This window comes from Schistocerca piceifrons, chromosome 8 (genome assembly GCF_021461385.2).
Source record: "Schistocerca piceifrons isolate TAMUIC-IGC-003096 chromosome 8, iqSchPice1.1, whole genome shotgun sequence".
In the NCBI taxonomy this organism is placed as follows: Eukaryota; Metazoa; Arthropoda; class Insecta; order Orthoptera; family Acrididae; genus Schistocerca; species Schistocerca piceifrons.
The window spans coordinates 275808968-276085915 of record NC_060145.1 but is presented as its reverse complement, the minus strand read 5'-3'; the positions used below and the strand labels follow the sequence as shown (position 1 = coordinate 276085915).

The 276948-nt window shown below is 41.9% G+C and overlaps 1 protein-coding gene and 1 pseudogene across 1 annotated transcript; one reads left to right on the top strand and one right to left on the bottom strand.

The window, feature by feature from the left end:
* The first annotated feature begins 55545 nt into the window (after positions 1-55545).
* Positions 55546-56287, top strand: LOC124712273 (annotated as a pseudogene).
* Positions 56288-142064: 85777 nt separating this feature from the next.
* LOC124712272 (hydroxyproline dehydrogenase-like) lies at positions 142065-275772 on the bottom strand. Its single transcript, XM_047242567.1, has 9 exons — positions 275698-275772; positions 254690-254879; positions 231791-231975; positions 212299-212422; positions 212029-212194; positions 191870-192021; positions 176402-176562; positions 153873-154066; positions 142065-142243 (listed from the first exon to the last, which is right to left on the bottom strand). Exons 2-9 carry the CDS (start codon positions 254855-254857, stop codon positions 142065-142067), a joined length of 1329 nt encoding a protein of 442 aa, XP_047098523.1. The 5' UTR covers positions 254858-254879; positions 275698-275772.
* Positions 275773-276948: the final 1176 nt, after the last annotated feature.

Genomic DNA, 276948 nt, shown 5'->3' with positions numbered 1-276948 from the left:
GCAGTAAATTTACCACAACCGATATTGTCGGAGAGAACAATCAAAAAATGGTTAAATGTCCAATAAATGGTTTTTATACAGACTATGACCAGTAGTAGTATAAGTTGTTAATCTCTATTGCAGTCTCTCTTTCAACCTTTAGCGCAGATCTGTCTGTCAATCTGGAGTATAATGATGCTGTGGTTTTAATGGATCTCTCTTGTAGCTTGCATCTTTCTAGGAAAGTGTCCATGAGTTCTGCAGACACTTTGACCTAGCACTCACGTAAAAAAAAAAAAAAAAAAATTGGCTGCTCTCTAAATATGAGGTTTGGAACTTTAGTAGTGGCAACTATTTATTTACAACTCGTACAAAATAGATACATGTTTCGAAGTTATGCTGACCTTAAACTAGTCACCAGCATTATGTACAACCTTTTGCCTGCGATGTGGAAGTCGTAGGATACCCTTAGCAGTGCCAGTTGTGTTGACAGTTCGAGCAGTGCGGTCTATTGTCCGACGAATTTGTAGCAGTTCTGAAGCGAATGCTGTGAAGTGTTTCCTTCAGTTTAGAAATCGAGTGGAACTTACGAGGGCTTAAGTCAGGGGAGTGGAGAGGGTGGTATAGCACTTAGCAGCCCCATCAGTCAAACAAATCAGAAATAGCTTCCACTGCACGTGCATGAGCATTATCCTGCAAAATGATGGTCAGGTCGTGCAGAAAATGTCATCACTTCTGTCTCTAAGCTGGTCGTAGTTGTGTTCCAAAAATGAACAGCATAGAGATGGCCTGTTAATGGATTTAGTGGTAGCATGATGTGTAATTTCACATGTCAAGCACCACTGCTATGCGTTTGTTTCTTTCTTTGTAAGAGGCATTCTCCATTACCAACGATCGTTTTATCTAGGACTGATGCGAGCATAGCATAATTTCTGAACCGAGATCAAAGATGTGTATAGTGGGGGCTATACACCTCTGGAAAGCTATATTGTACATGTATCGCAAGGAATCGATGTTTTAAGGAAGTAGTTTTTCATTTTACAGTTTATAACCATAGTTTATTGTAGGGAAACCTGCATGGTGAATATATATCATGCACTGGAAATATATTTCTTACATTAGGATAGTAACAGCATTGCATTAAATATGACTAATACAGATAGGTCAGAAACCACAACGATCCACCATTATAGCGTGTTTTAAGTGCAGAACCTTGTAGCCTTAGGAGTGCATGTGTTTATGTTCTCTCTTACCAATACCTTCTTGGTAATGACCCCAGACACCAGAACAAGACATTATAATTGATAGCGCAGTTGGTTTACGTAAAATGCACCAAACTCCGTCTGTCTGGAACTCCATCACGCATAAAAACCAGGCGTTTCTTGTTTTTAATCGTCTGTTATATCATCACAACAGATTCATATCTACCATACACTGTTAAGAGGTGCTAACCGCCTTGACATCCGCGCATCTGGAGAAACCTTGTGCTCTTGGGTGGGTGTGGGACAGCAGTTACAGCCTCGGTTCGCACCGTTTCTACACAGAACGTGGAATGTACCGGTCTACTTCTGGTCAGCTGCAGATTAAATTGGTGCCAGTGCTTTATCCTAAGAATGCGAGAATGCCCTGTGACTCCTATCCACATGAGAAAGATAGTACGTTTTGCACTATGATCGAAGTGCTAGAGTTACACTCCTGGAAATTGAAATAAGAACACCGTGAATTCATTGTCCCAGGAAGGGGAAACTTTATTGACACATTCCTGGGGTCAGATACATCACATGATCACACTGACAGAACCACAGGCACATAGACACAGGCAACAGAGCATGCACAACGTCGGCACTAGTACAGTGTATATCCACCTTTCGCAGCAATGCAGGCTGCTATTCTCCCATGGAGACGATTGTAGAGATGCTGGATGTAGTCCTGTGGAACGGCTTGCCATGCCATTTCCACCTGGCGCCTCAGTTGGACCAGCGTTCGTGCTGGACGTGCAGACCGCGTGAGACGACGCTTCATCCAGTCCCAAACATGCTCAATGGGGGACAGATCCGGAGATCTTGCTGGCCAGGGTAGTTGACTTACACCTTCTAGAGCACGTTGGGTGGCACGGGATACATGCGGACGTGCATTGTCCTGTTGGAACAGCAAGTTCCCTTGCCGGTCTAGGAATGGTAGAACGATGGGTTCGATGACGGTTTGGATGTACCGTGCACTATTCAGTGTCCCCTCGACGATCACCAGTGGTGTACGGCCAGTGTAGGAGATCGCTCCCCACACCATGATGCCGGGTGTTGGCCCTGTGTGCCTCGGTCGTATGCAGTCCTGATTGTGGCGTTCACCTGCACGGCGCCAAACACGCATACGACCATCATTGGCACCAAGGCAGAAGCGACTCTCATCGCTGAAGACGACACGTCTCCATTCGTCCCTCCATTCACGCCTGTCGCGACACCACTGGAGGCGGGCTGCACGATGTTGGGGCGTGAGAGGAAGACGGCCTAACGGTGTGCGGGACCGTAGCCCAGCTTCATGGAGACGGTTGCGAATGGTCCTCGCCGATACCCCAGGAGCAACAGTGTCCCTAATTTGCTGGGAAGTGGCGGTGCGGTCCCCTACGGCACTGCGTAGGATCCTACGGTCTTGGCGTGCATCCGTGCGTCGCTGCGGTCCGGTCCCAGGTCGACGGGCACGTGCACCTTCCGCCGACCACTGGCGACAACATCGATGTACTGTGGAGACCTCACGCCCCACGTGTTGAGCAATTCGGCGGTACGTCCACCCGGCCTCCCGCATGCCCACTATACGCCGTCGCTCAAAGTCCGTCAACTGCACATACGGTTCACGTCCACGCTGTCGCGGCATGCTACCAGTGTTAAAGACTGCGATGGAGCTCCGTATGCCACGGCAAACTGGCTGACACTGACGGCGGCAGTGCACAAATGCTGCGCAGCTAGCGCCATTCGACGGCCAACACCGCGGTTCCTGGTGTGTCCGCTGTGCCGTGCGTGTGATCATTGCTTGTACAGCCCTCTCGCAGTGTCCGGAGCAAGTATGGTGGGTCTGACACACCGGTGTCAATGTGTTCTTTTTTCCATTTCCAGGAGTGTATGTAGGCCGCTGTCTGGTATACTTTGGTGTGTCTGCTCCAGAATTAACAATGAATGAATATACCACACGGTGATCTATTAACATTCACGATGGTACTCGCAAAGTAGTGGAGGGGCTGTTTAGCGATAGTACAGAAACTGGTATATATGCTGCTGCGTCATTGGTCGGTATTGAAGTAAGGAGAAAGTTACTAAAATTGATCGCACTATCAACTATGGTACTTGTTATTACAGTACATCGATGGTGTCTTTTCCATCCAAGCAGTTCACTGGTACACTGTTGATTACCATATAATGACTGACATCGCTTTTTTGAGATGGAGGAAGAGTCTTGGTGGAGGAGGCAACACCTTCTGGGGATGGTTAACACTGAAACAGTGATTGCGTACATGGCAGCAATATGAGGAATCAATCAAACGGAACACAGTGTTATCAGTTATCCCATCGCTATGAATGACGAGTTTATACGTAGATGTCGTCAATCATTTTCGGACAGCAGTTTTGGAACGCTCCACAATGCCTCAAAACTCTTCCAGTTTCCTTATGTTGTGACTGTCTTTTATTTCAGTCAGCCAGTGTGTGGGTGTGTTGTGGGATCAGCAGCATCAACATGATTTACACCATGCGATGTCTAGTTTTATGGAGGAGCCAATGGATCAAAACGGGTTAATATCAGTTTAGAATCTGCCACAGGCGTTGAACTTGTGGCAGAAAAAAAAGTATGGCAGTGTACAAAGTGTGTTACAGCAGAAAATGCGGTGTATCTAACAACGAAACAGAAACCCTCTCCTGCAATTGATAACATGTGGGAAATGGTTCTCGTACAGTACAGACAGTGAAACTTTACACCGGTCTGTGCAAGCAACATCGATCACTGGCCACCTGCTCCAGTGGATAAATACCAGTATATTTAATAGGATCGCCACATATGCTCGATGCTGGCACGTAGATGGTATTCGTTTTTGATGTATCAGAAGAGAGAGGTGCATTAAAAATCTATCATATGAAGTTAGCGGAGTTTTTATAGTTCATAGTTTTTCTCCTTTGGATGGTACACAATAACGGAGATAGAATGTTTGGGTGATAGACATTAATGGACCCTGAGGGACGCGGATCTGCTTCAGACTGCAGTACCTGGATGGTGTTGACTCTTCTTAATTTTCCTAATAAGAAACACCACCATAACTGTTCGTACTGTCTTTTATACTACGTCATGTCGCAAGAGCAGGCTTTGTTTGGCGCTGACCTCACACATCGTACATAGGTGGCGGAGCTACGACAACATGTTCCCATTTCCACTGAATGGTCAAAACACGGTCCTATAGCATTAACTCAGCTCACTCTGTCTCTACACAGGTTGTAGAATATGGTAGATACAGCTCTCTCCGACATCTGGATAAAATTGATCTCGCTATCAACTGCGGTGGGTATTACACACATCATTCCATATCATTGGTGTTTTACTCATCCCAACCGTCACTGTGTATGCTGATGATTACCAAATAATGATTGATTGACACCACTGAGCTGAGATGGAGGAAGCCTTGATGGAATACTGGACATTTGCTACTTGTCGCTGTGGAGCATGGGATTAAATATAGAAGTTATCACCTCCAAACAGCTGTTTGGTAGCGTTCCTCAATGATACAGACTATTTCTATTTCATTATGCTGCGATGGCCTTCACTTGTTTTTATTTTTGTTTCACCAATAAGGTGACAGTATCTCTTTGTTTGTACTGACCCACGCATGTAGTGAACAGCACCTTCTGGCGATGGTCAACACTGGACCAGTAATCATGTACATGACTACAAAATGAAAGAAGAATAATTTCAAAATGGAACACCGAGACATCCGCTAACCTGTCGATGGGGAAGATGAGATTAACTGTGCGGGTCATCATCTTCAAATAGCTGTTGGAAGCACTCTACAATACCACAAACTTTTCCAGTTTCCATATGTTGCGATGTCTTCCACATTTTTGTCAAAGGGAGATATCGCCTCTGTGTTTTATTTCCACCAGGCTGTGTTGTGGTAGCTGCATAGTTTATGCCATGCGATGTTCAGCTTTCTGGGAGAGCCAGAGGATCGAAGTGTGTTAATGTTGGTTGAGCAGCAGCTGACACGGATCTCTAAGTCATGGTAGAAGAAACAAAGTGTATGGCTGTGTACACTGACTGGGTGTGTTACAACCGGTAAAACAATGTATTAAACTGCTTATGACGGAACAATACGGGAACTCTCTCATGTCATTGATAGTCTGTTGGATATGATCCTCCTACAGTTCAGGTGATGAAACTTTACGTCAGTCTGTGGAGGTGGCTTCGATCACGAACCACCTGCTCCAATGAACCAATACCTGTATATTTAATAGGATCGCCATATATGGTCAATGCTGGAAAGCAGTCTGTTTTTGTTTCATGAGTCCAAATTGCAGACAGCATTTCTATCCGAAAGCGTAATGCTATCAGCGACTCGTGTGTGTGCCTGTAGACTCAAGACCGCTTTTTATGCAGGGTGATGGTGACATAGTCGCTACGATCATGTTTTTAACAATGCAGTCCTTACGCGAAATCTATGGTGTGGGCTGTAGAATCCCTCTGCGATCAGCTTCAAATGTCGTTCTTAATAGTGCTCCTCGAAAAGAACATTGTCTTCCCTCCACAGATTCCTATTGGACCTACCTTGTGGGTGTAATCCGACTACTGAAAAAAAATTACCCACTATGCAAACTGACTCTCACGATCAATTTAATTACTTAGCCTATCAAATTCGTATCAATGACGGGCCAGCTGGTGGGTGGAGGATATGTCTGGGGCACTACGGAATGATTCTTGACAGATTTTTCTTTTCGTTCGCTGTGGCGATATCTTTTAACGAAATTTCAATCTCCCACCTACACAGGGCGAGATAGGCTCTCATGATCTGTTTGGTAAACGCTAGTGTAACATGGCATCACATTGGTAAAAGGGGACCTGCCATAGTGTACAAAACAGCTACGTTCTCTTGAATTATAGCTTGTTGTTGTCGAACGTAAAATGAATGTGTTTTTTTTTCGAAATATGAGCCAATGATGTGGAAGATTGTCTGAAATGTTTGTAATGCACATGTGCATGACAGTTTATTTACAGACACTGAACACGAGAGACGCTCTCAGGTCGTGTAATTTGTTCAACAAGCTGAAAGAAATTGCTTAATTAGATTTTTTTTCTTTGGAGTTTCAGTTCTCGCTTTTTCTTTACTCCGATGACTGTTTCGAGACAACGAGAGCATTCTGCGGTGATAGGTATTTTTCACAGCAAAATAGTCGAAGTCTTTTTTCTTTTTCCTGATTTTACACATGATAGACGTTTCTCTGCTGGTCATTTGTGATCGGTGGTGGTGGACTTCATTGGACGTCACAAAATAATGAGATGCACATTGTAACCAGCAGTCAAACGTAAAAACTACACCGATTTTTCTCATAAAACTAAGAGAAAATGGATTTCTCCTATTTTCGTGGAAAGAGGACGTTTATTATGGTTGCGATTGTGTTTTTGTTTTTTAATAGTTGCTTTGTTATAGGAGTCGTGTTGATGTTAAATAGTCCAGCGCAGAACGGCGGGCGAGTTCCCTAACAGACCAAGTCTCTCCCTCGGTTGGGATAACAGTCATTTATCACGGTTCTGAGGGATGCCGGCGTGAGGCTTTCTGTTTCGCAAGCCGCCAACTATTGAAGTAGCCACCTGGAGCATTCTCCAGATGGGCTGGGTTATTCTACTAAATTTCTCTTTTGTGTTATCTAGGACCGTGGCCTCAAGGCACGTCGCGTATCACGAGTGACCTCGGAAGACGCAAATGGGGTGGCAGTGGGGGCGTGTCTGCTGTGGGTGGCACACTCTGCCCATGGGGCGGTGATTGGGCGCTCTGTCACTATATGTTAGACAAACAAGATGCACTTGAGGCGGCCATCCTTTTATCTCGTGTTGTTTATTTGACTATTCACGCTATTGTGTTGTTTATTTGACTATTCACGCTATTGTGTTGGTGCAGGAGCATCGCCTTAAGGCAGCGGCCAGATGGTGGAAATAAAAGTGCTGCGGACCATCTGGACCATTCTCTGGAATTACAGAAAATGCTTTTAACAGATTGCAGGAAAGAGTTGTTGACATGGAAATGGAAAAGAGCGTTTGGCGTCATTGACCAGGAGGCCCCTTGTGGGGCAGGTCCGGCCGCCTTGGTGCAGGTCTTATTGCATTCGACGCCACATTGGACGACCTGCGCGCCGGATGGGAATAAAATGACAATGAAGACAACACAACACCCAGTCCCTGAGCGGAGAAAATCTCCGACCCAGTCGGGAATCGAACCCGGGCCCATAGGATGGCAATACGTCACGCTGACCACTTTTTTTTATTCCACAAAAACAGTAACAAAAATGGCTACAATGAAATGACATAAATACGGTGACAGATAATTACAGTCATAAATTACAGCATTCAAAGAATGAGGAATCATATTCAGTCTTTAGCAGTAGCACAATTTAGCACCTTCACTGTCACCTTCAACTAGTGGCAGTTCAGCATGCACATTTCCTTCTTCTGCAGCCTGAGGTTCCTCATCATCATTTCCCAGACCCAAATTAATCATTCACTAAATCCTTGATGTGTGTTCCTTCCAGGGTAAATTACGTGGACAGGAGAGCAGTCCCAAACAGGGCAGCGACATCGCAAAATCCTTCACTGCCTGGTTTTGTCAGTTCCAGCCTTCTAAAAGCATCCTTAAGGGGTTCAAGATCTTCCTTTATATCAGGCACCAGATGTTTGCCGTCATATTCTTGTATCTGCTGTACTACTGATTTATTTTTCATATGTGACTTGCAGGTGAGGTTAGGGTCGGGAACGTGACCCAGCCCATTCCCTCTCTACTAGGAATCCAGTTCCTAACCTATACCCATTCCGCTGAAGACAATTCGGAGCATGCCAGCTATCGGGGCGGCAGTTGTTGACATGAAATAAAAGTGTCTTCCATCGCAGAACGAGAGGCCTATTGGAGGTGTTGGGGGCCTGCCAAGTCTGTGTCAGGTCGCGGCCACAGGTGAGCCCCCCTAACCATTTGTGGCGACTGTGTCACTATAGATGAACAAGTTGGACTTGAGGCAGCTGTCTTTTTATCCTCTATTGTTTAGTTGACTATACACACTATAGTCTTGGCACAGGAGCGTCGCCTTAAGGGGCGGTCAGATGGTGGAAAGCCGAGGGCTGCGGGCCATCTGAACCATTCTCCGGATGGACGGGGTGTGCTACTTAATTTCCCTTTTGTATTGTCTAGGACCGTCGCCTCAAGGCATGTCACATATCGCGAGTGACCGCGGAGGACTTGGTGAGGCCTGCGGCCGTAGAGGGATCGGCAAAAAAACAGCAAACGGCGGGCAGTGGGTTAAAATGGTTCAAATGGCTCTGAGCACTATAGGACTTAACTTCTGAGGTCATCAGTCCCCTAGAACTTAGAACTAGTTAAACTTAACTAACCTAAGGACATCACAGACATCCATGCCCGAGGCAGGATTCGAACCTGCGGCCGTAGTGCGGGCAGACGCGAGGTGGTCGGCGGAGCGTCTTACCGTTTCAAAAAGCATGTGTCCTCCCCATGCAGTCTCGTAGGGCGACATTTTCCCCAATACATGTGCTGCATTATGACCCGTTTATTACGAGTGCTGGTTTTTTTCATGGCAATTTTGAAGACTAATTTGAACTGTGGTGCATTTTTTTCTATCAGTTGTGATAGCGTGTATTGACTTCGATTACCTGGGCTGTAGGAAGGTTTTTGAGCAGGCATCTGTGGCGAAATCTGACGTCAAACAGTGATAGATACTGTATGGTTACAGGTAATACATTCCTCTCTGTCCAACACCAGCATCTCATCAGTTGAACGTATACCCCCCTCCCCCCCCCCCCCCAAAAAAAAAGATTAAAGGTAGTACCGTTGTAATTGAATGGTAGAGTTTGAGTGTGTCGGTCACTAGTTTCGAGTAGTACTACGAAACTTTTTCCCAGCGGGATAACACCACTTGTATGGTGTCACCAATTTTTGAGTTGTATTGCGCTATGCGTGTAGTTGTGAAATTAGGCCCGATCATTGTGATTTATTATGTAATTAGGATCGATATTTGCGTCAGTTTCCTTATCAAAATAAATGAAGTACATTAACCTAACCTTCCTCTCCCACATCTGGACAGTTTCCATGTATTGGGGGGTTGCACTTGGGCTTTCCGTCCAGGAGGATCAGGATTCGAGACCCAGAAAGGGCACCGCCAGTTTTAATTCCCGTCATTTCTGAGTGCCTCTAGTGGTATAACTGTGTCAGATAGTGCAATTGGGCTTTTCATCCAGGAGGATCAGGGTTCGAGTCCCTCAAAGGGCACCGCCAATTTTAATTTCCCACCAATTTCTGGGTGGGGAGTGGGATGGGGTGTCAGCACAGCCCTGGTACAAAGAAATTCCCGCAAAAATTCGAAATTACCGCGAAAATTCGAAATTTCCACCAGTAGGGTAGGTTGGGCGAGGGAGTGGGTGTGAGGGGGGGAGGGGACTGTGGCACACGTGCAGGCTGAGAAAAACACGTGATGTCAGCTAGGGGTGGGGGTGGGAGTGGTCGGGTGCGGGGGTGGGTTGTGGCAGGGGATGATTAATTGATAAATTTAATTAATTTGCATATCAATTTGATGTCAACATTAGACCTGTAACCCCACTAGTCTAGTACTACCGCTACAAATCTTATGCCGGGTATAATCTCACTGAGCTCGAAAGAATTTCGTGGGAGGTTGATACGCTTTACAGTGACCAAATTTCTATGACCAGATCGAAGGAGAATGAAGACTTGTACAATAATGCAGTTGAGTGTCATACTTGTGGGCTACTGTTAGGCAGAAAAGCAGAATTTCCTTGTAGGACCAATGTCACCTGATGGGGAAGTTCTGTGGCGCAGCTCACTATACATGTAATTTGAAATACCGCTTATGAAGTCCTACCTGAGGGCGTCGAGAAATACAGGGTGTTACAAAAAGGTACGGCCAAACTTCCAGGAAACATTCCTCACACACAAATAAAGAAAAGAAGTTATGTGGACATGTGTCCGGAAACGCTTAATTTCCGTGTTAGAGCTCATTTTAGTTTCGTCAGTATGTACTGTACTTCCTCGATTCACCGCCAGTTGGCCCAATTGAAGGAAGGTAATGTTGACTTTGGTGCTTACGTTGAGATGCGACTCATTGCTCTACAGTACTAGCGTCAAGCACATCAGTACGTAGCATCAACAGGTTAGTGTTCATCACGAACGTGGTTTTGCAATCAGTGCAATGTTTACAAATGCGGAGTTGGCAGATGCCCATTTGATTTATGGATTAGCACGGGGCAATAGCCGTGGCGCGGTACGTTTGTATCGAGACAGATTTCCAGAATGAAGGTGTCCCGACAGGAAGACGTTCGAAGCAATTAATCGGCGTCTTAGGGAGCACGGAACATTCCAGCCTATGATTTTCGACTGGGGAAGACCTAGAACGACGAGGACACCTGCAATGGACGAGGCAATTCTTCGTGCAGTTGACGATAACCCTAATGTCAGCGTCAGAGAAGTTGCTGCTGTACAAGGTAAAGTTGACCACGTCACTGTATGGAGAGTGCTACGGGAGAACCAGCTGTTTCCGTACCATGTACAGCGTGTACAGGCACTATCAGCAGCTGATTGGCCTCCACGGGTACTGCGAATGGTTCATCCAACACTGTGTCAATCCTCATTTCAGTGCAAATGTTCTCTTCACGGATGAGGCTTCATTCCAACGTGATCAAATTGTAAATTTTCGCAATCAACATGTGTGGGTGGACGAGAATCCGCACGCAATTGTGCAATCACGTTACCAACACAGATTTTCTGTGAACGTTTGGGCAGGCATTGTTGGTGATGTCTTGATTGGGCCCCATGTTCTTCCACCTACGCTCAATGGAGCACGTTATCATGATTTAATACGGGATACCCTACCTGTGCTGCTAGAATATGTGCCTTTATAAGTACGACACAACATGTGGTTCATGCACGATGGAGCTCCTGCACATTTCAGTCGAAGTGTTCGTACGCTTCTCAACAACAGATTCGGTGACCGATGGATTGGTTAAGGCGGACCAATTCCATGGCCTCCACGCTCTCCTGACCTCAACCCTCTTGACTTTCATTTATGGGGGCATTTGAAAGCTCTTGTCTACGCAACCCTGGTACCAAATGTAGAGACTCTTTGTGCTCGTATTGTGGACGGCTGTGATACAATACGCTATTCTCCAGGGCTGCATCAGCGCATCAGGGATTCCATGCGACGGAGGGTGGATGCATGTATCCTCGCTAACGGTGGACATTTTGAACATTTCCTGTAACAAAGTGTTTGAAGTCACGCTGGTACGTTCTGTTGCTGTGTGTTTCCATTCCATGATGAATGTGATTGGAAGAGAAGTAATAAAATGAGCTCTAACATGGAAAGTAAGCGTTTCCGGACACATGTCCACATAACATATTTTCTTTCTTTGCGTGTGAGGAATGTTTCCTGAAAGTTTGGCCGTACCTTTTTGTAACACCCCGTATATTTCATCCTCCAAATGGATGATGCCAAGAATATCCTTCACTTCCTTGACTCACGCCGTTCGAACGCTCCCTGTGGCATGGATGAGTGTGATGTCCTTAGGTTAATTAGGTTTAAATAGTTCTAAGTTCTAGGGGACTGATGACCTCAGATGTTAAGTCCCATAGTGCTTAGAGCCATTTGAACCATTTGAACCTTGACTCACTACGTTTTAACGTTTTATGCAGACGCTCGTTGAATGTCTACATCAGGAGGAAATGTATATCACTAAAGCTTTTATTCCCGACGAGGAGAAGTTCAACTTGTGACTAGGAAGGGGTTTTCCCATATGAGTATCTGAATAGTATGGCAAAACGCAACAAAACTAGGGTACCTTACATAACTGCGTTGTCCAGCAACCTCACAGGCGTTATCGTATTGGGTGCGAAGTGTGGTGGTGGTGGTAAGTTCCTATGGGATCAAACTGCTGAGATCATCAGTTCTTAGCAGAGTGTGAGGACTCTGTTAATGTATGGCGGGAATTCAACATCTTCACTTTAGGAGAGTAGGCACAGCTTGATGTGGACACAGAATTGCACTTGCTTGTGGATGTTTTCGAGAAATTCCTGAGTCTATGCATGACCACATATTCTGTAGATCCCACCTTTTATTGCATAGTACCTGGGTTGTCCTGGTACGCAGTGCTCAAGAAAACGAAGCACAGCATCGAACTATTGACTGATCCCGACATACTTCTTTTCTTTGAGCGAGGGATCCGTGAGGGACTTTGCCAATGTGTCCATAGGCATGCCAAGGCAAATAACCCACGGTTTTGTGACAGGTTCAGTGCATCCCTTGATTCGAGTTACATCGTGTACGTGGATTGGAGAGATTCCATAGGTAGAAAAATCGAAGGGTGGATGGCAGCTGATTCTGATGTATGATATGTGATGGGGTCAGAGCTCGCTTACCCTACTGGTCTGCTTGATGCGCACACTAATTTGCCGCTGTATCCAGAGCAACGAGTTCCATGAGGAGGCTCCACCCCAAAATTTAAGTTTAATAGTTTTCAGCGGTGTTTCGTGCTGTTTGTAGCTAAATAACAATTTAATAAACTTTTGAAAACGTTCGCTGTGTTTTTTAGAGTTTTCTGTGCATTGAAGTCGTTTAGTAAATCTCGTGCTTTAGTTTTCAGCTGATGTTTCTTATTGCTTCTAGTGAAATATTTCAGTAAAATTTTCATTCAGTGTTTTAACGTCGTTGAGTGTACCAGTGACCGCTTGAATTTTTGGTTTTAGCTAATAATTTTGTGGAGTTTTGTTGGTATTGGTATTAGCTGTGGTGTAGTAGTATCAATACAAGCAGTTGCTTTTTTAGTAGACAGAGAATTTCGAGACCGCTATTGTCAGTTCTATAAATAGTTCTACTGGTGTAACTGAACTTAGGTAACGTAGACATATAGCTTTTTCCAGTAACTGTAAAATTTCACCGTGAGTGAGAAGAGTGGGCTCTGTCATAGGTTTGTGAGTAGTGGATTACAGTGTGGGATTTGTTCAAAGTATTTTCATTGGGTGGAATGCAGTGGAAAAGCCAGTGGCATTCCAGTGAGATCCTCTCCTGGGAATGCTCAATCTGTAGCAGAAATAAGTTGATAGAGGAGCAGAAGTGTAAGATCTGTGCCCTTCAGGTGCAGTTACAATGCGCAAAGGAAGAACTAGATAGCTTTAGGAAGGTTAAGGGTGGTGGGGAATGGGAACTGGCAATTGGCAAGAAGGCAGCTAGGAGGAGGAGGTATTCAGACAGTTATAATTTTTATGCAATAGATCTGGCCAACTTTCAGCGTTGAGTGGAGAGGAGCCTCTTGTAGCTTTAGATGTAGGGAACATGCAACAGTCCTCAGTATTTAGGAGCCTAGGTTAGTTGCAAAGTCAAACAGAAAGAAGAAGGTTCTGCTGCCAGGTAGTTCGCACAGTAGAGATGTGGGCCAGCAGTTGCAGAAAGTGTTGGGGACTAAGTACCAGGTCACCAGCATTGTGAAGCCTAGTGCAGGGTTGGCTCAGGGGAGTTATGTAAAAATTTCACAAAGGAGGATTAGGTAGTGATAGTGGATGGAGCAGGGAACAGTCTTGATAGGGATGGGGAATATGATGGAGGTGGTGACCTAGTAAAGACAGCTACTATAACTGGTGGCACTAATGTGCATTTCATACAGTTGTTTCAGCGTCATGATCGACTTCATCTTGATGTGGCTGTTAGGCGCGTTAACATGAGGCTGGAGAGGGCGCTGATGCCAGAGGGCATGGATCACATTTCAGTGGTACCAATTGGGTCTATCAGCAGATCAGGTTTCACTAGGCATGGCCTGCACATCAATAGGTACAGGAAGGGCAAGCTGGCAAAGCTTATAGGTGACAGTGTAGTGGGTGGTTGTGGGGTCACTCATGGAAAAATTCCTGTAGTAGTTGGTGTTACAGGTGCACCTCTTTTAGATTGACGTCAGCTGATAGGTATACCTGCTTAAAGGAAGTCCCTCTAACTAAGGGCTCACTTTCAGAGGATGTCATGTTTCCAACTAGAGGAGGAATTAGCATATTTCATGAAAATATAAGAGATATTAGAGATAAAGTTAGTGAACTGCTTACAGATGTTGGTATGTTGGAGCACTACTTAAATAATTTGACTATTCAGAGGCTTCCTTTACCAGGATACAGGTTAACTGGCTGTTTTTCAAGGAGTTCCTTGCAAGGTGGGGGAGTGTCCATGTAAGTAAAAAACTATTCCTTTTGAGTCCATAGACCTATCACAGCATTGCACTGAACAGATATTTGAATGTTGTGCAGGGACAGTTTAATTCAATGAAACTAAACTTCTAATTGCTGTTGTTTATAGTTCCCCTAACTCCAGAGCATTTTTGCTCAAGCTAGAGAGGGCTCTTGATTCACTTTGTAGGAAGTACAAGAAATTAGTTATATGTGGTGTATTCAATATAAATTTTGTGTATGATGATGCAAGAAAAAGGGTGTTGGTAGATCTCCTAAATCCACATGATCTGATGCAGACTGTGTTTTTTCAGCTAGGGTGCAGTGGAACTGTAGCACAGCCATAGACAATATTTTTATTCATTCTTCATTACTGGATGGGCATTCTGTTAATAAAAGTGTGAATAGCCTTTCAGACTATGGTGCACAAATTTTAACACTAAAAGATTACCGTACTCAAATAAATGTCACATGTAATTACAAACTATGTAGGAATGTTAATCCAACAGCAATAGAGTTTTTTAAACCTTGTCAAGGAGCAAGAGTGGAAGGATGTTTATAGTGCCCATAACATAGATGATAAATATAATGCTTTCCTTAATACATTTCTCATGCTCTTTGAGAGTTGCTAAATGGGGTACCAGCAGTAGTAGTCAGCCCAGGTGACTGAGTAGTGGGATAAGGATATCATTTAGAACAAAGTGGGAATTATATCAAAATGTTAGAAGTAGTCAGAATCAAGCTGCAGTATCCCACAACAAACAATACTGTAAGGTGCTTAAAATGCTATTAGGAAGGCAAAGAGTATGTGGTATAGAGAATAGCTATTTCACAGGATAAAATTAAAATCATATGGTCAGTTGTGAAGAAAGTATCTGGTCAGCAGCACAAGGTCGATGATATAAAGTCAGTTTATAGTAAGAATATTTCTGTTATTGATAAATCACATATATGTACAGTATTTAACAATCATTTTCTGAGCATTGCTGGCGAATTAAATCAAAATTTAGTTTCTACAGGGAATCATATACCTCTTGGAAAATGCCTTTCCGAGACTGATGTCGGAAATACTCCTCTGTGATACAGACAAGGGGGAGGATGAGTCATTAATTAAATCACTGAAGACTAACGACTCTCATGGTTATGATGAAGCGCCTAGCAGAATATTAAAGTACTGTGCTGCACATGTTAGCCCTGTATTTAGCCATATTTGTATATTTTCTTTTAGGAATGGTCAGTTTCCTGAACGATTAAAGTACTCAATAGTACATCCGCTTTATAAAAACGGAGAATGGGATAACGTAGACAATTTTAGACCTATTTCTATGCCATCAGCGTCTGTTAAAGTTACTGAAAAGGCTGTGTATGTAAGGATAATTGATCGTTTTATATCAGACGATTTGCTATCAGATGTACAGTTCAGCTTTAGAAGTCGTTTAACAACTGAAAATGCTATATTCTCTTTTCTCTGTGAGGTACTGGATGGGTTTAACAAAAGGTTTCGAACGCTAGGCATATTTTTTGATTTAACTAAGCCGTTTGATTGTGTTGATACAAAATATTGCTCCAGAAGTTGGATCATTACGGAATACGGCGAGTAGCTCACAATTGGTTCACCTCTCACTGTAGTAAAAGACAGCAAAAGGTCATTATTCACAACGTTGAGAATGGCTGTGATGTGTTGTATGAGTCAGGTACGCTCAAGTGGGAGGTGCCCCAAGGATAAGTGTTGGGGCCACTCCTGTTCCTTATTTATATAAATGATAAGCCCTCTAGTATTATGAGTAACTCTAAAATATTGTTTGCTGATGACACTAGCTTGTTAGTAAAGGATGTTGCGTGCAACATTGGCTCGATTTCAAATAGTGCACTTCATGACCTCACTTCATGGTTTGTAGAAAATAAGCTAACTGTAAATCACATGAAGACTCAGTGTTTACAGTTTCTAACACACAATTCAACAAAATCCGACGTTTTAATTTCACAGAATGGGCATATGACTAGTGAAACTGAAAAGTTCAAATTTCTAGGTGTTCATGTAGATAGTAAACTGTCATGGAAAGCCCACTTTCAGGGCCTTGTTCAAAGACTAATGCTGCCATTTTTATTATTCGAACAGTATCTGAAGTGAGTGATAGTCCGACACGAAAATTAGTCTACTCTACTTATTTTCAATCGCTGATGTCATATGATATTATATTCTGGGGTAACTCTTCCCATTATAAAAGGATATTTTTGGCTCAGAAATGGGCGGTTCAGGCAATAAATGGTGTTAAATTCAAGAACCTCTTGTCGACCCCTGCTCATGAGTCTGGGTATTTTGACATTGGCCTCTCAATATAGATATTCCTTACTGTCATTTCTTGTTAACAATATTAGCTTATTCTCAAGAATAATGAGCTTTCACTCAATTAATATTGGGCAGAAGTCAAACCTGCATTAGGCTCAGACTTCGTTAACTCTTGTGCAGAAAAGTGTGCAGTATACTGCTGTATCCATTTTCAATAAGCTACCACTCGAATTCAAAAATCTTAGCAGTAATCCACGCATTTTCAAATCGAAACTGAAGACTTTCCTGTTGGGTCACTCCTTCTGTTCTATTGAGGAGTTCCTTGAAAAAGTAAGCTGATTCTTGTTGTATTGTCGACTGCATTTACTTAAACTTATGGATTGACTTTTCTCAGGTTGATAAACATTTTATTTTTATCTGTTATTACTTTTATGTTGTAACTTCATGTACTGACACGTCCATGACGTTGGAGATTAGCTCCTCAATTTGGTCCTACGGAACTTGATGTGTAAATAAAATAAATAAAAACAGATGACAACGCTGAGGAATAAGTGGAGATACATTATTCATTACCATAATCTCCAGCAGTGTCTCAGCTTGAGGATGGAGCTGGTTAGAATCACCCAGGTTATCTCCTTCAACCAGTACCACTGGTTGAAGGCGTATATTGATGTGAATACAACACTGGGAGCTTCCGTGACATGTAACTTTGAGAAAGAATTTTTTAACTTAATGAATCATTTACTTTTCGATAAAGCAATGGAGAATTTGAGTAAACGACATGAAATTTTGATTAGAAAATTAGGTGTGATGGGTGTTATAACGTAATAAAATGCAGTCGCAGACGAAATTTTAAAAAAGTCACCATATTCAATATGAACTTTGTTGTTGTGGAGATGGCGAAAACTGCAGAGAGTTTACAAAACCTATTTATGTCAGTATGTTCATACTAGACCTATCTAAACTCCACATATACCGATTCCACTGTGAGTTTACAAAAACTTATTTCTCAGATCCTTATTTACTTTATATGGATACTGGTAGCTTCATGTATTTGGTGAAGAGCTGTGATCCATATGAAGTAATGAGTTATCGAGGTAATGAATTCGATACTTTCTCATACGTGGCCATAATTCTCATGGTATTATTCCACAGAACTTTACTGGCATTATGAAACATGAGGTGAATGGACTGTCGCTTGTGGAGCTTGTAGGTCTGTGATCAAAAATGTATGTATATCACACATTGGAAGATGCTGCACAGAGGCGGCTAACGGTGTGAATCATACAAAATTGAGAGCCCTACCAATCGAACGTTATTTGGAGTGCCTGTACAGTGGTGTGCATGGTGCTGCACCGCAGCCGCCATATGTGGTATGGCAAACTAGTATTCGATCAAGAGGACATGAGGTATATACTGTGCTGCAGCCTAAAATCGGCCTGTCGCCTCATGACAATAAAAGGGTCATTTGTGGTAATGAGACTGAAAATCTCCTGTACTCACATTATTCAGTTGTAGCCAGAGAAGGGATGAGGGACTCTGATACAGTAAGAGGTACAGAATGAGAGAGAGAGAGAGAGAGAGAGAGAGAGAGAGAGCGTCTGCAGAATAGTACGACCCTTTTATCACAGTGAAGGTAATTGTGTGTTGGTGTGTGTGGTGTAAATATTTACTTATTTATTAACACAATATTTGTGTGCACGGAAAAAAAGTTTAAAAATGTAAAAAGAAATATATGACTATCTCTACTGCTAGTCATTTAAATATTTACTTATTTATAAACATTGCATGTACCATTTACACATCCAAATATATCTGTGCACCATGGGTGTCACGTAATTATAAATACCTTTTAAGTTTCTCTTATCGCTAACCATCCAGTCAGATTAGTTTTGAAGTGTAGATGTATATAGATCCACCCATTTCATTGTAAATTATTTCATGTGTTTGGGTAGAATTTCTTTACTATTAGTATTAGAGAAAGAAGTGCCTTTGTGTTAGTTATAGTCCTTTGTACCTGTGATTTGAACCAAAATAGTTCAAACACTACCACTTTGAATCTGTGATGTGAGTCAAAGTATTTCAATCAGTGATACTTTGAATCTAAATGAATTCTGTCTGTAAACTATTTCAAACATCTGTGATGTGAACCAAAAGGATTCTGTAAAAAATTTCACATTATATATATATATATATTTCTGAATAAAAATGAATTCCTTTCCATATGTCTTTGTTGTTATTTATCAGATCCCTACCCTCACAAATACATATGAAGGCTATGCAAGATGCAGCAGGTGTTGGTTTGAAACAAGAGGGATGTGACGTTTAAGGTGGAAAAGAACAAAATACATGACATGGTGACATGAGACTTTGCCTATCAAGCTGCCAGTATTGGGTTATGGGAGCAGATAGCATGTGGCCTTGCAATTTTCCAAAGACGTATAGCAAACATGTCTAAAATTGAATTGCCAGAGCTTGAGGAAACTCACAGGCGCAGTATCTGGACTATACTACATGGATCAGGGTGATATCATTAAAAAAAGTACATACATATTATGCGGTTAAAATCCGTTTATTTTTCATCCAACTAAAAAGTAATTTCATATTTATAAGCAGACAAGACACTATTTTCACACATCTTCTTCTTTGTCTTGAGCCAGTGGAGAGCAGGACACATGTAGAAGTGCAGGTCTGGAATAGCAGCAAGCTTGAAGATTCGAAACATCCATGCAATCTTCTCCTTCCCCTTCATATAGATGATGGTATCCGTGCGGTGGTATAATGGAAGCGAGTCTCTGTTGTACCTGGATCTTCTGTGCTTGCTACGAATGCAACATCTTTAAATATGAACTGTCTACGCTCATCATCATAGAAACCCTGATCGCCTGCAGTGACGGTCACACGTTGAGATGCTACTGTGGATTGCTGAGGGTATGGCGCAGCACCTGTTCATTTATATAGCGCATTGCAAAACACTGGTGAGTGGACAGTAGTTAATCACACAGTCATGTAGAATTGCAGCATATGACGCGGTGTTCTCTAGGAAATTTGCTGCAGATTCACATTCAATTTGTATAGGTCAGGATTTAATTATCTCAATCTGTTTTGAGAAGTCTATTACAGTTATTGGCGCCATCTCTTGGATTTCCATTGACTGAGTACACATCCTTCCTCTTCACAGTAGGAAGCATGGAGCTGCATATATTTTTCATATATTAGACTGTATACATTTTCGTCTCACTGCAGGTGTAATTTGTCATATGGGTAGAATTCGGAGTTCAGGTAGACTATGGCATTAGTTAACTTGCAGTTATCAAATTTGGTGGAATCATTTGCTGTATTTCCTCTCAGCACCCTAGGATGCTGAACCTGGGCATCTCCAGTTGTGTGGAGGTTTCAACAGACCACGTCTGTTTGCTTGCTGTCAGTAGTAATGGGTACTCGAAAACCTCCCATGAACAGAGGGATAACGGTAGAAATAAACCCGCATTAAGAACTTTTAAAGCTTCAAATGCTGCTCATCTGATGCTGTTATGTCTGGCATTCTCCATATTATTTTATTGATGGTGATCTCATCCTTGTCTTGAGCTCCTTGAATGTATGAGTTGTTATCAATTGCACTCCATACCAGAATTAGATCGTATTTGGCATTCAGAACTATTCATCACATGTACTCAAAGTTTTAAAGGTACACATGCAGTCAACTTCTTGTCCTCTTCCATTGTTCTAACCACTGTTCGTCAATGAGCAATCCAGAATTTTCTAAAGCGTTCAAATCCGAGGGAGAAGCAGAGACATTTATTTTAAGAGTTGATGTTGTGCCAACGTTGTGTGCACGTTCAATCTCGACTCCATGAATTTCATATCTTATCTCATGAAAGAGGAAAACTAAAGCATTATGTGTGTGGTTCGACAGCACTGTAGTAGTACCATCCCTTTTCGTAAATGATCCATCAAGATATATGAAAGTCTTGCATTCTAGGGTTAAAGTGTCTTGGTGTTGGATGACAACCCTAATTCCATCGTTCTTGTTAAATGTGGTTGGTGCATAAGGTTTACGCATAAGTATTTCTGGCATATAATAGTCTTGTCATACTAGTTATACTGAACGACGTCATTGCGCGGCTTCAGACATACTGATTTGAGAACTCATAGATTGCACATGTTATCACCTCGCTATTCTGGTGTGAAGTATTGCGCTCAGTTTTGTGCACTTTGGTTTTTACCTTACACCCACCCTGTCTTCGTTGTCAATACAGGGAAGCTGTGATCCTGGCTGGTTGAAGTTTGCCGCTGATACTTCCGGTCTGGCAAGTTAAAGGTCGTCGCTTCTGCTTCCACGCGTTCAAGGTCATTGCTGGTTATGCTTTAGATGTAGCCGTACAATGATTTCCTCACCACAAAAGTATACAAGTTGATTATCCTGGTCCATAATAGGCAGCTCCAAATAGTCCACTGCCTGAACTGTTACTGGGAGGTAATTTGCGTTGGTAGGGGTCTCAGCGATCTTATACCCTGTTCCCACTTACGGGAAGAATCCATAAATTGTATGAATCAGTCTGTTGTTGAGATAAGTGTTTGTTGCAATGTTGCACTCGACATGGATTGTACCGACAGGAAGCATATCGACTCACTGGTAGGATCTATAGAATTTATTAGGATTCTTCTGCTAAACCTATCCTTTTGTGAAACCCAGTAGCTGTCCTATTGATCCTTTCTCGTTAAAGTCAATCGTTGGACTTGTTGTTTTTATTTCAGATTGCGCACAATTTCTTTTCCACCAGTAATCTCCAGATGAAGTTTGTTGTTAACCTCTGAGATATTCGGAATGCTGTTATAAGTCTCTAGTCCAATCAGTGCAATACCCCATGTCCCGTTGCTTAACTCAGTTCTTGGGGAGGGAGAGGGGGGGGGGGGGGGGGAGGGGAGGAGGTAAATTCGCACATACTGAACCTCAACTGAGAAGTGGGAACTTAGTGCATCTCCTTATATATATGCTGCTTCATAAACATTAGGAGGAACATGATGCACAGGTGGCCGCATAATTAGGTATCAAAGTCTTGGCTGTGATGAAATTGTAGAACACAAGCCTTCAAGTCTTCTGTCGGTGAAGTATCGTTGTAACTCTTTCGGCGGTTGTAAGCCGCTCCCCTCCCCCACCTCCCCCCCCCCTAAATTCACAATTTCTGATTCTCCAGATTTCCACATAGTCTAATTTAATGTATTCTCCACAAACACACCACAGAATCTTGGAATGCTGATTTTTTTCCTGAAAAACTTGAGCAGATTTGTGTTTGTAAGTGGTGTATCTGGCAGGATAGCAAATGGGCTTTTTTTATTTATGAAGAGACCTAGGATACAGGTATACGTCTTTACCAATGGCAGCTGCTTCCATCAAGTTGTTTTTGTCTCCTTGCTTCCTCTGGCTGCTCCAGGGAGTTCTGTGCATTCTTCATTGTTCTGGCAGTAGCCACAGCACCACCAGCCAGTAAACCCATCGCTGAGAGACCTGCAAGGGCAGGAATGAGGAAGCGGATAATTCAACCTGATGTCTTGGATATTGGCAGAACCCTGGGTGCTTTAAACGGATGTTTATGCCTCAGGGCACTTTTAGCTGGATACATCGCTGTCAGTATGCAGTTTCTGAAACATCCCTTCTTCTTCTTCTTCAAAGTTTTCTTCTTCTTCTTCTTCTTCTTCAGTGCACAACATGCTGCATTTATAACTTGCTAGAAATTCACACCCAAATCCAACTTAATTTCACCATACATGGTTTTTAGCAGGTTACCTTCCATTAGGAAGTAGTCTTCAAAGAACTGTGACAGAAGCCCGAACAAAAGAGGACGGACATACTAAAACATGCATTGATACGATGAAATGGTGCGTTGATAATAACTAGGCACTAGCGGAAATCTAGATTTGCCGAAAAAAATCTGCAAGAAAAGGGCGATTGAATGCTGTGCTCTATCATTTGATACATGGTTTTATCAGCAACAAACGCTGCAACACGCTCTTCTTTACCACTATCCTTTCACACATGTAATGCCTTGGCTTTATCAACTAAATTTCGATTTGCAGTGTGATGTCCTTGGAGGTCTTTATGCTTTGTGCATGCAATGTCGTGTTCCAAACACGCCACGTCAAGCAGATTAATTACATTATCATCACAAGCCAAATGTTTTTGAAATTTTGTACCACGTCCTTAGTAATTAAACCCCAGAATGTGCAATTCGAGAGGAAGTTTGTTGAGAATACCACCACCTCCTATAATGCTTATCCTTTCGTGTATGTTATGCTATTGTGCTGGTTGTGCTCTGTGCGCATAATTATGTAGCAAATAGTCAGCGTCAATCGTACTGTTTTGTGTTGCAGGAAAATCAAGCCATTTTGACTAGCGCTCTAGCCCCTCGATGTCCATGAGAAACACTTGTTGTTCTGAGCTCTTCTGCATTTTTTTCAGCGTAGAAGCATCCAGAAATTTCAGTTCCACTACTATACTTTAAGATGTAAGTTCTGGGATTTGTTCTCTGCACTTTGGAAACTGTGAATATCACACTTGAACAGTTTGGGAGGTATGATTTCTCAAATTCAGTCTTGTGTTTTGAGATTTGTATCAAACCACCCACATTAAATTTCTGTTTATGTGGATAGAGCATTTTAATATGATAATACATCGTAGCCATGAGTCCATCATCACAAACATCTATTGGTCTCATTTTTATGGTGCTGTGTTTGTTTCGACTACACTGTGCGATTGTTTCTGGGAGGATATCTATCCAGTTGTATGAGCCGCGAAGGTTAAAAGGACTCCACATTTGATCTTTTATTGTCCTGTTGAGAGGTTCCACGATATCCACCTTCAGGTTGGTTAATGTTGAGTACTGATGTATTCTGCACCACTGAGTCACGGTGTTGAAATACCTATTGTATAACTCTCCAACGTAATGGTTTGAAGGTTACCAGGGAATTGATTCATCCCAGTCTGCAAAAAACGCTCAAACACCTCCGTGGCATTTCCCCCAATTTTTGGTTTAACAGGTAATGCCCAGTAAATTTGGAGTATGCATCAATAACCATTAAAGTATATTTGAAGCTATCATTCTCATGTGAACATCATATCTACAAGATCAGCCTGCTATAAGTCATCCAAACCTTTAATCATAATGTGGCTACGAGGGTATGTTTTGCGTGCTGGTTTGTGCAGTTCTCGAACTATTGTCACCATATTTATTCGATTATACCTCTTTCTCTGAGCTCTGAAATTACTGAGACAACTTCATTTGCGTGGGCGCTACTGCCCACTGCAGCTGATGCCATGAGCAGTCGTAGTCGATGTATTATCTCACTAGAGTTGTTGCAATATATATACTGAGGGGGATGATTGCTGACACTTTTATGCTGAATGTCAATACCATCATCACTGCCATACCGACAGGCTAATAATAATGGCTTTATAATGTCTCTGTATTTCCCATTGTGTTGGTTTCCTGCTTTCCTGTGTACACCAGTCAATCGTTAATATTTGACCATACATCTCCAGATCATTGGGTGAAAATTTTACTTTTTTGAGGGTTTTAGGAGAATGAGGTTCAGTAGACCTAGTGTTCTTTGAAATTCCTTACCCCCTATCTGTATTGTTTCTTCATTTAAACTTGTAGGATGAGTGCCCAACATGTCTGGTTTTACACAATTGACACCAAATGCTTTGTCTATCATAGCGTTGCTTTGATGGTTGATGAAACTGGCATCATCATCATCATCATCATCATCATCATCATTGTGTAATTTCGCTCAGAGTTCATCGAGAGATTCAGTAACTGGTTTAAACGATTCTTGCAGTGTCTGTTCTCCATCCAAATGCCCTACCGTTAGCAACCGTAACTTCCTGTAAACTATCTTCCGTTCAGTTATGACCTTATACTTAGTTGAAATCTTGCTATATACTAAGCGAGCTGCTTGACAGGTTGCACCATATACACGTTTCGCTCGACCTTCACAGTTAAGTCATGTACTTTCTTTTCAATTCCACCAACCTTTACAGCCTTACAGTTACCTACTTTCTTTCTCAGAATGATGCGGGTGAACGTCTCCAGTTCCTTAACCCTAGCATCTAATTCGTTGATCACTCTCAGAAGAGTCTGAGAGAGGGAAAATTTCCACCAATGAACAAATGCGCCTCCTCCTCCTCCCATCTTTCCCTGCATTCTGCAATAAAATCCTGGAGTTGCCCTGTAACAAGAGAAAAGAAACGGAACTGTTGACGAGAATTCTTTTAACACAAAATTCTTTTACGATTTCTTCACTATAACCTCATATTTACAAAAACAAATTATTATTTACTTACATGGTAGTTTGTATCCTTCAATTATATGTTGCTTGCTCTGGCGTTGATGCTACTATAGGTACGCTTCATAGTTCCTGCAAAAAAAAAAAAAAAAAAAAAAAACCGCAAATGAACACACAGGCGAACTGATAGTGGCAGAATGAGAGTGAATGCATCACGACAAGTGTTTGTATAACATGTGCCCCCTCCAGCCACCATTTCAGCCAGTGAGCCAATAGGAGTGCGGTATTCTTCCCCACCTGCTGATGAATACTGGTCTGAGCACACAGGACAAGTTGGTGCTGGTCTGTTGGGCACAGATTTCGCGCGCTTTTGTATGTTCGTTCTGGTGCACTCTGGAAATACCCACGAAATATAGCCTATGCCATAGTGTTATACAGGATTTTCACAAGTAACGATACTTTAGCGATGTGAAAATGCGTGTGTGGTCTGATTTCTTCAGCATTCGAAAATAACTCGAATAAAAGGAAGGAATCTACATTTCGCGTGAGAAAATCGAGGTGTGTTGACAAAACAACATCACATTTCGGATGATACGGTAAAAGTAATCAGAGTTTTTTATATTTATATCTCCAGTGTCACCAATTCCAAGAAAATGCGATGTAGTTGTCCAGCTGAAATTTATGGAGACTCTCTCTTAAAGTCATGGTCAGATGTTGGTCATCTCCCTTAATACCATTATCAAACGTTGGTCGCCCTAGTTCATAACTCATCCCGTTTACATGGGTTTCCAGAACCGGATTTCGTAAACTGATTTTCTAATACCGCTTCTGGGTGGTCATGCGAAGACGTCAAAATCTATTCTGGAAATCTGCTTCTGGTTGCCGGTTTTCCAATTCCGAAATCGATTTTCGTTCCCATGTAAACGCAATGGGTTTTGAAACGTGCTTGGGCTATCAAGTTTCGTACTGTTTTGAAAAAAGTTCGGTTGATATGGACGGAGTGGCTTTTTGTACAGCAAAGGATAAGTAGAAATACTAGATTGAAGCTTCGTCTAACTGAAGATAAATAGCGATTGTGCTGACTGAATCATAAACTGTAACAGCTGTTTTCCAGGCGCCATATTTAATTGCGCTGGCAAATCCGCTTCAGATCTTAACACGTAAACACGACAGCGAAAAACGATTTACGAATTTTATTTTTCGTGTTTCGGAAGACGTGTCGCATGTAAACGTAGTGACTGTCACTGTACCAACAAACGATAGTACTTTGTTCGTCAGGTCAAAGTGTGCGGCTTCTGATCTGTAACTGGTGCCTGAGATCTCTTTGCTTTAAACACTTTAATGATGCGAGAAATTAATGAAATGACCGAGTGAGTCGTTAAAGAAGTAGCGTAGTGCTGTTTAATTATTAAAATCGCTGCTATGCTTTTTTTTAGTGACTCGCATGACTAAATTAGTAATTTCGTTTTATAAGACTTTTTCAGTTTCTTAGATTTATTCAGTTTGATTTTCACGTTTATAAACAAAATTATACAGTGATGACCCAAAACATTGTCATCACCAGCTTAATAGCCTGTTTGTCCGTCTTTGGAACGAAATTCATCACTGATTCAGGGATACGACAGTTGGTGGGTAGGTTTGTGGTGGTATGTGGCATTAGATATCTACGCACAGGTCATGTAATTCGCATAAGTAACGGGTCGCTGATTTGCGTAAGCGGAAATAGTGACCCAGACGGGTTCCATAGGATTTACATGAGGCGAATTTGGTCACAGAGACATCAATGTGAGTTCATTATAATGCTCCTCAAACCACTGGAGCGCGATTCTGGCTCAGAGGCACGGACAATTATACTGCTGAAAGAAGACAATTGTCGGGAAAATGACCGAGCATGAAAGATGCAAGTGGCTCACAGCTGGAAGCGCGTCTTCGATTACTACCACAGGTCCCATGCAAGCGCAGGAGAATTTCTCCCGTGGCTTAATATTGCTCCCACCACGCTGCATCCGTGGCCCGCTGCACGTTTCGAGTTGCCGTTCACTTCGATGACGGCGTTTGTGGAGACGACTGTCGACCTAGTTAGCAAAAATGAGAATCACCCGAAGAGCCGACACGTTTCCATTGATCGACGGACGAATCTTGATGGTCCCGTGCCCACTGCAAACGTAATTGATGATGTCGTTGCGTCAACATGCGAACCCCTGGGGGTAGTCTGCTGCGGAGCTCCATGTTCAAAATGTACGATGGACGGTGTGCCCCGAAACACTTGTGCATGCAGCAGCATTGTGCTCTTTCGGCAGTGATGCCACAGATCACCATGTATCCTATTTTACACAGCAGACAAGCCTCCGAACCCCACGGTCAGTGAAGAATCATGAACATCAGACCATTTAGCGCCTAGTGGTAGTTTCCCTGTCCTTTTACCTCTTTCCATAGATGCTTACGACAGTAGCACGTGAATATTCGAGTAGTTTCTCGCGGTTTCGAGATACTCGTTCACAGGCTCTGCGTAATAATGGCCTGCCCTTTCTGAAAGTCGCTTATCTCAATGGATTTACCTATTTGCAGCCCGTATCTTCGCTAGGGTGATTCCACGTCTGTGTCTGCTCGATTTACATAATTTCACTATCGCGTCACGTGCCCACAACACCACCAGCTGGCGCCCAATATCTCAGTGGACAGTGCTCATAATGTTTTGGCTTATCGGTTGTAAGGTGGCTGTAATTTCGCACCTTACAAGCACTCATCCACATACTTTGCCATGATCTACAACCACATTAGGTATTATTTGATAGTAGTACATCGTATATATGGATATTTAAAGGAGACTGATATTGTCACGTACGCCTTGTAAATAATTGTTAACACTTATTGCATGAAAGGTGACCGAGTGTCTTTATTATCATACTAGTAGAGGTTGGAACGACAGTGGAAATGAAACGGCAGACGGAACTCAATCCCTGGGTGGATGGCTCACACAGGTTTGTTGGTCCTGCTTAAACACAGGAAGTAGGCGACGGACGTCGTAGCACCTAAGCGCTGGAGCACAAAAGAGTCGCGACCGGCCATTTGTAGCACAACCGGAAGGATTACACTTCGGAAACTACGGAAATCTTGGACGCAGGCGAGAGGAACGAACAGGGAGGTAGAATAAAGGGAGATGGCGCTACAGACTTACGCAGTACGTTGTTTTGAAGCTAGTGGGTGGGGCCTGCGGCCATCTTGGGTCCCCCAAAACATTAGCAGACGACTGTTTACAATTGCTTCTTCTTCGTTATTTCTGTCGTGTGCACGCGATATTTATGTTATATAGTAAATGTTACATTGTTTTAGTGTACAACACAGCATAAATGCGTATTCGATAAAGTAATACGACACGAAAATATCACGCTTCTGGCCTCAGTACTGGACTTCCGTGCCGCGCGGGATTAGCCGAGCGATCTAAGGCGCTGCAGTCGTAAACTGTGCGGCTGTTCCCGGCGGAGGTTCGAGGCCTCCCTCGGGCATGGGTGTGTGTGTTTGTCCTTGGGACAATTTAGTTTAAGTAGTTTGTAAGCTTAGGGACTGATGACCTTAGCAGTCAAGTCCCATAAGATTCCACACACATTTTAACTTTTTGTAATTCCTTTTTGTTTATACACTTCGAATAACTGAGAAGTATGTGCTATGAAAAGCATGCTTTCGTAATCCATTTCTGTTCACTTTCATTGTTTTTGTGTCGATAATTGATAAAGCCAGAACTCCAAAAGCAATGATTGATAGTTTAGAGGCACCGATTTGCATTCGTTGCATTTTCAAGTCAAATGCAAATTTTAAATGTTCAAGTTTGCAAGCAACTTACCTTATTTCCTTTGGTGTCCCATAGATGTATGCAGGGATGATATAAACAAGCCAGCTGTCATGTCAACAAAGTGATAGAGTCGTTAAATTACGAAGGAAAAGTCTGAATTTAAGATTGTCAGGCCTATTGTAGTTTACACATCTGCTTTGTTTTTAAATTGTACCTACCAAGTAACATTCAGTGTGGCAAATAACAGCAATTTACGGGGTAACACGTCAATATAGTGATTAACGTAATGATCTAAATAGCCTGGACCTAGATAGGGAACTTTGCTTTAACAAATATGTAACCCTTTAAGTAGTTATGATTTAACCACTGTAACAGGTGTTGAAGGGTGGCTACACTGAGCCACAGCGCCAGAGATTGCGCCAAAGAGTATTATTCAGCCGCCTCCACGGAGTGCTTGGGGAGAGCTCGTAGTAGTCAGTGCCTGTCGAGGTCTCGTAGCAGTCAGTGTTTGTTAAGAACTCGTAGCAGAGAGTGTTTGTTGAGATGTGCTAGTAGGCAGTGCTTGCTGAGATGTGATACTGAAGAGTCTTGTTGAGATGTGGTAGTAGAGAGTCGGTGTGGAGATATATTATAAGGATTAGAGTGATTTTCATCAATATAAATGAGGTAACAAACTCCGTTTCTTTTTTTCTCATTATTTCAGTGTCCTAAATAATGCGTCATTACAGGTTCAGTCAACAAAGCATCTGGCGTGTGTTCTTGTATTAGAGTTTAATTCTGCTTTCCTTACGCAATTATAGTATTTGTAATTTTCTTTTATCACGTCAGTAAAATTGGTATTTAAAAATTCTTGTCTTGTTGAAGAAGAACCGTGCCAGATGTGCGTTGAGTCATACTTCCACATACAGAACAGTTATACTTGTGCCTTGGTTTTGTAGGTTTTATAGTTGCTGGGGACTTAATTAATTAATTGTGTTAACGAAAATTTCATTTCATTCTTTGTTGTTGTTCTTTGCAGTCAGATAGCGTAATAATACTAGTCAGGGCCAACCGTTTACGAGACACAGCGTAATCGGATATACAGCTACCAAAATATTTTCAATCATATTTAATTAAGCCCCCATGCACGTGGCGACCCTGCCAGGATCGTCCCTTGGAATCTTCTGATTGTAAAAATAGTAGACAGTAGTATTGTTGTTGTAATTTGTAGTTTAGTAATTGTAGTCTATATTGCATGTGTAGATTTGGTAATTGGCATTTTTCTAATGGTACTTTTCAAAATTTATTTTTTTTGTTGCCTTGTCTACGGGTTTCATAATTTAGTGTAATTATTTCAATTGTTCGTTAATCGTGTTTGAGGGAAACATTTCGTGTGAATGATATTGTTGATGATAAAGTGTCGTTGTGTGTAATTTTCATATAGTAACGAGTTTTGTATGATTTGTAAATGATTACGCGGTCAATGAAACAGGCAAAAATGATGAATAGTCAGAATAACGAAATTGTTGACATGGCGAACTCGCCAACACAGGACAACAGTATGATGAATAATGTAGTGGAAAACAATTTAATAAGTCGGGAAGATAGTCCGGAAACAGTTCAAAATTTTTCACAATCGAAAAATTCTCTGATTGCGTGGTTAACGACAGAAGAAATGGAGCAGTTGATGGATGCGATACTAAATTTGGGATCACAGTTACGATCTGAATTTAAAACAGAGATGGGAACTTTGAGATCTGAAATTAAAACAGAAATAGAAGCAATGACAACACGGTTAAGCTCAAAAATAGGAACAATTGAAACAGAAATAGGAACAATTAAAACCGAGATGAAAGCAGTGGGATCAAAGTTACCATCTGAATTAAAAACTGATACGGGAACAATGGAAACACAGTTAGGCTTACGAACAGGGACATGTTTCAAATACATGAAAGACGAATCAAATAAAGAAATTAGAGAAGAAGTACAACCGATTTTGAATGCTCACAATAATACCTTAATGTCAACAGAGATTAGACAAGAGGAAGAGGACCGAGAACAGGAAGAAAAAGATCGCGTGATAGTACAAAAATTTTCAGAGTTAAATTTACAATGTGCACACGATAAGGAGGAAATATTTGAAAGAATCGAGGAATCCGTACCAAATGACAGAATAAATAACTTAACGCAACAGTGTGAACAGTTAACTACTAAATGTGACAATACCGAAACCCGAGTCGCGACACTTACAGAAGACGTAAATAAACAGAAAGAACAATTAAGTGACTCATCGGAAAGAGTTGAGGAGATCTCAGATAAATTGACAAGTGTTAGTTTAGCAGAGGGGTTTGAAGAGAATAATTTGTTTCATTTACGGGATGCAACAAGAGAGCGCCAGGCGCGCGAACTTGACAATAATCGACATTCGGACTGGGACAGACGCGGTAGGTCTTTGTCGCCACGAGGCGAAAACTTTGACTATAAACACTTGTTGATTGTTCGGAAATTTAAGATCTTCCGCAACTCTAAGAATGACATACATCCATGTGCATGGTTAGATCAATTTACGTACGCACTTCCGCCAGATGTGCCACAAAGTCACAAACTGGAAATTATGTGCGGCTATTAAAGTCCTCAGGGGATTCACTACTCTAAGTGAATATGTGCCGTAGCGAGCATAGGGCCCCGAGCTGTAGTGGTGCTATTTCTCTTTTAGTTTTCTGTACCGCTGCCTACTCTTTTACTATTCTTTGCATCTGTCAAAACAACTCTTCGACTATCAATCTATCTAGAGAGTAAGTAAACAATAACCTGATATGACTAATTTACCCAAAAGTGACTTCGGAAATTACCGTTTGGACTTACTATATTTTCTGCAGCATTCATTCGTAGCTTAAATGAAATTTTACCTGTTTATGTTCGTGACAATATTACTTCATATGTTGATGATATTCTTATTGCTAAACATTCTTGGAGTGAGCACAACAAAATTTTGGATTCATTGTTACGTATCTTTGCAAGAGTTGGCATTACAGTGAACTTAGAAAAATCTGAATTTGGTCGTTCACAGGTGAAATTTCTCGGTCACATTATTTCTACAGAAGGTATTCTTCCCGATCCAGAGAAATTAGACGCTATTCGTAACTATGCTGTTCCTACCACAAAACGTGATGTTCGTAGTTTCCTTGGTTGTAATTTTCTTCGACGCTTTGTTAGATTGGACGATTTGGCCACACCTCGTTTATGTGAACTATCCGGAAAGAATTCTAATTGGTGTTGGGATGAGGAAGCTCAGTCAGAATTTGAAAAACTTCGTGATGCTTTAGTTGCTGCTCCACTTCTTTCACATCCGGATTTATCTAAAGATTTTTGTTTGGCGACGGACTCTTCATACAAGGGCCTAGGTGCACATTTATTTCAAGAGATAGAAGAAAACGGCGTTGTAGTACAGAAGACTATTGCATTTGGAAGTCGTGTTCTCTCTAAATCAGAAAAGAATTATTCGATTACGGAACTTGAAGCTTTGGCTGTTGTTTGGGCTTTCACAAAATTTCCGACATTTTTGCTTGGCAGACATACTAAGGTTTACACCGATCATCGAGCTCTGGAGTTTCTTATGTCAACAAAATTAACTCACAGCAGATTGTCACGATGGGCGTTGTACCTACAGGAGTTTGATTTTAGTATTGTTTACATACAGGGTTCTTCAAATACTGTTGCTGATGCTTTATCACGTGCACCTATGGGTTTGAAACAAAGTGCTGAAGAGGACTGCATAGAAAACAATTATTGTTTGATGTATATTCAAGGTGTTGCGTTTGAGAACTTTATTTCGTCTTCGCTCCAGGACATCGCTAAGGAGCAAAATAAGGATCCAATCTGGAAGGACATTAAGGAGAAGTGGAGGAGAAAGGAAAGCGTAGCGATTAGACAGCATTATTTAGTTCGCAATGACATTCTTTTTAAACGAAAATCGGTCGACAACTCTGTTTGGTTAGTTTGTATTCCTGATGAGTGGGTTAATAAGCTGATTTGGTATACGCATTTCAGTTATGCGCACTTTGGTCCCAGAAAATGCTTTCATAAATTACGAGAAAATTGCTACTTCAGTAATATGGAAAAACGTATTCGATCTGTTCTGGCCAAATGCAAATTATGTCAAAAGGCTAAGCCGCCAACAGTTTCTCACAGAGCACCGTTGTTTCCTATCATTCCAGCGAAATTAAAGGAGATGGCTGCAGTCGATTTGTTGGGTCCAGTGGTTCGATCTACTAATGGTTTTGCGTACATTTTCGTAGCAGTGGAACTGACGTCAAAATATGTGTGTTTTACACCGTTACGCAAAGCAACAGCTCGTTCAGTATCGAATGCTTTCATCAAACATTTTCTTAAAGAAGTTGGTCATGTTGATAAGGTTATATCAGATAATGGATCACAGTTTCGTTCTAAAATTTGGCTTCGTACTCTACAGCGTCGTAAAATTAAACCAATCTTCATTTCACTTTTTCACCCTCAATCTAACGCTTCAGAGAGATGGATGAAGGAAATCAATAAATTGTGTCGTCTTTATTGTCATCAGAATCACAGAACGTGGGATCAGTATCTTCATATTTTTCAAAACATTCTGAATGAACTTCCTAATGACTCAACTTCTTTACCGCCAATACTGATATTAAAAAACAAAGCACCGACAAATCGCATATCTGAAATCGTTCCTTTTCCGCCTTCACGGAAACTGCGGCATTCTGAAGTTGTCAACCTGGCTCTACGAAATATTGCATCTGCGGCTGCTAGAAGAGAGAAATCAGCTAAACGTCCTGGTCGTTTAAAAATCTTGTCAGTTGGTCAGAAGGTGTTAATTAAGTCTCACCGTTTGTCTCACAAAGGAAAGGGCTTGTGCCGCAAATTTTTTCTGCTTTATAACGGTCCATATAGAATTCGTAAAATTATTCATGATAACACTGTCGAAGTAGAAACTCTTAAATCTCGACGCTCTAAAGGAATACATCATATATCTAACGTAAAAATTTTTGTGGAATGACATACTTTAGAGAAACCCACAGCTACATGTAAACACTCGGAGAATGCTAGGATACCGCGCTGTGTTTTGGCGGCGGCATATACTCAAAGCAACTGTCAAGTCTGCGCGCCGCACAAGGCAGTCGTTGACCGCGAACAATTGCTTCCTACGTCACGCGCCTACAGCTGATCGAGCGCTCAGTGCGAATGCACTGACAGTCGTAAACAAATACACAGTTTAATTTCTCCGATTAAATTCAGTATAAAGCTATAGTGACTTGATGAATTATGTTATTAACATTCAGTATTTTTCAGGATACGGTTGTATAAAATATTTAAGAACTTCAGGTAAATTCTGTGTGTCTCTGACGTTAAGAGGACGTGCTATCGAGAAAACTTCAGAAAGAATGTAATTTCCAAGAAGAAATTAATAAACTAAAAAGGGTAACTATTAATTGAGTTCATTTTTCAGGTAACATATTTCCACTTAGGTACGTACTTTAGACGTAATTTGCTGCTCGCGATTACGTGATTCATACTTTGTGCTAATTTCATGTTCTATGAATTTACGTGTGAAGCGACGTGCTTGCGTACATTTGCTGATTTTTGTCAATGTTTTATTAATGAACAGGATTGTTATTTGTATATATTATGCATCGCTTGGCTGCACTGCTTTTTCACTGATGTCATATTTTTTAATTATGTGCCTGCTGTGCTTGTTTATTTAAATTATAATTGTCACCTGATTAATTATGCTGACTGTGATTATGTATGTAAGTTATACTTTGTGATTTGTCTGCTTGCGCCTTCATGTTTACTTATTAAGATTACATATGAACACTTATTTGCTTATGCTGATATGATGCTAATGACCTGTTTGCTGCTATGTGTATGGATTGCATATTTATACATATCTGTTGTTGTCATAACTACTCTTTAATTTGGTATATAGAAATGCTGATATACTGTGTATGAACATAGAGTTTAGGTTACATTATGGTATTAATTATAGATTGTTCGCTTGGCAGAGCCTCGTTGTAGGAATTGTGCTGCATCCACTTGTTGACATTCTGTTCTCTACTGATATATTTACTCGCTAGTGCTTGTTTTGCTTACGCTCAGTGCCTTATATTTTTAAGATAAGAAAATGAACTGCTATAATTCGATGAACGACATTGGTACAAAGAACTTCGTTGATGTCACATGAGCTGGAGGTTTTATGGAAGCTGTATAAATTTATGCTAATAGGAAGGAAGCTAACGACATGACATACCAAAACTAGGTTTAGACCATTGACAGTTATTACACTGCATTTTTTGTAAGCAATTGAAATAGGAAGTGACACTTGACACAAGAAATACTCCACATGTTTGCTTCTGTTTGCCATGATTCTTGAAGTGGTGTACACACTGTGAAATATTATGATCATTCACACTCCGTAATCGTACTTAATTACTGAGAGTTATTCGAACTAAGTCTGTTAGAGGTAATGTATGCATTTCTTTGTTTATAATTCATAATGAGTAGAAGATTTTGGTCAGATGAATTACACAGAGGTTGTGTGTTGACAATGTGTCTTCGGATTGTATGGGATGATGAGGTTTGTATTAGGATTTTATCTGTACTTGTTCGAGGAGACTGACTAGAGGAAAGAGTTGTTATGGAAGTGAAATGATATTGGTAATAAGGTTTATATGTATCGATGCATTGAAGAGGTATTATTGAGATTATGTGAAGTTGATGATTATTGGAGTTTTGGTGTATAAGAGGTAAAGTAAGTGAGGTGCATTTTTTTTTGTTGGTCTATATGGAACAAGGAGGATGAAGATAGCGGACTAGAACACTAAAGTGGAAGGAAGATTGTCTACACACACTTTGTTAAATCAATAAGCAGTACATTTTTTTTTTTTGTTTTTTTGGAGAGAGGAAGTAATTGCATATCTTGGCTCACTGACAGTTGTTCAGCAACCGTACATTTTGATCTGGCTTGGCAAACATTGGTCTTGACATGATGACTATGACGTTGACTAACTATTATTGACTGTATACATTGCTGCCACTACTACTTGATACACAAGATGAACATCAAATTTTGACAGAATTGCATTTACACAGTTAACACTATTCAATTACAGAGTAGTACTTAATGTGGATGAAAGATGAGTGAGTGTGTTTTGTGTGTTTTCCTTTCCTAATCCTACCCACCTATCTCCTAAATATTATTTTATTTGTTTGTAGTGGCTTGCACTGACACCCATAAATATTATAGTTTTACTGATATTTGAGTATTTGTAATAGTTAATATGATAATTATCTGATATCATTTGTGTGTTTATTAGAATTTGTATATTTAGTGTAAGAGCATTGTAAAAGCATTTGTATGTGTATTCAAACTATTGTTCATGCCTGAACTGTCTGATTAGTGATGGTGAATATTATGGACTGTTACCTGCACTTTTCAACATCATGTGTGACACTTAGAAATGTTTAATTTCTGCTGATGAACTGTGTGATCAGTGATAGTAAATATTATGGACTGTTACTTGTACTTTTTCTACATGATTGGTGCCACTAGGACATGTTTAATTTTTGCTTATAAACTCTGGTGAACAGTATGATCAGTGATAGTGAATATCATGAACTGCTCTCTGGACCTACTCAATATTACTGGGTGCACTGATGGACTGCTTCTGCTGAAATGATGTCACTTGTTGGTGTCTGCACCTGCTCAACATTACTGGGTGCACAGATGGAGCTACTTCTATGGAAATGATGTCACTTGTCGGTGTCTGCAACTGCTCAACATTGCTGGGTGCCACTGATGAACTGCTTCTGCTGAAATGATGTCACTTGTTGGTGTCTGCACCTGCTCAACTTTGCTGGGTGCCACTGATGGACTGCTTCTACTGAAATGATGTCACTTGTTGGTGTCTGCACCTGCTCAACATTACTGGGTGCACAGATGGAGCTACTTCTATGGAAATGATGTCACTTGTCGGTGTCTGCACCTGCTCAACATTGCTGGGTGCCACTGATGAACTGCTTCTGCTGAAATGATGTCACTTGTTGGTGTCTGCACCTGCTCAACTTTGCTGGGTGCCACTGATGGACTGCTTCTACTGAAATGATGTCACTTGTTGGTGTCTGCATCTGCTCAACATTACTGGGTGCACAGATGAAGCTACTTCTATGGAAATGATGTCACTTGCCGGTGTCTGCACCTACTCAACATTGCTGGGTGCCACTGATGGACTGCTTCTACTGAAATGATGTCACTTGTTGGTGTCTGCACCTCCCCAACATTGCTGGGTGTCACTAATGGAACTGCTTCTGCTGAGAAATGTGACTTGTTGCTGGGTGTACCTGCTCAACATTGCTGGGTGCCGCTGATGGATTGCTTCTACTTAACTAATGTGACTTGTTGCTGTGTGTACCTCTTCAGCATTGCTGGGTGCCACAGATGGAGCTGCTTCTACTGAAATAATGACTTGTTGCTGTCTGCACCTACTCAGCATTGCTGGGTGCCACTAATGGAACTGCTTCTACTGAAATAATGTCACTTGTTGCTGTGTGTACCTGCTCAACACTACTAGGTGCAACAGATGGAACTGTTTCTACTGAGATAATGTCACTTGTTGGTGTCTGCACCTCCTCAACATTGCTGGGTGCCACAGATGGAACTGTTTCTACTGAGATAATGTCACTTGTTGGTGTCTGCACCTATTCAACACTGCTGGGTGCCACTAATGGAACTGCTTCTGCTGAGAAATGTGACTTGTTGCTGTGTGTACCTGTTCAACTTTACTGGGTGCCACAGATGGAACTGCTTCTACTGAAATGATGTCACTTGTTGGTGTCTGCACCTGCTCAACATTGCTGGGTGCCACTGATGAACTGCTTCTGCTGAAATGATGTCACTTGTTGGTGTCTGCACCTGCTCAACATTACTGGGTGCACAGATGGAGCTACTTCTATGGAAATGATGTCACTTGTCGGTGTCTGCACCTGCCCAACTTTACTGGGTGCCACTGATGAACTGCTTCTACTGAAATAATGTGACTTGTTGCTGTGTGTACCTGCTCAACACTACTAGGTGCAACAGATGGAACTGTTTCTACTGAGATAATGTCACTTGTTGGTGTCTGCACCTCCTCAACATTGCTGGGTGCCACTAATGGAACTGCTTCTGCTGAGAAATGTGACTTGTTACTGTGTGTACCTGCTCAACTTTACTGGGTGCCACTGATGAAACTGCTTTTACTAAAATGATGTCACTTGTTGGTGTTTGCACCTGTTGACCATCGCTGGGTGCTACTACTGGAACTAATCATTGAAAGCATTTTATGTGAACATTTGTATAAACTGATTTTTTGTGTATTGTGTAAACTATTATGTAAAGCCACATGTATGAAAGAATTTGTATTGCCTACTGTATTTTATATATTAGGTTATTGAAAGGTCAGTGCAAAGCCAAAATTTTAACTAATTATGTGATATTTAGGTATTAATATTATCTTTTATTTTTGTCTGTATTTTTGTGGACGAATTTGGTGGTATTTTCACCACCAATGCTGGCAAAAATACCATCAAATTCTGGCCTGTGGAGGAGGGGCATATGAAAGGTGGCTACACTGAGCCACAGCGCCAGAGATTGCGCCAAAGAGTATTATTCAGCCGCCTCCACGGAGTGCTTGGGGAGAGCTCGTAGTAGTCAGTGCCTGTCGAGGTCTCGTAGCAGTCAGTGTTTGTTAAGAACTCGTAGCAGAGAGTGTTTGTTGAGATGTGCTAGTAGGCAGTGCTTGCTGAGATGTGATACTGAAGAGTCTTGTTGAGATGTGGTAGTAGAGAGTCGGTGTGGAGATATATTATAAGGATTAGAGTGATTTTCATCAATATAAATGAGGTAACAAACTCCGTTTCTTTTTTTCTCATTATTTCAGTGTCCTAAATAATGCGTCATTACAGGTTCAGTCAACAAAGCATCTGGCGTGTGTTCTTGTATTAGAGTTTAATTCTGCTTTCCTTACGCAATTATAGTATTTGTAATTTTCTTTTATCACGTCAGTAAAATTGGTATTTAAAAATTCTTGTCTTGTTGAAGAAGAACCGTGCCAGATGTGCGTTGAGTCATACTTCCACATACAGAACAGTTATACTTGTGCCTTGGTTTTGTAGGTTTTATAGTTGCTGGGGACTTAATTAATTAATTGTGTTAACGAAAATTTCATTTCATTCTTTGTTGTTGTTCTTTGCAGTCAGATAGCGTAATAATACTAGTCAGGGCCAACCGTTTACGAGACACAGCGTAATCGGATATACAGCTACCAAAATATTTTCAATCATATTTAATTAAGCCCCCATGCACGTGGCGACCCTGCCAGGATCGTCCCTTGGAATCTTCTGATTGTAAAAATAGTAGACAGTAGTATTGTTGTTGTAATTTGTAGTTTAGTAATTGTAGTCTATATTGCATGTGTAGATTTGGTAATTGGCATTTTTCTAATGGTACTTTTCAAAATTTATTTTTTTTGTTGCCTTGTCTACGGGTTTCATAATTTAGTGTAATTATTTCAATTGTTCGTTAATCGTGTTTGAGGGAAACATTTCGTGTGAATGATATTGTTGATGATAAAGTGTCGTTGTGGCTGGGAGTTCGCGTTTCTCTTCTGCAGAAGACAGAGAGGAGAAGACAGTATTAGAGTATATTAGTCAGAGGACCGCCTTCTGCCTTCCTAGTGTTTGAGTTTATTTGTGGGCAGAGTTCTTCCATCGTCGCAGACGAGTACGAGAACCATCACTTCAGTTGCTACGGCTTATTAGGGCTATAAAGCTAAACATCTATGATCATGTTAGTTTATTTCCACTGACGTTCCACATCACCGTAGATCATCTTTGAAAGTAGTGTCTTCTAGTGTTTGGTACGTAGATGATGTCAGTCATTTCGCGTTATTGATATTAGATCGCGCTATCATAATAAGGGGCAGAGTTGAGCAACTGATTAGTAATTTTACTTAGGGAATGTAAACTTTGCAATATAAGGGCTTTTTTAATCTACAATAAATATATACGCAGGAACAAGGTTTATCATTTAGTAGGATGAGTTGCCTTCATCATTCATTTATGTTTCGATTGTAATTTATAGAATTAAGAGATCCTATGATCTGCTTCAGAGGGTAGTCAGGCAGGGCCAAATCTTCATTTTAGCGTTTATTATTCTTCCTTGCACACATTCATTTTAAACACGCCTGGAGTAGCATCTTGGACAGTGTAAACTGCCGTAGAATGTCATTACTGGAATATTGTTAAAATAATATTGAATGTAAGACAATTGTCATTTATTGTCTCGTCTCAGTTGCACATTTTTAGTCAGATTATATATTTCGATCACTCTACATCATCTTCAGATCTAAACCAAAGTAAAACTAAATATGTGCCATCTAGTACTTTGCAATAAGTAGAAAAAAATTGTACATAAATATAGAATTTACCTAAGTAGTTTCTCAGCAACCCGTCTTGTCTACTCAGAACTACAAATCACAGTACTGAGTTTTGTAACTGCGGTCAGTGTTTTCAAAAGGTATATGTGGGAGGCAGGGAAGAGGGGGAGTGGAAGGGGAAATTGAGTGAGGCTGGATGCGATGGGGAAAGGGAACAGGGAGGGGGTGGTGGGGATGTCATGAGTTTAATAAGAGATGTGCAAAAATCATAGAACGTATAATTATGTAAAAGTTCTCATTGAAACACTAATAGTGTAGAACAATGGGTATGTAAAAAGCAAACAGCATAAAATAATGAAATTATAAGATGGAGCTAGAGGGATTGAGAACAGCCAAAGGACACAAGGGAGGGGAGGGTGAGGAAGGGGTAATAGTGGTGGGGATCCAATGAGTTTTACAAGAGAGAGTCTTATACTAAAATCCATAAAGTCAATTATGTAAAAAACGTTCCGTTAAAATACCAGAATAGATGTGTAAAATTGTAACAGGCGGATTAAACAGTAGATTATAAAAGTGAAAATAAAGTAGTGAAAAGTGAATTAGTATCTTAAGGTATTAAAAGTGTGAAACCTTGGAAATATAAAGCCCTAAGGTCTTACTCTGAAAGTATTAAAATAAAAATCGCGAAAGGTTTACATATGATGTTTGCTTTGCGGGGCGGTCAACTGCTCGATTATCAGCGCCCGTACAAATTCCCAATATTTACACAGTTTAGTCTCACCACTCTCAAGAATGATGACGAAATGATGACAACACAAACACGGAGTCCGCGCGCAGAGAAAATCCCCAACCCGGCCCTGGAATCGAAACCGGGACCCCGTGATCTAGAGGCAGCAATGCTAGCCTTTTTTTTCTTGTATTTTGTTCGGAACTGTTCGTTGCGTTTGGTCTGGGCGGACGTCACAAGACATCCGTTCAAGTTGATCGTTGATTCCTTGACTCAGTTTTTTATTACAGAGGACGAGCAGCCCTCTGACCGAATACGCTGAGCTACCGTGCCGGCAACGTTAGACTACGAGCTGCGGACGTAAAAATCGCCGAACTGAAGTTATGAAGTATCATTAAGTGTCATGGATTTAAAAAAAAAAATTGAGAATATAAAACCATAAAAATATAAAATAAATTATAAAAGTGAAATTATGTGCAGTAACTAAGGTTGCAGATAATAGGATGTGACAGTTACGGTTAATTGCATTTGCTTCTGCTTGATGGCGTTGATCGACGCGCTGTTTTGCAGAGTGTGCGGAATCCAGTCTGCACGCCGGCCTGCTGCTAGGTCGGTGTTTGAGCTGACGTGCTGCCGCTGTCTCTTGTTGGTGAGTGGGGCTGCTGATCATAGATGCACAGCGATGAGGTGGACAACTGTAAGAGGCTTTCAAAGTTTCTAAAAAATACACTGTTGATAAAATCGTCCTGCTGATTTAATGTGTTGCCAGGCTCTTGGCGACGGTGAGTAAAAATCTCAGGTTATTCCAACATGTCCCTTAGGTTCTCTGTGCAGACCTTCCAAATGCATATCAATAGTTCCAACAGCATGCTCCGATGTTAGAAGATGCTCACCAAACGCTGTTTTATTACTGTGGATTGAAGTGTACCCTTTGAAGTGTGTTTCAAACGTTCTGCCTATCTGACGTATGTGAACTCTTAGACAGTTTCCACACTTTAGTTTACATACACTTGCTGCAGTGAATTTCGAGGCTTTCCTCTCCATGCGGCGTCTCAGTCTGAAGTGAATGTCACTAGTCTTAAACCCTACATGCAAATTGGTGTTGCGAAATTGTCTAACTATACTTCCTGAAACTCGTCCTTTTTACTTAAGGGCATGTACACGACTTTCCTGTCTTCCTATTCGCCTGTTAGTCTGCTGACATTGATTTTACGCTATTGTTGTCTTTTCATTTTCTGCAGTAACTTTTAGTTACTGTTGAGACTAAATAACCGTTGATTACTGCAGCTTAATGGAATTATTAATAACCTATTAATCACGGATCGAAAATGTTTTACGCGTATCTTGATTCTTTCAGGGTGCCAGGACTTAGACTCAATAGTAATGTCTGCACAGGTCGATTTTCTGAACATGCTAAAACGGTGTTTACACGCCTCTCTTGTAACTGTAATGTTGAGATTGTTGAGGGCTCCTTTATTTTCGAGTTCAACTGTAAACCTAATTTCTGGGTGAATAGTACTCATTCTCTCTGCTATGTCATTAATACCGTTTTGATCTTCTTTAACTAACAAACAAGCATGATCAGCATAGTAATACTAATAGTAAAGAACTTGGCTAGCTACTGCAGGGCTGTTAGCGACAAATTTATCTATAAACCTGCTTTCATTATTACAGTTACTTTTTAACTGAAACTGTTTTTTAACGCATTGGTGATTTTGACGGGAAGGCCTTTCTGTTTATGAGTGGGAAGCTTTGCTACATTACTAGCGCTTTTGATCTCTGCTGTAATTTTCTTTATGTCTTTCTGTCCTAATGTTGGTTTGGGATTATGGTTCGCACCTTTTGATATAAGAGATATCTCTTCAGCTGTAAGAGGAATATCCATAAGATTAACAAGCTTGTCGAAGAACTCGTATATTTTAGGTACAGTATTGTTTCCTTCCACCTGTCATACATAATATTTTCTTATGATACCTTGCAGATATTTTTGTTGTTTCATTGTCGACTCTATTGTCAATAAGTGCTCTGCATGTTACTCTCTCCTGTGCAAGTCTCTTCATCTCCCAATAACCACTACAACCTACATCCTTCTCAATTCATCTTTGGTCTCTCCCTACGATTGTTACCACCACACTTCCATCCAGTACTAAATCCGTGATCTCTTGATTTCTCAGAACGTGTCCTACCAACCGATCCCTTCCTCTAGTCAGGCTGTGCCACAACTTTCTTTCCTCATCAATTCTATTAATTACCTCCTCATTAGTTACGTGATCTGACCACCTAATGTTCACATTTCAAAAGCTTCTATTCTCTTCTTGTCTTAACCGTTTATCGTCCACGTTCCACTTCCATACATGGCTACACTCCAGACAAATACCTTCACAAAAGATTTCCTCATATTTAAATCTGTATTCGACCTTAACATATTTCTCTTCTTCAGAAACGCTGTTATAGTCATTGCCCGTCTACATTTCATATTCTTTCTACTTCGGTCATCATCAGTCATTTTGCTGCCTAAATAGCAAAACTCATCTGCTACTTTAATATCTAGTTTCCTAATCTAATTCCCTCAACATCACCTGATTTAATTCGACTACATTCCATTATCCTTGTATTTCTTTTGTTGATGTTCCTCCTATATCCTCCTTTCAAGACACTATCTATTCCATTTAAACGCTCTTGCAAGTCTTTTGTTGTTTCTGAGAGCATTATAATGTCATTGGCAAACATCAAAGTTTTTGTTTCTCTGAACTTTAATTCCAATTCCAAATTTTTCTTTAATTTCCTTTCCTGTTTACACCATATTGTTCCCCACTCTTTTGACTACAAGGTCCTACTTTTCCACACAATCTCCGTTCAAAGTGACGGCCTTACACCACCTTACTGGGAGGGCCTGTATGCCCGCATGGTACTGAAACAGAGGATGACAGACTAAATGCCGAAATACTAAATGTCTTTTTCCAAAGTTGTTTCACAGAGGAAGACTGCACTGTACTTCTTTCTCTAAATTGTCACACAGATGACAAAACGGTATATATAGAAATAGATGACAGAGGGATAGAGAAGCAATTAAAATTGCTCAAAAGAGGAAAGGCCGCTGGACCTGATGGGATACCAGTTCGATTTTACACAGAGTACATGAAGGAACTTGCCCCCCTTCTTGCAGCGTTGTACCGTAGGTCTCCAGAAGAGCGTAGCGTTCCAAAGGATTGGAAAAGGGCACAGGTCATCCCCGTTTTCAAGAAGGGACGTCGAACAGATGTGCAGAACTATAGACCTATATCTCTAACGTCGATAAGTTGTACAATTTTGGAACACGTATTATGTTCGAGTATAATGACTTTTCTGGTGATTAGAAATCTACTCTTTAGAAATCAGCATGGGTTTCGAAAAAGACGGTCGTGTGAAACCCAGTTCGCACTATTCGTTCACGAGACTCAGAGGGCCATAGACACGGGTTGCCATGTAGAAGCCGTGTTTCTTGACTTCCGCAAGTCGTTCGATACAGTTCCCCACACTCGTTTAATGAACAAGGTAAGAGTATATGGACAATCAGACCAATTGTCTGATTTGATTGAGGATTTCCTAGGTAACAGAACGCAGCATGTCATTCTCAATGGAGAGAAGTCTTCCAAAGTAAGAGTCATTTCAGGTGTGCTGCAGGGGAGTGTCGTGGGATCGTTGCTGTTCACAATATACAGAAATGACCTTGTGGATAACATTGGAAGTTCACTGAGGCTTTTTACGGATGATGCTGAGGTATATCGAGAGGTTGTAACGATGGAAAATTGTACTGAAATGCAGGAGGATCTGCAACGAATTGACGCATGGTGCAGAGAATGGCTATTGAATCTCAATGTAGACAAGTGTAATGTGCTGCGAATACATAGAAAGAAAGATCCTTTATCATTCAGCTAAAACATAGCAGGTCAGCAACTGGCAGCAGTTAATTCCATAAATTATCTGGGAGTAGGCATTAGGAGTGATTTAAAATGGAACGAGCATATAAAGTTGATCGTCGGTAAAGCAGATGCCAGACTGAGATTCATTGGAAGAATCCTAAGGAAATGCAATCCGAAAACAAAGAAAGTAGGTTACAGTACACTTGTTCGCCCACTGCTTGAATATTGCTCACCAGTGTGGGATCCGTACCAGATAGGGTTGATAGAGGAGATAGAGAAGATCCAGCGGAGAGCAGTGCGCTTTGTTACAGGATCATTTAGTAATCGCGAATGCGTTACGGAGATGATAGATAAACTCCAGTGGAAGACTCTACAGGAGAGACGCTCAGTAAGTAGCTCGGTACGGGCTTTTGTTGAAGTTTCGAGAACATACCTTCACCGAGGAGTCAAGCAGTATATTGCTTCCTACTAGGTATATCTCGCGAAGAGACCATGAGGATAAAATCAGAGAGATTAGAGCCCACACAGAGGCATACCGACAATCCTTCTTTCCACGAACAATACGAAACTGGGATAGAAGGGAGAACCGATAGAGTTACTCAAAGTACCCTCCGCCACACACCGTCAGGTGGCTTGCGGAGTATGGATGTAGATGTAGATGGTACCACTCTTATGGTCGACGCCGGATCCAACGTCTTGCTGCATCAATAGCCTCCCCATCATCCACGTACTGTTCCCCGCGGAGTGTATCCTTCATTGGGCCAGACAGACTGAAGTCGGAAAGTGCGAGGTCCGAATGGATGAGGAAGAACAGTTCAATGAAGTTTTGTGAGCTCCTCTCGTGTGTGCAACTTGTATGAGGCCTTGCATTGTCATGGAGAAGGAGGTTTGCATTTTTGTGGCGACGAACACGCTGAAGTCGTTTCTTCAGTTTACTGAGTGTAGCGCAGACGTGTGCCGCCGGTTGGCACGCTGGAGGTCGGACAAATTTGAGCCACCTTGCTGCGATGATAACAGACGCTTCCCCCTACAAACTCAGCGTGCTTTTTTCACTGCCAGGTCTCCGTAGACATTCTGCAAAGCGCTGGTTTTCCTCCAAAAGAAATTCAGTGACAGGTCTGTACCCGGTACGCACCTCCGTTACAGGCGACATTTTGAAGCTTACGTACAGTCTCGCCATCTATCGGAACGTCATTAAACTATAGGGGGTCAAACGGGAATAATTCATGATATCCCACAACAAGTTCCGCATATTTTCAACCGAAATTGGTCGACAAAAAAATGTGTTTCACTACTATTTGAACGTCTCTTGTATTATATAGTACATATTTAATGTAACTTGTTTTAAAGTTTATCTTTAAAGGTTATCCAGAGTGATGGAAACATGTAATTTCATTAAAAATGTGCAACTGAGATGGAATAATAAAAGAGAGTTATCTTAAATATGAATACAGTTGCTGAATTGCTCAAGACAATAATGTCGGTTATAGTCAATATTGAGTCTATATGAGCATGAGGTTGACATACCGTATTATGTACTCATATTAATTACCTGTTTTTCGACTAAAATAACACGTGTTCTCGAATGTAGTAGTGGTAGTAGTAGCTTTATTCATCCGTAGATCTCTTTTTACAAGGATATAGGACATGTCGAAGTATTTACAACTTTAGACCACTTTAATATAAGCTAATTTGTATACACATACATTTACAGACTTCTAGTTAGAGACAATCATTAGATTTAATCCTGGTATAAAATACTTTTTTTAGAAATAACTTATTAAATAATGTAATGCCACACTGTTCACTCATATCTCACTATCAGTCACTGCACACACTAGGCACACGTTGTTTCGTAACACTTCACTCACTACACACGCACACACACACGCACACACACACACACACACACACACACACACTGGTGATCTCTGGGCCATTTTCTGTACTACAACTTCCCATTTGCTATCCTAAAAAACTGAGTCAGCATCCCTCTATAATGAATGAGATGTTGAGCTCAGAAAGAGGAAGAGGTGTTAGTGTTGTGCTATGCATAGCTTGGGGGTAAGTATTTCTAGAAAGGTAAACACCCCACCCGTTGCTTGTCCGATTTTTGCGTGTGTTCGCCCCTGACAAACAACTTACAGAGTAATTGGGAGTGGAACTGTACGCAAAAATGTATAACGCTAGATTTAAATGTGGCCCTGTCACCCCTAATTAATCTGCAGTGGTAATGTTGACGATAAATCACACCTACTTCTACTTCCAAACGTGAACGATCACGAACACTTAGGGTGTTCAATGACATCAAACACATACACATAAATAAAATAAAGCAAAAGGGTGAATTCAGGATCAACTACTGAAAATAAAGGCTCTTCTGAATCACAATAATTTTATTATAACCTTCAGATCAATGCTGAATAAAACACAATGCACAATTTACAAATTATCCTCCTAACTGGCATTGGCTGTAACTGTGTTAAAATCGGCCCAAAACGCGATCTCTTATGACATATATACGAAGAACCACTACAAAAATGGTTCTGAGCACTATGTGACTTAACTTCGGAGCTCATTAGTCGCCTAGAACTTAGAACTAATTAAACCTAACTAACCTAAGGACATCACACACATCCATGCCCGAGGCAGGATTCGAACCTGCGACCGTAGCGGTCGCTCGGCTCCAGACTGTAGCGCCTAGAACCGCACGGCCACTCTGGCCGGCGAAGAACCACTACACTCCAAAGTACTGTGAAACCTCTGTGGAAAAAGCAGTTGCAATTGATCCAACTATTTAACGTTAGTCCTAACACAGGCCGAAGCGGGAGCGATCTCACCGTAATATTCCAGTTGTAGCGGCGGTCTCCGACGGCGCCGGCGCGGTCGTGCGATCGCCGTGTGGCGTCTCGGAAAGTACAATCTTACAGTATTCGAACACCAAACTGCTGTCCGTAAACTTTTCTAATTGCGACAATGTTTCCGTCAGCAATGAGCTGGCGCGGCTATTGTCCCCTCAGAACGAAAGACCAAGAGGGGAGACGACTTGGCTAACGTCCTCTCAGTACGAGAGCCCAGAACAGAAGACCTCTACCGAGAGTCCAGCAAGATCGCTCTTCACCTTTCTTTTCTCACCTCAACTTTACCAAGCGAATCACATCAGTAGAAGCTCTCAAAATACCCAGTTTGCCAGTGCCGACCAATGTACGGCCTGGGAATAGAACTCTTTTCCACAATTCTTTTATTTCCACAAAGTTTCACAAGTAAACTCCGCCCTCGCCGGCTGGAAAGCACCACAGCTGTGGGCAATAACACGTTTACTGGAAGTTTTCTCCCAAGAGACCACTCGAGATTTTCCCGGCAGGATTCCCGTCGTAGCGAACACAGCTTCTTGCATTGAAAGTTTGTTATTCGGAACTCCTGGCGTGCCCCACTTCAGTTACTCGAAGGCGTAAAATTAGAGGGATATAGGCGAGAGCACGCACAGGAAAGCCCGTCCAGCTATCCACTGCTCTGTTTTGGTAAACACTTGAACACCTGCAGCCGCATGTTCTTCAGAGGTTGGCGACCGTTGTAGCCTCTCTAAACGGATTACAAAAATCCCCCAGTTCACCATTCATATCGTTAGGCTGTGGTCTTCGGCAACTAGGCAGGGACGTAGCCGAGTTCTGTCTCTCGTACTGCCTTTCCGCAAAATCTTATAATTACAAAATCGCGGAACTCTCGCGTGCCGATGTGTTTCCACATAGATTTCCTACACCGTAATTTAGAGTAAGACTCCAACAAAACCTAAAATGTCACGTTAAATGGAGTCATGTAAGGTGCAAGGCCGTTGCCACCTTACAAAGGAAAAAACAAGGAAGAAAAACATAATGTGAAGGTGTTATATGGAATGCTGGATGTTTTATAATCATTATTATTACTATTTATTTGTATAACATTTTTTATCAAACCCTTACTCTTTTTTATCTAAGTAATCCTTCAATGTATAAAATGTATTACATAGTAGGTACATTTTAGCTTCCTTTTTAAATAAGTGTATTTTTTTCAATGTCTTTAACCTTGTTTGGTGATTTATTGTACAGTTTTAATCCTTGGTAGAAAATGCTGTTTTGAGTTTTATGTTTATTTTTTCTTGGTAAATGTAAGTTGAATCTAGCTCTTGTTCCATGGTCATGTACAGAGCTGTTTGTGCAGTAATTACCAATGTTATTTTTGATGTATACAACTGACTGGTGAATATATTCACATGGTGCAGTTAAAATCCCAAGTGTTTTGAACAGATCTTTACTATGAGCTTGATTACTATTTTTGGTTATTATTCTTATGACTCTTTTCTGGAATTTGACAATTGTGTTCATATTTTGTGCATTTGTTCTCCAAAACAGAATGCCATAGCTAAGACTTGATTGTACATATGAATAGTATGTAACTAAAAGACACTGCATGTTACACATTGATGATAGGACTCTAAGGGCATAACATGCTGATGATATTCTGTTTGCAAGTACCTTTGTGTGTTCACACCACTGCAACTGAGAATCAATATTCATTCCTAGAAATTTTGTATTTGTCACACAGAGGTGCCATCTACATTTAATTTCACATTGTCGTTTTCCCTCAAACTGAAATTCATGTCATTAGTTTTCTTTATGTTCAATGTCGCTTTATTGCTTATTGACCAATCGTGTACTTCCTTGAGAGGTTCATTTGGTTTCTCGGCAAGGAGTTTTAAAACAAGGTTCCGAGAACACATGAACAGCTGTGAAGACAGTCCATCAGTATTCAGTACATATTTGAGACAATAAAATGACAAAACGATATTCATATCACATTGCTTGTCAATTTTACATTTGCTTTCTCTGCGAGGAGTTCTCTTTCAAAACACGCTGGTCAAATATGACGCTTCCCCCTCCTCTTCCCTGGCCTTCAGTGTGCCGCGAATAGACAAAGAATCGGTGTACGCCAGTGTTTAAAAGCTGCACATTCAGAAGGTCATAACTGCTTACAATCAAATTTATGGCCCAAATTTTCGCTCGGATGATGATGGTGGTTTATGGGGCGCTCAACATCATGGTTATCAGCGGCCGTACAAGTTCCAAATCTTTCCATTTCCAGTCTGGCACTTCTCGAATGATGATGCGTACATCACAAACAATCAGTCCCTGGGCGGAGAAAATCCCCGACACGGCCGGGAATTGAACCTGGGACTCCGTGATACAGAGGCAGCAACGCTAGCCAGTAGACCACAAGCTGCGAACTTTTCACACGGCATCGATAGCTGGGGCTGATATCTTGCTAGAGTCCCTTTTCCTCTTTGAAATCTGAGGTCAGGTTAGTAGATTTCTCTTTTCAGGGACAAGCACTGAAGAAGAACATGTTTTTCCCTTAGAGACGGAGCACGAATTCGGGTTGGGGAAGGATGGCGAATGAAAAGTCCCAAGCGACTGAAAAAAGCGCAGGTGACTCCTGTATCAAAAAAAGTGTAAAAGAACGGACCGCAAAATTACAGTTCAGTCTCCCTAACATAGGTTTACTGCAGAATTCTAGAAAGTATTCTGGTTTCGAATGTAATAAATTTCCTGAAGACCGTAAAGTTTATATTCACGAATAAGCCGAGTTCTAGAAAGCATCGCTCGTGCGAAACCCAGCTTGTCCCTTTCTCACATGATATACTGCAAACTACGGATGAAGGGCAACAGGCAGGTGTCCATATTTATAGACTTCAGAAAAGCATTTGAAACAGTAGGCCACTGGAAACTGTTAACGAAGGTACGAGCATGTGGAATAGATTCCAAAATATGTGAGTTGCTCGAAGGCTTCTTGTGTAATAGAAGCCAGTACGTTGTCCTCGACGGTGTGTGTTCATCAGAGACAAGGATATCATCAAGAGTGCTACAGGGAATGATAGGGCTGCTGTTAGTTTCTGCATCCACATATGAACTGGCGGGCAGGGTGAGCAGCAGTCTGCGGCCGTTAGCTGATGATGCTGTGGTGTACAAGAAGTTGTCGAAGATGGGTGACTGTAGGATGATACAAGATCACCTAGACAAAATTTATAGTTGGTCTGATGAATGACAGCTGATCTAAACGTAGAAAAATGTAAGTTTATGTGGATGAGTAGCAAAAGCAAACCTGTAATGTTTGGATACAGCATTAGTAGTGATCTGCTTGACGTAGCTGAGTGGTTTAAACATCTGGGTGTAAAATTGCAAAACAATACGAAATAGAATGAGCATGTGAGGACTAGCATAAAGGACGCTCCTGTGATCCATTCTGGAATACTATTCGAGTGTTTGGGATCCGCACCAGGACGGATTAACGGAAGACATCGAAGCTAGATTTATTACCGGTAGTTTACAGCACACAAGTGTCACGGAGATGCTCCGGGAACTGAAATGGGAGTCTCTGGAGGGAAAGCGATGTTCTTTTTGAGAAAATTTAGAGATTCGGCATTTGAAACTGACAGCAGAATAATTTTACTGGCTTCAACATTTCGCGGAAGGACCACGTAGATAAGATACGAGAAGTCAGGGTTCTTGCGGAGGCATATAGATAGTCGATTTTCCCTCGATTTATCTGCGAGTGGAACAGGAAAGAAAACGACTAGTATGGTACAGGGTATTCTCCGCCACGTACTGTACGTATGAAGATGTAGACGTAGTAACTGCTGTATTCTTTTTCCAGGGAACCATCCTGGCATTTTCTTCCAGAGATTTAAGAAAACGACAGAAAATCTAACTTTAACTGGTCTGTGTGCCAGAATCGCCATCCTGCCGAAACGCGTACACTGCCACACCACTGTGGTACCCTGGTAGGCTAAAGCACTAGAGAAATGGTCAAAGACTTATAACTGTTTTTTATTCCGGCCATCTTGCACCCTCCATACAGTTGATAAAAGACGTTTTTTATTTATGTATAAAGACAATGCTGCTTGATTTTTATTTTGTGTTTAAAATTTATCGGAGCGATATCAACAACATTCTTATATCATCAGTGGTGATGTTGTTCAGTTCTGAGACTGGTTTGATGCAGCTCTCCATGCTACTCTATCCTGTGCAAGCTTCTTCATCTTCCAGTACCTACTGCAACCTACAACCTTCTAAATCTGCTTAGTGTATTCGTCTCTTGGTCTCCCTCTACGATTTTTACTCTCCACGCTGCCCTCCAATACTAAATTTGTGATCCCTTGATGCCTCAGAACATGTCCTACCAACCGGTCCCTCCTTCTAGTCAAGTTGTGCCACAAACTCCTCTTCTTCCCAATTCTATTCAGTACCTCCTCATTAGTTATGTGATCTACCCATCTAATCTTCAGCATTCTTCTGTAGCACCACATTTCGAAAGCTTCTATTCTCTTCTTGTCTAAACTAGTTATCGTCCATGTTTCACTTCCATACATGGCTACACTCCATAGATATACTTTCAGAAACGACTTCCTGACACTTAAATCTATACTCGATGTTAATAAATTTCTCTTCTTCAGAAACGCTTTCCTTGCTATTGCCAGTCTACATTTTATATCCTCTCTACTTCGACCATCAGTTATTTTGCTCCCCAAATAGCAAAACTCCTTTACTACTTTGTGTCTCATTTCCAAATCTAATTCCCTCAGCATCACCCGACTTAATTCGACTACATTCCATTATCCTCGTTTTGCTTTTGTTGATGTTCATCTTATACCCTCCTTTCAAGACACTGTCCATTCCGTTCAACTGCTCTTCCAAGTCCTTTGCAGTCTCTGACAGAATTACAATGTCATTGGCGAACCTCAAAGTTTTTATTTCTTCTTCATGGATTTTAATACCTACTCCGAATTTTTCTTTTGTTTCCTTTACAGCTTGCTCAATATACAGATTGAGTAACATCAGGGAGAGGCTACAGCCCTGTCTCACTCCCTTCCCAACCACTGCTTCCCTTTCATGCCCCTCAACTCTTATAACTGCCATCTGCTTTCTGTAAAAATTGTAAATAGCCTTTCGCTCCCTGTATTTTACCCCTACCACCTTCAGAATTTGAAAGAGAGTATTCCAGTCAGCATTGTCCAAAGCTATCTCTAAGTCTACAAATGCTAGAAACGGAGGTTTGCCTCTCCTTAATCTTTCTTGTAAGATAAGTCGTAGGGTCAGTATTGCCTCACGTGTTCCAACATTTCCACGGAATCCAAACTGATCTTCCCCGAGGTCGGCTTCTACCAGTTTTTCCATTCATCTGTAAAGAATTCGTGTTAGTATTTTGCAACTGTGACTTATTAAACTGACAGTTCTGTAATTTTCACATCTGTCAACACCTGCTTTCTTTGGGATTGGAATTATTACATTCTTCTTGAAGTGTGAGGGAATTTCGCCTGGTGATGTATAATATATATAAAAATAATACTTAGTATATGCTACAGACTGTATGCTATGGGCGTTGAAATTTATAATTTTGTGTTAACCTGTTTATTACGTACTTATAAGAGGGTGTGCTGAAAAGTAATGTCTCCTGATTTTTTATGCGATAACTCTTATAGCCTTTTAAATAAAACAAACGTTATCAATACACCTTGATTCTTCGTGTCTACATATTTATTTCTCAACAAAGCCACCTGGGCGACGAACACATTTCTTCCCATGAGAGATCAGTTTGTTGACACCGTTACTGCAGAATGCTTGGCTTTATTGACGAAGCCACAACTTCACCTCTGCTTGTATCGCTTCATCACTATCAAAGTGAAGTCCTCTGAAGGCATCAAAGTGTTTTAGATGTCGCAGCGCTGCTGTATGGTCTGGCATTGTCATTCTGAAGGAGAAAGTAGTTAGTTAATTAGTTACCTGTTCCATACATCATTTGAACTATTCTTTTACCTAAATGATGTGAAATTAGTCACTTTACAGGATACGTGTAAATGATCAGTGTTAACAATAATCATTAGTTTTAGTCCAACACACACAACTACTCTTACTCTGTTTTCTTTCGTTTTGTTAAGAGTAGAAATTCGTCAATGGAGTCCAGCGACATGACTTTAAATTAGACTTAAAACTCACTGGGTATGCATATGTGATTAGTGTTAACATTAATAAACGCATCATTATTTCAGTCCTACTCACGCAACTACATTGAAAAACAAGGGATTGTTTTCTGGCTACCAGTTTTTAAGTGGAAATTTGTGAACAGAGCAGAAGGAATTCTGCATGCGAAATGGTTTTTACACATATCAAAAAAAGTTTTGCATCATTTCGGTACCGAGAGTTCCGGAGCCTGTACCGAAAATTGGAACAGAGATCAACATAAACATCATTCCATACAGCGAAATTTTCAGAGTGGTGCTGTACACACCGGTACCTCTGATACCCAGTAGCACGTCCTCTTGCATTGATAGATGCCTGTATTTGTCGTGGCATACTATCCACAAGTTCATCAAGGCACTGTGGGTCTAGATTGTCCCACCCCTCAACGGCGATTCGCCGTAGATCCCTGAGTGGTTGGTGGGTCGCGTCGTCCATAAACAGCCATGTATCCCAGGCATGTTCGATAAGGTTAATGTCTGGTGTACAGGTGCTGACAGATTGAGTACGGGAGTCCTTTATTTTCAATAAATGAAAAGGGAATTTTTTTTAAAATGCGTGAGCTATGGATGGCAATGGATCTTCACAAAGCCGTGCACGGGCCCTGGGTTGGCGACACATCAGATTTTTCCAGTATGTGCCGCTATCCCACGTCTTGTTCACGTGCTCGACGAACAAACAACCTTTCTGATGACGGGGTGACGCCTAGGGAAGCGTCGCTTGCCTAGGCAGAGCTCCTACAGCAGCCAGTCAGAAAGGTCCAGGAGATCACGTGTGAGCGCCCACCGCGCCGAGCTGCGCGGACGAGGCGTGTGGATAGCCCTCATTTACTGACAGGCCCTCGACGAGATCAGACGCATTGGCCGGTTGCCTCCGTGTACTTTTTGAGCCCCGGCCCAATCTGTTTGCGCCTTAGGGCCATAATGTACCCTGGCTAGGTCAATCAGTAAATGTTTTCTCAATAAACGGGAGTCAGTTTGCCGACCGGAGTTGAAAAATTAACACTTGTTCTTTTTTAGACCCCACTTCCACCTCAGCCACATCCTGACATGCACACTGGAGAACATGCTAGCCACTCTAGTCGAGAGATGTCGTTATCCTGAAGGAACTCATTCACAGGATGTGCACAAAGGGGGCGCGAACTGTCGTCCATTAAAGACGAATGCCTCGGCAATATGCTGCCGATATGGTTGCACTATCGCTCGGAGGATGGCATTCACGTATCGTACTCCTGTTACGGCGCCTTCCATGACCACCAGCGGCGTACGTCGGCCCCACATAGTGGCACCCCAAAACAGCAGCGGACCTCCACCTTGCTGCCCTCGCTGGACAGTGTGTCTAAAGGTGCGTCCACACTACTAGTGTGGCTCGTGCACTTGTGAGACTTGCGAGCCTTACGAGTAATGTGGACGGAGGTAGGCTTCGAGGGCTCGCCGTGGAACAGGCTTACGAGCCGCCCGAGCTTATGGCTTGTCTGGCTCCGGATGTTGTCGGTACATCAAATAGATGCGCGTCGAGCTGCGCGAGTGGTGTGGACGGCAACAAAGCACTTACCAGTTGGCTCGCTGCACTCGTACACTTTGGTCTTGGTATTATTCTTGTTCGGTGTTGTGGACATCGGTTTCTCTTTTGAAATGGAGTGGACCGACGATTTTGTCATTAAATTCATAATTACTTATGAACAATACCCTGTGCTGTGGGATGCAACAAATTCCCAATATAAAATAAAATTAAAAAAAAAGTGAAGCGTGGGATTCCATCGCGACAGACCTCGGCGTGGATGTGGCCTAATTAAAAAAAAAAAAAGACCAGCTTATTAGCCACTTACAGAAAGTCCGCCAGAAGAAGACTGAGCTTGGGAAGTCTGGCGCTGGGTTTGAGGAAGTGAACGCTCCAAACTGGTTCACTTTCAAAGCATTTGAATTTCTGCACTGCAAATATCAGCCGCAGAAGACAATCAATACAGATGTAAGTAAAATGTATTTATTTTTGGAAATGTATAAACAAACTATTAACAAATGGGGTTCAGACCCTTTTTAGTTCTGTCTCCACTGATTTGTCTAAAACCAGAGACGAGTTTGACGCCTATGGAGAGTACATAGCGAACGTTCTACGGTCCATGGACAACAGAACACGTGCTTATGTTAAAAAGAATTTTCCGACATAATTTTCAGAGCAGAAAGCGGCTGTTTCGAACATTCAGGACCGAGTTCAACCAACAGCGACTACAGTTGCTCGTCGCATTTACCGGTTCCTTCAACTCAACAAGTTCATGCCCATGAGCAGATGCAAAGCAACTTCCATCAGGCATCTACTTCTACTTCTGACAACACCGAACAAGGCTCTCCACATTTTCTGGATCTGCTTCATTTATAATTAAAAATAATAATATTTGCGTTTAACTGTTTCTCATTCTTTAAATCTAAATGTTTTTATTTCTTTTGCTTATTACCTGGTGAATAAAAGTGCATTAATAACAGATGTTCAGATGTGTGTGAAAGCTTATGGGACTTAACTGCTAAGGTCCCTAAGCTTACACACTACATAACCTAAATTATCCTAAGGACACACACACCCATGCCCGAGGGAGGACTCGAACCTCCGCCGGGATCAGCCGCATAGTCCATGACTGCAGCGCCTCAGACCACTCGGCTAATCCCGCGCGGCTGCATTAATAACAAAATTTGTATAATTTATTAACTTACCTTTACCAACTCCTTCAAGTTGCCAGTAAGAGCTGCACATACTTCAGGAACAATGTTTGATATCACTTGCTTGGAGACTTTAAATAAAAAACTGAGGCTGGTGTAGGAATCGCCGGTTGCTAGGTATTTGAGCGTAAGTGCCAACCGCTCAGCAACTGGTATAGCTTTCTGAAATTTGCTGTCAGCCTTTGATATTTTCGGTCCTACCAACTTTATCAGATATTCAAAATGTGATGCGGACATACGACAAAATGTCTTGAAATGTATGTTTTCAACATCCAAGCCATCCATCAAATCACTCCCACTATATCTTCTTCTGCTTCTGAAAACTGTGGTCATCCACCACCCGCGTTTTCTTGGGACTTCGTAGCGTTTTCTTCTATCCTCTTCCTCAGCTAAAAGGCGCATCACAAGGAAGCTGGCACTTGCTATAACCACTTCGTCCATTTTTAAATTAGGAAACTGGCACTTGTCACACCTGCTAAAGTGCGCGCCATTTATGTTGGCGGCCGAGTTTAGGTTCGTTCTGCGCATCTGACGTCACAAAACACAGTCAGCCAATGAACAGAGAACGACGTTGCCAGATCTCGATTGCAGTGCAGAGCATGGACGAGTGTCTTCAGTTTTAGAAACGTTCAGTCATAAATAAAGTAATAGAACAAAAGCAATGTCTTGATAGCAGACTTTCTTTTATACTGCTTTTTCGCAATAAAGAACAGCGGTAATTGTTTATTTCCTATTGTACTTCGACGAAGCGTGAGTAATTCATAATTATACCAACAGTGTTTGTCAGTATTTTGCGTGACGTGTTAGAGTCCTCATGGCATCCTCTGGGTGGATGAACCGCAATAGCGTATCAGTTAAGGTGTTTGGCTTCTATGTAGAAGGTTATGAGTTCAAACCTTGTGCGGTGCTTAATATTTTCATTATTTAAAAACAATGTCGAAGTGCCTTACTTCACGAATTATATTCGTTTGAATGCAATTTTTGGAAATTTCTAGTGCTTTGTCTCTTCACTAACCCTTTTGCTGCTGCAGACACGTGCTCCCCGCATTCTGCGCTGTGGGCGATTTTGTCATCATTGCACTGCTCGCCTGTGCAGACGCATGGTGTTCCCACTGCTTTGACACGCTTATCATTCGATTTCACAAAAACTATTTGGCCCAAAAATTTGATTTTTACACGTCTTTTTGACTGATACTTTCCCCCCATAAATGACTTAATTTTGTTTCGATGTTCAACGCAGTTATTATGCAGCATTAAATGTAGTAAACCATTGCACGAAATTTTGAAGAGTTTCCAGAGGTAGAAGTCCATAGCGTATACTTTACGTATGGTCGATTTTAGTTGCCACAATGTTGAGAATGAAATGTGGACAAGATACTTAAATTTCATATAAAATTTACTGTATAACAATATCTCATTTAATTTAAGTACCACATAGGTGTCGTATGTAATATTGAGAAATATTCCGTCTTTCGTGACTGTAATAAAAGTTTGATTTACACCGTACGCGTTTGGCTTTATTTTAAAGCACTTCAATCAATGAAAGGTATGGCACATACACAATGGTACTCATGTTCTCTTTCTTGTTTTTGGTCCACAGTCGCAGTTTTACCAATGGTACTGAAATATATTCCTCTTCTGCAACTGTAATAAGCGACTTATTTAGACCAGACGCGTTTTTCTCTTTTGAAGCATCTTCAGTGGACAGTATTTTGTCTCCTCCATTGCCAAGTCATCTTTCGTAGTTTTGTGCTGCGGTAACACAATATTCAACGTTTGTGTTGGCTGATCAGTGTTTTAGCAAATAAATGATGTTTGTGTGTGCCACACACAAAAATTATATTTGACATAGCTCAGAGCACTTCACTGATAGACGGTATATTCAAGTCCTAATGTTTATGTAAGTCCACAGTTTTGTTTAATGTATTTTGTCTACTTCCTTTTGATTGATTGAAGTGCTTTAAAATAAAGCCAAACGTGCTCAGTGTAAATAAAACTTTTGTTACAGTCGCGAAAGACGGAATATTTCTCAATATTACATACGACACCTATGTGGTACTTAAATGAGATATTGTTATACAGTAAATTTTATATGAAATTTAGGTATCTTGTCCACATTTCATTCTCAACATTGTGGCAACTAAAATCGACCATACGGAAAGTATACTCTATGGACTTTTACCTCTGCAAACTCTTCAAAATTTCGTGCAATGGTTTACTATATTTAATGCTGCATAATAACTGCGTTGAACATCGAAACAAAATTTAGTCATTTATGGGGGGAAGGTATCAGTCGAGAAGATGTGTAAAAATCTAACTTTTGGGGCAAATAATTTTTGTGGAATCGAATGATAAGAGTGTGAAAGCAGTCGGAACACGATGTGTCTGCACAGGCGAGCAGTGCAGTGACAAAATCGCGCACAGCGCGGAATGCAGGGAGCACGTCTTTGTACCTGCGAAAGGGTTAATGCGGCCGTGGTGGCTTTACTTCATGAACTGCGCGCTCCCCCCTAAACGTAAGCTTGCGAAATATGCTATACTATGGCGCTGCTTCTATTGGCGCGTGCGTCGTGTGCAACTGGCAACGCAGCAATCTCCCGCGTCTGGGCGGGCATGCGCGAGCCGTCAAGATAAAAGAATTGAACTATAGTACGGTGTGGATCCTCACGAGCTAAAGCCTGGCAAGCAACTGGAGTAGTGTGGATGAAGATATAAGCAGCACGAGCGCAAGTCAGAGAAGTATGACAAGTATGACGAGTATGGTGAGTACAAGTCCGGCGAGCACGAGTACTGTGAAGGCACCTTAGAGTTCTGCCTGACCGGGTTGCCTTCAACCACATCCCCGACGATTGTTTGGTTGAAACCAAAGAGAGTGAAGTGAAAATCATGCAAATCCTGAGAGATCCATTCGGCATGTTGGGCCCGACTGTACCGTGCTGCATGGTGTCGTGGTTGGCAAAGTTGGATCTCGCCATGGGCGTCTGGAGTAAAGTTGCGCATCGTGCAGCCTATTTCGAACAGTTTGAGTCGTGAAACGACGTCCTGTGACTGCACGAAAAGCATTATTACATGGTGGCGTTGCTGTCAGGGTTCCTCCCAGCCATAATCCGTAGGTAGCGGTCATCCACTGCAGTAGTAGCACTTGGGCGGCCTAAGCGAGGCATGTCACCGACAGTTCCTGTCTCTCTGTATCTCCCCCATGTCCGAACAACATCGCTTTGATTCACTCCGACACACCTAGACACTTCCTTGTTTACAGCCCCTCCTGGCACAAAGTAACAATGCGGACGCGATCGAACCGCGGCATTGACTGTCTAGGCATAGTTGAACTGCAGACAACATGAGCCGTGTACCTCCTTCCTGGTGGAATGACGAACAGATCTGCCTTCGGGCGCCGTCCGTCTAATAGGCACTGCTCATGCATGGTTGTTTAAATCTTTGGGTGGATTTAGTGACTTCTCTGAACAGTCAAAGGGGCCGTGTCTGTGACACAATATCCACAGTCGTCCGCAGCTCGTGGTCGTGCGGTAGCGTTCTCGCTTCTCACGCCCGGGTTCCCGGGTTCGATTTCCCGACGGGGTCAGGGATTTTTTCTGCCTCGTGATGATGGGGTGTTGTGTGCTGTCCTTAGGTTAGTTAGGTTTAAGTAGTTCTAACAAGGGAACCTCCCCATCGCACCCCCCTCGGATTTAGTTATAAGCTGGTACAGTGGATAGGCCTTGAAAAACGGAACACAGATCAATCGAGAAAACTGGAAGAAGTTGTGTCTTACTATGAAAAAAATAAGCAAAATATACAAAGTGAGTAGTCCATGTAGAAGATATGCAACATTAAGAACATTGTGGGCTCAATTGCGCCGTGGTCTCGTGGTTACCGTGAGCAGCTGCGGATCGAAAGGTCCTCGGTTCAAGTCTTCCCATAAGTGAAAATTTTACCTTCTTTATTTTCGCAAAGTTATGATCTGTCCGTTCGTTCATTGACGTCTCTGTTCACTGTAATAAGTTTAGTCTCCGTATTTTGCGACCGCACCGCAAAACCGTGCGATTAGTAGACGAAAGGACGTGCGTCTCCAATGGGAACCGAAAACATTTGACCGCAAGGTCATAGGTCAACCAGTTCCTCCACAGGAAAACACCTCTGGTATATTTTATACGACACTGGTGACGGCATGTGCGTCACATGATAGGAATATGTTGTCGACCCACCTAACTTGTACACTTGGCGAATGGGTGAAAAGATTCTTCTATCTTGCCCGATTTAGGTTTTCTTGTGGATGTCATAATCACTCCCAAAAAAGTGATGAAAATATAAGAGTTTGTCACATTAACTGCAACAAATAAATGCAACAGTTTCACAGTCGCACAGTTTTCCCTGTGCTCTGTCAAAACATATGTTTTTAACGTTTTCAAATTCTTCCGCGTGTAGACCGTCAAATCCTGCATATGTCCAAGCAAATCTGAACATGAACTGGAATTTTGGAGACCGAAGTTGATTATGTGTGAGTACCTGAACTTTGATAATTGTCTCAAAATAAAAAATTAAATTTCTCACTCGAGTGAAGATTTGAACCAGGACCCTTCCGTTCAGCAGCTGCTCACGCTAACCACGGGACCACGGCGCCACTAAGCCAAAAATGTACATGATGTTGCTTATCTTTCGCATGGACTACTCAGTTTGTATATTTTGCTTATTTTTTTCGTAGTTCCACACAACTTCTTCCTGTTTTCTCGATTGATCTGTGTTCAGTTTCTCAAGGCCTATCCAATGTGCCAGCTTATAACTAAATCTGAGGGGGGTGCGATGGGGAGGTTCCCTTGTAAGTTCTAGGGGACTGATGACCATAGATGTTAAGTCCCATAGTGCTCAGAGCCATTTGAACCATTTTTTTTATCCACAGTCAACGTCTATCTTCAGGAGTTCTGGGAATCGGAGTGATGGAAAACTTTTTTTGATGCGTGTAGTTAGATTTAAATCTTGCCACCTGTCAGACTCTTATTATTGGGCCAATGGTAAAAAATTTTTTGTTCCTGCGTACTGAACTGCTTTCTGAGCCACTAAAAGCTTTAACAATGATTAATAATTTTTTCTTCTAGTGCTATAGGTATGGACATCACTGTTCTCCCCAAACTCTGATGGAATCTCGTTAGCGAATAGTGCACTGTGACCGCGCATTTAAAATGCCCAGCTTCTTCTAGAGATACCTATATGACGTCTGTGGGCAGGCATCACATTTATTCTTTCTTCTCGCTTTTGTACAATCAGTACTTGTATGCGGGCGAAATCTTCAATTCGAAACTCGATTACAGCACGCTGTTCCTCACTCACCGACGTTGTTACATTAGACATCGCCATGTTACATGCTATAATTCGGAGTTCTCTAGCGGTAGGACGCTACAAATATGTAGACATGAAGAATGGATGTATAATACTAATAATGTTTGTTTTCTTTAAAAAAATCGGAGATATTACTTTCAGTATGCAATCGCGTTTTACGTCGAGGCCTTCACAGAAGTTTTTGGTGATGTTCTGTTAATTTTGTATGGTTTCTAAGACTCCCTCAAATTAACATAAATGAGATTAATCGGGGTTTATAATGTATATGACTTATTATGTTGTTGTCAAAGATGTCAAAAATAGTTCAAATGGCTCTGAGGACTATGGGACTTAACATCTGTGGTCATCAGTCCCGTAGAACTTAGAACTACTTAAACCTAACTAACCTAAGGACATCACACACATCCATGCCCGAGGCAGGATTCGAACCTGCGACCGTAGCGGTCACGGGGTTCCAGACTGAAGCGCCTAGAACCGCACGGCCACACCGGCCGGCCGTCAAAGATGTTAACCAATACTACAGCCAAGACAGGTCTTGCAATGGGAATTTGTCTTGCTGGCAATCTAGTAAATATACAGGGTGAGCACAAAGTCTTGCCCTGATTATAAAATTTTATAACAGAATAACCGTTTGACATAATAAGTTACATTTGATGCCGTTGCATAGGTTAGTGTTACTAACTGTTGTGACCAATAGATGGCGCTAGTGCTCCACAACGCCGACACGGTCTATTAGGTTCAAATGGTTCAAATGGCTCTGAGCAGTATGGGACTCAACTGCTGAGGTCATTAGTCCCCTAGAACTTAGAACTACTTAAACCTAACTAACCTAAGGACATCACAAACATCCATGCCCGAGGCAGGATTCGAACCTGCGACCGTAGCGGTCTTGCGGTTCCAGGCTGCAGCGCCTTTAACCGCACGGCCGCTCCGGCCGGCGGTCTATTAGGTCACGTTAGTTGCTGGCGAAATGGCGTCGAAGCAGGAGAAAGCGCAATGTGTGCTTTGGTTTCACGAAACAAAATCGCCCATCAGTATTCAGCGTAAATTTCAGGCTTCTTATGGATGCAGCCCTCCTAACGTTAAATCAGCAAAGAGATGGTATTCAAAGTTTTACGAAACAGGCAGCGTTGAAACTTCCTGGCAGATTAAAACTGTGTGCCCGACCGAGATTCGAACTCGGGACCTTTGCCTTTCGCGGGCAAGTGCTCTACCATCTGAGCTACCGAAGCACGACTCACGCCCGGTCCTCACAGCTTTACTTCTGCCAGTATCTCGCCTCCTACCTTCCAAACTTTACAGAAGCTTCTTTGCCCGCGAAAGGCAAAGGTCCCGAGTTCGAGTCTCGGTCGGGCACACAGTTTTAATCTGCCAGGAAGTTTCATATCAGCGCACACTCCGCTGCAGAGTGGAAATCTCATTCTGGAGGCAGCGTTGAAGGTCGTTCTCGAAGTGGCTGGCCTCGTGTGAGTGATGCAGCTGTTGATCGTTTCAACGGAGTCTGTCTAAATCAACTCGTCAAGCATCACGTAAACTTCAAATACCGCAAGCAAGTATGGTGAAGATTCTTCAGGAAAGGCTTAGGTTGCACGCTTACAAAGTGCAAATCATGCAGGCCTTGCAACCGAATGATTTTCTGACATGTGCTGAGATTCTCAACAGGGTTGATGGCGCTAACGATTACTTAAATCGAATATGCGTTACCGATGAAGCCACCTTTCATCTCTGTAGAATGGTTAATAGGCATAATGTCCGTATATGGGGTTCAGAGTCTCCACATGCTACCGTACAGCGAGATAGCGAAAAAGTTAATGTCTGTTGCGGCCTCACGCATAACAAGGTTTTTCTTCGCGGAAAAATCCATTACCGCAAACATTTACTTACACGATTTGCAACAGTTCATTGCCCCACAGTTAGAAGAATATCAACCATGGATAATTTTCCAATTTTCCAGCAAGATGGAGCAACCTCCCCCCCCCCCCCTCCCCCTCTCGATCACTGGGCTTTTACAGTGCGTGATTTCCTGGATGAAACATTTCCCGATCCCGATCGGTGAATTGGAAGGAACGGTCCAACACCCTGGCCACCCCGCTATCGACACATTACGCCCCTTAACTTTTTTTTATGGGGATTTATCAATATATTGTAAGTAGGCTGTTTATGTTTTCTTATTGGCAACGTTACGTAGCGCTCAATATGAAAATCACTGGCTGTGCTGTGTGCAGTCTGTGGCTAGTTTGCATTGTTGTCTGCCATTGTAGTGTTGGGCAGCGGCAGCTGGCTGTGAACAGCGCGTAGCGTTGCGCAGTTGGAGGTGAGCCGCCAGCAGTGGTGAATGTGGGGAGAGAGATGGCGGAGTTTTGTAATTTGTCATGAACTGATATATATTATGACTTGTGATGATATTAAGGTAAATACATTGTTTCTTCTCTATTAATATCTTTCATTTGCTAACTATCCCTATCAGTAGTTAGTGCCTTCAGTAGTTTGAATCTTTTATTTAGCTGGCAGTAGTGGCGCTCGCTGTATTGCAGTAGCTTGAGCAGCGAAGATTTTTGTGAGGTAAGTGATTTGTGAAAGGTATAGTTTAATGTTAGTCAGGGCCAATCTTTTGTAGGGAATTTTGAAAGTCAGATTGCGTTGCGCTAACAAAATATTGTGTGTCAGGTTAAGCACAGTCCTGTATAATCGTATTAAGGGGACGTTTCATATGTCGACCCTTAGCCTAGGATACCTCACTGGAATCTTCTGATTTTTTCTTGTAGTTTGTGTATTTAGTGTAGCTTTTGTTTATTGCTAGCGCGTAATTGTAGAGAGAATTTCCTTTGTAGTTGCAGTCTTTCATTGTTGTATAGTAAAACAGTTGTGGCATGCATGTAGATTTGCACCAAGTATTTCGCAGCTGCGCTTGCAATTAACTAGATATTATTTTCAGTGCTATGTTAATGTGTTCTCTTATTTTTGATCTTCAAATTGTGTTTTTCTGTGTTGTCGTGTGAAATACTGTGACAATAATGGCGTGTGAAAAACGTAACACTAGGCTCCAAACTAAACTGAGAAATAATAGTGATGACGAGCGTAGCTTATCAGCGCCGCCGAGTAATGAATTTACTAATGTTCAAAGTAGTAATTTGGTAACTGTGCACAGGGAAATGGAGCGGGCGTCAAACAATGGCGTGGACAGTGAAACAATTAGTGAAGAGGGAAGCATTATCGATCGACCGGTCGGCAATAGCTCGCCACAGGAAGCCGAAATGACACGACACGATCTCGCAAATACTGTAGATTCAGGTTTTGGATCCTCACCGTTTTCTCAAATAGGTCAAGACACATTTTCAGCTTGTCAAAATGTGAATGTTGCCGGTGCAAATGCACTGCCGAAAAGAGTAGAGGAACAGATTCCAGACACTAATGCATTGTTATTACAATTAATACAACAAATGGGACAGACACAGCAAAAGCTTCAAAAGTTAGACACAGTGGAACAAAATCTTAAAAAGTTAGACACAATGGAACAACACCAGAGACAAACACAGCAACAGTTAGACACAGTGGAACAAAATCTCAAAAAGTTAGACTCATTGGAACAAACTCTCGAACAAACACGTGAGGATTTAACTGCTGAGTTACATAACATTGAATCGAAATGTCAAAAAGTCTGTAATGACGTAAAAACTCAAATTTGTGAGCATTTTCAACCTATTTTTTCGCGTCATGAAAATGCATTACAGAATCACGAAGCAGCCATAAAAGAACTGCAAACTATTGTTCATGAAAATCACAACACCTTGCAAGCTAAAATTGACGCAGTTGCATCTACCGATTCGGTTACGCAACTTGCAAAAAGTCAAGAAAACTTAAAAGACACAGTAGATACGATTTCAACACAAATGGACACTCTGAAACTTGGTTCAGAAAAACACACTGAGGAAATAAGTACACTATCGGATAAAGTAGCCGAACTTTCAGATCAGTTCACTAACTTATCTACAAAGGTAGATGATGATCTGAATGACACAACACCTGTAGCCTTCACTGACACAGAAGAGTATGAACAAATTAGGAAATTCAAACAAAATCAGAATCGAATTAATACACAACACCAAAGAGAAATCCGGGAAGTACAAGATCAGCTGACACAGGTAATACAAGAATTACGTATTTCAGAGAACACTCGCGCTCCAACACGGGAAGAGGGACTTAGAAACACGGAAAAGCTGCAAAATAATAACAAAGGGCATTTCGGAAGTAATGAAAGCAATTGGGAATGTGCACCGAATTTTGAGATGGAACGGCCGACACGACCTAACAATGACCGATATGCGACTCGCCGACATGATGATTTTGACTATAAGCTGTTCATTACTACACGTAAATTCAAAACATTTAAGAATTCTGGCAACGACATTCATCCACAAGCATGGCTCCATCAATTCTCTCATTGTTTTCCTCCCAACTGGTCGTTGGAACACAGATTAGAATTTATGTGTGGCTACTTAGAGAATGAACCAGCTGTAAGAATGCGATCGGTAATTCACGATTGCCACAGTGAAGGAAAGTTTTACCATGCCTTCCTCTCAGCATATTGGTCTCAAGCTACACAAGACCGTGTAAAACATAGCATCATGATGATGAAACTCTTTGAACAATCTGAATTTTCCAGTCTTGTCAAATATTTTGAAGACATGTTGCATAAGAATCAATATCTTTCAAACCCATACAGCCCCTCAGAACTCATCCGCATTTGCTTACTCAAATTGCCTGAACATTTACGACATATTATTTTAGCAGGACGTTGCAAAGATGACATTGAAGCATTTCAGGGTCTGTTACAAGAATTGGAAATTGACACTGACAATCGGGGAACGCGGAAACAGGAGCACAACAATTACAGATCACATCAGTCGCAATTCCGCGATGAAAGAAATAATAACTGGACGCGACAAGGCTATTCTCACAACACAAATCGTGACCGAAATAGACACTACCCATATTACAACCGTTGGCAGAGTAGTAATAATTACAGGGAAAGATCACCTCTCCGCGGTAGTGACTATCACAGAGACAATCAGAGAAACAGACAATTTGGGAACCAAAATAATTATTATCAAGGGAGACAGAATAACTTTAGACGCAACGGTCCAACGCGCAGTTACGATTCAAGGATAAATTCTCCACCACGTGACCGACACGAAAGAAACTGTGTAAACTACCGACAAAACGACAGACCTGAATTCCATCAGAACTGGCGAGCTTTAAGCAGAGCTGGGCCCTCTCGGCAAGGTGAATTTGTGGAAGTTAGGCCTCCTAATCCCAGTAACGACGCGCGCCAACAAAGAAACAGACAATGACTCACACCGCAGGCAGCCGCGTGCGCCGGCTGGCTCAGAGAAAAATAACATTGACGCTAACCTTGAGAAAAATTCCAGTATTCTTTACCGACGTATACCGCATGATAATTCCGTTCAAGTTGAACCTCTGCGTACTAGGAAGAGTAAAGATTTACACCACATTTCACATGTAAAACCGTTTATTGAAAGATAATCTACTTTTTAACTTTGTCTTTGCCATGTAACTTTTCACTTCACATTTCTAGTATGCTTTGTCAGACTTAGAATCTGTTAACATGCAACAATGTTTGAAGTTAAATATCCAGTCTAGAACCTAGGGAACATTTTTAAACAGAAATTACGAATGCATTGTTATAGTGAACAGGAGACACAGTGTTATTGTGTGTGTACATTCTTGCTTGTTAGTTGCACGATTACGTAACGACTATAAGGCTCACATACTTAGAACATACCAGCACTGCTAATGAAATTTTCATGCAACATTTTGGTTTGCTTGAGAGTGGATCCTGGATTTGAGGTGCTTTCTGTGAAATGCCAGATGACACAGTGGTTAGTTTATGTGACATCTACACGATTTTATCACGACGCTGCTAATGCGTGACAATTTACAATGTTGCTTTTGCGGTGTTTCTGTTTTATATCTGCACAGTTTTCTAAATTCTTCTGGAAAGAAAAACATGTTTTAGTAGTAACTTTTGTGGTATAGCAACAATGAGACAGCCTTTTTCGTGGCACAACATTACGTTACTGTACAGTACTTTCTTCATCACGCCAATAAGCATTATAACTACGATATCTATACGCAAAGCATTTCACTTTTGTTTATCATGAGGTAAGTACATTGGCTTCTGCAGAACTTAGCTTTCGGAGGACGATAACTACGACACTTCCACACAGATTATGTTGCAACAAGACGCACATTTAGCGCTACAGTACACGTATTTGAGTGGTTAATTTTGTACTTAAAACATTTATTTTGAAAGATTTTTGAATTACAAAGAAAGTTTTCCGTGATACATTTCATTCCATTGCTGTAATCTGTAACACCTGAGGGTATAATTACAATAAACCTCAGGGGGGTACACGCCTGCTTTGTGTACCATGTGTTTGGCAAGCACAAGGAGCCCTAGCTAATATGGTATTTCCTTATACAACTTTACACATCGGTACCATATTTCTCTAACACATAAATTACACAGCTATCTGATCATTTAACTGAGAGATAAACATGTTTTTTACTACATCAGTGACACATGTTTACGCAATTATACAGTTGGGTAACTTCACACTTATGAAATTGTATTTTGTCTGTACTGTGTGAACTCTTCATATTTTTTCGGAACCATTGTGATACTATGAGAGCCTTGAATGATGTATTTGGTATGGGATCATGATTTTTAAAGTATGTTTGAGGTAGATGACACTACTGAAATGAGCAGAGAATTTTCTTTAGGTTTTGAAATTATTGCAGAAAGCTACGACGATTTTGAGATTTGACTGAGGTGTTATGATGTTATTATTACGACGACGATGTGTATTATGCTGTTGAGGTATGTTTATGATAAATAAGCTGATGCTATATGAGGAATCTGATTATGCTATGTAGCTATTATGATGAAATATTGAAGACGTGTTGATGAATATGAATATGTATATGTGTAATAAGGTAAGGAATAAGGAGTAGGGGTTAGGGACTCTGATTTATGAAAAGGTTGTTGGAAACCAAGAATCGTACTTTAAGAGTTATGAAATGTGTGTGTATATGCATGAATGTATCACAATGCCACTGAAAATTTTTTTGGACACTGTTATATTTATAGGGTTTTGTTTCTACAGATTTGCAACGCTAATTCTTGACCTGTGAAATATTTTTATATGAGACTACCACGGTAGCAGAATCTCCTGTCGTAAATATTTCCGTACGAAAGTTAAGTGACCACCTGCACGTAATGCGTCGCGGGCACCCAGCTGTGTCAGACGCCTGGAGAAAAAGCCATTATTGCGAGCCCTTTTCAGCGGCTCAGGTAGCACAAAAAAAAAGGGGAGGCCATTATCCTTGGAAATATTCTTACATCTGCAAACCTGATAATGACAAGTGTCTTTCTACGAGAATTGAGAGCTACTGACTTACGAAATGCCACATGACTATTGAATGATGTTTTTATGCTTTGGTTTGCGTAATTGCTTATTTCATTTGACATCTGTTTTCCAGCTGTGTTGCAGCATTGGTTTCATAAAATAAAATTAAATGCATTTGCTAATGTGAACACTTTCTGTCAACAGATCTATTAAATAATTGTTTTATGATCCACATTCTTTAAAAAAGGAGCACTTGGAAAGGAAAGAACAATAAGAAGGAACTAGTAACTGCATTCATAATTTTCTTTTCAAGTACTTGGTAATTTCTTTTGTAGAATAATTTGTGGTGCACCACTTTAATTACATAGACATTAAGATGTGAATATACATTTCCCTTATCTGCATTGTTGTTTAGTGTAATATTTTTTCTGCTTGCGCTATGTCATGTTTAGGTATAAGTTGCTGCTGTTTGCCAGGCATAGTGTTATTGAATTTGACTTTTGCTCATTTATGCTGCTAGCTTTGCCAATTTGCATTTTTTTTGCATTGCTGTTTGTGTTGATTTGTTATGTGATGCTGCATTGCCTCGTCCCTTAGTTTAGCATCTGAGCTCAGTAGATTTAAGTTAGCTTAAGAGGGGGTAGACTATATAAGAGAATGAGTTGCGATGAATTGGAAGAAATGCATTGAGAATTAATACGAAAAAAGTACATAAAACAGGTTTAGGTAGGATTTTCTTGGAAATAAATGTTGAGGTAAGAAATGTGTGAACATATAAATACAGAAAGAATGCTTAGATAGAATTTTTTTGGTGGAAACAGAGGATGAAATAAGAGGAAAGATATATGAAGTTTTGGGTTGGACTGCAGTACCAAATGTTACACTGAAAACGAACCCTGTCCTTTCCTATTGGTGTTATCCCACTATGTGTTTGTGTACCCTTGAGTATTTGTTTTCTTCCTGTCTCTGTGTACTGTTTCATAGAATTTTTTTCTCTTCTAATACTAAGCTATATTCACTATGAGGAGGAATACTGTTATCCTCAAATATAAGTTGCATTAATAATATGTTATTTTCTTTGTAAAGTTGTTTACAATTCTGTTCTGTTTCAATGTTCATGTGTGAAATTAATGTTTCGAAAACTATTCTCATTACTTTATGTATGTACTTATGTCACTATTTTTGTAACACTGATGTATATGTTTATTTCTATTCTTTTGTAAAGCCTGTACTACAAATGTTATCTGTATTATTATGTTTTTAATGATGTATTTTGTACCTTTGTAATTGTATTCTTATGTTATAAAATTGTAATTGTCACCAGTTCATGACATTATTAACTTGTTAGTTACATTTCACTGCACACGTTTCTGTTGGTCATAGTATGTGGACAATATGTGAGAAGTAGGGACTGTTAGTGTTTGCACGTGTGTTAATAACTCAGCAAGGGACTGGATAACAGCATTGCTGGTTCTAAGGACAATTTCAAAAACTTTGTGAGTGCACAAGTGGTGGTTTATGGACTTGCTATATTATCCGCAAGACTCTTCAATGGTGATTGTGCACCTGCACAGTCACAACAGATGGCTGTTGGCCATCTCTTCAAGGACTACAGTGGGTCTACATCTTTGATGATCCATCAATACCATTATTTCTACAAGGACTGCAGTGGGTCTGCACCTCTGGTGGCCCACCAATACCATACTCTCTACCAGGACTACAGTGGGTCTGCTCTGTGATGACTTACCTACCAATACTCTTCAAAACTTCGAATGACTCTGCTGTGGGTTTGCTCCATTGTGGCCCATTACCTGTCAGCATGTCAAGAGCCAGCACTGTCTTTCCGTTGGAAGGACAACACTACTTCTTCAAGACTGCATGGAAATCCACTACTTCTGTGTGCAATTTCTTTTACTAATGAGACTTTGTGAAAAAAAACCTGTGATTACCGTAATGAATGATCAGGACTGTCTTTATAAACTGTGAGAAAATTTTAGCTTTTGACCAACATTGTATCAATAAGTGTGTGCATTTGATTTCTTTGTTATTGTAATTATGAAAAATTTTATCAAATCATTATTGGCCACTGCCCAAAAAAAATTTTGTAAAATTTTTTGTGGGGAGCATGGGGGCTATGTAAGTAGGCTGTTTATGTTTTCTTATTGGCAACGTTACGTAGCGCTCAATATGAAAATCACTGGCTGTGCTGTGTGCAGTCTGTGGCTAGTTTGCATTGTTGTCTGCCATTGTAGTGTTGGGCAGCGGCAGCTGGCTGTGAACAGCGTGTAGCGTTGCGCAGTTGGAGGTGAGCCGCCAGCAGTGGTGAATGTGGGGAGAGAGATGGCGGAGTTTTGTAATTTGTCATGAACTGATATATATTATGACTTGTGATGATATTAAGGTAAATACATTGTTTCTTCTCTATTAATATCTTTCATTTGCTAACTATCCCTATCAGTAGTTAGTGCCTTCAGTAGTTTGAATCTTTTATTTAGCTGGCAGTAGTGGCGCTCGCTGTATTGCAGTAGCTTGAGCAGCGAAGATTTTTGTGAGGTAAGTGATTTGTGAAAGGTATAGTTTAATGTTAGTCAGGGCCAATCTTTTGTAGGGAATTTTGAAAGTCAGATTGCGTTGCGCTAACAAAATATTGTGTGTCAGGTTAAGCACAGTCGTGTATAATTGTTCAAAGGGGACGTTTAAATATCACAGAATTTGTGGTACCACTTGACTAGAGGAAAGGATCGGTTGGTAGGACATATTCTGAGGCATCAAGGGATCACCAATTTAGTACTGGAGGGCAGCGTGGAGGGCAAAAATCGTAGAGGGAGACCAAGAGATGAATACACTAAGCAGATTCAGAAGGATGTAAGTCGCAGTAGGTACTGGGAGATGAAGCTTGCACAGGATAGAGTAGCATTAAGAGCTGCATCAAACCAATCTCTGGACTGAAGACCACAACAACAGCAACATCAAGGACAAAGTCTTCGTCACACCAGTTGCTGACGTCGACGAACTGAAGGCTAGGATACAAGCTGCTGTGGGTACTGTGACAGAACACGTTACGAAACACCTGGCGGGAACTGGAATAGCGCCTCGACGTTCTCCGAGCTACCAAGGGAGCACACGTTGTGGTTTACTAACGTAAGTGGTCTTAAAAAATAACTAATAACACTAACCTATGTAACGGCATCAAATGTAAATTATGTCAAACGGTTATTCTGTAATAAATTGCTATAATCAGGGCAAGACTTGGTGCTCACCCTGTACTTCTTGACAAAATTTGAGAATGATTTCTTCAATAAGCACAATAAGGGGAATGATAATACGCCAAAGATATATTGATGACTGGTGATATGTTGATATAGTTCTAATCAATGGATAGATACATTCCATTCACAATTCAGCTAACTTCAACCCATCCATCACATTCACAGCAAAACGTGAGGAGAACAACAAAATAAATTCTATATCTAAAAATTGGACAATAATATTCAGCACATGTCTTTAACATTTTCAGGAAACCTGCAATTGCGAATACGGTGAAACACAACAACTATCATAGTAGCAACAAAGAAGCCTATTTTAGAGCTTGCATTAAGAGAATGTAGCCCACAAATATACACTAACAATAAGTCTAAGTCAAGAAAATATTAAATAAGAAACGGCCACATTTTAACCCATGACACACAACAATGGATATAATCCTACAAATCTGACAAAATTCTTTGCAAAATAAAAAAAAAGGAAATTAAGAAATAGAAATTAAATATACAACGGGAGGCCACAATATTCGGCTGACGGATTTGCTTCAAACGTTGTAAACTTTTAATAGTCCTTTAGGGTAACAAAATGTGCAAGTAGTTAGGTGTACTACTTAGGCGATTTCGAGAAAATCGCAAGAGAAATTTTAGGCGTCAGTGATGTGCCGGTGACTTGCAACCATGAGCACGAAATGGCGGCGGTCATGTTAGCGGTCAAGTTCCGCAATCTGTGAATCGCTTGATTGCGTCTTGCTCATGTTTTTTTTTTTAATTTATAAGTTTATTCAATACTAGTCATATTATTTTATACATATTACTTTTGGAAGGTAACATGATGGAAAGACACATGAATTTTTTATTGAATTTCCAATTTTATTTTGCTGTTTATTAATTTTTATTAGAAAAAATATTTGCAACTTTTATTTCTATAGATATTTTATTAAGTGCCTGCAAATCTGTTCATATTTGGCTTATTAGCGAAAGAGAATTTGTTGCTTGTGAAGATGATATTAAAATACATTCAATCATACATCTCCAATTTTTGGCTCCGATGTTTAAGAAATCGTTGCGTTACGCTTGGTTTGCATCCAAATTGTCAGAAGGATGAGAAATTTTTCAAAATGTCAACGAGCTTTGTTTTCCTTAGGAAACCTGGAGATTCCTTGTGGATCTGGGAAAACTGCACTCATTCGATGTAGTATATGACGTTTTAATTTATGTTTTCCGTGTCTGGATGAAAAATATCATCCTGCGACTTATTATTATTATTCTCGTGTCAGAAACATACAAGTACATGTAAATACTTTCTACACAGTTATGATTAAATTACTTTTGACCAATACATGGCCACTTCCAGTGCATTTTATGTTGCTCGTTGAAGGTCATCTTCTGTACAGGAGACTGGACACAATCGACAACGAAGCATGTGCCGGACTGTCTGTTCTTCTCCACAGTCACACCGAATATCACTTGGATCAGTGTATCCCCATTTTGCCAGGTTAACTTTTGATCTTTCAACTCCGAATGTCAGTCTTTTCAGGGACTTCCAAGTCGTCCATTCCTGTGGGGTACACGAAAGGAGCCTCCGAGAAGAATGCAATGGTCTGCGATCAGAATGATAAAAGCAATCGGGCGTACTCTGGTCAACGTGAGAATATGATTCAAAATAATCTGACGGCTCATCCTTTCACACCAGAAACATATATACCCGAGCCCTTTTCAGGGCCACAGTTAACGATTATATCCTGCGACTTGTAACGCCGAAAGAACATCCGACGATTAATCGTACATTGCCCTCATCCTCCGGCATATTGTAACTCATTGTGTTATTGAATAAAGTTATTTGTACCTTTAATTATCGATGTTTGACTGGAACTTTCCAAGCTTGTCCCTCGTCCTTGAAACCTATGTCTACAGATCGAAGTGTCCAGAGGCAAAGCAGCCCTCGGTGCCTTACCCGATTGCAAGTATAAGGGAGTTCGGAAATTACGACAGGAATATGTTTTCAAGAAAGCTTTATGCATTTGATTATTTACTGGTCGACAGTTATAAATGTAGTATTTTTTGTCGATAGGAAAAATTAGTATACAGCCAAATAACATAGCAAATTCAATAAATTTCATGCAAATACACATCTCTCTTCATCATATTACCTTTGAAATGTAATTTGCATGAAATAATATGACTAGTGCTGCAATAATAATACAAATTAAAAAAGTTCAGCGAGTATGGGAAATTGAATGCTAATTACATCACAGCCGTCATCTAGTGCTCAGGGTCGCAACGCAAGTGTACCTCACTTGACGCGTGAAACTTCTCTTGCAATTTTCTCGAATTCGCCTATGTACTACGCCTTACTAATTGCACATTATGTCGTCCTAATGGGCTACTAAATGTGTGCAAAGTTTGAATTAAATCCGTGATCCGAGCGTCGAGGCCTCTCCTTGACAGACGAATTCAAAATAAAGAGATAGCCAAATACATTGTTTTACCGTACTGGGGACGAATATCACATAAATTCAGCAACCAATCTAAACCTTGGATTCAAATCAGAGAATACAGAAGAATATGAGCACACCAGTAACTAGAACAACAAAAAAATTTACAGATCTGGAATTTATAAATAAAATATAATAAAAAACATACGTACATCAGCCAAACAGGGAGGCATTTTAGTAGTAGTAATAGTAGTAGTAGTGGTAGTAGTAGCTTTATTCATCCGTAGATCTCTTTTTGCAAGGATATAGTACATGTCAAAGTATTTACAAATTTAGATCAATTTAAAATAAGCTAATTCGTGTACACATATATTTACAGACTTCTAGTTAGAGATAATCATTAGACTTACTCCTGGTATACAATACTTTTTTTTACAAACAACTTATTAAATAATGTAATGCCACACTGTTCACTCATATCTCACTATCAGTCGCTGCAGACACTATACACATATCGTTTTATAACACTTCACTCACTACACACACACACACACACACACACACACACACACACACACACACACACACACACACACACACACACACACACTGGTGATTTCTGGGCCATTTTCTGTACCGCAACTTCCCATTTGCTATCCTGAAAAACTGAATCAGCATCCCTCCATAATGAGTGAGATGTTGAGCTCAGAAAGAGGAAGAGGTGTTAGTATTGAGCTACGCATAGCTTGGGAGAAGGTATTTCTAGAAAGGATAAAAGAAGGAAAAAAACATAAACTGATGTGTTATGTGGAATGCTGGTTATTTTATAATCATTATTATTAATTTGTATAACATTTTTTATCAAACCCATACTCTGTTTTAGCTAAGTAATCCTTTAATGTATAAAATGTATTGCATAACAAGTACTTTTTAACTGTCTTTTTAAATAAGTGTATTTTTGCAGTTTCTTTAATTTCTTTTGGTAATTTATTGTACAGTTTTAGACCTTGGTAGAAAATGCCGTTTTGAGTTTTATGTTTATTTTTTCTTGGTAAATGTAAGTTGAGTCTATCACTTGTTGCATGGTCATGGACAGAGCTGTATGTGCTGTAATTAGCAATGTTATTTTTTATGTGTACAGCTGACTGATAAATGTATTCACATGGAGCAATTAAAATCCCCAGTGTTTTGAACAGATCTTTACAATGAGCTCAATTACTATTTTTGGTTATTATTCTTATGGTTCTTTTCTGGAGTTTGGAAATTGCCTTCATATTTTGTGCATTTGTTACCCCCCCTCCCCCCACACACACAAAAAATGCCGTAGCTAAGAATCGAATGTACATACGAATAATATGTAACTAAAAGACAATGCATGTTACATACCAATGGTAGGATTCTAAGGGTATAACATGCTGATGGCATTCTGTTTGCAAGTACCTTTGTGTGTTCACACCACTGCAACTGAGAATCAATATTCATTCCTAGAAATTTTGCATTTGTTACACAGTCTATAGAGGTGCCATCTACATTTAATTTAACATTGTCATTTTTCCTCTTCAAACTGGAATTCATGGCATTAGTTTTCTTCATGTTCAATGTCACTTTATTGCTTATTGACCAATCATAAACTTCCTTGAGAGTTTCATTTGGTTTCTCGGCGAGGTGTTTAAAAAGAAGGTTCCGAGAAGACATGAACAACAGTGAAAACAATCCATCAGTATTCAGTACATATTTGAGAGAGTAAAATCACGAAACGATATTCATATCACATTACACGTAAATTTTACAAACGGTCGATAATAGCAAATATGTAAACATTACTGAGGAACTAGTAATTTTAATTGACATGAAAAAAGATCCGAATAATATTTTAAACGACCAAACCGACCTAAAAAGCAAACATTTTATCTAAAAGTTTACAAATACGCTATTTCAAAGAGAGAGCAACGTTTTAAACAAAATGTAAAAGGCCTATGGTATTGATATTTACAAGTTTTGCGTTAGCATTAACTCCTGGTTGTAGGGCCGTATGGCGGACGGCTGTCAAGTTGTTATCCCATCGCTGTCTGGGGCCTCTCCAGATACCTCGTCGGCCTGGAATCTCATAGACTGGAGTAGAATTGTCTTCAGTGATGAGTGCCGCTTCGAACTGAACTGCGATGACCAGTAAAGACGTCTAGAAACAACGGTGGCATACCAATCTGACAGTGGCCCGCAATACGTCCTCACAGCCAGGAGTGGTGATCTGGGGTGCCATTTCTTTTCATAGCAGGACCGCTTTGTTTATCACCCGCGGCACCCTGCCAGCACAGCGGTATGCCCACGATATTCTACGCCCCGTTTTGCTGCCCTTCATTGCAAACCATCCTGGACTTACATTTCAGCAAGATAATGCCCTCCCGCAAACAGCGAGAGTTTTTACTGGTTCTTGTCAAACCGTACTTTGACCGGAAATGCTGGATCTCGACGATCAAACGCGCTGATTGGACAGTATTTGGCACGATATCCCTCAGAAGGGCATCCAACAACTCTGTCAATCAGTGCCAAGCCGAATAACTGATTGTATAAGCACAACATGTAGAACAACGCGTTATTTACTTTCTAAATTTGTGAAGCGGTTCCTCTTGCATAAAGCATCCAATTTTTTTGAAATTATAATCATTTGTTTGTCTCTATTCGTACATCACGTGTGCCGATATCCACCCCATTCGCGTAATTCCTTTGTGGTACGTCATATATATTCTTCTTTTGCCTTAGAGCCGGCCGAGGTGGCCGAGCGGTTCTAGGCGCTACAGTCTGGAACCGCGCGACCGCTACGGTCGCAGGTTCGAATACTGCCTCGGGCATGGATGTGTGTGATGTCCTTAGGTTAGTTAGGTTTAAGTAGTTCTAAGTTCTAGGGGACTGATGACCTCAGCAGTTAAGTCCCATAGTGCTCAGAGCTATTTTTTGCCTAACTTTCTAAAAAAATTGTATTCAAGCAACTTCATCTAGTAGCTCATTATTTTCCTGTGCGTGTTTGTTTCTACAACGTTTTGCTTAGCAGTCGAATCACACTTTTCACACAGGTGCAGAAAATTAAGAACGAAAGTAATTTTCGCGTGATATGCGCTGCCAAGTAACATGTCTCTATGAAACATGGATCATACACAGAAGGAACTGCTAGAGCACAATGCAGTACAGTACAGAAGGTAACTGAGAAAAAGTATGCAATGAGACAAGCAAGAATAGCATTTCTATTCAAAGACAGTAATCACACTGAAGTCATTGCGCTTTATGTCGGTCCATTGGACATTTCAAAAGGTAGGAAATAGTTCTTAACAGGGTGTACGTTCACCACGTACATGCTCCTATGCTGACTACAAGGTTGGTAAAAAGCTCTTGTGGTAGGGCACCCCATTCCTCCACCATCGCGGCTGACGACTGCTGAATGGTCGGTGGTGCACATGAAGGTGCTGCAATACGTCCAGTCAACGCATTCCACACATGCTTTAGGATCAATGTCGGGGGACGATATCCTCTCGTTCCAAGAACTCTTCCACTTCCTCTGTATTTCAATCAGTTACCTTCTACATTATACAGTGTGTCTGGAAAAGGACTTCCTAGTTTTAATGTGTCCTACAATCTGTACAAAGTGACAAACACTACTCTAGTTTGTGGTGTTTGATTAATCAGCTCTCCAAATTTGGCTCCCCTGCTGTTGGCAGGTCTGCTTGACGGCATCAATGCTGTTTCTTTTCCTCTGTTCCCTCAGTTCAGTCCAGGGGTACACAGGTCTGCGTTGTCATCCGTATAAATGAAATCATGGCCGAATGCGTCTCTGAAAAGATGCACTGACCTCCAAATTTTTGGAAACGGTACACTCACCGATCGACATTATTTTGACACTCCTTCCCGTTGCATGTCTTTTTAACGTTGAGTTCGACCCTGACTTCATTGTTATGGGTGATAATTCCGCGGCGCCCATCTCCCAACTTTAATCTTATCGAGCACGTATGGAATGCATTGGTAAGACATACTGTTGCACGTCCACATGCACAAACGACCATCCTAGAGTTGTGGTGGAGGAGCAGAACTTCTTACTAACCTTAAGGCCAACACTGAAGCACGCAGCAAGGCACGGATTGCCGTCTGTGGTGATCACTCACGCTATTAAGATTAAGTTGATTCATCAACTCTCCAAATTCGGCTCCCCTGCTGTTGGCAGGTCTGCTTGACCTTGAGACGGCATCAATGCTGTTTCTTTTCCTCGGTTCCCTCAGTTCAGTCCAGACGTGCGCGCAGTGCAGTGCAGAGCAACTCATCAACAATGTGTACTCCGCAACAGAAAGCGCAGTGTGTTATTTGCCTTGTGAAAACTAAGTCAGTTATAACAGTGCAACGTAATTTTAGACGTCAGTATGGTGGTGAAGCACCTACAGCAAAAACTGTCCGTCATTGGTTAAAGTCTTTCAAGGAAACTGGTAGTGTTCCAACAGCAAAATCGCCAGGGAGACCGAAACTTCTGAAGATGTTATTGAAGAGAGCCGTGTTTCGTGTGTTCGGAGCCTGAAGTCATTGACCAGAGGTAGTCTACAGTTAGGAGTGCGTAAAGGTACTGTGTAAGATGCTGTGCATAAAAGACTGAAGTTGCTTGCCTAAAAGTTGAAGCTGTTACATGAAATAAAACTTACTGATAAAATCGAAAGCTGTGGGTTTGCTGTGGACTTTCTACACAGATTGATGATGATGTAATTTTTTTCAAAAAAAGATTCTGTGTTGTGGTGACACTACATTTCATGTCAGTGGAACAGTTAATCGTCGTAACTGCATAATTTAGGATCATCGGTCCTTAAGCTTACACACTGCTTAATCTAACTTAAACTCTAACTTACGATAAGGACGACACACACACCCACGCCCGAGAGAGGATTCGAACCTGCGGTCGTAGCGGTCGCGCGGTTCCAGACTGAAGCGCCTAGAAGCGCTGGGCCACCAGCGCCCGGCAGCTCTTTTTCACACGCCCTGTACTGTAGCAGCTCTTTCTATGTATGGACCAAATTTGATAGAGCTATATTACCTGGCAGTGACACGTTATGCGAAAGTTACTTTCTTCTTAGGTTTTCGACACCAGTGTAGTATATTGTTCTCGAGCTGTGGCTGCTTGGTGGCAACAAACTACATGTTGTTGTTGTTGTTGTGGTCTTCAGTCCAAAGACTTTTTTGATGCAGCTGTCCACGCTACTCTATCCTGTGCAAGCTTTTTCATCTCCAAATAACTACTGCAGCCTACATCCCTCTGAATATGCTTACTGTATTCCTCTGTTGGTCTCCTTCTACGATTTTTATCCCCCTAGCTTCCCTTCAGTACCAAATTCGTGATCCCTTGGTGCCTCAGAATATTTCCTACCAACAGATCCCTTCTTTTAGGCAGGTTGTACCATGAATTTCTCTTCTCCCCAGTTTTTTTCAGTACCTCCTTCTTAGTTACATGATCTAGCCATCTACTCTTCAGCATTCCTCTGTAGCACCACATCTCAAAAGCTTCTGTTCTTTTCTTGTCTAAACTGCTCATCATTCTCTACAAATACTCTGAGAAACGACTCCCTGACACTTAAATCTATACTCGATGTTACCAAATTTCTCTTCTTCAGAAATGCTTTTCTTGCCATTGCCAATCTACATTTTATATTCTCCCTACTCTGACTGTCATCAGTTATTTTGATTCCCAAATAGTAAAACTCATCTACAAGCGTCTCATTTCCTAATCTAATTCCCTCAGCATCACCTGATTTAAATCGACTACATTCCATTATCCTCGTTTTGCTTTTCTTGATGCTGATTTTATATCCTCGTTTCACGCACTGTCCGTTCCATTCAACTACTCTTCTAACACCTTTGCTGTCACTGGCAGAATTAGTATGTCCTCGGCAAACCTCAAAGTATTTATTTCTTCTCCTTGAACTTTAATTCCTACTCCACATTTTTCTTTTGCTTCCTTTACTGCTTACTCAATGTACAGATTGAATAACACTGAGGATAGGTTACAACCCTGCCGCACTCCCTTCTCAACCACTGCTTCCATTTCGTGCCCCACACCTCTTATGACTGCCATCTGGTTTCTGTACAAATTGTAAATAGCCTTTCGCTCCCTGTATTTTACCCCTGCCACCTTTAGAATTTGAAAGAGAGTATTCCATAAGGGAGTAGATATTTGAAGAACTCTCTAAACAAGTTTCTAGAGTGGACACATCCGTTATACTGGTTGCACGCTTCTACATAATGTAACTGTACGACGTCGCACAGTGGTACGACAATGGTCTCATTCTGGCTGACGGCTGCGACTCAGATTTGTGTTTCAAAGTGATTTCCCTACATGACATAGCCAGCCTCTGTGGCCGTGCGGTTCTAGGCGCTTCAGTTTGGAACCGCACTGCTGCTACGGTCGCATGTTCGAGTCCTGCCTCGGGCATGGATGTGTGTGATGGCCTTTGTTAGGTTTAAGTAGTTCTTAGGGGATTGATGACCTCCGATGTTAAGTTCCATAGTGCTTACAAGGGAACCTCCCCATCGCATCCCCCTCAGAGTTAGTTATAAATTGACACAGTGGATAGGCCTTGAAAAACTGAACACAGATCAATCGAGAAAACAGGAAGAAGTTGTGTGGAACTATGGAAAAATAAGCAAAATACACAAACTGAGTAGTCCATGTGCAAGATATGCAACATAAAGGACAATGATAGCTGATGAGCGCCGTGGTCTCGTGGTTAGAGTGAGCAGCTGCGGAACGAAAGGTCCGTGGTTCGACTCCTCCCTCGAGCGAAAATTTTACTTTCTTTATTTTCGCAAAGTTACGATCTGTCCGTTCATTCATTGACGTCTCTGTTCACTGTAATAAGTTTAGTGTCTGTGTTTTGCGACCGCACCGCAAATCCGTGCGATTAGTAGACGAAAGGACGTGCCACTCCAATAGGAACCGAAAACATTTGATCGCAAGGTCATAGGTCAACCGATTCCTCCACAGGAAAACACGTCTGATATATTCTATACGTCACTGGTGACGGCATGTGCGTCACATGACAGGAATATGTTGTCGACCCACCTAACTTGCACACTTGGCGAATGGGTAAAAAGATTCTTCTACCTTGCCCGATTTAGGTTTTCTTGTGGATGTGATAATCACTCCAAAAAAAGTGATGAAAACATAAGAGTTTGTCACATAAACTGCATCAAATGAATGCAACAGTTTCAGAGTCGCACAGTTTTCCCTGTGCTCTGTCAAAACATATGTTTTTTTACGTTTTCAAATGTTTCCGTGCGTAGACCGTCAAATTCTGTATATGTCCAAGCAAATATGAACATGTCCTGGAATTTTGGAGAGCGAAGTTGATTATGTGTGAGTGCCTGAACTTTGATAATTATCTGAAAATAAAAAATTAAAATTTTCACCTGATAGAAGATTTGAACGAAGGACCTGTCGTTCTGCAGCTGCTCACGCTAACCACGGGACCACGGCACTCCGGATCTTACACTTTCCTTGATGTTGCATATCTTGCGCATGGACTACGCAGTTTGTATATTTTGCTTATTTTTTTCATAGTTCCACACAACTTCTTCCTGTTTTCTCGATTGATCCGTGTTCAGTTTTTCAAGGCCTATCCCTGTGCCAAGTTATAACTAAATCTGAGGGGGGTGCGATGGGGAGGTTCCCTTGTTAGAGCCATTTGGACCTACATGACTTAAGCCAAATTTCGTGATGGTTGCTGCGACAAGGACATGGCCGATTTCCTTCCACATACATTATGTTTTCCAATATTTCTTTCCTCGCCCTTCTATCAGACTTAGGTAATCTTCCAATAATATTCTTGAAAGAAATTAATTATAAATGGTGGACCCTACTGGATTTGAACCAGTGACCATCTGGCTAATAGCCGGATGACCGTTCAGCCCTAATGACCTTGTTATCGACGGGGCGTTAAACATTAATCATCCGTCCCTCCTTCTATGACAAGATTAGTTTCTTCCGAAATGTTGACCTGCCCCAGTAGATAATGCCATAAGACGTTAGTGGGTGAGAATACAGTCTTTGATACGGTGTCATCTCCGAATTAACGCAAAACTTGCAGATCTTTTCGTCGGTTAAGCTGTTGTTCAGCGTAGCGCGCAGACGCTCAACCAGACTGCTGGGATCGTTTTCGCCTGTTAGGAGACGGTAATTAAGCAGCGAGCGCTGGGGCGCGAGTATCGACCGTTGCGCCGACGCTGCGGCGCGACGGTGTAACTTTCAGGCGACAGACCGCACGCAAAGGTTTCTTACGGCGCAGGTGTCTATCGATCGTGACCTCGACGAATACAGCCGCTCTTCAATGTCAACAAAGAACTCGACCGCTTTTCCGAGCCGTTCCATTCCCCAATTTTGTACGATAGACAGGACTGTCAACGTGGCTCACAGCTTGTAGGGCCGTGATTAACTTTGTTCCTTAGCGTTGCGCAACTCTACAGCAATGTTCTCAGTGGGTTTCAACGTACAGATTCGATTAATACCCTCAGTTTTTTTCTTTATTGTCATTTTCACACCTGATACAGGTAGGCCAGCAGCGGCTACTACGCCGCTCTTCGGCCACAGATATAACTAATGATACAAAAGCAGACAATCGAAAAACAGACATGGCGGACATACAAATGTAAACATACAAAATTAAATCACAGGGAGCCGTTCACGGGCGCAGTGTCCAAAATAAAAACTTTCAGAAACGTGGACACGCACAGAGATGACACATGCGAAAGATGGAGCAGAAACGATGAAACACTGGAACACGAACATAACGGCACACACAAACACTAGGCGATGATTTCCAGCGCGCGAAAGTTCACTATACGTGTACGAGTCTGGGGACACGCCAAAAACGGGAAAAGGTGGGGGAGGAGGGGGAGGGGAGAGTGTAGATGCCAGTGGCAGTGGAGATAGAAGGGGGAGGAAAGAAGGTAGGGGGGTAGGGGAAGCCCGGGGGGAGGAAGGAGGAAGGAAGGGAGAGGGGAGAGGGATGCCTGTGGGAAAAAAACACAGGGTGTGGTAGAGGAGGATTAAAGTTGGTAGGAGGGGTAGATGGAGGGGAGGAGGGCATCATCAGGGAGGGGGAGTTAGTGGAAGCCACCTTGGGCAAGGATATGGAGTGCGGAGAGATGGGATGTGGGAATGCAGGCGTGGCAGTGGACAGGGGTGGGAGAGGATGGGAGAGACAAGCGGGTGAGGGGGATCAAGTTTGCGGGAGGTGTCGTGGATCCGTATCCTTTCGAGGAAAAGGAGGAGGTGTGGGAACGAGATGAGGTCATATAGGATCTGCATGGGGGTTGGGAGGCGGATGCAATAGGTGAGGCAGAGTGCATGGCATTCTAGAATTTGAATGGATTTGTAGAAGGTAGGAGGGGCGGAGATCCAGGCAGGATGAGCATAGCAGAGGATAGGGTGGATAAGGGATTTATAGATGTGGTGGAGAGGTCCAGACCCCATGTGTGACCAGAAAGGAGCTTGAGGAGACGGAGTTGGGAGCGTTCCTTGGCTTGGATAGTCCAGAGATGGGAGGTCTAGGAGAAGCGATGGGCAAGGGTGATGCCAAGATACTTGAGGATGGGAGTGAGGGTGATAGGATGTCCGTAAATTGTGATATAGAAGTCGAGGAGATGGATGGAAGGGGTGGTTTTGCCTACAATGATCTCCTGAACACACTCAGTCCTGAGCTTACATTTTATGAATGAAAAGTTTATACTGTTGGTCAATGCGTTGTTATGGGACAAAATATGACCAAAATGTTAAATTTCAAAAAATTGCCTTGATTCACCAAAATAGCGGTCGGTTACAATTAAAGTGCATCTGTTCACGGAGGTGCAGAGTGGGCAGTAATTACCGTATGGCAGTGAAACGTTCTAGATATGCTAATACATCAATTTGGAACCGATTTACGCTGGAAAAAAATTAATTCCAGCTTTGGCCAGCAGGTTCAATTCTGACGCTGCACAGCATCTCGTCAACGCCTCCAGCGCTCAAATTGAGCAAATTGTGTAATCAGCGCTTAATCATAAAATTAACTTTATGTCTTCTGACTTGTTTGACCTCTTCTGCCCACGTCCTGTTCCTAACCCACTACATATGTCTTTCTTGCATTCACAGCACCTGATTTGCACTGGGTACTCAAATTGGAACTAATTTCTATTCAGCAAAAGTCGGTTCCACATTAACGCACAATATGTGCCAATTTTCGCAGACATACGATAATTGCAGTCCATGCTGGACCTCTGTGAATAGCTGCACTTTGATTATAACCACCCGGTATTAGGACATGTCGCATATATGCTACATCAGGACTCAACTGTGTATTTTATCCTAGGAATGAAATGTTTTCAGTGGTTGCTTTCATGGATTTTATTTATACACTTGCCCCGCGGGATTAGCCAAGCGATCTAAGGCGCTGCAGCCATAGACTGTGCTGCTGGTCCCGGCGTAGGTTCGAGTCCTCCCTCGGGCATGGTTGTGTGTGTTTGTCCTTACGATAACTTAGGTTAATAGTGTGTACGCTTAGGGACTGATGACCTTAGCAGTTAAGTCCCATAAGATTTCACACACATTTGAACATTTATATACTTACAAGAAAAATACATAAATACGGATGCAGCAGCATAGCTTCCTGATTTCTCTCCGATTTGGTCCCTTTGCGATTTTTTGTAGAGATTTTTGAAATCCCGTATTTATGTGAACCGTCTACTGAGCCTACAAGACCTGAAGGCAAACATCCGAGTAGAAATTGCCAACGTCCCCTCTCCTGTGCTGGTAAGGGTCATGAGAATACCAGAAATCGGCTTATTCAGTTTGTGGGCAATTGAGGGTGCCATCTACCTATAAGATTTTCAGAACTGTGTAAACCAAAACCTTAGATATGTACCCACATTATTTAAAAAATTAAAAAAATCTGATTAATAAAATGGGTTTCATTTCGTTTTGAAATCATGAAATTATGTTGTCGCACCTTGCATATTTATGTAACTGTCACAAAATGTTGTTTTATTATTATACGTGAAAATATGGCCATTAAAGAGAGCTTCTGTGAAATTTGGGAAGTAGGAGACAAGGTACTGGCAGAAGTAAAGCTGTGAGGACGGGGCGTGAGTCGTGCTTGAGTAGCTCAGATGGTAGAACACTTGCCTGCGAAATGCAAAGGTCCCGAGTTCGAGTTCCGAAATTACCTTTATTTCTCGAAAAGATGCTGATGCTGTGATAAACAGTTTTCGTCAAGCAGATGCTGAAACTTACTGTGAGCTTGCAGAAACGTCAACATCTATGTCTACACCATACTCGACAAGCCACAGTCCGGATCTGCCGAGTGCTGTTGGCAAGTGGGATGCATTCAGCACTTGTGAGGCCAATTGAGGAACTACCTGACTGGGAAGTAGCGACATCGGTCACAATAACTGGCAACAGCCGAGAGTGCGGTGTGCTCACCGCATGCCCTCCGGTGACACCTACGGGTTGAGGATGACACGGCGGCCGGTCGGTTCCTTTGAGCATTCAAAGCCTATTCGGATGGTGTTTGTTTGTTTTTATTTTATTTGCACGTCAAGTTACGTATGACCAAATTGAGGAGCAAATCTCCAAGGTTGTGGAACGTGTCAGTACATGAAATTACAACACAAGAGTAATAACACATAAAAACAAAATGTTTATGAACCCAAAAAAATCAAGCCATAAGTTTCAGTAAACGCAGTCAACAATATAACACAAGAATGAGCTTAATTTTTCAAGGAACTCCTCAACAGAACAGGAGTGACCTAAGGAAACTCTTCAGTTTCGATTTGAAAGTGCGTGGATTACTGCTACGATTTTTGAATTATTGTCGTAACTTATTGAGAACGGAAGCAGCCCTATGCTGCACACCTTTCTGTACAAGAGTTAAGGAAGTCAGATCCAAATGCAAATTGAATTTCTGCCGAGTATTAACTGAGTGAAAGCTGATTATTCTTGGGAATAAACTGATGTTGTTAACAAGAAACGACAGTAAAGAATACATATATTGAGAGGCCAATGTCAAAACACCAACACTAGTGAACAGTGGTCGACAAGAGGTTCGCGAACTCACACCACTCACACCACCCCAGCCAAAAAAATCCTTTTATAATGGGAAGAGCTACCGTGAAACATAATACCAGACGACATAAGCGAATGAAAATAAGCAAAGTAGACTAATTTTCGTGTCAAACGATCACTCACTTCAGATACCATTCGAATAGCAAAAATTGCAGGATTAAGTCTTTGAACAAGATCCTGAACGTAGGCTTTCCATAACAGTTTACTATCTATCTAAACACCCAGAAATTTGAACTGTTCAGTTTCAGTAATCATATGCCCATTCTGTGAAATTAAAACGTCGGGTTTTGTTGACCTATGTGTTAGAAACTGTAAAAACTGAGTCTTACTGTCATTTAGCGTTAGTTTATTTTCTAAAAGCCACAAACGTAGGTCATGAACTGCACTATTTGAAACCGAGCCAATGTTGCACACAACATCCTTTACTACTAAGCTAGTGTCATCAGCAAACAGTAATATTTTAGAGTTACCTGTAATACTAGAGGGCATATCATTTATACAAATAAGGAACAGGAGAGTCACCAACACTGATCCCTGGGGCACCTCTCCCCCCTTGACAGTACTCCACTCTGATCACACATCACAGCCATTCTGAACATTGTGAATAATGACCTTTTGCTGTCTGTTGCTAAAGTAAGAGGTGAACCAATTGTGAGCTACTCTCCGTACTCCATAATGGTCCAACTTCTGAGGCAATATCTTGGAGTAATATTTTATGATCACCACAGTCAAATGCCTTAGTAAAATAAAAAAATATCCTTAGCGTTCGAAACTTTTTGTATAACCCATTCAGTACCTCACAGACAAAAGAGAATATAGCATTTTCGGTTGTCAAACGACTTCTAAAGCCGAACTGTACATTTAATAGCAAATTATGTGATATAAAATGATCAATTATCCTTACATACATAGCCTTTTCAATAACTTTAGCAAACACCGATGGCATAGAAACAGGTCTAAAATTGTCTACCTTATCTCTTTCTCCCTTTTTATAAAGCGGCTTTATTACTGAGTACTTTAATCATTCAGTAAACGGACCATTCCCAAAGGAAACATTACAAATATGGCTAAGTACATGGCTAACATGTAGAGCACAGTACTTTAATATTCTGCTAGGCACTCCATCATGTCCAAGAGAGTCCTTAGTCTTCAGTGATTTAATTATTGACTCTGTCAGTATCACAGAGGAGTATTTCAGACATCAGTCTCGGAAAGGCATTTTCGGAGTGTTATATGACTCCTTGTAGAAATCAAATTTTTATTTAATTCATCAGCAATGCTCAGAAAATGATTGTTAAGTACTGTACATATATCTGATTTATCAGTAACAGAAATATTTTTACTACGAACTGACTTTATATCGTCGACATTGTGCTGCTGACCAGACACTTCCTTCACAACTGACCATATGGTTTTAATTTTATCCTGTGAATTAGCTATTCTTTTTGCGTACCACATACTCTTCCCCTTCCTAATAACGTTTTTAAGCACCTTACAATACTGTTTGCAATGGGTTACTGTAGCTTGATTGTGACTACTCCTTTCTATGAATCGTTGTCTGGTAACTGCTTTTCCTACTATTTGTTTTACGTATTCATACCACTTAAGGTCACTCTGGATAGTTACTCCAAAATATTTTATGGTGGATACTGTTTCAAGCATACTGTAGTTGTACGGCGATGCGCCGAAAGTACATGGTGTAAAATGTACGTTACAGTCTGGCACAGAAAGTTTAACTAATTCCTTTAAAGTCAGTATCGCCATTAGACTTGTTTATTTACAGTGTTACATTTACATTTGCACATTCATGATTTCGGCTTCAAAGTGTTACAAATTGCCTAAGATGGCATACTGTCGTATTAAAATACGCTATTAGACACAATGTTGCATTTTATTACGACAGTATGCCATCTTAGGCAATTTATTGCACTTAAAACACTTGATAATGGCACTTTGAAGCAGAAATCATGATTGTGCAAATGTAAATGTAACACTGTAAATAAACAACAGTCTAATGGCGGTATTGACTTTAAAAAATGGCTCTGAGCACTATGGGACTTTACATCTGTGGTCATCAGTCCCCTAGAACTACTTAAACCTAACTAACCTAAGGACATCACACACATCCATGCCCGAGGCAGGATTCGAACCTGCGACCGTAGCGGTCACGCGGTTCCAGACTGAAGCGCCTAGAACCGCACAGCCACACGGGCCGGCTGTAGTGACTTTAAAGAAATACATTATGACTGTGGCCCCACATTATGAAAAAGTTATTTAGCTAATTCATCGAGCTATATACAAATAAAAGCTGAATATAGTATATGTGCTACAAGGAGGTTAAGAAAACGTGCCTATAGTAACGGACACAATTTGAAATTTTGTCTCTATCTAGACGCTGACTACAATTAGAGGGAGAGGTTAGGAATACAGCATTAGCTAGTACTTTGCCAATTACTTTGTCCTTTTAAGTTTACCCTTCGTGGAAAAAAATCCATGGCTTTTTACTGCAGTAGCTTAACGAAAAGCGCAGTTTTACTCGGAAAGAATGCAGATTACAGAGTCACATCTCGGCGACGCACTCTCTCTCTCTCTCTCTCTCTCTCTCTAACTTTAAACATTTTCTTTCTTCCAGACACATATTCTTCCTCCTCACATATAATTTTAAACAATAATTGTACACCCAGCAATGTCCTGATTTCTTTTCTTCGCCGCAGTTGGTCAGAAAACAGGAAAGTCTTACATTTCATATCGGCGTACACTGAGGTGACTCAGGTGATTCATGTGGAAAGTTTTCCGACGTAATTAAGGCCGCACGGCAGGAGTTAACAGCCTTTGAAGGCAGATTGGTAGCTGGAGCTAGACATACGTAACATTCCATTTCGGAAATCTTTAGGGAATTCAGTATTGCGAGAGCCAGAGTGTCAAGAGTGTGTGGAGAATACAAAATTTCAGGCATTACATCTCACTACTGACCCCGCAGTGGCCGATGGCCTTCACTTAACGACCGAGAGGAATGGCGTTTGCGTAGAGATGTCTGTGCTATCAGACCTGCAACACTGCGTGAAATAACCGCAGAAATTAATGTGGGACGTAAGACGAACGTATCCGTTAGGGCGGTGCGGCGGAATTAGGCATTAATGGGCTATGGCAGCAGACGACCGACGGAAGCGTCTTTACTAACAGTAAGACATCGCCTGCAGCGCTTCTCCTGACCTTGTGACCACATAGGCTGAAGCCGTACATATACTTTTCTGATAATATTGCACAGTTTGCCTCTAGTACACATAACGCTTAAACAACAAATGTAAAAATGGGCTTTAAAGTCTATCGTGTTGTTATTGTTGTGATCTTCAGTCCTGAGACTGGTTCGATGCAGCTCTCCATGCTACCCTATCCTGTGCAAGCTTCTTCATCTCCCAGTACATTCTGCAACCCACATCCTTCTGAATCTGCTTAGTGTATTCATCTCTTGGTCTCCCTCAACGATTTTTACCCTCCACGCTGCCCTCCAATGCTAAATTGGTGATCCCTTGATGCCTCAGAACATGTCCTACTAACCGGTCCCTTCTTCTTGTCAAGTATTGCCACATTCTCCGCTTCTCCCCAATTCTATTCAATACTTCATCGTTAGTTATGCGGTCTACCCATCTAATCTTCAGCATTCTTCTGTAGCACCACATTTCGAAAGCTTCTACTCTCTTCTTGTCCAAACTATTTATCGTCCATGTTTCACTTCCATACATGACTACACTCCATACAAATACTTTCAGAAACGATTTCCTGACACTTAAAACTATACTCGATGTTAACAAATTTCTCTTCTTCAGAAACGATTTTCTTGCCATTGCCAGTCTACGTTTTATATTTTCTCTACTTCGACCATCATCAGTTATTTTGCTCCCCAAATAGCAAAACTCCTTTACTACTTTAAGTGCCTCATTTCCTAATCTAATTCCCTCAGCATCACCCGACTTAATTCGACTACATTCCATTATCCTCGTTTTGCTTTTTGTTGATGTTCATCTTATATCCTCCTTTCAAGACACTCTCCATTCCGTTCAACTGCTCTTCCAACTCCTTTGCTGTCTCTGATAGAATTCCTATCGTAATAAGACTAAAACTATCTACATGCAACACTTGGAAAAGAAAATAGTTCAGATTGATGAGCGTTTGTATTTATAGCAGTTTGTCGTGATACACCTCTCCTGCCCCCTCTTCCTTGCACAAGAGGAAAGCACGGAAGGTCGTGCCGTACCTTGTAGTCTTAGGGGCATCTGACTCGAGCATACTTACAGGCGTGAATCTAGCAGTCAAAACTTATCATGGGTATATAGGGCCGTAGCAAAATCACTACAGTGGGAGGAGCCCAAATTTGACTCATTAGTTAGTTTCCTGCATTTAACATTCACAAAAAATGATTCAAATGGCTCTGAGCACTATGGGACTAAACATCTGAGGTCATCAGTCCCCTAGAACTTAGAACTACTTAAACCTAACTAACCTAAGGACACGACACACATCCATGCCCGAGGCAGGATTCGAACCTCTGACCGTAGCGGTGGCGCGGTTCCACACTGAAGCGCCTAGATCCGCTCGGCCACCACGGTCGGCTAACATTCACAGACAAACAGAAAAAAACGAATAGTAAGCACTGAAACGGGGAAGAAAGCGTGCACTAGTATTCAATATCAGGTTTGTCACGCCATCAAGTATAAACTAAAATACAAGCTGCAAAAGATGTCAAGGAAGCAACTATATGGCTGAAATGAAAGAGAGATTATCAATGAGGAGCAACAGCATGATGGCGCGTCAGCCCAATCTGTAGGCCGTAGCATCTCGTCAGATGAAACAGACAACGTCCCGCGGTTGTTTCTTAATCACGTGGATCACTTGCGTCTCGCTAATGGTAAACATCATACTCGATTTTCAAAGTGTGTCATTACTCCTACATTGGAAAAATAAAACGAAGACCGGTTTATTGGTGTGTACTGAGTAATACATTTGACGAAGCATACACACAAGAACGACCATACGCAAGAGTCAGTGGACACACAAGAAATACGACAACTGAACACGTCAAATGACTCACACTCTGACGCAGATGCCAAGCAGACCCGGACAACGATGCGATATGACGGACACACAACGATGTAGAGGTAACATAATATTAAGACATAAGATAATATTAAGGATTATAGATACAGAACAATCAATATTGTATCTATACAGCAACCATATGCATAAAAATTATATGACGTTTGAGAAAGAAGGTACAGTCAGCTTTGTTCAGCATAAAAACACGAGAAAGGCACTATAGCAATCAGAGCTTTACTTAGGCGTAGGCGAGATTTGATTGGGGGGTGGGGGCGGGGAGGTTCAACAAATGGGCATCGTAATAAAGTGCACTTGTAATAGAACACAAACTCAAGTACATATACAGGGTGGTCCATTGATAGTGACCGGGCCAAATATCTCACAAAATAAGCATCAAACAAAAAACTACAAAGAACGAAACACGTCTAGCTTGAAGGGGGAAACCAGATGGCGCTATGGTTGGCCCGCTAAATGGCGCTGCCATAGGTCAAATACATATCAACTGCGTTTTTTTAAATAGGAACCGCCATTTTTATTACATATTCGTGTAGTACGTAAAGAAATATCAATATTTTAGTTGACCACTTTTTTCGCGCTGTAATAGTTACAAACGTATAAATAAGTACGTGGTGTCACGTAACATTCCGCCTGTGCGGACGGTATTTGCTTCGTGATACATTACCCGTGTTAAAATGGACCGTATCCACCCCCACCGTCCTACCTTACCCCCAAAGGCCGTTCTCCTCCTCCGTGAATCCCGCCGTCTCTACCGTGCATTCCTCCGCACGCGTGACCCGGACACACTACGACGCCACCGGCAACTCCAGAGACACATCCGTAACTTGCTCGCGGCTAAGAAACGCCGGGACTGGCGGCAGACATGCATCCATTTAAACGCTACCCTTCCTATCAACTCGTCCAAGTACTGGTCAGCCTTCCGCCGCCTTACCGAATCTAACCCCCCCCCCCCCCTACTATCCTCTCCTTCATGACAACCAACCTTCCCTGACAACATTAGTAAGGCCAATCACTTTGCCTCCTACCTCTCCGATGTCTTTACCATCTCTGACGATCCCCAGTTCGATTACTCCCTCTTCCCGGATGTCCGCGATCGAACTGACACCTCTGTCCCTCCCCTCGCACCTGGCTTCCAGTACTTGGACAACATTGCACACACGGAACTCAATGCCTCTATCACTACACAGGCTCTCATCGCTACACTCCGCACGAAACGCAACACCGCTCCTGGTCACGATCGTGTCACCTATCGCCACCTTCGTGAAGCTCCTGCCTCTTTCCTCTCCACCCTGGCCAGGCTGTACAATGTAGTTCTGTCCACTGGCTACTACCCCAACCTGTGGAAAACCTCCCGTATCCTGATGTTCCTTAAACCCGGTAAACCGCCATCCGCTGTCTCCTCCTACCGTCCCATAAGCCTTACCTCGGTGTTCAGCAAGGTCCTGGAGTCCATCCTCACCCGACGCATCCACTAGCATCTCCTTCAACTCATCTCCTCTCCGAGCAGCTTAATTCCCATCGTTCCGCTATCTTCCTCTCCCTTGACCTTGAACGAGCCTATGACTGCGTGTAGCATTCCAGTCTCCTCTTCAAGCTTCAAACCTTCGCCCTTCCTATTAACTACGTCCGTCTGATCGGCTCCTATCTTTCCCAACGTCCTTCCTACGTCACCATCCACAACCCGGATTCCTACACCTTTTTCCCCTCCGCCGGTGTGCCCCAGGGTTCCGTCCTCTCTCTTCTTCTATACCTCTTGTATACGGCGGACATGCCACCGCCTTCACCCCCCCATCCACCTTCTCCAGTACGCCAATGACACCGCCTTCCTTGCCCTTGCCCCCACCCTGCAGCGCTCCTAACACCTTCTCCAATCCCATCTTGATCAGTTCACCGCTTGGTGCAACCAGTAGTTGCTTAAGGTCAATCCTGCCAAAACCCAGGCGATCATAGTAGGTAAAACCACCCCTTCCTTCCGCCTCCTCGATTTCTACATCACCATCTATGGCCATCCTATCACCCTCACCCATGCCCTTAAGTACCTTGGTGTCACCCTCGACCGTCGCCTCTCCCGGACCCCCCACCTCCGGACGATCCAGGCCATGGCACGCTCCTGACTATGTCTCCTCAAACTCCTTTCTGGCTGTACTTGGGGTCTGGACCCCTCCACCATCCTCCATACATATAAATCCCTCATTCGCCCTATCCTTTGCTACGCCCACCCCGCCTGGATCTCCGCTCCCCCAACCATTTACAAATCCCTTCAAATCCTAGAACACCATGCTCTTCGCCTCACATATCGCATCCATCTCCCCTCCCCCATGCGGATCCCATACGACCTTATTCCCTTCCCCCACCTCCTCCTTTTCCTCGAACGGATACGGATCCTCTACACCTCCCGCAAACTCGATCCTCCTCACCCGCTGGTCTCTCCCATCCTCTCCTGGCCCCATCTGCTGCCGCACCTGTACTTCCACGTCTCTCCATCTCTCCGCTCTCCACACCCTCTCCTAATGTGGCTTCCGCCAGCTCCCCCTCCATGATGATGCCCTCCTCCCCTCCATCTACCCCTCCTACCAACTTTGATCCTCCCTCCCTCTTCCTATGTTTTTTTCCCTTGGGCACCCTCTCTCCCTTCTCTCCCCCCTTCCCTCCCTCCTCCCTTTCTCCTCCCTCCTCCCCCGGGCTTCCCCTACCCCCATACCTCCATTCCTCCTCCCATCTCCTCTGCCATTGGCATCTTTGTTCTCCCCTCTCCTCATCCCCTTCCCCCTACCCCTCTTGGCAGGTCCCCGGACTCGCACACGTTACGTGGACATTCGCGTGCCGGAGATCATCGCCATCCGTTTTCTCGTGTATATGCCATCGTGTTTTGTGTTTAGTGTTCGCCGTCACGCTACAACGTTCACCTGTGCCGTTGAAATCATCAGTGTTTGTGCGCCGTGCCCACGTGTTTCAGTGTATTTACCGTCGAGTGTGAACGGCCCCGTGTTATTGTGTCTACTGTTTTTTGCCCGTCAATTTGTCTATTATGTATCTTCTTTATGTTTTCTCATTGTCGACTCTAAGGCTTAAGAGCAGCGTAGGATGCTGCTGCCAGCCTACCTGATGTACAGATATTAAAATTACTATAAAGGAAAAAAATGGACCGTTTACCAATTGCGGAAAAGGTCGATATCGTGTTGATGTATGGCTATTGTGATCAAAATGACCAACGGCCGTGTGCTATGTATGCTGCTCGGTATCCTGGACGACATTATCCAAGTGTCCGGACCATTCGGCGGATAGTTACGTTATTTATGGAAACAGGAAGTGTTCAGCCACATGTGAAACGTCAACCACGACCTGCAACAAATGATGATGCCCAAGTAGGTTTTTTAGCTGCTGTCGCGGCTAATCCGCACATCAGTAGCAGACAAATTGCGCGAGAAGCGGGAATCTCAAAAACGTCGGTGTTGAGAATACTGCATCAACATCGATTGCACACGTACCATATTTCTATGCACCAGGAATTGCATGGCGACGACTTTGAACGTCGTGTACAGATCCGCCACTGAGCACAAGAGAATTTACAGGACGATGACAGATTTTTTGTACGCGTTCTATTTAGCGACGAAGCGTCATTCACCAGAAGCGGTAGCGTAAACCGGCATAATATGCACTATTGGGCAACGGAAAATCCACGATGGCTGCGACAAATGAAACATCAGCGCCCTTGGCGGGTTAACTGTATGGTGCGGCATTATGGGAGGAAGGATAATTGGCCCCCATTTTATCGATGGCAATCTAAATGGTGCAATGTATGCTGATTTCCTACCTAATGTTCTACCGATGTTACTACAAGATGTTTCACCGCACGACAGAATGGCGAAGTACTTCCAACATGATGGATGTCCGGCACATAGCTCGTGTGCAGTTGAAGCGGTATTGAATAGCAATTTCATGACAGGTGGATTGGTCGTCGGAGCACCATACCGTGGCCCGCACGTTCACCGGATCTGACGTCCACGGATTTCTTTCTGAGGGGAAAGTTGAAGGATATTTGCTATCGTGATCCACCGACAACGCCTGACGGCATGCGTTAGCTCATTGTCAATGCATGTGAGAACATTGCGGAAGGCGAACTACTCGCTGTTGAGAGATGTCGTTACACGTATTGCCAAATGCATTGAGGTTGACGGACATCATTTTGAGCATTTATTGCATTAATGTGGTATTTACAGGTAATCACGCTGTAACAGCATGCGTTCTCAGAAATGATAATTTCACAAAGATACATGTATCGGATTGCAACAACCGAAATAAAGTGTTCAAACGTACCTACGTCCTGTGTGAAATGATAATTTCACAAAGATACATGTATCGGATTGCAACAACCGAAATAAAATGTTCAAACGTACCTACGTCCTGTATTTTAATTTAAAAAACCTACCTGTTACCAACTGTTCGTCTAAAATTGTGGACCATATGTGTGTAACTATTACAGCGGCATCTATCACAAAGCGAAAAAAGTGGTCCAACTAAAAAATTCATATGTCTTTACGTACTGCACGAATATGTAATAAAAATGGAGTTTCCTATTTTTAAAAAATGCAGTTGATATCCGTTTGACCTATGGCAGCGCCATCTAGTGGGCCAACCATAGCGCCCCTTCAAGCTAGACAAGTTTCGTTCTTGTTTTTTCGTTCTTGTTTTTTCGTTTGACGCTTATTTCGTGAGATATTTGGCCCGGTCATGATCAATGGACCACCCTGTATACACTGACGGAAAAAAATCGCCACACCAAGAAAGAGTTGTGGTACATAAACGAAAGTTGCTAGTCGTGTTTCTATATCTGAAAGATGACGTCTATTCAAATTTCGCATAAGAGTGGAGCTGGCAACGCCACTCTGCAGATGCAAATCAGGTTTACTATAAATGCGTGTTGTAACTGTCGTGAACGTAAATTACCTTTGAGATTCGACGTGATGAGCTGATGTTCGCCAAAAAAGCCTTTCAGACCATAAAGACGCCATTGTCAACACCTCACTGAGTTTGAACGAGGCTGTGTAATGGCGCTACGAGAAGCTGGATATTACTTCTGCGATGCTGCAGAGAGACTTGGCAGGAATGTAGCCGCTTATCAAGATTGCTGGCATCGGTGGTCACGAGAATGTACAGTCGCAAGAAGACTGGGCTCCAGATGGCCACATGGCACTACCCAGAGGGAAAACGATCGTGTTCGGTTTATGGTTGTGGCGCATCGTGCTGCATGTGTAGCAGCAGTTTGAGCAGCGGTTGGCACTACAGTGACACAACGAACTGTTACAAATCGGTTACTTCAAGAACAGCTCAGAGCCAGTCGTCCTGTTGCGTGCATTGCACCGACCTCAAACCACCGCAGATTGCGAATTCAATAGTATCGAGCGAGATCTCGTTGCCGATTCTGCCTCGATGTCCGCCCCTAAGCTGAGTGGTGCCGTCACGGTAGCTCAGCGTGTTCGGTCAGAGGGTTAGCGGCCCTCTGCAATAAAAAAAAATGAGTTAATCGATCAACAACGAACTTAAACGGATGTCTTACGACGTCCGCCTCGAGCAGATGCAATGAACAAAAGCGAACAAAATGAGATTTAACAAAAAAAAAAGGGGGGGGGGTCAGCGTGACGGAATGCCGTCCTACGGGCCCGGGTTCGATTCCCGGCTGGGTCGGAAATTTTCTCCGCTCAGGGACTGGGTGTTATGTTGTCTTCATCATCATTTCATCCCCATCCGGCGCGCATGTCGCCCAATGTGGCGTCCAATGTAATAAGACCTGCACCAAGGCGGCCGGACCTGCCCTGCAAGGGGCCTGCCGGCCAATGACGCCAAACGCTCATTTCCATTTCCATTCTGCCTCGATGCCGTTGATGCCCGTGTGTTATTTAGGAGGAGGCGTGCTAGACACACTGGACCTCCACGTGGAGTTATGGTGTGGGTTGCGATTTCGCATGGCAGCAGGAGCACTCTCGTGGTTATCCCACTCACTCTGACTGCGAATTTATACGTCAATCTGGTGAGTCGACCTGCTGTACTGCCATTCATGAACAGACATTCCAAGGGGTGTTTTCCAACAGGATAATGGTCGTCCAGATACCGCCCTTGTAACCCATCGTGCTCTACAGAATGTTGACATGCTACCTTGGCCTACTCGATTATCAGATGTCTCCAGTCTAGCACATATGGGACATCACTGGGTAACAACTCCAGCGTCATCCACAAATAGCATTAACCGTCTCTCTATTGGCCGATTAGTGCAACAGGCATGAAACTCCATCCTACAGTCTGACATCCACCACCTGTACAGCACAATGCATGCTCGTTTCCATTCAACATTTTAGCGGTTGCACAAGTTATTAATGTACTAGCATTTCACATTTGCGTTGGCTTATCTCGCACTGATATTAACATGTGATCTTGCAGTCAATCACTTACATATGTTACATTGACAAATGTATTCCTGAAATTTCATTACTCTACATTAATTACAGCCGCCATGTCACGGAGTGCGCTGCCTCTCCCGCCGGAGGTTCGAGTCCTCCCTTGGGCATGGGTGTGTGTGTCGTTCTTAGGATAAGTTAGTTTAAGTAGTGTGTAAGTCTAGGGACCGATGACCTCAGCAGTCTGGTCCCTTAGGAATTGACACACATTTCAACATATATGTATTGGAACTTTAATAGTGGCAAGTATTTATTAACAGCTCGTGCAAAATAGATATGTGTTTCAAAGTTTTACTGACCTTCAGCGTAGTCATCAGCATTGTGTATAACCCGTTACCAAGGATGTGGAAGTCGTAGGATACTTTTAGCAGTGCCAGTTGTGTTGACAGTTCGAGCGGCGCTGTCTATTGCCCGACGAATTTGCAGTAGTTATGAGGCGAATGCCGTGAACTGTTTTCTTCAGTTTAGAAATCGAGTTGAACTGACGAGGGCTTAAGTCAGGGGAGTGCAGTAGGTGGTATAGCACTTAGCAGCCCCGTTAGTCAAACAAATCAGTGACAGCTTGCACTGTACGTGCTTGAGCATTGTCCTGCAAAATGATGGTCAGATCCTGCAGAAAGTGTCATCAGTTCTGTCTCTATGCTGTTCACTTTTGGAACACAACCTACGACCACCCTAGAGACAGAATTGATGACACTTTCTGCAGGACCCGACCATCATTTTACAGGACAATGCTCAAGCACATACAGTGCAAGCTGTCACTGATTTGTTTGGCTAATGGGGTTGCTAAGTGCTATACCACCTACTGCACTCCCCTGACTTAAGCCCTCGTAAGTTGAACTCGATTTCTAAACTGAAGGATACACTTCACGGCATTCGCTTCAGAACTGCTACAAATTCGTCGGGCAATAGAACGCGCTGCTCGAACTGTCAACACAACTGGAACTGCTAAGAGTATCCTACGACTTCCACATCCCTGGCTACGGGTTATACACAATGCTGGTGACTACTTTCAAGGTCAGTAAAACTTTGAAACACACATCTGTTTTGTACGAGCTGCCACTATTAAAGTTCCAACGCTCGTGGGATATATTTGTGTATAAAATGTAAGTTATTGTGGGTCACTTAGTTAATAAACTATAACATTCATCATCAACTAGAAATCAATCAGTGTAATTCTTTTCTCAATGGTATTTCCATGGAGATCTGTTTTCGTACGACAGTAAACCTTGTTTAGAGACAGCAGTGAACACTTGACGGCATTACAAGTATTTCCAACAACAACACTGATTTAGTGAGTGGGAGAAGACAGGAAAAGTACATGGAAAAGAATTTCCGTCTTACTCAATATTGACAACACACTCACAGTTTTCAAGTCGTAGGCCCATTAATTAACTGGTACAGTAGAAGTAAGGAAGTAAGATTAATGTTTTACAGCTAAGGTCATTAGGGATTGAGCTTTACACGGATTTTTATTATTATTATTATTATTATCGGAGTAAAAGGAAGCGATATAGCCTTTTCAAGGAACCATCCTAGCACTCCCTACAGTGAACTGAAAACCACGAAAAACCGAAATTTGGATGGCTGACTCTAGGGTCGAACACATGTCTGGCAAATGCGCTTCTAGTGCATTAGGCACTAGGTGGCCGCATTCAGTGCTGTGGCAGAGATGGCAGATGAAAATTACAAGGTTTCGTGAAAGTGCAGAATAGGAGCGTTTATGTCCAAAATTTATTAATATTAATGAATATGAAATTAAATTAAGCATGTTGTAACAATGCTAGATTGCTACGGTCGACATGGCCGGCTAATACACGAATTTCACCGACTTGTCCCAGCACAAGGGCCTATTGATTAGGACTATAGCTTGTGAAAGTTTTCTTCGCAGTTTCCCCCCCCCCCCCCCCCTTTTCGGATCTGTACTTCCTGCTAGAAGTCGTGTTCTGCTTCATTTCTCTTACAGCCTTAGCAAGCAACTGAATAATTGGAAATTTTTGAAGAGGATTAATTTATTTTCATCCCCATTGCCAAAAATAAGTACTACATCTGAACGTGAATGTATCAATAATGCGCTTTCACGAAGCACAGTTACTTCCTTGCTACATCAGAAAAGACTCGTTTTTCACCTTTCGATAACAACTTCTTTCGTCACTATGAAATATGCAATATCTGATAACTGGCATACGCGTGGAAAAAAATTCTAGAAGAAAAAGTTGTATAGCAGTAAAATGTTTAAAAAGTCAAAGGAAGTGTCGAAAAGCCTAGTTGGTTATCAAATGTCACCATTTATCAGTTTTATGGCATTCGCTTTGTTAATGACCATTTTTTTAGTTTCCGGCCGATTTTTTTTTCATTATTCATTCCTGTTGTTTCATTTATTTATCAGTACAATCATTCCGTGGATTTTGTTCCTATGCTTTGAAAAGGCGCGTTCTGCCAGCTCCCTTTCCGCCATTGCTAAATCTGGCAGTGAAGGAGGAGTCAGGCGCCAACTGACTGCTTTTGAGTTAACGTTCGTCGGTGAATGTGAGCGCGACGTTTGAATTATTTGTGGAGAAAGTGTTATGGATGCGAAGAGTCTAAAGAAGGCTTTCAAACGTTTATTGAAAGGGTTAAGACGAGAAATGATGGGAAACATTGTTTTGGTGTATTGTACAGTTGTTGTAGTTGTTTAAAAAAAGTACAGGAAATCTTGTTAGACGGATCTTTATGCTAGAACGGGTAAAGTGTAGAATGAGTCCAACATTTATAGACGGTCAATTCAAAAAAATTACATTAAAAGAGACTTTCTTTTGCGGAGATAACGCATCACAGGATTGCAAGAAAAACGAGGTGAAGGAGCTGAATTTTTAGAAAAAATGTTGTTCTTGACGTTACAAAGGCATTTTCAATGTCAGTCACAGACATGGTGACAAAACGGAATAATAACTTGGGAATTCAAGTGAAATTTTGAGTGGTGCACATTGAATATTACCTTTTTTGTCGAAGGTAATTGTGCAAAAAGGTTTATGAATCTGATGTTGTCAAGCGTTTGGAAGTAAATGAAGATGAATGATAGTTCGCACTTTAAGATGTTCTGATGAATTATTGTGGATAATCCTCAAAGATCGTGATCATACAAAAACAGCTGTTTTAAAAGTTCTGTGAAGATTTGTTATTCGTTGGAAAAACAAATCAGAAGAAAACCATGTTATGCTTTCAAAACACAGGGTATTCGTATCTGTTATGTGGTACGAGGCCAGAAGCAAAGACCAATAAAAGGAACACATCTGAATTGCTGAAACTACTGCTGTAATCCTGAAGGATATTAGATCACTAGTTTATAAAGTGGGCCTGTATCTCTCGTAACACACGTTTTTGGATAAAGTTTAAAGTGACACCAGGAGTCACTTAAATTACTTCTTAGAATGAGCGTTTGTTCAAAAAAGAAGGGAACCGTTCGATGCTAAAGACGAAAATCTACTGCCTTTGACATTCTGTTATTTCAGGTGGAAGATCGAGATTCTTCGTTTCTAGTACAGACCTAGGTTTTGAACAAATGATACATAAAAAGTATGGCTCACGAGATCTTCTAAATGTGTTATCAGCTTCTGAATGAACCTTATACTGATATCAGACAGTCTGAAGTACCAAATACAAAAAAAAAACAAAAAAATATAAATCTCTCAAAACAATTCGTTGTCCAGTTGTGTTAAGCTACGTAGACGCCCATATTGACAAAATTAATAATAAACATAACCAGTACCCATGTAAACAAAGTTTTGTACTTTATTTAACATAGTGCACATTAGCCGTTCCTCTCTCCTATATAGCACTACTTAAAAGATTTTAAAAGACGCTCACCACAGAAGGGTAACCCTCACACTGGGACAGTACTATCTGGACTCTCCAGACAAATCACATTTCATTGAGGCTGAGTCTATACATTGATGCCAATGTTGTCACAACGCCGTCTCATTGCTGCCGTTTTTCCCTCGCCACACTACGCCACGCTGGCAATAGCCGCGATTTGAAAACGTAGTAATTTTGTAACAATGATTATTTTGGAACAGATTTTAAAATCAATTCTCTCTTTTCTTTTTTTAGATTTACCAACATTTCGGGGTGCAGGGGGGGTGGGGTGAGAGTGTTGAACTCTCAGCTCCCCCCCTTCCCCCCCCCCCCCATCCCGCACCCCACCCCCAACCTATCCGAGCGAGGTGGCGCAGTGGTTAGACACTGGACTCGCATTCGGGAGGACGACGGTTCAATCCCGCGTCCGGCCATCCTGACTTAGGTTTTCCGTGATTTCCCTAAATCGCTCCAGGCAAATGCCGGGATGGTTCCTTTGAAAGGGCACGGCCGACTTCCTTCCCCATCCTTCCCTAATCCGATGAGACCGATGACCTCGCTGTCTGGTCTCCTTTCCCCAAACAACCCAACCCAACCCGCCCCCAACCCGTCCCCTATGGCTACGCCCATGAATTACACCATCAGTATGATGGCTGCGTCCTGCATAAAGCTCTCAAAACTTGTAACGAGTAGTAATAGTTGACAGATGTTAGAAACATTTACACACATCAGCACACGTTATGATACGCTAGTAAACATAAAAAGGTACCTAACCTAGGTTTAGGATGACGGCATCTGAGGGCGGGAGACTCAAAGTATTGCTGAGCTTCTCACCCGCGGATGGCGGGAGACTCAGTGTCATTCTGAAGTACTCCTCCTATAAATCTAAACTATTTCCTATCTTTCGTAATTACTTATAAGTTTACAAGTACTGAAAGCAGTAATACTCGGTCCCATAAATAGAAGCAGAGTTTCATGGTAGGCCATTACCTTCTATCGCCACGCTGACCATCCCACCTACAAAAAGCTTTACAAGAGAGTTCTGAGGGAACTCTTCGGACTTGCCAGGCTGCCATTACCTGGCTGGCCGGAACCGCCAATTATCCTATTAGGCATCCCTGGGCTCCCGACGTTCTGCTTCAAACCAAGGAGTCTCTCTACTGGTCACTGCCATCTTGGTGACCACCAATAATTACGAATGAAATCAAGACCCTAAGCTCAGATGGATAGAGCTTCTGCCATGTAAGCAGGAGATCCCGTGTTCGAGTCCCGGTCGGGGCACACGTTTTCAACTGTCTCCATTGATGTATATCAACGCTTGTCGACAGCTTAGGGTCCTGATTTAATTATCATGTCATTCTAAGAAAGCTGCGTGGTCACCGATGGTATCTGTTCTTTCGGAGATGTCCGAATGAACAGATGCAATCTTCATATACCAATAATTACTGATTGAAAGGTGTTACATTAAAATCTCTCTGGCCAAAAACTACCCCAGAACAGAGAGAGAATGGTTGTATGTAATTCCCATCTCACTCTAGTCGCAGGGGCAACTAGAAAATCGGGAGGCAAGGTTTTTATTTTAATTTATAACTCAATTCCCTAATAAAATAAATATAATATTACAAGTTGACAACAACTATTTGATGGCTAGGAAACGAAATAAACGTAATAGTAAAAGTTGCCAGTAGTGCTTTTGATAAGCTAAATAGTTTCCACGTGTCTAAAATGGAAGGTTTTTAATGAGCGTGTATTACATGGGGTTTCAAAAAGAATGAACTTTTTTCAAAACTCCATATTTATTGATAAAAACATACCACAAAGATGGGATTAATTGCAAAATACTTACAAAATCTAAAAAAATTAACTATGCTGCTAGAAGTGCTCTTTACGTCCAGCAGCATCAGCTTCTCTTCTACGTCGTGAGGTAATGGGGTGATGAACACCCTTTCATTCACATAACCCCACAAGAAAAAATCGCATGGACTCATGTCTGGCAATCTTGGTGGCCAAGGATGCAGGCCAGTGTCTCCGGATCCCATGCTCCCTATACAGCTCAAATGGTTCAAATGGCTCTGAGCACTATGGGACTTAACTGCTGTGGTCATCAGTCCCCTAGAACTTAGAACTACTTAAACCTAACTAACCTAAAGACATCACACACATCCATGCCCGAGGCAGGATTCGAACCTGCGACCGTAGCGGTCGCGCAGTTCCAGACTGAAGCGCCTAGAACCGCTCGGCCACTCCGGTCGGTCCCTATAGAATGTTGAGGTAGTGTGTAACTGAGAAACTGCAGCACGCTGTTGTATCAGTGTGGCGGAGCTCCATCTTGTTGGAAAATGAGGTAATTGGAGTAGTCCTGAACTTGTCGGAAAATCCAGTTCTGCAGCATTTGAAGACATTTCATTGCTGGATACGGCGCACTGTATCCCAGGACACTGCCCTGCATTCTTGGTCGCCAACATTGCCAGACATGACTCAATTTTTTCTTCGTGGACATGTTAAGAAATGTGTGTTCATCTCCCTTTACCTTGCGACATAGAAGAAGAGAAGAACAGAATAACATCTACCATAACTTCCGTAAAAGAAGAGACATTGTATAAAAGTTGTGACGAACTTGGCTACTGTCTAGGTGGTGTTGGTGCTGCTGCTGGTGGACACAGAGCATTTGCAATAGCATAACTAAAACTTTAAGATCTTGTGAGTGTTTTTCAAATAATCCTATGTTTGCAGCACGTTTTTATCAATAAATATGGATTTTTAAAATCAGTTCATTATTTTTGAAAGACTCTGTATTATGACCCATTGATAAACCACTATGGTAAGTGGTGGAACTGGGTAGATCGACGTCACGATGCCGGAATACCACCACCCTTTATTGACAGTGTTGATTGGAATACCCTCTTTCAAATTCTGAAGGTGGCAGGGGTAAAATACAGGGAGCGAAAGGCTATGTACAATTTGTACAGAAACCAGCTGGCAGTTATAAGAGTCGAGGGACATGAAAGGGAAGCAGTGGTTGAGAAGGGAGTGAGACAGGGTTGTAGCCTCTCCCCGATGTTATTCAATCTGTATATTGAACAAGCAATGAAGGAAACAAAAGAAAAATTCGGTGTAGGTATTAGAATCTATGGAGAAGAGGTAAAAACTTACAGGTTCGCCGATGACATTGTAATTATGTCAGAGACAGCAAAGGACTTGGAAGAGCAGTTGAACAGAATGGATAGTGTCTTGAAAGGAGGATATAAGATGAACATCAACAATGGAATGTAATCGAATTAAGTCGGGTGATGCTGAGGGAATTGGATTAGGAAATGAGACACTTAAAGTAGTAAAGGTTTTGCTATTTGGGGAACAAAATAACTGATGATGGTTGAAGTAGAGAGGATATAAAATGTAGACTGGCAAGGGCAAGGAAAGCATTTCTGAAGAAGAGAAATTTGTTAACATCGAGTATACATTTAAGTGTCAGGAAGTCGTTTCTGAAAGTATTTGTATGGAGTGTAGCCATGTATGGAAGTGAAACATGGTGATAAATAGTTGGGACAAGAAGAGAATAGAAGCTTTCGAAATGTGGTGCTACAGAAGAATGCTGAAGATTAGATGGGCAGATCACATAACTAATGAGGAGGTACTGAATAGGATTGGGGAGAAGAGAAGTTTGTGGCACAACTTGACTAAAAGAAGTGATCGATTGGTAGGACATGTTCTGAGGCATCAAGGGATCACCAGTTTAGTATTGGAGGGCAGCGTGGAGGGTAAAAATCGTAGAGGCAGACCAAGAGATGAATACACTAACAGAACTGGAGAACCAACCATTTATCACTCAAAGTACATCCGGTGCGTCACTGACAGTCCGAAGGGGACGTGAACAGTGGGCGCTGTCGAAGAAGGCGCTGGAGTCGGTGCGTTGCCACCAGTATGTAGCGCGGAGGCGATGCCAGAGCAGTGCAGGTGTGCAGCACCACAGTCTAACATTACAGTCGCGGCACTCACTGCTGTAGAAGTTGTTACCGTTTGACAGATGGAGCGACACTAGCGCTCCACGCGGCGAGTAAGATGAACGTCAGACGTGTCTTAAGCATAAAGTTTGTTTTGCATCCATTTCCTACGCAATTTACAAAATATGTGAGTAATTTTCTTTCCTCTAAGGATTTGTGTAGTATCAGAAGGCATATATGTTTCTAAAAATGATTCTAAAATAAACGCAAGTATGGACAAAATCCGTGAATCGAGTAGCAAGCTACAACACATTCGTGATGAAACACTTGTGACATTGGATAGAACTGCAGTTTACCACGTTGATATCAAAAGAATATAAACACACAATTTCACGTAAAAAGCACATACATGTACCTCTACATGCAAAAGCGATCGGCAGCTCATTTATCGTTCTGTAGGCCTACTGTGTTTGTCATTGTTGTCGCCTGTTGCCACAAGTACGACCTTCATCTTTATACAGGGTGTTACAAAAAGGTACGGCCAAACTTTCAGGAAGCATTCCTCACACACAAATCAAGAAAAGATGTTATGTGGACATGTGTCCGGAAACGCTTAATTTCCATGTTAGAGCTCATTTTTGTTTCGTCAGTGTGTACTGTACTTCCTCGGTTCACCGCCAGTTGGCCCAATTGAAGGAAGGTAATGTTGACTTCGGTGCTTGTGTTGACATGCGACTCATTGCTCTACAGTATTAGCATCAAGCACATCAGTACGTAGCATCAACAGGTTAGTGTTCATCACGAACGTGGTTTTGCAGTCAGTGCAATGCTTACAAATGCGGAGTTGGCAGATGCCCATTTGATGTATGGATTAGCACGGGGCAATAGCCATGGCGCGGTACGTTTGTATCGAGACAGATTTCCAGACCGAAGGTGTCCCGACAGGAAGACGTTCGAAGCAATTGATCGGCGTCTTAGGAAGCACGGAACATTCCAGCCTATGATTTGCGACTGGGGAAGACCTAGAACGACGAGGACACCTGCAATGGACGAGGCAATTCTTCGTGCAGTTGACGATAACCCTAATGTCAGCGTCAGAGAAGTTGCTGCTGTACAAGGTAGCGTTGACCACGTCACTGTATGGAGAGTGCTACGGGAGAACCAGTTGTTTCCGTACCATGTACAGCGTGTGCAGGCACTATCAGCAGCTGATTGGCCGCCACGGGTACACTCTGCGAATGGTTCATCCAACAATGTGTCAATTCTCATTTCAGTGCAAATGTTCTCTTCACGGATGAGGCTTCATTCCAACGTGATCAAATTGTAAATTTTCACAATCAACATGTGTGGGCTGACGAGAATCCGCACGCAATTGTGCAATCACGTCATCAACACAAATTTTCTGTGAACGTTTGGGCAGGCATTGTTGGTGATGTCTTGATTGGGCCCCATGTTCTTCCACTTGCGCTCAACGGATCACGTTCTCATGATTTAATACGGGATACTCTACCTGTGCTGCTAGAATATGTGCCTTTACAAGTACGACACAACATGTGGTTCATGCACGTTGGAGATCCTGCACATTTCAGTGGAAGTGTTCGTACGCTTCTCAACAACAGATTCGGTGACCGATGGATTGGTAGAGGCGGACCAATTCCATGGCCTCCACGCTCTCCTGACCTCAACCCTCTTGACTTTCATTTATGGGGGCATTTGAAAGCTCTTGTCTGCGCAAGCCCGGTACCAAATGTAGACTCTTCGTGCTCGTATTGTGGACGGCTGTGATACAATACGCCATTCTCCAGGGCTTTATCAGCGCATCAGGGATTCCATGCGACGGACGGTGGATGCAAGTATCCTCGCTAACGGAGGACATTTTAAACATTTCCTGTAACAAGGTGTTTGAAGTCACGCTGGTACGTTCTGTTGCTGTGTGTTTCCATTCCATGATTAATGTGATTTGAAGAGAAGTAATAAAATGAGCTCTAACATGGAAAGTAAGCGTTTCCGGACACATGTCCACATAACATATTTTCTTTCTTTGTGTGTGCGGAATGTTTCCTGAAAGTTTGACCGTACCTTTTTGTAACACCCTGTATTATTCTAAGTGGGACAAGCAACTGTTTATTACTGTCTGCGTTCATGAACTGGTTTTGTTCGAAATGTAGCGAACAAAACCTAATATTATTATACAGGTAAACTGGGTCTTTTTTACTAAGGTCTTCTCGTCTGCTACTAACTAACCATTTTCTGCTCCTAAAACGAAACATTAATCATTAGTAGACATGTAGTTTGCAAGTGAATCCTGACGATACAGTTTAGTAACATGATGGTATATACCTCTCAGGATTCTTAGGAAATGTAAAAAAGACAGCTGTGGTGCCTTCTTCCTGTTGTTGCTGCAATTTATTGCGCTACAAACGCACCAACTTCTAAAAACCATTGTAGAAATCAAAATAAACAACCACTATTCGCTTTCTCGATCGCGCCGAACTCACAGTTTAAGTTACTGGCCGTTTGGGGCGCTGCTGGTGCGGTAGGCAACAAAATCGTGGCGAAGTGTCGTGACCGTTAGACTGTGGCAGCACTGTGTCAACCACTCTGACGAGAAGCCGTTGACAGTTCCAGGGGAGGACGATGAAGGCGAGCATAACCACGCTGGAGACCTGGCGCCAGTGAGGCAGTTCACAACGGAAGAGCCTGCCAAGAGCAGAGGCCAGCAGGAAGAAGTTTGAAGGGCGATGGTGGACGAGGGGCTGCACTTCCCCGGATGGGAACCGGTGATCTACAGGGTGGAAGGCGGCAGCAGCTAAAATAGGTCCTCCAGTACAAACTGTGTGTGTATTATTTATTTATTTATTTTATCTATTATTTCCCTTTAGAGGACTGATTGAACTTGGCCGGCCGTGGTGGCCGAGCGGTTCTAGGCGCTCAGTCCGGAACCGCGCGACTGCTACGGTCGCAGGTTCGAATCCTGCCTCGGGCACGGATGTGTGTGATGTCCTTAGGTTAGTTAGGTTTAAGTAGTTCTAAGTTCTGGGGGACTGATGACCTCAGATGTTAAGGCCCATAGTGCTCAGAGCCATTTTTTTATTCTGTTTAGTCCTGATGACTCTATAGTTTCGCCAAGATATTTAAAGTGGCTGACTTGTGTGATGTTATCGTGTTTTGTGATTAGCGGAGACTTATTTTCTGGCCGTCTTTCCATATACTGTTTTTTTTCCATACGAAATTTGCAGCCCAGTTTCCTGTGCAATTTTATGTAGTTTTTCAACTGTGTGAATCGCTTGTGTCCTGTTCTTTGTGATGATCGCAATATCGTCCGCGAAGGCAGGGCATTTTACTTTGTACAGTTTTCTTTTCTGATACCAATTTGGACACTTTTACATGAGGTTCCCATTCTCTTACGATCTTTTCTAGAACAACGTTGAAAATAATCGGGAATAGTCCGTCACCCTGCCATACTCTCGTTCTAATTTCAAAGAGTTCCGATATCTCACCCATAAATTTCACTTTGGAAGTTGTTCTTGTAAGTGCCTATCCCATGATTTTTCGGGTCTTTCGGTCGATTCCGAATTCTTCCATAGTTTCACACAGGGTTTCGCAGTCTATTGATCTACTCGCTGTTGAGAGGAATGTCGTTACACGTATTGCCAGATGTTGACGGACATAATTTTGAGCATTTATTGCATTAATGTGGTATTTACAGGTAATCACGCTGTAACAGCATGCGTTCTCAGAAATAATAAGTTCACAAAGGTACATGTATCACATTGGAACAACCGAAATAAAATGTTCAAACGTACCTACGTTCTGTATTTTAATTTAAAAAACCTACCTGTTACCAAGTGTTCGTCTAAAATTGTGAGCCATATGTTTGTGACTATTACAGCGGCATCTATCACAAAGCGAAGAAAGTGGTCCAACTAAAACACTCATATTTCTTTACGTACTACACGAATATGTAAACCATCTAGCGGGCCAACCGTAGCACCATCTGGTTTCCCTCTTCAAGCTAGACGAGTTTCGTTCTTTGTAGTTTTTTCGTTTGATGCTTATTTCGTGAGATATTTGGCCCGGTCACTATCAATGGACCACTCTGTATACTTTGAGAAAGAGAGTATCCAGAACTAAAGCAAACATGTGCACATTCACATAACCTTTATTACTTTTTTTATTTATTAACTTGCAAGGTGACCCGCCAGCTGGAGGGTGCTAAATCCACAACATCGGACTTGGCATAGACAGCAGAATGACCGCTAGCACAGGCAGAATTTGAAGAGGGTGACTGGTTCAGCCCTGTACACTTGTAGACTCGTAGACACATTGGACCGACTAAGTCCCTCCTCGGGACTGGTGTCTGGAAAACTGCGATATCTTTGTCTAAAAATGAGAAATATTTGTACAGAGTTAGCCTGTCTTTGTTTTGCTACCACATCGGTTTTACGCTCGTAAACCACAAGTTTGTGGCTTGGATGTGAAGTAAACGGGCCATCACCACTGCACTGGCTCTCCCTTCCTGCTGTCCATTTGATATTTTCACTCTGGCTGCCGGGTTCTACCCATCCAAAACGTTTCTACTAATGACGGATAATTAATCCTGGTAGGATGAGCTATATAAAACGGAACTATGGATTGGGAGGTCTATATAAAATGGAACTATCCTGGCAGGGTAAGCTAACTGGAAAATACCTACTACTTGTGAATAATTAATTCAGACAGGATCAATTAAATGGGAGTAGATTGAAATGGAGAATAGTTAAGAAAAGGAATCTGTAGATCCCGATTATGATCGATGCATTTATTACTTCTTATTAACATCACAATTATAAAAGTTTTTAACGTCTTAAATGGAACGTCAGCATATTAATTAACGTCTTTAAAGAAACATAAGAAATGGGCATGGTACCCTACGTTGGGCCACAAGGAAAACCGGCAGGACCTAACGGAAGAAATGAGTTTGGACAAAAATCGTCGCTGTGCGACCGTACAAATCCAACTGCTTTGACAATGTTGTACTACATAAATGTTAGTTAAGCATGCATGAGGTGAAATTACATTCGCCGGCAATGGATAAGCAACTACAGATGTAACGTTCACTCATGAGTTAAAGAGAAGCGCCTAATTGAATAAATGGAACAAATCTATGTGGAATACTTGGCTCCGTAAAGCTTGTCAAATTCGGCTCGGACCTAACGCCCTATTTCGCGATGGCACTATTATAAATTACAACGACTGCAGTTGCTGGTGAAGCCAGCACCAGCATCCGTTGGACTCTGCTTGCAGACGCACAGAGTCTGCACCACTCAGGATCAGCTTCCAGAATTGATCAACTTCTGCTCCAAGAATGTTTTTCGTGCTTCGCGTCTGAGTTTCACTTAGTCTCTCCTAAGAAAAAATGCGTAGCACGCTTCATCCAGTCAAAATCGTACAACAACTGGTCCACAAATCAACGTGAAGTTACTGTCCCTTCTCACATGAAGTTTGGTTGATGGCCAATCAGATTTTACCACCTGTAGATGGGAACTTGACCAAACTATGTGGCACCATCATGCCTTATGTAACGGACATTGTAATCCGACCACTAGCATCCTCCCACCACAAAACCGAATGCAGGCATTCCTGCAGCCCTGTTGGCGTCAGAAAGGCATATGGAGACATACACTGTGATCAAAAGTATCCGGAAATACCCAAAAACATACACTTTTCATATTAGGTGCATTGTGCTGCCACCTGCTGCCAGGTACTCCATATCAGCGACCTCAGTAGTCATTAGACATCGTGAGAGAGCAGAATGGGACGCATCGCGGAACTCACGGACTTCTAACGTGGTCAGGTGATTGGGTGTCACTTGTGTCATACGTCTGTACGCGAAATTTCTACACTCCTGAACATCCCTAGGTCTACTGTTTCCGATGTGATAGTGAAGTGTAAACGTGAAAAGACACGTACAGCACAAAAGCGTACAGGCCGATCTCGTATGTTGACTGACAGAGACCGCCTACACTTCAAGACGGTCGTAATGTGTAATAGGCAGACATCTATCCAGACCATCACAGAGGAATTCCAAACTGCATCAGGATCCACTGCAAATACTATGACAGTTAGGCGGGAGGTGAGAGAAATTGGATTTCATTTTCGAGCAGCTGGTCCTAAGCCCCACATCACGCCGGTAAATGTCAAACGACGCCTCACTTTCTGTAAGAAGCGTAAACAATGGACGATTCAACAGTGGAAAAATGTTGTGTGGGGTGACAAATCACGGTACACAATGTGGCGATCCGATGGTATCGTGTGACTATGGCGAATGCCCGGCTAACGTCATCTGCCTGAAAGTGTAGTGCCAACAGTAAAATTCGTAGGCGATGGTGTTATGGTGTGGTCGTGTTTTTCATGGAGAGAGCTTGCACCCCTTATTGTTTTGCGTGGTACTATCACAGTACGGGCCTACATTGATGTTCTAAGCACCTACTTGCTCCCCATTGTTGAAAAGCAATTCGGGGATGGCGATTGCATCTTTCAACATGATCGATCACCTTTTCGTAATGTACGGACTGTGGCGGAGTGATTACACAACAATAACATCCCTGTAATGGACTGGCCTGCACAGAGTCCTGACCTGAATCCTACAGAACACCTTTGGGATGTTTTGGAACGCCGACTTCGTGCCGGGCCTCACCGAACGATATCGATACCTCTCCTCAGTGCAGCATTCCGTGAAGAACGTATGGCTGCGAGAGTGGAAGCTGTCATCGAGGCTAAGGGTGGGCCAACATCATATCGAATTCCAGCATTACCGATTGAGGGCGCCATGAACTTGTAAGTCATTTTCGGCCAGGTGTCCGGATGCTTTTGATCACACAGTGTAACTCCGAGAGAATAATTAAGGCCAGGGAACAAGAGCTCCATTCTCACTCCATGTGTCAGATCGTGACCAAAACGACTGAAGCTAGACAATAGAAAGCACCCCTTGAGAGATTATTACTTTGCGCCGTTCTTATACAAACATTCGTTCGATAAGTGACTCCACCACGGAGAGGTAAACAAGTGGGCGTGTTTACTGAGCATCCACCGACACACGTTGCCGACTCAGCCCGCACGCGCGCTGCAGTCCCCAGCTGCGTCTTGTCTGTGCCGTTACTCTGCTAGTATGTGCCTCAATACACTTCCTGAAACGTGTACATATGAAAAATTTAACAAAGGGACAAAAACATTTTTCTTTACGTTTCATTTAAATTGTCTAACCATTGCCTTACAACTAAGGTGGGAGAATGCAGGAGGCATTATTCATTTATTCTTAAAATTGTTTATGTCGCTTATGATGACTATTCTTATCCTTTCTCTATCAGGGTCACGTAAGTAGCATAATATGAAACCATTCTGGCAGTTAACTGACGGACTCTAATGGACGGACATGTTTTACGTGTTGATTTCAACTGCTGATACATCATAAAACAGTGGGGAACCCTGTTCCGTTAATTGTACTATGTAACTCTGGCGTTAATTCTTGTTGCACCTTTCATAGTCCAGCTAAGAACTAATGTGGTTGCAATTACGTAGGACTCAATTGTCGATGCATCACCTGATGGACTGCCTCCTCCAATGCTTACACCACCACACTTAAGCCGTCTGTCAGTGATCTCAGCAACCTTGCTAAGGCCATTCTCTCATCCAGCAAGTTCAGTCCAGTCTGCACTTTACCAGAATCTTTGTTAACTGTTCCCACATATGTCTTCTATACCCTGTTAACTCTGCAGTCGATTTCCATACTATCCTGGTGTTATTCAGCATATCTCGCACCAAATTTGCTTACTACATGGTAGTATCCTCTACCCCCTGCACTTGTACAAATGTACTGTTCAACTCATGGACGTCGTCATCATCATTCGTCGTACCAAGCACAGTCCTTAATAACTCTTCCCCCCTCCCCTCCCCTCCTGCATCTAACCATCGCCTCTTCCATCATAGCCGGCCGGTGTGGCCGTGTGGTTCTAGGCGCTTCAGTCTGGAACCGCGTGACCGCTACGGTCGCAGGTTCGAATCCTGCCTCGGGCATGGATGTGTGTGATGTCCTTAGGTTAGTTAGGTTTAAGTAGTTCTAAGTTCTAGGGGACTGATGACCACAGATGTTAAGTCCCATAGTGCTCAGAGCCATTTCAACCATTTTTTCCTTCCATCATGACAATGTTTGTGGCGCTAAATCCATTACTTGACGTAAATGATCCCTTAATTTCTTCATACGAAAGTCGCAACCCCTGACATTCTCACAGTGCGCCTCTATTCCTTCCCTCATGGCTTCGAGATGCAGTCCCGCAAAAGTTCACTCCAATTTTCGTATTTCGTTCGACACCTCCCTTGTATTACACGTCACGTTTAACGTCCACTGGTGACTAGTTACAAAGATGTCTTTCTGTCTGGAAAATAACACCCCTGCTTAAAGTCGTTGGTGCGTCCACTACGCCACCCTTGAAGAGAATTATCACATCCATTCCGGACATACTCCGTGGTAACACCACCTGGGAGGAAGAAATTTGCACCGTTCTCCCTCCCCCCTAAAAAAATTGATAAAACTGGCCTTACAGATTTATTAGTACATTCACACTGCATCACAATAACAGTTCTGGGGGAGACATCAAAAATATTTTGAGCTCTGTTCAGATTCAAGGGAAAGATGTTTGTAGGGAATATGCCAGGAGAAACAGAAACACTAATTAATGGATCAGCGAACAAACTACATTGGCAGACATAATGACAGCCGTAATGCAAATGAAATGGAGACAGGTTAGATATACAGGGTGAGTCACTAACTACTGCCACCTAGAGTAACTCCGAAAGTATGATGGCAGCTGAAAAGTTTGTGGGACAAATGTTGCATGGGACAGAGGGGGCCATAATATGACGTTGGTTTTTTGTTGCTAGGTGGGATCGCGTCAGAGATATGAAGGTCAACTTTGTTCTTTTAAGTGGGATGCTATAGTTTGGTATTTACTTTTTGACAGCGGCTATCGAGACGAATCCAATGATGTGTAACAGTAAGGTCTTTGAGGGTCAACGGAGTTCAAAAAGGTGGCATGAACGTCCTTTTACAGGTGTTCGAAGTGATGACCATTGGTATCAGTGCAGTGCTGCAATCTTCGCATCATGGATTGAGTGGTATTCCGTATCACTTCGGCACTTATAGGAGCACGCGCTCTGACAGTTCTCTGCCGTATATAGCGCAAATAGTAAATATTCGCCGAATACGGCGTATGCATCTAATGTGCCATTGACATGTAAACACCGTTCGACGGTTTTGCAACAGAACACTAACAGGAATGGTAAGACTAGTATCGTCGTATCAAGCGAATGTGAATGACGTATTTCTTCGAAGAACGAGTCGATATGCTTCTTATTTACGGAGAATGCCAACGAAATTCAGTGAGGACTAGAGACTTTTACGCTGAAAGATATCCTCAAACTAATCACCCAAACGTCGTACATTTAAATGTGTGTATGATAAATTGAGAATAACTAGAGCTTTAATGCATCAGAAACATATCCGGCAAGGGAAAGTTATTAACGAAGAAAGGGAAATTGGTGCTCTTGCCACTGTGGTTCGAGATTCTTGCATTATTCGCGTCAAATCGCAATGGAATCTGGCGGGAGCCAGAGTAGTGTTGTTCGTGTTCTTCATCACCACAAATATCATCCTTACCATATCAGTCACCACCAAGAATTAACTGGTACGGATTGTATGCGTCCCATTGAATTCTGCCAATGGGCTCAACTTCAGATTAAGAGGGATGACACATGTATTAATCTGATTTTATTTACTGACGAGGCTGCATTCACGAACCATGGAAATGTTAATTTGCATAACATGCGTTATCGGGCAACTGAAAATCCATGTTGGCCGCGGAAAGTTGCACACCAAAAACCGAGGTCGGTGAGTGTATGGTGTGGGATTCAAAAAAATGTTCAAATGTGTGTGAAATCTTATGGAACTTAACTGCTAAGGTCATCAGTCCCTAAGCTTTCACACTACTTAACCTAAATTATCCTAAGGACAAACACACACACCCATGCCCGAAGGAGGACTCGAACCTCCGCCGGGACCAGCCGCACAGTCGTGTGGGGTTCTGGAGGACAGAATTATAGGCCTCTATTTCATCGAAGGAAATCTTAATGGTAGGAAGTACACCACATTCCCGCAAGAAACATTAGGTCTGTTATTGCAAGAAATACCTTTAGGAACAAGGAACAGAATGTGGTATCAACACGATGGACGTCCCGCACATTTTTCGCTGATGGCTAGAAATGAATCGTAGAGATAATCCCCAAATACACTCCTGGAAATTGAAATAAGAACACCGTGAATTCATTGTCCCAGGAAGGGGAAACTTTATTGACACATTCCTGGGGTCAGATACATCACATGATCACACTGACAGAACCACAGGCACATAGACACAGGCAACAGAGCATGCACAATGTCGGCACTAGTACAGTGTATATCCACCTTTCGCAGCAATGCAGGCTGCTATTCTCCCATGGAGACGATCGTAGAGATGCTGGTTGTAGTCCTGTGGAACGGCTTGCCATGTCATTTCCACCTGGCGCCTCAGTTGGACCAGCGTTCGTGCTGGACGTGCAGACCGCGTGAGACGACGCTTCATCCAGTCCCAAACATGCTCAATGGGGGACAGATCCGAAGATCTTGCTGGCCAGGGTAGTTGACTTACACCTTCTAGAGCACGTTGGGTGGCATGGGATACATGCGGACGTGCATTGTCCTGTTGGAACAGCAAGTTCCCTTGCCGGTCTAGGAATGGTAGAACGATGGGTTCGATGACGGTTTGGATGTACCGTGCACTATTCAGTGTCCCCTCGACGATCACCAGTGGTGTACGGCCAGTGTAGGAGATCGCTCCCCACACCATGATGCCGGGTGTTGGCCCTGTGTGCCTCGATCGTATGCAGTCCTGATTGTGGCGCTCACCTGCACGGCGCCAAACACGCATACGACCATCATTGGCACCAAGGCAGAAGTGACTCTCATCGCTGAAGACGACACGTCTCCATTCGTCCCTCCATTCACGCCTGTCGCGCCACCACTGGAGGCGGACTGCACGATGTTGGGGCGTGAGCGGAAGACGGCCTAACGGTGTGCGGGACCGTAGCCCAGCTTCATGGAGACGGTTGCGAATGGTCCTCGCCGATACCCCAGGAGCAACAGTGTCCCTAATTTGATGGGAAGTGGCGGTGCGGTCCCCTACGGCACTGCGTAGGATCCTACGGTCTTGGCGTGCATCCGTGCGTCGCTGCGGTCCGGTCCCAGGTCGACGGGCACGTGCACCTTCCGCCGACCACTGGCGACAACATCGATGTACTGTGGAGACCTCACGCCCCACGTGTTGAGCAATTCGGCGGTACGTCCACCCGGCCTCCCGCATGCCCACTATACGCCCTCGCTCAAAGTCCGTCAACTGCACATACGGTTCACGTCCACGCTGTCGCGGCATGCTACCAGTGTTAAAGACTGCGATGGAGCTCCGTATGCCACGGCAAACTGGCTGACACTGACGGCGGCGGTGCACAAATGCTGCGCAGCTAGCGCCATTCGACGGCCAACACCGCGGTTCCTGGTGTGTCCGCTGTGCCGTGCATGTGATCATTGCTTGTACAGCCCTCTAGCAGTGTCCGGAGCAAGTATGGTGGGTCTGACACACCGGTGTCAATGTGTTCTTTTTTCCATTTCCAGGAGTGTAGTTGGATTGGACGCGATGTGTCGTGGACGGTTGGTTCGTCAGACTTGACGCCTTTGTATTTTTTGTTGTGGGGATTCGTAAAAGACATTGTTTATAAAGACGTTCCAACTACACCTGAAGATATGCGAGAGAGAACTGTCAGAGCATGTGCTTCGATAAGTGGCGATGTGATGAGGAATACCACTCAATCCATGATAAGAAGATTGCTGTACTGCATTGACACCAATGGTCATCACTTCGAACACCTTCTATAAATGGACGTTCATGCCACCTTTGTGACCTTCGTTGACCTTCAAAGACCTTACATCATTGGGTTCGTCCCGATAGCCGGTATCAGAAAATAAGTACCAGACTATAGCATCGCATTTAGAAAAACAGAGTTGACCTTCATATCTCTGAAGCGACCCCATCTAGCAACAAAAGCAACGTCATATTATGGCCCCAGTTGTCCCATGCAACTTTTGTCCCACTAACTTTTCAGCTCCTATCATACTTTCGGAGTTATGCTCGGTGGCAATAGTTAGCGACTCACCCTGTATAGGGTCCATCCCCGGCAGCCGACAGCGGGACAGAATGTCAGTCCTCAGGGCCGGGTTCGATTCCCGACTGGGTTGGAGATTTTCTCCTCTGAGGGACTGGGTGTTGCGTTGTCCTAATCATCATCATTTCATCCCCATCGACGCGCAAGTCACCGAAGTGGCGTCAAATTGAAAGACTTGCACCAGGCGAACGGTCTACCCGACGGGAGGCCCTAGTCACACGACATTTACATTTAACCTGTATAGGCATGCAAATAGTGGTATATGGACCACGGTTTCTGTGAAATAAGAAAAGACGTAAACGATGATCAAATGGAAGGTGAGTAGGTGACATAGGGAAAAAGGCGGCATAAATATTGGTACTTAGCTGAAGACCGCAATACGTGAATATTCTTAAAGGTGGTATTAACACTGCAGCGGATGTAAAAAGGCTGATGCTGATGTTGTTATGCATATGAATATCACGCGCGTAAAAATTTAAGTACTGTATTTGTGAGCAGTTATCTAAAAAGGGAAGTGGACGAAGCTGAGAAGCTCTAAACAATATAAATTAATGAACAGTGTAGAACAAGTTTTTTACGTTATGAAGTAATGTGTGCTGTGATTGGTGCCGAGAAATGAATAAACAGTGGGGTTCTAGATGAGATAACTCCTCTGGAAGATATTGTAAAAAAGAAAGTCTTTTTTATGTCATCAGTCTTCTGAATGCTTTGATGCAGCTCGATACGAATTCCTCTCCAGCACCAATCTATTCATTTCAGAGCAGCACTTGCGCCCTACGTCCTCAGTTGTATGCTGGATGTATTCCGATCTCTGTCTTCCCCCACTTGTTTTACGCTCTGAAGTTCCGATCTAGTACCTCGGAGGTTTTTACCTGATGCCTTAACAAATGTCCTATCGCCTTGTCCCATCTTTCTCTTGTTTTCCGAATGTTCCTTCCTTCGTCGATTCTGCAGAGAGTCAAAAGTTGAGCTGTTTGTCTACAAAATTACAATAGAGCTTAGTCTGTAAGTCGTTTTAATAAACGTATATGAAATTTAATATTTCAACGCCTTTTTAGAAACACCGTGTGTTAAACTTTTCTTAGCTATTCCAATTTCTAATTATACTCTTTTAGCTGAGTTAAAATAGAACGCCTAAGTAACAGGCCGTGAAAGTTCCGTATCGTAACACGAATTACACGTAAGAAAGCAGCTGGATGCAAATGAAGCAGTCTAACATAACGAACGTAAGCAGACATTTTCTCGTTGTTTGGGAACACTTTGGTCATTTTCCTAAATTTTCTTTTTGCGAAACGAGTACGTAATTTTTTCTTTTATCTTTCGTTACATTATCAGCTCTTTGTTTCTCCTATGCTAACGAATGCATTAGAATGTTAACGTATGACCATCTTTATTACATTTTGATTTATTTTCTTTAACAAAAATATGGTATTTCGAGCTGCTGGCTATGAAAGCGACGTCAGTTTTCGTGTTTACTTGTTACTGTCTGAAGGGGATTTGCTAGACTGATCAAATATTGGGTTTCCGATCGCATGTTGTTTCACACAAATTGCGTCTGGAAATGAGCTATTCCAGTTTCTGATTTAGTCAACATAGTGGTTGTTTCTCTTCAGTTAAACATTAGAGGCTAACAGCTTCATGCTCAGTCCAATATTTCTTCTTTTGCTTCACTTTACAAGTAATTCCGTCCAGATTAGTCAATTTTTTTTTTAAAAAAAGCAAGACGTAACCTCACAACCCGGGCCCGTTTTAAAAATGGTCTGCCTTTCTATGGGAGCGAAAATCGGTTGTGGAAGCGGAAATCCAGCAGATAGAACCGCATTTCAGGAATCAATATCGGAGTGTTTACACGAGCAGCTGGAAACGGTGTAGCGAAATCGGTTTATGAAATCGGTTTTTGGAGCCCCATGTAAACATTCTGAGTGACGTCTTGCAGAGACCAGGTTGAATAATCTCTCCGAGATTTCCCACTTGGTGAAGTTGCTTCTTTAAGCGAAAGCAAGTAGCGATTGCATATTAAAAATTATTATTTCCAGAGAATAAAAAAAGAAAAAAATAATATGTTAAACTGATCAATATTGCATTTATGGCGATAGTCACTAATGTTTGTAATAATTAAATATTACGAAGACTCTTACATTACAGTCTTCTTCCAGAAGTTCAGATAAGGTAAGGTGTTTAGTTTCTTTTGTTGTGGTAAGAACGAATATCGATAAAGAATGGTTTAGCGCCAATAGTCCATTATAATATTTCTTTATGAGGAAGAACGATTTGATTAGCGGTTTTTTGCGGGCTTCACGTGATTATGAGTAAATCTAAATGTGGTATATTTAACAAAGGTATAGCTTACGGTAGATAGACGCACAAACCTAGACACATATTCGTTCCTATATGTTAAAAGAATCAATAAACATTTAGAATTATTAATCGCTAATGAGGTGGCATCAATATTTAAATATGCAGTCACAATTATTTATTTTACTGTGCCATGTTGAGTAAACGAATTCTTGCCTATTTGTATAATGCTAGGTAGTGGTACATGTTATGAAATATTATAGATTGTTGTTGCTGGTATCTGGTACAGTCGTTATAAGCTTAGAATGAAATCTATTTTTTACTATACGCTTGTGTTGTTACTATATCACTGCTACATATGCTTTAATTCTCAAAAAATTAATAATGAAAGATAGTGCAAAGTCTGTGTTTGACAGTGTCTGTATAGTTCGATGCAAATACCCAGATACTGCTGACGATCTACAGCCATATTCAATTATGAAATGTATTCGCAAATTGGGAATACGGTATTACATCAACTGTATCAGCTGTATGTTATGTCCTTCGGACATGCATGAATGTCTGAACGAACAGATACTGCTGTAGATCTACAACAGCATTAAATTATGAAATGTACTCATATTCGCAAACTGGGAATAGGATATTACATCAGCTGTATGGTTCACTATAGACACATGAAAATTTGTGCCGGACCGAGACTCGAACACTGATTTCCTGTTTATTGCGCGTAGTCGCCTGCATCACTGAAGGGCATTTGCATCGAACCATCCAGACACTGTGAAATACAGACACTGCACTGACTGTATCTGGTGTCAGAACAAGGCGAACCGCCGAGAAAAACATTGTCTCACTCTATGCAGGCATTACACGAGTGGTGAGCGAGCTCTATGAGACATAGAGAGAGACGAGCTCTATGAGACATAGAGAGAGACAAGCTCTATGGGACATAGAGAGAGACAGTACGACTTAAGTAAGTTCGGACCGATAGCCGAAGTGGTTCGAAGAACTAACTCCCGCCTCTCACGAACCGCCGATTGCAGTGGCGCATATTTCCCCGAAAGTATCTCACCTGAAGGAGTTTTTTGTGGCGTTCAGTTAAGTCAACGTCAACTAGCCGAGTGAGCGACTAAAGAGGGTCCGTGACCGATTATTGCCGGATGATGAGAGGTAATACCCGAAATCGGACTGAAAGCCATTCTCGCTTGGTGACTTGGCGGGCAGTCTGGTGTTCAGTGCGCAGCGCTCTCCTCGATTTGGACGCCAGAGCGGCCTGGTATTTGATGGCCAACCACGAATATATGCATAGCCAGAGACTCCACTCCATACATATGGGAGACTTTCCGCTATGTCTCCAGTGCTGTCTACCGGATACGGATGAATACCGAGTGGAATGTGGTTCCGCCATGGAGGTGTGGATGTTGACGAGACAGAGGTTGGCCCAAATTCTGGGAATGACGTCTACAGCAGTGAGGCTGACGTCCCTTCTTTCCCCGGATACGACATTTTATCCACGTGCATGCAATGACGTGGATCAAGAGTTTGACCATATTGTATCTTTACCAGAATGCTGACAAGCACTTTCTCGATTTTTGGAACTTCCTGTTGGAATGATTCACTCTAAGACACTCCCCGCAGTTGGGGTGCGCCGGGTATGAGACGTTAACGTTAAGTGCATGTCAGTTTTACGGATCATAACAAGTGACAGAACAATATGGACCACTTCTCTGTGAAGACGTGACCTGTCCCAGTGGCGAATGGGAAGAACCGGCGGACGTCTTGTCGCTAGTAGCCGACGGTGTGATGTCTAATGTCAGTTCCGCTGGAAGGGCGACCTTCGCGTTGTACTTAGGCTTTAATTTTGCTTTTGCTGTTTAGATACTTTCTTTGCCCCTAGAAGGGCACAATTGTACGAATAACGAGTGTTTGTTTAATCCGCTCTCCTGTTCCACAAACGCATATGCACACACACAAAATTGGTTAAGGCGACCGCTCGCCATAATTTTTACATGTCTACAGAACCACACAGCTGATGTAATACCCTATTCGAGATTTCTGAATATTTCGTAATAATGAAAGGTTACCATCCTCTCTCCCCTCTTCCCCAAAAGCAATCGATACTTCAAAATTGAATCGAGCAAGGTAACGCTGCGGTTAGCACAATGCGCTCGTATTCGCGATGACGTCAGTTTTTAAATACTCGTCCGGCTATTCAGTTGGGATTTAGGACATATGCTGTATTCGAACATTATGAAGTACCTCGAAGAAAACGATTTATTGACATATAGTCAGCACGGATTCAGAAAATATCGTTCTTGTGAAACGCAACAAGCTCTTTATACTCATGAAGTAATAAGTGCTGTCGACAGGGGATGTCAAATTGATTCCATATTTTTAGATTTCCAGAAGGCTTTCGACACCGTTCCTCACAAGATTCTTCTAATCAAACTTCGTGCCTACGGAGTGTCGCCTCAGTTGTGCGACTGGATTCGTGATTTTCTGTCAGAAAGGTCACAGTTCGTGGTGACAGACGGAAAGTCATCGAGTAAAACAGACGTAATATCCGGCGTTCCCCAAGGAAGTGTTATAGGCACTCTATTGTTTCTGATCTATATTAACGACATAGGGGACAATCTGAGAAGCTGTCTTAGATTGTTTGCAGATGATGCTGTCATTTACAGTCTTGTAAAGTCATCAGATGATCAAAACGATTTGGAAAATGATTTAGATAAGATATCTGTATGGTGTGAAAAGTGGCAATTGACCCTGAATAAAGACAAGTGAAAAGTTATTCACATGAGTACTAAAAGAAAGCAGCTAAATTTCGATTACGCGATAGGTCACACAAATCTGAGGGCTGTAAATTCAACTAAATACTTAGGGATTACAATTACAAATAACCTAAATTGGAACGATCACATAGATAATATTGTGGGGAGAGCAAACGAAAGACTGCGATTCATTGACAGAATGCTTAGAAGGTGCAGCAGGTCTACGAAAGAGACTGCTTACACTACGCTTGTCCGCCCTATTCTGGAGTACTGCTGTGCAGTGTGGGATCAGCATCAGGTGGGACTGACGGATGACATAGGAAAAGTACAAAGAAGGGCAGCTCGTTTTGTATTATAGCGAAATAGGGGAGATAGTGTCACAGACATGATACGTGAATTGGAGTGGCAATCATTAAAACGAAGGCGTTTTTCTTTGCGACGGGATCTTCTCATGAAATTCCAATCACCAGTTTTCTCCTCCGATTGCGAAAACATTCTGTTGGCACCCACCTACAAAGAGAGAAATGATCATCACGATTAAATAAGAGAAATCAGGGCTCGCACGGAAAAATTTAAGTGCTCGTTTTTCCCGCGTGCCGTTCGAGAGTGGAACGGTAGAGAGACAGCATGAACGTCGTTCATTGAACCCTCTTCCAGGCACTTTATTGTGAATAGCAGAGTAATCACGTAGATGTAGATGTAGATTTAGGTTGTGCATGTTTCCGCTGCCCCTTGTTAGTGCGTATTCCCTAGGTCTCCCAGTTGATCTTCTTGCATTCCGGCTCGACACTGGCGGTCATGTAGTTTACCCATGTAGATACGGTATGGACTTCTGTCCATCATTAGGGATGAAGTAGACACAATAGCACCTCCTCAGCACACGGTAGGTTGCGAATTTCCATGATTTTCAGTTTTCCCTGTACAGGCAAAGCTCCGCTCTTCAATCATGTGTATAAAACTGAGAGGCCGGAGAAAATGTCGTGCTTATGTAAGAATGCAGCAGTTACGCAACCACTGCGGAAAAACGAGAGCACAACGTCGCGTGCCGCTTCTGGCGATCGGAAATAATTTATTCCACTAGAACCAGCATTGCGCTACGAAGCCGTACACACCGCGAGTGTTCTTCAGCGAGAATATGTATTATTTCTTTCCTTTAGCTTGTGTCAAATTTTATTTCGTAGCACTAGTATAACTTCGCGACGCGATCATAAACATACAACCACGTCAGATGAATAGCGAATAATAATTAATCACGTCCTCACGGTATTCAAGTGAAACGAGATCTGAGAACCATGATGGCAGAATTGTCACATCATAGCCCATATTCTGTCCCATTCATTCCTGAAGAAATCTCAAAAGCTTTACAAGACACTAAATCAGATGAAGCTCTGTGTTTTGATGACATACATGTACAGAATTCCTCCTGTACGATGATAAAACATGGCTAGCTTAATTTTTCTCCAATATTATGGAGTCAGTGTTCATTTCAAGAGCCGGCCACTGTGGTCGAGTGGTTCTAGGCGCTTCAGTCCGGAACCGCGCTGCTGCTGCGGTCGCAGGTTCGAATCCTGCCTCGGGCATGGATGTGTGTGATGTCCTTAGGTTGGTTAGGTTTAAGTAGTTCTAAGTCTAGGGGACTGATGACCTCGGATGTTAAGTCCCATAATGCTTAGAGCCATTTGAACCATTCATTTCATGAGCTATGAAACAGACGAAGATCACTGGCATCTTCAAACCAGGTAAACCCAACGACAAACCTCAAAGTTATCGTCCTTCTGCCTTTCTCAGTATCATGTACAAATTACGTACTTAAGAGATGGCTGTGTAGCAGAATACGTACCGAGATACTTGGAAAGATTCCTGTTGACTAGGCCGGATTCCGGGCGAACATGACTCTGTCGATCAATTACTTTCACTGACAACTTACATAGAATATGGCTTCCAGAAATAGGGCTTCTGATGTATTGAATGACCTGCCAGCAGCATAATATACCGTGTAGGAGCAGGGTGTTGTCTATCAGCCTTGCTCCGTGCAGTACCCTGCAGAAGAATAGCACAATTTCTTAACAGTATGCTGAGTGACAGATCGTTTCAGGTAATTGTAGGCAACACCACAAGTGTCCAAAAGACTTTCAACAATGGCCTACCTCAAGGTCTAGCTCTGCTACAATTTAGCTTGTAAGTTGCAGACACGCCATCGTTGTTTGGGAACGTGACGTTCATGAATGACTGCAAATAGTCTCCAAGTAGCCGAATACCCAGAGAACTCTCTGCATACCATGTAAACACACCATTATTGAGCCACCACCAGCTTTCACAGTGGCTTGTTGACGTCATGAAGTCAGCGCCACACTTGAACCCTACTATAAGCTCTTACAACTGAAATCGGTTTTCAAATCGTGTAGGTCATTAGCCCAGGAAAGGCTTTACAAAGGCATTAGCTGCGGTCGTCCGCTGATATAGCTCATTAACGCCAAATTTCGCCGCAATGTCTTAACGGAAACGTTCGTTGAACGTCCCGGATTGGTTTCTCGGTTATTTCACACAGTGTTGCGTCTCTGTCAGCAATGACAACTTTACACAAATGCCACTGCTCTCGGTCGTTAAGTGAAGGCCATCGACCACTGCGTTGTCCGTGGTGAGACGTTATGCCTGAAATGAATTCTCCGCGCACTCTTGATACTGTGGATCTTCGATTGTGGATTTCTTTAACGATTACCGAAATGGAATTTCTCGTGCGCCTAGCTCCAGCTACCATTCCAATTTCAAAGTATGTTAATTCCCTTCGTGCGACCATAATCACGTCGGAAACCTTTCCACATGAATTACTTGAGTACAAATGACAGCTCCGCCAATGCACTACCCTTTTATACCTCGTGCACGAGATAATACCGCCATCCGTATATGTGCATATCGCTACACCATCTTATTTGTCCTCAAAGTATAATACTTCACCATAGTGCCATAGCTTTCCCTATGCCAATAACAAACCATGGCTACGTGATCTGTCCCGGAGGACATAGAATACGCTTGACGGGATCCAGACCAACCACAGCAGATGCGATGACATAGTGCACATTTTGGGAAAGACTACCATGCAAAGTACATCCGTGGATTCCCACACATTGTCGAAGAACACTCTCAAAATTCGTAGCAAATGTGATAAATTACATAAATAATATGTCTGTTCATTTGTAAATTATGTATTGTATTATATTTATACTGTATTTTTATTTCTGGAGTGATGTGTATCTGCCATACGATTAATAATAATAATAATAATAATAATACAGTGAATTCATGGGAGAACATCAGAAGCATTTCATATCCATACTGGCGTTCCCCAAGGAGATGGAATGTCCCCCCTTCTATTCTACATGGGTCTGGAAAAAAATTGTGAGGATGGGGAAAGGAAATAAAAGGAATTCAGCTTGGGTTTAAAAAAGAGCAGAGAATCAGGGTGAAGTGTCTGGCTTCCGCGGACGATCTTGCCATTCTAACGAACAATAGGGGGGAAGCCAAACTTGCATTGGAAAAACTACACGAAATCTCACAGAAAACTGGGCTACAAATCTCCTACGAGCGAGTGGTTCTAGGCGCTTCAGTACGGTACCGCGCTGCTGCTACGGTCGCAGGTTCGAATCCTGCCTCAGGCATGGATGTGTGTGATGTCCTTAGGTTAGTTAGGTTTAAGTAGTTCTAAATCTAGGGGACTGATGACGTCAGATGTTAAGTCCCATAGTGCTTAGACCCATTTGAACCATTTTTTTCTCCTGCGAGAAAACACAGTATATGGAAAACAACCCTGTAGATAATCTCCCCATTACTACCCTGTACGGGAAAGTGGCACAAGTTGCCCACTTCAGATATCTGGGAGAGATAATCCAACCATCAGGACTGAACTCAGTAGCCAATAAAAGAATCTCCAGATCACAAAAAGCGTATAAGCTCACTTGGAATCACTACAATAAGAAATCTATTTCTGTCAGCGTGAAACTAAGGCACTACAACACAGTAGTCCTACCAGAAGCCCTTTATGCTGCAGAAACAACAGTTATTCATGGTAATATGAAGATCACAGAGACTGAAAAGCAAGAAAAAAAAATTCGGAGGAAAATATATGGACCAGTGTTTCGAGAAGGAATTTGGATGAAGACGCCAACTACAGAGATTTACAAAGACATAGAAACAATAACAGACACCATTAGAAAGAGAAAGATGAAATTTTATGGACATATCAGTAGGATGAATACAAACAGGCTCACAAGGCAATTCTTTGAGATAGTAAACAAGAGCAAAACCAAGACAAAGTGGATCACTGAAACAGAAGAAGACATTAAAGAACTGGGGATCACACAAGACAACATGAACATTAGAGAACAGTTTAGAAACAATTTGAAGAAACACACATTGAAACAAGAACACACGGAGAACAGAACGGGAAAAAGATGGTCGGAAGGAAACAAGAGAGAACTCAGTGAACGTATGAAGAGAATTTGGGAAGAACGAAGAAAGAAGAAGAAATCATGACTACTCAAGTTCAATCGCTCTCTTAAAAGGGAATAATCGAAAATAATGATACAGTTAATATACTAATAATAACTTCCAGGAGGCTGTAGGCCTTTCGAGATAGCTTGGGTAATGCCTCCTAGATATGGGTGGTACGCGACAAATTAAATAGTCCTCGTGGTCCAACAGTCTTACACTAATGGAAGAAAAACCACAATACCAAGAAAGAGTTGAGCGACATAAACGAACGTTGGTAAGCGTGTTTCTACATCTGAAAGATGATGTCTGTTAAAATTTCGCGCCCGTCGCAAGAGAAGATATGCAAATCAGATTTGCTTTCAATATGGTCTTAAGCTTTACTTACCTTAGAGATGGGGCGTGGCGAGTTGATGTTAGTCAAGAATGCCTTTAAGGCGAGAAAGACGCTATTATTAACAACCTCAGAGTTTAAACGAGGTCTTGTAATACCAACGAGGAGTTGGATGTTCCTTCTGCGATATTGTAGAGGAACTTAACAGAGATGTAGCCAGTGTACTTGGTAGCTGCCCGCCGTAGTGATGAGAATGTACAGTCACAAGAAGGCTGGACTCCGGACGGCCACGTGACACTATCGAGAGGGAAAACCATCTCGTTGCCATTTATGGCCATGTGTTGTTAGAAGAGGAAGTCAGCTGAGGCCTGCTACCAACCTGTTTGCGTTCTACACTCACTGGACCTATGTACATCTGGCGTTATGGCGAGGGCTACGATTTCGTATGAAAGCAGGAATACTCTCGAGTTTATCCCATGCACCCTGATTGCAAATTGTTACGTCAGTCTGGTGCTCCGACCTGTTGGACTACTATTCATGAACAGCATTCCAGGTGGTCCAGAATGAGATTCTCACTCTGCAGCGGAGTGTGCGCTGATATGAAACTTCCTGGCAGATTAAAACTGTGTGCCGGACCGAGACTCGAACTCGGGACCTTCGCCTTTCGCGGGCAAGCGCTCTACCATCTGAGCGACCCAAGAACAACTCACGCCCCGTCCTCACAGCTTTACTTCCGCCAGTACCTCGTCTCCTACCTTCCAAACTTTACAGAAGCTCTCCAGGACTAGCACTCCTGAAAGAAAGGATATTGCGGAGACATGGCTTAGCCACAGCCTAGGGGATGTTTCCAGAATGAGATTCTCACTCTGCAGCGGAGTGTGCGCTAATATGAAACTTACTGGCAGATTAAAACTGTGTGCCTGACCGGGACTCGAACTCGGGACCTTTCATTCCAGGTGGTATTTTCCAACATGATAACGCTCGCTCACAAGCTGCTGTTGTAGCCCAACATGCTCTACAGAGTGTCGACACATAGCCTTGGCCTACTCGATCACCAGCTCTGTCTCCAAGCGAGCACATACGAGACATCATCGGATGACAACTTCAGCGTCATCTACCAACAGCACTAATCGTCCCTGCATTGACCGACCAAATGCAAGCACCAGGCATGGAACTCCACCCCACAAACTGAGATCCAGCACCTGTACAACACAATGCATGCACGTAAACATGCTTGCCTTCAACGTTCTGGCGATTACACCAGTTATTAAACTACTAGCATTTCAAATTTGCAGTGGCTTATCTCGCTCGTACACTAACTTATGATCTTGCAATGTTAATCACTTAATTATATTACCTAGACGAATCTATTCACGAAATTTCATTACTGTACATTAATTATCTTTTGGTGTTGCGATTTTTTCTCCGTCAGTGTATCTGAAGTATCTGTTACGTCCATTTCAATTAGAGACTTCACTGACAATATCTTTTATGAGGTTTTTAATTTGTATGTGTTGAGAAAACTAAGATGCACTGTGTTTTGGAGCCCACGTTTAGGTCAACCTGTAACTGATAACTCAGTTTCGAGGTCTGATGAATGTAATGGCTACTGTACCCATTAAGTCCATGTCTAGTAAAGCAATGTGTGTTCCAACTAAACCGCAGGTTTAGTGCAGCTTCACCTTTAGCTGAAGTTGTAAGTATGTAACTCAGCGTATGGACGATCATCTCATTTCTCAAATTACGCAGTTTGAGATTGCAAATGGGACCTTAAGGGCTGTGCGTAAGTCTAAGAAAACAAGAAAGTTAATCCATAATACGAAGGGGAACCCAACAGATTCACTTGTGCCATGTAACATCAAGAATGAAAGTAAAAATAGACCAAAAGGACCATAGAAAAACTTCTTTATTGTCGTAACTCAGTTGCCTGGAAAATTTTAACTCCAGCCGAGAGCAGACACATCCATGATTTAAAGGAAGAACAATGATCCAGAGCATGTAACATAGATCCACAAAAGATCTGGTCGTAAGAACAGAGAACTATGAAAAATAGAGGTGATGTACAAGATGCGTCTGAAAAGTTCAGTGAATGGTCCCAGGAAATAAATAAAACAAGGGTTACAAACAAAATACCTTTCCTGGCCTTCAAAGTGATTACCATTACTTACAAAATACATTTTACTTTGGTTGTAAAGCAGTTGGAAAATGTCAGCGAACTCAGTAGGACAGTGTCTGTATTTTATAGTTTCTCCATAGTTCGATGTAATGTTCCTTCGGACTTACATGCATACACATCCGAAGGAACAGACACTGCTGATGATTGCCGTATTAAATTATCGAGCACATTTGCTAACTGGGAATATGAGTGTACACCGGCTATACGATTTACTAATAGTATATGAAAATTTATTCCGGACTTGGACTCGAACCCGGATTTCCCACTTTAAGCGAGTGGTCAGCTTAAGCACTTGGGCTGTCTGTGCATGACTAGTGCCTAAACCCAAACTTCCATATGTCTAGTTTCAACAAACCGTAGTGGTCACATACAAATCGTATGATTTCCGCACAGGGAGAAACATTGTTTTTGCTTGTCGGGTTATCTTGCTTTGGGATGAAATACAGACACTGCCTTCTCAGTCTCTAACAAAACATCTGCTCACAGACGTCTACCAAAAGGATCCATTGACTGAAGCTGCAGCAGCTGTGTCAGGTGTTAGACGATGTCCAAAACTCAATGGATAAGGTGTTGTTGTTGGTTTCAAACCAGACTGGTTTGGTACAGTTCTCGATGCTAGTCGATCCTGAACAGGTCTCTTCGTCTCTGCTTAACTAATACACAATGAAGTGACAAAAGCTGCGGGATAGCGATAATCAAATGTACAGATGGCATCGCGTACAGAGGGTATAAAAGCACAGTGCATTGAGGTAACTGTCATTTATACTCAGGCGATCCATAAGGAAAGGTATCCGACGTGATTAAGGCCGCGCGACAGGAACTAACAGACGTTTAACGCGGAATGATAGCTAGAGCTTTGAGGGTAATCCCAAAGGAAGGTCTCCTATTTCTTTATAAGTACAGAACTCTGTTTGTGTGGCAGTTGGTCACACTGTTATGAAGAGTGCTTCACGCGCTGTGTGTAAACATGCGCACGCCGCGCTGAGGCACTCAGTCTTGGCTCGGCAGCCGTTGAGAATGGAGGTCCCGTTGGATGTTACCACCAAATGCGAATTACTCCCAGTTATTCAGTTTTTGAACGCAAAGGGCACTGCGCCGATTAAAATCCATCGCCAATTGACGTAAATGTATGGTGAGTCGTACATAGATGTCAAAAATGTTCGTAAGTGGTGTAGAGAGTTAGCAGCTGGTCGGATCGAAATTCACGACGAACAAAGGAGCTGGAGACCATCAATTTCTGAGACAATGTTGAAGGTTGAGCAAAGCATGCGTGAAGATCGGCGAATCAACCTGGATGATCTCTGCACGTTGGTCCCTGAGGTTTCCCGAAGCACCGCTCACAGAATTTTTTCGGAAATTGAACTACCGGAAGGTGTGCATAAGATGGGTGCCACGCATGCTGACTGAGGACCACATGCGGCAACGAGTTGATACCTCCCGCGCATTTCTTCACCGCTTTGCAGCCGAACAGGACAACTTTCTGGACTCAATTGTCACGGGTGACGAAACCTGGGCATACCACTTTGGCCGGAAAGCGATTCAGCTCCGACGACGAGGTGAAAGAAGAGGTTCATAACTTTCTGAACACGATGGCAGCGAGCTGGTATGACATGGGCATACAAAAACTGTCACAGCGTCTACAAAAATGCATCGACAGAAAAGGTTCTTATGTCGAAAAACAGCTAAATGTTCAAGCTGTTTACTTATGTAAACCATTGTAGAAATAAACTGGTCTATGTACTTATAGCCCATACTTCTGGGATTACCCTCGTAGATGCATAGGACATTCCATTTCGGAAGTCATTAGGTAATTCAGTATTCCGAGATCCACAGTGACAAGAGTGTGCCAAGAATACAAAATTTCAGGCATTACCTCTCACCACGGACAACGCAGTTGGCGACGGCTTTCATTTAACGACCGAGGGCAATGGCGATTGTGCAGAATTGTCAGTGTTAACAGACAAGCAACACTGCGTGAAATAACTGCAGAAATCAATGTGGGGCGTACAACAAACGTATATGTCATGACAACGTGTTGAAACGTGGCGTTAATGGGCTGTGGCAGCAGACGACCGACGCGAGTACCTTTGCTAACAGCACGACATCGCCTGCAGCGCGTCTCCTGGACTCGTAACCATATCTGTTGGAGCCTAGATGACTGGAATATCGTGGCCTGATCATATGAGTCCCGATTTCAGCTGGTGAGAACTGATAGAAGGGTTCGAGTGTGGCAGAGCTATGTTCTCAACAAGGCACTGTGCAAGCTGGTGGTGGCTCCATACATGGGCTGTATTTTTATGGAATGGACTGGGTCTTCTGGTCCAACTGAACAGAACGTTGACTAGGAATGGTTATGTTCGGCTACTTGAAGACCGTTTGCAGCCACTCATGGAATTCATGTTCCCAAACAATGATGGAATTTTTGTGGATGGTAATGCGCCGTGTCACCGAGCCATTCTGGACATTTCGAGTAAATGATTTTGCCACCCAGATCAACCGACATGAATCACATCGAACATTTATAGTACATAATCGAGAGATCAGTTTGTACACAAAATCCTGCACCGGAAACACTTTCGCGGTTACTGACAGCTACAGAGGGTTCATGGCTCAATATTTCAGCAGGGGAATTCAGAGACGTTGAGTCCATGCCAGGTCGAGATGCCTTACTTACTAAGCCGGGCAAAGGGAGGTCCGACCCGATATTAGGAGGTATCCCATGACTTTGGTCACCTCAGCGTAAACCGCATCCATTTGAACCTACTTACTGTATTCAACCTTCATAAAAGGCTACACCCTTAATAAATACTCTCGGAGAATAGTTTAATTTGTGCTAGATCTTGAAAGTTGTCTTTTATACAGGGTGTCCCAAGAGGAATGGTCAATGTTCAAACGTTTGACAGGAACGATCATTTGAAGCAAAAAATTCTAGTAAATATGGGCTCTAAAACGCTTAACTGAAGAGCTATGAACAATTTTTCAATAGAAGAGACATTTCACAGCAGCGAAGATGAAGTGTTCGTAGCTCTTGAAGCACGCACATTGGAGCCCATGTTTAATGGACAAGTATTTGAGAATGAGAGCACCTAGTGACTTCCGACAAACTTTAAACATAAATTCTATCCTTGATGAAACTTTTTCTCACTGACAACCTTCACAAAATGGTAAGAGGAAAAAGATAAACTTATCGCTCACTACGTTTTCGCTGTTCTTGCAATAAAACATCAGGCATGGGGTTTTAATTTATAATTTCTTTACTACCCACACTATCTGCAACTCATTTTGCAGACGATACCCTCATATACCACACTTGCAAAATTATAACTTTGTGTGATACGTAGTTCACGTGGTGAGTGAAAAATTAGCTTTTGCTTAAAATGGAGCACAAATTTCCCAGACTATATTCAACCAGCGTTTTTCGTAATGAGAACACTTAGTGACTTCCAACTAACTTAAAACATAAATTCAAACGTTTTCTAAACTTTTCCCTAAGGTCAAATATTTAACAGAGTGACTCATATGTATACATACGAATGGAGCTGTTTTAAACATGGCAGTTCGAGTCTAACGAAACGGGGGTTTACTGGTTGAAAACTGAGCCTCTAGAATTTGTCTGTAGCACGTGGAAACGACAGTTAAGAGCGTCACTGCAACACGAGATTAGGGTCGGGTTGGTCGTTTCTTTGCGATTTCTTTAACATTTCAGTTCTGTATCGGTTACTTCGTTTGAGGAACATTCATATATATATAAACTTTTTGTGATTGGTGTTCTCAATCAATTGGAATTTTTTAAAGGGCGTGGTCAGTGGCGAGTAAGACGTCCTTTAAAAATTCATTGATATGTTTCTAAATAATGAGGAACGACCTGATACTTTTACAAACAAAATAATTTAGTTCCTGCCAGATTAAAACTGCGTCCCAGAACGGTTCTCGAACCTGGGATCTTTGCCTTTTGCAGGCAAGTGCTCTACCGACTGAGATATGTTTTTTTAACAAAATATTTTACGAGCCCTTTAAAAATGTCGGTATACAGCTTAACAATTACTTTTATATCGTTAAAAATGTATATATTAACCAAAGAGTTAATCAACCAAGCATAGTCCACATTTTACCCTCACAACCGTACCTCTGTCAGTACCTGTCATGTTTTTCCTTCGAAACTTCAGAAAAGTTCTCCCGTATATCCTGCGGGACTAGCACTTACGTAAGAAAGTGTATTGCGAAGACATAGCTTAGCCAGAGCCTAGGGGATTGTTTTCTGAATGAGTGTGTGCTGGTCTGAAACCTCTTGGCGTATTAAGACTTTGTGTCGCAGCAGGGCTCGAAGTTGGGTCTTTCGCCTTTATCCTCGAATTTTTTAAGTAAACTTTGCTATGCACAGCCCGAAATTTGTGAAACCGTTTCACCCTAACTTCGGGTGACTTTGGTCCATGTTTTGCTTACCAACTGTGTTTAGAGATGATTGTTCTTACCAGAAATAATGTTACGCTTGTCTCAGATACAGCTGGATGAATATTCACTGAAAATATTATGAAACGAACATAGAAATCAAATTCAAAGAATGGTAGAACCTAACTTAAAAAAAGAAAACAATGAAACATTTTTCAAAAATAGGGACAATAACCTCCTCCTGAAAGCCATTTCCTGTTTCTCCTAAAGTTTCCCACGCAGCATTTTCAATCAAGTCCTTTTGTCTCATCATAATATGATTCTTAACAATCCATTGACATGTTTCTCCTTTGTAACTAAGTCACAAAGTCATCAAGACTCTTTTCTTGCAGGGCATAATATAATGATTTATGAGGAAATTTTCCAGTTTCTACTTCACTGACGGTTTCAGTCAAGTCATCAGATCCTAGTTCAATTGCTCCAAGTTCCATTAAATCGTTACCATAAACCAAAACTAAAGCTTTCTCAGGCTCTTTCATCAAATCAACATTAATACGAAAGGAGATTTTATATATGGAAGAGATCTAAAGACACTAGCAGGTGTCAGATAGGTTATATAATGGTAAGACTAAGATTACGAAGCCATATTTTAAAACGAAAACATTTTGTAATGTCTCTTGCAGCGGTCTCTCCGCGATATTTTCAGAAATTTTATAAATTATATAACTCAGTACATATCTCGAAATATCTCTTCTTATCTTACCGATTATCAATGCAAAGTAGTTTCAAGCCCAATTATTCCTTGGAGCGTCCATTTACTCCATGGAATAGCTTCTCTGATATCTATGTTTTCTCTTATGAAAAGAATGAAGGACTTCTTCTTGCCGATTAGTCGTGAAAGAAGGAGGATGTATATGTATGTATTATTGAGCTAGTCGCCATCTTGATGAGATTCTGTATGAGAAGGAATTTAATACATGAACTAAACTAAAGTAAGTGTGTTCGCGTATTATTTAACTGATTATTATTGTCAGTGTCTGCTTACTACGCTGTGTTGCAGGGGATCAGTAGGGAACGTCTGATTTACACTGGACGAACCTGCCGTTTTGTATGCTCAAGATATCTAGTTATTTCAAATAAATGGACTAACACGGTCTTACCAGCAGATATCCGGTCTTCCCCATGTGATCACCGAAAGTTAATAATTATTACAGATGTTTCCAGGAGATCGACTGACGATTTTCGTCGCACCGAGACTTCGAAATTGCTTCACTGCCTTATGGAATTTAAGTTAAGCTCAATTTCATCAGGATAGAACAGTATTGAACTGTGTGAATGTGATAAGCCTGCTTTGTGAATGAAAATTCCCTTAATATACGCATGTTTTTACTATCCTGATCAGTGAAGCTAAATCAGGCCGATGTGAGAGAGGTTTGGAAAATTTTAGATCCCACACAAAAAAAAAAAAAAATATTAAAATTTGTAGGGGCAGAAGTGGATTCTCCGTAATTTAATGGCCATGAACTGCAGGTCAAAACTGAAGAAATATCAGAGGTATGAAATTAACGAGACAAGACCTGGATAAGTTCAACGAATGAGAGGCCGGTGGGGGTTTGAAAGGGATTGACTAAACGAATGGGTAGCTTTGAAAGAGAAATAACGAAGGCAGCAGAGGATCCAATAGGCAAAAATAAAGGGCCAGCAGACATCCTTGAACACATGAGATGTTGAAATTAATTGACAAAAGGAGAAAAATGCAGCACATGAGAATACAGACGACTAAAAATGAGACGCCAAAGTGCAAAATGGTAAACCAAAAATGGCTAAATACGTAATAGAAGGCTGTAGAAGCCTGAATGCTTATAAGGAAGATAAATGCCGCCTATAGGATCATTAAAGTGATCTTTGGATAGAAAAAAAAGGAGCATACGTGGGATTTTAAGAGCACAGATGGCACGCCAGTACTAAACAAACAAGAGAAGACTGAAATGTGGAAGGAAAACACAGGCGATTTATAGAAGAAAAACAAATATGAAGACAATTTTGAAGAAAGATAAGTGGAAATAGGTGATTAAATGAGAGAGAAGGTACTGTTAAAAGAATTTGGCAGAGCACTAAATTGGCCTAAGTCAAAGCAAGGCTCCTAGAATAGACGGTAGTCAGCCACGACAAAACTATTCGGTTTCATTATTAAAATGCAATCTAACTCTTGATTAACACAGTACAAGGAACTATGCGATTGAAATGAGTGAAGTTTCAGGTTTTTGCCATTTCGTCCTGGACCACACACGTAAAAGTTTCCCATGTTATTCTTGGAGGAAAAATACTGAGACAAAACAAACTAGTGCCACTTCTAGTGCAACTTCTGAAATTCTAACAGTTGTTGTCATGTAGTTGAATTTTTTTTTGCTAAAGATGGTAACCAATAACATCAAAATTTTCTCATCAGTTTTGTCAGAAAAAAAGTATTTAAAGTTACTCACCCTGGCCCAGGACAGAAAGACGCTTCATTCTTAAAATAATGTAGGAGCTTATAAAACGAAGAAACCGAAATCAGGCAGTAGATGTAGTGTGGGTTAGAAGCAGCATAATTATAGCCAGTAAAGAGACGGCTGAAAAGCTGGTAAAGTGGCAATGCCTAATTAGTTATGTCTTGATATTATGCTCACCATCAAAAGAATTCTATGTCTGTTCGCCACCGAGAATTGCGATCGAGTGAAAAGAATAGTGGAACGCGTCTACATGCGTTTTGGGGTGCAGAGGTAACACCTGTCACCCCGAAAGATCTGATCTACAGATCGTCATTTGCCAAACCGAACCGTTAACACGATTTGCGGGATAAGATTTGGTCTTGGAAGTTTTCTGCCTCACCCGTATAGAATCACTACCAGTGCACCGCCATTTTGTGACCGTGACAATCAGCCTGTGTGGGGCATCTAAGCCATCTGCTGTCTTTTTCTTGCAAGTATGAATTTTTGAGGGAATATGTATGCACCGTTGGAGTTCATTACTTGCCGAGTTCACACAGAACGCTCTTTTACTTTTTAATGAGAACAATGTACAAGTCCTTACAGCAATCATTGAATTCGTATGGTAAAGCAATTTTACTGTTTCGCTCTGAGTGTAATTTAATTTGCAACTATAAGACCTTTTGATGTTCTGTACTGTTTTAATTAGTGGATTACTTGCATAGGATGATCCATTACTAGCACATGTCTTGGTTCACTAAATTACGAGCTTTGTTGTAGGCACACAACAGAGAACTGAATCTACATAATTCCTCTTAGAGTAGTTGTTGCCCTCAATTAATTCGTATTTCGCTTTGCAACTGATTGTTAAAATTTTGATTGCTTGCAGTGGACGGACACCTAACGTCGTTGGTTATTCTAAATCAATAACAGTAACATCTCTGTTTTCCGTACCCCGTTACTTAATCGCTAGTGTTTAATGCACTGTTGGCAAATAGTTTTATGATGATACCTTTTGTAATGTCTTACTATAATTTCTCCCGTTCTGCCAGAGACGCTTTTCGGAACATTTGCTTCAGAAAAGTTTTGGAACGTTTGGTACAGTTAATATCGTTCCGAGATCCAGATGTGTTTTTGACCAGCCAGTCTGGCAGTTCATTTCAGTATGTGGCTGTATGAGTTTTAATCTAAGTAAAGTCAATAACACAGTCATTCTTTTGCATAATTCTACTCTAGTTACTTGTTTCATCAAACAGACTGTTGTGATGGTATGTATTCCTCAATTTTGGGCTACCATCGGCCTACATCGTGCCGTGACAAGCTTTTCAAAAGCATTATATGTTTCATGTGAACTGTTTTTTAATACATACCAATGCCTGTTGAGCATCCCAACGGGTTTGCCGAATGAAGTTTGTGCGAAAGACTTGATCTTAAAAATTTAATGAAACTCATTTTAAATACAAGAACGATAATTGCTATGTGCAGCTGTCAATAATGAAATAGCACTACTGTAAATTCTTACGGACCAACTATCAACAAATGAAACAGTCTCCACACTGGAATAATATTACGCAGCAGGACCAACATGTCAGTTGTGGGCGTACAGAAACCCAATTTCTTTATGTGCATCATTTGTTTTTGTGCACTAATGTAAGGAAAGCAGAGAAAATAAATGAAACAAATAGTACACTGCATGACAAAAAAGTGAAGCTCATAGAAAGGGGGACGAAACGAAACTTCACGGGCTGAGAGGATATGTGATGTTACTGCACTGATTACAAAATCCATTTAAATCTACAATGACCTTGGCAGTATGAGCCCACTTATGAGTTTAACAATGCACCGCTGTGGCCTGTATTCATGCGCTGATTCGGTTGGGTGTCGTAAAGGCGTCGTATTCTCTCCTGAGGCAAGGAGACCCATAACTGGGGATGTCCCGGGTACAGGTACTGGGACAGAGTCCCCATCCCAGCTGGTCTCACAAATGTTCAATCGGGGACAGATCTGAGGATCTTGCTGTCCGAAGAAGTATCTCATCGTCACGCAAACAGTCTATAGACACACGTGGCTTGCGTCGACGAGCAATGTCTTGTTGAAAAATGGCATGACAGTACTGTTGCATGAGAGATAACACACGAGGACGCAGGATGTCCGTGACATCATTGTGCCACGAGATTTCTCTGAGTCACTACCAGCCATCTGAAGTCGTACCTAATGGCTCCCTACACACAGCATGACGCTTGGTCGAACACCGCTGTCCGTTTCCACAATATTGATATGAAATGTCGTGTGGCTAGGGCCTCGCGTCAGGTAGAGCAGTCGCCTGGTGTCAGTCCTTTTAGTTGACGCCACTCCGGCGATTTGCGTGTCGATGGGGATGATATGATGATGATGAAGACACACAACACCCAGTCCCTGAGCGGAGAAACTCTTCGACCCAGCTGGGGATCGAACCCGGGCCTCTTTGCATGGCGTTCCGTCGCGCTGACTACTCAGCTGTCGAGGCGGACTCCACAATAGTAGAAGAATGCGACCTTTCTCCAGGTGACATCTCTCCAGATCGCCGTCATACTCGCTGAAGATGGTCATCCGTGTTAGTGCTAGATCGCGTCTCATCACTGAACACAAAGTGATGCCATTCATCAGCAGATCATGCTCCCAGTCATGGCATCACTCCACACGCAGCCGTTTGTGTTGTGTTAACGGCAGGCTACTTGTGGGATAGTAATGCCCTAGTCCGTCTGCTCTCCGACCAATGTTGCAGGCTATCCATTACTTGGCTCGGATGGCAAGCGCACAATGTGTGAAATGGTTACGATGTGCTTGGTGCACGATATGGAAAGGCTCCATTATGATGGTCAGATGTGGACGACAACAAACCTGAGGTCGATTACGCCTCACCTGAGGTTCCTATGCAGCCCAACACCCAGCGACTGTCTGAATGCCCCACAAAATCTGGAAATTGCACGAATCTAGCAGCTGGCCAAATGGAGACCCAGAAAGAGGGCCCTCTCAAACTACTGTGCCATGTACTGATAACACTGTCTCACGAGAGCACGAGCTACTTCTGTGTCCTTCACAGTGGTCATTCAACGTCTGACACTGTTCGCACCCCGTTTGTACCCTACATCTACATCTACATCTACATTCATAATCCGCAAGCCACCGAACGGTGTGTCGCGGAGGGCACTTTACGTGCCACTATCATTACCTCCCTTTCCTGTTTCAGTCGCGTATGGTTCGCGGGAAGAACGACTACCGGAAAGCCTCCGTGCACCCACGAATCTCTCTAATTTTACATTCGTGATCTCCTCGGGAGGTATAAGTAGGGGGAAGCAATATATTCGATACCTCATCCAGAAACACTCTCTCGAAACCTGGACAGCAAGCTACACCGCGATGCACAGCGCCTCTCTTGCAAAGTCTGCCACTTGAGCTTGCTAAACATCTCCGTAAAGCTATCACGCTTACCAAATAACCCTGTGACGAAACGCGCCGCTCTTCTTTGGATCTTCTCTATCTCCTCTGTATGGGAAGAACGAGTGTTTTGTAAGCCACCTCCTTTGTTGATGGACTACATTTTCTAAGGACTCTCCCAATGAATCTCAACCTGGAACCCGCCTTACCAACAATTAATTTTATATGATCATTCCACTGCAAATCGTTCCGCACGCATACTCCCAGATATTTTACAGAAGTAACTGCTACCAGTGTTTGTTCCGCTATCATATAATCATACAATAAAGGATTCTTCTTTCTATGTATTCGCAATACATTACATTTGTCTATGTTAAGGGTCAGTTGCCACTCCCTGCACCAAGTGCCTATCCGCTGCAGATCTTCCTGCATTTCGCTGCAATTTTCTAATGCTGCAACTTCTCTGTATATTACAGCATCATCCGCGAAAGGGCGCATGGAACTTCCGACACTATCTACTAGGTCATTTATATATATTGTGAAAAGCAATGGTCTCATAAGACTCCTCTGTGGCACGCCAGAGGTTACTTTAACGTCTGTAGACGTCTCTCCATTGAGAACAGCATGCTGTGTTCTGTTTGCTGGGTAATTACACTAAACCCTAACAGCACTAACACACCCTGGTGGACGTTCTTCCTATCACAGACAGGAAAGTCTGATCATTAGCATACCCGCCTATGGTTTGAAAGCGTACGAAATCAAATTGGCATCCGATTGGTTGGTTCACTTTTTTGCCAGGCAGGGTACTTTCATTACGATTGCAAGTATTTATTCACATGTTTCACAGGCAATAGAGACAAAAGTGCGAGCGGCGGCGGCGGCGGCGGCGACGTTCCGCTGCTGTCAGCGGGTGGCGCCAGCAGGCCGGAGCCGACGTCGCAACTCCCTCTGCAGCAGCTGGCGCTCGTGGCGGGCGCCGGCCAGCACGGATCGGTTCTCCGCCAGGCGGCGAGCCAGGTAGGGCAGCGCCTGTCCCAGGCCGCCCACGGGGACCGACTTGTACACCGTGTAGCCCGCAGCGGCTGCGAACACACCGCACCGCCTTCATTCCGTTTTGTTCCTGCCGCCGACCTCCGTAAGTCGAAGCAAGAAACATTTCCAAAAGGAGTGTGACTCATACTGGGTGGTTATCATTAAAGTACAGCTATTCATCAAGTTCCAGTGTCGGCTGTAATTATAGTATGACAGCAAAGCTTGGTAGATATGCTAATGCGTAAATGCGGAACTGATTTATGATGGAAAAAAATTAGTTCCAATTTTGGCCACCAGGTGCAAATTTGGCGCTGTGAATGCAACAAAGATCTAGAGAAAAGCTTCCAAATGTAATGGATTAGGAACGGGAGGTGAACAGCATCAAACAAATACGAGGGTAATCCCAAAAGCAAGGTCTCCTATTTTTTTATAAGTACAGAACTCTGTTTCTGAGGCAGTTGGTCACACTGTTATGAAGAGTGCTTCACGCTCTGCGTGTAAACATGCGCACGTCGCGCTGAGGCGCTCGTCTTGGCTTGCCAGCCGTTGAGAATGGAGTTCCCGTTGGATGTTACCGCCAAGTGCGAATTGTGCGCAGTTATTCGGTTTTTGAACCCAAAGGGCACTGCGCCGATTGAAATCCATCGCCAATTGACGGAAGTGTATGGTGAGTCCTGCATGGGTGTCAAAAATGTTCGTAAGTGGTGTAGAGAGTTAGCAGCTGGTCGGACCGAAATTCACGACGTACAAAGAAGCGGGAGACCGTCAATTTCTGAGGAGACAATGTTGAAGGTTGAGCAAAGCTCACGTGAAGATCGGCGGATCACCCTGGATGATCTCTGCACGTTGGTTGCTGAGGTTTCCCGAAGCACCGCTCACGGAATTTTAACGGAAACATTGAACTACCGGAAGGTGTGCGCAAGATGAGTGCCACGCATGCTGACAGGACCACATGTGGCAACAAGTTGATGCTTCCCGCACATTTCTTCACCGCCTTGCAGCCGAACAGGACAACTTTCTGGACTCAATTGTCACGGGTGACAAAACCTGGGCATACCACTTTACACCTGAGACCAAGCAACAATCATGCCAGTGGCGGCATCCTTCTTCACCAAAGTAGCGGAAATTCAAACAAAAAAAGTTTGCCGGTAAAGTCATGACGACCGTTCTTGGGGGTCGGAAAGGGGTATTGTTGGTCGATTTTTTGCCCACTGGGACTACAGTTAACGCTGACAGATACTGTGAGACTCTGAAAAAACTCAAACGGGCAATTCAGAACCGGAGAAGAGGAATGTTGAGCAAGGGCGTACGCACTCTCCATGACAACGCTCACCCAAACATCGCTCGGTAAACCGTTGCTCTCCTGCAACAGTTCCAGTGGAACATAATCACCCACCCACCCTATAGTCCTGACTTGGCACCCAGTGACTATGACCTGTTCCCTAGGTTAAAAGAACATTTGGCGGGAAAGCGGTTCAGCTCCGACGACGAGGTGAAAGAAGAGGTCCATAACTTTCCAAACAGCATGGCGGCGTGCTGGTATGACATGGGCATACAAAAACCTCCACAGCGTCTACGAAAATGAATCGACAAAAACGTTGATTATGTCGAAAAATAGCTAAATGTTGAAGCTGTAAACTGATGTAAACCATTGTAGACCAGGTCTATGTACTTATAAAAAAATAGGAGACCTTACTTTTGGGACTACCCTCGTAGTGTTCCTAACTGCCACTTACATGGTTTGTTCAACATGAGCACTGGAGATGACGATGAGATGCCGCAGCCATAAACGGCGTGATAAACAGTTGCTCGCAGCGATTCCATTGGAATCTGAGCAACGAGTTTCTGCACACTAGCCATCAGATGAGGTAGAGGCTGAACTTGTCACCGGTAAACGCATACTTTTAGAAATTATCAGAGCCAAAAATCACATGGATTCAGGTCAGGTGGTGTTGCAGGCAATGCATCAGGAAAAAGCTCTGGAGATAACACGTTCGTGGAATGTTGCATTATGCAGATCTTTCATTGGGCGAGTGACCATCTCGCATGAAAACAGTGCTTGCCACGTAACCACGCTCTTCCAAAGCAGGAATCATAGGCTGTACAAGATGGCCTCGATTACGTGCAGTTGTCGCGGTACACCTGACGGACCCTATGGGTGTATTCTGTTAAAGAGGAACGGACAGGCAATAAAGGAGCCTGTGAATCTCATACAGTGAGTGAAAGTGCTCCTCGTGCACAACACGAAGTTTAACAGGACCCCATATTCGGCAGTTCTGTCTGTTCTCTGCACTCCGTAGTGCAAAATGTGCCTCGTCACTCCATGGAATATTGCCCACACACATGTCACCAACTTCGATTCGTGCCAGAAACAGAAGAGTAAGTTCATAATGTTGTTGCAGGTCATGATGTTTCAGTTGCTGCACCTTCTGGATCTTGTACGGGTACCAGTGTAATGTAGACAACAAAACTTTCCGTACTGTTGACCATGGGATGGACAATTCTCGCGACACTGCGCTAGCACTACCTGGGGTACTTGCTGCTTGATCAGTTAATAGCAACAGGAACCTCGTCAGTAACTTCTACCAGGATAGGACGCCTTCCCCTTCCACATGCGACATCAAACTGACCCGTGTTTTTGAATTTCGTTATCATCTTCTTTAAACCGTTTAAAGAGATCAGGCCTCTCCTCAGACCCTTCACACGGCGATACACTCCCAATAGAGTACTGTAATTGCTGCCGTTCACACAAGACAGTTTCACAAACAGTGCACGGTTTCTCTTCTCGATAGCCATACAGTTCGATGGCTTTAAAATGGCGACGTGGATGTCATACTGTGTACAGCGCCAAATTTGCTCCTGGTGGCCAAAACTGGAACTATTTTTTTCCAACATAAATAGGTTCCGCATTAACACATTAGCGTGTCTACCAAGTTTCGCTGCCGTACGATTATTACAGCACACACTGGTCGTCTACGAGTAGCTGCACTAAATTTGTAACCATTCAGAACCACACCAACGCTTATTAACTAAAACACGATTATATGTCATATGGCGATATCCAAAGACATTTGTGACTGGATTGTTCTTGGCAGGGAAGCAGACGTGCATAGAAACATGTCTATAGACTTAAAAATAATTTTAGCTGCGCCGTGGGGAAGCACACTATGTGATCAGAAGTATCGATAACTTGTTACTGGACGTTAATAGGGTTGTGCCCCTCTTTCGTCTTTATGACGGCTTCAACTCTGCTAGTGTCACTTTTAACGGGGTGTGAAAGTCCATAACGACATTTCGCTTGCATCTCAAGGGTGTGTGCCTCAGTTTCTGGCGCAGGTCATTACATTCTACGCACGTGGGGTTTTGAAGTGTTGCAGTGAGGTGGGTACCTCCTTCCCTCACCTCCTCAGCTCGATGCTGTTGCGGTGGATTGAGGGGGAGAGGTTATGCTGTTGTTCGTAATGGACGTTCAAGGTCAAATTAATTGTAAGAGGCGGTTGTGTACTATCTGGGACGAGATAGCCTTCTCAGCAGTCTCCAAAAAGGGAGCGCACAGTTTCGCATCGTTCTCTTTGGTGTACCTACGAATTATAATATGTAAGTACTGTTCACTAGCTGGTGCGTTGGTCGCAGGTGACAGTTAAGAAGTAGGTCTTCAGTGGTCTGTGACTCAAAATGGGGGTCATTGTACGCCATTTCATCGCGTTGACAAATCATCTTTGTCGTTAAGTGACAACCTATGCTTGAAATGACACTTCATGACATTTTGACAGACCGAACTGCGTCCTTTACTGATTGGAGACGCGATGTTCTCAGTTTAACTGAACGTTCAATTTTACCACCACTACACAGGGAGCAGACTAAGATCTGATGATCAGGAACTGTGCTGCAACCCCTATAGTCTCCTTTATGGGTGAATACTTTCCTACATCTGGATTTGATATGCTGGTCGAGCACCATTACATTATTATTCATTGCTGGGCATTATAACTGCAACTTCATCACGATGAAGGCAAATGACAAATTTGCATCAAGCGTACTACATGGTTGGATATGCATATAATTTGCATTTCAAAGCAGCCGCACAAAGTAGGTAGGCGTAACATAACTTTCATCCTGTGCACGAGAAGACGTTATGCATCTACTTCTTTGTTGAGAAATCACATTTCAGTAGTGTATATGTGTGTGAGAGAGACAGATGCACAGAGAGAGGAGAGGGAGAGGAGAGAGAGAGAGAGAGAGAGAGAGAGAGAGAGAGAGAGATAATCATGTAATATGGACAAACATTTGTCAGCATGCGTCGGAATTCGACAGCAGCCGTGGCCTATTAGGGCTGTAGTATATTGTCTTGTGATATTGCTGCTCATTTGACCACGACCCGACGACTGAATAACGAATATGGAATCTGTGGATTAAGGAGAGTCACAATCAACGTCATACCGGATCTCTAGGACTGGCATACTGCTTGCCCGGCCGTTCAGGACTGTACAGCCATGTTGCTTATCTTGCTTCAAGAAAAGTGCATGTTTGCAGCGGCACAATTACCCACACGGACATGCGACCTCTGGAACACAATGGACAATCAGCACGATGATTATCCTTTGATGCGGCGGTAGATAGACGCATTGACAGTTGTGCATTCAACGGCAACAGTGGGCACAAGAGTGGCACCGCGTCCTAATTCCAGACGAATCTCGGTTCTGCATGTAGCATCACGTTTGACATGTTCCTGTGTGGAGGATCCGACCAGAACGCACGTTTCTAGGTTGCATTCATCATCATACAGGTTCACCATATAGCCTGATGGTATGTGGTTCCGTTGAATACGCAACAGGATCCCTTCTGGTTCGCACAGCCAATAACATGGAAAGCTGGCTTTACATTTCAGACGTGTTAAGGCCGACGGTTGTGCCTCTTCGTCAAGCTCTCCGTGACTTTATCTCTCAACATAGCGACGCAAAACTACAGCTTCTTCATACTGTCCTGCCTACCTCCATGCAGAGGGTGTTCAGCCGTTGGCCTGACTAGTACGTTCTCCAGACCTGTCAGCCGAGGAAAGCTTATCATGGGTTGCGATATACTGCCACGCGACCACTCGCCCACCGCTGTGACCGATGATCTCTGGGATAGCTTTGCTGCAGCGTGGAATGTCGTCCCCATATCTGTGATCCAAGTTCAGTTTAACTCTACAGCCCGCTGGGTTGGAGCCACTGTTGCTGCTAGAAAGGGCTGCTCTGCTTACTAAATTTCGCACCCTTTACATCCAAACATCACTGAAACGTTGAGCGTTCCTTCTTTTTACTATACTGAATAGGCACAATAACCAAATTTTCGTTACTTGCTGTACTTCCCAATGTTGCGATTTTATTACGCAACAGTGTAATTTTGTCGTGCGAATGGTCAGTGGCGATTCATTTTTGTTATTGATAACTACTCTAAATAAGCTCAAAAACAGGAGAGGAGAGGAGAGGAGAGAGAGAGAGAGAGAGAGAGAGATGTGTTACTCCGTTTGCAAGTTGTGGGAAAAACGTAGACTTACAAGGGGACCGGGCATACTCATCATCACCGCTTTCGTCCACATTTATGGTATATGCAGGGCTTGAGCAGAAGTGAATGTGACAATGACAAGTGGGACTTCCAGGCGCCCAAGAGTTTAGGAAAAAGATAGCATTTACGGCGCGGATCGTGCGAGGGACGAGTCATTTATCTCAGTGTGGTTTCGAGGCAGCGGTTGATGCAGCGGAAAAAGTAGAGAACGGTAAACTTAAGATCGCAGGTTCGAGTTACCGTGGCGAAACCAATTTTCCTTTTATCTTTTACGTTACTTACACTGTAAATAAGCTGAAATAAAGCTCAGTATATTGCATTACTTAATATTTTCATAAAATCCTTGAAAAGGAAATGGTTCAAATGGCTCTGAGCACTATGGGACTTAACATCTGAGGTCATCAGTCCCCTAGACCGTAGAACTACTTAAACCTAACTAACCTAAGGACATCACACACGTCCATGCCCGAGGCAGGATTCGAACCTGCGACCGTAGCAATCGCGTAGTTTCGGACTGAAGTGCTTAGAACCGCTCGGCCACCGCAGCCGGCTTGAAAAGGAAAGACATACGAAAATGTGTCATGGCAAATAAATATCCAGGAACAGATCGTAATGCGGCGAAGAAAGCTTTGTCTGTAAAATAACTTTTCTCATTTTACAGTTTATGTTTTACAAATGCTGGGGTGATAGTCGTAGTAAAAATGGGGAAAGCAATAATTTTCTCGGCGTCTTGCACACATTATAAAAGACACATTTATACAGATACCTGGTTGTTTTAAAGTTTCAATAGGGAAAAAACTGTTTACATTCATAAAAGGTTCTCCCTCATCGTACAGTCTGGCAGCAAACCATGCCAAATATTGGTGAGGACAGCTTCTGATGTAAATGGAATGTAGTTTGATGCAGTCTTCTCGGGATGTGATTTCTTTTTCTCTCTTGCTGGAATAAAAGCAATTTTGAGTATTTTCGAATAATTCTTTACATGACCATAACAACTGACATTTCGGAGCTCCTCTAGTGAAATGAATCTGAGGGGAATCACTTTTCATCTAGAAAAATGTCATCGTATAATTGTGGATTTGTGTATCCTCCCCACGAGATAGTTAACAGAGGAAATTTGTTCTCCTGCCCGTAGGACTTTATCACATCAGTCAAAAATTTTGTTGTATAACACTGTTGTGAGTTTTCCAGATTTTAGTGAAACAAAGACGACGTTCCTATACTTTGCCGTGAACACATCCACCGGTTTTTGAATCTTCAATACAAAAGAGTCAGTGGTCTCTTGTAGTCATAACGTAGACCGTTGGTAATAATTTTCTAGAAAGAGTTGTAAGTAGGCTGTTTAGGTTTTTATGTTGGTAGCGCGATGCAGCGCTCTGTATTAAAATTGCTGACTGTGCTGTGTGCAGTCTGTGGCTGGTTGGACTCGTTGTTGGAAGTTATTCGACAGTGGAGTGTTGGGCAGTTGGATGTGAACAGCTCGTAGCGTTGGGCAGTTGGAGGTGAGCCGCCAGCAGTGGCAGATGTGGGGAGAGAGATGCCAGAATTCGGAGATGTTAATATGAGCGGACGATCTGGACCTGTGTCCGTCAGAAAAAGTAAATTTGTTAAACTGGATGTCACGGATTTATATATATATTATGACTTTTGAACATTATTCTGGTAAATGCATTGTTTGTTCTCTATCAAAATCTTTCATTTGCTAACTATATGTCTATCAGTAGTTAGTGCCTTCAGTAGTTAAAATCTTTTATTTGGACGGCAGTAATGGCGCTCGCTGTATTGCAGTAGTTCGAGTATCGAAGATTTTTGTGAGGTAAGTGATTCATGTAGGGTATAGGTTATTGTTAGTCAGGGCTATTCTTTTGTAGGGATTGTTAAAAATCAGATTGCGTTGCGCTAAAATATTGTGTGTCAGTTTAGAAATGATCAGAATAAGTAAAGAGAAAACAGTCTCAGTACGTTCAGTTTCACTCTGGAGTCTGAAAATCAAGTAACGTAGAAGTTTTACCAGCACAGTCATTACTTACACTAAAAAGAGGAGGTGTCAGGGTTTACTTTGTTCATGTCCCGTCGTATCACGAGAACTTATTTTTCCCCCCGGTGGTACAGGGCTCGGTTATAAGTCGATTGTTACTGGCAACCTAGGAAGGATACAACCTAAATACTTTATTATAAGTGACTATAAAAAGGTTTTTCTATTGACGTCAGTTAACGAAAATTCTCGATTTACCTGTTTGATCTAAACTAAACTAAACTCCACCTAAACAGGTCACGGAAGGCCCAGTGGTACCTACCGACCACCTTGTCATCCTCAGCCTATAAGCGTCGCTGGATGCGGATATCGAGGGCACGTGGTCAGCACATCGCTCTCCAGACCGCTGTCTGCTTCAGTCAGAGCTCCCCAATTGACGTCACAGGGGCCGAGTGCACCCGGCTTGGCAACAGCGCACAGTACACCAGAACGGTCACACATCCAAGCGCTAGCCTAGCCCGCCAGCGCTTAACTTCGGTGATCTGACGGGAACTGGTGTTTACCACTGCGGCAAGGCCGTTGGCTTTACCTGTCTGGTAGGACATTTTAAATAAATCCCTTCTTGGAAAGTTATTTACAGAGTCCTTGAGGGCGCTGTAAGTACAATACTTTCATGGAAATATACTTGCAACCAAAAATTTTTCTTTGCTTTTCCTTATCGTGCGTTGTATGAGACTATTAGTGAATACAATATGTTGCTGTTGTTGTTGTGGTCTTCACTCCAGAGACTGGTTTGATGCAGCTCTCCATGCTACTCTATCCTGTGCAAGCTTCTCCATCTCCCAGTATCTACTGCAACCTACGTCCTTCTAAATCTGTTAGTGTAATCATCTCTTTGTCTCCCTCTACGATTTTTACCCTCCACACTGCCCTCCAATACTAAATTGGTGATCCCTTGATGTCTCGGAATATGCCCTACCAACCGATCCCTTCTCGTAGTCAAGTTGTGCCACATCCTCCTCTTCTCCCCAATTCTATTCAATACTTCATCGTTAGTTATGCGGTCTACCCATCTAATCTTCAGCATTCTTCTGTAGCACCACATTTTGAAAGCTTCTGTTCTCTTCTTGTCTGTTTATCGTCCACATTTCACTTTCATACATGGCTACATTCCATACAAATACTTTCGGAAACGACTTCCTGACGCTTAAATATATAGTCGATGTTAACAAATTTCTCTTCTTCAGAAACGCTTTCCTTGCCATTGCCAGTCTACATTTTATATCCTCTCTACTTCGACCATCATCAGTTATTTTGCTCCCCAAATAGCAAAACTCCTTTACTACTCTTAGTGTCTCATTTCCTAATCTAATTCCCTCCACATCACTCGATTTAATTCGACTACATTCCATTATCCTCATTTTGCTTTTGTTGATGTTCATCTTATACCCGCCTTTCAAGACACTGTCCATTCCGTTCAGCTGCTCTTCCAAGTCCTTTGCTGTCTCTGACAGAACTACAATGTCATCGGCGAACCTCAAAGTTTTTATTTCTTCTCCATGGATTTTAATACCTACTCCGAACTTTTCTTTTGTTTCCTTTATTGCTTACTCAATATACTGATTGAATAACATTGGGGAGAGGCTACAACCCTGTCTCACTCCCTTCTCAACCACTGCTTCCCTTTCATGTCCCTCGACTCTTATAACTGCCGTCTGCTTTCTGTACAAATTGTAAATAGCCTTTCGCTCCCTGTATTTTACCCCTGCCACCTTCAGAATGTGAAAGAGAGTATTCTACTCACCATTGTGAAAAGCTTTCTCTAAGTCTACAAATGCTAGAAACGTAGGTTTGCCTTTCCTTAATCTATCTTCTAAGATAAGTCGTAGGGTCAGCATTGCCTCACGTGTTCCAACATTTCTATTGAATCCAAATGGATCTTCCCCGAGGTCGGCTTCTACCAGCTTTTCCATTCGTCGATAAAGAATTCGTGTTAGAATTTTGCAGCTGTGGCTTATTAAACTGATAGTTCTGTAATTTTCATATCTGTCAATAACTGCTTTATTTGGGATTGGAATTATTATATTCTTCTTGAAGTCTGAGGGTATTACGCCTGTCTCATACATCTTGCTCACCAGATGGTAGAGTTTTGTCAGGGCTGGCTCTCCCAAGGCTATCAGCAGTTCTATTGCAATGTTGTCTACTCCCGGGGGCCTTGTTTCGACTTAGGTCTTTCAGTGCTCTGTCAAACTCTTCACGCAGTATTATATCTCCCATTTCATCTCCATCTGCGTCCTCTTCCATTTCCATAACATTGTCCTCAAGGACATCGCCCTTGTATAGACCCTCTATATACTCCTTCCACCTTTCTGCTCTCCCTTCTTTGCCTAGAACTGGGTTTCCATCTGAGCTCTTGATATTCATAGAAGTGGCTGCCTTTTCTCCAAAAGTACCTTTAATTTTCCTGTAGGCAGTATCTATCTTACCCCTAGTGATATACGCCTCTCCATCCTTACATTTGCCCTCTAGCCATCCCTGCTTAGCCATTTTGCACTTCCTGTCGATCTCATTTTTGAGACGTTTGTATTCCTTTTTGCCTGCTTCATTTACTGCATTTCTGTATTTTCTCCTTTCATCAATTAAATTCAATATCTCTTCTGTTACCCAAGGATTTCTATTACCCCCTCGTCTTTATATCTACTTGATCCCCTGCCGTCTTCACTAATTCGTCTCTGAAAGCTATCCATTCTTCTTCTACTGTATTTCTTTCACCCATTCTTGTCAATCGTTCCCTAATGCTCTCCCTGAAAGTCTCTACAACCCCTGGTTCTGTCAGATTACCCAGGTCCCATCTCCTTAAATTCCCACCTTTTTGCAGTTTCTTCAGTTTTAATCTACAGTTCATAACGAACAGATTGTGGTCGGAGTCCACATCTGGCACCTGGAAATGTCTTACAGTTTAAAACCTGGTTCATGAATCTCTGTCTTACCATTATATAATCTATCTGATGCCTTCTAGTATCTCCAGGCTTCTTCCATGTATACAACCTTCTTTCATGATTCTTGAACCAAGTGTTAACTATGATTAAGTTATGCTCTGTGCAAAATTCTACCAGGCGGCTTCCTCTTTCATTCCTTACCCCCATTCCATATTCACCTATTACGTTTCCCTCTCTTCCTTTTCCTACTATCGAATTCCAGTCATTCATGACTATTAAATTTTCGTCTCCCTTCACTATTTAAATAATTTCTTTTATCTCGTCATACATTTCATCAATCTCTTCTTCATCTGCGGAGCTAGTTGGCATATAAACTTGTACTACTGTGATAGGCGTGGGCTTCATATCTGTCTTGGCCACAATAATGCGTTCAGTGTGCTGTTTGTAGTAGCTTACCCTCATTCCTATTTGTTTACTCATTATTAAACCTACTCCTGCATTACCCCTGATTGATTTTGTATTTATAACCCTGTATTCACCTGAGCAGAAGTCTTGTTCCTCCTGCAACCGAACTTCACTAGTTCCCACTATGTCTAACTTTAACCTATCCATTTCCCTTTTTAAATTTTCTAACCTACCTGCTCGATTAAGGGATCTGACATTCCACGCTCCAATCCGTAGAACGCCAGTTTTCTTTCTCCTGATAACAACGTCCTCCTGAGTAGTCCCCACCCGGAGATCCGAATGGGGGACTATTTTACCTCCGGAATATTTTATCCAAGGGGACGCCAACATCATTTAACCATACAGTAAAGCTACATGCCCTCGGGAATAATTACGGCTGTAGTTTCCCCCTCCTTTCTATTATTGCAGTTTATTTGCAGTACGAGGGGCTCGAACATACGATCCTCGAGTTAGCATTCCCTATTTCTCTCGCTGCTCCAGCCGCTGGCTGGGACCTACGTTAACATAAATGGATCACCTCTCTCCCGGCCCGCGTCAAAAATGCCATTTTTTTTTTTTCTAGACGCTTGGCCATCTGGCGGTCATCCTTCTGTCATTTCATTTCAGTCCAAGCCTTGCATGTACTATAAATTCGGACAAATCGGTGATGAGTAGGCGCGGTCCGCTTGTTAGTCACTCTTTAGGGAATGCTCAGGTACTTCTAGGGGATAAGTGTGCTATGGAGAAAAAGCACGATGGATGGAGTGGATTTACCTAGTGGTACGGATATCTGCTCCGCCATCCCGTAGATCTGAGCGAACGCTATGTCCTCCTGGTCAGGTCGCATTCCGAGCTGCCCCAGCTTCTCCACGGCGTGGTGGATGGCGCTCTCGTTGTGGGTCGCAACCACGAGAAAGCTGGGTCTCTTCCGGTTCTCAACAACGTAGTCCAGGGCCTGATCCATCACTCTGCGAACATACAGGATGAGATCGTTCTGTACCAACACACCAAAACTCAAGAAAGAAAAATATCAGCAGATAATATGCGGGAATCGTTGTCTGTTCAAAATTACTTTATTCTGAAGTCAGTTACGGCGGAATTACACTGGTGCACAAGCCTGAAGGCTACGGCCTCACTTGCGTTTTTTAAAGCTGGACGCTCAGCGTCTAAAGAAGCAGCTTCAAAAGTCGCCTGGTGGTGGCCACATTCGACCGTGTATATAACTTCTTTCAGCTCAACGCTTCCTAGCGACCAAAGACGTGAATGTGGCCATATATGGCTCAGTAGCGTTTCAGACCTGCCTGGGTCACATCACGGCATTGAGAAATGAATGTATTAAGTAAATAATCTGCAACAGCAATATGTGCATTTGCGAAAGTAAGAACATTTCATCTGGATCATTAGTTCTACGTTCCTTAGTGTGTGATCGTTGCACACTCGTTTCCAAAACGCCCAACAGCTTGTTTTCAAACTCGTCCTGGTTTCGTTTCTTCGGAAATGGACTTTCTCCCTTTGTACTGTGCGAGCAGGGGGAGAGGTTTTAGATGTAGTATGTTGTATTTCAGGTGTCGTGTTTGCTTCTTGTTGTGCAGTGTTGTTGTCGGCATCTTGTGTACTTTCTGTTAGATCGACAGCCATATTTCCAGATGTCCTATGGTAAAAAAGAGAAAACTGTAATTGTCACAGTCAAATTTTATAATTTGTGGCCAAGCATTGCTCAGTCTGGAACTTAATAATGCGCGAACATTATAAATATGGAATACTCACTCTCTTTCTACATATAAAGATTGGAGAAATGACAACTGTTTGTGATAAATGTAATGTTTCCTGGATTTTGATGAATCTCCACTTTTGCCATCGTACATTATGACATTTTTGTAGTAACAATCCTTAATGCTCTTCCACTTTTTTTTGCACAACCCTCCCTACAAAAAAACTTAATATAAATATTGGTTCTACTTTTAACCCATTATCAATGTTTCATTATAGGTATCGCGCAACTGGCACTTCCATCAGATCTCTACACTTCCAGTTTCTACTTGGACGTTCAAGAATTCCAAAGATTATTCGAGACACATGCTCAGAAATCTGGGAAACAATGCATGGTCAATATATGAAACAATTAACTGCTGAAGGTTGATTGAATATTAGTTTAGAGTTTTTTAAAAATACCCAATTTTCCACATTGCGTGGGATGTATTAGAGTGATCAGTACATGGGGATCGAGTAGTGAATACTTTAACTACAAAAAGTATTTCTCAATAGTTTTAATGGCAGTCGCTGATGCAAATTACTGCTTCAGATATATAGATGTTGGGGACTTTGGACACGAGGGAGATTCAAACATCCTGAAGAGTACTAATTTTTGCAAAAAACTGTATTCCAACAATTTATCATTACCACCACCAGGCCCCTTACCAAACGATACATCTGGTCGATTACTGCCATATGTGCTTCTGGCAGATGAAATGAAATGTCGTGTGGCTAGGGCCTCCCGTCGGGTAGACCGTTCGCCTGGTGCAGGTCTTTCGATTGGACACCACTTCGGCGACCTACGCGTCGATGGGGATGAAATGATGATGATTAGGACAACACAACACCCAGTCCCTGAGCGGAGAAAATCTCCGACCCAGCCGGGAATCGAACCCGGGCCCTTTGGATTGACAGTCTGTCACGCTGACCACTCAGCCACCGGGGGCGGACTTCTGGCAGATGAAGCCTTTGCTCTGTGTGAAAACCTTCTGAGACCATACTACCCCGGTAAGGACATGACTAATATTAAAAGAATTTTTAATTACCGTTTATCGAGCGTCAGGCGGTACATGGAATGCGCATTAGGCATTTCAGCCAATAAATGGCGTACATTCCACCATCCGATTGACTTCAGTAACGATTTGGTTGACATTGTTAAAGCCACTTGTGCACTGTCCAACTTTGTGAGGGAAAACGATGGGTACAATTTTGAAAACACGTTATCGTATCGTTTGGACAGCATTTCGGCCCAGGGGACAAGGGGACCGTGACAGCAACACACACAAGAGATCAGTTTGCTGAAGATTTCTGTTCTACCGCAGGTTCTGTACCCTGGCAAAACCGATACGCAAACATTGCTGAGTGGAAAAGACTGCTGGCATAACAAGATACCTCTAATATTCTACAATAAAGCGCATATATTGTGACTTCTTGTACTTACTGAATTTAACAAAAGTAATTCACCAGATGTCTTTCATAAAATTTAAGTATTTTATTGATTTTTGATATTTTATACTACACAAATTAAATGTTTTTACTACACTTATCTAAGGCTTCTTTTGTTTCTTTGTCTATGTTGTCCCAACCTTCACCAACAACATTAGATGTCACAGCTAACCAACAGTCTCTTCTTTTTTGTCAGTTTTTATAATCCGCATTTTGAATGTCGTATAAGAAAGGTAGAACTTGAACTTCTAAAATAATACGTTCGCTATCAAGTTCAATTTTTTCCATCTCACACATAGAAAAAGCTGTAATGAAACACTTGACTACACACTAGACTTGGCCACTGTTTCTATGTTTCGATACAGTGTACCGATACGTGGAACTGTTTCAGTGTTTCGGAACGGCTGTGGTTCACTTTCGAAACAGTGGTGTTTCATTCCGCTCCTGTCTCGGATAACCGCACCAGATTCGATCTCGAGCCAGACACAGAAACTGTATCGTTGTTTTAAAATAAGGCTGTTTCAGTCCACCTGCGCTTGGAACGGACTAATTGTATCGAAACAGTGATGTTTCATTCCGCTCTGTGTCGTACGAGATTCGGGCTCGGCACAGATACTGAAACACAACATAACACTTCATGAAACACTTTCAAAAGTGTCGAAATCTTTTTGACAAGCAATAGCGTGAAGCTTAAGATATCCGAAAATAAAGCTTCGTTTCTAGCTGACTGTCCTATTACGAAATGGCGTAACATCTGCTTTATAAACACTAACCGAACAATAAAACAGCGTATACTATTCAGATTCAAAATAATAAATATGTGAAAATCATTCGATTACATTACACTTTTTTTGTAACATACACTTCTCTTTTCATGTACAGTAATCGTATTAAGAAACGCAAGTAAGCCTACAACATTTTGAATAAAAAAAGGTGTAGAGTGACAGTTATTAGACATATACATAAATCTGATCTAGGTATAATTGCAAGCAATCTGTTTGACATATCACTGATATTGTAATTGTAAACGGGAAGGGCTGGGAAGCATGGTGACTTTATAGTAACGGTTCGAAACACCCTGAAAGACAAAATTTTTTCTGTTATATTTTGTTATTTATTCGAATTATTTGACTTTTTTGTGAGTCTATAGTCACTGTGCCTATTATCCACAATGATTCCCTTTGTGTACATGGAAATTAGCAGGATGGGTATATTACCCATACTAACGGAATGTCGGAATCCCAGTAGCATATCCGTTGTTTCTGCAGTTTCCTCCTATCTCCAGTTACGTTCGTGGTGGTTCTTCTGTCTTCAGCTACGGCTGTCCTCAGCCAATTGAAAAGTATGAAAGTCACACAACACGAAAGCAGCGCATTTGCTGCAGGAAATACGAAACTGCCGAGACGCCCAAGTGATAGTTTCATACTTTCTGCGAAATGATGTAGCGCTCTCGCACCTCATTTGTGTTTATATGGACGTTCTTATACAGTAGACATTCAAGATGATAAAATGTGAAGGTTTATCAGATTACAAAAAACAAACTGTTTCACTGTTTCGAAACAGCGTATCGAAACATTACATTGTACTGTTTCATTTGTTTCGAAACAGTTAAGTGTTTCAGTTTGCCCATCTCTACTACACACACTACTTTGTGTTGACGCACTGCAAGGTTACTACTGGGTTCACGTGGGAACGCAATGTGACAAGCGTCTTTTGACGCAGGGAATGGGCCCCGGCCCATCCGACTACCGTGTGACCTTAAGGATGCGCCTTCCTGCCGGACGTTGGCAGAAAAAGACGCTGTGTGTGGCCACTAACGGCACTCTGCAGCCTGCCTATAACTGTGGCGTCTTTTGACACTGAGCGTCCAGCTTCAAAAAACGCAAGTCTAAGCGCGAAAGAATCTTTCGCCTGACCTGTCACTCTCAAGAAAAATAGTTGCATGAAAATTGGTACACGAGTAAAAAGAACTGACGTAACATAGCACAAAGGGTAACAAAGAAATACACAATGAGACGAACAGAAATAATACTTTTACTCAAAGACAATGATTACACTGAAGGTAGCGCAATCATTATGTTCCCCTGGCCTTTAGAAAAGACAGCACTTAAAATTATGCATGATCACAACGGACGCAATACATACTCTGCAACTTGGTCCCATGCTGGCCACACTGTTGTTAAGTTCTTGTTGCAGGCCGTTCCATTCCTCCACCAGCGTGGTTCACAGCTGCTGGATCGTCGTTGGTGCATGTGGACGTCCTGCATTGTATCTCCCCAATGTGTCTGTCTCACACGTGCTCAATGGGAGCTAAGCTGGGGGAACAGGGAGACCAGCCCATTCGCCGAAAATCCTCCCGTCCCAAAAGCTCCCCCCCGCCCACCTGCGCAGTTCGATGCGGTCGCACACTGCCATCGACAAAAATGAATTCAGGGCCAAAAGCACCCCTAAAAAGACGCACATGGTGAAGGAGTACAGGATCACAATAACGCTGATCGCTGAGCGCGCCATGTTCAAATATTTGGGGATCAACATACGACTGTTGTGTGGGAAGATGGTGATCACGCACTCCATTCTCAGAGAATGATCATCCTCGCAGATAGTATAGAGAAAAGATTAATGTGGTATTAATAAACTGCAGGAGCATCTCAGGAAAGGTGCCAGAATTATTGCCTATTAAAAATTATAACGCAGAGAGAGAGTTAGGAACAGAAAGTCGGTTGAAATCGGTAGTGAACAGCAACGAAATCCTAAGTTCAGACTGGAATATTTATCGCAAGGATAGGTTAGTCGCCAGTGGTGACGGCGTATTGACTACAGTAAAGAGTTCGATAATGTCTGGTGTGGTTATCACTGATTCAGAATGTGGAGTAATCTGGGTGAAGTTAAGCATCGAAGATTGGTCAAAAGTGGTATTCCGATACTTTTATAGACCACATGAATCAGGAGATGTAGTGGTAAAGGGCTTAAGAGAAAAGTTGCAGAATATTGTTAATAACTTCCCTGATCATGCAGCTGTAATAAGGGGTGCCTTCAACTTGCAATGTGTACATTGGAAGAGAAATGCTATCAAAACTGATGCCAGAGATAGCGGTTCGTGTGTATTATACTGAATGTCTTGTTCGAAAATTACTTCGAGCAGATCATTAGAGAACCAAGTCTAGAAGGAAACATCTTAGATCTCCTAGCCATAGACAGACCTGAACTTACCGAATCAGTTAACGTAGAGGGAGATAACGGCAGTCGTAAGGCTGTGCTAACAACAATGACTATGGGCGTTACAAAGAATGCTAAGAAGTAGGAAACTATTTTTCCTTAGAAATAGTGACAGGATACAAACTGCAGAGTCCCTGAATAGTCAACAACAAATATCAGTCCTGAGAACGAAGGTATGGTGCAGAAATATAAAAAAAATCAGGAACATCGTTCAGTATGTCTTACACAAGTGTGTTCCGAGCAATGTCTTAAGGAATGGAAAAGACCTACTGTGGTTTAACAGACGTGTTACAAAACTGCTACGTAAACAAAGAGAGCATCACAGAATCAAGAGAAGTCTAAACCGAGCAGACAAACAAAAGCTTAACGAAGCGGAAACGAGCATAAGGAGACTAATTAGAGAAGCGTTCAATGAATCTGAAAGTAAAATTTTGCTAACTGTTGGGATTAAAAACCCTAAGAGGTTTTAGTCTTACATAAAAGCGATTCGAAGTCATCTATTCATTCACCTAGTGACCATACAGGCAGCGAAACAGAAGATAATAAAGAGAAATCCGAAATTTTTTCTCCATGGAAAACGGTAATGTGGTCCCTCCTTCCAATTATCGTACGAATTGTAGATAATGAGATATACGATCACAGAATAGACAAGCAACTATGAATGCTTAGCAGTGAAAAGGTATCAGGACCAGATGAAATAGCTTTAAGACTCTATGAAGATTATGTGAAAGTACTTGCTGCCCTTCTAGCAGCAGCTTATCACAATTCATTTGCCAGAACAAGCACGGGTACCTAGCGACTGGAAAAAAGCGCAGGCCATAGCCGTTTTCAAGAACGGTCGTAGGCCAGATGCACATGATTATAGACCTACATCGTTGACTTCAATCTGTTGTAGAATTATGGAACATGTTTTATGCTCAAGAATTACGACTTTTTGGATAACGAAAACACAGACGAATCAAACAACATTTATAAGGGAATAAATAGTAGCTGTTTACTTCATGCATTGTGTTTTTATGTAGCACATAACGTCATATGCAACAGCATTTTTCTCCTGCAATAGAGCTGATTTTTTTGCATAAATATATTATCCAATGAAAATACCTTCAAAATAATTGAAAAGCCATGAACGCTTCAATCGTTTATTAGACGACCGGTTTCAGCACTCTGAAGGGCCATTATCAGATCTGAAACGTGGATTAACATTTATAAAACCATGATGTCCACATGGTTTTATAAACCACGTTGCAGCACTCTGAAGGTGCCATCATCAGATCTGAAGCGTGGATTAACATTTATAAAACCATGATGTCCACATGGTTTTATAAATGTTAATCCACGTTTCAGATCTGGTGATGGCACCTTCAGAGTGCTGAAACCGCTCATCTAATAAACGATTGAAGCGATTGTGGCTTTTCAATTATTTTAAAAACAAAGTGATCGCCCCACGACACACCATGTGTTCACTGGAAAAGAACTTCATCAACATACGTTCTTACTTTTGCACAGTACAGGCATCGGCTCTATTCTGTTATTTTAAAACGCGAATCATTTTTCCTTTTCAGATATCTGGCATTGCTTATGGAATAAAATTCAACGAAAAAATAATACAAGCCCGTTTGCCATGAAAATGATGCAAAATAACAAAATAAAAGTTAAGATGATACAAAAGCACAAAATCCACAACTATAACACGAGCGGCGCGGCGAAAGTAGGTTACTTTCTGATATGGTCAGACAACGAAACAGGCGATCTCGTAGTACTTTGCGCGAAATTTTACTATTGTGCATCACATTTAACTGAAATTATCTCTTTTCAGAAAACTCCGACCGATTTCTGGTTTGGAGCAAATGAAAATGTCATGTATTCTTTCGTTCAGATAATGCGTTCTTCAAAACTCAATAACAATAAAATGGTAGAAAATTCACTAACGTCGACAGAAAACCCACGTTCGTAAACTGTCCGTATATTGTCTTAATAATTTTTTGCTACAAATAAAACTGAAATAAAAACGTAGTGTAACTCTTACAAAACACACTGACCCCAATTCTACATTTTTACACTGAATAGTTTGCGAATTGAATAAAAAGTAAGATGCTATGTTTTGTGCAGGACATAGTAACTCTGCTTCACTCGTCCATGTGTTCCTGCCGAATGATGAGTCCTGAAGTACAGGGGCAATCTATAGTTCTATTTAAAATTAATCTTAATCTAAAAGCCAATCAACAAATTTACGTTTAACGCAATAAAAATATGCAAAATCCTCAATCACATTATACATGTAATCTCAGAAATGACTGCACTGTGCTCCTTCCCTCTCTGTTGTTCATCCTTTGGAAAAAAATGAATACTTGCGTTGAATTTTTCTTAGTATTACTATATTCTTCGCTATTTCCACTTTGACGTTTTATGATTCAGTATTCTGAGATTTCTTATTTTTTCTTTTAGAAAGTTCACCACATTTAATCATTTTTATGATGTTATGTCACTGATGTAGAGGTCTAAGGGAAAAATGTAAACAAGAAAGTAAAAAAGAAAAAATGAAAAATGTACATACTTTACGACATTAAACACGTAAAACTTCAAATTAACTAACAAGTAACTATACAGCTTTTCCTATCTGCCTTCTAACCAACCAAACTTTTAATTACTATGCAACTGATTAACTGTGAGTGTAACATCATCTGTTACAATTCCTGTTAGACATGTGTATCCACAATGCACTGAGCAAAAGGTTTAAGCATGGTTGCCAGTTCGTCTATGAATACTGCACGAAAACCACGGTTAGTTTTCCATTCAGTATTCGCCGAAATTGGAAAATTCATAAGTTACCGGTAATCTCTTGATGGTTAAAGTATCCAAGAGTGGCACTTAGAGGTTTCATGATCTCACATATGCTCCATCATTAACAGATAAATTATACATTGTCTAACAGTGATCGTTTCCATAGCGTAGTCTGCAGTTAGACATGTTCTGATGCGATTTCCATAAATCACTTCAAGCTACTGCCAGGACTGTTCTGTAAACAGGTCACGACCGAAACGTTTGATGTCCTTTCTGCCACTAAGCTACATGACATATCTAATGGCTAAAATAGGGACAAGATGTTAATCTGCAATACTCTTTCTCTCTGTCTGCTCTGCTGCATTCGCCTTATCCAAGGAACATTCTGTCAAAAAGACACTCACGAGAAAACGATAAATTTGAAAAACTATACTTGTAAAAGCTTTATATATCCAGTACACAATTTCTGATTCATTGTAAAAAAGAATGAACCAATAACTAATTTTAATTATCTTACAATACTAATAAAGAATTTTCATATTCAAAATATGTTTTGTTTTACAGGAAAATCCATGCACGACACATTTTATAAGAGCTAATGAAAGAACATTCACTCAAGTAAAGCAGGTTTCGTACGAATGTCACAGGTAATGTATGGAATATATCAGGAATTCTTCTAGAAGTTGTGGAGTGGGGAGGGATGAGAGGAGTCAGGTGTATTTCTCATACTAAAGCAAGAAAAAGTCTGCATTAAAATATAATTCAAAATCTCGTTTTTCAGTTATTAATGAAAGACCTAGTTATCAAGCCAGAAAATTATGACAAATTTTCATAATGTTCTCCATTTGCTTCTGCATTTGCATGAACTCGCAAGGTGTTTGTGAGTGTATGTAAATCCTCATCCTACAATTCAAGGTAGATGCAAGCAACAGTTGAACAGTAACATCTGGGCAGGAATTGCAGCTGGCTGATGGTTAAGTCATAAGTCCTCCCAGCATATACTATGAGGAATGAATTGAAACTTGCCCTCAGGGGCCTAAATACAGTCATGGGGACCCTGGGCAAGTACAACATATAAACTAGGGTCCAATACCCCACGTACAAGACCACCTCTCTTCACCACATTCCCAGTTCAACGAAACATCGCCCACACACTGTCTTTCACAGCCAGTCTCCCACTCCTTTTCCTCTGACATACACAAACACCACATTACACCATTACTCTGGTTGCTCTCCTCTCACTTGTATCCAAATATTAAACCAAGTAACAAAAACTTAAAAACAGCATTTTATTTTCAACATTTTGGTGAAGCAGAACATAACCTTAAAAATTTTTCCCGAATTTACCCATATCTGTAACACCTATTCATCCCTGCATCATTGCACATAACAAATACTGCACACAACTCAAGGTACATTTTAATTAAATACAGAACCCCAGCTGTACCGCCTCGGTCGTCCCAGGCTAGGTACATCCCTACAACACTAACACACACAAAAACGACGCAGCACTAAGGGGCTACGCAAATTGGTCACAAATTGATACTGATACAGGTATCGACGGAAATGCAAAACTGTAAACTTTGGCGGCCGATGGATGCATATGTTACGCTGTAGAGCAATTTTACAGCACATCCAGCTAGGATGGTAAAGAGGGGACGTGTCGATACCACGGCATAAAGTGGTTGCGTATTTCCCCCTGTGCACTCAGCCGCACAGTAACTATGCCTCGCAGACAGGCGTGTGAGCAATATACATAGATGTCCGCATTTGAGAGAGGATATGTAGAAGCTGGAAGCCGGTTGGAGTTGATGGCGAATCGCTCGACATATGAATAGGAGCGATGCCACAATTCAACAGTGTTAGCAGGAATGGGCGAACTATGATCGAGCACAGCATCAAGAAGGAAGCGGTCCACCCAGAGGGACAACAGAACGAGAGGGCCGAGCAATCGTGAGAGAGGCATTCACAGCCCTGGATTCATCATTATAATTGATCCGACGTGCAGCTGGTGTTGACCGTTAACATGTCGCTCACAAAAGGGGGCTGAACTCAGCGTTCCTGGTGCTGACTACCACTGATCACTGTATACAAACAAGCCCATCTGCTGTGGTGTCAGGCACATTCGGCGTGGAATCTCACTGGCTGGAGTAGAATTGTCTTCAGAGATGAGTCCCACTTCGAATGGAGCCCCGACGACCAGTGAAGACATGTCTAGAGATGGCTCGGATAGTGGTGAGATACCAACCTAAGAGTCACCCGCAGACATGGCCCGACAACCAGAAGTGATGGTCTGGGATACCATTTAATTTCATAGTGAGACCTCTTTGGTTGTCAACCGCGACACTCTTACAGCACAGCAGTACGTAGACAATACTCTATGCCCCATTTTGTTGCCCTTCATGGCATGCGATCTAGGGGTTACGTTTAAGCGAGTAGTGCCCGCTCTCACACGGCGAGATTTTCAGCAGCATGTCTTCGTGCTTGTCAAATCCTGCCTTGGCCAGCAAGGTCGCCACATATCTCCTCAGTTGAGAACATCTGGAGCATTACAGGCAGAACCCTATAATCAGCTCGGGATTTTAACGATCTAATGGGTCAGTTGGATAGAATTTGGCATGATATACCTCAGGAGAAGAGCTAACAACTCTGTCAATCAATGCCAAGCCGTATAACCATTTGCGTAAGGGACAGAGGACGACCTTGTTAACTTACCCAATTTACGAAGCTCTTTCTCTTGAATAAATCGTGTATTTTTTTCCTAAAATTGAAATCATTATGTGTCTGTCTATACATGTACATTACTTCTACCGATTTCCGTCCCATTCGGATAATTACTTCGTAATGCGTCTTTTTTGTGTCTTAGTGTGTATTATCGCAGGATGGTTGGTTTCCTTAATTATGCGGCGATTATTTACCGTATACCTCTCAGAGCAAACAGCACATCGCAATGTGGCGCAGTTGTAAACAATACAGAGGTCTCTGCAGCGGCCGACGCATTTATTTAGCGTTGGTTTGAGACGTGGCGAGCCGTGAGCAACATTAAAGTGTCTGTCTCGTAAGAGAATCTTAAGGATACCGGGAAATGCAGTCGCAGCATGGAGCAACGACGGCAGTCAGAAGGTAAGGCAAACAAATATCAGAGTTCGGACAATCATTGGCATCCAAAACACAGGCTTGAAATCGACTGTACCTTTCTGCGGACGCATAACAATCTCTCAAAGGCATGTATATTTAATGAATATGGAGGTCTTCGATACTATAGTTACGTTCAATGTAGTTGTATTTTGCGAGCCAGCCATCTAGACTGTTTATATAGGTTTGTCTGAGGTAGTTTGCGTTGAAAAAGCATGAATTTATAAATCTAGTAATTACAGAATATTCAGAAAACTGTAAGTTATACTCGCTCTTACGAAGTTTCCGTGGCAAATGACCTCTGTATCGGTCGTACAGACTTTGTCTAACAAATACAATGTGTCATCGTGGTGTCTTGTCAGCCACGTTTTCCATGCATTTATTTTAAGAAATAATGCATTTTTATAATAATTTCTGTTACTGAAGAATTTCAAACTAAGCCGCATTTTTGCCAGACCACTAATTTGCCTCTTAATTCTTAGGTGTTTTATGAATTTTATGAACACGATTTTGGAACTGTTGTTTCTGCAGTAGAAAGAATATGTAGGTTGGAACTTAAATAGTGGCAACACTGCTGCAGAGACATTATGCAATGGAATCTATTATTGTCGCTGATAGCACACGTTGTTGACATACCTACCTTCGAGCAAATGGACTCGCCCGTTCCACGTCACCGGCGTGCGCACAATCGAGGGAAATTCGTGAGCGGTCTAACGTAAAAGTGTCACTATGAAACAGGAACAACGGAGTTGGATTAAGATTGAATGTGCCATGGTCACACAGCACGACATTGGGGACTAGTGCAGCAGGGGATACAACCCGTCGGCTTTGAACAATGACGTCACAAGTCGCCAGAGAGCATGTATTACAGAGATGAAAGAGCTGAGGAGAATGTTGAGAAACAAAGGAATGCGAGAGAGATAAACATTGATCTTGTCAAAAGCGTAAGTGTTTTTTGACTTAAAAAAAAAAATCTCACGAGATAGAATAAACTGATCCTACTTTATTAAGCAATATCTTGTCAAAAGCCGAGAAGCGATTGTTCTTAATGTTCTAGCTCCCTTCAGTACGTAATAAGTGTTTTTTGACTTAAAAAAAAATCTCACGAGATAGAATAAACTGATCCTACTTTATTAAGCAGCTCCCTTCAGTACCTAATAAGTGTTTTTTTGGCTTTTAAAAAAAAATCTCACGAGATAGAATAAACTGATCCTACTTTATTAAGCAATATCTTGTCAAAAGCCGAGAAGCGATTCTTCTTAGTGTTCTAGCTCCCTTCAGTACGTAATAAGAGTTTTTTGGCTTTTTTTTAAAAAAAATCTCACGAGATAGAATAAACTGATCCTACTTCATTAAGCAATCAGTAAAGAAACGAAACTAAAACATAACAACTTTATTATTATTTATTATAGTTGTGTCGTCAGTGTAAAGGCGAAGTGAAAGATGTTGTTGTGACGGGGGTTTCGGAAGTACACATTCGAAAATGTCATGCTGATACTAGAGCTGGAAAACGAAAAAAGATCGCCAGCTGCCAAATTTCTGTTACGTACTTCGCAACACGGAAATACACATATTGGTGGAATAAGAAAGTGAAATAAATATTAAGTACCGGCCGAATAAAAAACAAACAATTAAGTTAATTAAATCACACGTTGAATGATGTACCGAATATCAAGCGATCGCTTTTAGATTAACATTCAATTATTTTAATGATAGTGCTTATTAGAACACAGAACTGCTTTATTATCTATGCCTCGAAGAGAAGACATTACGATCTATGACTAAGGAATGACGTCATTGTTCAAAGCCGACGGGTTGTATCCCCTGCTGCACTAGACCCCGACATTGTCATCAAGGTCTTCAAGAGGCGTGCGGGGAATCGGCATTGCCGTACAGAACAGTGGCACGTTGGGTAAAAGCCTTCAACGAAGGTCGGCAAAATGTGGCAGACATGCATCGGGCAGGTCGTCGTAGCGCCTCTGAAGAAGAAGTGTATGCTGTTGCCATGTTAGTAGACAGTGGTCGACCCCATACGATTCGCGAGCTCGCCCGCGATATCGGATTAGAGCATACGATTGCGCTTCGCATCCCGAAGGAACGCCTGGGCATGCGAAGAATTGCATCACGATGGGCTCCGCATGACTTGACGAAAATGCAGAAATGGAGGCGTTATGACGCTGCTCAGGCGCACTTGGAGTGTTATGAGCGCGAAGGAGAGGCTTTCTTACGCCGTATCGTAACACTGGATGAGACATGGGCTACATCGTATGAGCCAAAATTGAAACGCCAATCCAACGAATGGCGTCACTGTGGGTCGCCGCGAAAGTCGAAAGTACGTGTATGGTGTAAGTAATGGTGGTTCTCGTGTACGACTGTGACGGTGCTATCCTAAAGGATTATGTTCCTCCACGGCAGACCATCAGTGCACAGTATTACTGATCGTTTTTGGAGCATCACCTGCGACCAGCTTTGCGAAAGAAGCGGCGACACTTTCTGTGCAACCCACCCATCATTTTGTGCAAATACTGTTCCATCCACCATACTCCCCGGACTTCAAGTCCTTGTGACTTCTATTTGATTCCTAACTGTTGCAGAGATTCGACAGGCAGTAGACCGCTCCATTCGCACCATCAACAGAACAGGCTCTGCTAACGGTATACTACGCCTTCCACATCGCTGGCAACGGGTTCTACACAACGCTGGTGACTACTTTGAAGGACAGTAACAGGTGCACACATGTAACGCTTTTGTATCGGTTGTGAATAAATAGTTGCCACTATTTAAGTACCAACCCTCGTATACTGCTGAGATGCCGAAACAATCAGTAGCTTTTTCTCTTCGTATAATTGCTAGTTTTATAAAGGTTGAAATCAATATTGTAACAAATTTTACGCAATTCCAATTATTAATGTCTTAGAGCATAATTTTCTGCATTAACTCATCACTGTGAAATCACTGATTGCTCAAAAGAGAGCGAAGGGAACAGTATGTGGTGTTCGTCTACAATCGTACCTACAACACTAGAAGCAGAAAGGATCTTTATTACTCCTCCTTAAAGAAGTCAATGGCTCGGAAAAGAGTTGAATGTGCAGCTAAAAAATCATTTGCCAAATGATTGTCTGACAGGTTCTAAAGCACATTTTAAATATAGTCTAAATTCACTTCTCTGGAACAATTCCTTCTATTCTGTAGACAATCATGTATCAAACTCTGGTAACAAGTGTATTAAAAGAAGCAGAATTTAAATGTATCACCACATACACAGTACTAAAGAGTGATATGGTAATTCACTTTACATATCAGTTAGTGTGTCGACTAGTAGCCGATAAATGGCCACCACATAGCCATACTCACAAACATGACTCACTCCATATCATCCATGTTTGATCCAGATATCACGAAACTGACACATTTCAGTTACATTTTTCTGGAAGCAATGTGTGATATCTACCATAGCAGATGGATGTGTAAGGATGGACTAATTACATTGCCTGCATATTCCTCCCACCTCAAACCATAGGATAATTATAGGCGATGCCATCTTAAGCTGTTGGTTTATGCAGCGGACGCCCACAACACAGAGGCGCTGCCTCATTAACGTGTCATGGAAATCTATGAAAGCATCGATGACACCCAGCGGTGTTTGAGCGGGTGCGAACGCTTGCGTGTGTGAAAGGATGAAGAGTACGTTTTGAACGTTTATTAGGAATTAGTATATTTACATTTATTGTTACATTGATATGTACAACCGAGAAACTCTGAATGAAATTTTCTCTCTGCAGCGGAATGTGCGCTGATAAGAAACTTCCTGGTAGATTAAAACTTCGTGCCAGACAATGAGGTGGAGCACTTGGCCGCGAAAGCCAAATGACCCGAGTTTGAGTCTCGGTCCGGCACACACTTTTAATCTGCCAGGAAATTTCAACCGAGAAACTTGTTTAGCTGATGAGTTTCATTGCTTCTTCTTCGAAATACGTACTTTCATATCTTATCTGAAGTTTCACTTCCGTTCTTATGTCCATGCTCTTATGATTCCAATTCTCGGTTTGTCTTCAAATTGATGTCTACATCTAAATCTACATGACTATGCTGCGATTCACACTTAAATACCTGGCAGAGATTTCATCGAACCACTTTCACACTATTCCTCTACCGTTCCACTTTCGAACAGCGCCTGGGATAACGAACCCATCAGCAATCCCGTGCGAACTGATTTTCCTTATTGTATTACAATGATCTCCCTATGTAAGTGGGTGTCAATAAAATATTGATGATTCGCGCCAAGTGTTATGAATACAGGTCTGTCCTGTCCCATCTCATCTGTGATGCTAATTTCCTGGAGAACTCTTTCAGATTCAAGCAGCCAACTGTTCGTAACATTCCTTGAGATGAATAAACTGACGATCGTCAGCTTGACAATTCATTCTGAAAAATTTGACCTTTTTACTGACCTTTATTTCGTATATACAGGTGTTAATTTTTCCATTTGGCTGTGTTAGTGGTAGAGGGTGACCAAATGCCCTTCCTGTTGGTGGCACCCCCCACCCCCCCCCCCCCTTCTCCCTTTCTCCCTTCCTGCCTGGGTCTAGCGTTCTCCGCGTGAAATTGGGCGAACGTTTTCTAAATGTTTGCGAATCGTTCAACCGAGAGGCGGGACGTTTGGTACCACCTCGTTATCCACCTAGTCGCGTGTGGAAAACTGCCTAAAAACCTCATCCAGGCTCGCTTACACGGGCACACGCCGTTAAAACACCCGGTAGATTCGAATCGGGACCGGCGCGCTTCCTCGAACCCCGGAAGCGGCGTGCTGTGGTGCGCGGCTATCCGTGCGCGGCTATCCGGGCGTAATTTTTCCTGAAAATTTGACCGCAAAATTAAATCATCTCTTCAGGAAAGTGTCAGAAATATTTCTCAATATTCTGTTGTAACTCCTGAGATTTCCTGTGTTTCCAAATTCCACATATGCAGATTGGTCAAACAAGTATTTGAGAATATTTCTTTCTAGGTTTTTTATATTTTTAATTAGAGATCTGCGTCTAATTATCCAAGTTTACGAAGTGTTTATGCTTGCGCTCTCATTACTTTGTTGTTATTAGTTATATGTTCTGGGATATTATTATTTTTTCCGTGTTGTATCTTGTCGAAGGGATCCTGTATGCTTTTATTACACTTAGAGATTCTCTCTCTGTTTGCTTCACTATTTAAGCTATAAGGCTGGGTGATTTCCTGTAGTTATCTGAATTTATTATTTGAGGTATTCTGCCAAAATTAGTTACCACAGGATGTCCATTAAGTTTCGTCTCTTTTACAGCGTTTTCTGTATGCGATTATAATTAAAGTTTTTAAAGCATAAGTTTGTATGGACGTTTTTTTTATTGTTTTGGCTTTAGCAATCCGTTCCTAAAGTATGTAAAAGTAATTCTTTTTGAAGTACGTCAAGTTCAAATTTATGTCAAATCCTAAGATCTACGTTCTCCTGGAGGCGTAAATAATTTACTCTTTCAAGTCAATGCAATCGAACGATACGGCTATATACGCCACATGTTTTGATACTAACAAACTGGAGTGTCGTGTGACGTTCGCCCAGATCAAATGAAGAGGACAATGACAAACAAAATGAAGGGGAAAAAACCAGTAAAACATTTGTCTGTCAACCATGAGTTCGCGAGATCGAACCTCGTCGGACGACAGATTTTCCAGTCTTCGTTTTAACCTATCCTTCACCTCTCACCGATGTGAGAAATCGCCAGAAGCAACATGTGGGTTCGATTTCACAGTAAATTATAGATCCACTTTCCCAGATCGGAAAACTCGGGAAGGTTGGGGACAAGCAAGTCGCCGAAGTGGCATCCAATAGGAAGAATTGCACCTGGCCACTTAACCACACGAAATAATAATAATAATAATAATAATAATTATTATTATTATTATTATTATTATTATTATTCTTTCTTTCTTGTCTCAGACGTTATGTCTGGTTAAAAATGGAAGGTGACGCGGACCTTGATCAAGCGTGACTTCCTTTTAACTGTATGGTATATGTTACACTGCATTTAGGTACTTTCGGGTAATTGAACAAGTGTCAATAATTACAGATTTCTGTAGTTGTATATATAAGTTTGGATGTAGCTGTATTGCATTGATGTACTGGTGGATATTGTGTGGTATGACTCCTGCAGTTGATAGTATAATTGGTATAATGTCAACTTTATCCTGATGCCACATGTCCTTGACTTCCTCAGCCAGTTGGATGTATTTTTCAATTTTTTCTCCTGTTTTCTTTTGTATATTTCTTGTATTGGGTATGGATATTTCGATTAGTTGTGTTAATTTCTTCTTTTTATTGGTGAGTATGATGTCAGGTTTGTTATGTGGTGTTGTTTTATCTGTTATAATGGTTCTGTTCCAGTATAATTTGTATTCATCGTTCTCCAGTACATTTTGTGGTGAATACTTGTATGTGGGAACATGTTGTTTTATAAGTTTATGTTGTAAGGCAAGCTGTTGATGTATTATTTTTGCTACACTGTCATGTCTTCTGGGGTATTCTGTATTTGCTAGTATTGTACATCCGCTTGTGATGTGATCTACTGTTTCTATTTGTTGTTTGCAAAATCTGCATTTATCTGTTGTGGTATTGGGATCTTTAATAATATGCTTGCTGTAATATCTGGTGTTTATTGTTTGATCCTGTATTGCAATCATGAATCCTTCCGTCTCACTGTATATATTGCCTTTTCTTAGCCATTATTATTATTATTATTATTATCTGTCATAATGTTAAACACGCGAACATCGAAAACTGAAGTACCAATTTTTAATATTAATTATACAAGGAGGCTAATGAAACTTACATAATTCGAAAGGTTCATAGTCATAGGTGTGAACAAAGAAATGGTGTGTACGTAACGCTGAGAGAGGTCAAAGGAAGTAGACATCAGAAAACGCATATGATGAAAGTTTCCCTTTTCTCCCGCACTGCTACCAACTTCTAACCCGCGTACCGATCTTGTGCTATTGTAGAAATGAGCTGTGAAAGTAACAGCGTTTCGTAAAGTCTCATTCTAGGGGCTTTCATGTTTAAATGTTGCGGATGGCTTATTTGCAATACCGCATCTCCAATGCACAACTGCTAGGCCGTTGCTGTTGTCAGCACTGGTAAACAAAACATCATAGCAACGAAGCCTTCCGAGCCAACACAGATTGTTCGAGTACCTAACATTGTTCATTGGGTGCGCCCCCCGTAACTGAGTGGTCAGCGCGACAGACTGTCAATCCTAAGGGTCCGGGTTAGATTTTAAGAAATTGATGAAATTTGTCTGGAAAGAATAAACACGCACTGTATCATGCTGAAGGCAGTCGTATTTCATCAGTGCTTGAGTCTCTGTAGTAAGCTACAAATGGTTGAATTGCAGCCTGTGAATTATTCCAGTGGAATCCTTGTACCTCATCCTGAATGGTGAAGGAGTGGTTTTCTGCAGTCACAAAGAACAAGAAACTCATTTACTTTGAGACCTTTAGTGATTTTACAGAAACGTGACTGCTGCTGGAAGATAAATGAGTGCTCTGGGAGCTGTTGTAACCTCGATGCAAACACCTCAATGAAATCATCTGTTAACTTTGTTATAGCCTCTAGAACTACCCCGCCTGTAGTTAACCAACACTTATATGCACTTTCATCAATGCAGTTCTCACCAAACAGACCATACAAATAATCAGGTAGTCTTGTCACGTCTGGACAATAGGGACATGAACCTAAGAAACATGCTGGTAGTGCAGGAGTACATGTAACAAATGCTACACAGTGCTTGTATGATGGTAATGTGTATTCTTCACTCTTTGTTAGTGCTTTAAGTTTACAACCTTCAATCATTAACTTGAAATTCACACAAACAGCGTGGGTTGCACTAACATTGGCACGAACACAATGCTTTGGCCGCAACTCACAAAATTTGGAGAAACCAATATTTACAACTAGGTATTTATGTTTGAAATACGCATACAGTTCCTTAAGGTTGTGCAACACTAGCTGCTTTTGTTTATGTATTGTAATTCCATTTTCCTTCACAGACACAAAGTCTTTTCTTCCTGGCATCATACGGCTCACGTCATGATCACAGTAAAAATCACGCCACACTGAACAGTTTTCTCACATAATGTCTTACCTCGCTTTGGATTTGGTGTCACTAATATGCCATGTTCTGCTACTAACTGTTTTGCTCTCAGTACCATGTAATCTGAAGCAGACAATTCTTTCATAGTTTTCCTTATACTCCAACTGTTTGGAAGTACAGTTAGAGTTTGTATTTTGTCGCACATACGGTCTGAATTGTGAAACTTATCTTTCAGCTGGGTAATAATTCCACTTTCTCCATTTTCACTCTCTTCTTTTCCCTGTTGTGCCACGTAAGTATGCCCCAACACAGAGGCTATTTTTTCAGTTTTTGCTTTGGGTACTTTTTCTCACTCTGAAGCCTCTTTTTCTTCATAGGAGATTCACCTAAATACTGAAGGCTACTATTTAAGGCATCGAGTGCCAGATCTGGTGCTACTTCATCTTCACTTAAATCTTCTCTGGAAGTACCTGGCACAAATGAGGCAACATCTGTAGCGATTGTTGGGTTTTGCGATATTTTTCTACATCTACTGCAAATTTTTCCAGCTAACAATACATTAGGATATTTGTTTATCATCCACTCCTGAACATTCCTTAAATTCTTCTGCACTCTTGCATGACCTTCTTCCCTAAACGGATTGCAACAATAAAATTTTGACTTGAAATCCATTTTTACCAAATATTACATTATGACACATTTACACTGCACTTTGTTAAACAAGCCACAGCTATAAAACACATAAAACAAAATTTGCATAATATATAGAGATCAGTGGACTAATGGTGACTAGTTGAAATAAGAGTCTGTCTGATTGGCTGTTCACTAAAACAGGCTAATGTTGGTTGGTTGAAATAAAAGTGTCTCTCATTGGATGTTCACAGCTAGAAATATTAAACAACTGGTCTGAATAAAAGTAACTGCTATTGGCTGGTGTTATAGAAAAAAACTGAATACATAGCTGCTTACTGCATGTTGATGGTGTACTTAAATTGACAAAATAATTTTTTGTGCATGATGCCTTTGGTGTGTCATCTTGATATTTACCATATTTATAGTATCATACTGGAGCAATTAAATATATTTTTTTCAAAAAAATTATTAAAGACGGGGTGTTTTGAGATATTCAAGGTCAGTTTCATTGCTGTAACTGAATTAGAACCAGAATTACAGTCATTTATGTTGTGACAGACGCATGTAAATTTAGCAAATATTCCAAACTTTCCAGACCTGTAACTTTCTTCACAGTTGTAATACACATCTTCAAACTGGTATTTTTCCATCTCTTATCTGTGCCATTGAATGCACCAAATTTGAAAAAAATCTGAGATGGTCAGGTTGAAAATGTTACTTTACTGATTTGAATTGACGTGGAATGACTCATACACAGTTGGTGTAATGTCGGCCACAGGCGATACTAGTAAACATAATTAAGTTTCATAAAGACGTTGGCGGATACAGCAAGGAAAATCTGTGAACCACAGCTGCTTGACGCAGAATTAAAACATCTCAACAATACATTGCTTAAGAATGGTTATTCCTTCGCCGATGTGGTTCAAGTGGCTCTGAGCACTATGGGACTTAACATCTGAGGTCATCAGTCCCCTAGAACTTAGAACTACTTAAACCTAACTAACCTAAGGACATCACACACATCCATGCCCAAGGCAGGATTCGAACCTGCGACCGTAGCGGTCGCGCCATTCCAGACTGAAGCGCCTAGAACCGCTCGGCCACTTCGACCGGTTAGAGCGTTAAGACCACCGTGTAGAAATCATAGTGATGCTCAAGCGCCGGTGAACTCGAAAGTTTTCCTGCCGTTCATTAAGGACGTGACTGAGCGCGTAGAAAAAAATCTTGAAAAAGCTGAACATCGCGGTAATTTACACACCCACACGGAAGATACGTGATCATTTAAAATTGACCAAGGATTCTCGCCATCACTGGAAAAAGCTGGAATTTATAGGATTCCGTGTAGTTGTGGGGCGATGTACTGAATACCACAAAAAGAACTGCCCAAAAACGACTAGAAGAGCATAAGGGCAATTGCAGGAGAGGGGAGATTTACAGATCAGCTGTTGCGGAACATGCTTCACAGCCAGGAGACCACCACATTCATTTTGATAGGACTCAAGTACTGGCAGCCACAAGCGGATACCACGAAAGGCTATACAGAGAGGCCATGAGACTGAAACATCCCAGGAATTTCAATAGGAAGGAGGAGGGCGTGAAACTGAATGAAATTTGGATTCCGCTGCTGAAGAAGATGTGTATCAGTCTTCCACCATGGGATGATAGTAACAGCTGACAACGGCAGTCGACAACGGCCAATTGCGATTGCGTATTCGAAACACGTGACGTCACGCCACTGCGCGGGACGCCCCGGAAGCGAAATTCTGCCGTAGTCAGTAGCGAGCCAGGGTGTGAATTGGACATTCGACAAAGCTACGATCCTTCTTGACAAGTCCTCCGCAGGTGGGGACGAAACGTCGGGTTTTAAAGTGAAATCCCTTCGACCACGGCATAATAGCCCGGAATATTTTATTAATTGTGACAATTTCGGCCGTGAAAGTTTACACTTTACATGATGAAGTTTGTGCAGAACCCCCAGGGCACTTGTTCTTCTCATACTTGTCCGGTTTCTTTTATTTTATCAAAAGGCAGATTCAGTTTTACTAAAAAGTATTTATTAAAAGCATCGGATACGACCCCTACGCCATTATCAACTTATAAGATATACATATTATAACAACAGTTGCAGCATCCCTGTGCCCAAAAGCAATGTGCACAAAATAATGCTACTACAGCCTGTATAATTATAAAAATTAGATCGAGTACTAGGGAAAATGTACTTACTTGCAGTAATTGATTCCTGTGGCCTCATATGATTCGCAGGTTAATGGGACAGGTTGCTGCCTCTCCTTTTCCAAGTAAGCGCCTCGGACGAGCTTTGCTGCGAAACATGCTCCAAGCTCTTCCAGTATTTTAAGTTCTTGTGAGAGCATGTCAGAGGCGCCCTTTAAATTCCAACAAGAAGAAGATTTAAGTGAAAATTGTGTAGAGAAAAAGGTCAGACATGTTACTAGAGTAAACCAGAGCGTTAAGTTTCCCTAGTGCTGTTAATAGAAACAGCTGCCTAGAATGATTTATTCGAACGTTATACAGCACTCTTTGAGCAGTTTCTCGATACAGTCGCAGCACGTAATGAGATTATTTATTACCGTGGAGTAAAATTTGGTGCCTTAGAAATCTGCTGCCTTTGATTTTAATTATTGTGTGACAGCTGTCTGCACCTTTTAGCTACTGTTAAAATGTTGACCAGATAGTAATTTCTTCAGACGTAAGAGTAGATGGAAAACGGCTGGAGCAATATAGCGGAACAGTAGGTCGGACGACAGAAATGTCTTGTTCTCTATGGTTCGCCGTGAATCGGCATACATCGGGTAAATGGCCTCTTGAGTAATAAGCTCTAGGCATTAAGCACCAAGAGCAACAGAACTGCCAACTTAAGAGAGCAGCCAGACCTGGGCTCTTCACTTCTATTGTTCAGTGAGCTGCGAGATGGACGCAGAAGTCCAGTCGTAGTAATTTTTGGGACTGCACAGAATAAAATGACCAAGCAAATGGGTGCGCCCTCTGCTGCAAGAACGAATAACTAAAGGTATGTTCAAAGTTTTCTGTCGTTATCTGGGAAAATATGGTAAGACGCCCTTCACTTACGCGAGAACGTCAGTAACAGTAGTCCTGCGCTTTCTTTCGTCGATTTTTTACACAACGAGATGCGAAAGCAATGAGCTAATTACTTTCGCGCCCTTAGTATTTGACCGTTCGAGGTGATGTCCTCTGGTCCTTGTGAGATAGTTCCAGAATAGTAGTACTGGTACACTGAAAATCCAGCATTGGACTTATCATTAGTTTCCGCTGTTTATCATTCCAACTAGCCGACAGCTCACACTGTCTCATACCGTATCGGGTATATCAACTTTGGAGTACGTTTCCTGTTGCTGCACTATCTGACATACACAGCGATGTATATGTTGTCCAAACCACAGCAGAACAGTCTGCAATAAACCCGGAACATGGACGATCTTCTGACAATGCGCCACTCTTGTTGTGCAGTAGTGCTAACCATGTCCTACACAGCATATCTTCGGTGACCTTACGGGAACCGGGACAGCAAGGCCTTCACATAATGCGAACTCGTTCGCCGATGCCATTCCACCTCATCAGGGTCCGTACAGCCACGGATTGTAAGCCGGCCGCTTTGGCCGTGCGGTTCTAGACGCTTCAGTCCGGAACCGCGCTGCTGCTACGGTCGCAGGTTCGAATCCTGCCTCGGGTATGGATGTGTGTCATGTCCTTAGATTAGGTAGGTTTAAGTAGTTCTAAGTGTAGGGGACTGGTAACCGCAGATGTTAAGTCCCATAGTGCTTAGAGCCATTTGAACGACTTGTAAACAAAGACGGTACACAAGAGCTGAGTTCTTGTGAATGCACAGTTGTCCGTGTGCCTCGTAGTGATGCACAATAACTCGGAACAGATTCTCCATGCCAGACTGTATCAAAATCATCACATCGATGGAACAAAGCTAAAACAAGTTGACGTTGCGAATATTTTTCACATTAATCAAACTGTTGTTTCCAGACAGTGGAAAAAGTTCCAGGAAACGCATTCAGTATCAGAACGGCATCACGAAGGCCGCAGACGCGACAGCAGCTCAGGACCGGTACGTAATTATATCTGCACGGAGACACCATATAAACATAGTGACTGCTCTTCGAAATGAGCTTCGAGGAACCACAAGGGTTATCAAAACGCTATTCACAAATTGCGAATAGGTTTGCATCCTGACGACAACTCTGTTCACATATGGAGGCGAAAAGGAGAACGCAATCATCCCTCAGTGACTGTGGAACGTCACCAACAATCCGGTGGCTCAATCGTATTCTGACCAGATACACTAAGTGATCCAAAGCGTACAGACACCTGGCTGGAAACGACAAGTTCGTGGCGCCCTCCATCGGTAACGCTGGAATTCAATATGGTGTTGGCCCACCATTAGCCTTGATGACAGCTTCCTCTCTCGCAGGCATACGTTCAATCAAGTGCTCGAAGCTTTCTTGGGGAATGGCAGCCCACTCTTCGCGGAATACTGCACTGAGGAGAGGTATCGATTTCGGTAAGTGTTGCCTGGCACGAAGCCTGAGTTCCAAAACATCCCAAAGATGTTCTGCAGGATTCAGGTCAGGACTCAATGCAGGCCAGTCCATTACAGGGATGTTATTGTCGTGTAACCACTCCGCCACAGGCCGTGCATTACGAACAGGCGCTCGATCGTGTTGAAAGACGCAGTCGCCGTCCCCGAATTGCTCTTCAACAGTGGGAAGCAAGAAGGTGCTTAAAACATCAATGTAGGCCTGTGCTGTGATAGTGCCGCGCAAAACAACAAGGGGTGCAAGCCCCCCTTCATGAAAAACATGACCACACTATAATACCACCGCCTCCGAATTTTACTGTTGGCACTACACACGGTGGCAGATGACGTTCACCGGGCATTCGCCATACCCACACCCTGCCATCGGATCGCCACATTGTGAACCGTGATTCGACACTCCACACAATGTTTTTCCACTGCCCAATCGTCCAATGTTTACGCTCCTTACACCAAGCGAGGCTTCGTTTGGCATTTACCGGCGTGATGTGTGGCTTATGAGCAGCCGCTCGACCACGAAATCCAAGTTTTCTCACCACCCGCCTAACTGTCACAGTACTTGCAGTGGATCCTGATGCAGTCTGAAATTCCTGTGTGATGGTTTGGATAGATGTCTGCGTATTACACATTACGACCCTCTTCAACTGTCGGCAGTCTCTGTCAGCCAACAGACGAGGTCGGCCTGTACACTTTTGTGCTGTGCGTGTCCCTTTAAGTTTCCACTTCACTATCACATCGGAAACAGTGGACCTAGGGATCTGAACACGTTCGAAATCCGTATGTTACGCGGAGCGCCTCATTCTGCTCTCTCACGATGTCTAATGACTACTGTGGTCGCTGATATGGAGTAGCTGGCAGTAGGTGGCAGCACAATGCACCTAATATGAAAAACGGATGTTTTTGGGTGTGTCCGAATGCTTTTGTTCACATAGTGTATCATGCACGGCCGCCGCACACACTCGTTAATTGAAACGAGCAACATGACTGCTGCAGTGTATGAAAACAAGATTCTCCGACCCATAGTCAGTGGTTTCGCAGAGACAGTAGGGGAAGGGTTCACACTGCAGTATGATAACGCCCGACCTCATCTTGCTCGCAGTGTGTGTCGGTATCTGGCAGGGCGCGGTATCCGAAGAACGGATTGGCCATCATGTTCACTAGACATGGACTGCATAGAATATACATGGATCTTGCTCAAAGGAGCAATCTGTAGTCGGCAACATCCTCCATTAGCGATTGAAGCTTTCTGGGCTGTTGCCATTGACGAGTGGGACAATAGGTCTCAGGGGGCCTTCAGTGAGTTGGTACTGAGCATGTCCCTCTGCATTCAAGAGTGCCTGAGTGTTCGTGGATGGCCTACACGTTATTGAACAGTGCACTGAACACACTATTTTGTGTTATGGTACATTGCAACTTTGTTTTTTCGAATAATGTTCCTTTTTCATTTCATAATGGGTTCAAAGAGAACCTTTTCCTTCGCCTAATATTCTGTATTATCAAAACATGCAGTATAAGACATGTATCTCATTTCAAGATACGAGAACGAATTATATTACGCCTGACACAAACACACATAATATGTATATAAAATATATTAGTCTAGTATCTAACAACAGCAAAACAGAAAGGATACATTGCAACTCATCGTATAGAGGATGCACTGAGTCACAGACGGGCACACTGAAACAGACTGCTAAAATATTTAGGCATCCAGACAAAGTTTGCTCCGGCAAGTTGAAAAAGAGAGGTTGAGGGAGAGAGGCAGATACGCACACGCGTATGATGAACCCCTTCCCTCTAAAATTTCTCTCCTTCATACCTCCTCCGTGTTACCACAGATGATGTGTCACTGATCCCATTTGTACTGAGATTGCAGTACACGCGAGTGCCTATTTACTTCTGCCGCCCTGAGTGGATTGCGTAAGTTGTAATAAATGTCCACCAACCCGCGGGTTTCTACAGCAGTTGTCCCCTGCGCAGAAAACAGAACGAGGTCGTGAATCCGTTATCTTGAGGCTGTAAGAAACTCTTAGCGAGGAACTGATATTATGTAATAATTAAATTTACAATTAGTTTGTTTATATGGAATCCCATTCGCTTTTTATTGGCAAACACGTGAAACTCCACAATTACATTCCACTTCAGAATCACAAATAATTTCCATTCTTCAAAAATGGTTCAAATGGCTCTGAGCACTATGCGACTTAACTTCTGAGGTCATCAGTCGCCTAGAACTTAGAACTAATTAAACCTAACTAACCTAAGGACATCACACACATCCATGCCCGAGGCAGGATTCGAACCTGCGACCGTAGCGGTCGCCCGGCTCCAGACTGTAGGCCCAGAACCGCACGACCACTCCGGCCGGCTTCCATTCTTCAACAAAGTAATGAACTACGTATTTCCGTAATTACTGTCACACTGTTCTCAACTATCCTCCAAGGCTTCCCAACCAGCTCTGATCCTACAACCAAACCACTTCGCCTACCATCCACGTTAGGCGCGATCCGAAGTTCTTCGTCTGCCTTTTCGTTTAGTAGTTTTTTATCGTTCTGCTGTTATTAATACTTGTGAAATAATGGAACGATAGCACGCTATTGAGAGATGCTTTAATCTGAAATGCAACTAAATACGCTGTTTAGTTTTCCTAATATTAATAACGGAAGATTATCATTTTGGCGCGCAGCTTCTGAATGCAGCAGCCAGTCACAGAGAAGGACCACAATGTAGGTGGTCTTTCTCGCGATATCCGTACCGAACAAACCAACTGTCATCGGTGCCCCACAGCGCATTACATCGTATTGCCACTGCTGCGTTCTCAACCTCTGTAAGACGAGCTTCTTGTACCTCAATATGATGGCTGTAAAGCCAGATATATTATAGCTTGTGCTTATGTATTTCCTGCTTTGGAAAACATGCCTAAATAATTTAGAAGTCTTTTTCATTATGCCTGTCTCCAATTAAACACCTCCAAGTGGCGAGTAGCATCCTATTCTTTCCCTGACGTAACAGTCGTCAGATCCATTTTCTCTGGTGTTTCGCCAGATATTTGCAATTTCGTTTTTTGAGTGTGTAGCGAAACAAATACTGCTCAATCACGTCTCATGTGACATCCAGAGTGGAAAGAAAATATTAATCTATTTCGCCTTACAAACAAAATTATTTCTAAAGCGGAATTCTACGTTCGAATGTCCCTGTTTATACACAACGATAAAACAGATATCGTACAAGACTTAACCTGGGACCGCTCTATTGGAAGGGAACACAAAATTCCGCTTTAAAAATCGTTTTGTTTGTAACGGCACACAAACCGACCGACAATTTCCGTGGACACTGGGAGTCGCATGCGAGGCATTAGCAGTTTTTGTTTGGTATGACTCCAGCAACTCATAGCCAAAACGAAAACGCCACAGAAAAAGTGCCTGACGACTCATCCTGTATATACAGGGTGTAACAGATTAAGTGACTGAGGGCTGTGTTCTGAACAAGATTACGTCACTATTTACGTCATTTTCAGACTAATAATTACAGGTCGTGTGTTTTTAGGTTGGATAGAACCTCCAAGTAGATGTAGCAACATCAAGCCGTTAGTCCATACTTTCATCTGGGCTGCAGGTCAGGTGTTGAAGTGTGGACGCAAAATGGTTATTCTATACTGATAGATGTAATCCAGTTAACGGTGCAGTTATGACTGTGTACGTGACGGGCTTGTAGGATTGTTCGGCCCAGAGAGAAAGCAACCAACACACAGATGTGCGAACATATTGAGGTACCACATACAAAAAGATCTGCATTTATACCCCTTTGAGTATATACAGGGTGGTCCACTGATCATGACGGGGCCAAATATCTCACGAAATAAGCGTCAAACGAAAGAACTACAAAGAACGAAACTTGTCTAGCTTGAAGGGGGAAATCAGATGGCGCTATGGTTGGCCCGCTAGATGGCGCTGCACATAGGTCAAACGGATACCAACTGCGTTTTTTTTAAAAACAGGAACCCCCATTTTTATTACCTATTCGTGTAGTACGTAAAGAAATGTGAATGTTTTAGTTGGACCACTTTTTTCGCTTTGTGATAGATGGCGCTGTAATAGTCACAAACATATGGCTCACAATTTTAGACAAACAGTTGGTAACAGGTAGGTTTTTTAAATTAAAATACAGTACGTAGGCACGTTTGAACATTTTATTTCGGTTGTTCCAATGTGATACATGTACCTTTGTGTACTTATCATTTCTGACAACGCATGCTGTTACAGCGTGATTACCTGTAAACACCACATTAATGGAATAAATGCTCAAAATGATGTCCGTCAACCTCATTGCATTTGGCAATACGTGTAACGACATTCCTCTCAACAGCGAGTAGTTCGCCTTCCGTAATGTTCGCACATGCATTGACAATGCGCTGACGCATATTGCAGGCGTTGTCGGTGGATCACGATAGCAAATATCTTTCAACTTTCCCCACAGAAAGAAATCCGGGGACGTCAGATCCGGTGAACGTGCGGGCCATGGTATGGTGTTTCGACTACCACTCCGCCTGTCATGAAGGTCATGAAATATGCTATTCAGTACCGCTTCAACCACACGCGAGCTATGTGCCGGACATCCATCATGTTGGAAGTACATCTCCATTCTGTCATGCAGTGAAACATCTTGTAGTAACATCGATAGAACATTACACAGGAAATTAGCATACATTGAACCATTTAGATTGCCATCGATAAAATGGGGGGCCAATTATCCTTCCTCCCATAATGCCGCACCATACATTAACCCGCCAAGGTCGCTGATGTTCCACTTGTCGCAGCCATCGTGGATTTTCCGTTGCCCAATAGTGCATATTGTGCCGGTTTACGTTACCACTGTTGGTGAATGACGCTTCGTCGCTAAATAGAACGCGTGCAAAAAATCTGTCATCGTCCTGTAATTTCTCTTGTGCCCAGTGGCAGAACTGTACACGACGCTCAAATTCGTCGCCATGCAATTCCTGGTGCATAGAAATGTGGTACTGGTGCGATCGATGTTGATGTAGCATTCTCAACACCGTCGTTTTCCAGATTCCCGATTCTCGCGCAATTTGTCTGCTACTGATGTGCTGATTAGCCACGACAGCAGCTAAAACACCTACTTGGGCATCGTCATTTGTTGCAGGTCGTGGCTGATGTTTCACATGTGGCTGAACACTTCCTGTTTCCTTAAATAACGTAATTATCTGGCGAACGGTCCGGTCACTTGGATGATGTCGTCCAGGATACCGAGCAGCATACATAGCACACGCCCGTTGAGCATTTTGATCACAATAGCCATACATCAACACGATATCGACCTTTTCCGCAATTGGTAAACGGTCCATTTTAACACGGGTAATGTATCACGAAGCAAATACCGTCCGCACTGGGGGAGTCTTACGTTTGTGACTATTACAGCGCCATCTATCACAAAGCGAAAAAAGTGGTTCAACTAAAACATTCATATTTCTTTACGTACTACACGAATATTGATGCTTATTTTGTGAGATATTTAGCTTGGTCGCTATCAGTGGACCACCCTGTATAATTAACACCCTTCCCAAAATTTACGGAATTTACGTGATCTGTGCATAAATGTAAGTTGCGAAATGTAGAAACACCTGCAGAGGGCAACGTTTGGTGCAATTGCAAGCAGCTGGCACTCAACAAGTTTACAAATGTTGCACCCAAATAAGCGAAAGGACTCATTACAGTGTTCACTCACCGAAAACAGTAACAACGGAAACAAATTTAGAAATTGCGCCCATAGTGACTTGAAGTGTGTAACACCCACAAAAAACTAGAAGGAGAAACAGATTGCAGACTGCGATACGATGAAAGAATCCTACAGAAAAAGTTCACGCTAGAAAGAACTGACAAAAACGGCGTTTCGCTGTTCCGCAAGAACAATGACACAACTGCAAAATTCAGCAAACCGAGGTTATTGCACCAGTCATCCCAGAAAAAGGTAGCGCATGCAGTGAAATATCGATTGTTATGACTTGGTTGGAAAGAACATTGTCGTAATTGTCAGTTGCATGTTTCAATTTGGTGAGTGTAGTAATGTATCCAGTGAAATAACGACACAAGTTATGAATACTGCGGACTCAGAATCATTTCAACTAAAATCCTTGTAACGACGTAAGTGTACATTGTGTCATTGTTTTCCCGATGTCTGAATAACTTCTGCGTCGTAATTGTTCATAGCTTCATTGCTTCCTCAACTTTTAAATAACCTTTTTGTCATAGCTGTTCTTCGCGTCATTGTTAATGTGAACAAAATGGATTTTTAGTACATTTAGGTCAATTTAAATTCCGTTTTATAGGGGAAAAAATGAACAACACACCAAAGAAGATTTTGCGACTTGCTCTTCAAGGGCTAGCGGAGGGTAACAAACGGACAAGAGAAGTAAACTGTTCCATAAGTAAACCACAGGCACGGGTGAGCAGTATAGAGCAAGAACTATCAAGCCCACACTGTGAAATAACAGACAAGCAAGTGAACAAGGTGGAACCACAGGCATCATCATCAAAACATAAATCCAAGGTAACACAATTGCCGGAAGCTTCAAATGTGTATGTGGTTGAAAGGGCAAGTGCGACAAAATCAGTTTTGAAAAGGATGCCAGTAACATTCCCTTTGCCGAGCAGCACTTCCGATAGCAGTTCAGATTTGTCCTCTGGCTCAAGTGACAATTATCATCCATCAAGCAGCGATGAATCGTCTAATTCCAGTGAAAAAAATCAGTCGTCCTTAAAGAAAAATCTGTCATTAAACAGCCTAAAAAAAGAAATCGAAATGTTAGCAACTGGGGCAGAGTAAGAACCAAAACGTTGAGAAACAGTGAGAAAAGTTGTACATCACGTACGGGTGAAATTGCCAAGGCACAAAGCGGGTGCTCCGTGTACTGATAAATGTATCCTCTTTGTACAAAGAAAGTAACAGAAGACTATAGATGTCAGCTGTTCACTAATTACTGGGCACTGGGATCGTTAAAAAGACAATGGAAGTTTCTAAATACATGCATGAAACGCTCGTCCCCAAATATCACCGCATTACTGCCCAAGAACCTAGAATGCCGAATTGCTTTTTCAACTTGGTGAAAGATTAGCGCAAGATTCGTGTGTGCAAAACGTTTCTGATAAACACTGTCGTGCTGTAGCATTCTCGCTTCCCACGCCCGGGTTCGATTCCCGGTGGGGTCAGGGATTTTCTCTGCCTCGTGATGGCTGGGTGTTGTGTGCTGTCCTTAGGTTAGTTAGGTTTAAGTAGTTCTAAGTTCTAGGGGACTGATGACCATAGATGTTAAGTCCCATAGTGCTCAGAGCCATTTGATAAACACTTCGGGAATAACCGAAAGGCAAATCCGTACTGTTATAGAAAGCGAAGAGGACTGGGACTAGGATGTCACCTGTGGACAAAAGACTGATCCAGAAATCTTGGAGTCAGTTAGGAATCACGTAAACTAAATTCCCCATGTTGAGAGTCACTATGTAAGGAGTACACAACAAGAGTATTCATCGATGGTGGCTTATCCATCGCAGAAATGCACAGAAATTGCTCTTCAGAGCTATCTTCCGCCAACCTGCCAGCTGCGAATTATGACACCTACGCGCATATATTCAATACCGAATTTAACATGGGATTTTTTGTTCCAAAGAAGGATCACTGTGACAAATGTGAAGCTTACAAAAAAGACAAGGCAAAGCTACAAGAAGCATTTCAAGAACATCAGGAAGAAAAAGAACTGAGTCACATAGTAAAAACTTGGATAAGAAGTTGGCTCAAAATAAGAAGATAGAACTAGCTGTTTATGATTTGCAAGCTGTCTTACCGGTACCTACGGGACAAACATGTGCCTTTTTCTACAAGTCGACGCTCAACTGTTACAATTTCACAGTAAGTGTCCATACATACATTTTTTCACTATTATTACTCTTGAAGTCTGTTCTGCTTATTTTTGTTGTTTGTTGCAGGTCGCTGAGATTGGAAAGGACAAAACTACTTTTTTTTCACGAGGACATTGGAAACAGAGGCGTGGTAGAAATAACAACTTGTGTCTTACAACTTGTGTCTTACAACATCTTGAAGAGTTATCCAAGAATCTTTCTGGGATTGATGTCAGATTTTACTCCGATAATTGTGGAGGGCAACAGCAAACAAGTAAGTGCCATAAACTCAGACTGTGATTCGCAGAAATCATGCAACAAAATGTTTCTATTGCAAAAATCACATTGACTAAAATGTTCATTCTCTTCTACTTAAGGTAGATGATTGCAACATATTTGTATGCAATACAAAGGCTGGATATTCGGTCCATTATGCACAAGTATCTGATTCGTGATCGCACCCAGAAAGAGGTAGACACAGTTCACAGTACCATCGAGAGAGCAGTTAATAGTGTTAAGAAGTCAGGGCCAATTTATGTTCCGGATCAATGCAAAAAAGAAGGGAAGTCCGCTACACCTTAGAGTAACGGGTTTTTCAGATTTCAATGACATTAAAGCTTTGCATGATGAGATGGCTCCTTCCATGGTCAAGGATGTTGACAGGAGTATTTTCAAAGTGTCCGAAATTAAATTATTTCGATGTGAAAAGGGAAGTATCGTGTTTCAGTATAAGAAAAACTACAAACAGTCCGAGTGGGGACAAGTTCAGTTCAAAGTGAGAAAAGGGCGTTTAACAGAGAATGTAGATTGGAGTAATTTGGATCTGAAACCTGCTTATGCTACAAAAAAGAAGCTCCCAGGAAACAAAATTCAAGATTTAAACAATTTGGTTAACAGCAACATCATTCTTAAATATTACAAGGCTTTCTCCTTCTATGGTTCTCTTTCCATATAAATGTAATTTGTTACTTTTATGGCCTTTGGAAGTTCTTTATTTCACTTAGTATATGATTTTATGTCAGTTATAAGATGCAAATAATAAAAATGATAATAAAACAATGAAACTATAAGAGTAAACAAAAAATTATGGTTTAGAGATATACTCTAGCTTTAGCTAATCAGGCCCTCAGTAGCCCGGCCTCTCAGTAATCCACATCCAAAAATACAATGAATGCACAGTGAATTATCATGCGCAAAAATGCTTAGTTAAATATAGTTAAATAATGCTTTATATACTGTTATAAGAGTCGAGGGGCATGAAAGGGAAGCAGTGGTTGGGAAGGGAGTGAGACAGGGTTGTAGCCTCTCCCCGACGTCATTCACTCTGTATAATGAGCAAGCAGTAAGGGAAACAAAAGAAAAATTCGGAATAGGTATTAAAATCCATGGAGAAGAAATAAAAACTTTGAGGTTCGCCGATGACACTGTAATTCTGTCAGAGACAGCAAATGACTTGGAACAGCAGTTGAACGGAATGGACAGTGTCTTGAAAGGAGGATATAAGATGAACATCAACAAAAGCAAAACGAGGATAATGGAATGTAGTCGAATTAAGTCGGGTGATGCTGAGGGAATTAGATTAGGAAACGAGACGCTTAAAGTAGTAAAGGAGTTTTGCTATTTGGGGAGCAAAATAACTGATGATGGTCGAAGTAGAGAGGATATAAAATGTAGACTCACAATGGCAAGGAAAGCGTTTCTGAAGAAGAGAAATTTGTTAACATCGAGTATAGATTTAAGTGTCAGGAAGTCGTTTCTGAAAGTATTTGTATGGAGTGTAGCCATGTATGGAAGTGAAACATGGACGATAAACAGTTTGGGCAAGAAGAGAATAGAAGCTTTCGAAATGTGGTGCTACAGAAGAATGCTGAAGATTAGATGGGTAGATCACATTAACTAATGAGGAGGTATTGAATAGAATTGGGGAGAAGAGGAGTTTGTGGTACAACTTGACAAGAAGAAGGGACCGGTTGATAGGACATGTTCTGAGGCATCAAGGGATCACAAATTTAGCATTGGAGGGCAGCGTGGAGGGTAAAAATCGTAGAGGGAGACCAAGAGATGAATACACTAAGCAGATTCAGAAGGATGTAGGTTGCAGTAAGTACTGGGAGATGAAGAAGCTTGCACAGGATGGAGTAGCATGGAGAGCTGCATCAAACCAGTGTCAGGACTGAAGACCACAACAACAACAACAACAACAACTGTATTTGAAATTGTAGCTTTCTTTACAGTTCAGAATCGTGTCTTCTATAAGGAAACACATTACGCTAGATCTCAAGCAGAAACTCGAAATTTTAGATAAGTTAAATCGAGGTTCTTCGCAGAAAGCCATTGCTGCTGAGTTCAGTGTTGGACGAGCAATTATTTATGACATCAAAAAGAAAGATGATGTTATTCAACAGTACTCAACGCAAATGAATAGTGAGTTGGAAAAACGGAAGCTTATGCGATAGAGTGAGAATGAAGAGCTGGACATAGCTCTTTATAGATGGTTCATACAACAACGCAGTAAGGGAATTCCAGTCAGGGGCCCGATTATAAAAGAAAAAGCAGCTGTATTTAACAAACAACTTGGCGATATTAACTTGTTTGTAGCGAGCAAAGGTTAGCTATCAAACTGGATGTTGATGAGTATATAAGCAAGAAACGAAAGATAATAGAGGAAGACTATTTAACTGCTGATGCCTTGTATAATGCTGATGAAACAGGACTCTTTTACAAAATCTTCCTTCCAAAACGTTAGCTGCTAAGAACGAGAAGGAAGCTCGTGGTTACAAGCAACAGAAACAGCGCATAACATTAATGGCGTGTTGTATGTAAACGGGAGTCATAAACTACCGCTTATGGTGATTGGAAAATCCCAATATCCACGTTGTTTTCAACACGCTGACATAAATACTCTACCAGTGCAGTATTGGGCTCAGAAGAGAGACTGGATGGACAGACAAAAATTCTATCGTTGGTTCCATGAAACGTTTGCACCAGCAGTGAGAAAAGAGCTAAAGAAGAAAAAGCTTCCACTGAAAGCTATCCTTATAATTGGCAATGTTCCCAGTTATTCTTCAGATTTATCTCTAAAGTCCGATGATACACAAGCACTTTTTCGCCCACCCAATGTGACAGCCCTAATTCAGCCCATGGACCAGGGAATTTTGGAATCAATTAAACGTCATTATCGACGTTCACTTCTCGTCTCCTTGCTGAACGAAAGTGAAAACGACTGTATCGAGACTATGCTGAAGGCGTGGAAAGCAATTAACATACGTGATGTTGTTTTCCGAGCAGCCGAAGCATGGGTTAATGTGGAGAGTGCTACCATAATGAAGAGCTGGAGGAAATTATGGCCATCCATTGATGCTGAGTTGGCTCCAGTAGTGAGTGACAGCGATGAGCCAGCCAATTCGGAATTATCAGTTACTTTGTACACTGACATGTTCCACAACCTTCCAGGAGGAGAAGAAATTGATGATGAAGATGTTACTAAGTGGCAGAATGAGGACAACTGTAATACGGTCCAAACTTTCACAGATGAAGAAATAATCAGAAGCTTGCAAGTAAGTAATGATGAAAGTGATGAAGAAGAAGACACAGGAGGAGAGAGCATGAAGATTTCTCACACTGTTGGTGTTGAGGCTGCCGAGGTCTTCCTGGAGTACATTATGCAACAACCAGATACATGCAGTACCGATGTAATGCTTGTAAAGCGGTTGCGTGATAAAACATGCCGCCATCGCGTGTCATCATTGCGACAGTTAAAAATTAGAGACATGTTTCATAGTGAGCGATACGGCTGTACAATTATGTACAGTATACACTCAAGGACTAAGTTTTCTTTGAAAATTAATGTATTTTTGGATGTAATAAAGTATATTCTCTATGTTTTAAAATTGTATCCTTCGGTTTAATAAAGTACAGTACACTATATCCCCCATGTTTTCAAAATAAATAAAAAACAAAGTAAATGAATAAAATAAAGTTCAGACACTGAATAATCGGGCACTTCCGCTAATCCGGACCCATTATGTGCCAGGAATGGCCGGATTAACTAGAGTCTAGTGTGTTTCTTTTTTTCCCCCACGCACCTTCTCTAGTAGTATTTGTTAATTTCGATAACAATGTCGGAAGAACATTGACACATTTACTTAAAGGGTTTCAAGGGCGTGAATGGGATGCTGTTTGAAGCAAATAATTTTTGTATTTCGTAGAGAACCTTGCTTCACAATTAGGCCGACTTTCAATTCCATAAATATTTTTCCTGTTGTTTTATGAACTGTTTAAAAATGTCTTTTGGTTTTCTGCCTTTCCTGTAAACTATTCATTTCGGCAGTTATGTCATTATTCTTCTGGAAAGGCGATTTGTCGATGTAGAAAAAAATCCTCTGCTCAGAAAACTGTTGCCCCCCCCACCCCCCTTTGTTGTTAACGTTATGTTTCCTTCAGGCCACCCAGAATGAATACTACAGGAGCCAAGAACCTTAAACATATCTGAAGTAAAATAAAAGTCGACGCTAAATATTTTCTGCACAGCCCAAACACACGCTACAGACAGACGCGGCATATAGACACTACTGGCTGGAGCGTCACGTGGTACGCTACCACACTCCCCCTTGCTACTGCACATCACACTACCACTCGCCATCTTACGTTCACACCACTATAGTGTGTCCCGAGAACCTATTTCTAAGCTGCACAGAATCATTCAGTGGGTGCAAGGGGACCAACTTGTATACCCACATTCTACCTTCCACGTCCTGTAACGGTATATATCCCCTTCTCATCTGATTATTCTCTCAAATGTTGAAAAAGATGTACATGTCACAAGTTGCGAGATAGCTGTGGTTTAAAGTAATGATCCCGGAAGTGTAGAATGACTTTAATTTTTTTCCACCAATGATCACAAAATTTTTGGGCCTTAGACTACCAGTTTCGGACAGCAATGACCATCTTCAGATCTGTCTTGTAACACGTTCTAAAATAATGAAGCCATAGTAGCATCGTCACAAAATATGCACAGAATTAGCTTAGCATCGTCGCACATATTTAAAATATGATTTAAACTAGGCCGCCGATCTGACATACTGGCTCTATTACTATAGGTAATAAACTATTTACCGGACTTGTAGTCTAAGGACCAAAAGCTTTGTGATCATTGGTGGAAATAAAAGAAATTCATTTACATACTAGATTCGCTTTAGTACATACCTTAAAGTAACATTGGTAAGTGTATCCGATCACTGGTGACAATTGATTGAAAACAGTCATCATTGCAAGGGTCATCAAACTGCAGCCTCCATTGACGTAACTGTACTCTGCATCAACCAGTAACCGCACGGATTTCGATGAAGCTGCTTTCCCTGGAATTGTCAGTTGCATATGAAGTCATAACATTTTAACCGTTAAATCAAAGTCATAATTTCACACCACACAACTATTCTTTGCAATATTATGCCTTTCTGACTAGCTACGCAACTATTTGTGAAAACTGTGTCACTATAAAAACTGGAAATTAACGAGATTCAGACCTATAATATGGAGAATTGTATGAAGTAGACAAAACTGCGAAATAAAAGGTAAATAGGAAAATTAGCAAATGAGACCTGTATAAAATAAAAAATGGTTCAAATGGCTCTGAGCACCATGGGACTCAACTGCTGAGGTCATTAGTCCCCTAGAACTTAGAACTAGTTAAACCTAACTAACTTAAGGACATCACAAACATCCATGCCCGAGGCAGGATTCGAACCTGCGACCGTTATAAAATAAAACCAGAGATAATTGAGAGTTTTTTGAAGCAGTATTATGCAATGAGCAACTGAAACAGGAGGAAGGAATATAATATAGTATATGAATGCAGGAAAGGGTAAAACCAAGCAACAAGGCGAGCCCTAGAACAATTTCTTAGATGTCACACAGGATATTAAAATAGCAAAGGGAGAAAATATAAAAACGTACTAGTTGTGGTCTCCAGCCAAATTACAGGTCTGATGGACCTCTCCACGCTACTGTGTATCCTGTGCAGGCCTCTTCATGTCTGTGTAAAGTACACATGCTGTGCTGTGGGAGCGATCAGTACGTTTGGAAATGAAGAATGAGGAACGCACTTCGTACGCTGCGATTGCAGTATAGAAACTTTCGTTGTTCCGAAATGACCGGTTACAGCAATTTTATGCTGCCGGCTGTCATCATCTGATCTAAGGAGAGAACATGAAGATAATGAGAGGAGGGGGGGGGGGGGGGGGAGGGGGCAGCAGGAGGGAAGACTTCGATTGATTTGACTTATTATGTAAAATACAAAATTACACGTACGTCTTACAAAAGCGTCAGGGTAGCGTTTTAAGAGTGACTGTCTTTGCCATCGCTATTAATAGCATTACCTCCATAGTGAAAAGTCCCGTCCAGTGTTCCTTGTTTGTGGACGATTTATCTTTGTTTTGCTCTTCTTCAAGCCTTGCAACGACAACGCGTCCGTTGGAACTTACTCTTAAACGTTTGGATGACTGGGCGCAGAAAAGTGGTTTTAAGTTTTCCACCGAGAAGTCCGTATGTATTCTTTTCACCGTTCTCGTTCGATTTTAACCTTTCCTGAGTTGAGGGTAAGGGACACTGTCCTCGCTTTTAAAGACACGGTGAGATTTCTGGTGCTCATTTTTGATTCAAAGCTTACGTGGTTATCTCATCTTAAAGACCTGAAACGACGGTCACTTAGATTAGATTAGATTAGATTAGATTAATACTAGTTCCATGGATCATGAATACGATATTTCGTAATGATGTGGAACGAGTCGAATTTTCCAATACATGACATAATTAGGTTAATTTAACAACATACTTAAGTTAATATAACAACTTTATTTTTTTGTGTTTTTTATTTTTATTTTTTTTATTTTTTTAATATTTTTTTTCTTAATTTATATCTAAAAATTCCTCTATGGAGTAGAAGGAGTTGTCATTCAGAAATTCTTTTAATTTCTTCTTAAATACTTGTTGGTTATCTGTCAGAATTTTGATACTATTTGGTAAGTGACCTCAGACTTTAGTGCCAGTATAATTCACCCCTTTCTGTGCCAAAGTTAGATTTAATCTTGAATAGTGAAGATCGTCCTTTCTCCTAATATTGTAGTTATGCACACTGCTATTACTTTTGAATTGGGTTTGGTTGTTAATAACAAATTTCATAAGAGAGTATATATACTGAGAAGCTACTGTGAATATCCCTAGATCCTTAAATAAATGTCTGCAGGATGATCTTGGGTGGACTCCAGCTATTATTCTGATTACACGCTTCTGTGCAATAAATACTTTATTCCTCAGTGATGAATTACCCCAAAATATGATGCCATATGAAAGCAATGAGTGAAAATAGGCGTAGTAAGCTAATTTACTAAGATGTTTATCACCAAAATTTGCAATGACCCTTATTGCATAAGTAGCTGAACTCAAACGTTTCAGCAGATCACAATGTGTTTCTTCCAATTTAATCTCTCATCAATGGACATACCTAAAAATTTGGAATATTCTACCTTAGCTATATGCTTCTGATTAAGGTCTATATTTATTAATGGCGTCATACCATTCACTGTACGGAACTGTATGTACTGTGTCTTATCAAAATTCAGTGAGAGTCCGTTTACAAGGAACCACTTAGTAATTTTCTGTAAGACAGTATTGACAATTTCATCAGTTAATTCTTGTTTCTCAGGTGTGATTAATATACTTGTATCATCAGCAAAGAGAACTAACTTTGCCTCTTCATGAATATATAATGGCAAGTCATTAATATATAATAAGAACAACAAAGGACCCAAGACTGACCCTTGTGGAACCCCATTCTTGATAGTTCCCCAGTTTGAGGAATGTGCTGATCTTTGCATGTTACGAGAACTACTTATTTCAACTTTCTGCACTCTTCCAGTTAGGTACGAATTAAACCATTTGTGCACTGTCCCACTCATGCCACAATACTTGAGCTTGTCTAGCAGAATTTCATGATTTACACAATCAAAAGCCTTTGAGAGATCACAAAAAATCCCAATGGGAGGTGTTCGGTTATTCAGATCATTCAAAATTTGACTGGTGAAAGCATATATGGCATTTTCTGTTGAAAAACCTTTCTGGAAACCAAACTGACATTTTGTTAGTACTTCATTTTTACAGATATATGAACCTACTCTTGAATACATTACTTTCTCAAAAATTTTGGATAAAGCTGTTAGAAGGGAGATTGGACGGTAATTGTTGACATCAGATCTATCCCCCTTTTTATGCAAAGGTATTATGTTATTGTGGTCTTCAGTCCTGAGACTGGTTTGATGCAGCTCTCCATGCTACTCTATCCTGTGCAAGCCTTTTCATCTCCCAGTACCTACTGCAACCTACATCCTTCTGAATCTGCTTAGTGTATTCATCTCTTGGTCTCCCTCTACGATTTTTACCCTCCACGCTGCCCTCCAATACTAAATTGGTGATCCCTTGATGCCTCAGAACATGTCCTACCAAACGATCCCTTCTTCTGGTCAAGTTGTGCCACAAACTTCTCTTCTCCCCAATCCTATTCAATACTTCCTCATTAGTTATGTGATCTACCCATCTAATCTTCAGCATTCTTCTGTAGCACCACATTTCGAAAGCTTCTATTCTCTTCTTGTCCAAACTATTTATCGTCCATGTTTCACTTCCATACATGGCTACACTCCATACGAATACTTTCAGAAATGACTTCCTGACACTTAAATCAATACTGGATGTTAACAAATTTCTCTTCTTCAGAAACGCTTTCCTTGCCATTGCCAGCCTGCATTTTATATCCTCTCTACTTCGACCATCATCAGTTATTTTGCTCCCCAAATAGCAAAACTCCTTTACTACTTTAAGTGCCTCATTTCCTAATCTAATTCCCTCAGCATCACCCGACTTAATTAGACTACATTCCATTATCCTTGTTTTGCTTTTGTTGATGTTCATCTTATATCCTCCTTTCAAGACACTGTCCATTCCATTCAACTGCTCTTCCAAGTCCTTTGCTGTCTCTGACAGAATTACAATGTCATCGGCGAACCTCAAAGTTTTTATTTCTTCTCCATGAATTTTAATACCTACTCCAAATTTTTCTTTTGTTTCCTTTATTGCTTGCTCAATATACAGATTGAACAACATCGGGGAGAGGCTACAACCCTGTCTTACTCCCTTCCCAACCACTGCTTCCCTTTCATGTCCCTCGACTCTTATAACTGCCATCTGGTTTCTGTACAAATTGTAAATAGCCTTTCGCTCCATGTATTTTACCCCTGCCACCTTTAGAATTTGAAAGAGAGTATTCCAGTCAACATTGTCAAAAGCTTTCTCTAAGTCTACAAATGCTAGAAACGTAGGTTTGCCTTTCCTTAATCTTTCTTCTAAGATAAGTCGTAAGGTCAGTATTGCCTCACGTGTTCCAGTGTTTCTACGGAATCCAAACTGATCTTCCCCGAGGTTGCCTTCTACTAGTTTTTCCATTCGTCTGTAAAGAATTCGTGTTAGTATTTTGCAGCTGTGACTTATTAAGCTGATAGTTCGGTAATTTTCACATCTGTCAACACCTGCTTTCTTTGGGATTGGAATTATTATATTCTTCTTGAAGTCTGAGGGTATTTCGCCTGTTTCATACATCTTGCTCACCAGATGGTAGAGTTTTGTCAAGACTGGCTCTCCCACGGCCGTCAGTAGTTCCAATGGAATATTGTCTACTCCGGGGGCCTTGTTTCGACTCAGGTCTTTCAGTGCTCTGTCAAACTCTTCACGCAGTATCGTATCTCCCATTTCATCTTCATCTACATCCTCTTCCATTTCCATAATATTGTCCTCAAGTACATCGCCCTTGTATAGACCCTCTATATACTCCTTCCACCTTTCTGCTTTCCCTTCTTTGCTTAGAACTGGGTTTCCATCTGAGCTCTTGATATTCATACAAGTCGTTCTCTTATCTCCAAAGGTCTCTTTAATTTTCCTGTAGGCGGAATCTATCTTACCCCTAGTGAGATAGGCCTCTACATCCTTACATTTGTCCTCTAGCCATCCCTGCTTAGCCATTTTGCACTTCCTGTCGATCTCGTTTTTGAGACGTTTGTATTCCTTTTTGCCTGTTTCACTTACTGCATTTTTATATTTTCTCCTTTCATCAATTAAATTCAATATTTCTTCTGTTACCCAAAGATTTCTACTAGCCCTCGTCTTTTTACCTACTTGATCCTCTGCTGCCTTCACTACTTCATCCCTCAAAGCTACCCATTCTTCTTCTACTGTATTTATTTCCCCCATTCCTGTCAATTGCTCCCTTATGCTCTCCCTGAATCTCTGTACAACCTCTGGTTCTTTTAGTTTATCCAGGTCCCATCTCCTTAAATTCCCACCTGTTTGCAGTTTCTTCAGTTTTAATCTACAGGTCATAACCAATAGATTGTGGTTAGAGTCCACATCTGCCCCTGGAAATGTCTTACAATTTAAAACCTGGTTCCTAAATCTCTGTCTTACCATTATATAATCTATCTGATACCTTTTAGTATCTCCAGGGTTCTTCCATGTATACAACCTTCTTTCATGATTCTTAAACCAAGTGTTAGTTATGATTATGTTGTGCTCTGTGCAAAATTCGACCAGGCGGCTTCCTCTTTCATTTCTGTCCCCCAATCCATATTCACCTACTATGTTTCCTTCTCTCCCTTTTCCTACACTCGAATTCCAGTCACCCATCACTATTAAATTTTCGTCTCCCTTCACAATCTGAATAATTTCTTTTATTTCATCATACATTTCTTCAATTTCTTCGTCATCTGCAGAGCTAGTTGGCATATAAACTTGTACTACTGTAGTAGGCGTGGGCTTCGTATCTATCTTGACCACAATAATGCGTTCACTATGCTGTTTGTAGTAGCTTACCCGCACTCCTATTTTCCTATTCATTATTAAACCTACTCCTGCATTACCCCTATTCGATTTTGTGTTTATAACCCTGTAGTCACCTGACCAGAAGTCTTGTTCCTCCTGCCACCGAACTTCACTAATTCCCACTATATCTAACTTCAACCTATCCATTTCCCTTTTTAAATTTTCTAACCTACCTGCCCGATTAAGGGATCTGACATTCCACGCTCCGATCCGTAGAACGCCAGTTTTCTTTCTCTTGATAACGACATCCTCTTGAGTAGTCCCCGCCCGGAGATCCGAATGGGGGACTATTTTACCTCCGGAATATTTTACCCAAGAGGACGCCATCATCATGTAATCATACAGTAAAGCTGCATGCCCTCGGGAAAAATTACGGCTGTAGTTTCCCCTTGCTTTCAGCCGTTCGCAGTACCAGCACAGCAAGGCCGTTTTGGTTATTGTTACAAGGCCAGATCAGTCAATCATCCAGACTGTTGCCCTTGCAACTACTGAAAAGGCTGCTGCCCCTCTTCAGGAACCATACGTTTGTCTGGCCTCTCAACAGATACCCCTCCGTTGTGGTTGCACCTACGGTACGGCTATCTGTATCGCTGAGGCACGCAAGCCTCCCCACCAACGGCAAGGTCCATGGTTCATGGGGGGAGTGCAAAGGTATATGCTATTGTTATACCTGCAAAGGTATAACAATAGCATATTTCAGTCTATCAGGGAAAATGCCCTGTTCCAGAGAGCTACTACACAGGTGGCTGAGAATCTTACTTATCTGTTGAGAACAAGCTTTTAGTATTTTGCTGGAAATGCCATCAATTCCATGTGAGTTTTTGCTTTTAAGCAAGTTTATTATTTTCCTAATTTCAGAGGGAGAAGTGGGTGAGATTTCAATTGTATCAAATTGCATAGGTATGGCCTCTTCCATTAACAGCCTAGCATCTTCTAATGAACACCTGGATCCTACTATATCCACAACATTTAGAAAATGATTATTAAAAATATTTTCAACTTCTGACTTTTTGTTCGTAAAGTTTTCATTCAGTTTGATGGTAATACTGTCTTCCTCTGCTCTTGGTTGACCTGTTTCTCTTTTAATAATATTCCAAATTGTTTTAATTTTATTATCAGAGTTGCTGATTTCAGACATGATACACATACTCCTGGATTTTTTAATAACTTTTCTTAATATAACACAGTAGTTTTTATAATTTTTGATAGTTTCTGGGTCACTACTCTTTCTTGCTGTCAGATACATTTCCCTTTTCCGGTTACAAGATATTTTTATACCCTTAGTAAGCCATGGTTTGTTACAAGGTTTCTTACGAGTATATTTAACTATTTTCTTGGGGAAGCAGTTTTCAAATGCATTTACAAAAATGTCATGAAATAAATTATATTTTAAATTGGCATCAGGTTCATGGTACACCTCATCCCAGTCTAACTGCTGTAGGCTTTCCCTGAAATTTGCAATTGTTAAATCGTTGACTGAACGTACTACTTTGGAGGCCTGTTTAGTATTGCTGAATGGAGCTATGTCATATATTGTAACTAGCTGTGCACCATGATCAGAAAGACCATTCTCAACAGGCTGAGCATTTATCTGGTTAAACTTATCTTGGTCTATAAATAAGTTATCTATCAGTGAGCTGCTATCCTTTACCACCCGAGTAGGAAAATCAATAACGGGTGTCAAATTGAAAGAACCGAGTAATACTTCAAGGTCATTTTTCCTATTACCCTCTTTCAGAGAATCTACATTGAAGTCCCCACAAATAATAATTTGCTTCCCCCTGTCTGACAGATAGCACAACAAGGAGTCCAAATTTTTCAGAAATAGGCTTTAAGTATTTTAAAATGTCTTAGCCACAGTACATGGGGAGCCGACAGGACTTGTCTGCTCCAGTTTTACAGGGCGCTTGTGCGATCTCGGCTCGATTATGGGTGTACGGTGTATGGGTCTCGAGGCCTTCTTACTTAAAGATGTTGGACGTTGTGCACCATGAAGGGCCACAGGGGCATTCAGAACTAGCCCCATACCAAGCCTCTGTGCAGAGGCTGGTGGACCGTCACTTCATATGCGGCGGCGGCTACTTACGGTGCGCCAGGCGTATAAAACTTTGTCCACACCATACACATCTGCATACCATACCGTGGCTCAGCTTCCTCTGGCAAGGCTATTTCATAACTGGCAACGAACGACGAGCACTATGGGATCCGCGCACAGGATTGCCTCTCTGCGATGGATATGACTGGTCTTCACGTTTTCCGTCGCGGTTGGAGCAGATTTCCACCTTGGCTCCTCCGGAGAGCCAGACTTATTTTAGATTTGACTAATTTTAAGAAAGATAGTACACCAGATTTTACATTCCAATCTCAGTTTTTTAACATTTTAGATTCGCATCACGGTTTTACCGTCGTTTACACTGATGGCTCCAAACAGGAGAATTTCCTTGGCTGTTCTGTAGTGTTCCCTGATCATGTTACCCGGATTCGCCTCCCTGATGAATATACCGTTTTCACAGCGGAGCTCCACGTGATCGGCAATCGATTTCTCCTTTGCTCCGATTCTCTTAGTGCCTTACAATCATTTCAGAATCTGTACTCAACTGAGGAGATGGTCCAGCTGATATATGACCAACTGCACTTGCTCCAACGGCGGGGTAAGGAGGTGTCCTTCTGCTGGGTGCCTGGTCATGTAGGAATATGGGGCAATGAACAGGACGATCGGGCTGCCAAGGAGGCCTGCAGAGAGCAAGATGTGGTCCAGTGTCCTATTCCCTTGCAGTCTGTCATTTCTGCACTCCACAAGGAGCGCATGGAGTTGTGGGAGGAAGAATGGCTGGCGGTAACAGCCCATAAACTGCGGTTAGTGAAGTCAACAATTCGGCCGTGGCGTACCTCCTGCCGAGTGCTCAGGCGGGAATAAGTGACCCTCACGCGTCTTCGGATTGGGCACTCTCCTCTCACACGTAGCTTTCTAATACTGCAGGAGGATCCCCCGTTTTGTGATGCTTGTGGTATGCACATCTCTGTCCGGCATATTTTAACAGGCTGCATTTTATTCCGTGATGCAAGGGCAGAAGCACAAGTTGATGGGGATTTGCCTTGTGTTTTAGCTAATGATGAGACGTGTGTGTCTAGGGTTTTTAAGTTTTGTGATGTGTCTGGACTCTGGCCTAAACTTTTAGGCTGGAGGTTTTAGTGTATTGCAGAGTGGCTGGCTCCTTCCTTTTTTCCTTGCGGTCAGCCAGCCACTTACATCTGCTATATTTTTTTAGCTCCCTCTACCACTTTCTCCCTGGGTTGTCTATGTTTCACTGCTGGCGGCATGCTTCGTCCCACGCTTCGGTGTGGATAGGCACACATTTTTCCAAGCTTGTTTCCTGTGTCTTACGTTCTGTTTTATCTTATTATTCTGAGTCTTTTCTTGACACCCGTCTCAATCTGTTACTGAGCGGGCACTGAAGACCTTGCCGTCGTGCGCCCTTAAAACACTCTCCATCCATCCATCCATCCATCTATCCATGTTACATTACAAAGCACAAAAGGCACTCCACACACATATATATCTCGATAAAAAAAACACGCAGCTGAGACAACGCACACAGTTAATGACATCATCGTGCCATCGATGCATATCGGCGTCGAACAAGACTCTCTCATGCTCGCCACACAGCACTACACTACGGGCGGAGTGTTAAAATAGGGGCGGCATATCCGCTTAAAAGTTACCTATCTCATCATTGGGTGGCGCAGGTAATACACGCTAAATGAACACATCAGAGGTTATAAGCAATGAACAACGGTGCACCAGAAATAAAGGTGGATTTTTCAAAATGCCCGGTATAACAACAAGGAATGCCAACTGACCTACATTTAAAATCACCATGGGCTTATGCTCCATACAAAATCTGTAGTCATACATACTGATTGCTTATTGCACAGTGAGGCAATTACAGTAACAGTCAAACCCATATCTTTAATTATCCAAGCAACATGAAGAAAAGAGAAAATCACAATGGTGCGAGCGCGAATGCTAAACCGGCCAGACCTAGGAAGGGTCCCGCAAAGTACCACTCATGAAAAACCACACGGAGGTAAACTAACTTCAGGAACAGTCTAATTGAGATACGAGTCATACCGGGTGCGAGTTGGCTACTGCAGAGTCGAATGTAAATGGTGTATTATAAAAAGTAATGTAGGCTACTGCAATAAAATTGAAGGTACAAATGAACCGAAAATATGTTTGTGGATAGATCATGACAGCGCGTGAAGGATTTCTGCAATCCATGTTGTGTGTCAGCAAACTATTATAAACGGGGACATTCAGGGAAATAGCAATGACGAAAATCAAGTAGCTGAACTGAGTCCTAGGTCCTTATTAGCATTATGGCTGACGGATGAGACGGAGTCTGTTACAGCCACGACCCCTCATGGTAATATGACGATAAAGGTTCAAATTAATGCACTAGACGATCAAATAATGAACGACTGTCATATGAAATATCCGTTGCGTGCTGCGTGCAAAGTATATACACACATCAAAAAAAGTTTTGCATCAACCCAGTTCTCAGAACTCCTGAAGATAGACGTTGACTGTTGATATTGTATTACAGACACAGTCCCTTTCACTGTTCAGAGATGTCACTAAACTTGCCCAAAGATATAAACAACCATGCATGAGCAGCGCCTATTAGACTGAGGGGGTCCGACAGCCGATTAGTTCCAGTCATTCCACCAGGAAGGAGGTACACGGCTCGTGTTGTCTGTAGTTCAACCATGCTTAGACGGGCAATACCGCGATTCGATCGCGTCCGCATGGTTACTTTTGTGCTAAGAAAGGCTCTCAACAAGGGAAGTGTCCAGGCGTTTCGAAGTGAACCAAAGCGATGTTGTTCGGACATGGAGGAGATAGAGACAGGAGCTTTCGATGACATGCTTCGCCCAATGGGCTACTACTGCAGCAGATGACCGCTACCAATGGATTGTGGCTCAGAGGAACCCTGACAGCAACGCCACCATGTTGAATAATGCTTTTCGTGCAGCCACAGGACGTCGTGTTACTACTCAAACTGTGTGCAGTAGGCTGCATGATGCGCAACTTCACTCCCGACGTACATGGCGAGGTCCATCTTCGCAACCACGACACCATACTGCGTCGTACAGATGGACCCAACAACACGCTGAATGGACGGCTCACGATTTGCATCACGCTCTATTCACCGATGAGTGTCGCATATGCCTTCAACCAGACAGTCGTCGGAGATGTGTTTGGAGGCAACCTGGTCAGGCTGAACGCCTTAGGCACACTGTACAGCGATTGAAGCGAGGCAGAGGTTTCCTGCTGTTTTGGGATGGCATAATGTGGGGCCGATGTACGCTGCTGCTTGTCATGGAAGGTGCCGTAACTACTGTACGATACGTGAATGCCATCCTCTGACCGATAGTGAAACCATATCGGCAGCATATTGGCGAGACATTCGCCTTCAAGGACGACAATTCCCACCCCCATCGTGCACATCTTGTGAATTACTTCCTTCAAGATAACGACATCGCTCGACTAGAGTGCCCAGCGTGTTCTCCAGACATGAACCCTATCGCACATGCCTGGGATAGATCGAAAAGGGCTGTTTATGGACGACGTGACCCACCAACCACTCTGAGGGATCTACGCTGAATCACCGTTGAGGAGTGGGACAATGGACGAACAGTGCCTTGAAGAACTTGTGGATATTATCCCACGACAAATACAGGCATGCATCAATGCAAGAGGACGTGCTACTGGGTATTAGAGGTACCGGTGTGTACAGCAATCCGGACCACCACCTCTGAAGGACTCGCTGTATGATGGTACAACATGCAATGTGTGGCTTTCGTGAGCAATAAAAAGGGCGGAATTGATGTTTATGTTGATCTCTATTACAATTTTCTGTACATGTTCCGGATCTCTCGGAACCGAGATGATGCAAAACTTTTTTTGATGTGTGTATTCGTTTTACAATGAGACGTTTACACGTGTGATAGGTTATCTGTAAGGTTTGGGATTATGAAATGGTACCTAAAGGCTGTTCTAAGCGACTATATGTCTGTATGTGTACACTTTATAAATAATCCAACCAACTTAGCAACCTGCAATCTCTTCCATTTCCTTACATAAACTTACAATACAGCATCGAAAACGTTAAAAAATATTGCTCACCTGACTCTAATTGGTTATTAAGAAAGTGACCCGCGTATCTCTTTTTATTTCTGTAAATTTCTATATTTGCCACTATAATAAACTTTTGGGAGCTTGTAGAATTTCCATACTGTGGCGGGTCTACTATTTTATGCTTACAATCAGACGTGCAAAGGTGATCCGGAAAGGTAATTCTGTTATGTACGCTTGTGTGTTCTCTGAAGTGGTTGAAAAAAGATCTCCCCCCTGTCTGGCCAACATAAAAATTAATTGTTTAATTAAAGATATACGTTATTTTTAAAATTATTGACTATTACTACACTGAAGAGCCAAAATGGCTGATACACCTGCCTAATACCGGGTAGGGCCCGCACGAGCACGCAGAACTGCCGCAGCACGACGTGCCATGGACTCGACTAATGTCTGAAGGAGTGCTGGAGGGAACTGACAACGTGAATCCTGCAGGGCTGTCCGTAAATGCATAAGAGTACGAAGTGGAGGAGATCTCTTATGAACAGCACGTTGCAAGGCATCCCGGATATGCTCAATAATGTTCATGTCTGGGGAGTTTGGTGGCCAGCGGAAGTGCTTTAACTCAGAAGAGTGTTCCTGGAGCTACTCTGTATCAATTCTGGTCGTTTGAGGTGTCACATTGTCCTGCTGTAATTGTCCAAGTCCGCCAGAATGCACAATGAACGTGAATGGATGCAGGTGATCAAATAGGATGCTTACGTACGTGTCACCTGTCAGAGACGTATCTACACGTATCAGGGCTCACATATCATTCCAACTGCACATGCCCCACACCATTACAGAGTCTCCACCAGCTTCAACGGTTCCCTGCTGACATGCAGGGTCCATGGATAAATGAGGTTGTCTCCATACCCCTACACGTCCATCCGCTCTATACAATTTGAAAAGAGACTCGTCCGACAAGGCAACAAGTTTCAAGTCATCAACAGTCCAATGTCGGTGTTGAAGGGCCCAGGCGAGGCGTAAAGTTTTGTGTCGTGTAGTCTTCAAGGGTACACGAGTGGACCTGCGGCTCCGATAGCCCATATCGATGAGGTTTCGTTGAATGGTTCGCATGCTGCCACTTGCTGATGACCCAGCATTGAAATCTGCAGCCATTTGCGGTAGGGTTTGCACTTCTGTCACGGTGAACGATTGTCTTCAGTCGTCGTAGGTCCCGTTCTTGAATGATCTTTTTCCGGCCGCAGCGATGTCGGAGATTTGATGTTTTACCGGATTCCTGATATTCACGGTACACTCGTGAAATGGTCGTACGGGAAAATCCCCACTTCATCGCTACCTCGGAGATGCTGTGTCCCATCGCTCGTGCGCCGACTATAGCACCACGTTCAAACTCACTTAAATCTTGATAACGTGCCATTGTAGCAGCAGTCACCAATATAAAAACTGCGCCAGATACTTCTTGTATTATATAGGCGCCGTATTCTGCCTGTTTACGTATCTCTATATTTCGATACGCGTGCCTGTATCTGTTTATTTGACGCTTCAGTGTATTACCAGCTAATGAAGAAATTACTACTCGATAAAATGTTAACCTTAAAAACTAGCACTTCTGAGAATGCGACAACATATACTTACGACAACGACAATAATTAGATACTGTGGAAACAGTAATACCAGGTGTTGTACGTAAAACCGGCCGGTCGTACGCAATGATAATGTTCCAGAGTGTCCGCGCGCGTCAATAATAATGGAAAACGAGCAACGCCGTCTAAGCAGTCGCGCACGAACTAATAATTTCCTTTCATGTACCAACACTGCGCGGTACTTTTTTGTTGGTTAAACACCTGCAATCACAGCTAGTAAAACTTGTGTCGAGACCAGTTGAGAAAAAGGCCTAGTTGTGTGAAGCCGGTTTAGTGTTAGTGTGAGATAATGCCGTATTCGTTACCCGAGCGTGTTGTCACTGTTGAAGCGTTCATTCGCACTGTATCTTTTGTGAAAAGAAAGAATTCGTTACAAGAGAAGTTTCCAGGACGTTCTGTGCCAGCAAAAAGCACCATATAGGAATTCATTGAAAAATGGCGCCATATAGGATCGGTTCAAAATGCTTCCAGGAACAGACCACCTGAATTAAAGGGCAGTTGCAGGAGATAATGACAAGAAGTCCTCGTAAGTCAAGCAAGAGGTTAAGTCAACAGGTTCATGCGAGTGAGAGAAGTAGGTGTTTTAAGGGGAAGGAATAAGTTATTAAAACCGTACCGCATAAGCGATGTGCAACAGCTGAAGGAGCCTGACCTGCGGAGGAGAGTGCATTTCTGTTCATGACTGCTGAGGAATGTTGCCAGTAGTGTCTTGCACCCACTTAGGCTCATATTTAGTGATGAGCGGTGGTTCCACCTGTCTGAGTACATAAACTTCCAGAACAACTGGTACTGGTCGACAGAAAATCCAAGGTGCCGTCAGTAGCATCACAACACAGGAACTGACAAGGGTATATATGAATCTCCTGCAGCATTTTATGTAGCCGCGCCGTCTTGGTCGCCTTGCCACGCTTCGCACGGCTCCCCCCCCCCCCCCTGCCCCCCTCCCTCCCTCCCCCCCTCCCCCCCCCCCCCCGACGGAAGTTCGAGCCCTCCCGGGTATGGGTGTGTGTGTGTGTGTGTGTGTGTGTGTGTGTGTGTGTGTGTGTGTGTGTTGTCCTTAGCGTTTAAGTTGGTTTAAGTTAGATTAAGTAATAAGCCTAGGAACTGATGACCTCAGCAGTTCGGTCCCATAGGAACTTACCAAAAATTTCATTTTATGTTTGTGCGTTGACTTTACAGGCCGGTTTTACATGCCTCACCCTGTATAAGACCTTTCCCAAAAGGATCGCCTCTCTTGATGAAGCAATGAGTTGTTCAAATTGAAACATTTTCAAAAAGTGATTCAGGGCTATTTCTCTGACAGCAACAAGTCGTTATGAAAGGACAGTGTACTAACTGGTCATGTTAAGATATTGCAAAGGCGGCGACTTTACATTGCCTACCTGACAAAGCGTTATTTTTTGTCATAGACGCATTCAAATATCCTTTTCCTAGTGAAGTCACTATTAAAAATGAGTATCAAGTAATTTAGTGTCCCACCAGATTTCATTGATTTAACCCTTTAATGCATAGCGTAGCTGACCAGCTACAGACTTCATTTCTTCGATGTATCCTATACTGAGCAACATTTTGTAACGAATTCGTTGTGTAGTTAGGTGTATACACTCTACTGCAGCTGCTAAGCTGCTAGTAGTTCTTCATAGCGATCGTAAATGGCAGGATGAACTGAACCAGTTCGACAATCAGCTGTGTGGATGTAATGCCGCGCATGTTTTGGCGGAAAGTAGAGACGTTTTTTTTATGTTTGTGCACTGATTTGTGGGTTTGAAAAATACTTTTTTTATTTTGAAAACGTAAGTAGATATGGTGTAGACAGTTAATTCGAGTGTCTTTACGACAGATTTGAAATTAGGTCTGTCTTGTGTTTGTAGCGATTGTCAACAATAATGCTTTGTTAATTTAATTACAAAATTTTTTAAATATTTTTTTCATAATGTAGGCACTATAAACTAATCGTGGTAACTCTTGCAGCTTGAAATAAAACATCATGCATTTAAGGGTAAGCCTTAGCTTAGCGTTTTGAGGTCAACGGTCTTGCCGCAGTGGTAACACCGGTTCCCGTGAGATCACCGAAGTTAAGCGCGGTCGGGCTGACCATCCAGGCTGCCATGCGCTGTTGCCATTTTTCGGGGTGCCAGTTGAGGAGCTACTCGGCCGAATAGTAGCGGCTTGGGTCAAGAATACCGTCATAACAACCGGGAGAGCGGCGTGCTGACCCCACGCCCCTCCTATCCGCATCCTCCATTGAGGATGACACGGCGGTCGGATGGTCCCGGTAGGCCACTCGTGGCCTGACGACGGAGTGCTTATCGTTTTGAAAACTCAATCAGACTTATAAACAAAATTTGAAAAAGACGGAGTTTGGACGCTTTACACTAGCATTTTACCAACCATAGAAAACAATACATTAACTAATATAAAGCTTAATAACAATAATACACTGAAACCTTGAAAATCTCGACAGCAGTCATACCTGCATATGAGTTAAACATGTGAGCGCCGTTTGCCTATAAGCTTCAGTGCAGTGCGATGTGGGGAGAGGATTCCCGGTGACGTCACAGCTCACGTTGCGCCTGCGTGTGACCCCCGCCGTGTATGCTTGTATCCATGACTGCCTACAGCGTAGGGTTGTGCGGCAAGCTCAGGAAAGTTATATCTGATGCCGCTGATATGCATGGATAGTGCGAGGATGTTATCGATTGTGCGTTTTTTAATCGAGTGTGTATATGTGTGTAGAGTGCCCTTTATGCTTTGACTTCATGTAATGAAACATGACACTTTTATAAGTTTCATAAGATATATGAAATTTTGTATTTTATATAATAGGTAAAATTACAGATGATGGCAGCATAAGATGTTGAAACTGGTCATCTTGGAACCATAAAAATTTCTATAGCGCCATCACGGCATGCAAAGTGTGTTCTACATTTCCTACTGTAACTTACATGCTGAACCTACCTGCTACATTCAAGCCCTCCCTCTACAGTTTTGTCTCTCGTACTTTTTCCATCACCAAACTGACGACTTCTTGACACCTCACGATGTCGCTTATCAACCGACGCCCATCTTTTAGTCACGATGCGCCACAAATCCTTTTTTCTCAATTTGTCTCAGTACTTCTTCAGCAGTTAATCATTCTATCCATTTAATCTTCAGCTATCTTCTGTAGAGCCATGTGCCAGCAGTTTCTATTCTCTTCTTATCTGAACTGTCTATTGCCTATGTCTCACTTCTGTACAAGGCTACGCTCCAGACATATTTCTTCAGTAACGACTTCTTAACGCTTAAATTTATTTACGATGTCAATAGATTCGTCTTTTTCGGAAGTGCTAGTCTTGCAATTGCAAATTTGCATTTTGTATCTTCTCTATCTTGGCCATCGTCTGTAAAATTGCTGTTCAAATAGTAAAACTCATCAATTACTTTTAATGTCTCATTTACTTATCGAATTCGCTCAGCAATAACTGGTTTAATTCGACTGCATTGTGTGTTTCATATACGAGAGGCGATCAATAGGTAACGCAACACATTATTTTTCTCGGCCAATTTCATATGAAAAAATGCGGAATTTGTTGTGGGGCATCATGGAATGTTCCCGCTCCAGCCATGATAGTTCCACGAAATTCCGATAGGTTGCGACACTATACGTAGCTTTGAAAATGGCGTCTGTAACGGAGGTGCGTTCCAAGCAGAGGGCTGTCATTGAGTTTCTTTTGGCGGAAATCCAGAACATCGCAGATATTCATAGGCGCTTGCAGAATGTCTACGGAGACATGGCAGTGAACAAAAGCACGATGAGTCGTTGGGCGAGGTGTCTGTAATCATGGCGACAAGTTCGTAAAAACCTGTCCTATCTCCCATATGCCGGCTGGTCGCACACCGTTGTGAGTCTTAAGCCTAGTTTACACGACGACATTGGGTTGCGCCACTCGTTACGTGGAATGAGTTGCACACAGGTGGTTTCATATATGGCTGTAGACAAGACGACACCAGTATACACTCCAGTTTCGTCGTTTTGTCGGTCCCTGAGTCGTGTCTGAAATGAAAGTTTCGGCAGCTGCACGTTGCACGAGTTGTGATATGAGTTATAGCTTGTTGCGTGGAATCGCTGCAAGAGAAAAAATAAGAAACTTGTTTCGATTCGTGACTGGATGAAGAAAAGACGTCAGATCGGTTGCTCAGCATCCTTGCTGAAATAATTTATAACGGAAGATCCAAGAAGTTCTTTTAATTATCTTAGAATGTCACCAGAACTGTTCACGTTTGTTCTAAATAGAGTTAATTATGCAGTAAGGAATAAAGGTACTGTAATGCATGAAGTACTGTCGGCAGAACTTAAATTACATATCATATTGCGTGCATTACAATCGAGAACACTCGGCATGCTATAAGATACGGTTTTAGTTGGTGATGACGCTATTTCATTAACACCGATAATTATTAACATTAAAAGAAATAATTATTAACATTAGCAACAATAATTTTTCGAAGCAGGCTGCATTAAGAAGTGAATGGTTTGCAAACTATTCTCTTGAAGATAGATCTGTATAGTGGCAATATTTCAAAATTCTAACATTTGTGAATGGGGAGTGCTGCAGCGACGTTTTAAATAGATGAATATTGAATAAAGAATGCAGCTTCTTGAATTTGTATAGCCTTCCCTCCTGGCAACAATATTCCTTAACAAAGAGTTGGCCAACTCAAACAATGGGATTTTAGTCTTGTAGACGAGAGCATTGCCACAGTTAGAATTTCACTTGCTTGTAGTTTTCTTAATTCAGTTGTATATGTGCTCCTAACTCCATAAATTTTGCCCTGCAGCTCAGATATTGTCAAACCATCTATGTAATGATCGCACATGACGGTCTCAGCGGCAGCAATATGTTTCTTATTTTTGTAATTAGCATCACTGAAATCCCACAAACATCTTTGGAAAACATAGATATCCAAAGAGCGAACATTATCCTCAGTTCCCCACTTCCTATTTCAGTTTGTCTACACTCTACGAAAACACATAACCTCAAAACCCATGCAACTAGTGTCGCCAAAGTTGGAACACGCCAAAAGTGTTTAGTTTCACCAACGAGTTGCGCAAGCGCCTAGCGCGCATGCGCAGTGGTCGGTAGCGCAGTTGCCTGCAACCTAGTGTCGTCGTGTAAACTAGGCTTTACAATGTTGGAACATGCGGATACTCTCATTCGAGGTGATGGATGGATCACACTCAAACACTTCGCTGCACAACTGGATGTCTCTTCTGGTAGTGGTGAGACATCCGTCCACTACTTGGGGTACTCAAAGGTGTCTGTCCTCTAGGTCCCTCACTGCCTAACAGAAGACCATAAAGGGCAATGAAGAACCTTCTGTGAGAAATTGCTTGCACATTATCAAGCTGATCGTGACAATTTTTTGTCGAACATTGTCACAGGCAGTGAAACATGGGCCCCTCGCTTCGAACTGGAGACAAAGCGGCAATCCATGGCATGACGCCATACCATATCTCCTCCAAAGGAAAAGTTCAAAGCCACAGCCTCAGCTGGTAAAATCTTGACGACGGTCTTCTGGACTCCGAAGGGGTTATTTTGTTTGGTGTCCTCCCTCATGGTGCAAGGATCAACTCTGAAGTGTATGGTGCCACCCTCAGGAATCTGATCAAGCGGCTTCAATGTGTTTGTCGCCACAAAAATACCAATGAACTTCTCCTTCGTGATAACGCAAGGCCTCACACAAGTCTGAGCACCCGAAAAGAAATCACAAAAGTTCATTGGATTGTTCTTACTCAACCAGGATCTCGCACCTCCCAACTTCTATTTGACCCAATGAAGAATGCAATCTGTGGGAAGTAATACATGGATGGTCGGGAGGTTACTGATGCAGCAAGACATTGGCTCTGATGTCGACCAGTGAAGTGGTACCACGAAGGCATACTGGTGAACCCAGTAAGGTAGTGTAACGCCTTCGTATTGAACCGAGATTATATTGAGAAATGGGAGTTTTGTAGACAAGAGAGTGGGGAATAATATGATGTATTCTGAATGAAACCAACCTGCTTTCAGAAAGAAATGCCTTGCATTACATATTGAACGTTTCTCATAATATGCTTGCCTCTTTCACACTTTACTAGCTTTCATAAACGTTAAAATTAATCCTTGTATGTTTTATTTTCTTGATTATTTGTCTTGCTTTTTGTTTTACGTAGCCGGCCGCTGTGGCCGGTTCTAGGCTCTTCAATCCGGAGCTGCGCTGCTGCTACGGTCGCAGGTTCGAATCCTGCGTCGGGTATGGAAGTGTATGATGTCCTTAGATCAGTTAGGTTTAAGTAGTTCTAAGTCTAGGGGACTGATGACCTAAGAGCCGGCCGGTGTGGCCGTGCGGTTCTAGGCGCTTCAGTTTGGTACCGTGTGACCGCTACGGTCGCAGGTTCGAATCCTGCCTCGGGCATGGATGTGTGTGATGTCCTTAGGTTAGTTAGGTTTAAGTAGTTCTAAGTTCTAGGGGACTGATGACCACAGGTGTTAAGTCCCATAGTGCTCAGAGCCATTTGAACCATTTTTGATGACCTCAGATGTTAAGTCCCATAGTGCTCAGAGCCATTTGAACCATTTTTGTTTTGTGTATCACTAATTGAGAGAGAAAGTAACGTCTTTTTTCCTTACCAAGAATGGATAGCCTTCGGACAGCATGGCGGAGATTATTGGACTCTTCTGCGGTTAGGCCTTGTATGTCGCAAGATTTCCTATCGTCGGATATCGCCGCTGCGACTTTTTCGACCATTGACGTACAGCTGCTGTCTCCACTGTAGAACTGTCTCGTTATGCTGACCTGCAGTGAAGAGAAAGTTACTTAATGGTACTTGAACAACAAACGGTGCTCCAGTCAAGGAGTGGCAGCGTCGATATAAGTCTGTGCTCATCGCAAGTGCTTACCAAAGTGTCGGCTGAGAGAAGGGATGTTATCTTCGTCTGCAGACATGGGTTTCGGCCACCGTGCTTTGACACCATTTCAGCCAAGTTTACCAGTTCGCTTAAATTTCTATCATACTTCTCCTGCCTGTGAAAAGATACGAGGGTAATCCCAAAAGTAAGATCTCCTATTTTATTTTTATAAGTACAGAACTCTATTTGTGTGGCAGTTTGTCACACTGTTATGAAGAGTGCTTCACGCGCTGTGTGTAAACATACGCACGCCGAGCTGAGGCGCGCTCAGTCTCGGCTTGGCAGCCGTTGAGAATGGAGCTCCCGTTGGATGTTATCGCCAAGTGCGAATTGCGCGCAGTTATTCGGTTTTTGAAGATTAGATTACATTAGTTTTTCGTTCCATAGATCCATGCTGAGGAGATCTTCGTGGATGTGGAGCATGTCAACAATTTTTTTTTTAGCTGAAATAACAATACTAATATGAATATATACAATACGTCATTTGTTTCTATTAAAAAATTCGTCTATGGAGTAGGAGGAGTTGGCCGCTAGTAAGTCTTTCAGGCTCCTTTTAAATTGATCTTTATTTGTAACTAAATTTTTTATGTTTGCTGGCAAATTAAGTCTTTGTGCAGATCATTTTTGTTCCTGGTATTGTGTGTATGAACTGAGCTGTTTGTTGGAAAAAGAGATATATTATTTAGGACAAATTTCATTAAGGAGTAAATATACTGAGAGGCAGTGGTTAGTATACCCAGTTCTTTGAAGAGGTTTCTACATGACGTCCGTGAATTTACTCCACAAATAATACGTATTACACGCTTTTGGACTCTGAAAACTTTTTTTTGACTTGAAGAGTTACCCCAAAATATTATACCGTATGACATTATGGAATGAAAGTAGGCAAAGTATGCAAGCTTTTTCATTTTTATGTCGCCTATGTCTGCTAACACTCGAATTGCAAATACAGATTTGTTAAGGCGTTTCTGCAGTTCTGTGGTGTGCTCCTCCCAACTGAATTTACTATCGAGTTGTAATCCCAGGAATTTAAGACTGTCAACCTCTTCTATCTGCTCTTCTTCATACTTTATGCATATGCTGGGTGGAAACCTCTTACAGGTTCTGAATTGCATGTAGTGAGTCTTTTCAAAGTTTAATGTCAATGAGTTGGCTTTAAACCATTTATTAATATCCATGAAAATATCGTTAGCAGAAGGCAAAGGGCACTGCGCCGATTGAAATCCATCGCCAATTGACGGAAGTGTTTGGTGAGTCGTTCATGGACGTCAAAAATGTTCGTAAGTGATGTAGAGAGTTTGCAGCTGGTCGGACCGAAATTCACGATGAACAGAGGAGCGGAAGACCGTCAGTTTCTGAGGAGACAGTGTTGAAGGTTGAGCAAAGCATGCGTGAAGATCGGCCGATCACTCTGGATGATCTCTGCACGTTGGTTCCTGAGGTTTACTGAAGCACCGCTCACAGAACTTTAACGGAAACATTGAACTACCGGAAGGTTTGCGCAAGATAGGTGCCACGTATCCTGACTGAGGACCACATGCGGCAACGAGTTGATGCTTCCCGCGCATTTCTTCACCGCCTTGCAGCCGAGCAGGACAACTTTCTGGACTCAATTGTCACGGGTGACAAAACCTGGGCATACCTCTTTACGCCTGAAACTAAGCAACAGTCACGCCCTCTTCGCCAAAGCCGCAAAAATTCAAACACAGTCTGCCGGTAAAGTCATGACAACCGTTTTTGGGATCGGAAAGGGGTATTGTTGGTCGACTTTATGCCCACTGGGACCACAATTAACGCTGATAGGTATTGTGAGACTCTGAAAAAACTCAAACGGGCAGTTTAGAACCGGAGAAGAGGAATGTTGAGCTAGGGCGTACACATTCTCCATGACAACGCTCGCCCACACATCGCTCGGCAAACCGTTGCTCTCCTGCAACAGTTTCAGTGGAACTTAATCACCCACCCATCCTATGGTCCTGACATGGCGCCCAGGGACTATCACCTGTTCCCTAAGTTGAAAGAACATTTGGCCTGAATGCGATTCAGCTCCGACGACGAGGTGAAAGAAGAGGTTCATAACTTTCTGAACAGCATGGCGTCGAGTTGGTATGACATGGGCATACAAAAACTGCCACAGCGTCTACAAAAATGCATAGACAGAAATGGTGATTATGTCGAAAAATAGCTAAACGTTCAAGCTGTAAACTGATGTAAACCATTGTAGAAATAAACAGGTCTATGTACCTATAAAAAAAATAGGTGACCTTACTTTTGCCATCAGTTAAGTAAGCTATTAGTGCAGAAACTTGTGGTCTCTTTACGGAAATAAATCCCTGAGGTATTAACACGATACAAAATCATAGTCAGCCACCTGAAATGTCAACAACTGAATCAATAACTTCATACCTAAGTTGTGTTCCATTTCCAAGAACATTTTTGCAAGCTTCTACTTTTTCGTGTCTGGGACATCAAAGGACAGAAAACGTTACAACCTAACAGATATTGAAGGAATTGACTTAATGATGCTGAGTAGTTGCTGAGAAACTATGGCTGGAATTTTTATGTCATTATTGCTCCATGGGTATCACAAATGTAATAACATAGGTCAACGTGGATTGCTTTGCGGCGACCATGCATGTTGCAACTATACCAGGGCGCCGATTCTTACAGGTTCCGTAGTGAGACTTCGAGATATCTACTGATATTATAAAGCGAAGGGTAACTCTTTTAATCTACACGCAGTCTTACTGACAATCTGTGTGGTTCGAAGTACGGCATGTGTTTGGTCAGGTAGGTTTTTAGTGTTTCGTGCCTCAGTCAGTAAAAGTGGAACCATTTTAGGATGACTTTGCTGTCCCTCTATCTGTCTGTCTGTCTGTCCGTCTGTTAGAAACCTTGTTCCTCAGGAACAGGTAGACGAATCAAGTTGAAATTTATGTCACATACTAGGATCTACATCCCCTTGGCACCGTGAAAAAGTTAAGCTTCTAAACCAATGCAGTCAACAGATACAGCTATTTACGTAACATATTTTGATATTCTCAAACTCGCTCATTTAAAAGTATAGATTACTTACCGTTGACCTACAACCATGAAATATGGAAGAAGTAAGGTTTCACAGTACAAGTAAAGGAAAAAATCCGAAAACTCTTAATTTGTAACTACAGTGTATCATGCGAAGCATTCTTTTTTGTCATCTGTTTTCTGACTGTCTGTCTGTCCGTCTGTCAAGAACCCTTTTTCTCAGGAAATGGATAGGAAGCAAGTTGAAATTTATGTCACATGCTAAGGTCTATGGTCCCTTGATGCTGTAAAAAGGTTAATATTCTAAGTCAATGCAATGGAAAGCTACGGTCATTTATGTCACGTGATATTGGCATACTCACTCATTAAAGCCCATACTGTCCTTCCCATTCACCTAGAATCACGGAACTTGGAAGGAGCAAGGTTTTACAGTACAAGTAAAGCAAAAAATCCGAAAATTGTTAATTTGCACGAAAAAAGTATCATGTTATTTGTTATCCGATCTCAAACTTGAAATAAAAACATTCTCAAATGTCTTGGAATTCCCATAACTAAAATCTTGCCAGTCTCAGTGTCGACAGTAGGCAAAAATCTTCGAGTTTCTCAATTCCCAGCATGAATGAATTATGGAAACACACAATTAAGTTTGTACGGAATCCCTCCGAGTGCGAGACCTATTCGCCCCTCCCCAAGTTTCCTCATCTGTTACAGCGATTATCGGCCTTGTCTCTGACTCAGAAAAATACCACAAGAATACACAGAAAAGAATTTGTATATTAAAAAGCTAAATTCACGGGATAAAAAATTTTGGTGCCCACTTAAAACCGCACACTGGTCGGCTTAGAGTGATGCAGTTCGTGTAGAAGTGTCATCATGAGGTCACGTGACCCAAAAATTGAGCGTAGGTCGTGCCAGAGAAGTGGTGACTGCCAGTCGGTTGTATGGAATCAGCGCAGTAAGATCGCTTGACATGGAGACATGACAGAATGAGCTATCACGTTTGGAAGTGCCCATGACCACATCGTGAATGAAGTTGTCCGATTTGTTGATGTGTCAATTAGGATTTGATTGACTGCTTGATTTTAACAGGAGAGCTAAAACAGCAAGTCTAACCCGCCACTGCCCGCACCGAAACCAGGTTTATTGTGCGGTATCGCTCCCTGTATATCTAGTAAAGCCAACCAGTGCCCTTAAATAGTGCAAGGAGTCCCTCTACCAGTTTTTTGTTAGAGACAATTTCTTCAGGTCTAGTTGTCCCGAAAATTCTGTATCTTTTACTCTCCAATGCCATGCATTCTAAGATTAGGTGTGATGCAGTTTCTTCACCCTCATCACAGATCCTACATTTAGGGTCCACTTCCATTATACCCATTGTGTGTAGGTGTTTTTTGAAGTTCCCATGGCCGGTCATGAGTCCAGTCATGAGTTTGATCTCTTTCCTGTTCAGTCCCAGGATTACAGAGCTTCTTTTAAAACATGACTTGGGCATCATTACCTTACTATGTTTTTGTTTATGGACTTTGGTCCAATATCCTACGTGCTGTTTCCTAAGCCAGTTCCGTAGTTCTAATTTGATCATAGCCTTGGTGATTGTCAAGACAGGTTCCGGTCGAACAAATGGAGTTGTTGCCCCCATCCTAGCCAACTGTTCATTGCCACAGATCCCTGAGTGGCCAGGGACCCACTCTAGGTACACCCTATTGCTTCCCCCTGGCTCCACCAGAGCCCTGTGGCAATCTGCAACAATCTTAGATCTTGTTGCAGGAGCTGCCAATGATTTCAGGGCTGCCTGGCTGTCTGAATAGATGTAGATGCTACGGTCATTGTAGCACCTACTCATATTCTCCTCCACACATGCCCTGATTGCAGTAATTTCGGCTTGAAATACAGAGGCCAGTTTCCCTAGAGAGATGCTGCTCTCCGGTCTTGGCTGAACCCCTTCAATTAGGATTGTCCAACATGTCTATGAGGAATGGTGTACCATTTGCAGCCATGGGGATTTCAAACCCAATAGTAATTGTTGCTGTCAATGAATCGAGGTCAATGTCAACCAGTTCCTGAGCAAACATTGCGTTAGGAGCAACATGGTAAGTCATATTAAGGAGACGACCTGTCAAAAGGCTGAATAACGATTAGCAGTGCAGATGTGTGGGAAGAAAGTCATTGAGGCTCTTGGAGGTACACACAGAGATGTAGAGCCTCGCTGCGTCCAGTGCCATGGCCAATTACACCAGATTTCACAGCTGAGGATCCATGGCATAAACAGCCCTGCCAAAGTTGTCCCACAGATTCCCAGGTTATGGTGGCCAGGGGAGTCCGATAAACTGATCCTGGTGCTTTTACCATGTGTACCGGTATGAAACGAGCGTTTTTTTGTGAAAATGAAACACTAATTTTGAATTGAAAAGTAAAAACATTTTATTCAAAGTACTGACGATTGCTTTCTATACATTTTGACCACCTTTCTGGCAATTTGTGGACACCACGCCAATAGAAATATTCGTCTTTTGAAGCAAACCAGACACCCAATTTTCGACTTCTTCGTAGGAATCGAAGTGTTCCTCAGCCAATGCGTGTCCTATTGATGAAAACAAATGGTAGTCGGAAGGGGCCAAGTCTGGTGAATACGGCGGGTGGGGTAGCAGCTCCCAGCCAAGTGTTTTGATTGTATCCTGAACCAGTTGTCCTTTGTGTGCAGGTGCATTGTCGAGTAAAAATATTACTTTGCCATGTCTTCTGGCCCATTATGGTCTTTCTTCGATCAATGCATAGTTCAAATTGATCATTTGTTGTCTGTAGCGATTAGTATTCACAGTTTCACCGGGTTTTAGAAGCTCATGATACACCACATCTTTCTGATCCCACCAAACACAGAGCATTGTCTTCTTGCCGAATCGAGCTGGTTTTGCAGTCGATGTTGATGGTTGTCCCGGATTAACCCATGATTTTTCCAGTTTAGGATTCTTAAAATAAATCCATTTTTCATCGCCAGTAACAGTTCGATGCAAAATTGATTTTCTTTCATGTCTTTGAAGCAAAATTTGACAAATGGTTTTTCGGTTTTCCATCTGTCTTTCATTCAATTCATGTGGCACCCATTTTCCACACTTTTGGATGTTTCCCATAGCTTTCAAACGGTCAGAAATTGTTTATTGTGCAACATTTAGCATTGCTGCCATTTGCTTCTGACTCAAAGTATCATCTTCATCCAATGCTACTTACAATTCCGTGCCTTCGAACTTTTTTGGTGGTCTTTCACGTTCTTCATTTCTTACATGGTTCAAAAATGAGTCAAATGGCTCTGAGCACTATGAGACTTAACTTCTGAGGTCATCAGTCCCCTAGAACTTAGAACTAGTTAAACCTAACTAACCTAAGGACATCACAAACATCCATGCCCGAGGCAGGATTCGGACCTGCGACCGTAGCGGTCGCGCGGTTCCAGACTGTAGCGCCTAGAACCACTCGGTCACTCCGGCCGGCCATTTCTTACATGGAAATCATTATTTCTGAACCGTTGAAACCATCTTTTGCATGTTGCTTCTGACAGAGCATGATCACCATATGCCTCGACAAGCATTCGATGCGACTCTGCAGCACTTTTTTTGAAGTGAAAACAAAAAATTAATGCTTTCCGCAAATCATCACTTTCTGGTACAAAATTCGACATTGTTAACACGATGAAAACATATGATGTTGTTTGTTCCATGACTTGATGTATACCAAATATCTTTGACAGATGTCATACCAACCAAACAAAAAAAATTAAGGCTCGTTCACAACAAATATTCCCTATTGACACATTTGTATCTTAACGCTCATTTCATACCGATACGCGTGGTAGAACCATGCCCGTACACTGAGAGTTGTGTGACTTGTTGAATTGTCCTGCCGATAGATGACTTCGTTTCAAGGATGAACAAACTGCACGTAGGGGTGGACATGGTCACCAAAGATAGATGTATGCTTGTGTCGATCCATTGTTCCTTTCAGAATGATCAGATCACCCAGGAGACGTAACAAAAACATTCCCGAGACCACAACTCTCCATCCTCAAGCCTGGGCCCTTCAGCCGATTGTTGCAGGGCCGCGCACGCCAATGGCCATCTGTCAGATGGAGCATAAAACGCAATTCATCTCAAAAGGCCACCTGCCGCCACTCTGTGAACGCCAGTTGCGATATTGGCGTGCAAATTCCAGCCTTTGTCGCTAATGAACATCAGTCAGCATGAGCGCATGAACCAGTCACACGCTGCAGAGGACCATACGCAACAACAATCGTCAACGAGACACTGTTGGTAGCCCTTTGGTTCATCTGGGTGGTCTGTTGCTCAACAGCTGCACGTCTCTTCAGCGGTACACTTCTCCACAGGTGTCAGTCACCCCTGTCATCTATGTCCCATTGTACACCACATTGCCTCAGCGCTGGTTTTGGATGGCATCATTTTGCCATACTTTAACCACAGTTTACTAAATTAGCCATTTTGGAAATGAGTTCACCCTTGGCCCAAAAACCAATGACCAAGCCCTTTTGTATGTGAAAAAAATCGCTACGTTTCCGCAATACGAGAACAACTCACTGTGCGCGCAAAAACTGATGGAGGATCTATAACAAAAATAATAAGTTATCAAAACAATCTCTCTCATGGCCAACCTACACTTCTCGAACCAGGTACCGCGTCTATTGGAGCGCCAAAGGTTATCCGTTCGGCACCGCCCTGGTCCGAGACGCCGGAACTCTCGCCAACCGCATATTCTCTTTACGAACACTGCACTTGACTAGTTCGGCCAACAGTCCAAACACGTGGAAAAATTTTATGAGGGACATCATGTCCTCCCGCATCTCAGCACGCAACCGCGAACCGTTAAATTTCACTGTCATATTCATACCTAACAAAAGGAGGCACAAAATAAACGCCTTACCGCACGACAAACAGCAAACCAACAACACCAATCGACATGACAATCTCATAAACAAAAAAAACTGGTAACTCACTGAAACCAATTTCATTTCTTCAATCGCAGTTAATACAAATTAATTCACACTGTGACCAACGACGCTCAAATGAACCCAATACACTACGTAACACGCGGACCATACTCACACCACTAGAGTAGTTTTCATGCTTGCTTTGATATTTAATCCAGTTAAATACGCCTTTGTGCTCATTCTCAGCGACGGTATGTTGCAGTGTTAGGTTTCCAGCTTCCACCACTAAACTCAACGTAGATCCGGCTTTCCCTGTCAGTATTTCGTGATGTATAAGTGTGTGACATAGTTTTACAGGGCGCGTCACGAAATTTTCTTTTATCCAGAGTTCTAAATTTTATAATTCATAACATGATGAGTTTTACTTTTTAACCTGAGCCGTAATAATTTATTATCAGTTTCGAGACAATCAGCGTGCTTTAGCGACTGTGCAATGGTGGGCAATTGTCAGTTCCCGCCATTAATTCGCGAGACTGCAAAAATTTGAAACAGTGTATACCTAAGACTTCTAGTTTAGTAAAAAGAAGAGTAGGAGCATCTTGGTACTTCATCAGCGTCAATGTATTCTCGTAATAAGTTCATAGTGATTCAAAAATTTTATTCTGTAGGAGACGTTATAAGCAGTAGGTCTACAGGTCGCCGCACGTTTACTTAGCCTCCCTATGATCGGGGAAGTTGGCTGAAATCGTGTGGCTTCGGAATGTTTCTGCTATATCCCAACCTTAGCAACGTGATAGTATTGTGCGCCGTTAACAGTAAGTAACCGTTGCGAATAAAGTGTTGATCCGTGTGCGTAGAAATCGTTAATGTTATTTACAGACATGAGCAAAGAGACTGTACATGTTCCTTGCAGCAACTTGCCATCAACTTTTTGTGTCGCTTCTGCGACGCATTAATCGTAACTTATATAAGAAACGAATATGTAATCGACCTCTAGAAGAGCTTTTGCACAATGAATCAAACTCGAAAACGAGTTGCTATGTAAATGCAGCTAACAAGATGGAATGTTGATTACGGAGCTCATTTAACCGTTCAAAAATGAAGGTGCTCAGCGTTTTCCACAACCATCAGTGTTATGGGTTCAACGTGACCTGAAACCGCCAGTGCTTCATCAGACCAGGAACATATGCATGCAGCCATTTGAACATAGGTTTTAGCATCTCGGTAGAAGGTAGTGTACACAACATGCTAATCTTGAAGATGTAAAAGTGTACAAGGAAGGACAACACTCGGTCATCGATAATGTGGAAATCAACACCCACCAATCAATCAATCTAGTTCTTGTTCATGGTAGCCTGAATGACTGGGCCCAATCATGGTATGAAAAACCAGTACAGGAACGAACTACAGCCTCCACGCACTACAGGTTAAACACCTCACTGGGCCAAAGTGCACTCTCATGCATTTCTTCATATGAAAAGAAGAGAAACCACAGCTAGTGGAATCACACAACACACCTCCAGTCAGCTACTGTCTAGTTTCTGTGTTATTGACCCATTCACTAGATGCAGTTGTATGTGCCGCTGTGATCAGTAGTCTTTTGCAAGGTGCCCGACTCCAAATGGCCATTACATGCAGTTCTCTTCTCACTGTTAATTCACAAACTGGTTGACCACAGTAGTTCCTGTTTGGTGTGAAGTCGGTTCTGTGCCAATTGTATCTTTTTATGGCTAGTATTCTTACCCCCAGTAACTTGGCTGCGAGTAGTACCCTGTTGCTTGTGGGGGAACACTGGACAACCTGCAATGATACACGAACAAATCGGGCAACTTCATTCATGGTGTGATCATGGACACACCCAACCGCAATAACACTGTTCTGCCATTCCGTCAAATCTTCAAGCAACCCACCTTACTGTGCTGATTCTGTACAAGTGACTGGTACATACACACCACACCATTGACATATGATCTGTGTCAGTAGCAGAGGATGTTGTGACTGCTTGGTACATGTTATATACAACCTACAGCACTTGAAAGGAACTGTGTGCTTTTTCAAGGGGTGACAAATATTTTTTGCTGTGAGCTCACATCATTCTCACAGGGGCGGCATAGACAATAGTAGACTAATTAAAGTGCTCATAGAGGCATTTAAGCAGTCATTCTTTTTGTGCTCTGTGTGTGAATGGAACAACACTAAACCCTAGTGTGTAATACAATGGAAAGTACCTCCTGCCATTCACTTCATAGTAATTTGCAAAGTACAGATGTAGACATAGAGTCATGAACAAATGTTGCTTGGCCTGATGAATCACAGTACATGCTGGTACCCCTCAATGGCAGAGTACCAGTACATTGAAAATCACTTTAGATGAGGCACCACATTTCCCAACACGGACACAACTCAGCATATGGTGGGTGTATTACAAGGCATGTTTAGAAAGTAAGTGTGACCATGATGGGATGTAGATTATTGTTTTTTGAGGGTTGGAAACGCTGAGTGGTAGAGAGGGACCCCCTGACCAGAGCGAGCATTGCAGTAACACAGTAGTACATAAACTCACATTGCAGTGTTCAGTTGCATGAAAAATGTCAGTTAGAAATCCCATCAAGTGTGAGCTACATGCTGTGGTTTGCATCCTACTCATGGTAGGAATAACATGTACTGTTTTTTTTTTGATGAGTTGGTGGAAAAAATTGATGAAACTGTTCGTGAAGACTATTAGTTGACAGTGGATGAAATTTCTGCAATGTTTCCACAATTCTTCAGAATTATCTTATATGAGACTGTCACAGAAATTCAGGAACACTGCAGACTGTGCACAAAATGGATCCAAAACAGCAGCACAAGAAAAATTGGGTTAGTAGTGCCTGTGAATTTCTTGAGTGATTTGAACTGGGCAAAGTCCATATCAATTCAGGCAACCTAGGAAAAATTCTTAGGCTTACCTTCATAGTCTTGGATGTTATTGAATTTAGCCTATGTTAAAATGAAGGACTAAGTAAGGAACAAGTATTTTTTTTGTTTTCTCCAAAAAATATTCTGCTCCTAGATACAGCCCTCCAAAGATGACACTGCATGTACAATTTGAAGATGCGAATTTTGAAAAAAATTTTAAAATGCTAACAGTTCTAGGTATTTTGTTGTTTTTTTATTTAAAAGATAATTGCTTTATGATTACGAAGAAATTCTCCATTTGGACTTATCTGCCACAGTTCTATTATCATAACATTCTGAACTTTTTTACAATTTATGGAAATTTTTTTTTCAAAAATGCCAATCCATAAAATTTTGCTGTAATTCTACATTCCCTGAAAAGGAGAGCTTCCACTTTTAGATTGAACAGGTTTTATAAACAATTGAAATTTTTGCCATGCATAAAACCTGTTTTATTACCACATTATCACATAACAGGCTCATAAAAATCAAAACCTAGCCTTATTTAACATAATTTTAGTTTTGAAAGATGAGTAAAAGACTCATATTTCAAGCATATTAAATTGTTGCAAAATGTATGTGATAGGTCCAAAGACTTAAAGGTTTCAATTTATACAACTTCTGTGCATTCTGTTTTGTACTGAAATTAGCCAGTCAATGAACTAAAAATGTGTTCCACTGCTTCAGTATTTTCCTTTGATATAGAGTGACGTCTTCCTGTTGAACCATTAGGAACTGGAGCACTTACAATCTTCAAAACATTGTAAACAGGAAGTGAGCACTGATGGCGTTGCAGTCCTTCAGCTGTAAACCTATACCCAGCAGCTGGTCCATGTGATAGCTTAAAGTTCACTACAATTTTGTTTTACTCATAACTGGTGTCTATGATCCCTGCACACAAGCCACAAATATCCTCCTTCTCAGGTTGTGAATCTGAATATTATCCTGCTGTTTCTGAGGTGTTGGCTGAATGAACAAAATTTCTTCTTTCTTGCTCTTTAAGGTGCATGCAATATGAGTTCGTCCATCACTTTGAGTCCAAAAATGTATCTTCTGAATTCATTTCACAGGAGTATTTTGTTTGGACTATTCCTCTTTTTTCTGCTCATGGAATTCTTTGATTTCCTCTTTGGACAAAAGAACGAGGGCTGTGGACGTGAAAGATTTCACGACTCTCGTAAAATCCTCAGTATTCTGAACTGCAGCTGTATTTTGTAACATGGTGCATCAGCAGGGCTCCTGCACCATCACAAGTCCCCTTCCCATGACCAGTATCACTGTATACCCAATCAGTTGGCACAAGTGACTTACTCGATACAAACAGCTGATAACGATTTTTAAAGTGACTAGGAGTGCCATCAGGAATAATGATGATCTTCTCTGCCCCTGTTCACAGTTGAAGAATTTTGCGCATTGCTAGCAAAGCATGTGCTGAGTCATGTCCTGTGTCATCACTTATAAGTGCAATGCTTGTGGTCTTGTTTTGAAAATATGTCACTCCTGTAAAAATTGAAACCTGGTCATTACTCCAATGATACCCTTGTACTTCTTGTGGGACAATTACAGACCAGTTTTCAGCAAAATCACAGTGAAGCATCCAACATAGCTCTTCAGTCTGTACACACCCTTTCACTTCTGCAATGTGTTGTTGTTGCAATTTCTTCAGACACTGGTGTGTTACTGCTTTCACTGACCATTTACCAAGTTCATCAATGAAACTGTCAAAGGCAACAGTTTTCTTAATTAGTTTATTTTCCTCCCATGTCAGATATGTAATTTCTGCAGAGTTATCTGCTACGTCTTCCAGGCCAAGTGTCTGTAAAGACAGTCCTCCCATTCCATGACAGTCCATTATTCTTGAAACAAACAAGTCTCTCACTTTACGCCACAGACTACTAATGACTTCACACGCCCAACGAAGGTGTCATATGTCACGTGTTTCAGTAAGTTCTTCAAAGTTACCACACAAAGTTCAAAATTCGTGCAGTACACACATAAACGTACATCTCTAGGTGCGTGTGGAACTACCCACTTAGGTCATAGTGGATAAAATTTTGATCTTGTATAGTTGCTCTTATACATTGCAAAAGTTTCTTTAGTACTGCGAGTCATGTACCTCCTCACTTTCACAGATTTTTGACCTTCAACTGTTACAGTAATAGTGTCTTATATGTTGGCACTCTGGCAAGACAGTCCCATTTATCTTTCAGATGAAATGACTGCACTATTTGAACTTGAGCTGCTTCTACTGGATGACTATAATAGGAATCTGATCTTCCAAAGACTCCTTTTACAGACCTCGCATTTCTTGATTTGTCAACCATGTACTTTGGTACTGATAGAATGTGGTTCAGAATCATTTTATGTGCAAATGTCTCTGGAATAATAGTTAAAACTTGCACCTTTTCACTGTTGGATGCACAATATTCAGCAGCTGAATTGATGTTTGTGATAAATTCCTGACAAAAGGTGCAAGAGTGCTTTGGTTCATTTTTTTCTGAAGATGGAATTTCTACTTTAAAGAGTGTGGTCAGTTTTGCTGTGGCGTATTCATCGATAGCGTTAGTAATTTCTCTGTGCTTTCTTGATGCATAGAGCGCATGACTAGACTTCACTGACCACAGTTTCTTAACAGGACTAGCACCTACCTCTGTAGTTGACTGATTCAGGGTATTTAATTCTTCCTGTATTGGTGCAAAATCTGCATCATCTGCACCATTGGAAGCACCACCTTGTTCAAATACTATCATTGTTGTTATTCTGTCAAAACATTTAGAGCACAAAAAGTCGTCACTGGAAAAATCTTCTCTTTGAAACAGAGTCTTCAAATGAGAACACTTATTCCCAACCTCAACATAGTCTGATTTTTTCGTTTGTCTTATATATCACTCTTTTATGGATATGAAAATAGTGAGCACACTTCACTCTCCTGTGACCCCAGTTAGGAGACAGTTCAAACAGTCATTTTCACAAAACACACTGCAGCTGTGTTAACTGGCAAATTCCTTAAGAAAACACAGAACTCACTGGATGATCTCAGATTTTGTAGAAGCCTCTTCAGTAAACAAACTAGCACTGAACGACAACAATACAGAAACCTGCAGGGAAGAACCACGACAAAGAAACTGACAAGAAACTACAACGAAGTGTAAGAAATATCTGCAACAGTGAAAGTGAAAAGGAATAACTGCAACAAAGAAAGTGATAAGAAGTAACTGCAACAAAGACAATAGAAATAAACATTGTAACAAAGAAATTAGTAAGAAACAACTTCAGTGAAGACACACATCACCCTTGAAAGTTGGAAAAAAATGATTTTTTAAAAATAAAACCTGTCCAACTTAAAAGTGGAAGCTCTCCTTTACAGAGAATATGGTACTACATGGTACTAATCAACAGGAAAAAAAATCTAACTTCTCTGGATTGGCATTTTTGAAAAAAAAAATTTTCTGTAAATTATAAAAAAATCCAAAACGCAACAGTAAAAGAACTTTGACAGTGGAGGGTACCATTGTAATCATAAAGCAATTATCTTTCAAATAAAAATAACTCTAACAAAATATCTTGAACTGTTTAAAAAATTTTCCGAAATTCACATCTTCTAATTGGTGTTCACAGTGTCATCTTTGGAGGCCTGTATCTCAGTGCAGGAATTGTTTTGGTGAAAACAAAAAATATATATGTTTCTTACATGTGAATTTTATTCTAAATTCATATATAAATACAAAGATGAGGTGACTTACCGAACAAAAACGCTGGCAGGTCGATAGACACACAAACAAACACAAACATACACACAAAATTCAAGCTTTCGCAACAAATTGTTGCCTCATCAGGAAAGAGGGAAGGAGAGGGGAAGACGAAAGGAAGTGGGTTTTAAAGGAGAGGGTAAGGAGTCATTCCAATCCCGGGAGCGGAAAGACTTGCCTTAGGGGGAAAAAAGGACAGGTATACACTCGCACACACGCACATATCCATCCACACATACAGACACAAGCAGACATATTTAAAGACAAAGAGTTTGGGCAGAGATGTCAGTCGAGGCAGAAGTGTAGAGGCAAAGAAGTTGTTGAAAGACAGGTGAGGTATGAGTGGCGGCAACTTGAAATTAGCGGAGATTGAGGCCTGGCGGATGACGAGAAGAGAGGATATACTGAAGGGCAAGTTCCCATCTCCGGAGTTCGGATAGGTTGGTGTTGGTGGGAAGTATCCAGATAACCCGGACGGTGTAACACTGTGCCAAGATGTGCTGGCCGTGCACCAAGGCATGTTTAGCCACAGGGTGATCCTCATTACCAACAAACACTGTCTGCCTGTGTCCATTCATGCGAATGGACAGTTTGTTGCTGGTCATTCCCACATAGAATGCGTCACAGTGTAGACAGGTCAGTTGGTAAATCACGTGGGTGCTTTCACACGTGGCTCTGCCTTTGATCGTTTACACCTTCCGGGTTACAGGACTGGAGTAGGTGGTGGTGGGAGGGTGCATGGGACAGGTTTTGCATCGGGGGCGGTTACAAGGATAGGAGCCAGAGGGTAGGGAAGGTGGTTTGGGGATTTCATAGGGATGAACTAACAGGTTACGAAGGTTAGGTGGACGGCGGAAAGACACTCTTGGCGGAGTGGGGAGGATTTCATGAAGGATGGATCTCATTTCAGGGCAGGATTTGAGGAAGTCGTATCCCTGCTGGAGAGCCACATTCAGAGTCTGGTCCAGTCCCGGAAAGTATCCTGTCACAAGAGAGACTCTGAATGTGGCTCTCCAGCAGGGATACGACTTCCTCAAATCCTGCCCTGAAATGAGATCCATCCTTCATGAAATCCTCCCCACTCCGCCAAGAGTGTCTTTCCACCGTCCACCTAACCTTCGTAACCTGTTAGTTCATCCCTATGAAATCCCCAAACCACCTTCCCTACCCTCTGGCTCCTATCCTTGTAACCGCCCCCGATGCAAAACCTGTCCCATGCACCCTCCCACCACCACCTACTCCAGTCCTGTAACCCGGAAGGTGTACACGATCAAAGGCAGAGCCACGTGTGAAAGCACCCACGTGATTTACCAACTGACCTGTCTACACTGTGACGCATTCTATGTGGGAATGACCAGCAACAAACTGTCCATTCGCATGAATGGACACAGGCAGACAGTGTTTGTTGGTAATGAGGATCACCCTGTGGCTAAACATGCCTTGGTGCACGGCCAGCACATCTTGGCACAGTGTTACACCGTCCGGGTTATCTGGATACTTCCCACCAACACCAACCTATCCGAACTCCGGAGATGGGAACTTGCCCTTCAGTATATCCTCTCTTCTCGTCATCCGCCAGGCCTCAATCTCCGCTAATTTCAAGTTGCCGCCACTCATACCTCACCTGTCTTTCAACAACTTCTTTGCCTCTACACTTCTGCCTCGACTGACATCTCTGCCCAAACTCTTTGTCTTTAAATATGTCTGCTTGTGTCTGTATGTGTGGATGGATATGTGCGTGTGTGCGAGTGTATACCTGTCCTTTTTTCCCCCTAAGGCAAGTCTTTCCGCTCCCGGGATTGGAATGACTCCTTACCCTCTCCTTTAAAACCCACTTCCTTTCGTCTTCCCCTCTCCTTCCCTCTTTCCTGATGAGGCAACAATTTGTTGCGAAAGCTTGAATTTTGTGTGTATGTTTGTGTTTGTTTGTGTGTCTATCGACCTGCCAGCGTTTTTGTTCGGTAAGTCACCTCATCTTTGTATTTATATATAATTTTTCCCACGTGGAATGTTTCCTTCCATTATATTGATATCATTAATTATTCTAAATTCAGTAACATCTGAGACTATGAAGGTAACCCCGCTGCCTGAAGTGGTACGGATTATGGCACTGGAAGTTGAATATTTTTGAGCTCTAATGTGACTGAAGATGATACGTGGCTTGCTTATTACATGCCTGAAACAGTTATCACAGTGCTGTAGTACCAATTCCCCTTCTGCTAAAAAATTTGAAAGCACAATTTTGAGTTAAAATGTCATGGTCTCATTGTTCTGGGACCAAAAAGGCATCATTTTGATCGAATTTTTGCCTCACAGGGAGATCATCTATGCGCAGTGATATTTTGAGACCCTAAAAAATTCAAAAAGAATATTCAAAACAAAAATAGGGAAGGCTGATAAAAAGAGTGTGCTTGTTGCATGAAAATGCCCATCCTCATACAGCCTTAGTCCCCAAGGCACTCTTGGACTCATTTGGTTGGGATGTTTTGAACCCCTCCCCCCCTCCGTATATCCCCCTATATTCCACTGATATGGTACCTTCAGATTATCATCTTTTCACCTCCAGAAGGCACACATGAGTGGAATTAAATTTTCAACCGACGAGCAGGTACAGAAATAGGTTGTGAAGTGGAGGAATGTGAAGTGGAGGAAGGAGCAGGTGGGAGAGTTCCACGTGGATGGCATAAGGAATCTGGTGCTACAGCTCACTTCACCACATGTGTTGAATGGGATGGAAATTATGTGGAAAAATAGTCACTAACTTTATCAACAATATCCTGTATTCTTTTTTTTCAAAATATACTTTTTCTAAAAAAAAAGACATAAAAATATAATACACTTACTTTCTGAGTGTCCTTGTATCGTGTAATTTGTTTATAGTTTGTTCACAGCATTCTGACTAAGTTTGCTAGGGGGTTACAGGAGAGGGTAAAGCAAGCTCCTCGTACGAAAAATGTACACATTTACATCTGTGAGGAGAGTGGCAATGTGATATGAACAATCTGCTCTTTCATCACACAGCTCTGGCACTGCACATGTGCTCATAAGGGCTATAGGACACTCAGGTACTGTATTGTTAGTTCATTGAAGTGAGGAGTAGTCAGACACAAAACGCTTGTTGCCTAAAGCCTACTGACAATCACAGGCTTCAGCCAGTCCAGAGCTTGGGAGTGCTTTTTCAGAATGTTGTGAACGGTCTATATATGGAGCGAGGTGAGGTGAGTCTCCTGCAGGGTCTGCTATTGTCTCTCACTAGCAAAAAATATGAGTACCCACTGAAATGAAATGATCATATGGCATTTATTGGCTGGGATATCCCCTTCAGGGTGCGGCCGTCATATTGCAAGTCTTTTTATTTGACCCCACTTTGGCGACTTGCGTGCCAATGATGATGAAAATGATGGTGAAGGACACAAAACAGCCAGTCCCCTGCGGGGAATCAAACCCGGGCCCCCTCGCGTGGTAGGCGGTAACGCTACCGCTGCACTACAGAGGTGGACCAAGTACCCACTGTCAAACCATATGCATCTATTTGTTCACCAAGTGGCCTTTATCTTAAGCAAGACAGTGCACTCCCCCATCACTCAACAGGTATAAGGGTGCTTGTGTGATATCCAAATCCAGCTATTGAGCACATCGAGGATCGCACTGAGAGATATTGATATTTCCCTTATTGGATCAAGATCTGACATCTATTTCATAGATAAATGTGGCTCCCAGTGCTTTCAATGCCTCATGGATCTCATGACAAAATGTGTCACCTCTGTCATCAGGGCAGATGATACTGCTACTCCTTCTCCACCACCTGAACTATACAGAAATGGGAGAAGTAATTAATAGTCCATTTCAGCCTCATTACTCAGCTTTTTTACTTGTAAGGATGAAAAATTGACTATTTGTCAAGGAAAAGTGCCCTCACATCTTGTTACTCTTGTAGAACTGTCATGATGAAAATGTCTCACAGCTAGAAACTGTTGTTAGAAACTGTTGTCTCATGGCCCTTACACTTAAGATTCTGCCTTAGCAACTGCTTATTAATGCAAAATCTGTATCTAATACTTCGGTAATGGCTGTTGGGAAATGTGGGAAACTTGCAATGCTGTATAGCACAATGTATTAGTGGAGATGGTTTGCCATGCCCTTCTCTGGTCTCTTGCAAAGAAGAGAATTTGGATCTGTGTCATATGGAATTCATATTTTGAATGACCACAATAGTGCTTGTGCGACGTACTGTTGTGTTTATGTTGTTATGAAAGAGTAAATGAAACAAAGGAAGAGAGTAGAAACTCAGTGCTAACACTGACCTATTCATCTTAAACAATACCAAGGGGTTACAGAGGATAATATCTCCATCAACACTGACATATGCCTTCAGTCTGTGGGACACTATTGGAAGCTTTAGGATTTAATCTAGAACTACAGTGCAAGGTCTGCTCATCAGGAACATTTCACATCATGTGTCCTTCTGTTGCTGACCAATAATTGGAGATATTTTTTTCCGACACCAAGATTAATTACAGTTATCTCTCTGTCAAATGCTGCCACACTAAAATGCCTTAGCAATCCTAGGCGTGGAGATGATTAGAATGATATGCTGAGAGAATACCTTGAAAAAAAAAGTCCTGTATGAAACGCAGTGTTATTATACATGGCCTAGGACATTGTATAGTTTGCTAGGCTTACAATGTGCATATTGGAGTAAAATGAGAGTATGTTGAGAAATAATTTGGATTTAAGAAAAGACATTGTAAGGAAATGAGTTATATGTTATTTATTTCATTATATTAATCACATAATCACCTTGAGAAACACATCACCGATATGATTTGAGCATTCAGCTTACTTGTCACTGGCCTCTCCTTTATCTTCTTCCAGAGTGGGGGCCACCATGAGCCTCAGGTTGAGATCCTTCAGGTCTCTTGCAGCTCTTGAAAGGTCTTGCTCTGTGTTGCCTGCTACAAACTGTGCATACACTGTTGGTTTCAAGACCAGTTTGCTGAGTCCCAGTCGATCTGCCAAGCGTAACAGCTGCAATATATAATTTTTAGTCTTCTAACATCATGTTAACAGACCTCAGTTTTGTCAAGAAACTATCAAATCACATTATTATGATCATTTACTGGTACCTAGTATTTGTGGTAACCACTGTTCTACTATGCACACCAGCTTGTATCTCAGTTCAGTTCCTGATAGGTTGTACTGAACTTTCTTTCTGTCATCCTATGGAGAAGCTAAAACTTAAAACACTGAAGTTAAGTAAGGTATTAACTGTAATCACTGATAAAAATAATGGGCTGGCTTATGGAAAGGTTACATATCTTTTATGTTTATGGTCACCAGAGGTACACACTTGAATATATTAAAAGAAATACAAAATTTAATGAAAAACAAATACCTGGAGAATGGGTAAAAACCAGACCAAATAAAAAATGAGGCTTGCTCAGATTTTTTATCAGAATTGGTGCTCATTGATAATACAACTGAGAAGCAAACATCAGTCATTAGCAACTATGTGGACACAGTTATGTCCACTCTGCAATATCTGTTATGCTTGGTAGTATTTCACTGTGGGTGCAGGAAGAGATATTTTACTTGTGTATGCCCTAATATTTGCTGGTGAGGCTCTTGTGTTCTGACTGATAGTTGGTGGCTTGAAAGTTACAACTCTTATGGTCATTTGCTCTCTCTTCTTTAAAGATATTTTTACACATATGCTACGCGTGACAAACATCTGTTGTAAGTCACAGAAATTGAACACATGCATCTAGATAATTGTAAGTTAGTATTACATTACTGTAGTGTAATTGAGGAATGGGGCACCAGCTTTAGATACAAAATGTGGAATAAAGCCCAAAGCTATAGACTCAGATAACAGTGCACTGAACAGCTGTTTGAGTGATGTTCCTCAGTAACAGACTTGTAAATATACAAGATGGAAGTTCTGGCAATCTGCAGGCCCGCAGCATGAAATGTTTTAAACTTCATTAGGCAGATAGAATAGGCACTAATAAGACAGTACAGATAACTAGGAAGTAACTGTATGTGTAAATTTCACAGAAGATTTTTTTTCTGATACTTTTGATCAAGGGCACCTAAAATTGCTGATGTCAAGCTATAGTTTGACTCCACATGTAAGTAGCTGCAAATTTCTAGTTACAAACCTATTAAAAACCAGAATAACACTGACTTTCAAATCATTTTCTTGAAAGAAAAACACCTGACCATGCAATACATTTTTCGTTCACTGAGATCTGGCAATTGGGGGGGGGGGGGGGGGTTCCTGCAGCTCCCCCTTGTTCCCGGTTCCCAGGTATGAGTGCACTTGCCCCACAGTAAAATTCCCAACAAGATCAGAAGCATGTATGCAACAGCAGCTGATAATTTATTCCTGAATCAAACTGCCTTTAATGAAATAGCTGTGAGCCCCAAAATAATTGTGTTATCTGACTATGGTTGTCAAAGGGCAGTATTAAAACATCCCCATCAATCAGGTTTAGCTAAGAAAGGAAAAGTAAAATTTCACAGAACTATAAATGCTGCCTCATTTAAACTGTTCAGAGATAATTTAGAGGATGGAAAATGGGAAGAAGTTTAGCCGAGGATATATAGTAGATGAAAAATGTAATTCTTTTCTAAAAATGTTCTTACAGCACTATGAATCTGGCCTGCCTTTAGAAGCAGTAAGAGATATTTACAGTGGCAGTCATGGAAAAGAGTGGCTAACATGTTGGGGTCAAAATATTTTGCATCAGCAACCGAGAGCTTTATTTAATGCAAAGGACTAGCTCTACTAAAGACTCAAGAATACATGAAAAATCTTATCCCAATATTCAAAAGGCAACAATCATGTACTGTGCACAGAAAATGCAGATTTCCAAGAACAAGGCAAGAACAGTTTGGAGCACTATTAGGCAAGAAACGAATAAACTTGACAAGACAAATAACATTGACCTCAGAAGCAGATCCAATAAACTTACTTAGGCAATGCATACTCTTGCACTAGACATCAGTTTTACCAGTTCATCTTTTAAAGAGATCATAAAAATAATTGTTGTTGTTGTTGTGGTCTTCAGTCCTGAGACTGGTTTGATGCAGCTCTCCATGCTACTCTATCCTGTGCAAGCTTCTTCATCTCCCAGTACCTACTGCAACCTACATCCTTCTGAATCTGCTTAGTGTATTGATCTCTTGGTCTCCCTCTACGATTTTTACCCTCCACGCTGCCCTCCAATGCTAAATTTGTGATCCCTTGATGCCTCAAAACATGTCCTACCAACCGATCCCTTCTTCTAGTCAAGTTGTGCCACAAACTTCTCTTCCCCCCAATCCTATTCAATACCTCCTCATTAGTTACGTGATCTACCCACCTTATCTTCAGCATTCTTCTGTAGCACCACATTTCGAAAGCTTCTATTCTCTTCTTGTCCAAACTGGTTATTGTCCATGTTTCACTTCCATACATGGCTACACTCCATACAAATACTTTCAGAAACGACTTCCTGACACTTAAATCAATGCTCTATGTTAACAAATTTCTCTTCTTCAGAAATGATTTCCTTGCCATTACCAGTCTACATTTTATATCCTCTCTACTTCGACCATCATCAGTTATTTTACTCCCTAAATAGCAGAACTCCTTTACTACTTTAAGTGTCTCATTTCCTAATCTAATCCCCTCAGCATCACCCGATTTAATTTGACTACATTCCATTATCCTCGTTTTGCTTTTGTTGATGTTCATCTTATATCCTCCTTTCAAGACACTGTCCATTCCGTTCAACTGCTCTTCCAAGTCCTTTGCTGTCTCTGACAGAATTACAATGTCATCGGCGAACCTCAAAGTTTTTACTTCTTCTCCATGAATTTTAATACCTACTCCGAATTTTTCTTTTGTTTCCTTTACTGCTTGCTCAATATACAGATTGAATAACATCGGGGAAAGGCTACAACCCTGTCTCACTCCTTTCCCAACCACTGCTTCCCTTTCATGCCCCTCGACTCTTATAACTGCCATCTGGTTTCTGTACAAATTGTAAATAGCCTTTCGCTCCCTGTATTTTACCCCTGCCACCTTCAGAATTTGAAAGAGAGTATTCCAGTTAACGTTGTCAAAAGCTTTCTCTAAGTCTACAAATGCTAGAAACATAGGTTTGCCTTTTCTTAATCTTTCTTCTAAGATAAGTCGTAAGGTTAGTATTGCCTCACGTGTTCCAACATTTCTACGGAATCCAAACTGATCTTCCCCGAGGTCCGCTTCTATCAGTTTTTCCATTCGTCTGTAAAGAATTCGCGTTAGTATTTTGCAGCTGTGACTTATTAAACTGATAGTTCGGTAATTTTCACATCTGTTAACACCTGCTTTCTTTGGGATTGGAATTATTATTATCTTCTTGAAGTCTGTGGGTATTTCGCCTGTCTCATACATCTTGCTCACCAGATGGTAGAGTTTTGTCATGACTGGCTCTCCCAAGGCCATCAGTAGTTCTAATGGAATGTTGTCTACTCCCGGGGCCTTGTTTTGACTCAGGTCTTTCAGTGCTCTGTCAAACTCTTCACGCAGTATCTTATCTCCCATTTCATCTTCATCTACATCCTCTTCTATTTCCATAATATTGTCCTCAAGTACATCACCCTTGTATAAACCTTCTGTATACTCCTTCCACCTTTCTGCCTTCCCTTCTTTGCTTAGAACTGGGTTGCCATCTGAGCTCTTGATATTCATACAAGTGGTTCTCTTCTCTCCAAAGGTCTCTTTAATTTTCCTGTAGGCAGTATCTATCTTACCCCTAGTGAGACAAGCCTCTACATCCTTACATTTGTCCTCTAGCCATCCCTGCTTAGGCATTTTGCACTTCCTGTTGATCTCATTTTTGAGACATTTGTATTCCTTTTTGCCTGCTTCATTTACTGCATTTTTATATTTTCTCCTTCCATCAATTAAATTCAATATTTCTTCTGTTACCCAAGGATTTCTATTAGCCCTCGTCTTTTTACCTACTTGATCCTCTGCTGCCTTCACTACTTCATCCCTCAGAGCTACCCATTCTTCTTCTACTGTATTTCTTTCCCCCATTCCTGTCAATTGTTCCCTTATGCTCTCCCTGAAACTCTCTACAACCTCTGGTTCTTTCAGTTTATCCAGGTCCCATCTCCTTAAATTCCCACCTTTTTGCAGTTTCTTCAGTTTCAATCTGCAGTTCATAACCAATAGGTTGTGGTCAGACTCCACATCTGCCCCTGGAAATGTCTCGCAATTTAAAACCTGGTTCCTAAATCTCTATCTTACCATTATATAATCTATCTGATACCTTTTAGTATCTCCAGGATTCCTCCAGGTATACAACCTTCTTTTATGATTCTTGAATCAAGTGTTAGCTATGATTAAGTTATGCTCTGTGCAAAATTCTACAAGGCGGCTTCCTCTTTCATTTCTTCCCCCCAATCCATATTCACCTACTATGTTTCCTTCTCTCCCTTTTCCTACTGACGAATTCCAGTCACCCATGACTATTAAATTTTCGCCTCCCTTCACTACCTGAATAATTTCTTTTATCTCGTCATACATTTCATCAATTTCTTCATCATCTGCAGAGCTAGTTGGCATATAAACTTGTACTACTGTAGTAGGCATGGGCTTTGTGTCTATCTTGGCCACAATAATGTGTTCACTATGCTGTTTGTAGTAGCTAACCCGCAATCCTATTTTTTTATTCATTATTAAACCTACTCCTGCATTACCCCCATTGATTTTGTATTTATAACCCTGTAATCACCTGACCAAAAGTCTTGTTCCTCCTGCCACCGAACTTCACTAATTCCCACTATATCTAACTTTAACCTATCCATTTCCCTTTTTAAATTTTCTAACCTACCTGCCCGATTAAGGGATCTGACATTCCACACTCCGATCCGTAGAACGCCAGTTTTCTTTCTCCTGATAACGACGTCCTCTTGAGTAGTCCCCGCCCGGAGATCCGAATGGGGGACTATTTTACCTCCGGAATATTTTACCCAAGACGACACCATCATCATTTAATCATACAGTAAAGCTACATGTCCTCGGGAAAATTTACGGCTGTAGTTTCCCCTTGCTTTCAGCCGTTCGCAGTACAGCACAGCAAGGCCGTTTTGGTTAATGTTACAAGGCCAGATCAGTCAGTCATCCAGACTGTTGCCCCTGCAACTACTGAAAAGGCTGCTGCCCCTCTTCAGGAACCACATGTTTGTCTGGCCTCTCAACAGATACCCCTCCATTGTGGTTGCACCTACGGTACGGCCATCTGTATCGCTGAGGCACGCAAGCCTCCCCACCAATGGCAAGGTCCATGGTTCATGGGGGGAGGATAAAATAATTAGGCCACTAAAAAGTAGTAACTCATATGACTATGACAGTATTTCGGCCAAAGTACTAAAATCTTTTGCTGGCCTGGTAGGACTGATCATTCGATGAGGCAAGGTGTTTTTCCAGAAAGACTGAAGTGTGGTGTAGTGATATAAGAAATACAAAATATAATTGTTAAAAATATACAAAACTGGAGATGTGCAACTGACCTCTAATTAAAGACCAATCTCCCAGCTTCCGCCGCCCTGAAAAAATTATTGAAAGGTGGCTTACAATAGAATACTGAACCATCCTCCTAAGAGTAGCCTTTAAACAGCAGCTCAGTTTAGCTTCGATTGTCTGCAGGCTTATGAATGGCTCCAGTACCTCTGCATAAAGGGGTATGGACAGGGAGCAGCCTTGTGAGATCGACCATTGAATTTGTATCGGATCTGCCACATGCCCATTGACCTGGACCAACGAACGTGCACTACCAAAGAGCTGCTGAAGGACACTGATGAACCAGGCAGAGAAACCCACCCGTTCCAAAACAGAATATAGGAGGACATGGTGCACCCTTTCAAATGCACTGTCAAAATCTACAGCATTCGTCGTTGCATGAAGTCTGCACTTCTCTACAGTACAAACATGTCATGACAATCTCTGGTTGCTGTCTGGACATTAAATGTGCAACCTGGCATAGTTTGTGCAGTGGAGAGGACACGTGGTAAGAGGGGTCTGCAGGGTACCACCAATAACCACACAATAATCTTGTAATCACTATTTAATAAGATGATAGGACAATAGTGATCCATAGTAATTCCAGGCATCAGTTTATGAATGGAAACAATAAGGCCCCCGACAAAAGCTGGAGGAATCACACCTGCAGACGTGATCAATTCATTACACATCTCCATCCATTGTGTAGACACGAGACCACAAAATGTATGATCAAATTCAATAGGGTCCCCATCTATGCCTGGTGATGTGCACAGTGCACCCCTGAATATAGTGGTAGTGACCTCCTCAGAGGTGAAAGGTTGCATTAACAATCCCATATTCAAGTGTGAGGTTGCATGGAAAGCCCACTGATAGGGTCATAGTCCGTGATGGCCCCATCATTGGCACAGTAGACTTAATGATAATGTTCAACAAAGCAATCGACTATGTCTGCTTGGCAGGTGACCCACTGCACGTGATGATCTGTGATCTATGAGTTTGACTACTATCTGTGATTGTTCACAATATTGTGCATAGAGGGATTCTCTCGCCTCAGCACATCAGGTCTGCGGGTGCTCTCCACATCCCCCTGAAGTTTCCATCGAGTAATTGCCAGTAGCTTTGCCTCAATCACACTGCATTCAGTTTATACTTTGGGGGAAGGTGGCTGGCCGTCAAGGTCGTGGAGAGCACTGAAGTAGAAGTCAGTAGTGTGCCTAAATCAAGCGGGTGCCTCCCTGCCGTAACTGATGAATGTGCACCGGAGTATCTGCTTGGCATATTTCAGCCACCAGTCCATGATGGATGCGTAGGATCGGAGCTGCTGTTCCCATCTTTTCCATGTCTCAGTGATATGTTGGTGACAGTCAGGATCCTGCAGAAGCTGAGTGTTGAGTTTCCTTGGTGCTCGACTCCTCCAAATTTCCTGACAGGGAAGGAGCAATGTACTCATATATGTGCAGTGGTCAGAGAACACCACAGACCAGCACTCTACATTGAGCACCTCATCAACCAGCCAATAAGAGACATAAATGCAGTCTAACCGACTAGCCAAATGACTCGCTTGAAATATGAAGACCAGGATATCTGTGCACCTCACCTGCCAGGTAATTCACAGGGCTAGATCACTAACAATGTGACACAACTCCTGGCATGGAGTAAAATTTGGGTATTGATCTTTCCGGACGAGTATACGGTTAAAGTCCCCTTGAAAGGGAATATGTTCATGTCGACCTGAAAACAGTGGGGCAATCTCCGCCACATAAAGTCGTGCTCTTTCACGCCGACATCCACTACCAGAAGGCACATAGACATTAATGACATGCGTGAATCGTAAAAGCCATATCCCTGGCAGACTGGAGATACATGATGTCATCAATCAGGATGTGTTTACATTCATAGACTGTCGCTCCACAGCCAAGGTGATCGCTATGAGAGACATAGAACTCCTATCCTGCTATCAGGGATAACACTGCTAAATGCACCTCCTGTAATAGTGTAATGCGTAGTTCTGAAGCCAGTATCATATCTTTCAGAAGATGGATCTCAACTGGTGCATGAACACTGTCAGCATTCAATGTCCTGATTCGGTATGCATGGAACCGTGCCCTACAAGCGTGGGGGACTGCAAGTCGCTGCTGTGAAGATGCGAGGGCACTCGGCAGCAGTGTCTGCTGCTGCCCTTCACACAGCACAGAAGTTGACATCAGCAGGCTGCTCCCCCTAATGGTGAAGACTCCTGTATGAGATCTGCTGTTTCTTCAAAATTCTTGCTCCATGACGACGGTGACTCTGTCGCAGTGGTATACATATGTTCAGTGGCTGCTGACACTGCCAGATTGCCTGGTATCATCCCTTCATCAGTAGGGGTTTCAAAAGTAGGAACATTCCATTCCAACGATGCGAGAGCCATTGAGGGCCACCATTCCACAGATGAATAGACAACGTCATCGTCCAAGTTCTCAGAAGCTGAAACATTGATTTCCTCAACAGGTATTGTATCATTTGGTCGGGGTTTCAAAAGTAGGAACATTCCATTCCAACGATGCGAGAGCCATTGAGGGCCACTATTCCACAGATGAATAGACAACGTCATCGTCCAAGTTCTCAGAAGCTGAAACATTGAATTCCTCAACAGGTATTATTGTATCATTTGGCCGGGGTGACGAGACCTATTCCAACATCATATGGCACCTCCTTCTGCATCGTTCAGGGGAATGTTGTTTACGCAGTTGTCCTACCATGTCCAAAGATGGGAGGGAGTCATGCCAGCCAGGCAGAAAGGCCGCCATCAGGACAACCAGAGAGTCAATCAAGGAGTCGTGTTCAATATCAGCTTTGGCCACGGGTGCAGCCAGAACAACCACCGAAACTGAGAACATGGCTGAAGTCACATAATCAGTCACCTCATCCGGAATCTGTTCAGGAAGGAGCAGAACACTGCCCATCAGCTGTTCACGTGATTCCGAGAGCTGCCAGGTGGCCTGTGGCGACTCAAGCACCATCTCATATGTGCTCGGAAGTACCATAGATGACGAGGGAAATACCACTCCTCTAGTTGGTAGTTGCATTATCCCTCACTGCAGACATTCAGATCTGATGTTCCCCTCTTTTCAACAGCCATAACAAGAGTGTGTCTGTCTGTCGTACATGATTATGACCTGACATCTGCTGATGGTCAGATAAGATGGAACATGGCTGCACAGATCAGTTGTGATCTGATGCACCCCATTAAGAACAGTATACATGCAAAAGTGGGTCCAGCATTCTGCCTTATGGTCATGAACAGAAAGCCACTAAGATGGCCTCTGTAGGTACCTCACATGGCAGTTTGAAAAGGTGAATACTTGTAACACCTAATCCTGCATGTTCAACTTTGACTATGCCGACATTACCCTCAGTGTGTCGGAAACAGAGTCCCTGTTTGGTCTTGTTCAAAACATGCTTGCACATAGTGTTGTTGATCATTGAAATATGATGTCGATTTCCTGAACTTATTAGTCTTGATCTCAATGCATGCTCACACGTGGACTAAGTCGCTATGTAAACAAACACAAGCTCACATGTTCCACAGCTAGAAGTACAACACATCCACTCCAGGCAGCTGCTAAAGCCAGACTCTGTGTTTGCAAATATAAATACTATCTTACATCAAAAGAACATTGTTGTTCACTAGAACTGCACCAAATATGACTGAGCTACTGAACAAATGAGGTGTAGGTGGGTAAAACAATGATTTGCACTAGGAGTTTAATTGTGTTGAATGATGCTATCCTTGGTTGTAACATTGGCAGAGCATATTTTGGAGGTAAGTTAATGTTAACTTCACAGTGCAACACATTTTTAATTAAGTTAGTGAACTTGTGTATCAACATGGTGGCAATTTGCCAGTACAATGCAACCACATTTTACTCACCTTCTCATTCTCTGAAAAACAATGTTTCAGGAGGTTTTGTAGATGTATTTGTAGAATATGGTACTACACACCATTTTAACCCATTTTCCAAAATGTTAAACATTAAATGTGGTGTGCTGCAGGGTTTGATCCTAGGCTTGCTCCTGTTCTTGGTCTATATAAATGATTTACCTACATCATGGAGGACTTGGCATAAACTGTTGTGGTGGTGGTGGTGGTTAGTGTTTAACGTCCCATCGACAACGAGGTCATTAGAGACGGTGGCATAAACTGTAATGTGTGCTGATGGCACATGTACATGGTAAAAGAAGAGACTTACAGATACCAGCAGCAGTGATTAGCAGGCACATGTGTGAAGTTCCTCAGCATCTGGATAATAAATTGAAGTGGCACCAGCATGTGGATAAATTAAACAAAAAGCCTGCTTCTGCTCAGAAATATCTCTCCTTGTATTGACCTGCAGACAGAATTGCTAGCATACATTCACTCAGTTCTGTCCTTTGGCATAATCTTCTGGGGCATTTCAGCTAAGGTGAAAGAAGTACTTATTCTGCAGAAGTGTGTAATAAGAATATTGTGCAAAACTGATAACCAAACATTTTGCAGAAGCTTGTTCATGGCCCTTGGGTTTATTACTCTTACATGCCAAAACATGTACTTCCTAATGGAATTTATGATTAATGACAAAAGTTAATTTAGGATGAACTCAGCAATTTGCAATCACAATACAAGAAGTAAAATTGATTTCTGGATAAGCCATTCATCACTATCAAGGGTTCAAATGGCATTGTATATTCTGATGCAAAAGTCAATCACATCTGGCAGAAAATTGAAAATCCCCCAATATTTAAAAACTAAGTAAAATAAGACCTCATTAGCTGCTCCTACATGTTACACTGTCTGACTGAAAGTATCTGGACACCTATTAGTGTACATTAATATATGGTATTGTGTTGTGTCCACTCTTCACTTTATAATAGCTTGAACACTGCTGGGGACACCTTCAGTGAAGTGTCGTGGAGGAATGGCGGACTATTCTTTCTCAAGAACTGAAACAAGAGAAGGTAGTGATGATGTGCACTGGGGTCAGGCAAGAAGCTGATGTTCTAACTCATTGCACAACAGTGTTTCATTGGGTACAGGTCAGGAGCTTGGGTAGACCAATCCATTTCAGGAATGTTATTGTACACAAACCATTGCCTTGCAGATGCTGCTTTATAACAGTGTGCAGTGTCATGCTGATAAAATCACTGTCTCCTAATTGTTCCTCTACTGTATGCAGTGCAGAATACTGTAAAATGTGTTCATATTCTTCCGCATTTAGCTTTTTCTTAAGCATGACATGGGGACCATGCTCCTGTACCATGACACCAGCTTCTCTGTACTTATCTGTTTGCATTACACATGATAGCAGCTGATGTTATGCAGGTTTTTGTCAAACCCACTCCCTTCCACTGGACTGGCTCAGGGTATAGCATGATTAATCACTCCTAGTCACTCATGTCCAGTCAGACTTTATGCCACCTCAAGTTTCACTTAGCACTTGACCGCATAAATGTGTGGCTGATGAGGAACTTGTCGACCATTGTACCCAATTCTTTTCAACTCCTTATATACAGTCATTATGTTAGCTGGCTGCTGGTAGCAAAGTGGAAAAAACTAGTGATTCCTTCCATTGATTCCATGTGATTTTTTTTACAACCATCCTCCACTATGCTTATTGGTCCCTGTCCAACAGTGCATGAGGTCTGCCTATTCTAGGTTTAGCTATGGTTGTTCCTTTGCATTTCTATTTCACAATCACATCACTAACCATTGACTTGGGCAATTTTAGAAGGTTTGAAATGTTCCTGATGGATTTGCTACTAAAGTGACATCCAGTGACTAGTCCATGTTTAAAATCATTGAGCCCTCCTGACTGACTCATTCTGCTGCTACTGCTTCTCTACAAATGACACAGTGCTTTCTGCCTTCTTTTCTATTATCAGTTCCTCCTCTTGTGACATCTAGTGGTCAATTCTGCATCATATTTTTTCTTGATTCATATTGCTAGTTAGATCAGATAGTGTTTCAGAATACGGGAAATCAGGAATGTAAATTCTAATATTTGTATTAGATAAAACCTACATTACCAGTACATTGACAGCTGGTAGTAGAGTGGGTCAAGTTGCATAAATGTTGCATTTAAAGTATTATATGAGAACAGCAGCTCAGTTGTGTAGGATGAGGAGCAGTGGATTTTTCAGAAGAGCTGTTTTTCTCCTAACACATATATATCAAGTAGTATGGAGGTAATTATCATAATATCAGTTTGAGTAGCTTAGGACTGGTTTTAATTTTTCTTAGTGTACTTTTTAAAAGTAGTCAGCAGTATCTGCTTCTGGTTGCATAACTTGATTCATTCTATATCTCTGAAGGCTCTCCTTTATAGTAGGATTTTTGGAACATGGTGTGTGAATCAATTAATGAATTCACAGACACTCTTGCTTTGACTTCCCTAAATGCAAAGATCCAATTATTCACCACTCTCACTTCCCGCCTAAATTGCGGATCACACTGTCCGAGAGGGATAAGTCTCCAGTCACATTGTTCCTGCCTACATTCATTGTAGACATTTATGGTCTGCTAACCAGAGAAGAGATTTTGCACGCTTTTGCTCTGTCTTCCCCATTGGTTATGGAGCAAGTGTATCCTCAGCTTTAAATCATCAGACTCTTGGCAGGTGTAGATATATTATGAAACTATGCTCCTTTTGATATGTGTTGAGATTGGGGGAATATTAGTTAAGCCCATTATACAGTCAGAAATTTCCACCTACAAGTAAAGTACACACTAGAACAAACAATTTTGGTGTTCCTCCAGGTCATGTGATTTGTCAAGAGCCTATGAATCTTTGTCTGCTTTGTCTTAGTAGAATTTACACCCATATTCTGCAATTCTGTGTGAACTGCCTGGTAGAAGGTACTTCCCACTTCAGCGCATATTAAGGTGTCTTTCCAGTCCATTCACATATGGAGCAATGTAGGAATAGTTGCACAAATGCCTCTGTGTATGCTGTAATTAGTCTAATCCTTTCATCACACATCATACGGGAGTGACAAATAATCATGGTGATGTGTCTCTAGATTCATTAGTTAATATCTGTTCTTGAAACTTTATGAGCAGGGTTATCTGGCACAGCTGACATCTAGATTAAAGTGCTTGCCAATTCTGGTTTTTCACCATTTCTGTGACACTCTTCTGTGAGTCAAACGAATCTGTGACCATTCATCCTGTTTTTTTTTTTTACAGTCAGTATTCCTTGTTAGTGCTATTTGCTATAGATTTATTTATTTACTTACTCATCCTTTGATCATTGTTTTGAATGATATTGAATAGGTCAAAGAATATGAGTTTTTAGACTTCCCTAACAGATTTGTTGTAAGCACATTTCTCGGGCTTACCACCGAATACTAGTGTGCAAATCCCACAATATTCCATCAATGCAATTGTTCAACATCTTCAGGAGGCTGTAGTTGCTGTTGTCAATGCTGCAGTATGTGACTGTTGATAATCCCATGGTGGTATTGAAATTTATCAGGCTAGGGGCAGAAAATATGCTGGTGGGAGAAGGCACTCACGAAAGTAACATTCATAGTGGCCACTGCCGGGAGCTGCAGAGAGTCCTTTCACATGTGTGCTGTGGGCAAAGACTGTGCTGCTGGATGCTTTTGAGGTTAAAAGCTGAATTAAATCTCTGCAGTGCACTGTTTCTGATCGTGAATTGGAAGTTATTGTTTTTGCTGTTGCTCCCTAATGGGCAAAGATAAGACTCATTCAGCGACAGAACAGGCAATTTTGAAACTTCCTAGTGACATTGCAGAAGAGACTAGGAAGGTCACCAGCTGAAATTTAACCTGAAGCTGCCTAAAATGAGTAGTATCGCTTCAGCAGAAAGGCAGATTCTGCTAGACTTGAGAGCAGACATTATTTTGCCTGCTGACAAGAGTAATGTCAAATGTCCTTCTCTCATGAGCTGAGTGCAGTGGCAGGATAGAGGCATTGCTTGACAACCCTGCACCTTGGAAGCTAAGAGAAGATCCCACTGGCGAGATTCAGAGAAAAACTGTAGGCCTTCTGAAGAAGATTTATATTCTGACTCATGTCCTCAAGGGCCTTCACCAACAGGGTGCAATTCCACCAAGACTATACAGCCTACCAAAGATTCATAAAGGTGGGTCTCTTCTTTGTCCAGTAGTGAGCAACATTTGAGATCCTACCTATTTCCTGGATAAACATCTTAATTAGCTGTTAGAACCTTTTGTAGGCAAATGTGACCATCACCTCCAGAATTCAGGGGACTTAAGGCATTTAAACAAAAATTGACAAATCTTTTGGTTAGCTTTAATATAGTATTTTTATCGATGAAAATACCTCTACAGAACTCATTAGAGCTTATCAGCAGTATGTTTGAGAAAGATGTTATGGCATTGTTTAACCGTGTACTTTCCTCAGTTTATTTTATTTAATAACCAGTATTTTGAACAAGTGGGTGGTATCATCATGGGAAGTTCTCTGCCTCCCAAGGAGGTCAGGTGTTTTATGGAGGACTCTGAAGAAAAAGCACTGCAATTGGCAAGTCTCGAACCTTCCTGTTTCTGGTGGTTTACAGATGATACATTTGCAATGTAGCACCATTGAACAAAGACATTACTCATTTTCTCCAGCATTTGAACTCACTCCATCCGAATGTTAAGAAAATCATGGAAGTGGGAAAAAGATGGCATCTTACCATTCCTGGATGTCATGGTTAGAAGAAAAGTCTGCAGTCCCTTGGGACATAGTATCTACCATAAGGTGACTCATTTATGGTTCCTTGGTAGGCTATACAGTCTTGAGGGAATTACAGCCTGTTGATGCAGGCCCACAATGACATTAGTTAGAATAGAATTCTTCAGAAGGTCTAAAGTATTTTTTGCAGGTCACAAGCTGTCACCATCCTGCATAATGCACTACTGTCTCATGCTCTCTGGTACATAGAGGATATGTGGTCTAGATACCAATAGCACATAAAGAAAGTTATTGCAACCGAACAGTTATTCTGAGAGATAGATATTCCATGTTTTCTTTTCTAAGCAAGTGTTTTTCATCCACCATCAAAACTGAGGAATTTGTTGTGTTTGGTTACAAACAATCTTGGAGATAGAAAATGTGGTGAATATAAGATCCCATGCCAATCTGTGAAATCTTACATTGGGCATACATGTCGACCATGCAAGAACGCATTGCCTGACCATGAAGCTTTGCGAGTTTTATGAGGAGACTGCAATTTTATTCTCAGTGTCATCATTCTGGATAGGGTTTTTAAGGAAGCCAAATTAATCCATACAGCAGACAATATTATCAACAGGGATGCGGGTTTTGAAGTAAGTTCTGCCTGGAAGTCAGCACTGGTTGCCACTAAATTAAAACAGGAGAAACAAGAACCTCTGATTCATGATTGGATGTAGCACACTGTAGAGATTTAATTTAGTTTTTAACCTCAGAAGTGTTGAGGAACACAGTCATTGCCCACAGTGCACATGCAGAGGGCCTTTCTGCAGCTGCTGACAGGGAGCGCTTTGTGTGCTGCTTTTGTCCGACTTTGGGTGCTTTCTCATGCATGTGTATTTGCTACTCCTAGCCTGACAAATTTCAATGCTGTCATGTGGTTACCATCAATCACATCTTGCAGCATTGAAAACAGCAGTTACCACCACCTGAAGATGTTGTACAATTATATTGATGAAAAATTGTGGGATTTGCACAATGTTATCCAGTGCCGAACCTGAGAACCATATTTGTATGTCATGTCAAAGTATATTTACAGCTGCAGGGTAAATTGCAATTTGAACATTTAAAAAATTTTAATGTTTGAACACTTAAAAGTGATGCACTGTAAGTTACCTTGTATTTTACAAAATTTTAAACAATAAAATAATGTTGTTGTTATTGTTGTTGTCCTTCTGTGGTCTTCAATCGAAAGACTAGTTTGATGCAGCTCTTCATGCTAGCCTGTTCTGAGCAAGTCTCTTCATCTCTGCATAACTATTGCAGCCTACATCCATTTGAACCTTACCATTATAATTAAGAGTTAGTCTCTGCCTACAATTTTTGTTCCACACTTCCTTCAATTACCAGTTGCTGATTTCTTGATGCCCAAGCATGAAGCCTGTTAATGGGTTCATTATTTTAGTCCGGCTGTGCCATCAGTTTCTTTTCGGCTCATTTCGATTCAGCGTCTCCTCATTAGTTATTCGGTCTACACATCTAATCTACGGCATTCTTCTGCAACACTACATTTCAAAAGCTTCTATTCTCTTTTTGTATGAACTGTTTGTTGTTCTTTTTGACTTCTGTGAAAGGCTACACTGCACACTTATACCTTAAAGGAGGACTTTCTGACATTTGGATTTGTATTAGATACTAAAAAATCTTTCTTTTAAAGAAATAGTTTTCCTGCTGTTGCCAGTCTGCATTTTATATTGTCTCTATTTTGGCCATCATCAGTTATTTTGCTGCCCAAATAGCAAAATTCATCAACTATTTTTGATGTCTCATCTCCTAGTCTTAATACCCTCAGCATTGCCTATTTTGTTGATGTTCCTCTTATAATATTATTTCATGATGGTATGTTCAACTGCTCTTCCAAGTGCTTTGCTGTCTCTGCCATCAGTTACAATATCATAGGTGAACCTCAATATTTTTGTTTTTTCTCTCTTCTCCTTGGTTTTCTTTGCTATTTGCTTAATGTATAAACTGAATATCATTGGGAATGGATTACAGTCCTACTCACTCCCTTCTAACCACTATTTTCTGTTCATGTTCTTCCGTCTGTATAACTTCAGTCTGGTTTCTTTATAAGATGTGGGTAACCTTTTTCTTCCTGTATTTTATCCTTGCTACCACCAGAATTGCAGAGCATATTTCAGTCAACATTGCTTAAAACTTCATCTACATGTACATACATACTCCGCAATCCACCATACGGTGCGTGGCGGAGGGTACCTTGTACCACAACTAGCATCTTCTCTCCCTGTTTCACTCCCAAACAGAATGAGGGAAAAATGACTGCCTATATGCCTCTGTACGAGCCCTAATCTCTCTTATCTTATCTTTGTGGTCTTTCTGCGAAATATAAGTTGGCAGCAGTAAAACTGTACTGCAGTCAGCCTCAAATGCTAGTTCTCTAAATTTCCTCAGTAGCAATTCATGAAAAGAACACCTCCTTTCCTCCAGAGACTCCCACCCGAGTTCCTGAAGCATTTCTGTAACACTCGTGTGATGATCAAACCTATCAGTAACAAATCTAACAGCCCACCTCTGAATTGCTTCTATGTCCTCCCTCAATCCGACCTGATAGGGATCCCAAACGCTCGAGCAGTACTCAAGAATAGATCGTATTAGTGTTTTATAAGCGGTCTCCTTTACAGATTAACCACATCTTCCCAAAATTCTACCAATGAACCGAAGACGACTATCCGCCTTCCCCACAGCTGCCATTACATGCTTGTCCCACTTCATACTGCTCTGTAATGTTACGGCCAAATATTTAATCGACGTGACTGTGTCAAGCGCTACATTACTAATGGGGTATTCAAACATTATGGGATTCTTTTTCCTATTCATCTGCATTAATTTACATTTATCTATATTTAGAGTTAGCTGCCATTCTCTACACCAATCACAACTCCTGTCCAAGTCATCTTGTATCCTCCTACAGTCACACCTTCCCGTACACCACAGCATCATCAGCAAACAGCCGCACATTGCTATCCACCCTATCCAAAAGATCATTTATGTAGATAGAAAACAACAGCGGACCTAGCACACTTCCCTGGGGCACTCCAGATGATACCCTCACCTCTGATGAACACTCACCATTGAGGACAACGTACTGGGTTCTATTACTTAAGAAGTCTTCGAGCCACTCACATATTTGGGAACCAATCCCATATGCTCGTACCTTACTTAGGAGTCTGCAGAAGGGGCACCGAGTTAAATGCTTTCCGGAAGTCAAGGAATATGGCATCCGTCTGATACCCTTCATCCATGGTTCACAAGATATTATGTGAAAAAAGGGTGAGTTGCATTTCACAGGTGTGATGCTCTCTAAAGCCGTGCTGATGCATGGACTGCAACGTCTCTGTCTCAAGGAAATTCATTATATTTGAACTGAGAATATGTTCGAGAATACTGCAACAAACCGATGTTAAGGATATTGATCTGTAATTTAGAGGATCCGTCCTTCTACCCTTCTTATATACAGGTGTCACCTGCGCTTTTTTCCAGTTGCTCGGCACTTTACGTTGGGCAAGAGATTCGCGATAAATGCAAGCTAAGTAAGGAGCCAATGCAGTAGAGTACTCTCTGTAAAACCGAATTGGAATCCCATCAGGACCTGGCGATTTATTTATTTTCAACCCATTCAGCTGATTCACAACCCCACTATGTCCTCCATACGGGAATGTGTACGAGACTCGAACGGCAGTATGTTTGTATGATCCTCCTGTGTGAAAGATTTCTAAAATGCTTAATTTAAAATTTCAGCTTTTGTTTTGCTGTCTTCCGTTGCCAGGCCAGACTGATCAGGGAGTGACTGGATGGAAGCCTTCAACGCGCTTACCGATTTTACGTAAGACCAGAATTTCCTTGGGTTTTCAGCAAGATCTTTTGCCAAGGTATGACTGTGGTAGTGGTTGTATGCTTCGCGCATCGCTCTTTTTACAGCAGCACGAATCTCTACTAACTTTTGCATGTCCTCATTCTCCCAATCTTTCTTGTACTGCGAGTGCAACTGTCTTTGCTTCCTGAGCATTCTCCGAATTGCGCTGTTAAACCACGGTGGGTCTTTTCTGTAACCCACTTTTTTGGCACATACTTCTCCAATGCGTGGTTTAAAATGTGTTTAAAATTTGCCCATAATTCATCCACGTCCATCGTACCGGAAGTAAATGAAGTCGATTCATTTACTATGTGGGATGCTAACAACTGCTTATCTGCTCTTTCTATTAAGAATACTCTCCTAGCCTTCTTGACCGACTTTCTAACTTTCATAACCCTAGTCATAATGACAACATCATGATCACTAATCCCTATCTCAACACTGACACCGTCGATGAGGTCTGGTCTGTTCATGGCTAGCAGATCTAAAATATTTCCGTTACGCATTGGCTGTCAATTTAGCTGCTCAAGACAGTTTTTGGATAAAGTGTTCACAAGTAATTCACATGACGGCTTGTCTGTACCACCTGTAATGAATCCATAGACATCCCAGTCTATACTAGGTAGGTTGAAGTCGCCTCCAACTAATATAGCATGATCCAGGTACTTCTGCGATACAGAGTGTAGACTTCGTTTTAATGATTCTGGAACTGTCACAGTGGAACATGGTGGCCGGTAAAAACACCCAACAATTAACTTTATTTCTCCTAGCCCTGTTAAACGTGTCCAGATAACTTCACAATCACACTCTACTTCAACGTCAGTAGACATATTATTTTTGTCAACTGCAATGAAGACACCACCTCCTACAGTGTCTAATGCGTCTTTCTGATACACATTCCAATCCTCACTAAATATTTCAGAACTTCCTATCTCAGGGTTCAGCCAGGTCTCAGTCCCGAGAATAATTTGCGTGCCACACGCTTCCTGGAGGGCAGTAAATTCAGGAACTTTATTCCAAACACTGAAAATTTACTGCTAATATCTTGATAGATGAAGTGTCTTTACACTGAGCGCGTCCTGATTTCCCTGCCTGCATGTCGACTGGTGAGTGTTCGTCAGGACACCTCGCACTACTGCCTAGCCCAAAAAACCCCCATGTGCACGCCACAAGTACTCTGCTAACCGAGTAGCCGCTCCCTTTGTGTAGTGCACCCCTGACCTATCTAGGGCTGTCTGACAATTCCCCACCCAATAGCGCAAGTCTAAAAATCTGCAGCCAAAACGATCACACAGTCGACGAAGCCTCTGGTTGAGATCCTCCACTTGGCTCCAAACCAAAGGACCCTGATCCACTCTGGGAACGATGCTGCAAATAGAGAGCTCTGCTTGCACCCGGCGTGCAAGGCCAGCGGTCTTCACCAAAACCAACAGCTGCCTGTACGAAGTGAGGATCGCCTCAGAACCCAAGCGACAGGCATCATTGGTGCCGACATGAGCAACTACTTGCAGACGACTGCACCCCGTACGCTCGATAGCCGCAGGCAAGGCCGCCTCCACATCGTGGATGAGGCCCCCTGGCAGACAAACCGAGTGCACGTTGAATTCTTTCCAGACCTGTACGCTATTTCCCTAAGGGGCTCCATCAACTGCCTAATGTTGGAGCTCCCAATAACCACCAAGCGTTTGCCCCCGTGTGCCTGCTTGGGCCCTGCTGAAGTAGCGGCCACTTGTCCACTGACTTTGTCTAAATGTACAGATGTTAAGGATGCAAGTTTACATTGCATAACCCTTACAAGGGTAAAAGTTCTCTTACACATATTTGAAAAATATAGGGCCACCACTGTCTTCCGTTATGTTCAATAATACACTTTCACCACCAAAAAAATTTTGAGGCGACCAATTCTGAAAATCAGTGAGGTGTGTGACATGTGTTCTATGAACCTAATTAGGTCCATACTTTCATACGAATCTTGGACTTTCAGACTTAAAGTTTTGTTTGCAGAGTGATTTTATCAGGATGTAAAATATAGAGAAAGTATTACAAATCAAAGCCAAAACTCATTTACTCTCATGACAGTTAAAAACGTGAACATTGCACACAAATTTACCAAGTAAATATTGTGATGTGGGTTTGACATATCAAATACCAATCTCTTGCTGTTTATGTACAAACCAACAGAACCACTAAGTAGTGTAATAATGTTTCAGGCCAATGTATATTATCATAAAAAACACAATTAGTTACTTCAGACCTTCTTGATACAGAGAAGATGGTGATTTGATCTGATTTTCATGAAACAGATGCACTATGCTAGCTATAAACATACACTAGCCAATTTAATCACTCACAGCCTTATGTATGTGCACCTAATGGCCCATAGTTTTTTTTAAAAAAAGCTCCTCACTACATTGTAGCAGTAGACAGATATGGGATACAGACATCCTAATGCTCAAAACTGTGTCCCATCAATCACAAAAGGGTTAACATATCTTCTAAGATGTAAATGTTGTGTGACTAGGGCCTCTCGCCGGGTAGATGGTTCGCCGGGTGCAAGTCTTTCAATATGATGCCACTTTGGCAACTTGCACGTTGATGAGGATGAAATGTTGATGATTAGGAAAACACAACACCCAGTCGCTGAGCAGAGAAAATCTCCGACTCAGCAAGGAATTGAACCCGGGCCCTTAGGATTGACATTCTGTCGCGCTGACCACGCAGCTACCGGGGTCGGACATCTTCTAAGATAAGTTGTAGGGTCAGTATTGCCTCACATATTCCTACATCTCTCTGGAACCCAAACTGATCTTCCTCAAGCTTGGCTTTCTTAGCTTTATAAAATATTTTGAGATGTATTATTTATATAGATTTCAGCTCTTTTTATGCCAGCTGTTAATCTCCTATTTGTTAAAATATTGATACTATATAAAACTGTTTGGTGAAGAAATAGAGCACTTTAGACTGGGTGACTGATAAGTGATGACTGATGAGTGATGTCAATCTGTTCAGTGTTATGTTGACTGTCTAATCCTGTACATGTGATACTGTCTGTAAAGATGTAACTCTTATCATATTAAATAACAGCAGTTAATGAATGCAAGGACATTTGGAATTGTTGCCCACAGTCTTAAGACCAACATTTGAAGCTAAGACAGTGTATGACACTTTTATTCAGGAGACTGAAATTGCTTTGATTGCGCTTTGCTATTTGCAGTTGATTAAAATGCTAAGCATTCATAATTTCTGTACTGATCTTTCATAAGCAAGTCTTAAAATATCTTGTAGGCTCATTCATACTGGCAAATGTTATTTATGCTGCATTGCAACACACCAAGTAACATTCTTTTGAACAGCTGATGGGATGATGTTCTGATAAACAACATTAAAAGTTATTTTCCCTTTGTGGTGGACTTGTACATAAGACCCGTCTACTACATTAATTTCATACAAAGTTAAAATAAAATTTCAGTGGGTGGCCAGATATCTAAATGGCAATGTGTGTTAAAGAGGCATGTGAACACCTACACATCAAGAGGCATTTTGGGGGAAGTGCCTTCTAGTACTGGACACACCGAGGTTGTGCCAAGATGAACACTGATTTAACTCACATAGGAAGCAATGCTTAAACATCAAGTTTGGTTACAAATTGAGAAAACCAGATACAGAGAGTTATATACTGTTGGTCCAAGTGTGTGAAACAGAAGCCATGTCAGACAATATGTTTAAGATTGATTTATTTGCTTTGTAGACAGAAAGGAAACTGTTGCTGATGAGTCATATTCAGGTCAACTGTTAACAAGCAGTATGATAGATACCACTGAGCTATTGTAGCAGCTACTGGTAAAAATTAGGTTGATGGTGGGTGAATTGCTACTTAGCAAGGGCAGTGTTGATATCACCATATAATAAAGATTTGAATAAGTGGAAGATCTGTTCTCAAGTTATGTTGCACAGTTTGAGTAACAAGTAGAAGTAAACAGGAATGCAGACTGCAGAAGATTTCACCAATACATCTGCAAATTATCATCAAGTGAGGTGAAAAGCTTCAGTATCAATTTTTACCAAATATGTCAGAAAGTTCTCATCATTTCAGCATCACATATTGATGGGCTTCTATAGACATATCAAATCAATGTTTCAAGCACTTCCAAAAGAAGCAGTCACTGATAATTTCCAGTACCCTTACAAATATTGATAAATATGTATTTGGTCAATAGAGATGACTTTGAAGATGCATAAAGATATTTTCTCTTCTTCTTTTTAATTTATTTACTGGGTGCCATTCTTCAAACTTCTTGGCACACCTTGTATTTCCAATAAGAGACTAGTTTAGAGACAGTTAATGACAGCACCTCTCAAGAATATTCCTTAGTTGATTAAACAGTCACACTTCCCAAACATTCAGCTTAAAATGCCACAGGCAAAGGTGATCAGTTTTATCAGCCTCTATGTTCTTGTTATGTCTACACATTTTTATAAGAGGTTAGTTTGATAAATCAGTGAAACAGCTTTTTCTCATGCATCTATGCACAAATTATGCTGAACTTCAATTACAGAATATTAAAACCGTACACAGGATTTATAAAAAGTTCAATATACAAACCGGGAGACTGTTGTCTACCAGTCGATCAGAACCACACACTAGCAGGACACTAAGTGCTCGCAGGAGTTCCCAGTTAGTCTTATGGCTGAACACAGCATGATGATCATCGAAAGTAAGCTTCCCCAGTAGCTGCTTGGCTAACTGTGATAATCTGCCACTGACACGCATCTTCTACCCGGAGTGCAGTATGCTGAAAATAAAATTATAATATCAGCTGATTACATTCATTTGTTATTCATTCATTCATTAGTTCATTCATTCATTCATTCAATCATCATGTTCCATAGACCCCATGATGAAGGAAAACCTTTGGGGATATGGAACAAGCCAAGGTATACATTAATAGTCTGCGTAATCAAGGTATATATTAATAATCTGTATTCTCTATTAACAGTAAACTATCACCCTACTGCTTAGTGCTACTCATGCTCATGCTAATTAAATTTAACCAAGTAAACTAGAAAGAAAGCTTCTATTTTGGAATAAACAGTTACCTATTCAGTTTTACTATATAGTTGCTATTTGCCTGCTATTAATAACTCAATATTTACTAGGTTACCATAGTATTTTTCAAAGAAAATATTTTCTTGCATCTGTAGATATTGACTCAAATTTACAGTAGACAACTACCTGTCACACATATTTATAACAAACACTGCTGCTTGCCATGTAACTAACAGAACTTTACAGTCCATGAATGTAGATATTCAGATAGTTTGTAGATGGAGTGGCTAATGAGTAGTAAGTTTCAAGTGCAGATATACTGTCCAGTCACACTGTGATCATATGTCAAAAACCTGAACAACCACCTTTTGCAGTGTGGACCACTGTGAGACATGCAGTAAGAGAGTCAATGAGGCTCAGGAAATACCGCCAGGGGTGTGGAGCCATGCTGACTCCATTGCCATGGCCAGCTGTGCTAGGTTTCTTGGTTGAGGGTCTGTGACATGAACAGCCTGACCAAGGTGTCCCCACATATTCTCAGTTGAGTTTCAATTTGGGAACTTTGTTGGCCAGTGGAGTACAATAAACTTGTCCTGGTGTTCTTTGAAACATGCTTATTCACTGTGAGCAGTGTGACATGTTGCACTGTCTTGCTGGTAGGCATCAGCATTCTGAGGAAAAACAAACTGCATCTGGGTGGAAATGGTATTCAAGGATAGATGCATTGATCCATTGTGCCTTCCAGAATGATGAGATTCTGCAGGAAATACCATGAAAACAAGTCCCAGACCATGACACTCTCTCTTCCCCTGTGGACCCTTGGCTTTCAAAAATTTCACGCCCTACACACCAACGATCACCTGTCTGTTGGAGCATAAAATCTGATCCATGTCACCCTCCTGACACACTGTATACACTGAAGAGCCATAGGAACTGGTACACCCTCCTGACATTGTGTAGGGTCCCCGCGAGCACACAGAAGTGCCGCAAAATGGTGTGGCAGGCAACAATGTCTAAAGTAGAGCTGGAGGGAATTGAAACTATGAATCCTGCAGGACTGTCCATGAAACCATAAAAGTACAAGGGGATGGAGTTTCTTTTCTGAACTGCATGTTGCAAGGCATCCCAGATATGCTCAGTAATGTTCATGTCTGGGGAGTCTGGTGGTGAGCAGATGTGTTTAACCTCACAAGAGTGTTCCTGGACACGTGGGGTGTCACATTGTCTTGCTGGAATTGTACAGGTCTGTTGGAAGGTGCAATGGACATGAATGAATGCAGGTGATCAGACAGGATGCTTACATAAAACTCACCTGTCAGAGTCGTATCTAGACTTATCAGGGATCCCATATCATTCCAACTGCACATGCCCCATATCATTACAGAGCCTCTATCAGCTTGAGCAGTCCCCTGGTGACAAGCAGGATTCATGAGGTTGCCTCCGTACCCCTACACATCCTCCCACTTGATGAAATTTGAAACGAGACTCGTCCAACCTGCCAACAGTCTAATGTTGGTGTTGACAGGCCCATGCAATTCATAAAGCGTTGTGTCATGCAGCCATCAAGGGTACATGAGTGGGTCTTTGGCTCTGAAAGCTCATATCGATGATGTTTCATTGAATAGTTCACATGCTACCACCTGTTGGTGGCCCAGCACTGAAATGTGGAGCAATTTGTGGAAGGGCTGCACTTCTGTCATGTTGAACAATTGAGGCGTTGAGATCAGAAAAGGGACTTGTCATCATTTTTGGGGTATATGAGTTATTACTGTAGTTGGTATTTTCACACGATTCCACATGTGTTGGTTCTAAAATGGGACTTGTTCAGTTTTTTCTTCCCTGTCAAAACCAGTGTTGAAATTATGTTTCGTGCAGAAAGAGAACTTGTTGGAGAGACAAGTCCCTATATTGCACAAAAGAACGTGAGACATGAGGGCAGCACTGTAATGGTTTGCAGTAATCAGCTGTGAGATTTCAAAATGGCTTTGGCGATGGAACCATCAGATGAGTCCCAAGACGATTTACATGAATTTAGAAGGAAGAAAAGATGCCCCCAATTGTGGAAGAAGAATGTGATTAAACAAAAGAAGGTCAAGGGCACGATGTGAAAAAATTGTACAAGGAGAAGAGGTGGGAAAATCAGAAATGATCACATTCGATTTCATGCAGAACATGCCTGTTCCCCACATACTGATAACTGATATGTTCTGTTTGCGGCAGCCATGGCTATTTGTATTTGGTATTCATAGATTTTCTGATAACAAAGCTTTAATTTATATGTTGATGAAGTAACTGCTAAGAAGGGTCCTAATGCAGTGGTTTCTCTCCTTATGGATTTCATAACTAAACCTGTGGCCTCTAGTGTGAAAACATTGTATGGATTTTCAGATGCCTGCTTAGGACAGAATAGGAATCACGCAATGGTTAAATTTTGGTACACTTTAGATCATAGTGGTAAATTTTCTAACGTTTTCCACATGTTCCCAACCCGTGGGCATTCCTACAATGCCTATGATAGGGACTTTACAAGTCTGGAATTACAGAAAAGGAAACAGGACACAGTGTATACTCCCCACCTATGGTTCACAGTACTACAGAAAGTGAGGAAAAGCATGCATATTGAACTATGCACACAGGACACATTTCTTGACTATCAGAAACATCTAGATTCATTTTTTAAGAAGTCAGTAACTGTGAAAGGAGAAGAATGGGCTGTTACATGTTACAAACAATTTGAGTACACTGACCAATCAAAATTTATCTCTGTTTCACCTAATAGCAGTGGAATGGTGAAATATGACTTTCGTCTGGTTAAGGCCTGGGACAGTCCCTCATTTCCATAATGTGCCGAGAGCATACATGGACGTCATTCCACTGAAACTTGAGAAACTGAAGGATATTGCACGCATGATTGATGTTATCTCTTTGCAGTTTCATGAGTATTTTGATAGCCTTCTAAAGCAATGCGATATTAATAAACTGACTAGCGGAGAGAACGCCAATGAATCTGAAAGTGAAGTTTGGGACAGTGACCAAGAGTGAAAAATTTATGAACATATGTCTCTGTCAATATAAAAGGGGTTATTTAATAAGTAAAACATGTGGAATTAACTCTCCAATGTTACATGCGTATGACCATGTTTCACTATACAACATTTCAGTACAATGACTGTTGTTTAAATTAAAAAAGGGGATATGTCAGTCATTTTCTATTACCATTTTCTATTAGTTGCCTTCATCCTATGATTACAGATTGTTAGTATGACATTGCATCCTTCCTCACGAGTCTGTGGGACTAACTATAAGGTTTGGGGATAACACTATTCAGAGTTATACAGTTTTTTCAATGTATCTCAGAACATCAGTTGAGTTACATATCCCCTTTTTGATCTCAATGCCTCAGTTCTCTTCAGTTGTTGTTGGTCCTGTTCTAGCAGGATCTTTTGTCCAGCCACAGTGATGTTGGAGATTTGATGTTTTACCATATTCCTGATATTCACAGTACACTCGCAAAATGGTCATACGGGAAAATCTCCACTTCATCACTACCTTGGATATGCTGTGTTCCATCGCTCATGCACTGACTATAACACCATGTTCAAACTCAGTTAAATCTTGATAACCTCCCATTGTAGCAGCAGTAACCAATGTAACAACTGTGCCAGACACTCGTCTTTTATAGATTGCAGTGCTGTGTTCTGCCTATTTACATACCTCTGTGTTTGAATACGCATGGCTATACCCAGTGCTCTTTTTCTAAAAAAAAGTTTGAGGGTACTCCGACATTGGATATAATGCAGCGAAAAGCCTGGGATGCCACCCATCTGCTTTCAGCTATGACGTCATCAACATGTCGAACTAAAAAAAAAAAAAAAAAAATTATGGTATCGGACTCTTCAGTTGACTTTACGCAAAGAAACCATTTCTTCTTTTCTGGAACCACCTGAAGATGACACAGATACTGTAGCCCAAAGCTGTGCAATGTTCATGCCTTGTTTATTTCTTTCTATGCCTAAACTTCCTACTTCTTTGCAAATTCTGCAGCCAAGTTTTTTGCTTGAAATCACGAAGGATCATGGTAGCGGGACTGTAGAGACATCTATCGGTAGCGACGGCACTACATGCTTGTCGAACTGACTGCCAGTGATTCAGTTGTCGAGAACGGTTGCTGCAGCTTCAAAATGCTTGAAACAGTCAATGACATTGCTTTTCCCATCAAAAACTGCACTGGTATTGTTCATATTGCAATTACCAACACGAAAAAATGAAATACAAAAATTATATCCGTGAAATAAATCTTTGGCACTCTTCCAAGTTCTCAGCATTGTAAAAGAATTACTTTGTCGACGAAAAAGTTTAGGGGTATGCATCCCCCAGCATTCCCCCAGAAAAACAGCACTGGCTATACCAATTTCTTTGGCACTTCAGTCTATATCCTCCACTGCTCGTGCTGCCGCCTGCCATCTGTGAGTGGTTATTACACATTGACATTGAATGTAGGTGGTGGTCATATTAATGTGACAAGACTGTGCATATTTATTCTGCAGCTTTATCTTTTGGACAAATTTTGCCCAAAAAGGTGTAATGAACACACTGAATATTACTGGAAAAGGATAGATACTTCTTTTTCAGACTGGATTCCACTGGCACTTAGTCATAAGTTGCCCCTTAACAGAAGCATTTAAACGCAAATCGTGATATGTATGATGTGACTAAGTGATAAGTTATGCATATGGGGGTTTCAATGCAAAAATGATGAAAAATTACTTTTGAATGCATTATGGGAACAGCAGTGATCAATGTCTTGTAAATAATTACTATTAAAAACAGTCTTGATCACGATTTATTTTATAAGGTGACCGGTTTCGACCACTACTGTGGTCATCTTCAGACCATTGAGTGGGAACCCCTTTCTGTTGGAGAATCACAACTATTAATCTCCCAATACCTGACTAGGCAATAATTGAATTACTTTTGAATGCATTATGGGAACAGCAGTGATCAATGTCTTGTAAATAATTACTATTAAAAACAGTCTTGATCACGATTTATTTTATAAGGTGACCGGTTTCGACCACTACTGTGGTCATCTTCAGACCATTGAGTGGGAACCCCTTTCTGTTGGAGAATCTCCAACAGAAAGGGGTTCCCACTCAATGGTCTGAAGATGACCACAGTAGTGGTCGAAACCGGTCACCTTATAAAATAAATCGTGATCAAGACTGTTTTTAATAGTAATTAATGATGAAAAATCCAAGAAAAATTTTTAAACAGGAAATTTTTGATATGAATGAGAAAAGACAGAGGTAATATATTATGGTTATTATTATTATTATTTAGACTGATGCAGGACCACCCACATTTTGCCAAGATTCTTTTGATTACACTGCAGAAATTTCACTGGGAAGCCATTACACATCCTCTATACGATCCTGATCTCCCCCCAAGCAATTTCCATGTTTTTGGAGCCCTGGAGAAAAACATTTATGGCTGTCAGTTTGCTTTGGACAGAGAGGTGCATGCCTGAGTACAATCATGTTTCTATAGGCAATTGTAAACATTTCTACATAAAGGCACTAACCATCTTGTTTCACAGTTGGACAAATGTGTCAGTAGTTAAGGCAATTCCTTTTGAAATAATTAACAGTTTATGTACATTTTTCCATCTCTCTTATTTTCATTTGACTGTCCCTTATATTGACATTTGAGTTAGGGGGTGGCTCATTACCTGGAGGAGTATAAGGTGTTAAGTATGTGTAGCAGCTCAGGAAGTGAAGCTCAGTACAGTAAGAAGTATAATGATCTTGTTTAAGTTAAGTATCATTTTCAGAATTTTATTTTGGTTTGCTGTTTTGTTATATTTATTGAACAGAGTTTTCATGTTGCCAGAGTCTTAAAAATTGTAGGAAATGTATGTTAGTTTGCACTGTTGGGAACAGACACAACATATTTTGTGGTTTGTTTAGTGCTGAATATGGCTTGGTAAGTAAACATGTAAAAATAGAGGGAAGTATTAGGATAATAGTACATTTAAATGTTAACATTTTGTTTTTTCTCATCATTTTGTGTTGTTCATATAACTGGTATAGGGTTAATCATGTCATTTACAGCACCTCAGAGGGCTATTCGGGATAAAACATTATGAATTTTAGCAGCTGAAGTAGCTTGGTTGCAAGCTAACTATGCGTAAATAAAAGCTGAAGAAAGAAACAGAGCAGGAGAGTTACTCTACAGTATGTGAAGGAGAAGCAGAAGACATTTTATGACTGGGTAGTTAGAAAGAAGCACAATTTGCTAGCAGTTAGGAATGACAGTATTTTGTGGAAATTAAGAAAGAAGAGGGAAGCAGAAAGTAAGGAGAGAGAAGTTGCACAGAGCAGTAATGTTATAGAAGTTAAAGAGAGTAATCAGTTCCGAATCTGGTGAAAATACGAAGGCTGAAGTAGCTGTCTTACTAGATGAAGCAAGTTGGGCTATACCAAAGTAAAGAAGTATGAAGATAACAACATGAGTGATTTAAGTGCAGTAGTATTTACCCCATTGTGCAATAATGGGTGTTGTTTCCAGGCTGGGGAGGCTGGGTCAGATCTACAGGAAAGTACATGTGACGATGATTTTTGTGTCATGCAGAGTGGAACTACAGGCAGTAATGTTGTTGTAGATACAGAGAATTCACAGAAGCTTTTTATTGTTGCTGATTGTTTTGCAGATGTTACAAGTAGTAAAGTAATACATACAGATACATTTATTAATATCCACCTTCAGAAGTAGCTACATTTTCCAAGATGGCAGAATCCTTCAAGGAATGTGAGCCTGATGATCAGAAGGTTATGGCAGTACAAACACTAGGTCACAGCCTCATGGAGTGGCAGACAGCACAGGCTGCTGATGCAAACAGTGCGCTGTTTAGAGTGCAGCCATGGTTCACTGTGCAAAACAGATGTAACTTACATGAAGGATATCGCACAACCTGGGCTAGAGTTTTGGGTCAAGCATTATGCCAAAACTGACCTTCTGTGAAACACGGTGTAACCTAAGGGAAATTGTTCAATCAGGGGAAGCTGTTAGCAGTGAAATACTATCACAAGACTCCTTTATGTTAAGGAATAATCAGTTGAACTGCATATAAACTCACTAGGTTTAATTTGCATGATGTAATCTTGCATAACATCAGAAAGTTGCTTTGGGTTAGTGGGGTTACAGGAAAGCCTAGTACTATGAGAGGAATTCAGTCTGTGATTAGCACTACAGCAGGGAAGTAAGTAGAATTACCTTTCAGTGTATTTTTTGTGGTAGTACTGTATGTGGTTTATATGTGAACACGATTTTAGGGGTATGTTTTCTGTGAAAACGTAAGGGCAACTTTGGTCATAGAAACTAAGTTTCAAATGTTGTACCAAGATGGTGAGCAAAGAAGCCATCAGATAGTTGAGTAGAAATGCCAGACATAATAGATTAATGAAGTTGAACCATTTACTGTTAAGAATGATTTGTTAAGGCTAATTGGTTAAGAGAGGCAGAACTACAAGTACACTGGTCTACCTGTGGAGTACAGAATGCTGGCCGGTGGGGCCAAGTGGTTCTAGGTGCTTCAGTCTGGAACCGCGCGACCACTACGGTCGGAGGTTCGAATCCTGCCTCTGGCATGGATGTATCTAATGTCCTTAGGATAGTTAGGTTTAAGTAGTTCTAAGGTCTAGGGGACTGATGACCTCATATGTTAAGTCCCATAGTTCTTAGAGCCATTTGAACTATTTTGATAATGACAAAAAGTCCTCGTAAGTCAACCAAGAGATTAAGTGAACAGGTTCATGTGAGTGAGAGAAGTTGCAGAGGTGTTGTAAGGGGACTGAAGTTATTACAACCATACCGCATAAGTGTTGTGCAACAGCTGAAGGAGCCTGACCTGCAGAAGAGAGTGCATTTCCGTTCATAGCTGTTGAGGGAAGTTGCCAGTAGTGTCTTGGTCCCACCAAAGTTCATCATGAGTGACAAGGGGTGGTTCCATCTGTCTGAGTACATAAATCTCCAGAACAACTGGTACTAGTCGACAGAAAATCCAAGCATCACAACACAGGAACTGACAAGGGTATATATGAATCTCCTGAAACGTGCTCACGTGTGCTGAAGTACGGACACTTCCGCACCTACTGTGAAGGTGAATAAACATATTCAAAACATTACATTTTATTTTATGTAGCCGCACTGTCTGGGGTGCCTTGCCATGCTTCGCGCGGCTCCCGCCCCACATCACTGTCAGTGCGAAATTGTGTGCTGAGTCTTTACATATTTATCCATAGCTAAGATACAGGGACTGGATCTACTGTGGGAGGGAGGCACTGTAGCACTGCCACTAATTTTCAGCACTATTAAGTAAAATAACAGCACTGTGGCTGCTTCACTAATGGGCTACAGATGCCAGTGGATGCAGAGAAGAGCAAAACTCCATTGCACCAGATGGGGTGATATCCCCAGCCAATTTCCACATTGTGTGCCAGGGGTCAGTGCTTGCAGTACTGATGATGCAACAGAATGGCAGGCTGGCCATGACAGTGGCAGGCAATTTGCCACACCTCCACTCTCTGTGCTGTTTTGGTGTCTGTGATCAGAGGCAATGCCTCCTCAGCACAACAACTGGGCACCGAATCTGCATAAATACCCACCATTTTCAATAGAGACATTCACAATCTGGCAGAACATACTAAGAATTGAGGTACACACCAGCTGATAGGCCAACATGGTTTTGCAAGCTGCCACCTCAAGTCCCAGACTACACCACTGATGATCTGTCTACTGCTTGTAAGCACACTCCTGTGGGGTTGGAACCGTCCCACTGGTGGCCACCTCAGGCTCACTTCAGTGCAGTTGGACTTCTGTTGTGGAGGGCAGGTGTTCATAAACCCAGGGTGATGCAGCCTCCCATCTGCCTGTATATGCAGGTAAACTGACATTGCATGCCTCCACTTGCAAGGGTGGACATCACTGCTGGAAGCTGTCTTCTACTACAAGAACTGTGGTGGTCTTCCATATCTGCAGCCACTTTTGGCGCTGAATTGCAGAGTTGCACTGAGATGGTGCATGTGGTACGACAGATATCCCACTGTGACATAGAAAGTTGAGCTGTTCCACATGTTATGATTTCAACTCCTGTTAATAACTGTCTTTTTATCTGTTTTGCTTTGCTTGTTTTTATTGTACATTATTCAAATAGTATACAAGTAGAAGGTTTTTGATATTCCAAAACATAAATAAAATTGTTTAACACTTAGATTCATTATTCAGTGTAATATTTTTGATGTGCTGATTCTAATATTGCACTCAGTCTACTAGGAAACCTGTTAATTAAAAGTTATACCTAAATGAAAATTCCACTTCATTACGTAATAAAAATAGCCTGGTGAGGTAGAATGCCTTTCTAGGCATGGTGACATCACTAGCTGTAAAGATTGGCTATTAAACTTTCAAGTAGCATATTTCAAATTCTTTGAAACTAATTAATTTACAAGGTAATTAATATCCACCATCAGAAGTAGCTACATATTCAATTGCAAATTTTGCCTCTAAGCTCGTTAAATTCTGATGTTCACCATTATAATTTGTAGAACTAAATTTTATTCATATGATGATGTGCTTCATTAATTGATTAATTAAGATTTTTGCATAATTTACTGTAATTTTCAATTGGCTTTTGTATTTGTAAGTTGGGTATTCCTAATGCAGATGCATAAAATGTGTCCATAAACTTTTCTAATTTTTTTAAATAGTCAGACATCACCCAAAGCCATCAGTCTGCACCCAATTCCACTGGAGTTAACAAACAAATAATACCTTTGTGGTGGTTTGATTCTGGCACCGGTGGCTGCCACTTTGAATTCCTGCTGAGTGGTGCTTCCAGTGGCTGCAATGACTTAGAGGGAACTCTGGGATTGGTGGTATCCATGCTGCTGGTGGCATGTGGGCAGAACCTTCTGGATGGGGACAATGAAAATTTCTCACTGTGACAGAGACGGCTGATGAAGAGTGGCTGCAGTCATTGCTCTGGTGATACATTGGACTGGTTGGAGCACATGGTCATCAACTGGAGGCTACGAGCCTTTGTTGGATAGGTGGACATGAAGAATTCTATGAAGGGGACCACTGGAACTGCTGCATATTGCCATTTGCCTAATTGTGGACCTTGAGCAACCTTAAACAGCCTCATAAAAAAGGGTGATGTTGGTTGAGATGACCATTTGTAACTGTTAGCCTATGTGGATTAGTGTGGCTGTTACAACTTGTGAAGAAATGTTTTTTTTTTACTGCTCATACAACTGAATAACTTTGCTGGTTGTAATGAAGTATGTTATTTGTGTACATTGTGGTTATTGTATTGAGTCCACAAGGTTTTGGATGTTCATGCTTGCCTTGACAAGGACCATATTTATTACATTACACTGAGTGTGGCATATCCTGTTATTCATTTGATTATTGTTGAAAAAGGTGTCATTCACATTCTGGAAGGAGGGCTGTGTGTGAGTAATGTTAACATATGAGCTATCAACTCAGTGTAGTAATGGAAATGCAGGACAGTGAACTTAGTGCATAAATTTAAATCTTTCTTGTTAATTGGTAGTGAGATTTGTGCAATTTCTGTCTGCCATGTTAGTTGATTGAATTTGTTTTTTAATGTAAAGATTATCTGTGGGCCCTTTTAAAACTGTTTATTCTCACTGCAAGAAGATGAACCCAGTAGATAATTTGAAAGTTGTTTTGATTGATTCCAAGTGTGTTTATGTCATGCTGGTTCATTAGCTGCTGTCTTAATATTAGTTGTTTAGTTATTTATTAAGGGTAAAAGGGGAATGAAGATTTAAATTCAAATTTTCCCTGCTCATTGATCTTAAAAGGTGTTATTAAAAAAAATAGAAACATTGTATGATAAAATTGTTTTGTTGATTCTCTTGTAAGGCTAACTGGGGGTTCACCTCTTGAGTTTTCTGTTTAAATATTCTTGTTCAATAAAACTAAGAAATATTGTTCATTGGAATGTGATTATGTATGCCTGTAAACCCCAGCACCATTGCTACATCACATCTTTGGTAGCAGAATGTGGTTGTGCTGGATTGTGGGTGGTGTGCATAATTGCATTCAGTAGGGTTAAAAAAGTTGTATTGCTGTTAGGGATGGCGATGCTGCCAGGAGCACAGCTGAGTTAGCACAGTGGATGAAGAAGGTAGTCAATAAGCCTGTCACCGCACTGGACTTGCAGCCAGACTAAGTGAGTGATGTCATCACCAGCATTCAGTGTGTGTTAGCAGAGATTAGCTTGTTAGTGTCCTTTTTTGAAACTGGGGAGCCTTCATGCTTGCCGGTTAGTAGAATTAGAGTGCATGTGGTGCACTATGCTAATAGAGTTCAGAATTTGCACAATGTCATGCCCATGGATGTGCTCTGTGAACAGTTGCAGGACTCAGTTAAGGAAATAGTTGCGAGAATGCAGGGGCTAAGTAGTTGTGATAGTGATTTTTCAATAAACAACCCAACCCACTAAAAGGAATGTAGCGAGGATGTTGAGCAGTGCCTGTACTTTTTATTAGTACTGCAGGATCATGGGGAGATATTTGGTTTAGCTGACCTGCAACTGTATCAGATACTGCGTCATATGGTTTAGGGCCATTTTGTAAGCACTGGTAGGGAAGTGGTATTGAGAATCAGTCTAGAGTGGCTACTATTGAGGGAGTTAAGGATGGTTGTGATTTTAGTCATCTGTCCCTTGAACAGGCAGGAGGGTTATGCCAGTTGTGTAATGAATTTGGCAATATGTTGATGATCATTTGGGTACAGTGAAAGGGGAGGAGAACAAACTTGAGGTTACTGACAACATACCAGTAGGCACCCACCATATCATCTCTCTCCACCTCATATTAAGTATCTCAAGAAACACATAGACGAATTGTTGATAGAGGGGGTTGTAAGAATGTCTACATCAACCTATGCATCCCCATATTTGTGGTTCTTAAGGAAAACGATGGGGTATGCCCAGTAGTGGATTATAGAGCCTTGAATAAGAAGGTAGTTCTGCAGTCAATACCATTAGTTGATCTGCATATGGGTTTTGGCTGGTTTAAGAATGCCAAGATTTTTACAGCTCTCACACGTAATCAGTCCTATTATCGGGTTCCATTAGCGAGGCATGTCATCGACAGTTCCAAATTACTGACTGGAATCTCAACAGTGCTGTTTGGACTTTCTACCGGCGCCACAGTCCTGTCTAGAATTTTAGATAATATTTTTTATGGGTTAAAATTTAGATGTATTTATCATTACCTTGATGACCTAGTGATCATTAGTAAGAATTTCAAACAACATCTTGAGCATATTAGAGAGGTTTTGGAGTGTTTTAAGAAGGTCGGGTTCACTGTTAAGCTTGCCAAAGCTAAGTTTCCCCATCCTGAAATTTCCTTTTTAGGACACCTAGGGGGCAAGGTAGACCAAAGCCATACCGACGGCCCTCCATCATTTCATCCTCCAAAGAATACAAAAGGGGTGGTACATTATATACACATAAAAAAAAGTTTTCCATCGCCTCGGTTCTGAGACATCTGGAACCTGTATAGAAAACTGGAATAGAGATCAACATAATCATTTCCACCCTTTTTATTGCTCATGAAAACCACACATTGCTTGTTGTAACACCATACAGCGAGATCTTCAGGCGTGGTGGTCCATATTGCTTTATACACCGGTACCTCTAATACACAGTAGCACATCCTCTTGCATTGATGCATGCCTGTATTTTTCGTGGGATACTATTCACAACTTCATCAAGGCACTGATGGTCCCACTCCTCAACGGAGATTCAGGGTAGATCCCTCAGAGTGGTTGGTAGGTCATGTCATCCATAAACAGCTCTTTTTAATCTATCCCAGGCATATTCGGGGGGCTTCATGTCTGGACAACATGCTGGCCTCTCTAGTCAAGTGATGTTTTAATCCTGAAGGAAGTCATTCACAAGATGTGCATGACGGGGGCACAAATTGTCATCCATGAAGATGAATGCCTCACCAATATGCTGCTGATATGGATGCACTATTGGTCGGAGGACGGCATTCATGTATTGTACAGCTGTTACAGCGCCTTCCATGATCACCAGTGGTGAACGTCAACCCGACATAATGCTCCCCCAAAACAGCAGGGAACCTCTACCTTACTACACTCTCTGGACAGTGTGTGTAAGGCATTCAGCCTTTCCAGGTTGCCTCCAAACATGTCTCTGACAATTGTCTGGTTGAAGGCATATGCGACACTCATCGGCGGAGAGAACATGATACCAATCCTGAGTGGTCCATTCGGCATGTTGCTGGGTCCATCTGTACCGCGCTGCATGGTGTTGTGGTTGCAAAGATGGACCTTGCCATGGATATCAGGAGTGAAGTTGCGCATCATGCAGCCTACTGTGCACAGTTTGAGTCGTAACACAACATTCTGTGCCTGCCCAAAAAGCATTATTCAACATGGTGGCGTTGCTGTCAGGGTTCCTCTGAGCCATAATCCATAGGCCATAAGTGGTGGTCATCCACTGCTGTAGTAGCCCTCGGGCGGCATGAGCGAGGCGTGTCGTCGACAGTTCCAGTCTCTCTGTATCTCATCCATGTCCGAACAACACCGCTTTGGTTCACTCCGAGACGCCTGGACACTTCCCTTGCTGATAGCCCTTCCTAGCACAAAGTAACAATGTGGATATGATCGCACTGCAGAATTGACCATCTAGACATGGTTGAACTACAGACAACACGAGCCGTGTACCTCCTTTCTGGTGGAATGACTAGAACTGATTGGCTGTCGGGGTGCTGCTCATGCATGGCTGTTTACATCTTTGGGCAGGTTTAGTGACATCTCTGAACAGTCAAAGGGACTGTGTCTGTGATACTATATCCACAGTCAACGACTATCTTCAGGAGTTCTGGGAAGTGGGGTGATGCAAAATTTTTTTGATGTGTGTATTAGGATGCTAAATCTTCTTGGGAAATTCATACCTAACTTTGCCCAGTTAGCAGCTCCCTTAAATGATCTTAGGAAGAAAATTCGAGTGGAACCCATCCCAAGAAGCCACATTTGAGGTGCTGAAGACTGTTTTGGTGAGCGCTCTGATTTTGGCAATGCCTGACCTTAAAAACGAGTTCTTGGTGCTGGCTGATGCCTCGATGTTAGGTGTCACAGCTGTTCTTTTGCAGGAGGAGAACGAGCATTGCCACAATATTGTGTACGCTTCACGTGCCCTCTCCTCACTAGAAATGAAGTACTCCATGTATGAGCTGGAGGCACTGGCAGTGTTATTCACATTTGAAAAATTTAGAATCTGTCTTTAACACTGTCAATTCACATTAGAAATGGATAAACAGGCCCTTAGCTGGGTGTTGGCAAGACCGAGGCATACCAGGCGCATTGCTGGTTGGGCAGTGAGAATGTCGGTGTTCCAGTTCAAAGTAAGGCAAAGTAAGGCACATAAGAGGCACAGAGAATATCATTGCAGACAGGCTGAGCAGAATGTTTTGAGATGAGCAAGATCGGCTCCTGGTTGAGGAAGTAGGTGGATCAATTGCATCAGATGGCTTAGTTCATGTAATTTGTCCAAGCTTAAGTGGTTGTCTGCTTCTCTTTAAAGACACTGACTGACTACAGGATATTGAGCTAGAGTTACCAGAGTTGAAGGAGAGAATTAGGAAAGGTGACTCAAATAAGCCATATTATCTGAAAGGGAATGTTCTGTGTCACATGGTGTGAGGGAGTGACCATACAATTGTCTTTCCCAAGAATTTGGTACCTTTGGTTTTTAAGTACTTTCAAGAAAGCCTGGTGGGTGATCATCTGGGTGTTTTCAAGACCAGAATGGAGATAAGGGAGCATTTTATTTGGAAGTCTATGGGTAAAGTGATAAGTTTCTGGTGGCAAGTTGTAGAAGTGCGCCATTAGAAAACCAGCATTGAATACCCACTCAGGGTTCCTGACATCTGATGAATCAGCCTGTGGAGAGGATGTACATGTGGGGCCATTCCTGTGCTCACGAGGTGGGAGCCACTACACGCTTGTATGCATGTGCACATTTTTGTGTTTTTGTTGGTTAATCCCGATGCATGGTATGACATCCCAGATTACTATCAGATGCCTTCAGGTGATATTTTGGACCTTTGGGCATATGTAGTGAATTAGTTATGGACAATGCTCCTAAATTTACTTCAGAAGCCTTCTGCAGTTTCTACTTTGAGAGTCGAAGTAGTCACACTGCTACAATGGCGTACTACCCTAATCCATCATTTGCCAAGAGAGTAACTTGAAACTTGTGGGCGGCCATTATTGCCTCAATCATGCAGACCATACCCGGTGGGGCAGCTTGCTGCCCCAGATGGGGTATGCTTTTAATACATGAGCCTCACAAGCAAACTCTGATGGCCATGAAGTTTGTGTTTTAGCCCAATTCTCCATTATCTAATTTGTGGGCATTGGATGACCTACTGCCAGAGAAAGTTGCCTCCACATGAATACGGGCAAACTGGAAGTGTGCCAAGAGAAATCTTAAGGTACACATGAGAGGTTAGGATGCCGCTATAATGCTGGGAGACGGCCAGTCTCATTAAGGCTGGGTGACAAGATTTGGATTAAAAACTTTGTGGCAGTGAGTTGGGAGGCAGATAGGGTGGTGGGGAACTCTTACCCAGATTTGAGGGCCCTGTTCAGATCCTTTGCTTTGTAACACTTGTCACCTTGCTCATTAAAAACTCACAGACCTAGAGAATTTTTAGGTCTATGTTTTTCAAATTAAACCTTTTGAAGATGGTGATGCACCAGTAATAGCTAGTTTCTTTAATGTTATACTCACTGTGAAGCTTTTTAAAAAATGCTTCATCTTATGTCCTTGGTTATGAAATAACTTTAAAGTATCTTGATGGTAGTATGATGCCGCAGTGCCGTGACAACGTGACTAATACCAGTGTACGAGTTTCATCCTTCTGCATGACCTGGATGTGTGGTCTAAGGAGGGGGGAGGGTGCGATGGTTTGATTCCGGCGCCAGTAGGGTGCCACTTGAATTCCCACTGAGTGGTGCCTCCAGTGACCACAATGCCTGAGAGGGCACTCCAGGACTGGTCACATCTGTGCTGGTGGCAGTGTGCGAGCAGAGCCTTCCAGAGGGGTATGATGAAAACTTATCGCTGCGACAGAGATGCCTGATGAAGAGTGGCTGCAGTCTGTGCCCTGGTGATCCATTGAACTGGTCAGGGCACATGGTCAGCCAACCGAAGGTTTCAAGCTGTTGCTGGATTGAGTGGATATGAGAAATTTTATGTAGGCCCCCTTGGAACTGCTGCATACTGCCTTTCGTCAAGTTGTGGACTCTGACCAACGCTAAACAGCCACATGAAAAAAAGGTGATGTTGGTTGCGATGGCCGTTTGCAACTGTTAGTCTATGTGGATTTGGTGGCTTCAACAGATTGAAAAGACACATTTAGTACTCACACGATTGGATGACTTAGTTGGTTGCAATGAAGTACGTTACTGGAGCACATTGCGGTTATTGTATTGAGTCCATGTGGTTTTGGATGCACCTGCTTATACTGACAAGAACTATATTTGCTACATTATATTGAGTATGGAATATCCTGTTATTCATTTGATTATTGTTGAGAAAGGTGGTGTTCACATTTTGGAACGACAGCTGTATATGAGTAATGTTAACATGTGAGCTATCATTTCAACGTAGTAATGGACTTGCCTATTGTGTAAGGATTACCTGTGGCCATTTCAGTATTATTCATTCTGAAAAGCGGGATGGTGAACCCAATGTGTGAATTTAAATCTTTCTTATTTTCAGCCATAATGGCTATGTTTGTGGACCGTTACTGTATGGGATAATTATTTATTTCAAGTTTCCGCTACCAGAAACTTTGGCTGGTAGCAGAAACTTGAAATAAATAATTAAATCTTTCTTGTTAACTGCTAGTGAGATTTTTGCAATTTCTGTCTGGCATGTTAGTTGATTGGATTTGTTTTTTATATAAAGATTATCTGTGGGCCCTTTTAAAACTGTTTATCCTAACTGCAGGAAGGCGAATCCAGTAGATAATCTGAAAGGTTGACCCCAAGTACATTTATGTCATGCTGGTTCATTAATTGCTGTCTTAATCTCCTCATTGATCTTAAAAGTGGTGTTAAAAGAAATTGTGTGATAAAATTGTTTTATCGGTTCTCTTGTATGACTAACTGGGGGTTCACCTCTTGAGTTTTCTGTTTAAATATTTGTGTGTAGCAAAAGCATGAAACTTTGTTTGTTGGAATGTCATTATGTATGCCTGTAAAATCCAGCACCACCACTCCATTGGTACGTCACAACCTATGTTGAGTCTGCTCCTGGTGTTCGCCAATATGATAGCTATGCACACTTTGTTCACGAATATGCTTGTATCAGCATCCAAAAAAACTCAGTGATGCTGACGTTTTCTGTAACTCAAGTTAATGAATATTTTGACTGAATTGTGTTGTGGTTGGTAGGAGGCTTGAACTATCATTGTCATTGGAATGAGTAATCGTTGAGAAAGAGGTGATTTTAATTAATGGCTGATCTAAGCAAACTGTTGTAGTGTACTCCTATCTTGTGGATTACTGGGAGAGAATACTGTCATGTACTGTAATGTTTAGTGTAAACATAAAGTATGTTCTGTACCACACTTAATTGCTTTGTTTAGTGATTGCTTAGAGCTACCATTGATTCTTGGACAGTGTTTTATTAACTTGTGCTTCAACGACTTTATAATTTATTCAATGAACTATGCCACTGGCTCTTGTTTGTCTGTGAACTGCAACTTGATTTATGTGCTATTTATCTTATGAAGTTGAAAAACTGGCAAACATCCCAACAGCGGAACTTCATGGACAATAAATGTGTGGGAAGGTGAAATCAAAATTGTGGTGCTCTGTATATCACTGAGTAAGCACCATCCAGTACTCAATAATATTATCAGCTTCAAGATGACAGACTGACATGTTACTAAAGAAGTGATGGAAAAGAGACTGCAAAAATTAAGTTGTTGAACTTACACCATGTTGGCAGTCCTGCTCCACTGCTGATGTCAAGCTGGCCACTGGTCAGCCATTGCATCAGAAACTGCCATCCATATTGCTATTGGTGCATGCCAACAGGACACAACTACTATGGAACAATGCTTTGAATGTTGTACCTTGTTTTCTAATAAAAATATGTTACTGTTAATGCTCCTGTTTTCCTGAGCCACCAGTGGTCAGCATCCTGATGTCAACCCACTGTCTCAGCTCAACTCTGCCACTGTAGAGGCCACCCACCCAAGGCCTCTAAAGCTTCAAAGAAATAGTGTTGATGGCACTGACAGTTTTATACCAAGTAAATTAATAAGAGATGGCATAGAGCTCTCATGGTGCAAGGACACAGTTGGAAAAGCAACCAAAAAAGAAAACATGCCATGTTTAAAGGGTTGCAGGATCTCCAAGATAAGATACTTGATACTTAGCACAGACTTCAATACGAGATGATTATAACAGATTTCACAGAGAAATTATGTCTGGAAATCTGGCAGGAAATCCAAAGAAATTCTGATCAAATGTAAACCATATGAGGAGCAAGACACAATCAACACCATCCTTGTGTGAATAGCCTCGAATTTTATCCATTTGTGCTCAATGATTTCAGTACCAGAGATGAATGTTTCATGTTGACTGCTTAGGCAACTGGAATCATTTCTTTTCACATGCACAAAACAAAAATATCTTCCTAGTGTTCTTAACATTTGTATTGACACCCCTAGACAGCTATGCCATATGTTCTCATTACCACTGATTCTTTATTGTACATTAACCAAACCAAAAATTTCATACGTGCTTGTAAACATGAGATCTAAGCCATTACCCTCATGTTTCATCTATGTGACAAAATGCTGAAGCTAATTTTCAGATAATACATGTAAAACAGTATCACATGAATGCTGTTCCTTGTAACTCCCATATCCACTTCAGTCTCCCACTTTATAGCTAGTTTAAATCTCCCTCTAATGCTATAACATGACAAATGGATTGACTTGTGTTGTTCCAAACAGTCTTAAAAATTTTCTGTGGGCTTGAAGAATGAGATTTTCACTCTGCAGCGGAGTGTGCGCTGATATGAAACTTCCTGGCAGATTAAAACTGTGTGCCCGACCGAGACTCGAACTCGGGACCTTTGCCTTTCGTGGGCAAGTGCTCTACCAACTGAGCTACCGAAGCACGACTCACGCCCGGTACTCACAGCTTTACTTCTGCCAGTACCTCGTCTCCTACCTTCCAAACTTTACAGAAGCTCTCCTGCAAACCTTGCAGAACTAGCACTCCTGAAAGAAAGGATATTGCGGAGACATGGCTTAGCCACAGCCTGGGGGATGTTTCCAGAATGAGATTTTCACACTGCAGCAGAGTGTGCGCTGATATGAAACTTCCTGGCAGATTAAAACTGTGTGCCCAACCGAGACTCGAACTCGGGACCTTTGCCTTTCGCGGGCAAGTGCTCTACCAACTGAGCTACCGAAGCACGACTGATGCCCGGTACTCACAGCTTTACTATGGGCTTGTTCAATCATAAACTGGTTAAAATGGATTTTCATTCAATGACCGCTACAATTCCTGTCAGATCTGTTGCCATTTGTCACTGACAAGATGTGAAACTTGTCTCAGGTTCCTGTCAGTTAGGATCTTCCTATGGCCACCGCTATTATATCATTCTACATGGCTGTGAGTGGTATATTGTTGCTTGGAGGCACATTGGATAGTCTGTGTTGAAACACCAGTATATTGAACTACTTCATTTATGGTGTGGGGTCAGCACATCCAAACAGTGTAGCTCCTTTCTACCGTTTAGACATGTCTCTGGGTTGACCATTTTACTGTCCTGATTCCACTCAGCCAACTGAAACATACACACCAGTTCACTGTGTAATAAAACAGGGTCTGATGGAACCTTTTTCCCAACTAATGAAATATATGATGTCACCTAAATTCTGGACAGAGATGGTCTCATTGTCATTTATAGAGTACATAATCCATTACTATGGATGTTTGTGAATGTTTCTAACTCTTGAGTGTAATTTTGCCATAAGCATATTTTTTGTGTATGCATCGAAAAGTTCACTTTATGCAAAGATGCACTTTGAAAATTAGTTTACAAAAGTTTAACAGCAAATCCTCTTTAAACAGAACTAATGTAGTTCTGTTTATTAATAATTATTAATAATTTTAATAGACTATTTCAACTGCAGATAAAACTTACATCACCGTTTATATTTTTGTATTTCAAATATCAACATGTAATCAATGTTGTAACATAACAGGAAGTTTCCAGTTTTAATAATTGCAAATGTTTTAACCTTTGTTGTCAACTTTTATTACTACAAATCTTCATATAAATACAACTCCTCAAGAAACATTCTAAATTTGATGAATAATCTGAAAACAGGAATCACACTAAATTAGAGTCTCTAATGCTTTTTTGGACAACAAAAGACAGTGCTGTGTTGGGTTGCATGACTCACATATCTCTTCCAGTTGACTCGTACATTGCTCGTGCAGCCAATCCTCTTCTTTGGGTCATCAGCTACGTCGCTCTCACCGTTTAATTCTTCTCTGAAGACTGTATCAGGTTAAAGGGAATAATATTAACCAACTCTCTATTCTTGAAATAAATCATGTACTCATAGAATCTTTTCAGTTCAACAACAATATATTTTCAACTCTCTTCCCCAAAGTAACAATTATTCTGTACAAGCTCCAGCAAGCCAACTGGTTCCAAGATAAATGTCAGAATCGACAAAACACCCATACAATTACATACATGCTGCCTCATGCAGAGCCAAGACATGAAGTAAGAGTCTCTATACAATACACGTTTCATTTGTCTCTGTAACAATCCTTATGACACCACAAACCATGGACCATTATACAAACATGCTTTGACTTTTTGATATAAATTCCAAGGCACTGCTGGTAACCACTTGTCAGGGCTGCTCATCTGATGCAGCTGTCCCTCCTGACACACAGATATGTGTGACGCCAATAATGCTCTCTCACCCTCGTCATTAAAATATCGGGTGTTCGAGATGGTGGAGAGCCAAGTGTTTCTAGAACTTACCCTGAAATTCTCAAAGTACTACATGTTGACATGTCAAATAATATAGAAGCTTCGAGAGAGCCATATCATATCATATATTTTGTTTCCAGACACTAACTGCATCAGACCAATTTGGATTTGGATTAAGGCCTGTAAAGCTGTAAATAGTCTTCACAGGTTTGCCACCAGATCACATTGTGCAAATTCCACAATATTTCCTTAGAGCAACTGTCCGACATCTTAAGGTGGTTCAACCTTGCTCGTGGCTAGGTATGACTGCTGGTATCCGCACACGAATGCCCCATTTTTAGAATGTGGACGTGAAGAATGCGCAGCAGCGGAAATAGTGCATGCGCAGTGATTTGCCCTATTCAAACTCCCTCTGCTGAAAATCTCTGAGCGGCTCTCCCTCACATGCACTGTGTTTGTCAACAGTGCAGCCAGACGTTACTCACCAATGGCTGTACTAGGCCAGTGTTATGATGGGCCTGTTATCGAAGAATCTTGATTTTCGCATCGTTTAATACCAGCCAATGCAGGGTTCCAGGCTGTGCTCAGTTGAAATCCCGTATCCTTGTTGATGAGATTATTGGCTGTACAGATATGAACTACTTCCTTAATGATGCAGTCCCAGAAAGACGATGCTGTGGATAAAACTTCCGTCTTTTCATAAATC

Coding starts and splice junctions, on each gene's coding strand:
- LOC124712272 (XM_047242567.1), bottom strand. CDS start 254,857: ATGCGTGTCAGTGGCAGATTATCACAGTTAGCCAAGCAGCTACTGGGG. Junction 231,976..254,689: donor TGGTAGACAACAGTCTCCCG/GTTTGTATATTG, acceptor TATATATTGCAG/CTGTTACGCTTGGCAGATCG. Junction 176,563..191,869: donor CTTACCAATGTTACTTTAAG/GTATGTACTAAA, acceptor TGGAATTTAAAG/GGCGCCTCTGACATGCTCTC.